Source organism: Anomaloglossus baeobatrachus, chromosome 5 (assembly GCF_048569485.1).
Source record: "Anomaloglossus baeobatrachus isolate aAnoBae1 chromosome 5, aAnoBae1.hap1, whole genome shotgun sequence".
In the NCBI taxonomy this organism is placed as follows: domain Eukaryota; kingdom Metazoa; phylum Chordata; class Amphibia; order Anura; family Aromobatidae; genus Anomaloglossus; species Anomaloglossus baeobatrachus.
In genome coordinates, this window is record NC_134357.1 from 304981778 (window position 1) to 305270135 (window position 288358).

Sequence of the window (288358 nt, forward strand, 5' to 3'; positions counted from 1 at the left end):
GTTGGGCTGATCCATGGACTTCCATGTAATTTTTGACCAGGGTGTCTCCCTCTCCTGTGCCTAGATGGGCACTGTACTGGTTACAGCTTCAATTAATGTGGCTGTCATCAAATTCAGAGTTATGAACTCTTGGAACCTTCAAAATGTGGTATTATATTATTATTATGGGAAATCCCTGCAACTGCAAGATCTAGAATGAGAACCCATATCTATTAGTGGGGAATCATCATGCTCTAGAGATCCAGAGAATTGTCTCTACTCTTCAGAAGGTTCCCTAGAAACACTATGGTTATTGCCGTGAAAGCAGCAGCATTTTGTGCTGGATTAGAAGCTGTGTGTGCTGAATTAACTAGAAGGTGAAGTCCATTTTGCCCCTTTTGCCTGAGGAATAACTGCCTAATAATTCTGCACACCTTGATAAAGAATGTTAATATCCTTAGGCCGCATCTTGCCTCATTAATTACACAAATACATATCACTTGATCTGCTTCATCCAATAAGCATTCACGTTTATACACCTTGGAGTTGGAAAATATGCATAAAACGATATGATCAAAACACTCTCTTGCCTAATAATGGTGCGCACAGCGTATATGACCTTGGTATCTGCTGTTGTAGCCTGGCACAACTCGTGGGCACTGATCCATTAGTCCTGTTGTTTTCTTTTAATTATTAACTCCTATGCTACTGTGCTGAAGTTTTGAAGTTTATTCTTCTTTGCTGATATCATACTGGCACATAGCTAGACTGTGCTATAGAAAAAGAATGTTTCAGCCGAGTCCGCTGATATCGGCTGGAACCGTGGACAATCTTATGTGTATGGAGGCCTATTGAACCGCTACCAACAAAACATGTCAGAAGAGAAGGATCCAGCCTGCTAAAGTCTTTTGTTCTCCTTGGGATAAGGCGTCGTAAGAGGATCGGTTCACTTAAAGAAGCAGTTCAGGGAAGATTGTCCAGCTGACAGCTATATAATGTGCATAGGACCCTAAAAATATGGTCAAAATCTTGTGACTTAAGGCTGCTTTACACGGTGTGACCGATTTGTGCAATTTCACAATCGATTGTACCCGCCCCCGTCCTTTTTGCGTCACGGGCAAATCGCTGCCTGTGTTGCACAAAGTTGGTAACCCCCCGTCACACGTACTTACCTCTCGTGCGACCACGCTGTGGGCGGCGAACGTCCACTTCCTGGAGTGGGAGGGACGTTCGGCGTCACAGCGACGTCACACGGCCGCCGGCCAATGGAAGCGGAGGGGCGGAGATGATCGGGACGTAAACATCCCGCCCACCTCCTTCCTTCACATAGCCGGCAGCGGCCGCGTGACGCAGGTGAGCTGCTGTTCATCTTTCCCGCGGTGTCACACGGAGCGGCGTGTGCTACCACGGAAACGATGAACAACTAAATTAAACGATATTATGGAACCTAGCGACCAGTACACGACTCACGATTTGTGAGCGATACTGCGTCGCTAGGAGGTGTCACACAGGCCGGCATCGCCAGCGATGCCGGATGTGCGTCACAAAAACCGTGACCCCGACGATCTATCGCACGATAGATTGTCTGGTGTAAAGCAGCCTTTAGAAGATGCAAGAGTGGCCATCATTCTCTGCTTTTTATATTTAACCCATTCATCACAAGTCTGATGTTAATACTATCCATTCTGTTATTAATGTAAAATGTTTTCCTGGGATTGTAGCAGTTATTATTAAAGAGAACCTGTCAGGTCCCCTATGCCCTCCAACCCACCTGCATTGATACCTGTATACCCAAATTCCCTCCCTAACCAATTCTGTATAACACTTTTTACTACTACTAATAATGCTTAAAGGTAATGTATCGTGTTTTTTTATTTTTGTATTAAAAATAGTGATTATGAAATCAAGTATTTTTAATACAAAATGATAATCGCAGCTTATTTAGTTTTTATGTAATTCTAATTTTACTGGAGGCACAGGGGGCCATGCTGAATTTGCTGTGTGTAACGACAGTAACTCATTCCTTTATGGCAGCCCCTGTGCATAGAGAACAGTGGTCGGGATCCGACCCCATCTTTTACGTTACAGTGGGCGTCTGCTGTGACCTGGACGCGCCCCCTGGGCTGTCCAGATCACAGCAGAGGGAGGAGATCGGCGCCATCATTGTGGAGCTCACAGCGTATGCGGTTTGCTCCACTATACCCCTGTCAACCGCCGGGATATGTGAGTACGAGCTGCCTCCCCTCCCTTCCCCCCATTACCGTCTCCACTGACACCCCAGCCCCCGCTCTGCCCCCGCTACTGCTACCGCCGCCCCTCCCCCCCGCCGTTATCGACTCAGATGACACCCCCTCCCTCCGCACTCCCCAGCCACCGCTCTGCCCGCCGCCGCCGCTGTTGTGTGTGTGTGTTCCACTGCATGTGATTACCGCCGCTGCTACCGCTGATACTGTCTGCACGGCTGTGTACCTAATCCTATCCTGTGTGATACTGTCTGCTGAGCCATGTATCTAATCCTATCATGTGTGATACTGTCTGCTGAGCCATGTATCTAATCCTATCCTGTGTGATACTGTCTGCTGAGCTGTGTATCTAATCCTCTCCTGTGTGATACTGTCTGCTGAGCCTTTTTCCCGGTGGGAGTGATAACATGATTTCCACGTGTTGGTGTCACCTCCAGCTCTTGGAAATCTCGCACATGTGTGGCTCATTTCGGCAGTGTCAGTGTGCCTTAAGCCCGCTTTACACACTACAATATATCTTACAATGTGTCGGCGGGGTCATGTCGTAAGTGACGCACATCCGGCATCGTAAGGTACATTGTAGTGTGTGACAGGTACGTGCGATTGCGATTGAATGGTAAAACGTTCATCGCACGCACATCGTTCATTTCTCTAGAATTGAACGTCAGATTGTTCATCGTACCCGGGGTAGCACACATCGCAGTGTGTGACACCCCGGGAACGATGAACAGATCTTACCTGTGTCCTGCAGCTCCCGGCCAGCAATGAGGAAGGAAGGAGGTGGGCGGGATGTTTACGTCCCGCTCAGCTCCGCCCCTCCGCTTCTATTGGCCGGCTGCCGCGTGACGTCGCTGTGACGCCAAACGTCCCTCCCACTCCAGGAAGTGGACGTTCGCCGCCCACATTGAGGTCGTACGGACGGGTAAGTACGTGTGACGGGGGTTAATCGTTTGTGCGGCACGTTCAACAAATTGAACGAGCCACACATACGATGGGGGCGGTTACGATCGCATACGATATCGTATGCTGTATCGTAAGGTGTAAAGCAGGCTTAAGAAACAGAGTGGACGCTTAACAGCTTCATTGGGCGCGCTGAGAATGACAGGAAGTTCAGAAGACAGCTCAAGTACACGTCTTCTGAACTTCTGGTCATGCGCGGTGCGCCCAATGAAGCCGGAAAGTGTTCACACTACTTCACAGGCACACTGATGCTACTGAAATGAGCCATGCTTGTGGAAATCATGTTATCATGTCCATATTATTTGTACAGGGCTGGTTAGGGAGGGAAATCTAGGCATTTAGCGATGAGGGCAGAGGGGACCTGACAAGTTCTCTTTAATCTTGCACCTTGTTTAGTAAAGATATATTCAGACTCTTCACGTGCAAAATTAAATACTGCATGATAAATGTGACTCATCGTATGGGCAGGGTAGTCATGTCAGCCAACATGTGGCCTTTTTTTAGCTTGTCGTTAACCACAGCACTTTAGAAAACATTGACGCCTACCATTTATAGCAATGCCAATATGAAACCCTAAAGAAACCTAGACTGTAGGTGAGATTAGCAGGTGATAATATCTTTCTGTGTACTGCCCTGTAAGTTCTGGTCCTCTGAATTAATATTAAGAAAATCAAAGACATAATCTGTTGATTGATTTCTATTATCTTTATAATAAAGGTGTTATCTCACAAGGATAACTGTTTAAAGAAGTTGTCCAGGATAAAAAGCCTTACCACAGACCTCAGCCATTTAAATTTTGCGGCTCCAGCACTGCCGTCCACATGGTCATCTATCTACCTCCACAGCAGTCACTTTCCATTTACTCATATGAACACTGCAGCCAATCACTGGCCTCAGCAGTTCTTCATCCAACTCCATAGCATAACTGGCAAGGCCATAAATTGGTTGAGGTAGTCGTATTGGTAGACATTCCCTGCCTAATGACAACTACCAAAAAAGGGTCACAAAGACATCAAAACATAAAAAGTAGTGTTGCGCGAGTATTTAACTATTCGTACTCGCTATGCTGTTAGCAAGTACTGTCCGCTACTCGCATATTCGTTACAAGGAGCGGGCACAATGAAAGTAAATGAGAAATCCTCGCCAAGTAGCGAGTAACCTGAAAGCCGTACTATTCGCTACTCGCATGAAAAGTACGGCTTTTGGGTTACTCGAGTATTTCCCATTGACTTACATTGTGCCCACTACTCATAACGAATATGCGAGTAGCGGACAGTACTCGCTAACAGCATAGCGAGTATGAATAGTTAACTACCCGCTCAACACTAATAAATAGCCAAAGGTAACCGAGATATGTCTCAAAATATAACATATAGACCAACAAAATTAAGAGGGAGGCACGAAAAATCTCTCAAAAGGTTTTAATATATTTAAATATTTTTTATTTACTTAATTTACTTAGGTTTTATTTACTTAAATATGTACAAATATGAAGGTTATCATATAAGACTTGTTCTCTATGAAAACGAGATCGGGACAGGCAAAAGAGTTAAAAAAAAGTCTACCATGAGACAAAACTATATAAACCAATGGCAATATTCAGATTTATACAATAAAGTAAAGGTAAAATGTCAAAATAGAAGACTAGGGGAATATACAAAGCAGTAATAACATGCAATTTATGCAAACATAAGCACTGGAATATGGATTGACTATTCAGGAAAAAATAGAGAGGAGCATACAATATACTAATGTGAACAGTCCATTAGGGTATAAGTAGATATAGGTATATACTGCATCTAAAGGGAATGGGGAGGTTGCTGAACTGAATTGAATAGAGTCATGGCACTCATCCCTATAACACTAAAGCGGGCTTTACACGCTGCGATCTCGCTAGCGAGATCAAGCGATCGTACCCGCCCCCGTCGGTTGTACGACACGGGCATATCGCTGCCCGTCGCGCACAACCTCACTTACCCCCATCACACTGACTTACCTGCCCTGCAACGTCGCTCTGGCCGGCGATCCGTCTCCTTTCTAAGGGGGAGGGTCGTGCGGCGTCACAGCGACGTCACATGGCAGCCGTCCAATAGAAGCGGAGGGGTGGAGATGAGCGTGACGTAAACATCCCGCCCACCTCCTTCCTTACGCATAGCCGGTGGAGGCAGGTAAGGTGATGTTCCTCGCTCCTGCGGTGTCACACATAGCGATGTGTGGTGCCGCAGGAACGAGGAACAACATCGCTAATGAGAGGTAAACGAATTTTTGTTTTAGGACAACCTCTCCGTGCAAACGATTTTGGCCGCTTTTGCGATCGTTTTAGGCCGCACATAACTGTTATGCAGCCGTCACACGGTACGATCTATTGTGCGATTGCATGAGCGATCGTACCCGCCCCCGTCGTTTGTGCGTCACGGGCAATTAGTTGCCCGTGGCGCCCAAAGTCGTTAAACCCCCGTCACACGTACTTACCTCCCGGACGACCTCGCTGTGGGCGGCGAACGTCTACTTCTTGAAGGGGGAGGGACGTTCGGCGTCACAGCGTCGTCACACAGCGGGCGGCCAATAGAAGCGGAGGGGCGGAGATGAGCGGGACGTGAACATCCCGCCCACCTCCTTCCTTCCGCATTGCCGCCGGGACACAGGTAAGCTGTGTTCATCGTGTGTCACACGGAGCGATGTGTGCTGCCCCGGGTATGATGAACAACCAGCGCAAAGTAGAATAAACGATTTTTTAAAAATAAGCGACGTGTAAACGATTCGCGATTTGTAACCAATTTGCGATCGTTTACAGACGCTCGTAGGTGTCACACGGGACGACATCGCAAACGATGCTGGATGTGCGTCACGAAAACCGTGACCCCAACGACATATCACATGACAGATTGTCTCGTATGACGCCTGCATTACACGCTGCGATATCGTTTATGTGCGGCATAAACAACGTGACCCCGACGATAATTCATTAACGATATCGTAGCGTGTAAAGCCCGCTTAACACTCACTTGTAAAGCAGAGTAATAGATGTGCATCCCCATGCCCCAACACACGTTTCACCCTTTCTTCAACAGGGTACGTCTCATTGATGAGGGAGTAAAGAGATGCCAGTGGGCTTCCAGAGTAGCATTGGAGCGGTGGGGGTTTGACATGATCAATAATGGAATTAGAATGTGTGTATACATATGTTGTTTAAGTGTTCCCTTTATTTTTTTGAGCAGTATATATATATATATATATATATATATATATATATATATAATATTTGTGTAAAATATATATATGCATATGGTTTATAGAGAGAGAAATGTATACATGTAGATGTAGATCTTGTAGATACAGTCATGGCCGAAAATGTTGGCGCCCTTGAAATTGTTCCAGAAAATTAAGTATTATTGCAATTACACATATTTTGATATACACATTTTTTTCCTTTGTGTATACTGGAACAGCACAAAAAAAAAAAAAAAGCAGAGGGGGAAAAAAAAGGCAAATTTAGCATAATTTCATGCAAAACCCCAAAAATGGGCCGGACAAAATGGTTGGCACCCTCAACTTAATATTTGGTTCTACACCCAATAGCAGGCTTTACACGCTACGATATCGTTAATGGATTATCGTCGGGATCACGTTGTTTGTGACGCACATCCGGCTTCATTAACGATATTGCAGTGTGTGACACTTATGAGCGACCTTAAACGATCGCTGAAGCGGTCAAAATCGTTTGCCGCGGAGAGGTCGTCCTGAAACAAAAAATCGCTCTCTGCTTATTAGCGATGTTGTTTGTCGTTCCTGCGGCAGCATACATCGCTATGTGTGACACCGCAGGAGCGACGAACATCTCCTTACCTGCCTCCACTGGCAATGCGGAAGGAAGAGGGTGGGCGGGATGTTACGTCCCGCTCATCTCCGCCCCTCCGCTTCTATTGGACGCCTGCCGTGTGACGTTGCTGTGACGCCGCATGAACCGCCCCCTTAGAAAGGAGGCAGTTCGCCGTCCAGAGCGACGTTACAGAGCAGGTATGTGCGTGTGACGCTGCCGTAGCGATAATGTTCGCTACGGCAGCGATCACCACATATCGGCCATACGACGGGGGCGGGTGCTATCGCGCTTGACATCGCCAGCAAATGCTAGCGATGTCGCAGCATGTAAAGCCCGCTATAATGTTCGCTACGGCAGCGATCATCACATATTGGTTGTACTATGGGGGCGGGTGCTATCGCGCTTAACATCGCCAGCAAATGCTAGCGATGTCACAGCGTGTAAAGCCCGCTTATCTATAACCATCAACAAGCTTCTTACACCTCTCGTCTGGAATTTTGGACCACTCTTCTTTTGCAAACAACTCCAGGTCTCTATTATTCATATTTGAAGGCACCTTCTCCCAAAAGCAATTAAGATCTCTCCACAGGTGTTCAGTGGGATTTATATTCTGTCTCATTGCTGGCCACTTCAGAACTTTGTTTCCATCATTTTCTGGGTGCTTCATGAAGTAAGTTTGGAGTTATTGTCCTGCTCGAAGACCCATGACTTAGGATACAAACCCCGCTTTCTAATATTCAGACTTAATGATGCCTTGCACACAGTCAAGGAACCCAGTGCCAGAGGTAGCAAAACAACCCCATAACATCTTTCAATCTCCATCATTTGTGACTGTAGGTACTGTGTTATTTTCTTTGAAGGCCGCATTCTGTTTTGATAAACAGTACAATGATGTGCTTTACCCAAAATGCTGTATATTGGTTTTTATTTGTCCACAAGACTTTCTCAGAAGGATTTTGGCTTACTCATGTACATTTTGGCAAACTGCTGCCTAGTTTTTTTATGCCTCTGTGTCAGCAGTGGGGTCCTCCTGGGTCGCCTACCACAGTGTTTCATTTAATTCAAATGTTGACGAATAGTTTGCACTGACACTGATGCACCCTGAGTCTGCAGGACAGCTTGAATTTCTTTGGAACTTAATTGGGATTGTTTATCCACCATCTGGACTATCCTGTGTTGCAACATTTCATCAATTTTTCTTTGCCGTCCATATCCAGGGAGATTAGCTACAGTGCCATGGGTTGTAAACTTCTTGATTATGCTGCACACCATGAACAAAGGAACATCAAGATCTTTGGAGATTGTTGATATTTTTCAACAATCTTGGTTCTCTAGTACTCAGACAGATCTCTTCTCCCCTTTCTATTTTCTATGCTTAGTGTGGCACAAACACACAATGCACATATTGAGTCAACTTGTTCCCCTTTTTATCTGATTTCAGGAGTGATTTTTACATAGTTTTTTTTATATTTGATTTTAAAGCAATATTTCTACTATTTTTTTTATAGAGTCTAGAAAATCCTTTAAAGAAGGTTTCTCACAAGGGGAAAAAGTGACCAGTTTTTGCTCTTATTTTATTTCCTCTGCTTGAGTTTTGCATTTTTATTTTTTCATTCGTCTCTAGAGATATGAACCATTTTATCGGGTGCAAATTCTTATGGTCTTAGCCAAGAGGGTGTGGCGTACAGGTTAATAATGAACATCCTGAAGACACGCCCCCAGAGAATCCTTCGCAACAAACATGAAAATTAGCACTAAATGAAAAGGACTGTATATATCTCTACAACTGGATGGACAATTAAAAAAAACAAAAACCTGAATCTTCAGGGGAGTAGCGGGAATAAAATAAGCAAAAAATGTCCACTATTGAACTAGGGACAGGACATCTTTACACCGGTCCACCATAAATGGCAGCATTTCTAACTCAAAGATAATTGGCAGGAGAAACCACATAAATCCATGTAATATATGGACAGATCAAATTCAAGACCTTTTTTTACACCCAGTAATAGGACAGTTGTAATAGTTTTGAGATGCCCACATTGAGATGCCCACATTAATGCAGTAGAAGGAGTTGAGAATTTAATCTCTTTTGTAAAGTGACTTCTCTATACAAAACAAATACAAAGTGCTTATTGCTAGCTATGATGAGACATGATAATTTTTAGAAATCTGACCGTTCTTAACACCTTGATTCTAGCGTTGGATCCAAAGCATATTAAAGGAGGCAAAGAAGATAAAAAAGGAGGAGGCGTGAAAGAAGATAAAAGGATGCCTGGTGGAAAAGAAAAAGATGAGAAAAAGATCGGAAAGACCGTAAGGGACAAATTAGAGGTATGCTGTTAGCTACATTTAGTGCAGTAGATATTTGGTTGTCTTTTAGGGCATGCTTGGATAGTAAAAGTCTTTCCATATGTGGTAGTGATATAATTCTTTTCATCTTCTAGCAGATTAGAAAACACATGCTATCACTTTTTTGTGATTCCTGATTTCTTCTAACCTCAGAGAAAGTCTCCATACTGAAGACTGATACATTTTAGCGGAAATGTGAACTTAGCCTAACAGATGATTGGCAAGATCTGATGTGTACACTTAATAGATATATAGCTGGGATATACGTCACTCTGTACATAGATATGGTGTCTGGAAATGGTACCGCTTCACATACAAATAAGGAAAAGGAATCTGGCACTAATAAATTACCGGGTTAGTAATGGGGGTGTCTGATTGACGCCCACTCATTACTAACCCCTGGGCTTGATGCCAGTTGTCAAATCACAGCTGGCATCAACTCCATATATTACCTCGTTTGCCACCACACCAGGGCAATAGGGTACTACTCCACATCCAAATAAAGAAAAGGAATCCGGCACCCATAAATTAACAAGAGGTACGAGTTTTCATGGAAATTGCAATCATGAAATATGTGATATTTCAGTCAGCAAGACCTTCTTCAGACAGATTGCAGGCAGGAAACTATATGGAATAACGCTAATAGAATGCTCAGGTGCACAGTGCTATGCTCCTGGGCGGATCTTCAAAGCTTTTTTTTTCTTAATAACTAATTCATGAATGAGGGCTAGTATTGTGGGGTGTTTTTAAATAAAATATTTTTTGGTGTATTTTTTTTCTATTTACATTTACCGGGTTAGTAATGGGGGTGTCTCATTGACACCCACCTTTTACTAACCTTTCGGCTTGATGCCAGCTGTCATTTCACAGCTGGCCTCAACTCCATATATTGCCTCATTTGCCACCACACTAGGGCAACGGGAAGAGTAGAGGTGAAGCACTAGGATTGGTGCATCTAATGGATATGCCACTTCAGGGGCAGCTGTGGCCTGCTATTTTTAGGCTAGGAAGAGACCAATAACCATGGCCCTTCCCACCTTGAGAATACCAGACCTCAGCTGTCAGCTTCACCTTGGCTGGTGATCTAATTTGGGGGAGCCCATGATTTTTAAAATCATTTAATTTTAAATAAGTAATTTAAAAAAATAGCATGAGGTGACCTCCGTTTTGAATTACCAGCCAAGGTGAAGCTGCCAGCTGCGTTCTGCAGGCTTCAGCTGTCTGCTTTACCCTAGCTGGCTACCAAATATAAGGGTGTTTTTTATGTAATTATTTATTTTGTAGCTAAATGCAAGGCTAAACTCTTTTTAGTGCCACATGAAAAGCACTAAAGGGTGCAAGCTTAGAATATGTAGTGGGTGGGATATTATCAATCTAACTATCTATCTATCTATCTATCTATCTATCTATCTATCTATCTATCTATCTATCTATCTATCTATCTATCCTATCTCTTCATCTTTCTATCTAGTTTTTGACAGTATGTAAAAGATAACATTAAAATTGTATTGCGCAAGCTTGTCTGTGGCTGTCTGTGTGTCGCATGTTTTTCTTGAACCCATTTACTTATATTGGCAAGGTACACAGCCACTCGTAACATGCTGCGATTTGCCCCTCCTGACAAATTTTGCAGAGGTAAAATTAGCAGATATACTCTGACCTATTGTTTAACATTGATGCAAGTGCAATGCAATTTTTTTAATCGCATTGCCTGGCAGATTTTATACGTCGATGTGGCTGAACCCTAAGGCTGCTTTCACGCATCCGTTTTTCGCCGTCAGGCACAATCCGGCGAATTGCGGATGAAACGGATTGGGCGTCGGATCCGTATTATTCCCCATATTCCCCATAGACACCGTCATGTTGTATAATGGAAGCCTATGGGTGCCGGATCTGTCATCATCTGGCATATGACGGAATCCAACGATGGATCGGTTTTGTTTTTTTTTCCCAATAGTTTTTATTATTTTCAAAAATAAAATCCAGACAATATCGCAGTTACATACATTATGGGGTCGATACACGAAAATTTTGATACTACACAACCTTTCAAGTCCTGGCCCCTTATCTGAATAGATTTGTATACATAAAACATATCCATACATCAAAATACATCATAACTCCCCCCTCCAAACTATTAATTTTCCTACTTTGTCACAAGTATGCAGAATTTTTATTTCGAGTGCACTATCCCTGCCACTACATTTCTTCATCCACTGTGTTGAGTGTAACTATCTGTTAGCGGACCACCGGCACCTTCAGTTTCCCAAGTGTGCCGCTTATATCCTCCAAGAGATACCACTCAGTGTATGTAAATGGCTTCATGTAATTCACTATTTCCTGGTCTGTGTGGTAGCCCAACAAGAATGCTTTCCATTTCTCTATAAACGACTTTATTCCCTTATCTTTATTTCGTTCTGCCTCCATCCAGTCTAGGTTAAGCATTGACTTGAGTTGAGTTACAATCGCGCCCACTCCCGGAATCGAGTCATTCAACCAATACCTCAAGATGTTTCTTTTGACCATGATGCATATCGAATGGAACAAAATCAGTACTGCCCTTTTTCCCTCTAACCGACTCTCCTCTATCTCTCCTACATAGTGGAATAGATATAACATGGGATTCGGGGGTAGATCCCTTTTCCATAAGTTGTTCATCATCCTTCTCACGCTGTCCCAGACTTTCCTTACTGACGTGCACTCCCATAACCCGTGAAATAAATCTGTGTCTCTCCGCTTACATTTCGGGCAGTGTATTTTCCTATCCCTCATAGCTGCCGAAATCGGTATATTAAAAGCTATGATTGCTCTATGTATAATGCGGAAGTGCGAATCTCTCCACACCTCGCTCAACACACTCTTCCTCAAGGTCTTCCACCCACCAAGTATTTTCTCTCCTGTGTCCTCATCTGCAATTCCCAATTGCCTTACCCATCCACCAAAAATTTGATTAGGTTCCTTCTGAATAAACACCTCTCTGACGGATCCGTTTTTTTGAACTGCGTATGCTCAGTATCACAACAGATCCATCAAAAACGGAAAGAACGCATAGAAAAAACTGATGCGACAGATCTGTTTTTTCGCCATATCCGTCGCATCAGTTTTTCCTCTGGATTGTTCCTTACGGCAAAAACCGGATGTGTGAAAGCAGCCTTATACTGAGTAAATCTTTAGTTTTCTTGTATAAATCCGTTTTTCTATTGTAGAGAGATCCATAGTTGTTGTAAAGGCAGTAGGCGGGCATTTCCCTTAAGCTCTGCTGCTTCTCTACCTCTTTGATGCCCACTGACTGCCTCCTGTCTCTGACAGGTGACTCATGTTTCAGTGACCTATCAGTCAGAGACAGGAGACAGGCAGTGGGCAGGGAATATGGAGAGAAGCAGGAGAGCTGTAAGTGCAGGGCCCGCCCACTGCACTTACCACTCATTTGCATACATTTTCAACTATGGATTTCTCTAAAACAGCATCACAGATTTCTACAATAAAATTAAGGATTTACTCAGCATTAAAGTGACTTTACGTACATGCCACTTTTTTAAGATTTAAAAAGCTGATGACAGGTTTCCTTTAAAATCATTTTTATAATTGGATTTCATTAATTAAAAAAAAAGATTTTACAGGTCTTTTTTTCCCCTACACATTACCAGCTTCTGAAAGAGATAGAGAAGTTGTCCCCTTTAAGAAAATCTTAGTCTTCCAGCTGCCTTTTGTTATTAAAAAAGCAAACCATGCTTTACTCACCGTCTCCATGTCCAGCGCTGCAACCAATGCCAAATACCAGTAACAGCAATGGCAACTCAGCGCCACACCCGGGGATGGTGAGCAAAGTGTGGCGTTCTTATTTTCTATAACACACTATGCACGGTGGACTAAAATTTTCCCTTCACCACGACAGCACCCAATAGAGAGGGTTCACCCACCCCAAATGACAGGAAACCTACAGCTTTTAAAAAGGTTGAGCCTCTCTATACACTTCAGTGGTTTCCTGTCCTTTGAGGAGGAAGTGTACAGCACCCGGCGTTGCCGGGGGAAGATAGAAGACTAACCTTATTGCCACCTCCAGGGAGGGGTGAGAGCCGTGCAGACCCCTAGCAGTATCTGGAAAGAGGAGCACGGCCTGGTTTGGCATCAGTGTCTCCTGAGAACCTGAGGGCCAAAGTGGCAGGCAGCTGAGGAGGCTTCCAATAGCGTGTGGAACCACTTAGGAACCTGGCGCTGTCTGCAGGCAGGTTGGTGACCCGGACCGGATGTGAGACGCTTCCAACTTCCGATGATATCACGGGGGTGGGCAACCGCCTCATATTCAAAATTCCTGAAGGAGGAATTGTGCCTTGCCTACATGGAGCAGCCTGTGGAGAAGTGGAAGTGACTGCACCTCCGGCTCTAGTATTCTGGCTCCGTCCTGGGGGTTCCATGCTGCAGTTGTCACTGATGATTGTCTGCATGTCTGTTCTGTTTTGTCTAGGACAAGCCTAAGAAATCACAGTCCAAGACAAAACATAGGGAATGCGCCCTTTGCAGAACTAAACTGGCCTCTACCCATATTAAAAGGTTATGTCAGGTCTGCACAGACAAGGCAATGTCAGAAGAGTCCCCATCTCACTTAGAAAATTTGAAATCCCTAATTAAGGATGAGGTAAAGAAATCTTTTGAGGGAGGTTATGCTGGGCACCTCTTCAGGGAGACAGATGGCCATGGGAGACTCCAGCCCAGAAAATGAGGGTGAAGATGGAGAATTAGATAGATTTTACTCTTCATCCTTATCATCCTTAGACATTGAGGGAGGGCAGCCATGCTTCCCGATAGAAGCTATGGGAAGGCTGGTAAAGGCGGTGAGGGCTACTATGAGAATTGAGGATGTCACAGAGCCCAGATCCATTCAGGACATAGTGTTTGGTGGGCTGGAGGCACGAAAACACAAATGCTTCCCAGTCCACAAAAACATCACGGCTTTAATCAAGCGAGAATGGAAGAGACCGGATAAAAAAAGCCTTCATTCCAAAAGAGATGAAAAGAAAATATCCATTCAATTTGGCAGAGTCAGAAGTGTGGGACAAAGTTCCAAAGATAGACGCCACCGTCTCCAAGGAATCCAGGAGTACGGCTCCTCCATTTGATGACGCGGTATTACTCAAAGATGCCTTATAGTAAAGCAGATAGTTTCTTGAAAATAACTTGAGAATATGGGGCAGCAGCTTTCAAACCCAACATTGCAGCCACATGCACTGCTAGATCACTGAGCGTATGGTTTGGTCAGCTGGAGACTCAGATAAAGGACAAGTGCCCAAGAGACCAGCTACTGTCCAGTCTCTCGGTTATTAGTAAAGCGGCATATTTTCTGGCTGATGCATCAGCGGATGCTATGAGGCTCACTGCGGACTTGTTTCCTTTCAAATTCTGCCAGGAAAGCCTTATGGTTGAAGAACTGGAGGGGAGACTTCCATGCAAAGTCAAGGCTCTGTGGGATCCTGTGCGAAGGAGAACTCTTCTTTGGAAAAGGCCTGCATGAGATACTGGAGAAGGCATCCGATTCCAAGAAGGATTTCCCAAAGTCTAACCTTCCAGACTTTAGAAGATCATTTAATGCTGGCAGGAGAAATAAGCATTCCAGAGATCTGAAAAGGGGAATTCAGAACTGGAAGGACGGACCCAGAAAAAAGGAATCCAGGATGAAAGGTGTTCTTTCCAGGGCCTTCAGAAAACCCAGAAGACAATGTCGCCAGGGCCCAAGTAGGTGGGAGACTGTTGAGGTTCCTTCCTGCCTGAGAGAAGAATCAGTGAGCTGTTGGATTATGGGCACGGTAGGCGAGGAGTTGAAGCTCGAGTTTACAGTCCCTACCCCAGGCAGGTTTATGACCACAAAGTCCCTAAGCTTGAGAGGGGCCAGCAAGCCTTGTAAGACAAAGTGAGTTCCTTCTAACAGAAAGGTGTGCTCACCCAGGTTCCGCAAGGAGAAGAGGGGAAAGGTTTTTACAGCCCACTCTTAGTAAAAAAGCCAGATTCATCCTTCAGAACCATCATAAATTTAAAGGGTCTAAATCAATTTATAATACAGAAACATTTCAGAATGGAGACAGTAGCCACGGCAATTAGACTTCTATATCCATATTGTTTCTGCAACTATAGACCTCAAGGATGCCTATTATCATGTGTCTATTTTCAGGGACACAGCGGTTTCTCAGGGTAGCAGTACATATTCAGGGTCAGCTTTCCCATCTGCAGTATTGAGCCCTACCTTTCAGTCTCTCAATGACTCCAAGAATATTTACAAAGCTGGTGGCAGAAATGTCAGCACACATCAGGGAGAAGGATATCCTTTTCATACCCTATCTAGATGACTTCTTAGTAATAGGGAGATCACAATCAGGCTGCAGGGAGGCGATACCTCAGGTCTCAGATATTTTAGCAGAGCTGAGCTGGCTTATAAATACAGAAAAATCCAACCTTGACTCCAAAAAAATACAAGTCTTCCTAGGCATTCTCTTGGATTCCAGACAAAAATCGTTCCTTCCAGAAGAAAAAATTGGAAGACTAGAGGAATTAGTACGGAACCTGATAATTGAGGCAGTTACCATTCTCAAGAGAGTAATGTCAGCCCCCCTCGGATCCCTAATATCCTGTATTCCTGTGGTTATCTGAGCCAGAAGCCATTTTCGCAAGCTTCAATGGGAGATCTTAAGGGAAATGGAGGTCAGCGACAGGCTGGACAGAAAGATTTCCATCTACCAGTCTACTAGGGACACTACGTTGGTGAATGGAAAGAGACGACCTCTGCAGAGGCGTACCATGGAAGATAGAGAATCCAGTTATCATAACAATGGATGGAAGCCTCTAGGCGTGGAGTGCTCACACTGGAAAGAAAATTCTTCAGGGCGAATGGTCAAAGGAATTAAAAAAGAATCATCAAACCTGAGAGAGCTCTCGGGCCTTAAAGATGGCGCTCGAGGGAGCTTTGTGGCAGGGCACCATGTAAAGGTCCTGGCGGACAATATAACAGCGGTAACCTACCTAAACAAGCAGGGAGGCACAAGGTCCAGGAAGCATATGGCAGTGGCAGAGGAGATTCTAGTCCTGGCCAAGTCAAACTTTCTCTCATTGTCTGCAGATTTTCTGAAAGGCAGAGAAAACTTGAGAGCAGACTTCCTCAGCTGTCTCGAGCTGAGTCAGGACGACTGGTCTCTAAATCCAGAAATATTCGACAGGATCGCTCTCAGGTGGGGCAGGCCAATTATAGATCTGTTTGCCAATCGGTCAACAGGAAAACCAGGATGTTTTTTTCTCTAATCCCAGGGGAACTCCCTCATGGTATAGATGCCCTACTCCAAAACTGGTCAGGGGGTCTAGTCTATGCCATTACTCCTATCTCACTTATCCCAGTTAGCCTAAGGAAAATTTGGATGAACCGGGTGGAAGTTGTTCTTATAGCCCCCTTTTGGCCCAGAAGGTTTTGGTTCACAGGGCTTCACCTAAAGTCAATAGAGGACTCATGTGTCCTTCTGGAAGTCCCGGTTTCTCACCCCTTCTGTAGGAACTCCAGGATAGCAGGCCAAGGTACTAGCATTCTCTCTAACGGATTGATTCCTGAGAAGTCTAAAAACTTTCTTCAGACCATTCCATAAGTATAAGTAGTGATTTCTTTCTTACTCCCTATTAGTAAGGTTATCAAGCTATCTGAAAAGCCCCTAGATCTTAAGAGCTGCTGTTCAAACGCCACGCTGTCAAATGAAGACTTTTCAGATTGAGATGCTGGACAGGACCCTGGGATACTAAGCCCGGGTTGAGTTTAAGTACACTCAAGGTCCACATCTCTGCATTGGGGGTCCTCTTTCACTGTAGGATTGCAGATCACCCATGGTTGTTAAGGTGTGTAAAGGCAGTGGGTTGATCTAAATCAATACTGCAACCCCGTGTACCTCCATGGGATCTAAATCTAGTTTTGAGAGCTTTAACCAGGCCCCCCTTTGAAACCCCTGTCAGAATGCACAGTTAGGACACAAACACCTCAAGACCGCACTTTTGGCAGCTCTTACATCGGCTAGAAGGATAGGGCTGCTACAGGTTATCTCAATGAACCAGCCCTTTACAAAGATACTTTCGGATAGGGTAATTCATAGATTAGATTCAGCCTTTTTACCAAAGGTAGTTTCTAGGTTTCACCGGTCCCAAGAGATAGTGCTTCCTTTCTTTTGTGATAACCCCAGGAATGAGAAGGAGAGGGCGTTTCACACCCTGGATGTTAGGAGATGCCTGATACAATACCTAGAGGTGAACAGAGATTTTAGAAAAGCTACCGCCCTTTTTGTTCTTTTTCAGGGTCCCGGTAGAGGCCAGCCAGCATCAAAAGGGTCCCTAGCCAGATGGGTCAAAGAGAGGATCATTCTGGCATACAGAGCTGGGGATTAGGATCCTCCCTTGGGCTTAAGGGCTCACTTCACCAGGGCCATCTCCACTTCTTGGGTTGAAAAAGCCAACGCCTTTCTCGAGCAGATCTGTAAAGCCGCCATATGATCTTCACCATCTACATTTTTTAAGCACTATAGGTTGGATCTTGGTGCTAGTGATCTTTCTTTTGGGAGAAAGGTATTACAGGCGGTAGTAGGGGATTCCTTGATAATCTCTCCTGGGTGCTGTCGTGGAAATGGGAAAAATCGGTATTACTTACCGGTAATTAGATTTTCCAGAGCCACGACAGCACCTTGTTTTCCCTTCTCTATTTCTGTTCTTACCTACTTTTGGTGTTGGTCTTTTGTCAATAGTGTGGAGGATTTTCCTTTTGTCCATGGGTGTCGCAAGAAAAAATATGTTGGAAGTATTGTAAAGTAATACCAATTTTTCTTAAAGGGGACAACCTCATTAATGAAGAATGTGTTAGTTCTTCTGACAGTGCGCTTGTAACTCTTTTATCTTTCTTTTTCTGAGCATCTCTCATTTGATTTATGACCTCATCAAAGTTCAGCTACACTTTGATGTGGTTTGTGATAAAAAAGAGAGAGACATCGGAACACAAAGGCGTAAAAGTCAAATGGTTTAACATTTTGAAAAAATGATTTTTAACCCAAAAGACATTCACTTTTTTAAGTGCCTACAAAGATGTCCATATCTTTTCAGATAATGCTTGGCCTCGCTCTTAGGCCCCCTTCACACGTCAGTGTTTCTGGTACGTATGTGCTTTTTTTTATACGTACCAGAATCACTGACATACGCAGACACATTATAATCAATGGGTCTGCTCACACATCAGTGATTTTTCACTGAACGTGTCTCCGTGCAGCGTACATGCGTGTCCGTGATTCCGCACGGAGACAAGTCCGTTTTTTTCTGGCATCACTGATGACCCACGGACCACAGTATGTTGTGATCCATGTGTGATCCGTGTAACACGTACCAGAAAAACACTGACATGTTAAATAATAAATATTTTCAACTAACCTTTTCAGCGATTCGCTGTGCAGCCTCCGCTCTCTGCAGCTCCTGCCCGGCTTATGAATATTCATGAAAGCAGGAACAGCCTACCCGGAAGTAGCTGCAGAGAGCGGTGGGCGGATGCTGCAGAGCCGAGGAGTTCAGCACCATGGACAGCAGTAGTGAAGGCAGGTGAGTAATGTCTATTTGCAATCACAGATCACGGATTGCACATGGACAACCCACGTGTGCCGTGAATCACGGAACACAGAGGGACATGTGCGTGATTTACACGTCAGTGAAGAACGTCCGTGTTTTTCACTGACATGTGAAGGGAGTCTTAAAAGAATTTTCTTTTGTTAGTATTCTTACACATGAGATGTAACAAGTTGTCTTTTTAATGACCTATTTTTGCATACATTGCTTAACATGTGATGGATGGAGGGAATATGCAGCTCCGAGTGAGGAGTGCAGGGGATACTTTTGTTTAAAAAAACATGTAGTTGAAAAGCTTATTCTTCATGAATTAGGAAATTTAATACAATAGTAGAAGCTCAGAAAATTCATATTTCGAGGTTGATATGACAATTGCGGCTGTGTAAAATGCATCAGGTCAATTTGTCAGAAGCCTTATAAATAAATAAGTCAGGAAAATGTAACCACATGTTCTTCACTGACAAAAATTGCTGGGCATAATACATATGTCAATCCCTTTCCTGACATCATCTTTACATCTTTCTGCGTTTCGTTAATTACAGAGTATAAACTTTTTGACAGCATGCAATTTTAATTTAAGAAGAAGTCCCCACATCAGTCAATTATAGGCTCGTAAATAGCACTTGAAATTACAGAGTTGATTAAAATAGAAATCTTAATGGCATGATATGCGGAGGGTTATTTATCATCTAACATTTAGACTTTATCTTTCAAGATTTTAAAAACATAACAAGGTCAAAATTAGCTCTGGTTACTTCCTATACAGATTAGGCCAATCTCACCCCTTTAAGAGTGCAACCACTGAGTGAATGTACTTGTAAGTAGAAGTTGCATGTCACAAGGGAACTGTGAACTTTAAAGATGTATCTATGCAAGTTATCTTATTTGAAGGTTATAACCCATATTTAAGTGCTCATTTACAGTGGGGAAAATAAGTATTTGATACGCTGAAAGAATGGAGAGGTCTGTAATGTTTATCTTAGGTACAATTCAACTGTGACAGAATAAAAATCCAGAAAATCACATCATATAATTTTTAAATAATTAATTTGTATTTTATTGCATGAAATAAGTATTTGATCACCTACCAACCAGCGAGAATTCTGACTTTCACAGACCTGTAATTTTTCTTTAAGGAGCCCTCCTACTCTGCACTCATTACCTTTATTAAAGGGAATCTGTCAGCAGTTTCTGCAATGTAATCTGAAGACAGTATGCTGCAAGAGTTAAAACAGAGAATTCAGCCTGGCAGTTCTTATCTCAAAGTCTGCTTTTTGTTTACCTGCAATGTTAGTTTAAGCCATTAGTGGGTCTGAGCAGCACAAGATGTAGTCCAACTCCGCCCCTTCTGTGATTAGCAGCTTCTGTCTATGGAAATGTACACTAAAAGCCTTGTGTGGGAGGGGACAGCTCCCAGAGCTCTGCTACATGCAAAATCTAAAATCTTTCACTTTGTCAGAATGGCTGCAGCCACTAATCTAAGTGATACATCATTGAACTCAGGGCCTCTTTGCCTACATCATGCTACTCTCAGATGAGGTAGCAAAAAGTTGCTGACAGATTCCCTTTAATTGCACCTGTTTGTATAAAAGACACCTGTCAACACACTCAACCAATCATACTCCAACCTCTCCACTATGTCGAAGACCAAAGATCTGTCTAAGGACACCAGATACAACATTGTACACCTGCACAAAGTGGGGGTGGTCTACAGAACAATAGGCAAGCAGCTTGGTGAGAAGGGAAGAACTGTTGGCAGAATTATTAGAAAATTGAAGAAACACCAGATGACTGTCAATCTTACTCTGTCTGGGGCTCCATGCAATGGAGTAATGTCATGGGCTAAGAATGATGGTCATGGGGTAAGGATGATTCTGATGGGGTAAGATCATGGGGTAAGAATCATTCGGCAAGGTCAGAAATCAGCTCAGAACTACACAAGAAGACATAGTCAATCACTTGAATAGAGCTGGGACCACAGTCTCAAAGATTACTGGGAGTAACACACTACGCCATCATGGATTAAAATTCTGCAGGCCACGGAAGGTCCCCCTGCTCACGCCAGCACATGTCCAGGCCCATTTGAAGTCCGCCAGTGACCATGTTGATAATCCTGAGGAGGCATGTGGTCAGATGAGACTAAACTAGAACTTTTTGGTATCAACTCCTCTCACCATGTTTGGATAAAGAAGAAAGATTAGTACAATCTCAAGAAAAACGTCCGAACCATGAAGCATGGAAGTGAAAACATCGTACTTTGGGAGTGATTTTCTGCAAAAGCGACAGGATGACTGCAGCATATTGAATGGAGTATGGATGGGGTCATGTATCTCCAGATTTTGGCCAATAACCTCCTCGATTTTTGCCAACAATGACTCGAAACACACAGCCAGGGCAACTAAGGAGTGGCTCCGTGAAAAGCATTTCAATGTCCCGTAGTGGCCTAGCCGGTCTCCAGACCTGAACCGACTAGAAAATCTTTGGAGGGAGCTGAAACTCAATATTACCCAGCGGCAGCCCCGAAACCTGAAAGATCTGGAGAAGGTTTGTATAGAGGAGTGAGCCAAAATCTCTGCTGCAAAACTTGGTCAAGTATTACAGGAAATGACTGACCTCTGTAATTGCAAACAAAGGTTTCTGTACCAAATATTAAAATATTCTAGATTTCTATTGTATCAAATACTTCTTTTATGCAATAAAATGCAAATTAATTATTGAAAAATCATACAATGTGATTTTCTGGAGTTTTTTGTGGATTCTTCTATCACAGTTGAAGTGTACCTATGATAAAAATTATAGACCTCTCCATTCTTTGTAGGTGGGAAAACTTGCAAAGTCTGCTGTGTATCAAATACTTATTTTCCTCACTGTACATTGGTTAAAACGACCACGATCTGCTATGTATTTGCCTGTTCATGGTTCTATATTAGCCTCTTTAGGCCAACCAGGACCTGATGTGCATAAAACTTTCATTATGAACCCTACAAACAAATTCTGTACAACTACACCATTGAAATAAAAAGTTGTAATTTATTGAAATACAATTGACATATAAAAGTGCTAAAAAGTGGGAAATCAGCAGGTGGTACCACACAAATGGGGACTACTGGCAGAAGGTATGTAATACAAACATAATGAGTAGTGATCGGCGAACCCTGACTGTAAAAGTCCAGATCCGCATGGGTTACTTAGCATGATCAGAGCAGAGTTTTCAGTGAATTATCCAGTTTCGGCCACCCAGTTATTTAAAAATAAATAGGGATAGAGCAAGCAAGTTATACTTACCAGTCTCCCGCTCGGTTGTAATACTACATCATTAACCTCAAGCTTATGACTGCTTCCCCCACCCACCGGCAGTCCCGGTGTCTTTGATTGGTTGCAGTCAGACCACGCCTCAGCCTGTGTGACACCGTGACTGACTGCTTGCAATTACAGATGTTGTGTTTCCCTAGTGTGGTGTAAAAATGAATATATAAAAAAAACTGGCTTAGGGTCACACCATTTTATAATACCCAGCACAGATAAAGCATACAGCTACAGGCTGCAGCCTCCAGCCATTTGCTTATATTGGCTGTGTATCAAAATTAAAGGGACCCCAAATGTTTTTTTTTTTTTTAATTAAACAAATAATTTAAAAAAATGGCGTGCATTCCCTCAATTTTGATACCCAGCCATAATAAAACTGACAGCTGGGGGTTGGTATTCTCAGGCTGGAAAGACCCATTGTTATTGGGCCCTCCCCAGCCTAAAAATAGCAGCCTACTACCGCCCAGAATTGTTGCATCCATTAGAAGCAACAATCCCAGAACTTTACTCAGCTCATTCTGATTGCCCTGGTGCAGTGGCAAAAGGGGTAATAAGGGGTTAATGACAGCTCTCATCTGCCACTAAGCCCTAGATTAGTAATGGGAGGGGTCTATGAGGCCCCCCTCCCCTGGTTACTAATCTGTAAATAAAAAGAAATAAACACAAACAGAAAAAACTTTATTTGATATAAAATACAAAAAAAACACCCTCTAATCCCAAACACCCAGTAATGACGCGTAATCTATATGAGGTCCCATAATGATCTCGGTTCTGCTACGTACATACCGGAGTCACAGTGCGCAGGCACAGAACATGTCCACACGCTGTGGCTTCAGGCAGAGACTGAGCTGCAGCGATGAGTGTGAACTGTAAGAAAGCAAATCATCAGTAAGAGATTATTGGGGAATAGCTATAAAAATACAAGATAAATGAACGTTATGGCTGGAGCATGAAGGAGCCTCTACCTTTATATATCTAGTCTACTTGTCAATGTTTAAAGCCTTCAAAAAAATGTATTGTGTTACATTGCAATAGAAGCTAATGAAAAACAAAAAAAAATTAAAGTCTCTGAAATTTTTTCTTCTTATCATATAGGGACGTCCAAGCAGCAGAAAACTGAAGGGCAAAGATGACAAAAAAATATTAAAGCCAACGGCCATCTGGAAAGAGAACAAGGAATTGGTTTCCTCTGGAGAAAGTTTTGACATTACTCCTCCAGAGTCTCGGCTCTCCCATGTGGATCCAGTTATACAAGAAAAATATAAGGAAAATCTATATACTGTGGTGTGTATTTATAAAATTGTGAACAGTCCTGTCATTGTATACGGTGAAGGGACAGATGCAGTTGAAAAGGGACTAATAACACACATTAGTCAATTTATTCATACGTTTCCAGGAGTAATAACAGAGGAATGGCCAAACACAGAGTTTTAAAGGGATTGACCAGGTTTGAGAGAAAAGTCTGTAGTCATTCCATGCGTCTTCTGAATCATGACCGCAGGTGGTTCACAAACTGTCATGATTTCCTGGTACTGCCGGTGTGAGCGATCAGTCACATGACCAGGTGTGCATTTTCATACATGCGGTCATGTGCCGGCTTGATGGAGCACTATCCTGATGAACAGTTATTTAGAGTTATTCAGTCCCAGTTTGAGCCCAGTGTGCTGCCTTTACGTGCACGGAAATGCTACACATGGCCTGCCAGCCTGAGAACACTCATGGAGGAGAGTATAAGTGAGCAAATGCCACCGGCCCGGGCACCGCTCTGAATAACTGCATATCAGGATAGTGCTTGAACTATGGACACCGCCTCAACCATGGACATAACTCTATTTATTAGTGGACACCGCATGAATCACAGAGGGATTGTTTGGACCTTAAAAAGGTTGGCCACTACTTTAACATTAATGGCCTATCCTTAGGATAGGTCATTAAGGTCTGATGATAAGGAATAACGTTTGGAACACCATTCTAAGGGGTGCTTCACACACAGCGAGCTCACTGCCGAGATCGCTGCTGAGTCACGCTTTTTGTGACGCAGCAGTGACCTCATTAGCGATCTCGCTGTGTGTGACACTGAGCAGCGATCTGGCCCCTGCTGCGAGATCGCTGCTCGTTACACACAGCCCTGGTTCGTTTTCTTCAAAGGCGCTCTCCCACTGTGACACACAGATCGCTGTGTGTGACAGCGAGAGAGCGACAAATGAAGCGAGCACGGAGCAGGAGCCGGCGTCTGACAGCTGAGGTAAGCTTGTAACCAAGATAAACATCGGGTAACCAAGGTGGTTACCCGATATTTACGTTAGTTACCAGCCTCTGCAGCTCTCACGCTGCCTGTGCTGCCGGCTCCGGCTCTCTGCACATGTAGCTGCTGTACAGATCGGGTTAATTAACCCGATGTGTATTGTAGCTAGGAGAGCAAGGAGCCAGCGCTAAGCAGTGTGCGCGGCTCCCTGCTCTCTGCACATGTAGCTGCATTACACATCGGGTTAATTAACCCGATGTGTACTGTAGCTAGGAGAGCAAGGAGCCAGCGCTCAGTGTGCGCGGCTCCCTGCTCCCTGCACACACAGCTAAGCGGTGTGCGCTGGTAACTAATGTAAACATCGGGTAACCATACCCGATGTTTACATTAGTTACCAGTCTCCGCAGCTTCCAGACGGCGGCTCCGTGCAAGCGCAGTGTCGCTTGCACGTCGCTGCTGGCTGGGGGCTGTTCACTGGTCGCTGGTGAGATCTGCCTGTTTGACAGCTCACCAGCGACCATGTAGCGATGCAGCAGCGATCCTGACCAGGTCAGATCGCTGGTCGGATCGCTGCTGCATCGCTAAGTGTGAAGGTACCCTAAGTCTGAACTGGGTGCAAAAACCTAAAAAAACATCACTATGGGGAGATAAGGTATGCACACCAGTGACTATGTAAGGGGAATACATGAAATAGCAGAAACTGCTGTGTGAATACTGACTTGAAAAATCCAATAGCTATATGTAAGAGTGAAAATGTGAAAAATGGAATCTGCATTACTGCCATGAACATATGAATCAAGAGAAATTTAGCTACTGAATTGATCAATGCAATAGAGCCCCAACACTACGCCAAAGTATTTCTCTACGTTGGGGTCCCTAGCTTGTGTGTGTCCTCTCATGCAGTTAAAAAAAAACTTACCGTGTATGGGAAGCTGAGACCCAGGCTATTTATGCGTATGATATGGATTGGCAATAGGTGTGGTTGGGGAGGGTTCACAAACGAAGTCTTTTTTAGGTTTTTGCACCCAGTTCAGACTTAGAATGGTGTTCCAAACGTTATTCCTTATTGTTAGTAGTTTTTCGTTTGTGAACCCTCCCCAACCACACCTATTGCCAATCCATATCATACGCATATATAGCCTGGGTCTCAGCTTCCCATACACGGTAAGTTTTTTAATTGCATGAGAGGACACACACAAGCTAGGGACCCCAACGTAGAGAAATACTTTGGCGTAGTGTTGGGGCTCGATTGCATTGATCAATTCAGTAGCTAAATTTCTCTTGATTCATATGTTCATGGCAGTAATGCAGATTCCATTTTCACATTTTCACTCTTACATATAGCTATTGGATTTTTCAAGTCAGTATTCACACAGCAGTTTCTGCTATTTCATGTATTCCCCTTACATAGTCACTGGTGTGCATACCTTATCTCCCCATATTAAGGTCTGATGGGCTGGGGTCCTCGACCCTGTACCCCGCTGATCAGCTGCCCTCGGTGGCGCCAGCAGCAACAGGCGGTTGGAAATGCCCAGTTCCGGAGCTGCCCTATCAACTGATAGCAGCTGGGTACTGCACATCCACCTCCCATTCAAATCAATAGGAGGCAGATGTGCAATACCCTCCCGCCACCGCTATCAGATGATGAAGCAGCTCCGGAACTGAGCATTTCCTGCCGGCACAGAGAACAGATGATCGGCAGGGTGTGACCGCAGCCATTGACATTGATGGCCTATCCTAAAGGGTAGCTTTACACGCTGCGACATCGCCAGCGATAGCTAGCGATGTCGTGCACGATAGCACTTGCCCCCGTCGTTCGTGCGACGTTTGGTGATTGCTGCCGTAGCGAACATTATCGCTACGGCAGCGTCACACGCAGATACCTTTTCAGCGACGTCGCTGTGACCGCCGAACAATCCCTCCTTCAAGGGGGAGATGCATTCGGCGTCATAGCGACGTCACTGCGTCGTCACTAAGCGGCCGCCCAATAGCAGAGGAGGGGAGGAGATGAGCGGCCGGAACATGCCGCCCACCTCCTTCCTTCCTCATTGCCGGTGGACGCAGGTAGGATGATGTTCATTGGTTGTTCCTACGGTATCACACGTAGCGATGTGTGGTGCCGCAGGAACGGCGAACAACCTCGCTACTGACCAGACACCGATTTTTGGTAAATGAACGACGTGTTACAAACCAACGATTTTTAACTCTTTTGCGATCATTTAAGGTCGCTCCTAGGTGTCACACGCTGCGATGTCGCTAACGACGCCGGATGTGCGTCACAAACACCGCAATCCCGACGATATATCGTTAGCGATGTTGCAGCGTGTAAATGGCCCATAAGGATAGGCCATCAATGTTAAAGTAGAGGCTAACCCCTTTAATATTGGATTATCAGGTACCCTACACTACGGACTTGGTTACACATTACAATATTCACTCCGCCACATTGCAATTACGGATAACCTTGTCAAGCCGCCATATGAGTCTTTTAAGTGCGGTATATTTATATGAATATTACTCTCATTAGAGTCTGTTTTAATGTTTGATGTAATACATAGCATGTAAGGTGAATTTACCCTACAGTCTACGTTACATTTATTCTAATTGAACACAAATTGACTGATTATTTTTTTATATAAAAATACCGTTTATAAAAAATTATAGAAAAATCTAAAAAAAAAGTTAGTTAAAAATAAAGAAATTAAAAAATTACCACATCCGCAAAAGTCCAATCTATCAAGATACAAAATTATTTAACGTTTATAATGAGAATTTCCCAAATAGTAATACAGCAGGAAAACCTGTGCATGGTACCTACATGGCACACTCAAAAATACTTGCAAAAAACAGGAGAACAACAAGAGTGTAGTGCAAAATTGAAATATTTATTACAAAACAGCTGGCACAAGGTAAAAGTCGGCAGCAGACTACACCGGGTGTGTATATGGCAACAGTATAATGTTGTGAAGCACATAATAAATAAAGCATGGCAGGGGAGTACTACACAAACATAACCCATGAGCATAGGTATATTAAAATATAAAATATATTTAAAGTATATTAAAATATAGCAATTTACAGAGAGGTAGTACTAGCAGATGCCAGGTTACATCATATATAATAGTCAGTAATCATTGGTAAACCAAGGTGACACATGATATTAGCAGCAGAAAAGACCACAGATTGTGAACAGCATATTCAAGAACATAGAAGGAAGCATACCCATAATAAATACACAACCGGGCAGAGAGCAGCAGAGAGGTCCCCCTGGAACAAGGACCCCGACGTACGTTTCACGATCACGAGGTATCAGATCATTTCATCAGGGGGAAAGAAGATGGAACGCCATACAGAAGCAATCTGCTTTTAAACATGGTGCTCGGTCGCTCCAGCTGCTCCACCCCCACAGCGTCAGCGCGGGTGCACCAATCGCAGCCGGTTGTCCGGACGTCATCAGCGGTCAATGCCCCAAAATGGTAGCGTGCATGCGTGAAAGTGGGGACGCGTCACCCAAAATCCATGCATGCGCGCAAGCGATAATGACGCCGACAACGCCGGGCCAGTATACAGAGTGATGCAGCCACGCAGTGAAGAAAGGGGAGGAGGAGCGGGAGCGAACAGATACGACACAACCATAGATGAGCCAGATAAACATGAGCATAGGTAGAAAAAGTCATGATGCCATAATGTAAAATCACACAGTCTTCAGTAATCTGCTTCAAAAGCATCCCAAATGCAGCTCACGAGAAGTATAACAGATAAATGGTATGTCCATACAAATCAGCCGATGCCATGAGGTATAAGTTGCAGAGTGCCAGAAAAAGAAGAAGATAAATGTATCTAAAATTTAAAAAGATAAACAAAAATATATATGATTAAAAACAAGGCACAAAAAACCAGGGAGATAACAAGGAGAAGACGCCTTGTTATCTCCCTGTTTTTTTGTTGAAACAGTTGTATAGCAGATAAAACAGTGATTTTATTAAAATGACAGAAAACAGGTCAGTAAGTGACACATCTCTGGAATCAGGGTCTCTGCCCCTACATTACACAACAGAACCCTAGGGACATATTACACTTCAACAATGCTTCTATCAGAATTCTATCCCTTTTAGATTCCACTGAGGTTAAAATACTTTTTCAGTAGTTTCAGTCCTTCTGTAAAGTTTCCAGTGACTTGATTGATATGCTTTACCGCTCTGCACTGAGACGATTATTCTTAATTTATTCTATATCTTTCCACATGAACATAAAAATCCCCAGGACTTTCCCCGCTCACTATATTGAAGTTTCATAGTGTCTATCATCCCTGACTCATTTTCTAGGTGAAATCATTTCTGCCCTTTCTCTGTCTTTTTGATCTGATCATTATTGCTGACTTAATTGCCTGATGTGAATAGATTTTTGTAGTTAGCACATATAGGCTAATTTCTTCCAGATATCATCCCTATGTAACATGTACATGGAGTCATTATCCCTTTGCACTCTATGATACTGTCTTGAGGCCTTGGCTTCATACTTCTTTCCTCCTTCTCGCACTGCCAAATGTGCACCATTGACTCTTAAGGCCATGTCACACACAGAGATAAATCTGTGGCAGATCTGTGGTTGCAGTGAAATTGTGGACAATCAGTGCCAGGTTTGTGGCTGTGTACAAATGGAACAATATGTCCATGATTTCACTGCAACCACAGATCTGCCAAAGATTTATCTCTGTGTGTGACGGGGCCTTTAGAGTATGTGCACACAACGCATTTTTCTTGTGTCAAATCCACTGATTTTTTTTCAAGAGGAAGGCTCTTCAGGAAACACTGGTGTTTTTCCCCCCGAAGCATCGTTTAAGGTTTTTTGTCGTTTGATTAGTACTTCTTTGATATTTTTGACCAACGGTGTTTTTTTAGTGTTTTTCTATTTTTTTTTATTATATCCATTCAACAATGAAGAAACATTTGTAGTTTTTAAGCAAAAACACTGGCAAAATGTTGAAAAAGCCATCTTATGAGCCTTCCCATTGCCTTCTGTTATACAGTAGAGGACATCTTCAGAGTGGTAAACCCCTGAATTATGGTCAGCTCACTTCTTTTAACCAATCTGTCTCTTTGAGCGATTTTTAACCACTTCAGGTTTCCAAAAGACTGAAACTATGAACAGCAAGTAGTTTTTACATAGAAACCCGTATTTTAATTATTTTGAGCGTTTTGATGTTTTTCAGGTAAATTTTGGTGCAGACTCAGTTGAAAAATAACATTGTGTGCACATACCGTTGTAGATTTGGTTGCAAACATTTCTGCACCAAATCTGCATCACCTGGCAGATTGTGGAAAAAACTGGGAAAAAAACACTTGTTTTTGCCATGATTTGTTGCAGTTTTTTTAAGGTTTTTATTTATCTTCTGTATTTTAGATGTATGGGATCCTGGAAACTATGGCAGAAAATCTGGTTGTTTGTGCAGAAGACTTGAAGATGGTTAAATCACCGTCTAAAACAGTTAATCAAGACGCATCAGAAGGCTGGGAGTTTATTTGTGCTCAGTAGTGTGTTTTGTTCTGCAGCAGAAGTTTCACTTAATTAACTTTGTACTTATTAATAAAGGAATATAATTTAAGTATTGGTTGCTTGCAATTACGTTTTCATGCTTCCTTCTTTTCTTAGATTCCATTTTGGCTCATATTGGAATTAATTAAAATAAATATATATGTGGAAAAATCTGTGTTTACCAAAAGATTATCATATACCTCCCCACTTTCCTGTGTCTGTAACAACTGGCTGCAGCAGGAACCTCCCCCAAGACACAGCAATTTATATATTGTTTAAGTTTGTTTTTATGGTGTTCATCATAGTGGCTCAGTAGTTTGCACTGTTGCTTTGCAGCGCACTGGGGTTCTGGGTTCAAATTCCACCAAGGACAACATCTGCAAGAAGTTTGTATGTTCTCCCCATGTTTGCGTGGGTTTCTTCTGGGTTGTCTGGTTTCCTCCCACGCTTCAAAACATAATGATAGGGAATTTAGTTTGTGAATCTCAATGGGTAAGTGATGACAATTGTAAGGAAAAAGCAAAAAAAACATTTTTGCAAAAACAAGTCACTCACTTGGTGGTAATGCTTCTCTGCTCAGTCTCAGGATGTGGCCAGTGTTCACATGAGCATGCAAATATACACTGTGTGCAGAATTATTAGGCAAATGAGTATTTTGATCACATGATACTTGTTATACATGTTGTCCTACTCAAAGCTGTATAGGCTTGAGGGCCAACTACCAATTAAGTAAATCAGGTGATGTGCATCTCTGTAATGAGGAGGGGTGTGGTGTAATGACATCAACACCCTATATAAGGTGTGCTTAATTAGGCAACTTCCTTTCCTTTGGCAAAATGGGTCAGAAGAGAGATTTGATGGGCTCTGAAAATTCCAAAATTGTGAAATGTCTTGCAGAGGGATTAAAATTGCCAAACTTTTGAACCGTTTCATGGCAAATAGCCAACAGGGTCACAAGAAGCGTGTTGGGTAAAAAAGGCGCAAAATAACTGCCCATGAATTGAGGAAAATCAAGTGTGAAGCTGCCAAGTTGCTATTTGCCACCAGTTTGAACATATTTCAGAGCTGCAACGTTACTGGAGTATCAAAAAGCACAAGGTGTACCATACTCAGGGACATGGCCAAGGTAAGGAAGGCTGAAAAACGACCACCTTTGAACAAGAAACATAAGATAAAACGTCAAGACTAGGCCAAAAAATATCTTAAGACTGATTTTTCAAAGGTTTTATGGACTGATGAAATGAGAGTGACTCTTGATGGGCAAGATGGATGGGCCAGAGGCTGGATCAGTAAAGGGCAGAGAGCTCCACTGTGACTCAGACGCCAGCAAGGTGGAGGTGGGGTACTGGTATGGGCTGGTATCATCAAAGGTGAACTTGTGGGGCCTTTTCGGGTTGTTGATGGAGTGCAGCTCAATTCCCAGACCTACTGCCAGTTTCTGGTAGACAACTTCTTCCAGCAGTGGTACAGGAAGAAGTCGGTATCGTTCAAGAAAAACATGATTTTCACGCAGGACAATGCTCCATCACATGCATCCAACTACTCCACAGCTTGGCTGGCCAGTAAAGGTCTAGAAGATGAAAAAATAATGAATGGCCCCCTTGTTCACCTGATCTGAACCTCATAAAGAACCTGTGGTCCCTCATAAAATGTAAGATCTATAGGGAAGGAAAACAGTACACCTCTCGGAAACAGTGTCTGGGAGGCTGTGGTGGCTGCTGCACGCAATGTTGATCGTAAACAGATCAAGCAACTGACAGAATCTATGGATGGGTAGGCTGTTGAGTGTCATCATAAAGAAAGGTGGCTATATTGGTCAATAATATTTTTGGGTTTTGTTTTTGCATGTCAGAAATGTTTATCTCTAAATTTTGTGCAGTTATATTGGTTTACCTTGGTGAAAATAAACAAGTGAGATGGGAATATATTTGTTTTTTTATTAAGTTGCCTAATAATTCTGCACAGTAATAGTTACCTGCACAAACAGATATCCTCCTAAGATAGCCAAATCTAAAAAAAAAACACTCCAACTTCCAAAAATATTACGCTTTGATATTTATGAGCCTTTTGGGTTGATTGAGAACATAGTTGTTTATCAATAATAAAAAAAACCCTCTAAAATACAACTTGACTAATAATTCTGCACACAGTGTAGATGATTGAGTTCGGCAATTGACTAAAACAATCAACTAATTTGAAATGCATAAAAATGTTTGGTGCTCAAAGACAGAAGGACCAAGTGAGGTGAGGTGATACCAGTATTGAGGTTTACATTTTAATGGTTTTTATAATTTACTAGTAATTACACCAGGCCTGCACAACACACAGCTCGTGGGCCTCATGCGGCCTGCTGAAGGATATCATGTGGCACGCGGGCAATTGGGAGACTCCGGTTCTCTTGTCCTGTATTAAGCTGTATCTGCAGCTTTCATACGTGAATACAGTTGAATAGTACAGCGCCTGAACTAGGGGAGATCAGAGCAGAGCTGAACTCGCCATCTTCAACCCCAGCGTGCAGCAGTGTGATTAAGTCATGATGCTGTTACCTCATCACACTGCTGCCATAGCCACGCAGACAGGGGAGCCAAAGATTACATATAGTATTACAATAGGGGTTAGGGAGTGTTGCAGGGCATGGGGGAACATTATGGAGAATTTCTTGGTATGAGGGAACATTATGGAGAGGTGAAGGGTATGGGGGAACATTATGGAGATGTGCAGGGTGTGGTTGAACATTATGAAGAGGTGCAGTGCGTGGGGGACATTATGGAGAAGGGCAAGGCATGGGAGAACATTATGGCGCAGTGCAAGGAATGTGGGAACATTATGGAGAGGTGCAGAGTGCGGGGAAAATTGTAGAAAGGTGCAGGACGTCAGGGAACATGGATAGTTGCAGGGTGTGGGGGACGTTATGGAGAGGTGCAGGTTGTGGGGGGACATTATGCAGCGGTACAGGGCATGGGGGAACATTATAGATAGATGCAGGGTGTGGGTGAACATTATGGAGAGGTGCAGTGCATGGGGGAAATTATGGAGCATGCAGGGTGTGGAGAACATTATGAAGAGGTGCATGGTGTGGGGCACATTATGGAGAGGTGCAGGGTATGATGGATATTATGCAGTGGGGCAGTGTGTGGGGGAACATTATGGAGAGGCGCAGTCTGGGTGGAACATTATGGAGAGGAGCAATGTGGGGGACATTATAGAGAGGAGCAGTGTTGGGGAACATTATGGAGAGGGGTAGTGTGGGGCAGATATTTTGTGCAGGCAGGATAGTGAGGTTCAATTATTTATTCAGGGGCGCAGCATGGGAGATATATTTATTTATGAGGCAGTATAATAATACTTTAATTTTTTAAAGCACCATGATGGAAAGGAGATGGAGAACGGGGAAGTCTGAAGAGATGAGCTATGGGACGGAAATCTTATGGTGTTGTCAAACAGAGTTTTGCACAAAACTCGCCGATTGTCATGGCGGTGTCAGGACCTGTTCACATTGCAGAGTCTGACATTCTTTCCGTTAGTTTTTCTTGTGTTTGTGAACAACTGAGGCAGACCTGGGTTTCGATCTGCTGTCTGCTAATTTATAGACAGGCTAGCAAAAGTTAACTTCTCCCAGCCTGCTTGTTAGGCTTCTTTGATCATATGATGTAAGGAAGAAAAATCACTTCTGCTCCTCTCATTTTTAGGTAGTAGGAAATCTAGCTATGCCAACTATAGTTTATGCTGTGTTGGTCTGTGAATTTTGGTGCTCCAGACTTGCTGGAAAAGAGTTGCTTTGTGCTTGGTGGTGTTGTGGAGTTACCCATCGTCTTGTTTCCACCCTGTTCTTCTTTTCCTCCTAATCACTTATTGTCTTGTACCTCTTTGTGTGTGTGCTGTTTGATAGAGTTTTGGTTTCCCCTGTTTGTCTATTTTTGTAAGTTAAATCACACTCCTGTCCTGGCCACCCCTGGGTGAGGGGATATAATATCAGGGCTGGTCAGGAGCAGGGCCAGGAAGGAGACTCAGACATCCCCACCATTATGGGGTATCTTTGAGAATAGGGATAGTACAGGGCTCCCTAGTCTGAGGGGCCTCGCTTTTCTGCTACCCCAATAGTCCCTAGTGACAGACATCTGTGCTCTGAAGATAAAAGGGATGGAAATTACTCTAATCCAAGAAGGTATCACCTATAAGGTACCTGGGTATAAATGTTCATCTGTAATACTACGTCTCATCGGTACTATGGTTCGTGTATGGTCCACAGTCTGATAATGGATGGAAGCAATAACTTCCCCTATTATCTCCTTATCATTGTTAAGGACATACTGGGAGTTGCAGGTTCATTTGATACAATTGCACATGGGGCTGATCTGGAACTGCAGTTGATTCCTGCACTAAATTTGGTGATATATTCCTGTACTGATGGTAGTTCTCATCATATAGCAATGCATAACTTGCTTCATGTTAAAACTGAAAAAGCCTTAAAACTTAGTTTTGAGATAATGAGGAAGATTTAGTTGAGTTTCTGATTTTTTTGGGAGCAGAAATTCTTCAAATCCTATTGAAATACTCATAACTTGGTTCTGATGATGTATTATTGTACTGTCGATGGTTCTGGTGATGTATTCATAAAATTAGCCCTTTAAACTTCTGATGGCACTTCGGATTGGTTCAGTATGATAATGTGGCCTTTGGACCAAAAAAATGTAGTGCGCCCCTGAGTTACACTGCTAAATTTCTTTAAAAAAAATCCTCATTTTTCTTTTCACTAATAAAATTAGTGACAGAATTGTTTTACATTGTGTATTGCTCTACTGAGATACTGTAACTATAAGGATCCTCCATTGCCTGTGATGACTCTTAGGGCGGCGTTACACGCAACGATTTATCGTGCGATCGCATGAGCGATCGCACCCACCCCCGTCGTCTGTGCGTGACGGGCAATTCATTGCCCGTGCCACACAAAGTCGTTAAACCCCCGTCACACGTACTTACCTCCCTAACGACGTCGCTGTGGGCGGCGAACATCCTCTTCCTGAAGGGGGAGGAACGTTCGGTGTCACAGCGACGTCACACAGCGGCCGCCCAATAGAAGCGGAGGGGCGGAGGGGCGGAGATGAGCGGGACATAACATCCCATCCACCTCTTTCCTTCCTCATTGCCGGCGGGATGCAGGTAAGTTGTTGTTCGGCGTTCCCGTTCCTTAGGGCGGCGTTACACGGTACGATATATCGTGCGATATGTCGTAGGGTCACAGAATTCATGACACACATCCGGTATCGTTAGAGATGTCGTACCGTGTGACACCTACGAGCGACTGTTAACGAGCAAAATACTCACCTTATCGTTGCTCGTTGACACGTCGTTCATTTCCATAATGACGTTCCTCCTTCTGCGTGCAGGTTGTTCATCGTTCTCGTGGCAGCACACATCGCTATGTGTGACACCCCTAGAACGACGAACAACAATTTACCTGTGTCCCACCGGCAATGAGGAAGGAAGGAGGTGGGCGGGATGTTACGTCCCGCTCATCTCCGCCCCTCCGCTTCTATTGGGAGGCTGCTGTGTGATGTCGCTGTGACGCCGAACGTCCCTCCCCCTTCAGGAAGAGGATGTTCGCTGCCCACAGCGACGTCGTTAGGGAGGTAAGTACATGTGACGGGGGTTTAACGACTTTGTGTGACACGGGCAATGAATTGCCCGTGACGCACAAACGAGTGCGACTGCTCATGCGATCGCACGATGTATCGTCTCGTGTAACGCCGCCCTTACTGTAGAGCTGATGACTAAGAAACTCATTGCTGCTAATCTGTTCGTTCAAGTCACACCTTTTAACTGAAGTCATCAAGTGAAGTGGCACATTGTAAAGTGAGATGGTCACGGGATGTAGTATAGCATCTTTATTCATGTATTAAATTCATTATTATTAATTCACTATTCAGTAGTCACATGATCAATTCATGCATCTAGAATTAACATTGTAATATTGTGATTGATACAATTTTTCATGTATTTGTATAATTCAAACTTCACCATAAATATATTTTTACACCATTTTAATGAATCTTTTATCTGTAATTACACTCATAAGAACAAACTACATCACTAGGGTTTAGGTAAATTAATTTTTTGGTATAATTTCTTTATATGCACTCTATTCTTAATCCTTAGTTATACTATATAGCTCATTACTATATCCCTTAGTAATTATACTGTATATACTATCCACTTATCCAAAATGTAATCGGATTATCATAAGACATGACTAAGCACATTAATGAAATGTAACTGCTAAATCCATCAGGGTATTATGATAAATCGAGCTACATCATTACTGTACATATAGAGCATCGCACAAGGATCTCTCTGACTTCCGGGTTTCACGGCACACAGAGCCGCTGACACACACCACCATCAGTTTCCATGGTGGTACAGCCTGCTTGAGGGTCACAGTCATGAAACCGATAGTCACATTGTATATTTTATGGGGGTTTTTTTACACCTGATAAAGGCTACACAGTAGCCAAAATGCGTTGTATTTTATGAATAAATATACATCTACGTTCCCCCGCTGTCCTGGAAATCCATGAAGAAGTGCCACATTAGGCGTTTTTTTTGCATCCTGCATCTACCATGACTAGGGGCAGGTCATGTGAATGCAGTGCCAGATACTGATAAAGATGGACGTTATCTTAGCTCCAAATTACAACATCAGCTGACAATGCCAGGCCACTATATAAACAAGTAGCCTAGTATCCTCCCTTGATGACCCCTGAGGAAGCGATGTTGAAATGCGCATAGGGGCTGGAGGGACACTGAGCTTACACGCTTAAAACACTGGTATGTTACAAATAAGAATCCCTTTCATTTAATTAAGCTTATATAGGCAGCCAATAATTGCTAGAGATTACCTTGCCTGTTGTCCTCTGACAACAGTATGGAGAAAATTATAATTTCAATATTTGCAATATAAAAAAAGAGCGAATTTGTATCAGTAACCTTGTATTAAAAAAGGAAGGATTTATTAATTGACATCAGCTACCTAAATTTTGCACTGGAGGAATCATACATGCTTACATACTTCTTAGTATGTATATCTACCATTTTTTTTCGGATTATAAGACGCACTTTTCCTCCCAAAAAATTGGGAGGAAAATAAAGGGTGCATCTTAAAATCCAAATGCACCTTACCGGGAGGTGGTGTAAAGGGGACGCAGGAGGCAGGTGCTGTGCTGGGGTCTGTGTGGCAGGGGGCTGTGTTGGGGCCTGTGTGGCGGTGGGCTGTGTTGGGACCGTTGTGGCGGCGGGCTGTGCTGGTTACGGTGCAGCGGCGGTGTGGGGTTAAAATAATGGCGCCCAGAGGCGGCACGTGCACAGATGGAGCTTTAGGCTTAAGATCTCATCTGCGCATGTGCCGCTTCCATTGATCTCCCAGCAGCGGACTTAAGGAAAATGACACCCGGAGGTGGCGGATGCACAGATGAGCTCTCAGCTTGTCATTGAGCCGATAGCTCAATCTGCACACGCGCCGACTCCGGGCGCCATTTCTTTGAAGCCTGCACTGCCAACAGATTCTGGAAGTTGCTTTTCTCACAGTATTTGGGACACTCACACCGCCCGTAGCATCGCCCTGCTCTATCACCGCCCTTGCCCCCTGTGACCCGCTCCACCACCGCTGCCACCCCCCTTGGTAAGAGACCATTGGATTGTAAGACTGACCCCCCTTTTTTTTATTACCTTTTTTTCCTTTAAATTTGAGGTGCGTCTTATAATTTGGTGCGTCTTATAAATTGAAAAATATGGTGATAAAGTTGAAAAGGAATTTTTTAAAAAAAAAACAAGACAAAACATTGGCAGATGTAATTTTATCCTCTTATTATTGATTTAGTAAGGAGATATTTGGATTTAATTTAGTCATCGAGAGAAGTGGCACATTGTAAAGTGAGTGCACTCGCCATTCACTGTGATGAAGAAAGGAAAGTTAAAATAGCTGTAGGGAAATTGTATTGGAGAAGAGCAATTCCTCCTTGTATTTATACAAAAAGCCAATGTAGAGACGTGTTGTAAATGAAAGGCTACAGCAGCAGTCTCCAACCTTTCTTACCTTGAGAGCCACATTCCACTCTGTGAGATAGTCACAGGCCACCTCCAGTGCTGCCCCTCTCCCCACAAAAGTGACAATCAGGATCCATTCCCAGTGTGATGATAGCCAAAGCTTCTCCATAGAAAGCAGACTGAGACCTAGTGCCACCCTCCGTTATAGGCAGTATACTTACTTCCAAGGGTTCCCGCTTTACTCCTATTTGGTATTTTCATATCAGGCGCTTGCACCCAGCTCAAAGCATGCTCTAACTACAAGTATTATCCTATCTCCAGCTTACAATATTTACTTCTCGCCTCCATCTCTCCTACCAGTATATACACATCCAGATCTTCTCTTCTTTATGAAGATACTCTCAAAAGTCACTGGAGACCTTCTCCCCATAGCTGGTTGCTAGAGCTGGTGCTAATGCACCAAGATGGCAGATAGCTGAGAGCCACACTTAATGGGCCATGAGGCACGTGAGTTACAGGTTGGGGACCCCTGGGCTATAGTATGGGGACCACAGACATGCATTCTAATTTAGGCTACTAGACATTTGTTAGGTCTTTTGATAAGCCAAGTGAGAATTAAATGATTTCAAAGAAATGTAGCTTGTCGAAGACTACACCATGTATGTGTTTGCCAATTGTATAAAGAAATACTCAAATTCAGCTTAATCAGCTTTTAGATCTGCATGTATCATCATATGGAACTAAACCGGAGAATTATCCACCTGTATCAAACATCTGTCTGAACTAGTCAATGGTATCACAAAGGGTTATATAGAACAACATGCAATCACATGATTTTTTTCACAGGTGAAATCCTGATGTTCGTGACAGTAAACCCCAGCTGCGCCATGGTGTCACATTTGTATTGGCAAGTTTTACAGTGTATTCAAAAGTACAGGATATTTCTTATGCAGTGACCACCGTAGAAGAAATGTGTTATTACATGACACTCACAAACCTGAAGGCTTTAATAGGATAGGTGATAATTTGCTAATCATGGGGGTCCAACTGTTGGCATCAATTCTGTTCTTAAGAATTTGACATTGAAATGCCACCTTTAGGGTGCCGTATTCTGCGATTTCCAGTAGTCCCATGCAGGATCAATGAGGACTAAAGGGGGCTTTACACGCAGCGACATCGCTAGTGATGTCGCTGGTGAAAGCACCCGCCCCCGTCGGTTGTGCGTCATGGGCAAATTGTTGCCTGTGGCGCACAACATTGTTAGGAGTCGTCACAAGGACTTACCTGCTTAGCGACATTGCTGTGGCCGGCGAACTGCCTCATTTCTAAGGGGGCGGTTCGTGTGCGTCACAGCGGCGGCACTAAGCGTCCGCCTAATAGAAGCGGAGGGGCGGAGATGAGCGGCCCTAACATCCCACCCACCTCCTTCCTTCCTCATTGCTGGCGGCCGCAGGTAAGCTGTAGGTTGTCATTCCCGAGGTGTCACATGTAGCAATGTGTGCTGCCTCGGGAACGACGAACAACCTGTGTCCTCAACAATGAACGATTTTTTGAAAAGGAACGACGTGTCAACGATGGACAATTTGGTGAGTATTTTCCATTGTTAACGGTCGCTCGTTGGTGTCACACGCAACGACGTCGCTAATAATTCCGGATGTGCGTCACTGAATCCGTGACCCTGGCGATATATCGTTAGATACATTGTTGCGTGTAACAGGGCCTTTAGTGTTTGAATTACTTGCCTAGTTGTGAGCAACCAAATGGCGTAAAGTCAATGGCAGAAAACCATGAAGCCACTATGGGGCCCGACAAGTTGGGGGCATTCAGTGCCAGCATAGCTGCATCCTCTCCCCCACCGCCCAGCTTTGCACTTTCAACTGTATCTGCAGGAGGGGGGCAATTGGAACTGCTATGGGCCCCCATGATTTCTATGTACACCCCTGAAGTAGCTCTTTATCTTGATACTTCTAAGCTACTATTCAAAACAGCCAAGCCTCCTCTTGCTACTATCTGTCATTTATATGGCTGGTGTCTTCTTATGTGGTATAGGAGCCAGCGTTTTCCCTAAGAACATCTGAACCCCCTATATTCATATAGCCCCTGTCTATTTCAAATAGAAAATTGTTCCGTGTGGCTGTCGCAGTTGCATCGTCACTCTGTTCTGGCTAATATAGGAGAGTCTTGAGCAGGTGACCCCCTTTTATGATGTTTATATATATACTAATAGTACACATACAAAAGCTACAAGGTTGTTGTCCCATTTAACAAGTTTACAAATGATAATTATGATTTTTTTTTTATAATTGAACTATGAGTTCCCAACAATATACAATAGATATATTGCTGACTGTTTTTAGAATAATTAACTCCAAGCAATCCGTTTAACAGTTTTATTTATTAGTTATGTATTATTTTTTTATTTATTTATTGAACAATTTATTTGCGGAACTATAATTTATATGTTGCATTTTATGGAAGGCCAAAATCCGGAAACCAATCACATTCCGCATGCCTTGAAGTCGGAGTATGCATTCATATATGTCATAATATTGTGCTGAAGAATGATCTGTTCCTCTACAATTATTTTAGCTTATAATTAAAAAAAAAAATCAAAAAACATTATACAATTCTGGTGAAACATTTGTAATACAGGTGTAGCTGAAACTGGAGGATTTCGGAGAATGTCAGGTAGACTGTGAGCCCTCGCGGGCAGGGTCCTCTCTCCTCATATACCAGTCTGTCTTGTACTGTTAATGATTGTTGTACGTATACCCTCTTTCACTTGTAAAGCGCCATGGAATAAATGGCGCTATAATAATAAATAATAATAATAATAATAATAATAACACATAAATACCAGGCAACACAGGTTAACAATTCAAAGAAGAGTTTCAAAGAAGACCCTCAGGCCGGTATCTTCACACTTGTCTGTGCCTGTACATGCTGTACGCTGGCTTGACCTGTGCGTTCAGTGTGGCTTCATCAAATGTTTCTGAATAAAAAGCTCTTAGTTTCTGTCTCTTCTGCTGTTGATGTTGTGAAATTGCAAGAATTTCATCTGGTGACACATGCTCTAAATGTGGAAGCAAGAACAGGACAGACCTGTCTGCCCATCAATGTTCTGGATAGTGCTGAAACCTACCGCCCAGAACTACAGGAAACTAGTTGTAATGCCACTTTTGATGCCCTTCCCATGTGCCCTAAATCTGGGAGTGTCAAACAAGATCTTAACATAAGGGATGACATTTCAATATTAGTAATCCCTTTCTGAATTAATTTTCACAACAAATCTTTTCCAAGAACATATGCAGTAAGTGTTGGTGTAAATCGATTTGCACGACCCGGTCTATCAGCCATGACGGTAGATCTGTGGCTGCTGGATGGAAGCTATGAGATCAACTCTTACTTGACAGCATCTGCGGCTTTTCTTTTGATTAGCTGGCCGGGTGAAACATCATTACAGCTTGACGCACCTGTAATGCATGGTCCTCCAGATTGAGGGATACACCTTGTGAAGGTCACATGTATGGTCTCTGTAATGCATGGTCCTCCAGATTGAGGGATACACCTTGTAGTGGTCACATGTGTGGTCTCTGTAATGCATGGTCCTCCAGATTGAGGGATACACCTTGTAGTGGTCACATGTATCGTCTCTGTAATGTATGGTCCTCCAGATTGAGGGATACACCTTGTGGAGGTCACATGTATGGTCTCTGTAATGCATGGTCCTCCAGATTGAGGGATACACCTTGTAGAGGTCACATGTGTGGTCTCTGTAATGCATGGTCCTCCAGATTGAGGGATACACATTTTAGTGGTAACATATATGGTCTCTGTAATGCATGGTCCTCCAGATTGAGGGATACACTTTGTAGTGGTCACATGTAATACTTGGAACGGATTTTCTAAACAATACAATCAATTTCAGTTCTTTTATAAAATGGGTCACATACTACCACCAATTAATTGCTTAATAAAACTTTCTGAACTGAAATCTACATATATTTTGAACAGAAATATAAACAAAATACTTTTGTTTTTGTTTCCATTTTTCATAAGCTCAACTCAAAGCTCTAAGGCGGGCTTTGCACACTACGACATCGCAGGTGCGATGTCGGTGGGGTCAAATTGAAAGTGACGCACATCCGGCATCGCATGCAACATCGTAGTGTGTAAAGCCTAGATGATACGATTAACGAGCGCAAAATCGTCGTAATCGTATCATCGGTGCAGCGTCGGCGTAATCCATAATTACGCTGACGCGACGGTCCGATGTTGTTCCTCGCTCCTGCGACAGCACACATCGCTGTGTACCGGCGTCACCGCGGCTTCCGTTTACATCCTGCTCATCTCCGCCCCTCCGCCACTATTGGCCGCCTGCCGTGTGACGCCGCACGACCCGCCCCCTTAGGAAGGAGGCGGGTCGCTGGCCACAGTGATGGTCGCAGGGCAGGTGAGTGCGTGTGAAGCTGGCGTAGCGATAATGTTCGCTACGCCAGCTATCACACGATATCGTACCTGCGACGGGGGCGGGGACTATCGCGTGCGACATCGCAGCATCAGCTTGCGATGTCGCAACGTGCAAAGCCCGCTTAAGACTTTTTCTATGTCCACATAAGGCCTTTTTCTCTCAAATGTTGTTCACAAACTCATCTAAATCAGTCTAAATAGTGAACACTTCTTCTTTGCCGAGATAATCTATCCACTTCACTGGTGTGGCATATCAAGATGCTGATTAGACAGCATGATTATTGCACACGTGTGCCTTAAGCTGGTGTCACACTAAGCGACAGCGACAACGACGTCGCTGTTATGTCACCATTTTCGGTGACGTAACAGCGACCTTGTAAGTCGCTGTTATGATCGCTGCTTAGCTGTCAAACACAGCAGAAGCAGCGATCATAACGTCGCTGTGCTACATGTGCAGAGAGCAGGGAGCCGCGCTTAGCGCTGGCTCCTTGCTCTCCTAGGTACAGTACACATATCGGGTTAATTAACCTGATGTGTGCTGCAGCTACATGTCACAGTGCAGAGAGCAAGGAGCCGCGCGCACTGCTTAGCGCTGGCTCCTTGCTCTCCTTGCTACAGTATACATCGGGTTAATTACCCGATGCATACTGCAGCCACATGTCACAGTGCAGGAGCCGGCACTGGCAGCAAGAGCGGAGGCTGGTAACCAGCGTAAACATCGGGTAACCAGGGAAAGGTCTTCCCTTGGTTACCCGATGTTTACGCTGGTTACAGCTTACCGCAGCTGCCAGTGCCAGTGCCAGCTCCTGATCGCTTCATTTCGTCGCTCTCTCGCTGTCACACACAGCGATGTGTGTGTCACAGCGGGAGAGTGACGACCAAAAAATGAAGCTGGACATTCAGCAACGACCGGCGACCTCACAGCAGGGGCCAGGTCGTTGCTGGATGTCACACACAGCGACAGCGACGGGACGTCGCTGCAACGTCACAGAAAATGGTGACGTAGCAGCGACGTCGTTGTCGTCGTCGTTATGTGTGACACCAGCTTTAGGATGGCCACAATAAAATGCCACTGTAAAGCAGTTTTACAGTATTGCAAGGGGGGGTGTCAGAGAACCAGCCAGTATCTGGTGAGACCACCATTTGCCAGTCTGCCATCTGCCCTGTACAGTGAAAAGCGGGATTCATCCATGAAGAGAATGCTTCTTCAGTATACCAGATGCCATCAAATTTGAGCACTCCGATGAGGTCGACGAGCATGCAGATGACCCTCCCTGAGATCGTTTCTGACACTTTGTGTAGATATTCTTTTGTTGTGCAAACCAATTGTTGCAGCAATTGCCCAGGTGGCTGGTCTCAGATGATTTTGGTGTTGAAGATGTTGGATATTGAGGTCTTGGGCTGGTGTGGTTACATGTGATCTACAGTTATGAGGCCGGTTGGATGTACTGCCAAATTTTCTGAAACGCCTTTGGAAACGGCTTATGGTAGAGAAATGAATATTCAATTCACGGGCAACAAGCTCTGGTGGACATTCCTGCAGGCAGCATGCCAATTGCACGATCCTTCAAAACTTGCAACATCTGTAGCATTGGGATATGTGATAAAGCTGCACATTTTAGAGTGGCATTTTATTGTGGCACACCTGTGCAATAATCATGCTGTCTAATCAGCGTCTTGATATGCCACACCTTTGAGGTGGATGGATTATTCTCAGCAAAGGAGAAGCACTCACTAACACAGATTTAGACAAAATTGAGAACAATATGTGAGAGACAAAATCTTAGATCTTTGAGATCAGCTCATGAAATATGGAAGCAAAAACCGAAGTGTTGTATTCATAGTTTTGTTCAGCATAGAATCACCCGGCCTATGGAGACTGCGCCCACTGTTCATCTTTTGGCAACAGTGGCATAAAAATTGAATATTGGCACACTAATGTTACAGTTTTCAATATTTTGTGACGTAGTGTAGTTTATGCCAAAAACTTGAACAAATATGGGCCAGTTGGTAATACACCCATTTAGATTCTTAGTTTTCAGAGGTCCCTTTTTGAAAAGGATGGAAGCAAAATGCAGGGGTGTTAGAACATTTATTCTACTTTTCCTTTCTACCAGTTTCTTAATGTGTATTAATATGGCTTCTTGTCAGCTTAGTAGGAGACTTATGAAGCTGTATACAATGTTAGTTGATAGATAGCATTCTTCTACAAGTTACTGTATATCTCGCTGCACGTTTGCCTATTGTCCTTGAGTTTCTCATTGTACTAATATTCACATAGGACAGTCACCGTGATACATCTTTGTACAAGTACCTGTAGAAACTTGCTTGTTCTTAAAGAGTTAAATGTGGGCTGAATCAGTGTCTGACCTGCAAAACTAGCTGAGCAACTTAGAGTCAGGGTGACACATAAGAAATACAGTGACTGAGGGAAACATTGGTAAGACTCGCACACATAGACAGGCGCAGGGATAGACGATAAGTATTCACATACATCAGACCCAGGATAGAGACAGTACAATCATAAAATGGCACATAGTCACACTACAGCAAATGGAATTCATCCGATTTAATGCACCTTTCTGTACGTGTATGAGACACTGCACATTCTATATTACCACATAAAGGTGTGTGCATCTCTAACATACGGAGCTGGCACTTCATAAAGGATTTTACCTGCGAAGTTATGGAGTTTGGCATTCACCCATCCTACTGAAGAAGGCAGAAGTAACAGGTAAGGCGGGGAGAGGAATGTCTTATTGGAACCATATAGGCGCTACTCCCATGGTGCATACATGTGTGTGTGTATGTGTGTGTGTGTGTATATATATATATATACGCACATGTACCATTGTATCAGTTTGAACCCATTGGGCTCTTTAAATGACTATGGTAATATTATGGAGAGGTTGTTGGTCTATATTTTTAGAGATGTGTAATACTCATAGATACAATAGTGATACAATATATCTTGACTAGGGTTGATGCGGAATGATTCTCAGTACCTGGTCTATCGGCCATGCGAGATATCTGTGGTCGCTGGATGAGAGCCTTGAAAACCATTTCTTCCCTAAGGGCATCTGCGTCTCTTCATTTGATTAGCCAGCCACCTGATGATTGTCACATATACATCGCAATGCAATGATGATATTACACCACACAGAACAGAAGCCTGGGACGCCAACAAGTAGGAGGCAGATATCGGCTCCTGTCCAGTAGTCACAGATTACTGACGTACTTGATGAACCATTTGTACCAACTCTACTTGTGACATACATTTACGGCTTGAAAACAGCTATCAACATCTTATAATTGTGACCCTCACCCATTACTCGTAATAGCATCTCGCTATCTCATTTCCTTTCAGCTTTCTCACATGGCTGACTACTTACGCGTCTAGTTTGAGAATACTAAAATTCTGACTGAATGTTGTTTCATCACTGAGGAACTACAAAGCTGAAGGAGCATCTTTAGTAGAACCTGCACATTATGCCCATTTATCTCGGTGGATACAGTGTAATGCCTCATTTCGGCCTGTGGTGGAGCTGTTAGGTTCCCCTAAATATATCATTAAGTTTAGGGAACACCCAGTAATCAACTTAGCACTAAATAGTGGCTGTTCAAAGCAAACAACTCCTTTAGACATTTTAGATTATTTTGAGAGACCTCCATAATACAGGTGCATTTCAATAAATCAGAATATCATCAAAAAGTTAATTTATTTCAGTAATTCAATACAAAAAGGGAAATACATATATTATATAGAGTCATTACACACAGAGGGATCTATTTCAAGTGTTTATTTCTGTTAATGTTGATGATTATGGCTTACAGTCAATGAAAAACCAAAAGTCATTATCTCAGAAAATTAGAATAATATATAAGAAAAACTGAAAAAATTATTTTAAACTCAGAATTGTTGGCCTACTGAAAAGTCTGTACAGTAAATGCACTCAATACTTGGTCGGGGCTCCATTTGCATGAATTACTGCATCAATGCGGCGTGGCGTGGAGGCGATCAGACTGTGGCACTGTGAGGTGTTATGGAAACCCAGGTTGCTTTGATAGCAGCCTTCAGCTTGTCTGCATTGTTGGGTCTGGTGTCTCTCATCCTCCTCTTGACAATACCTCATACATTTTCTATGGGATTTAGGTCAGGCAAGTTTGAGGATAAGCAAGCCAAGCAAGCACAGTGATGCTGTGGTTATTAAACTAGGTATTGGTATTTTTGACAATGTGGATAGGTGCCAAGTCTTGCTGGAAAATGAAATGTCCATCTCTAAAAAGCTTGTCGGCAGAGGGAATCATGAGGGGACCTAAAATTTCCTGGTAAATGGCTGCACTGACTTTGGTCTTGATAACACACAGTGGAGCTACACCAGCAGATGACATGGCTCCCCAAACCATCACTGATTGTGCAAACTTCACACTGGACCTCAAGCAGCTTGGATTGTGGCCTCTCCACTCTTCCTACAGACTCTGGGACATTGATTTCCAAATGAAATGCAAAACTTACTTTCATCTGAAAACAACACTTTGGACCACTGAGCAACAGTCCAGTTCTTGTTCTCCTTGGCCCAGGTAAGACGCTTCTGGCGTTGTCTATTGGTCATGAGTGGTTTGACACAAGGAATGCGACAGTTGTAGCCCATGTCCTGGACACGTTTGTGTGTGGTGGCTCTTGAAGCACTGACTCTAGCAGCAGGCCACTCCTTGTGAATCTCCTTCAAAATTTTGAATGGCCTTTTCTTAACAATCCTATCAAGGCTGCGGTTATCCCGGTTGTTTGTGCCCCTTTTCAGTACCACACTTTTTCCTTCCACTCAACTTTCCATTAAGACACTTGGATATAGCACTCTGTGGTGAGCCAACTTGTTTATCAATGACCTTTTGTGGCTTAACCTTCTTGTGGGGTGTGTCAATGACTGCCTTCGGGACATCTGTCAATTCAGCAGTCTTCTCCATGATTGTGTGGCCTACTGAACTAGACTATGGGGCCATTTTAAACACTTAAGAAGCCTTTGCAGGTGTTTTGAGATGATTATTCTAATTTTTTGAGATAATGACTTTTGGATTTTCATTGATTGAAAGCCATAATCATCAACATTAACAGAAATAAACAATTGAAATAGACCACTCTGTTCGTAATGACTCTATATAATATATGTGTTTCCCTTTTTGTATTGAATTACTGAAATAAGGTGACTTTTTGATAATATTCTAATTTATTGAGATGCACTTGTAGATAATGGAAATTAGCCTCAGGTTATTTAACCTTTACACTTCAATATGTACAGTTCAGGCATTGGTAGTGCATATTGTCTATGAAATTTACAGTAGTTTTGTTTTTAGAAGTCAGAGGTTATGCTAGGGATTAAGGAAACTTGCTTGAGCATTGAAGGGAAAAATCTAAGACAGCTTGGAAGGAAAGAATGGGTGTATCAGAAATACATGGAAAAATCTTCATTCAACAGAATGTATTGTTAAAAATGTAAAAGATTTTGCATATTATGATATTCGCAATGATTGAAAGTGAACTAAAAAAATGATGTCCTGCTTCTCCTGGATACTGTGGTATCGGATGCATACACTGAATATAATGTAGGATACAAATATTGCATCAAGAGCAGAGGTCCCTAGTGGTAATGGATCCTTTCCCAGTTTGGATGTGATTTCTTCACATTGACTGGGAGATAAATTTAGTTGTATCTTTATTTTTTGTCGTAAACATACAAACATCTTTACTGTTTTTATATTTATGCTTCCCTCAGCCTGCGTGAGGTTAAATATATATATTAGGTTATATATAAAAAATATATATATACAGTACAGACCAAAAGCTTGGACACACCTTCTCATTCAAAGAGTTTTCTTTATTTTCATGACTCTGAAAATTGTAGATTCACATTGAAGGCATCAAAACTATGAATTAACGCATGTGGAATGAAATACTTAACAAAAAAGTGCGAAACAACTGAAAATATGTCTTAAATTCTAGGTTCTTCAAAGTAGCCACCTTTTGATTTGATTACTGCTTTGCACACTCTTGGCATTCTCTTGATTAGCTTCAAGAGGTAGTCACCGGAAATGGTCTTCCAACAGTCTTGAAGGAGTTCCCAGAGATGCTTAGCACTTGGCCCTTTTGCCTTCACTCTGCGGTCCAGCTCATCCCGGATGGAATAGCATGCAAAATGCTGTGGTAGCCATGCTGGTTCAGTATTCAATTTTGAATAAATCCCGAACAGTGCAAACAGTTTCACCAGCAAAGCACCCCCACACCATCACACCTCCTCCTCTATGCTTCACGGTGGGAACCAGGCATGTAGAGTCCATCCATTCATCTTTTCTGCATCGCACAAAGACACAGTGGTTGGATTCAAAGATCTCAAAGTTGGACTCATCAGACGAAAGTACAGATTTCCACTGGTCTAATGTCCATTCCTTGTGTTCTTTAGCCCAAACAAGTCTCTTCTGCTTGTTGCCTGTCCTTAGCAGTGGTTTCCTAGCAGCTATTTTACCATGAAGGCCTGCTGCACAAAGTCTCCTCTTAACAGTTGTTCTAGAGATGTGTCTGCTGTGTCTACTCTGTATGGCATTGACCTGGTCTCTAATCTGAGCTGCTGTTAACCTGCGATTTCTGAGGCTGGTGACTCGGATAAACTTATCCTCAGCAGCAAAAGTGACTCTTGGTCTTCCTTTCATGGGGCGGACCTCATGTGAGACAGTTTCTTTGTAGTGTTTGGTGTTTTTTGCCACTGCCCTTGGGGACACTTTCAAAATTTTCAAAATTTTTCAGACTGACTGATTTTCATTTGTTAAAGTAATGATGGCAACTCATTTTTCTTTACTTAGCTGCTTTTTTCTTGCCATAATACAAATTCTAACAGTCTATTTAGTAGGTCTATCACCTGTGTATCCACCAGACTTTTGCACAACACAACTGATGGTCCCAACCCCATTTATTAGGCAAAAAATCCCACTTAATAAACCTGACAGGGTACACCTGTGAAGTGAAAACCATTACCGGTAACTACCTCTTGCAGCTCATCAAGAGTGTACAAAGCAGTAATCAAAGCAAAAGGTGGCTACTTTAAAGAACCTAGAATCTAAGACATATTTTCAGTTGTTTCACAACTTTCTTGTTAAGTATTTCACTCCACATGTGTTAATTCATAGTTTTGATGCCTTCAATGTGAATCTACAATTTTCAGAGTCATGAAAATAAAGAAAACTCTTTTAATGAGAAGGTGTGTCCAAACCTTTGGTCTGTACTGTGTGTATATATATATATATATATATATATATATATATATATATATATATATACAATAAGACCTTTCCAGCCAGCTCGCCATGTGACACAGAAAAGGTGAACGGATGGATTCTACATGCCTGGTTCCCACCGTGAAGCATTGAGGAGGAGGTGTGATGGTGTGGGAGTGATTTTCTGGTGACACTGTTGGGGATTTATTCAAAATTGAAGGCATACAGAACCAGCATGGGTACCACAGCATCTTGCAACGGCATGCTATTCCATCCGGTTTGCGTTTAGTTGGACCATCATTTATTTTTCAACTGGACAATGACCCCCAAACACACCTCCAGGCTGTATAAGGGCTATTTGACTAAGAAGGAGAGTGATGGGGTGCTACGCCAGATAACCTGGCTTCCACAGTCACCAGACCTGAACCCAATCGAGATGGTTTGGTGTGAGTTGGACCGCAGAGTGAAGGCAAAATGGCCAACAAGTGCTAAGCATTTCTGGGAACTCCTTCAAGACTGTTGGATAACTATTTCCGGTGACTACCTCTTGAAGCTCATCAAGAGAATGCCAAGAGTGTGCAAAGCAGTAATCAAAGCAAAAGGTGGCTACTTTAAAGAACCTAGAATATAAGACATATATTCAGTTGTTTCACACTTTTCTAAGTATGTCATTCCACATGTGTTAATTCACAGTTTTGATGTCTTCAATGTGAATCTACAATTTTTAGAGTTATGAAAATAAAGAAAACTCTTTGAATGAGAAGATGTGTCCAAACTTTTGGTCTGTACATGTGTATATTTATATATATATATATATATATATATATATATATATATATATAAAATCTCAGAAAAGTGAGATCATTGCAAGTATCTCGCGTGTAAGTCGCGTAAGTCTCACATCGCATCACCTCCTGACAGAAGCGGGTCAGTTGCATGTATCGCTATGCAACTGAGATGCTCCTGTCCGGAGAGTGTGCGGCCATGCTGGGGGATGCAATGTGAGACTCGCATAAGTTACACTTGAGACACTCGCAACTGTGACTTCGGTATACACTTTAGATGGTTGGAAGGTCCAGTGGAAATCAGCTGTTCATTTTATCTGCATGACTACCTTCAGCCTATGAATGAATGTTATCAGACTTTCTCAAGGTGAATATCAGAGCTCCAATGAGGCCTTCTGCTTCCAGGCACCTTATCTTTATGTGGTTCCTAGTCACATGCTGAATGTAATAACCTTATCTATCAAAATATTTGTCAAACATCTGAATTAATTTTTGCCTGTGTATTGCTTCTCCTAATGTTGTCCTTTGGTTTATGATATATTACACATAAAACATAAAGACAATGGAAAGTGTAATATGATCAAATCTCATGTCTATAAACCATTGGTGAAAAAAATACATCTTGCTCTTTCAGTAGTAACGGATTGTGATAAATAAGGAATGTGGCTATAGATGTCCTGATTCTGGCATAAGTTAAGAACCAAAATCAAAACCAAAAGTGGTAAAGAATATATTAAAGCGTTGAGTGTTTGTCTAATAGAACATGGGTTGAATGATTTAGAATATCTCAATATGACAAATATCTCGTAGGCTGTTCTGAGTAGGTTCGGTAGTCAAAATGACTAGTGAAAATTATCGAGCAACTTATTGCAACTTGCGGACCACTGTTTCAGGCTTCAAGCAATGACCTTCACAAGATTTGCAAACCATGCTGCTTGTGCTGTAGAGTTCAGTACATTATAAGGACAAAAGTATTGGGATACCTACACATTACACCTACAGGAACTTTGATGACATCCTATTCTACATCTATAGGCATTAATATGGAGTTGGTCCTCTCTTTACAGCTATAACAGATTCTAGTCTTCTGGGAAGACTTTCTAGAAGATGTTGGACTGTATCTGAGGGAATGTTTGTTCATTCATCCACCGTGATTTCAACCACTGATGTTGGGCAAGAAGGCCAGGCTCACAAATATCCATTCTACTTCATCCCAAAGGTGTTTGATAGGGTTCTGGTCAGTGCTCTCTCAGGGTTAGTCGTGTTTTCTACACTAAACTCATTTATATATGCGTTTATGTACCTTGCTTTGTGCACTGAGGCATAATGATGCTTGAACAGAGAAAAACCTCACCCGAACTGTCCCGTGAAGATGGAAGCATACAATTTGACCTTCACTAGAGCTAAACGCTGATAAACACCCTGTACCATTATAGGCCCCTTTACACACTGAGACTTTCAGCGATCCCACCAGCGATCCCAACCTGGCCGGGATCGCTACAAAGTCTGGTGAGTCGCTGGTGAGCTGTCAAACAGGCAAACATGGCCAACGACGCAACAGCGATCCGGACCTGCAGAACGACCTAGCTAGTCATTGGGGACGTTGTAAAGCAGCTTTTTGAAAGGGAAGTCGCTAACAAAGTCGCTGTAAAGTCCCCTTTACACACTGAAACTTTCTAGCAATCATGCTGCACAACGGGAAACAAAGGACCAAAGAATGGTCCTGAACGATTTGTAGCGATCACAACTTCACAGCAGGGGCCAGGTCGCTGATGTGTTTCACACACTGCAATGTCGCTGGGGAGGTCGCTATTACGTCACAAAACCGGTGACGTTACAGCGATGTCGTTTGCGATGTTGCAGTGTGTAAAGCCACCTTATCCCTCTGCTAACCAATTTTATAGTTAGTTCCATGATTAAAAATGCTGGAAGAGACAGTAAGCACAAATAGGGTCTTATCCTAAAACACTGTCAGCAAAGCTGCTGTAGGGGTATACTCACCTGGAGTGGTTGTGAGAGTCACAACCACTGTAATGGCGTAAATATGGCTGCAGCAGAATCCACGTGGAGATGCAGTTAAAATTTGGAGAGAAAAGGGTTAATAGACCACACTGCCATAGAAAAGAGGATCCATGTAGAAGAAATTATTTTATTTGTCTATGCGTTTCACAGCCTAATGGCTTTATGGCTTCTTTCCCAGGACAAATCATATACCGGTATAAATATATATTTTGTGTATATATATATATATATATATATATATATATATATATATATATATACACTGGTATATATATTTGTCCTGAGGAAGAAGTCATAAGGCTTTGAAACGCGTAGACAAATTAATTTCTTGTACATGGACCCTCTTTTCTGCGGCAGCACGGTCTATTAACCCTTTTCTTTCCATATTTGAGCTGCATAGTTAGTTCCATGCCATGAATCTTCGGGCATACAATTTCTGTACTCACGGTAATGCAAGAGGAGGTTTGGAATTCTGCAAAGTGTTGTTTATCTTTATGGAATTTTCCAGCACTCAGTGACTCCTTTCGGTAACTTTACAAGTCTATCACTTTGGAATGTGGTTGTTAAAATCTTCCATTTTTAGGAGGGAAAAGAATATCCCAACTTGTTGCAATGGTGACATCCTATTCCAGGACCATACAGGTATAAGTGGTCTCTTTAGAACGGCCCTTGCTTTCACGAATGCTTTCTAAAGTCAGACTGTATGGCAAGGGTCTGTGGCAGTGGAACTTAATGAAAAAAATAAAATTCATGAATACAGTTGCCCAAATAATTAATCTATGGTTAGTTAGATAAGAATGGAGGAAAGTCAATGGCACCGGCCCAATCACTGCATTCACTGAGACCATATTGACCACATCCATGTGGCTGGGTTTGGGTACTTTAACAAAATCATAACTGTGGTACCAGACACTGTAGATGGATGCGACTGACACACAGATTAATAGTTTATATAGATTTGGTCATTCATTTACCATCAAGTTAAATACTTTTAAAGCAACATAAAATTTCTTCATTCATGTGATTCCAGTTTTATGAGACTCATTGACCCACTTTTCATATATCTAAATGGTGGAAGAATAATGACTTCCTTAATCAATTGACAAATATTACAAAGGTATCACAAGGAAGCATGGCTAATACTTTGTGGGTTGCAATGACATTTCAGATATAAAAACAATAACTACATCCTTTACGTTGTCTTACCCTTTAGTGACTCATGAGTGAAGCAATAGAAAATATATGATCTATAAGACGGAAGACAGGATGCTTGGAGCCTGGATTCATTTTTTACATATAGGCTCATGTGTGTAAAAAACAAATCAACATCAGAGCTTTAAGGCCGCTTTACACGCTGCAACATCGTTACCTGTATCGCTAGCGTGCGTACCCGCCCCCCATCGGTTGTGTGACATTGGCAAATCGCTGCCCGTGGCGCACAACATCACTCAGACCCATCACACTACTTACCTGCCCTGCGACGTCGCTGTGACCGGCGAACCACCTCCTTTCTAAGGGGGCGGTTCGTTCGGCGTCACAGCGACGTCACTAAGCGGGGGCCCAATAGAAGCGGAGGGGTGGAGATGAGCGGGACGTAACATCCCACCCACCTCCTTTCTTGCTCATTGGCGGCCGCGGGTACGGTGAGATTCCTCGTTCCTGCGGTGTCACACATAGCGATGTGTGCTGCCGCAGGAATGACGAACAACATCGTACACGCAGCAGCAACGATAATTGGGAATAGGGGGGTATGTCACTGATTAGCGATTTTGCACGTTTTTGTGACGATGCAAAATCGCTCATAGGTGTGACATGCAATGACATCGCTAATGCAGCCGGATGTGCGTCACAAATTCCGTGACCCCAACGAGATTGCTTGAGCAATGTTGTAGCGTGTAAAGCGGCCTTTAGTCTTATATTAAGTAATAGATGAAATGTTATTGATAATATCTTATCGTTAATGGATATGATGGCTTGGAGTATTGTACATATTATCTACACTTGGGATTTCTAATCAAACTGAGTTATCTAGAAATTATACAGTTTTTATGTTAGGGCACTTTCACACTGCATTCTTCTCTCCGTTAAGTGGTTCTATCGGGACTTCCATCCAAACCCCCCACAAAATGAATTTCGGGCATATTTGCCGATGGGGCCACTGACTATAATGGTGTAGACAGAGTCACCGTGTGCGCTGTCGTGCACCATTTTCGAGAGTATACGCCTATTGGAGGTGGACACCCAGACGTAGTAGACTGCGTCTGGGTGTCCGCCTGCGGTAAGCGTATAAACCGACAGTCGACAGAGCACACAGTGACTTTGTCTGCACCATTATACTGTCTGCACCATTATAATCATTGATCCTGTCGGCACATCCATCCGAAACGCGTTTTGCATGGGGGTTGGACAGAAGCCCCAACGGACCACTGAACGGAAAGAGGAAAGCAGTGTGAAATTACTCTTGGAAAGATCTCCAAGGGGCTTTGTAGAATGGGGTCTAGTAGCGAGATGGAGAGAGGCTGTGTATGAGCAGAATAAGCTGCAATAATAGACTAAGCCAGTAAACAAAATAAGCTCTGGTAATGGATGAATGCAGCCATGTTTTTCTAATCTCAATCGATCCTTTTAAGTAAATCAGACATACAGACATTGTTACTCCAATTGATTTCTGGAAGTGCATAGGTGATATCCTATTACATTGGCACAAGAAGAGTTGCAAAGTGTTGTTGTCATGGACAAGGGATTGACTTCATATGCTCTGACACGCTACATGAAAGAGCTGGTCTTTGCTGGGTGTGTGGACTTGTGTAGTGAGAGCTATTTGCCCACTGATGTTGGCTGGTCAGGACCAAATGACAACTTGTTTCCACAAGAAGAATTCCAATTTGTTTCAAACAATGTTACTTTACTCAACACACAGGTCATTTTCATACACCAAACAGCAGCCACATATCATCAAGCATATTTTATTGTACAAGGCATATTAAGGCACATTCTCAGTTCCTGATAGGTTGTTTCCAATCATACTGGTCCTATTAGTCCCAACACAACCCAGCCTAATGCTACAATTCAATTCTTTAGGCCTAAGCCACACAGCGAGAAAATCGGTGCGAGTGGAGTGCGATAAAACATCGTATTCCACTCGGACCAATTCTAGCCTGTGTGTCAGCGCACATGAGCGATTATTTTCTCAGCCCTAATCGGACCGAGAAAACAATCGCAGCATGCTGCGATTGTAAAGCGAGACTCATTTCTCTCGCACCCATTCAAGTGAATGGGGTGAGAGAAAAATCGCACTGCACTCGCATTACACTGGTATACCGCGCATGCAGAGTGAGAATGGCAATAGCCGGCTACAGAGGAGAGAGGGAGAGAAATCCCTCCCTCCTCTCCGCAGCACCTGCCCGCCCCTCCTGAGAGCCGGCCCACCCCCCGCAGCTGAGGTCCGCTCACATGATCGGACCGCAGTCGCAGAGACACTAGCATGACACTCGGCTCCTGCTGTGCTGCCAGTGCGAGCCGAGTGTCATGCAAGCATCGCAGTAGTGCCCCGTGTGGCCCCAGCCTAACAGTCACCTTCCCTTCCAGAGGCTCCACATCCAATCTCCTTGTAGAGGAAGGAGTCAGGGGTTCTGTCACCATAGCCAGAGTAGAACCTTGTACTCCTGGACATTTAAGTATCCACATCTCTTCTCCTCATAGGATGGGGTATGGGGTAGCCACTACTGTTGTAATAGAGTATTGTGTTCTCTGACAATTAGGGAGAACCCATCCGTGTAGAATCGACTTTGCTCATGTCTCAGTCTGTTTTGACCCAATATCATTTGGGCTTGGGGTCTAGTCGTTAAAGTCCCATTCTTCGGACCCTTCAATGTGGGGGTCGCTATGTATGGAGGCCGGTCTCCAGCTTCAGCATTCTCTAGCATTCTGTGTCTTCAGGCAATATTCAAGGATTAAGCTGTCTCGACTCACCTCATTGCTGCCTTAAGTCAGCCACTGTATGCAACCTTCACGACCTACAGACTATCCATATCTCTCACACACTAGGTTTTCACAAACTTTTCTAGAAGGAACTGTCTTGTACCCTATCATCTAATCCCTCCCATTGTGGGCTAATCCCAACACTTAACTACTTCTTGCCCTACAGTCGGGTAATCACAATCCCAAGTTCTATGCAATATAAATGCATACATTAACATATTACCCTATTGCATATATTTTACACATGAACACATTGTAATACATCACATTAACATCACAGTTCACATGAAACAATATCTACAAATGGTGCCGGGCACAGTTTACATTACACTATATGACAATACAATAATGCGATTGGTGTCTTCAAGGGAAAGAACATGACAACAACTAGTTCACCTCCTTACACAGTCACAAAAGTACAATGTTCACTCACAACACTAAGGTGACATTTGTCTGCTGTGATGTTGAAGCTGATTGTTTCCACCATAGTGTACTGTAAATAAAATTACAGAAGTACAGTCACAAAAGTACATATTTATGGATAACAAGAACAGAACAAATAGCACAGATTTGATGTACGTTCTTTAAAAGCTGCCAAGGACTAAGTCATAAAGGAGACTAGTCGGACAGGCGGGTCCTCGGCAGCTTCTCCCTGCCCTTCCATTAGAGAGACAGGTACACGCACACAGCATATCTGAAATCCTGCAGCCACTGTCTGATACATGCTCCTGTGGATTGGGCACCATATATCAGCTGCCAGGTCCCTTTAATTCCCATCTATAAGCTGTTTATTGTTGGTGGTACACTTTAGATTTTGCAGGATAGCACTTAGGGGTGCTTCACACACAGCGAGCTCGCTGCCGAGATCGCTGCTGAGTCACGCTTTTTGTGACGCAGCAGTGACCTCATTAGCGATCTCGCTGTGTGTGACAATGAGCAGCGATCTGGCCCCTGCTGCGAGATCGCTGCTCGTTACACACAGCCCTGGTTCGTTTTCTTCAAAGCCGCTCTCCCGCTGTGACACACAGATCGCTGTGTGTGACAGCGAGAGAGCGACAAATGAAGCGAGCAGGAGCCGGCATCTGACAGCTGAGGTAAGCTGTATCCAAGATAAACATCGGGTAACCAAGGTGGTTACCCGATATTTACCTTAGTTACGAGCCTCTGCAGCTCTCACGCTGCCTGTGCTGCCGGCTCCGGCTCTCTGCACATGTAGCTGCTGTACACATCGGGTTAATTAACCCGATGTGTACAGCAGCTAGGAGAGCAAGGAGCCAGCGCTAAGCAGTGTGCGCGGCTCCCTGCTCTCTGAACATGTAGCTGCATTACACATCGGGTTAATTAACCCGATGTGTACTGTAGCTATGGTAGGAGAGCAAGGAGCCAGCGCTCAGTGTGCGCGGCTCCCTGCTCCCTGCACACACAGCTGTGCGCTGGTAACTAATGTAAACATCGGGTAACCATACCCGATGTTTACCTTAGTTACCAGTCTCCGCAGCTTCCAGACGGCAGCTCCGTGCAAGCGCAGCGTCGCTTGCACGTCGCTGCTGGCTGGGGGCTGTTCACTGGTCGCTGGTGAGATCTGCCTGTTTGACAGCTCACCAGCGACCATGTAGCGATGCAGCAGCGATCCTGACCAGGTCAGATCGCTGGTCGGATCGCTGCTGCATCGCTAAGTGTGAAGGTACCCTTAATAGTGGGCAGATTCCACCACTTCCTTCCCTTTAATCTGTCTCTGTGTATTTTGTGCTCAGTTATGATCTCAAGTTTTCTTCACTGATTATTTGTGGCTATTTAGTCAACAAACATAAAGCCTTGAATCTTTGTTACCTATCTTTATTACCTTTGTGCTGTTTGTCTTATTTTCAGGTTTTTACTGCCCAGTTAAGGAAAGACAACCTTTTTTCTGTTAGCTCTAGAATATTACTGTTTACAGATCTTATACTTTAATTCTATTAGTGGCTTTTAGCTCTGGTGAACTACTGACGCTCATTGACAAGGTTACTCCTGAAAAGCTCAGTCAACATATGATTGTTCAACAACTTGGGTCGATCTGTGTAAACGACTGCCGATCGGTAAAGGTAAACGCCTTAGGTTAAGATCTCACCATGAGTTTTTGGTAAGTTTTTGATGCTGCGTATTTTTTCTGCGCAAAAAATGCAGTGTGTTACATGTCCAGCAAAGTGGATGGTATTTATAGAAATCTCATACCTACCGTGCTTTTTTTTTTACTTTGCATAAACTGACCTTACGTGCATGTTTGAAAGCCGGGTTGTGTCTATTTTCTTGTAAGTACGCTATTTTCTGTGCAGTTACCCCATACAATTGCATTAGATGCAGATAATCTGCAGCTAAAAACCACATATGCATGTTTAGTGCATTTCTTCTAAGGAAAATACAGTTATGTGACTGTAGCCTTCAGGTGCTAACTGCACGAGTATCACTGGAGACATGATACAATGGTGGTCCCTGCCACTAGGGAAAGAGGTGAGGGGGCACCTCCTGAAATCACCTCAAACTGACTCCTGAGCTCCCTAGCATCCCTATACAGGTTCTTTCAACCTGTCACTGAGCCGGATACCTAAGGCCCTCAACTGGCCCTTAACTCACCCTGCCTAGTGAGTAGGCCGGTGAGCTCACTAGACTCGCCACTACAATACGGAAACGCAAGCTGTCACTAGTCTCTAAAAACAGGGAGACGACTGTGACAATACCAAACGTACCCATTATAAACGATGGTGATCTTCACATATCCATTTTTCACCATCAGCATAGATGACAAGGGTCAATACAAGCCTATGGGTCCGTGAAAACACGTACAGTACACAGATAACATGCCTTCATGTGCCATCCATGTGCTGTATTTGTTTAACATTGAAAGTATAGCAGAAGCTTTGTTACTTTAATTTTTTTATATAGAAAAAACACTAATGACTCTGATGACACAGGTACCGATTTATCATGTGGGTTTTATACGCACATGTGAAGGGCGTCTAAAACACACTGCTCTCATACATATTGTGCAAAATCACTGTTTTCTATGTATATTTTTCTGTTTGCTATCCAGCAACTACATTATAAATTAGCATATACATACATATGATGCATATTTTAAAGACAGTTTGGTTGTGTCTTTTATAATTTTCCATTTAGCTATTTTTTTTGTTGTTGAAAATTTAAAGTTCTCACTTCCACCAAGCATAATCCTAGACTGATATTTCCTGTTCTACAGAGAATACTTTTTAGTAGTCATCTCATTATCTAATTTTATATACATATATATATATATATATATATATATATATATATATATATATATATATATATATATATATACACAGTACAGACCAAAGGTTTGGACACACCTTCTCATCTCTAGAACAACTGTTAAGAGGAGACTTTGTGCAGCAGGCCTTCATGGTGAGGTAGCTGCTAGGAAACCACTGCTAAGGACAGGCAACAAGCAGAAGAGACTTGTTTGGGCTAAAGAACACAAGGAATGGACATTAGACCAGTAGAAATCTGTGCTTTGGTCTGATGAGTCCAAATTTGAGATCTTTGGATCCAACCATTGTGTCTTTGTAGAAAAGGTGAACGGATGGACTCTACATGCCTGGTTCCCACCATGAAGCATGGAGGAAGAGGTGTGATGGTGTCGGGGTGCTTTTCTGGTGACACTGTTGGGGATTTATTCAAAATTGAAGGTATACTAAACCAGCATGGCTACAACAGCATCTTGCAGCGGCATGCTATTCCATCCGGTTTGCGTTTAGTTGGACCATCATTTATTTTTCAACATGACAATGACCCCAAACACACCTCCAGGCTGTGTAAGGGCTATTTGACTAAGAAGGTGAGTGATAGGGTGCTACGTCAGATGACCTGGCCTCCACAGTCACCAGACCTGAACCAATCGAGATGGTTTGGGGTGAGCTGGACCGCAGAGTGAAGGCAAAAGGGCCAACAAATGCTAAGCATTTCTGGGAACTCCTTCAAGACTGTTGGAAAACCATTTCCGGTGACTACCTCTTGAAGCCCATCAAGAGAATGCCAAGAGTGTGCAAAGCAGTAATCAAAGCAAAAGGTGGCTACTTTGAAGAACCTAGAATATAAGACATATATTCAGTTGTTTCACACTTTTCTAAGTATGTCATTCCACATGTTTTCATTCATAGTTTTGATGTCTTCAATGTGAATCTACAACTTTTAGAGTTATGAAAATAAAGAAAACTCTTTGAATGAGGTGTGTCCAAACGTTTGGTCTGTACTGTATATATATATATATATCTATATATATATATATATATATATATAGTGCCAACATATTCCATAGCACTTTACAAATGAGAGGCAGCATGTACAATCAATATCAGACATTACAGAGTAACAATTATTCAACAATGAAATAAGAGGAGTGAGGGCCCTATTTGCAAGAGCTTACAATCTATAGGGAAGTAGGGGGGACAAAAAAGTTAAAAATTGTTTGTGTTGTTATTATCATTGATGATATAGGTATTGTAGTAAATCTTGATTGCCTCCAGGCCGAGGAATATTTGTAATAGAAACCTCCTTTAATGAATTTGGGCTGTGGACTTTTTGTCAAGCCAAGTGTTGGACTGAAACATTGCAGCTGTTGGGCTGATAAAACTCCTCACCTTTCTTGAGATTTAGAATGCATCCTTCTTCCAGTTATTATTTGGATTATCAAGGGGACTGTTGATAATCCTCTGGTCCTCTGGTGCCGGTGCCGCCTCTTTCGTCCATCTTCGTCCTCCTTCTGAAGCCTGTGTGCATGACGCATCTACGTCATACACACTCGCCGGTCCCGTGCATGCGCACTACAATACTTTGATCTGCCCTGCTCAGGTAAGGACGTCGGACGTGTCATGCACTGTGGCTTCAGAAGGACAACAGAGACGGCGACAAAGATGGCCGAAAGAGGCGTTGCCGGCACCGGAGGATGAAGACGCCCATCTGAGCCACATCCACCGCAGCGACCGGTTTAGGTGAGTATTATAAAATGTTTTTTATGTTGTACACAGCAGCCTGGGCTCTTATATACAGCATGGTAGAATGCTGTATATAAGAGCCCACTGATGGTTGTTGCAGCTTATAGGCCGAAAAACCGGTGACAGGTTCCCTTTAAGGATGAACCTTACACTCTGTTCCAGATATTCTGCAATGTGACCACACACAGACATAACCCCACTCCTTGTGCCATCAGTTTTCCAATCTGGCTGCTCTTTTGTCTGTAACCTGGCTCTAACTGAGCTGCACACATGATCTCCACACACACGATCTCCACACACATGATCTCTACACACACGATCTTCGCACACACAACCTATGCAAATGTCGCGGGCGGAGGAGGGGACGCTGCGCTCTCCCACTGCTCGGGTCCGGCTGCTGCTTGGTGGTGGCTCGAGCGGTGGGCCAGATCCCGGGGACTCGAGCGGCGTTCCTCGCCCGTGAGTGAAAAGGGGGAAATTGATTGTGGGGATTTGTTATTGTCCGTGACGCCACCCACGGTTGTGGTGAGATTGGTGACACCACCGCTGCTCTGGACGGGGATCCCGGGAGCGATGACAGGGAGCAGCCTGGATGTTAGTTCTCCCCTCCGTGGGTAGGGGGTTGGTTGTCCCGGGGCCCGGTGATGGGGTAGGGATGGATGGCAGGCGGGTTACGGGGCCTGGCGAGGTGCAGGGTCGCGGGGGCAGCGCTGTGCCGCACGGCACGGTGGTACTCACTCAGCCAATGATGCACACAGAGTCTCCGGTAAAATAAACGGCTGGATGGACGGGTCCCACAGACGGCTGCGGTGTTTCTTCTCCCGGCAGGTTGATGGTGACTGCCTTTCCCTGCACCTGTGTAGTGTGTACGGTTCCAATGGGTTCCCACCGGTAACCCGCTCCCCAGCTTGAATGGGTGCTGAAGGAGCCCCTTTTGCCCGCAGGCTCTGGCCCTGGGAACTTTAGCCTTGGCGGTGACTGATTTTCCCTCTCTCGGTTGGACTGTTGCCTTCTGTCGGGACTTGGCTGCTGGGAAACCCAGGAGGTTCCCTTCGCTAACGGATTTGACAAATTCACGGCGACTCCTAGCCTTGTCGTGGTCCGTAAGCCCCTGCCGGATGGTGCTGGCTTCTCTTTGCGTACCGGTCCGGTACCGCCGGGCCACCGCCCGTCCACGGTCCTTACAGTTAGCTCCAATAGGCCACTCCTGCAGACGGTCACCACCGTCTGCCAACCTTACTGATCCGTCCGGGCCACATACCCGGACCAACTTCAGGCTCCTCAACTGCTACTTCCCTCCTTCCACTTTCACCTCCAAACTCATCTGCCTACTTTTCCCGCCTCTAGGACTGTGAACTCCTCGGTGGGCGGGACCAACCGCCTGGCCCACCCCCTGGTGTGGACATCAGCCCCTGGAGGAAGGCAGCAAGGGTTTTGTCTGGCTTTGGTGTGCCTGACCGGGAGTGTGGGGTGTGTTGATGTAGTGCTTGTGACGACCTGGCTTGTCCAGGGCGCCACATTCCCCCTTAGTAAAATGCAGACCGTCCGCGGGCTGCCCGTCCATCACCGGTTTTATTTTCACAACTGGAAAAGATAAACGTTAAACAGATTACAAGCATATTAACTTCTTCCCACATCGGGAGGCATGTTTACTTAAACGTTGCCAAATGGTAACGGCTTCCGCGCTCTCCCAGCCAAGTAACCTGGCCCTGATGCTGCCCCTCAGCAAATGGGCAGTACCTCTTGACCCCAGTCCAGCACAAGTTACCCGAGCGGGTTCTCTTCCAGGAACCAGCAACAAGATGGCCGCAGGGTCCTGGCGTCCCTGCTTTTATAGCCACGGGCTACATGCGGCCAGATGCCATCAGTCCCCCTTAGTCTCTTTCCGGCTTTTCAGGGGACCCACATCCATGGGGAACCCGTGAAACCCCCGAAGGATCACCACCGGTTGCGGCAGTGGCGGGCCTGGGCCATCACTTCCCTCCAGGCCCATCCTCCAAATCAGCCTCTCCGGAGGCGGCAACGGTTTAGCCATAACAACATTTTTATTTACAGACCACAAGTTCGTGGTTGCCCTGCCAGCTCTCGGGCTTGTCCGTAGTAGTTCCTACGCAGTTGTTTGTAAGTGGTCCCAACGGGGACCAGTTGCCTGCAACGACCGGTTCAAATCGAGGTTTCAATCAGGTGAACTTTGGTTGATTATTCGCTTATCATTGGTTAAAACTTTTACAACGGTACTTTGGTGGTCCCAACGGGGCCAACTTGCAATGGGACTCCGCTGCCATCACTCCGATTCTTCGGCGTCGGTCGGGGGAGGGGGCGCGGTGAACACTCGGGCCTTTTGGCTGCCCTTCAGCTTTGCATCCAACGCAAACCACCCCCTCTCCCCACAGTGCCGGGTGTACTGCACCAGGTCTCCCGGCATCAGGTTGCGGCCTGGGTGCTCCTCCGGCAGGTGGGCATTGACATCTCGCCGGGCTATAAAGACTTCGGCCTCCAGGCCCGGCTCATATATAAAGCCATAGCCCCGGCGGACATCAAACCGCCTAACCTGCCCTTCATACAGGGGGCCCCGGACACGGAAGGTCGTTTGCCGGAGGCTCTCTTTTTCCCGGATCGTGCGGGCCACCAACTCTGCCTTCTTTCTCTCCCTTTCCACGATCTCCGGGCCCAGCGGTGTCGGCTCCCTGTCCCAATACGGGGCTGCTGCGAGCTCCGGCGCACGGGTCGGGCCCCGCGAGACCTTCTGGACACTGCCCACCACTGGCGATCTGGGTGGAAGGTCCCGCGGTGACTTGGCCTGGGGTGCTGCCTTGCAGCGACAACCCGGCGCAACGTCAGCCGAAGTGTGGGGGATGGGCACAGGGGTCCTCTTCCGCCGGGCCTCCTGCACGGAGCGGCTGGTCGGCTCCGGTTCGGGGGAAATCTCCGCAGATGCCTCCGGTTCAGGCTTCGGCACCTTCCATGGAAGCAGTTCCGATCGGTCGCGGGTTCCGGCTGCAGGCCGATCCGCCTGGGCGGATGTGCGGGGTACCACTACCGGTTGCGGTTGTAGCAGGCCTAGTGACGGGGGCGCGGCGGCCAATACGGGTAGCGGGGGAGGTAGCTGGGCAAGCGGGTGTGGACCAGGTCCCTCAGCCGCGATGACCGACCCACTAGGGGCACAGGGGCGTGGGTCACTCACCCTCCCTTCCAAAGCTCCCTCTTCCTCGCGTCGCCGCACGGTCGCCACAACCTCCACTATGTCGGCCTCCCACTCCTCCAGGAGGAGCTGCATCTTGACCTGCAGCCGTTGTTGGAGCTGAGCGGTCCGAATCTCCACCCACGCCACGGTTCCAGGCGCAGGGGCTACGGTGCTGTGGGACGGCATGAACATGGCTCTGACGGCCTCTTCCAGGAACCAGCAACAAGATGGCCGCAGGGTCCTGGCGTCCCTGCTTTTATAGCCGCGGGCTACATGCGACCAGACGCCATCAGTCCCCCTTAGTCTCTTTCCGGCTCCTCCTCTACAGGGGCGGGGTTTTGGCCTTCGCTCCTCCACTGCTCGAGGAGACGCTCGAGCGGGAATTTTTCGCGCCCAAGATGGCGGCTTCACCAATTTTTCGGCCGGACACCTCCGGCGGGACACAAGGCGCACTTCTACCAGGCGGTAGAACAGTAAGATCCTGTTTGTGACGCCAAGTTGTCGCGGGCGGAGGAGGGGACGCTGCGCTCTCCCACTGCTCGAGTCCGGCTGCTGCTGCTGCTGCTCGGTGGTGGCTCGAGCGGTGGGCCGGATCCCGGGGACTCGAGCGGCGTTCCTCACCCATGAGTGAAAAGGGGGAAATTGATTGTGGGGATTTGTTATTGTCCGTGACGCCACCCACGGTTGTGGTGAGATTGGTGACACCACCGCTGCTCTGGACGGGGATCCCGGGAGCGATGACAGGGAGCAGCCTGGATGTTAGTTCTCCCCTCCGTGGGTAGGGGGTTGGTTGTCCCGGGGCCTGGTGATGGGGTAGGGATGGATGGCAGGCGGGTTACGGGGCCTGGCGAGGTGCAGGGTCGCGGGGGCAGCGCTGTGCCGCACGGCACGGTGGTACTCGCTCAGCCAATGATGTACACAGAGTCTCCGGTAAAACAAACGGCTGGATGGACGGGTCCCACAGATGGCTGCGGTGTTTCTTCTCCCGGCAGGTTGATGGTGACTGCCTTTCCCTGCACCTGTGTAGTGTGTACGGTTCCAATGGGTTCCCACCGGTAACCCGCTCCCCAGCTTGAATGGGTGCTGAAGGAGCCCCTTTTGCCCGCAGGCTCTGGCCCTGGGAACTTTAGCCTTGGCGGTGACTGATTTTCCCTCTCTCGGTTGGACTGTTGCCTTCTGTCGGGACTTGGCTGCTGGGAAACCCAGGAGGTTCCCTTCGCTAACGGATTTGACAAATTCACGGCGACTCCTAGCCTTGTCGTGGTCCGTAAGCCCCTGCCGGATGGTGCTGGCTTCTCTTTGCGTACCGGTCCGGTACCGCCGGGCCACCGCCCGTCCACGGTCCTTACAGTTAGCTCCAATAGGCCACTCCTGCAGACGGTCACCACCGTCTGCCAACCTTACTGATCCGTCCGGGCCACATACCCGGACCAACTTCAGGCTCCTCAACTGCTACTTCCCTCCTTCCACTTTCACCTCCAAACTCATCTGCCTACTTTTCCCGCCTCTAGGACTGTGAACTCCTCGGTGGGCGGGACCAACCGCCTGGCCCACCCCCTTGTGTGGACATCAGCCCCTGGAGGAAGGCAGCAAGGGTTTTGTCTGACTTTGGTGTGCCTGACCGGGAGTGTGGGGTGTGTTGATGTAGTGCTTGTGACGACCTGGCTTGTCCAGGGCACCACATTCCCCCTTAGTAAAATGCAGACCGTCCGCGGGCTGCCCGTCCATCACCGGTTTTATTTTCACAACTGGAAAAGATAAACGTTAAACAGATTACAAGCATATTAACTTCTTCCCACATCGGGAGGCATGTTTACTTAAACGTTGCCAAATGGTAACGGCTTCCGCGCTCTCCCAGCCAAGTAACCTGGCCCTGATGCTGCCCCTCAGCAAATGGGCAGTACCTCTTGACCCCAGTCCAGCACAAGTTACCCGAGCGGGTTCTCTTCCAGGAACCAGCAACAAGATGGCCGCAGGGTCCTGGCGTCCCTGCTTTTATAGCCACGGGCTACATGCGGCCAGATGCCATCAGTCCCCCTTAGTCTCTTTCCGGCTTTTCAGGGGACCCACGTCCATGGGGAACCCGTGAAACCCCCGGAGGATCACCACCGGTTGCGGCAGTGGCGGGCCTGGGCCATCACTTCCCTCCAGGCCCATCCTCCAAATCAGCCTCTCCGGAGGCGGCAACGGTTTAGCCATAACAACATTTTTATTTACAGACCACAAGTTCGTGGTTGCCCTGCCAGTTCTCGGGCTTGTCCGTAGTAGTTCCTACGCAGTTGTTTGTAAGTGGTCCCAACGGGGACCAGTTGCCTGCAACGACCGGTTCAAATCGAGGTTTCAATCAAGTGAACTTTGGTTGATTATTCGCTTATCATTGGTTAAAACTTTTACAACGGTACTTTGGTGGTCCCAACGGGGCCAACTTGCAATGGGACTCCGCTGCCATCACTCCGATTCTTCGGCGGCGGTCGGGGGAGGGGGCGCGGTGAACACTCGGGCCTTTTGGCTGCCCTTCAGCTTTGCATCCAACGCAAACCACCCCCTCTCCCCACAGTGCCGGGTGTACTGCACCAGGTCTCCCGGCATCAGGTTGCGGCCTGGGTGCTCCTCCGGCAGGTGGGCATTGACATCTCGCCGGGCTATAAAGACTTCGGCCTCCAGGCCCGGCTCATATATAAAGCCATAGCCCCGGCGGACATCAAACCGCCTAACCTGCCCTTCATACAGGGGGCCCCGGACACGGAAGGTCGTTTGCCGGAGGCTCTCTTTTTCCCGGATCGTGCGGGCCACCAACTCTGCCTTCTTTCTCTCCCTTTCCACGATCTCCGGGCCCAGCGGTGTCGGCTCCCTGTCCCAATACGGGGCTGCTGCGAGCTCCGGCGCACGGGTCGGGCCCCGCGAGACCTTCTGGACACTGCCCACCACTGGCGATCTGGGTGGAAGGTCCCGCGGTGACTTGGCCTGGGGTGCTGCCTTGCAGCGACAACCCGGCGCAACGTCAGCCGAGGTGTGGGGGATGGGCACAGGGGTCCTCTTCCGCCGGGCCTCCTGCACAGAGCGGCTGGTCGGCTCCGGTTCGGGGGAAATCTCCGCAGATGCCTCCGGTTCAGGCTTCGGCACCTTCCATGGAAGCAGTTCCGATCGGTCGCGGGTTCCGGCTGCAGGCCGATCCGCCTGGGCGGATGTGCGGGGTACCACTACCAGTGGCGGTTGTAGCAGGCCTAGTGACGGGGGCGCGGCGGCCAATACGGGTAGCGGGGGAGGTAGCTGGGCAAGCGGGTGTGGACCAGGTCCCTCAGCCGCGATGACCGACCCACTAGGGGCACAGGGGCATGGGTCACTCACCCTCCCTTCCAAAGCTCCCTCTTCCTCGCGTCTCCGCACGGTCGCCACAACCTCCACTATGTCGGCCTCCCACTCCTCCAGGAGGAGCTGCATCTTGACCTGCAGCCGTTGTTGGAGCTGAGCGGTCCGAATCTCCACCCACGCCACGGTTCCAGGCGCAGGGGCTACGGTGCTGTGGGACGGCATGAACATGGCTCTGACGGCCTCTTCCAGGAACCAGCAACAAGATGGCCGCAGGGTCCTGGCGTCCCTGCTTTTATAGCCGCGGGCTACATGCGGCCAGACGCCATCAGTCCCCCTTAGTCTCTTTCCGGCTCCTCCTCTACAGGGGCGGGGTTTTGGCCTTCGCTCCTCCACTGCTCGAGGAGACGCTCGAGCGGGAATTTTTCGCGCCCAAGATGGCGGCTTCACCAATTTTTCGGCCGGACACCTCCGGCGGGACACAAGGCGCACTTCTACCAGGCGGTAGAACAGTAAGATCCTGTTTGTGACGCCAAGTTGTCGCGGGCGGAGGAGGGGACGCTGCGCTCTCCAACTGCTCGAGTCCGGCTGCTGCTGCTGCTGCTCGGTGGTGGCTCGAGCGGTGGGCCGGATCCCGGGGACTCGAGCGGCGTTCCTCACCCATGAGTGAAAAGGGGGAAATTGATTGTGGGGATTTGTTATTGTCCGTGACGCCACCCACGGTTGTGGTGAGATTGGTGACACCACCGCTGCTCTGGACGGGGATCCCGGGAGCGATGACAGGGAGCAGCCTGGATGTTAGTTCTCCCCTCCGTGGGTAGGGGGTTGGTTGTCCCGGGGCCCGGTGATGGTGTAGGGATGGATGGCAGGCGGGTTACGGGGCCTGGCGAGGTGCAGGGTCGCGGGGGCAGCGCTGTGCCGCACGGCACGGTGGTACTCGCTCAGCCAATGATGTACACAGAGTCTCCGGTAAAACAAACGGCTGGATGGACGGGTCCCACAGATGGCTGCGGTGTTTCTTCTCCCGGCAGGTTGATGGTGACTGCCTTTCCCTGCACCTGTGTAGTGTGTACGGTTCCAATGGGTTCCCACCGGTAACCCGCTCCCCAGCTTGAATGGGTGCTGAAGGAGCCCCTTTTGCCCGCAGGCTCTGGCCCTGGGAACTTTAGCCTTGGCGGTGACTGTGTTTCCGTCTCTCGGTTGGACTGTTGCCTTCTGTCGGGACTTGACTGCTGGGAAACCCAGGAGGTTCCCTTCGCTAATGGATTTGACAAATTCACGGTGACTCCTAGCCTTGTCGGGGTCCATAAGCCCCTGTCGGATGGTGCTGGCTTCTCTTTGCGTACCGGTCCGGTACCGCCGGGCCACCGCCCGTCCACGGTCCTTACGGTTAGCTCCAATAGGCCACTCCTGCAGACGGTCACCACCGTCTGCCAACCTTGCTGATCTGTCCGGGCCACACACCCGGACCAACTTCAGGCTCCTCAACTGCTACTTCCCTCTTTCCACCTTCACCTCCAAACTCATCTGCCTACTTTTCCCGCCTCTAGGACTGTGAACTCCTCGGTGGGTGGGACCAACCACCTGGCCCACCCCCTGGTGTGGACATCAGCCCCTGGAGGAAGGCAACAAGGGTTTTTGTCTGACTTTGGTGTGCCTGACCGGGAGAGTGGGGTTGTGTTAGTGTAGTGCTTGTGACGACCTGGCTTGTCCAGGGCGCCACACAAACACGATCTCTGCAGACACGGTCTCTGCACGCACAATCTCCGCACACACGATGTCCGCACACACGATGTCTACACACACGATGTCCGCACACATGATGTCTGCAAACATGATTTTCGCATGCACAATCTTCGCACACACGATCTCTGCACACACAATATCTGCACACACGATCTATGCACAAATAATCTCCGCACATGATCTCCGCACACACGATCTCCGCACACACAATCTCTGCACACACAATCTCCGCACACACAATCTCCGCACACATAATCTGCGCAGATAGAAATTCCGTAGAGTCCGCACACACGACATCCACACACACGATATCTGCAAACATGATTTTCGCATGATTTTCGCATGCACAATATCTGCACACACGATCGCTGCACACACAATATCTGCACACACGATCGCTGCACACACGATCTCCGCACATTATTTCTGCACACAAGGTAAACAACTCTGTATATACTCCCTGACAACACATCTCCTTATCCATCCTGATAAATGATCTAGCCCCTTTCCGGTGTACCGATCATGCTGGATGTTCTAGCAGCATCTATTTGTACAGATTGATTTGCAGCATCTATAGTCACATGTACCCCCGTCTCAGATAATAGCATAATACCATATCATTTTATTATTGTGCCAGGTTCTAAAGGAAATGGATTAATGTGATGTAAGTGCCACTGATGCATAGAGCGAATCCTAACTGCAGTATTAAAATGTATGTATGGAAAAATGAATCTCATTGTCTACATAAATATCTGAGATTTGCATATCTCTAGTTGCTTATTAACAGATTTTCCCTAAAGGGAAAGATATGATTTTGTTGCAGTAATTCTCACTGATTAAAACTCCTGGTGATTATTAATATTATAATAATAACATAAATTCATTAATTCAAAGATGGTTGTGTACAATCTACATGTTTTACATATTAAAAGAGGGAGATAGAAAAAAGACAAGAAAGCTGAAATTAGTTAGAAGCCTTTTCAGGTCAGTGAGTTATGCTAAATGATTCATTAGCTTTTAAGTTTCGAAAATGTCAAGGTTTTGAAGTATCAGGTTATTTTTGGTATATTGGGATATAGATTCATATGATGACGGTTTAGAAGCAGTAAGAATATAGGAAATCAGGACCTTGTGAAAGGTCTCAAGACTGTACAATACTTTGGTCAGGCCTCCATCACACACAATTTTTTTCAGACTTTTTTGATTCTTTTTAAAAACATCACAAGTTTTTAATTCTATAACATTTAACAGAATGACATTATTCAAGCCCTAAAAAAAAAGTTATGGGAAAGATATCGGGAAAAAATCACCATACCCAGAGCACAAAAACGGCATCCCAAAATAAATACTGTTAATTTAGACTATTATTTGCTATTAAACTGGTTCTCTACTGTTCAACCTATTATTAATGGGCCCACGGAGGTGAAAAAAAAATAATTATTCTTACATCTCTGGGATGCTGCATCTCCATGATCATCGCTGTATTCCTGATCAGTTTAGGGGTATTAGTTAAAGCACACAAATCACCAGGATTTTTGTATATAACCTAGAGCCAGTGCTATACTGGCACTATCAGGCTGATTCTATACATACCTGTAGGGGTCAGCTCAGAAGTTTAGGCTTTGAAATCCAAAAAAGTAAACTTTATAAAATGAGCTGCTTATTGAGTGACATGAGCAAAGGAGCAGATAATATATTCATAGTTATCCCCTACCCCTGTTAGAATTAGCATAAGTGTCGCGGGCGGCGGGGCGCTGCGCTCGCCAACGCTCGGGTCCGGCGCTGCTGCTGCTGCTCGAGCGGTGGGCCGGATCCGGGAACTCGAGCGGCGCTCCTCGCCCGTGAGTGAAAAGGGGATGGTTTGGGTTTGGGGATGTTGTCCGTGACGCCACCCACGGTTGTGGTGAGGTTGAGACACCACCGCTGCTCTGGACGGGGATCCCGGGAGTGATGACAGGGAGCAGCCGAGATGTTTTCTCTCCCCTCCATGGGTAAGGGGATTTGGTGGTCCCGTGGCCCGATGATGGTGACTGGAAGGTGGATAGCGGGGTTTGGCGAGGTGCAGGGTCGCGGGGGCAGCACGGTGCCAGACGGCACGATGGTACTCACTCAGCCAATGACGTAGACGGAGTCTCTGGTAAAACAAACGGCTGGATGGATGGGTCCCGCAGCCGGCTGCGATGGTCACTCCCGGTAGGTTGGCGGTGACTGTCTCTCCCTGCACCTGTGTTGTGTTGTCGGCTCCGATGGCTTCCCACCGGTAACCCGCTCCCCAGCGGTGTATTTGCCAGAGGAGCCCCTTTATGCCCACAGGCTCTGGCCCTGGGAACTCTAGCTGTGGCAGTAGCTGTATTTCCCTTCACGGTTGAGCGGTTGCCTTCAGTCGGGTCTTTGCTGCTGGGAAACCCCGGAGGTTCCCATCGCTGACGGATTTGACCGGTTTAACGGCGACTCCAAGCCTGATCGGGGTCTGTAGGCCCTGCCGAATGGTGCTGGCTTCTCTTCGCTCCCCGGTCCGGTACCGGCGGGCCACCGCCCGTCCCCGGTTCTTACGGTTGTGCGTCAATCGGCCTCGCCTGCAGACGGTCACCACCGTCTGCCAACCTTGCTGTTTGTGCCCGGGCCACGTACCCGGACACGGTCAGTCTGCTCCACTACCACTTCCCTCAACTCTCAAACTGTTCTGAACTGAACCCTTTTCCCGCCTCCAGGACTGTGAACTTCTCGATGGGTGGGGCCAACCACCTGGCTCCGCCCCACCTGGTGTGGATATCAGCCCCTGGAGGGAGGCAACAAGGATTTGTGTGTGACTGATGTGCCTAACCGGGGTGTGGGTTGTGTTGTTATAGTACCTGTGACGTCCTGGCTTGTCCAGGGCGCCACATAAGCATTATACAAACAATTCACTTTGTCTGTGGAAGGACCTGTAGAAGGTCATACAAATGTGATCAGAAGGGGCAGGGCCTCAGCCACCAAAGCTGGATACCAGGTCATATGGATATGACCTCACACAGGTCCTTCAACAAAGTGAATCTTTTGTGTAATACTTATGCTAATTTTAACAGAGGGCATGAATAACTATGAATATATTATCTGCTCCATTGCAACTGCCACTCAACAAGCAGCTAATTTTATAAATTTTACTTTTTTGGATTTCAAAGCCTAAACATCTGAGCCGACCACTACAGGTATGTATAGAGTCAGCCTGATAGTGCCAGTATAGAACTGGCTTTAGCTTATATACGAAAATGCTGGTGATTGGTTCCCTTTAAGAGCTGCAGCCATTTAGCAGCCAGACATTTCTTTCATCCATGTGAACAAATTTGAACGCTGCAACTGGTCAGCAGCCGCTGATAGGCTGCAACGCTTATGGGATGCCTATGCCGGATGTTAGTGATTGGAGACTGGCGGGGGCTGCAGCGCTGGCTAGGGGTGACTTATACCAGTCCAAGAAATGAGGTATCATTTTTCTTTTATTTTTTGCACCTTTTTGGGCCCAATTATGAGTTTGAAAGAAGTGTACTATAGTTAAGTAATTTTCTATTACCTTTAAAGGGAACCATTTCCATATATAAAGTAAGCCAGTGCTATACAGGCTCTAGCAGGCTGACTCTAAGCATACCATTTGTTCTGAGGTTGGCTGTTTTATTTCAGAAATATGTGCAAGTAAAGTTCCAGGAATGCACTGCTATTTGATTGACAGGGACAACAGGAAGGGAATATGTGGGTTGGGTCTTCCTATCTATTCCCGCCCCTCAGGGTCAGTCTATTTGGGTCAGTCCATTTAGTGGGTCAACACTTTTAATGTGATTAGACAAATCGTATATTCTCCCTCAAACTGGTGATAAGATATACAGTATTTCTATCCTATATCCTTTAATCACTAACTTCAAATCATGTGCACAGGTGCTTATACCCTATCCCTCAAAAATTCTTATTAGACAGTGAGAGGGTGTTAATAGGTAGGGTGAGCCGCCGCGAAGTGGGGGCACCAATTACCAGAGACCTTATAGGATGCCGACCCCACAAGACAGGCAGGACCAGAACAATAGGGTGAGAGAGAGAGTAGGAGTGATTTTAGTATTAGGGGGTAACCTCATGTAGATGTTAGTATATATGTAAAATGTATGTCCGAAAAACTAATACATTTTGAATTTGTCTCAAGTTTCACAGCATAGATGCTGTCATTCAAGCAGGAGAAGGCAACACTGTATGGGAATAGAGCTGGAGTGACAGAACCTTCAAATTTTTAACCTCATAGCCTCATTTCCTCATATCTATTGAAACACTGATTTCTCAGTAATGGAAGAACAGACTGGCCATGTAAAAGTATCGCTAGACTTGTATTTGAAAGAGCTACATGCACATATCAATAGGGTTTTTTTTGGGGGGGGGCACTTGTTGAAATCCTACTCTATGTCGTCATGCACGAAGTAAATCAAAACCTTGATGCAGCGTTACATTGTACTGACAAGAGATGTTACTATAAATGTTCCAAACATCTTTGCTTTGAGCTAGGGTCAGGATCAGGAGAGTGTGTATCTCATACGAAATACTGTGAACAATTAGAGAAAAGAAGTGGATTTCTTGTTAAGTTTCCCAATCTAACATACACAGTGGAACTTGGTTAACGAGAACAATCCGTTCTGGGACTGTGCTTGTTAACCAAGTTACTCGTTCAGCAAATCAAGATTTCCCATAAGAAATCATTGCAATGCAGACAATTCGTTCTACAACCTGTTAAATGTCCCATTCCACACACGTACAAACACACACAAACATGCACAAACACACATATTATGCTCACCTTACCTTCCGTTCCCTCGCCGGCCTCATGTAACTTGTAGTTCGCCCGTACACGCTGTGCATCGGGTAACCATCGCGACAATGGAAGAACTTCCGCTCCCAGCGCGCTGACATCAAAGGCAGGAGCAGGAGCCGCTTACCTCTGATTGGCCAGCGCGCTGCCTTTGAGTAGCGGCTGACAGGGGAAGGTCCTCCCTCGTCGCTACAGGATGTATATCTATAACCATCGTGACGAGGGTGGACCTTCCCCTGTTAGCCGCTACTCAAAGGCAGTGCGCTGGCCAATCAGAAGCAAGTGGCTCCTGCCTTTGACGTCAGCACGCTGGGAGCGGGTATGTAGGAGCGAACTACAAGTTCCATGAGGCCGGCGAGGGAATGGAAGGTAAGGTGAGCATAATATGTGTGTGTGTGTGCATGCGTGTTTGTCTCTGTGTGTGTTTGTGCGTGTTTGTGTGGACTGCAAGAGCGGGTTAGAGCGCGGTGGATGTGCGGAACCAGAAGTGTGTGCGGTGAGTATTTTGCTCGTACAGCAAAGCTTTCTCATAAACTGAGTTACAAATTTACAGCACGCTTTGCTCGTTCAGCAAAATACTCGCTAACTGGGTTACTCGTTAAGCGAGGTTCCACTGTACACTGTTCACAGCAAGTTAAGGATATTTGGCTTTAGGATGAAATTTCAGAATGATCCTAAAATGCTCTCAAACCTTTTCAAGTGAACTTACTCTTTGAATTCAACTGTTCAATGTTTCAGAACTTTTTGCACAACTTGTTGTTCTCTAACAAGGAGGTTAATGGCAAAATTCATAGCAGGTGTTTGATCCATGAATCACCCAATAAATGTTGAGGTTCACTTAGAATTGGTATTTAAACAGTCCTAATCATCATGCTGTTCACATTTTGACCTCATGTCGACCAAAACAACACATAACAATTGATCAGCAGTACCTTACCATTGTGAGGCTTCAAGCTGAATGTTCTCATACTGAAGCGGCCACTGAGCTTAGTGTCAAAGAGTGTCATCAAAAGGTTGCAACATAGATACTGAGAGACTGGAAGAGTAACCGAAAGACAAAGAAGTGGACGTCCTTTGGCCACATCCCACACTGATGCCCGCTTTATTGTGAACAATGCCCTTCAGAACTTGATGTTGAATGCCGCACAACTCCAGAAACATTTAAGGGAGGTCAGAGGCATCAAAAAGTAATATCAGACCATTCAAAACTGTTTAGATCAGCGTTGTCTGCACGCTAGATGACCTGCAAGGTTACCTGACCCCACCCCCAGGCACAGGTATCACCATCTTGCTGGACAAGGGACCAATGGGCCTCAGTGCTGGTCACTAATGAAAGTCGGTATTTATGCTGAGCAAAAATGATGGCTGCCAGCGATGTGGGATACTTCAAGGAGAGTGTCATGCATCAGCCACTGTTGTCAGCAGACAAGCCTTAGGTGGTGGTGTAACAGTGTGGGCAGGTGTATCTAGTCAATACAGAACTGCCCTACAAAGCCCTTACTACTTAAATAACATCATTAATCCAGTTATTGTACTTCTGCATAAACAACACAGGCCTAATTTCATCTTCATGGACAAAATTCTGCAGCTCATCGAGATTGCATCATTAGGGAACAGCTGCTGGAGACTGTGGTGCCACAAATTGAGTGGCCTGCACTTTCTCCAGACCAAAATGCCATAGAAAACCTATGGGATCAGCTGAGTTGCTGTGTAGAGGCTCGTAACTATGTACCCCAGAACCTCAATGACCTGAGAGCTGCCCTTCAAGAAGAGTGGGATGGCATGCCTTCACAGACAATAACTCTGTGGCGCCCCTGAGGCTTCAGGTGCCACATGGTACTGCACCTGACTTAAGGTGTAGTATTCATCCTTGGTTCGGAGGAGGTCAGTGCTGGTTCCACACCAGTCATTCACACATACACACCATTGCCATTTTCCAACTGGGGACCAGGCTAGGGTCGGATCACATGGATGGCCGCATAATGGTAAGGGCCTCCCCACCCACTAGTCTAGGAACCCAGGAGTGGGAGGGGTGATGTCCGGGAGAAGAAAGGAGACAACCCAGTCAGAGAGAGTTGGGGGTGACCTGTGACACAGACAGGCTGGTAGAGTGTAGTTCCAGACAGAAGAACAGCAATACCGGTGGATCTGGTGGGACAAAGGAGAACACGTTCATTTTGGGGATACAGAGTCAGTTCCACCAGGACAAGTGCAGACTGGGTGCAGAACCCTAGATTAAGGGGAACTTCAAGTCCTTTTAATAATTCTGCCGGGTGAGGAGATTTCAAGTTTCCTTCACCCACCTCAAGTGCCCAGGGCACAGCAGCACATAGAGCCGGAGTTGAGACCACGATCCAGCCCCACAAAAGGACTCGCGCTGCCTGTTAGATGGGACGGTACTTAAAACCACAGAGAGGGGACCCTCTGTAGCCACAGCCCACGGGGACCCATTAAAAACCGCGCAAGAAGGAAGGTCCCCCATCCACAAAACCGGCACGGGCTTGCGAATTATCCAGGATCGACAGGAGCCCATCTTGGTGAAAACCGTCACTCCAAGGGTGAGAATCTGACAGTGAGTAAAGAACTTGAACCGCAGACCCTGTGTTGTCCCTTCCATTGCCGTCGCCGTCGCCCCCGCGCTTCGGCGCTATAGACTACCACCCTCATCATCCTCCGTGGGGCGAGCTGTACATGTGGAGAGCTGAAACAACTGAGCTGCATCCGTCACACCATCAACCTCAGAAGTGAGCGACATTCCGCAGCGGTGGCTCCTTCATAGCCGCATACCACAGGTGGTGTCATGAAAGACAACTACTCCCAACATTCCCATCGATAGCCATCTTTTATTGACACCTCGGGGCCACGAAGCTGGGCAAGGCCGATGTGACATCCCAAACCACCATCACCAGCCCGGTAACGAGTACAACCCCTTGCCCCGTGGGCGAGCCAATGCCACTTGTGAACAGCTAAGGCATCACTGTCAATCTGTAATTGATGCTCAAGGCCACATGACAAGTTATTGAGACATTGCCATTTTTGTGGGGTGTATTCCCCACTGTTGTTGGCGTTGGTTTCAATAAATTGTTTGAGATGAGGAAATCACCATTGCATGCTTTTACTTAAATGCCCTACTTTCATGATAAAATAGTACTGTAGCATGAAACTTTTATGTTTTCCAAAAATTTCTCCAAAAAGCCAAATATCCCAAAATTTTTGTGAGTAGTGTATAACTAGACACTTAGGGAAAGGGATTTGTGAGCCTCACTCCATTATAATCTACTATAATTACAGGAAGAAAAACTACAGTGTTTATTTTTGTAAAAACTTATTTTCTCAGTGAAAACTTTTTTCTTTGGAAATCAGCTTTGTGTCATTCTGCTGTAATTCTTCCAAAAATAATACATTTAAAAATATGGGTTTTTACTATTGTTAAACGGACATGATGTTACTACGAGCACTGACACTGTCCAATTAGTGCTGACAATTTCATTGTGTCTAAAGCAGGCTTTACACGCTACGAGATCGCTACAGCGATCTCGTTGGGGTCACGGATTTTGTGACGCACATCCGGCTGCTGTAGCAATCTCGTTGTGTGTGACTCCTAGGAGCGATTTTGGATTGTTGCAAAAACGTCCAAAATCGCTCCTTGTTGACATGGGGGTCCATTCTCAAATATCGCTGCTGTCGCGTGGGCGAAGTTGATCCTCGTCCCTATGGCAGCACACATCGCTACATGTGACGCCGCAGGAACGAAGAACCTCTCCTTACCTGCCACACGCCAGCAATGAGGAAGGAAGGAGGTGGGCGGGATGTTCGTCCCGCTCATCTCCGCCCCTTCGCTTTGATTGGCCGGCCGCTTAGTGACGTCGCGGTGACGTCATTGAGATGCCGAACGTCCCTCCCCCTTGAGGGAGGGATTGTTCGGCAGTCCCAGCGATGACGCCGACCAGGTAAGTGCGTGTGACGCTGCCGTAGTGATAATGTTTGCTGCGGCAGCGATCACCAAATATCGGCATAACAATAGGGGCGGGTGCTATCACGCTCGCCATCGCTAGCATCGGCTAGCGACGCCGCAGCATGTAAAGCCCGCTTAAGACTATGCCCCTTTGACAAAGGAAATATTCACACATTTCCAGGAGGAATAATAGAAGAATGACACAAAACAAAGTTCTATGGGACAATGCTTCCGAATTGCTATTTTCCGGAAATGTAAGTATGACAGTTCCTATATATCATGTCATCCAGTAAGCGCTTTAATGAGACACACTTAGATTGTTTTATATACTTTCTGTAGCTTGTATTTATTACAAAGCTAGCATGCGTTGATTATTAGCAATTTAGACCATACCATACTCATTTATAAACTCTGCTACTTTCCTTTCCACAATACAAAGTTCCATAAGGTAAAGTTTCCATCTCTACGGTAGTATTTAACACAGCTCCAGACTGGAGGGCGTTCATAAAGTTTAATGACACATTGGTCTCCACTGTGACAGTATTGCTTCGTAATAAAACATTAAACATCAGATGAGATCTGTGGAGAAATTAGGCAGCGAGCGTTCAATTTCCCTGCAGTGTCACCACAGGGGAAATTAAGTATCACAGAGTACCCTTTAAAGTCATTGGGTTTTCTGTGTAATGCCGGCTGAGGACAGGTACTCAGGGACGTCAGACACTTATTGCGACATTACAGCCTCAGTATTAACTCACAATTCACAAACAGTTTTTTTTTCCACAAAATGAACAACACCTTGCAGTCAGTGGCGTAGCTAGAGTTCGATTGGCCCAACTGCAAAATTTGGACCTGGCCCCCCTTCCATCCCCATCCCGCCCCTTATAGTAGTATGCAGCCCCCATATGTTTTAATGCAAACCCATAGTCCTCTGGCCACCTTGATTAAATACATATACTCACTTCTCCTCATTCCCCCACTGCTCCGGCCTCCTCAGTGTGTCCACTGTTCTGCCACCCTGCACATCTCAGCACAGAGGCGCTCCGCCGTGCTGAATGCCCAAATTCCCTCCCTATCCAGCCTGTATAATGCTATTCCCTAATATGAATGTTTAAAAAAACGACTTGTAAATTTAATTTTTCCTATCCTAATAAGGGCTATGACTAGTCGCAGGGGCGTTAGTTTCCCAGACTACTCTGCCCTTTTTCCATTTTATCATGCCCCTGTGGACGAGTAACAAGATTTCCACGAGCCGGTGTCACCACCAGGTCATGGAAATCTCGCACATGCGTGTGGCTCATTTCAGCTGTGTCAGTGCACCTCAAAAAGCAGGGTGGATCCTTCCTGGCTTCATTAGGTGCACTGCACATGACCAGAATTTCACAAGACATCTCACATACAAGTCTTCTGAACTTCCGGTTATGCGCAGTACCCCTAATGTACCACTCTTAAGTTCATGAGTGTGATGGGCTCCTGAACTTACTTTTATAGGTAAGACTGCTGCACGTTATATTATATGGAATATATTTAAGTATGTTGCTGTACCGCCCTGAGAGGGGCCCGGCTGCTTCTCCGCTGCTCGGGCCGAGACGCTCGAGGTCCGGGCTCGGGTTGTCGGTGACACGAGCGCCTCCGGACCAGGGGTCATGTCACTCTGTTAAGGGGGGAAGGCAGTAGGGTGGTGGTGATGGTGGGATGAGGCGCGCAGCCGGGGAGGGCCGCTTTGTTGTCTAACGGGTCGTCACGCCACCCACGGGTCCTGGTGACGGGATGAACCACCGCTGCGGCTGGAGTGAAGGTAGGCTCATCCGGGAACGGTGTTGCGGCCGCAGCTTAGATGTTAGCCCCTCCGTGGGTAGGGGCGATGTGTCCCGGGGCCCGGTGGTGGGGGACCGCTGGCGACGGTGTTGTTGTCGGGGTGCAGGGTGCCGTGCTGCGGTGCAGTGTCGTGCCCGGATGGCACTGGTGTACTCACTATTAATTCAAACTCAGAGTCACTGGTAAATCAATGTTCGGCTATGGTCGGGTCCTGCAACCGGCTGCTTGTGTGCCCTGTGAGGTTGATGGTGGCCCCTACCCCTTGCACCTCTTGTTGTGGTTTTTCGGCTCCTCTGCCTGGACAGTGGTAGCCCGCTCCCTGGCGTTGAGCTGCCGGAGGAGCCCTCGGTTGCCCGCAGGTGCTGGCCCATCAGGTGTTTGGCCCTTGGCGGTGGCACTCACCCGGTATCGGTGGGCTTTTGCCTTCTTTCGGGACTTTGGGTGAGGATGAACTCGTGAGGTTCAGCCAGCAATCAGTCAATTTGCCTAAACTCAGTGGCTTCTAAGGTAGGACGGGGTTTGAGTACCCGGTTTCTGGTGCTCCGGTACATGGTTGACTCCCCGGTTCAGGGCCGGCAGGCTCCAACCCTGGCCCGGTCCCTACGGTTCCGCCGGTTGCTGTACCGGTACTCCTGCAGACGACCACCACCGTCTGCCTGCCTGACGTTTCAAGGCTCTCAGGCTCCTACCCGGGTCCCTGACAGCATCTCTCTCTCACACCTCCTGTCAACTCTCTGACTAGAACTTAACTGTTTGTTTTTCCTGCCTCAGGACAGTAGTCTCCTCAGTGGGCGTGTCTTTCTGCCTGACTCCGCCCACCTGGTGTGCCCTACTGGCCCTGAGGGAGGCATCAGGTCTCCCTTTCGGGTGACTGATGTGTCCTCACAGGGAATGGGGGTGTGTGTGTAATGTGGTAGGTGTTATTACCTGTGACCCCTGGGGTCAAGGGCGTCACATAGCCACTCGGCACTTTACACATTTGTGATTGCTTTACACAAACATATGAGATTGTCTAATTATTTAGCAGCTTCTATCTATTTGTGGATATACTTATGCCATACCACTACATGATTGAGTTCCAACTTTTAATCCTTTTATGCATTGTCCCTTTGTACACATTTTATATGAATATATTTCCATATTTTAATTGATTGTATTAATAAATATATCATTTTTAGCCATTTTAAACAGCATATTTTTGTAGGTATTCATATTTCCATATGCTTTTCTGGTTTGCATACGCACATAGGATACATAGGTGTATTAATTTAATGTACATACTGCTATAGGATTTTTCCATCCTAGATGGATTACTCTACATTTATCAACATTAAATCTCATTTGACAAGCGTTTGCCCATTCAGACATTTAATCCAAATTGTTTTGTAATATTGTACCATCAAGGTCAGTTTTTATTATCCTACATAGTTTGGTGTCATCAGCAAAGACTGACTCTTAACTCTAAAGGTACTGTCACACATAACAAGATCGCTAGCGAGATCGCAGCTGAGTCACCGTTTGGTGACGCAGTAGCGATCCCGTTAGCGATCTCGTTATGTGTGACACTTAAAAGCGATCAGGCCCCTGCTGTGAGATCTCTAGTCGTTACTGAATGGTCCAGGTCATTTTCTTCAAAGGCGATGTCCTGCTGGGCAGGAGGCATCGCTGTGTTTGACACTATGTGACAGGGTCACAGTGACTGCTGAGATCGTTATACAGATCGCTACTGCAATCTGTATTGTTCCTGCATCGCTGGTAAGATCTCACTGTGTGACATCTCACCTGCGACCTCCCAGCGACTTACCTGCGATCCCTATCAGGTCGCATCGTTTTCGGGATCGCTGGTAAGTCGTTGTGTGTGACTGGGCCTTTAATCCCATCTTCAAGGTCATTAATAAAGAGATTAAAAAGAATCAGTCTTAAGGCCCAGTCACACTAAACAACATTGCTAGCAACATCGCTGCTAACGAACAACGTTTGTGACGTAACAGCGATGTTGCTAGCGATGTTGCTGTGTGTGACATCAAGCAACAACCCGGCCCCTGCTGTGAGGTCGTTGGTTGTTGCTGAATGTCCTGGGCCATTTTTTAGTTGTTGCTCTCCCGCTGTGAAGCACACATCGCTGTGTGTGACAGCGACAGAGCAACAACTAAATGTGCAGGCAGCAGGAGCCGCCTTCTGCGGAGGCTGGTAACCACAGTAAACATCGGGTAACCAAGAAGCCATTACCTTGGTTACCCGATATTTACCTTCGTTACCAGCGTCCGCCGCTCTCATGCTGTCAGTGCCGGCTCCTGCTCTCTGCACATGTAGCTGCAGTACACATCGGGTAATTAACCCCATGTGTACTGTAGCTAGGAGAGCAGGGAGCCAGCGCTAAGCAGTGTGCGCGGCTCCCTGCTCTCTGCACATGTAGCTGCAGTACACATTGGATAATTAACCCCATGTGTACTGTAGCTAGGAGAGCAGGGAGCCAGCGCTAAGCGGTGTGCGCTGGTAACCAAGGTAAATATCGGGTTGGTTACCCGATATTTACCTTAGTTACCAAGCGCAGTATCGCTTCCACGCGGCGTTGCTGGCTGGGGGCTGGTCACTGGTTGCTGGTGAGCTCACCAGTAACTCGTGTAGCCACGCTCCAGCGATCCCTGCCAGGTCAGGTTGCTGGTGGGATAGCTGGAGCGTCGCAGTGTGACATCTCACCAGCAACCTCCTAGCAACTTACCAGCGATCCCTATCAAGTTGGATCGTTGTTGGGATTGCTGGTAAGTGTTTTAGTGTGACTGGGCCTTAAGAACAGATCCTTGTGGCACCCCACTGCTGACTATATCCCATTTAGAGAATGTACTATTTAATACGACTCTTTGTTCCCTATCTTTTAGCCAATTCTTTACCCATCTGCTTATAGTTTCCCCTAGTCCATCTTTCTGGAGCTTTATTATAAGGCTGTTATGGGATACAGTATTAAAGGGAACCTGTCATCAGAAATTTCGCCCAAAAGCTAAAAGATTCCCCCTCTGCAGCTCCTGGGCTGCATTCTAGGAAGATCCCTGTTATTATTGTGCCCCATGTGAGACCAAAATAAAGCCTTTATAAAGTTCTACCTTTTTGTATGCAGCTTCTGTAAATTCGTCCCGGGGGCGGGCTCTCTGCCGTCCGTTATTCTGCCTCCTGGTCCTGTATGCCGCCCCCATCGCTCCTTTCCATATCTGATGCACCGCCCACTGCTCCAGCCATCCCCGCGCATGCCCAGTGCCAGTCTCACAGGACTGAGCAGTTTGACCGCTGGTGACGTGTGCGCAGGCAAGTGATTATGGACGGGACTGTGACTGTTATCAGCAAGTACCCGGCCATAATCTCTTGAGCGCGCAAACCTCTCCAGCGGTCAGACACACTGTGCTCAGGGTAGTGCTAGACTGTATGGGCTGCTTTCAGGGATGACGTCCCTTTGTCATGTGATAGTATTTTGAACACGCCCCTATCACATGACAAAGGGACGTCATCCCTGGAAGCAGCCCATACAGTCTAGCACTACCCTGAGCACAGTGTGTCTGACCGCTGGAGAGGTTTGCGCGCTCAAGAGATTATGGCCGGGTACTTGCTGATAACAGTCACAGTCCCGTCCATAATCACTTGTCTGCGCACACGTCACCAGCGGTCAAACTGCTCAGTCCTGTGAGACTGGCACTGGGCATGCGCGGGGATGGCTGGAGCAGTGGGCGGTGCATCAGATATGGAAAGGAGCGATGGGGGCGGCATACAGGACCAGGAGGCAGAATAACGGACGGCAGAGAGCCCGCCCCCGGGACGAATTTACAGAAGCTGCATACAAAAAGGTAGAACTTTATAAAGGCTTTATTTTGGTCTCACATGGGGCACAATAATAACAGGGATCTTCCTAGAATGCAGCCCAGGAGCTGCAGAGGGGGAATCTTTTAGCTTTTGGGCGAAATTTCTGATGACAGGTTCCCTTTAAGTGCTTTTACAAAGTTCCGATAAATCCCATCAACTGCATTACCAATATCTAGATTTGCACTTACCTCCTTATAGAAACCCAACATGTTATTCAGACACGACTTATCTTTAATGAATCCATCCTGGTTGTCAGTTATTATATTATTCTCTGCAATATATTTTTGCATGTTATCTCTTAAAATACCCTCAAAAACTTTCAAACCACTAATGTCAGATGTACCAGACGGTTGTTACCAGGATCCACCATTTTATCTTTGTTAAATATCAGTACCACTTCAGCCATCCTTCAATCATGTGGCACCAACCCTGTTACAAAAAAGTGTAAGAAGATAAGATACAGTGGTCTATCAATTACTAAACTCAATTCTCTCAATATCTGTGGATGAATGCCATCTGGCCTTAGGGGTGCTTCACACACAGCGAGCTCGCTGCCGAGATCACTGCTGAGTCATGCTTTTTGTGACGCAGCAGTGACCTCATTAGCGATCTCGCTGTGTGTGACACTGAGCAGCGATCTGGCCCCTGCTGCGAGATCGCTGCTCGTTACACACAGCCCTGGTTCGTTTTCTTCAAAGGCGCTCTCCCACTGTGACACACAGATCGCTGTGTGTGACAGCGAGAGAGCGACAAATGAAGCGAGCAGGGAGCAGGAGCCGGCGTCTGGCAGCTGCGGTAAGCTGTAACCAAGGTAAACATCGGGTAACCAAGGTGGTTACCCAATATTTACCTTAGTTACCAGCCTCCGCCGCTCTCACGCTGCCTGTGCTGCCGGCTCCGGCTCTCTGCACATGTAGCTGCTGTACACATTGGGTTAATTAACCCGATGTGTACTGTAGCTAGGAGAGCAAGGAGCCAGCGCTAAGCAGTGTGCGCGGCTCCCTGCTCTCTGCACATGTAGCTGCATTACACATCGGGTTAATTAACCCGATGTGTACTGTAGCTATGAGAGCAAGGAGCCAGCGCTAAGCAGTGTGGGCGGCTCCCTACTCTCTGCACATGTAGCTGCATTACACATCGGGTTAATTAACCCGATGTGTACTGTAGCTAGGAGCGCAAGGAGCCAGCGCTCAGTGTGCGCGGCTCCCTGCTCCCTGCACACACAGCTAAGCGGTGTGCGCTGGTAACTAATGTAAACATTGGGTAACCATACCCGATGTTTACCTTAGTTACCAGTGTCCGCAGCTTCCAGACGCCGGCTCCGTGCAAGCGCAGCGTCGCTTGCACGTCGCTGCTGGCTGGGGGCTGGTCACTGGTCGCTGGTGAGATCTGCCTGTTTGACAGCTCACCAGCGACCATGTAGCGATGCAGCAGCGATCCTGACCAGGTCAGATCGCTGGTCGGATCGCTGTTGCATCGCTAAAGTGTGAAGGCACCCTTAGGGAATTGTTAATGTTTAATTTGCTCAGAATCAGCCATACTTCTTCTTGCGTTAAACTAGTTATATCAGGTGGTAAACTTTGATTCTTGCCTTATTTAATGATTCATGGAACAGTCAGTTCATTGGTGAACATGAATGAAAAGTGCCTGTTTAATATTTCAGCCTTTTCTTTGTCCTCTATAATTATCCTGTTATTATCTTTAATGGGGCCAATGGCATCAGTTTCTTTCCCTTTGGCATTGATATATTTATACATTTTTTGGAGATTCATTTTCACGTCATTGGTGATTTGTTTTTCAGTAGCTAACTTTGCTTGTTTGATTTATTTTTAACATTTCCTGTTTATACTCCTTAAATGCTGTTTTATTATAGTTTGCACTGTCTTATTTATCCTTAGTGGTTCCTTTTTTATCTCTGGACATTTTATTACCAGAGATTATACATTTTCTGCAGGATTCTAGAAGTATATCCTTAAACATGCCTTATTTATGTTCGGTAACCCCATTTACCATGATATTGTCCCAGTCTACACAATTAAGCTCTTCCCTTCTATGAGACCAGCAAACCTTTGTGGGAATCTCCATATTCCCTTGTGATGGCTGCAAAAGTTTAGGTGTGTTGCTATGGCTCTTCATAGCTATTCTCAACTACCAATTGATTTGTGAGAACCTCACTGGCGCAGGTGCATAGCTATGAATCCTCACTACTTTTCTGAATGTCCATTTGAGATGGACCACCTGCTTCTTCTTGTCACTGTATCTGCAGTTTACCCATAGGAGAATATGTGTCCAGGCCTGTCCATCTTCTCTATAACCCTCAAGTCTGGCTACACTTCCACTTTTTATCTAATTCCAATGCCACTTGCTGTAGGCCCCACTCACCTGAGATAAAGAATTCTTCTTCCACTTAGTCCTTGCATTAGGGCCCCTTGCCTGAGGTAAGAAACCCTTCTTCCTCTTAGAACTTGTTTTATTCAAAACATGCTATCCGATTATGGTCACTGTTCTTCGCTCACACATTTCAATGCAGGCCTGTGAGCTACAGGACCTTAGGTCCTTCTATGTTCAATGCGCTTCCCTTTCTACCCAACCTATCCTATACCCATGTAACTTCCCCCACCATGAACTGGTTCCAATAGTTAAAGGGTATATCTGGGACTTAAAAATAAAAAATGTGTTTAAGCACTAACAGGCAGGTAATTGCTACCTACCTGCCTGTTGTGCCTGGCATCATTCTTCACTGTCACAAAGCAGCCACAGACCACTCCTGCCGGCGATTCAGTTGCTTCTGCTGAGGCCGTGTTAACAGATCAGCGGCTTTGTATCCGCTCTGCTCTGTAGACGGGGCGGGACAGCGGACATGATGCTGATTGACAGCTGACTCTCTCACATAGGCAGCGGGGAGGGCCTGTTGTCAATCAACATGATGTACAGAGCAAAGCGGAAAAGAAGCCTCCACTCTGTTGACGAAGACACTGTATTGCCAGCAGGAGAGGTCTGTGACCGCTCTGTGCTGTCGAAGAATGGTGCTGGGTACAACAGGCAAGTAGATAGGAACTACTTGCCTGTCAGTGCTTAGGCAGCTTTTTATTTTTTTTCAAGTACCGGATATACCCTTTAACCTTGTCTACTGGCTAACTAAGTGCTGCAAGCAACCAAATAGATAAAACCACATTTAAAACAATTCAATGCATTATATAACCATATGACCTTCAAGGGAGGTGTCAACTGTTTCTCCACTCCTTTACACTTATTCCCATGTATATTTACCCATACAGCCTATACAGTGTCACAGCTCCCCCGATGTCATCACTGAGCCCAGTTCTTAAGTTGGATTCAATGAAAATAAACACCACTCCCTCTTTTTTGTCTTTCTGGTTATTTCTCAATGCAGTGTAACCCTCTATGTTTGTCACCCAGTCATGGCTATCAAGCAACCAAATTTCTGTAATTTCCACCACATCGTAATCTGTAGGTCACATCTGTCTCCTTCTTTAATGGCCTTCAGCTCGATCTCGAGCCATGGCAACTTGATGTACGAACAATTGATCTTGTGCAAGCCTAGATAGGTCCACCAGGGTCTTCTCCACCATTTTCTTGATTGTATCAAGCCGGGAGAAGCGGGTGGCGTCCCCCAAAACGGTTGTTGGAGGTCACGCTACCAGGTTCTCCCTATGCATCCGAATCACCAATATTATTGGGGTAAGACCTTTTGAGTGCTACTGATATCTAGGGTTTAGGCACTTGCAGTTTGACTTAATTGATTTCCCGTACTGTATGTACAGCTGCACCTTGTTCGTGCCCCCTGTACTGTTTATTGTCAGTATTAATAATGATCTATTATTGGTGATTCCCTGGTGCAGGGTGCTGGTCCAATGCATTTGATGCACTTTGTCCTTTAATGGTGTTTATTGCATTTTCTCAATAAATTATATATTTTGCACATTTTAAATGCCTTTATTTTCTTTGGTATCTTAATTGCTTTTGGGAGTGAGCTGTCTAGAAACATTCTTAGGGAATTTTTTCTCATCTCTCATTAAGCATGACCACATTAAGACATTAATTCAAGACCATGGGTCATCTGTTGTTAATATCCTGCACCAGTAGGACCCCACAGCTCAGTGCAATAGTGTAAGGTCTGACAATGGCTCTGTGGATTTCATCCCTGAACCTAACAGCAGTAAGTGTACCTTTGACTATCACGAGGAGTTTTGTGTGATGCTGTAAGGATATGACTCCACATATCATCATTGATCCATCACCAAACCAATCACGCTAGATGATATTGCAGACAGCCAAATATTCATCACTGTCTCTATAGACTCTTTCATATCTGTCAAATGTGCTCAATGTGAACCTGGCCGTATCTGTGAACGGAACAGTGTACCATTGAGTGACTGCCAATTCTGGTGTTCGCTAGCAAACAGCAGTTGATCTGCATTGTTCTGGGTTTAGAGTATATGTAAGAGTCGTGGACAATAGTGGTCAAGTTCCTGCCCCTGAAGACACCAATCTCGTCAATGTTGTGTCAAGTTGAACTGTGTCTGTTAATGCAAAGTGAAAATGTAACATTCTGGAAGATATGTGTCCACTATCTGGAGTGTAAAGTTATGACTGACAATGAGTCAGTCGCTTGCTCTTGACTACAGCCTCGTACTACTCTACATATAGGTCCCACTATAGAACATTGGGCCCTTTTACAGTGTCTGTTTCTGATAGGTTTGATTTAATCACATATATTTGGGCAATTATCATCTTCCCAAAAATCTTTTCAGTCAGAATATTCTGCTTTTCTAATGCCATAAAACTACAGTGCAGCATCCAGAACGCTACAGCAATAAACCAATAAATAAATAAATATGTCACCAGATTTCATATTACTAAATCAGTCTGTAAAATCTGATGAGGCTGGTATATTTACTTTAAATGTTCATGTCTGAATGGATTGAAAATCTTTTATGAAAGTTTAACTCAATCTCTGCCCATCTAGCCTTACTAACAGCTCCACAATGTACAGTACCTCTTCCCTGCTGCTCAGTACAAGCTGCAGCTGTTAGACAGGTTGGGAATTGGGTATAAACTGAATACACTTAAGGGGGCTTTACACGCTGCGATATCGGTAACGATATATCGGCGGGGTCACGTCGTTAGTGACGCACATCCAGCGCCGTTACCGACATCGCAGCGTGTGACACAAATGAGTGACGATCAACAATCACAAAATCGTTACAAAACGGTGATCGTTGACACGTCGCTCATTTCCTTAATATCGTTGCTGCCACCGGTACGATGTTGTTCCTCGTTCCTGCGGCAGCACACATCGCTATGTGTGACATGGCGGGAGCGACGAACATCTCCTTACTTGCCTCCACCGACAATGCGGAAGAAAGGAAGTGGGCGGGATGTTACGTCCTGCTCATCTCTGCCCCTCCGCTTCTATTGGCCGGCCGCTTAGTGATGCTGCAGTGACGTCGCTATGACGCTGAACACACCTCCCCCTTGAGGGAGGGATTGTTCGGCCATCACAGCGACGTCGCTGCACAGATATGTTTGTGTGACGCTGCTGTAGCGATAATGTTCGCTACAGCAGCGATCACCACATATCGTTACAACGACGAGGGTGGGTGCAATTGCATGCGACATTGCTAGCAATCGCTAGCGATGTTGCAGCGTGTAAAGCACCCTTTAAAATCATGAGCTATTTCATTTTAGAGCTAACTAATAAAATGCTTATCTTAATAGCAGAATTATATGGCCATTCTGAGTCATATGATTTTGCAATTTGCATAGCAAGTACACTAATCTCATCAGCTCTAAGAGATCTATTTAATGATGTACAGTGTCTTGCGAAAGTATTCAGCCCTCTTGAATTTTTCAACCTTTTCCCACATTTCAGGCTTCAAACATAAAGAGAAAAATTTTAATGTTATGGTGAAAAATCAACAAGTGGGACACAATTGTGAAGTTGAACAAAATTTATTGCTTATTTTAAACTTTTTAAAAAAATAAATAACTGAAAATTGGGGCGTGCAATATTATTCATCCCCTTTACTTTCAGTGCAGCAAACTCACTCCAGAAGTTCATTGAGGATCTCTGAATGATCCAATGTTGTCTTAAATGACTGATAATTATAAATATAAGCCACCTGTGTGTAATCTAGTCTCTGTATAAATGCACCTGCTCTGTGATAGTCTCAGTGTTCTGTTTAAAGCGCAGAGTGCATCATGAAGACCAAGGAACACAACAGGCAGGTCTGTGATACTGTTGTGGAGAATTTAAAGGAGTATCATACTACTGCACACTTAACCCCCTCCAGATATGGCCAATTTCCATTTTTTGGGTTTTCGTTTTTTTCTTTCCCTTTTTCAAGAATCTTATTTTTTTTTAATTTTCTATCCATATAGACGTATGAGAGCTTGTTTTTTGCTAGTTGACACCATTCATTTTATCACATAATATACTGAAAAATGAGAAAAGAAACTCCAAGTGCAGTGAAATTGAGAAAAAAAATGCAATTCTGATATTATATTCTGGGAATTGTGTCTACAGTGTACATTATTTGATAAATATGACCTGACAATATAAGTCTCCCTAGTAGTACAAATAAGGTGATTAAAAACTAGTACAGTTTTATATTTGTCTTAGTTGTGAAATTTGTAAAAATAATTTTTTTCATTGTGTTGCCATTTTCTGAGATCCATAACATTTTTATTTTTTGTTTGATAAGCTGTGTGAATGCTTATTTTTGTGGGAAATTTGTTTTATGTTATGTAATCTAAAGTAAAAACATGGCTGTAATAGTACTGTAATACTGATCAAATTGATACCTTTGGTGAAGAAATCCACTTTGTTGTTCTTCATTAATAACCATCGGAAGTTTTCTGATAATTAGATTATGGTGCACAGGGACTGGACTGTACACTAGATCTTCTCCTCCCCGTCTGTGATTACCCAGCCCCCTGCCTTTGTATAACTTGCCTCTTAACAGCAGTGACCTGTTATTCATAAACTGGAGGTAGGTGAAGGGGAATTACAGACAGGGAGGAGAAGATTCAGTGTACAGTCCAGCCCCGATGCATCAAAATCTAATTAGGAGAAAACGTCAAATAATGATTAAAAAAAGAACAACAAAACGGATTTCTTCACTAAAGGATTCAATTTATTCAATATTACAGCACCATTACAGCCATGTATTTACTTTACAATGCATTCTCTTTAATAAAATAATTCATATCTTGTGATCCTTAGATGTTGATTTAGTTCATGTCATGCTAGGTTGGGGAAGTACCAAGCGAATAGCGAAAGGAAAGGGAAGGGAAGGTAAACCCTGTGTCTAGAGAAGGGGGAGATGGGGACCCCTGAACAAGCCTACAGCTGGATCCTGGGTTCCCTCACCGCCCGATAGGTTTCGAACCTATGCGCAAAGCTGGATACCTGGCCTATGCTGACCCTGATCTGGGCCCTAGGTAGAGCAGGGAGCGGATGGGATGAGCTCTTCGTCAACCCCTCTAGGCACTAAAGGACACACAGGGATAACAAACAAGGGAAAACTAAAAACAACTCATCTCTAGTTGCCTCAGGGAGAGAAGCTGCAACAACCACCACGATTCGTCTGATGTATGTAAGCCGCCTGCTTAACTGAAGACTTGATAAAGATGTAACCATTATCACTAGCACCGAGTAATAGGAACTGAAGTTATACATAGACAAGGAAAGTACTGATGAACAGAAGCTGACAGGCTGAACAATGCCCCAGGGTCCCAAAGGGAAAAGAATGAAAACCAAGCAGGAATGATAGAAGGGAGCAGTTTGTGCAGCCAAATGCTGTGACCTTCTATAGCCGGACACCACAAGACTGTCACCCATTACATACCCGTGACAGTATATTTTAGTTCATTATGAACAATAGTCTCAGGAAAATAAGATACTATTAAATCCAACAGAAAACAGATGTAGGACCACCTGAGTGCTATTAGCTGATAGTAGAGTCACTTGAGGGCATTCCCGATGTCCGTGCACCCTGGTAGACCTTACAAAAAGGGATTGTCTTGAGGTCAGAAGATGGTTCATGAAAAGAAGGGCATCAACATAAGTCGCATTTCACAGCAATAACCTTTGTTAGTAAGACCCAATAAATAAGACTGACTGAGGGCTTCACAGTAAATAGTTTTACTAGTAAAATGTGTAAACCTAAATTGAATTTTAAGAATTTAAGAATTTAAACTTAAAGTGGTTCACTGAATTCAGGAAAACATAGTGCAGACTATTAAAGGGAAGGAATGTATTAGAGAAAATAAAGCAAGACATTTTTATATTTGAGAATCTTTTTTGTTATGTGGTGACTATATCCTCATATTTAGAGTCAAATATTTAATGATATAATATGTCGCATTCTGTGTATTCTGATATCATTTCGAACAATGATTCTTATTACAGGCTGAAACTTGTCACAGATAGAGATTTTGTAAAAGTAATACAGAATTTAATGGAATCCAGGTTCTAGTTAATACATGCTTTATTATACTGTTACCTGACTATAATGCCCTTTTACTGACCTTATAGAAAATAATTGAGTGAAAACCTAGATATGAATATAATTTAGTGGATAAAGGATATCACTAGAGGCCATCTCCGAAAATGTAGGATGGGAAGAGAATAGAATGGCGGTGCCCTTTCTATGGCATAAGCTGCCACATTGTAGTAACCACAATGTAACAATGCACAGAGTTTATACAGATAAACAATATGTGATGGCCAATGACTGGAGCCAGTGTGGATATTCTATCAAATGATATTTTCAGATTATATTATCGGCCTCATGAATACTGCTGGAATATGATTAGAGAACATCAATTTGCTTTAATCAGAAAGATAAAACAGTGTTCTAAATTAATACAGATTCCTCTAAGGGCGGCTTTGCACACTACGACATCGCAGGTGCGATGTCGGTGGGGTCAAATCGAAAGTGACGCACATCCGGCGTCACTTGCGATGTCGTAGTGTGTAAATCCTAGATGATACGATGAACGAGCGCAAAAGCGTCGTTATCGTATCATCGCTGCAGCCTCCGACATTTCCATAATGCCGGTGCAGCGACAGGTGCGATGTTGTTCCTCGCTCCTGCGGCAGCACACATCGCTGTGTATGAAGCCGCAGGAGCGAGGAACTTCAACTTACCTGCCGCCGGCTGCAATGAGAAGGACGGAGGTGGGCGGGATGTTTACATCCTGCTCATCTCCGCCCCTCCGCTTCAATTGGCCGCCTGCCGTGTGACGTCACTGTGACGCCGCACGACCCGCCCCCTAAGGAAGGAGGCGGGTCGCCGGCCAGAGGGACGTCGCACGGCAGGTATGTGTGTGTAAAGCTGCCGTAGCGATAATAATCGCTACGGCAGCTTTCACTATATATCGAACGTGCGACGGGGGCGGGACTATCGCTGCAGCATCGGTAACACATTGTTACCGATGTTGCAACGTGCAAAGCCCGCCTTAGGTTAAAGACGTACTGGTTCTTTAAATTGGCGACTACTGAAATCTGGAACAGTTTTTCTTAAAGCATACATGTATTTTAGAGGTTTTTTTCACCAATGGTAAAACCTTACTTCATCATCATCATCATCATCATCATCATCATCATCATCATCATCATCATCATCATCATCATCATCGTATGGGATCATTCTTGACTAAATGTTCTGAGACTTCTGCACATTGAAATTGGTTTATAATTTATCATCACAGACAACACCATTAATTCGAGAGCCATTGTGGCCTTCAGTAGTTCATTAGGTATTCCTAGCCAGTTGATCTACTGAAAGAACTTACAAATGGTATTGCACCATTACATACAGTATGGAAACCACTGGCTATAAATACACTACAAGGACTGGTCAAGTCTGCCAGAGCTGTTGCTTGTTAGGATCTTATCATCTCTGACTTATATAGAAGTTTCTCATAGGCAGGATGGGACAACCCTTTTGAACCCCTTTGCCTGGAGGAAAAGAACTTGAATCCTCCTCCAGTCACGAGGGTGGTGCAGGCAAGGTTTCAGTCACCGCTCACTGTATCGAGAGCGGTGGCTCAGCCTTAGAAAATGTCGTTTGTCAGTTTGGGAGGTGCAGTTACTGCCATCTCTGGATACGCTGAGCAATGACTGAACCCGCTCTTGCGACGCCCCGTAACTGAAACCCAAATGCTACTGGGTGGATTAAAATTCTCTTCCTCCCTGCAGTGGGGTTTGAACTGCAGGCTCCAGGAAGGGATCTAAACACTATAAACCTGCAGATTAACCCCATATCTGCAGGTTAAGGGAAATCTGTCAGCAGGGTTTTACTATGTAAGGCTGCTTTCACACTACGTTTTTTTATGCGTCATGAATGTTTTTTTAACGTAAAAACAGAACCAGTGCAAATGCGTTTTCATTTCAATGCATTTTCAACGGACTTGCGTCAACATGCGTGCGCGTGCGTTATAGTGAGGATCCAGCGACTTGCAGTTTTTTTACTTTTTTTAAAAACGCTACTTGTTACGTTTTTGAGCTGCGTCCAAATACTGAAATTGCTGGATCCTGACTATACTGCACGCAAACGTATGTGAACGCTGGCATGCTGATAGACAGGATCCTGCTTGCTCTACTGAGCATGCCCAGAAACCAGCCTGGTGTGATCAGTCTCTCTCTCCCTCTCTCCCCCACCCTCTCTCCCACCTCCCTCTCCTCTCTCCCTCTTCCCCGCCTGAGAGCGGCGGACACTCGTAACCAAGGTAAACATTGGGTAACTTGCTTGGATACCCGATGTTTACCTTGGTTACGTGTGCCGGGAGCCCGGCTCCTAGCAGCTGCAGACGCTCGTAACCAAGGTAAATATCGGGTATACAAGCAAGTTACCTGAAGTTTACCTTGGTTATGTGTGCAGGGAGCCCGGCTCCTAGCAGCTGCAGACACTCGTAACCAAGGTAAATATCGGGTAACTTGCTTGGATACCCGATGTTTACCTTGGTTACGTGTGCAGGGAGCCCGGCTCCTAGCAGCTGCAGACGCTCGTAACCAAGGTATATATCTGGTAACTTGCTTGGATACCCGATGTTTACCTTAGTTACGTGTGCAGGGAACCCGGCTCCTAGCAGCTGCAGAGGCTCGTAACCAAGGTAAATATCGGGTTACTTGCTTGGATACCCGATGTTTACCTTGGTTATGTGTGCAGGGAGCCCGGCTCCTAGCAGCTGCAGACGCTCGTAACCAAGGTAAATATCGGGTAACTTGCTTGGATACCCGATGTTTACCTTGGTTACGTGTGCAGGGAGCCCAGCTCCTAGCAGCTGCAGACGCTCGTAACCAAGGTAAATATCAGGTATCCAAGCAAGTTACCCAATGTTTACCTTGGTTACGAGCCTCTGCAGCTGTCAGATGCTGGCTCCCAGTCTGTCATGTTCAGTTCCCCTCACTCCCGATCACATGACTCCAATGCCCGCCCATAAACTTAAAGTGACAGAATCCTGCAAAATAACACTTGCGTTTGCATGAGTTTTTCTTTGTAAAAACAGAATCCGCTTTTACAACAAAAAAACGTTCATGATGCATGTTAAAAAAACGTAGTGTGAAAGTAGCCTTATCTGAAGACAGCATACCGTAAGGGTTAACAGAGATTTCAGCCATGTGTCTCTTATCACAAAGTGTTTTTTTGTTTACCTGCAATGTTAGTTTACGTTTCAGTATCTTTATCAATAGTTGGACTGAGGAGGCGTGAGCTCAAATCCGACTCCTTCATCCCTTCTGTTGTTAGCAGCTTCTGTCTATAGTAATGTACACTGAAAGCCTCGTGTGGGCGGGGGCAGCTTTTAAGATCTACTGCTTTGTTAATACTAAGATCTTTGATTGTATCAGAACGGCTGCACCCTGAAATCTAAATGATTCATCATTGGATTCAGAATCTCTTTGCCTACATCATGCTGCTCTCAAATGAGTTAGCAAAAACCTGCTGACAGATTCCATTTAATAGTATTTTTTCACATGACAGGTTCCCTTTATACATGTTGTGTGCACATATCCTTATATTTGCAATTCCTAAAATAAAACTCTCCAAAAGATCTTTTGTTTGAGACCACACCCAAGTAAAACCACATTTTTATGTGTTTGATTTTCACTTTATTTATATCCTATGACCCAATGTATAATATATAAATGGAATTTATTATCTGAAATGATGTTATGGAGCAAGAGATATATAATTTAGTAGTGAAAGATTTGCTATAACTCTAAACTTCTGCTCCTTCTATGCTTAGACGACCAGTAGACAGTCCAATTCAGTATTCACTATATGACTTTTCAAAGACCTCTATCAATTACTTTTTAGGACCGCCCACTGGACTCCTAGGAGCAGAACACGCTATGGTGTAAATTTATAAAACATAGATTATACAAAATATTTTCCCAGAAAAAAATATATCACTTTACTATGCTTCTGATCTATTCCCAGACTACCTCCAGACAGATAGAATTCTATGTATAGTGGGACAGCTTTCTTTTGAGGTAAAAAAAAATATCTGTTTCTGACACCAACATTTGTTTTACAGATACCAGAACGCTTCAACGGAAAGAATATACATACCCCGACTTGTTTTAATAAATTGGTAAAGCGGACACTGAGGAATTCAAGATAAGAAACATAACTCATCATGGCCACTTCATCTTTACGTCGTCAAGTAAAAAACATTGTCCACAATTATTCTGAGGCTGAAGTTAAGGTTCGAGAGGCAACTTCAAATGACCCATGGGGACCGTCCACTACTCTTATGAATGAAATTGCTCAAATGACTTATACTGCAGAGTTCCCTGGAGTCATGATGATGGTTTGGAGGAGACTGAATGACAGTGGAAAAAACTGGCGTCACGTTTATAAAGGTCTGACCCTTTTGGACTATTTGATAAAAAATGGATCTAACAAAGTGGTGCAAGAATGTAATGAGAATATCATTGCTGTACAAACTCTGAAGGATTTTCAATTCTTGGATCGCGATGGAAAAGACCATGGCATTAATGTGCGAGAGAAAGCCAAACAGATAGTATCTCTCCTGAAAGATGATGAGCGAATAAAGCAAGAGAGGGCACAAGCCCAAACAACTAGAAAAAGACTATCCCAAGTAACTGCAGCGCTTGACAGCAGCCATAGGATAAGATATAATGAAGGTAATATGATCCTTTTTTGAGGTTCTGTTCACATTTGGCTGGTTCCACATGTCCTTGAAACACAAACCATGCTTGGAATGCAAGATCTAGCCTGACTGCTGGGTCTACTGACCTGAACTATTTGCCTCATAGATATGCCTATGAGGCAGTTAGGTCAGGAGAACTGGTGGTTGGGTCAGTCTTGAGAGCCAAGCATAGTCTATGTTTCACATAAATATGAAACTGCTCGTAACATTTGTTCTGGTCATATCAAACCATGATAACCATTATAGAACTTTTTTTCATATGGATTCTGAAAAATCCTAACCACATAATTAGGTTCAGAATTCAGATCCTGGTATTTTTTTACTGCAAAATAGTGTTTAAGTCAGTGATATTCCTGCTATCAAAGATACCTGAACCCATGAGCATCATAAACTACCGAATAAGAAAATTGGGTAAATTGTTACTGATATGTTAGTTTTATTAAATATTTGTATACTCCATACAATAACTATTCTGGAGAAATTTTTCCTTGACCTTTGACCTATGGTGTTCCCCAATTATTTTCTGAAAATCGATAAATACATTTATTAACAAATCGGTGCTACTGTTTTTCTTGTCAATAGGGCGTGTCCCTTTGACAAGGGGAATAGCAACACCCAGTTGTCAATTAATTCACAGATTTGCAGGAGGAATAACAAGTAAGAACAGAACTCATATCTTAGAAAAACGGGTCAAAAATTATTTAATGAAAGTAGAAGTAGTAACCAAAGAGACATGTTGCATGAGGGTAACAATCTGCATTAAATTTAGTTTTTGTGAGTTAAGCGGGCTTTACACGCAACGACATCGCTAACGAGAGGTCGTTGGGGTCACGGAATTCGTGACGCACATCCGGCCTCGTTAGCGACGTCGTTGCATGTGAAACGCACGAACGACCCGTTAACAATCAAAATTACTCACCTAATCGTTGATTGTTGACCGGTCTTTCTAATCCCGGTTATCGTTGCTGTTGCAGGACGCAGGTTGTTGGTCGTTCCTGAGGCAGCACACATCGCTATGTGTGACACCACAGGAACGAGGAACATCACCGTACCTGCGGCCACCCACAATGAGGAAGGAAGGAGGTGGGCGGGATGTTCGGCCCGCTCATCTCCGCCCCTCCACTTCTATTGGGCGGCCACTTAGTGACGCCGCTGTGACGCCGAATGAACCGCCCCCTTAGAAAGGAGGCGGTTTGCCGGCCACAGCGACGTCGCTAGGCAGGTAAGTGTGTGTGATGGATGTAAGCAATTTTGTGTGCCACGAGCAGCGATTTGCCCGTGACGCACAACCGACGGGGGCGGGTGCTTTCACCAGTGACATCGCTAGCAATGTCGCTGTGTGTAAAGCCCGCTTTAGTCTTTGGGTTCTCATTTTAGCAACCTTAATTTTGTTTCCTTACATTTACATCAATCAGATATTAGGGGAAATGTAACATGAAATGTTAGCCTCTTACAGAATATCTCTTTGTTCAGCAACATTGATGGGGGTAGGAAGTAGGAGACCCTTCCAAATAATCTCCAGCCCGAACAGTGGATGTTGTATTTAGTCAACCATGTATTTTCATCTGATCAAAAGGCTAACGTGTACATTTATAAACTTTTGTTAAAATATGGACAAATTCCCTATGCTTACCTATTAGCTTTCAGACTACTCTTATGGGATTAAATTGACTTGGTCCAATAGATAGGGAGTTATTGAGTTTTATTTTAAAATGTACCATTTTAGATAAGAAAAAGATTAAATTCTGTAGGATCTTCTACTCTTCCCATTCTATAACTGTTCAATTGTTCATTCTACCCAGAAGATGGTGCCAAAGACATTGAAGTGTGTCTAGTCCATAAAATGTACTTGGAGGAAATGAGGCATAAAGGATTGTGAAAATACATTGATTTATGAAACATGATATTATTTCTATAAAATAAAATACTATATAGGAATAGAGCTTGGAATAGAGCTTCTAGGATTAAGGCCCGCATTCACATTAGTTTAACATTGGCTGAACCTGCCAAAATTGGAGGGATTGTATGACAGTCCAATGTGTCTGTGGGCCTTCGAACTTCAAAAAGAATGATTTGGCATGTCCGATTGTAGACTGATGATCCTTTTGCTCTTCCTGAGATAAGGAGGAATGACTCTCTCATACAGAAAACAGGAGAGCTGAGATAAGCGCTATTATGTTTGGGAGAAATGGCTATGTCAGGTTTCCGGGTTTTCTAGTCCTCTTTTGAAAAAGCTTGCCCTCGGTTAACATGGAGTTTTATGTTCTGTTGCCCTACTTCCTGTCCAGCTGCTTAAAAGGCCGCCTCTAAGCCTAGTCCAGTGCCTGAGTATACTGCTTGCTGTGTGCTCCTGCTTTACTGCTGCTGCTACTTGGATTCCTCCTGAAAATCTACCGACCAACTCTGGACCACACCCGGTTTCTTCAAGCTGTGCCCGGACTCCGTCTGCCGTCTTTGGTCAGCACTTCTGCCCGGTTTCTTCCGGTTCGTAACCATTCTGGACTTTCATCCCGTACGGACACTTCTGGACTTTACCGCTTGCCCCTTGTGTCCCGGCTGCGGCGCATTTAGGCCTTCCGGGGTTGATTGCCGGACAGTCCCTGTATAGGGGTTCGCTCTGGTGGTCTCCCTGGGGGAGTCCGGTGCGTGGCCCCGGGAATTCCCTCCGCTCCGTTTCGGGAAGGTATTTCGTGTGTTTGTTCTGCTGTGTTTGTTCTGCTGTGTATCTACCGTGGTTACATATCATAAACATCTTGTACCACAAACTCGTCTCTGGCTGTCATTGCCCTAACGCTATCGAAATCCTCAAAACATACAATAGTATTACATTATACTCAGGCCCTAAGAGGATTTCGCTGGGGCAATGACTGAGACACGAGGAGTAGATCAGCTCTTTTCTATGATTAACTCCTTGCAGCAGGAGATGGAGGTGGTGCAGACTAAACTTAGAGATGTGGAGGCACAGCTGGGCCATGATCACCAGGTACTGGGTCCGGCTATACAGGACTTGCAAGTCAGAGTGGAGGCTCAGGAAGCCGGCCCCACTACGTCCGTATCAGCTGCCGGTATGCCTAGGTTACCCCCATTCCGTTTCAATGGTGACCGTAGTCAGTTTCGTGGATTTGTGAACCAATGTATACTGTTTTTTGATGTACATGCTGATTATTACCGTTCTGACCGGTCCAAAGTGTTATGTATAATTATGTTATTAACCTCACGAGCACTGGCTTGGGCTAATCCTATGATAGAGAACCGGGACATCCGTTTAAATCACCTAGATGATTTTCTGACCGCAATGGCGCAGATGTTCGATGATCCGAATCGCCGTGCTACCGCTGAATCGGCTCTCCTTTCCTTACGTCAGGGAAAGCGTTCTGTAGTTGAATATGCCACTGAGTTCAAGAGGTTAGTGGTAGACACCGACTGGGGAAACAATGCATTATTGTCTGTTTTCAGAAAGGGGTTGTCCGGTACCATCAAGGACGAGTTAGCTCGTTCTGTATCTCCAGGGGATTTTGAACTGTTTCTCCAGCACTGTGTGCGTATTGATACCCGCTTGACGGAACGTAGACAGGAAAAATGGGCAGCTGTAAACCGTGTAAACAACTTTGCATTTCCTTCCAGAGAACCCGCTCTCAGGACGCCACGGGAGGCCGAGGACGTTCCTATGCAAGTGGACTCTCTGCAAAAGCGAGAGACCAATGAACGTCGCGAACACCGGCTCCGTGAGCGTCTGTGTTTCTATTGCGGTCAATCGGACCATTTCTTGATCGACTGCCCGAAACGTCCGAATCGCCCAAATAAGGTATTGGCAGCCATGGCAGAGTGTGACAACACGGACGCAGAGTCCGATATCTCTGAGGCAAGTGGACACTTGGATGCGGTATTTCCCTTGACTGTAATGTCAACCTCACCGAAGGACTCGGAAGGGAAATATACCCATTGCTCACTCCCCATTCAGATCCGGTGGGAGGGACAGCTAATACCTACCTCTGCAATGATAGATTCTGGGGCAGGGGGAAATTTCATGGACTCCTCTTTTGCCAGGAAACACGGTATCCGGACTCAGCAAAGAGCCTCACCGGTTACCATGGAGACGGTAGACGGATCTCCGTTAATCTCTGGACCAGTTGATCGGGAAACCGTACCGCTAGAGTGCGTCATGAAGCCAGGTCAGCAGGAGACCCTTGTTTTCATGCTAATTTCTTCTCCTCATTTTCCGATTATTTTAGGTATTCCGTGGCTACGGTCTACAAATCCGGTCATCGATTGGGAAACTAAGGAAATATCCTTCCCGCCGCAGAGTATTCCGACCATTAGTCCAACTGTTCCGGTTCCAGTAACACCGAATGCGGAGGGCACTGTACAGGTACCTGTTCTACCCCCGGTGTATAACGACTTTGCGGACATATGCGACAAAAGAAAAGCCGATCGGCTTCCCCCGCATAGACCGTATGATTGCCCCATAGACTTACTCCCAGGGGCGGAGATCCCGTTTGGTCATGTCTACCCATTGGCGGCACCTGAGCTAGAAGCACTAAAAAACTACATTGATGAAAGTCTGGCGAAGGGATTTATTCGTCCGTCTACCTCACCAGCAGGGGCACCCATCTTTTTTGTGAAAAAGAAAGAGGGGACTCTAAGACCCTGTATTGACTACCGGGAACTGAATAAAATAACCATCCGGAACCGGTATCCGTTACCATTGATTCCTGAGCTATTGGAGAGGGTCCAACAGGCAAAAATATTCACCAAATTGGACCTCCGTGGGGCATACAATCTACTCCGCATACGTCCCGGAGACGAGTGGAAGACCGCGTTCCGATGTCGGTATGGACATTTTGAGTACCTAGTGATGCCTTTTGGACTTTGTAACGCTCCCGCGGCTTTCCAACATCTAGTTAACGATATTTTTAGGGATATCATGGACCAATTCATGGTGATTTATCTGGACGATATCCTAATCTTTTCTGATTCCCTACAGGAACACCAGGAGCACGTCAATACCGTACTTACCCGGCTGAGGGAAAACCACCTGTACATCAAACTGGAGAAATGCGAATTCCATTGCTCACAGATACAATTCTTAGGTTATGTCATCTCTCCTCAGGGACTGAACATGGAGTCTGGCAAAATACAAGCGATTCTAGACTGGCCAGAACCGGGAAACATCAAAGAGGTACAACGCTTTGTCGGTTTTGCCAACTTTTACCGACGTTTTATCCGTAATTTTTCAGAAATCGTTCGTCCCATCACTCTGTTAACCAAGAAAGGACAGAAGTTTGTGTGGTCCGCCCAGGCCCAGGAAGCCTTCCATCGTCTCAAGGTCTGTTTTACCTCAGCGCCTATATTGGTACATCCGAATCCCGCACTTCCCTTTATCGTGGAAGTCGACGCTTCCGACTCCGCATTAGGGGCCATCCTTTCTCAAGGGACTGGGGACAAGAGTCTCTTACATCCGTGTGCTTTCTTTTCCCGCCGGTTGTCCCCTGCAGAAAGGAACTATGACATTGCGGACAAAGAATTGTTAGCGATTATTTCCGCTTTCAAGGAATGGAGACACCACTTACAGGGAGCCGCGCAGCAAGTGATAGTACTCACAGATCATCGTAATCTGGAGTTTCTTAAGTCTGCCAGGTGCCTGTCTCCACGGCAAGCCCGTTGGAGCCTATTCCTTAACCAGTTCAATTTTGTCGTTACATACCGTCCAGGTTCACGTAATGGGAAAGCCGATGCCTTGTCCCGAATCCACGCCGTGGACTCCGTGCCTGGAACCCCGTCTCAGACCGTGTTATCGGATGCCAATTTCGTTGGAGTAATCCAGGACCAGGACTTGTGGAAGGACATCAAGCTGGCCTATGATGGTGACGTATTTCTTGCTGCCCCCCCGAATGATGTAACTCTTGTTCTTCGGAATGGTGTGTGGTTGAGAGAGCGACGCATTTATGTCCCGGAGGCCGTAAGACTTCGGGTTCTCAAGTTGGTCCATGACTCCGTGTTGGCTGGTCATAGGGGGGTACAGAAGACGCAGGAATTTCTGAACCGTTTCTTCTGGTGGCCTACCTGTTTAAAGGACGTAAAGGACTATGTCCACTCATGTGTGGTTTGTGCCCGGTGCAAGGTCCCTCGTGTGGCTCCTACAGGACTCCTTCAACCGTTACCCGTGCCATCTCGCCCTTGGGGGTCTATCTCAATGGATTTTATTGTGGAGTTGCCCGTCTCAGACGATCACAATACCATTTTAGTGGTGGTGGATCGGTTGACTAAAGCTGCTCACTTTATTCCGTGTGCCGGTCTTCCCTCAGCCTCAGAGACAGTGGATCTGGTTATCCAGAACGTATTCCGATTGCATGGGGTACCAGACGAGATCATCTCTGACCGGGGCGTGCAGTTCACGTCTAGGTTCTGGAAGGGGTTTTGTACGGCACTCCAGATTGATGTCTGTTTGTCTTCTGCATACCATCCTCAGACAAATGGGCAGACCGAACGGACCAATCAAACCCTGGAACAATACCTTCGATGTTATGTCAGCCATCTGCAGGACGATTGGTTGAAGATGCTTCCGTTGGCGGAGTTCTCGTATAACAACACTCAGAGCAGCTCCACTAAGGTAACACCCTTCTTTGCTAACTTGGGTTACCATCCGACTATTTTGCCTAGGTCACCGGTTGCGGTCTCAGTGCCTGCGGTGGAGGACCGATTGACAGAGCTACGACAAAATCAGGAGGTTCTGAAGGACACTGTGGCTACAGCTCAGGAGCGTTACAAGAGGTCGGCAGACGCTCACCGGAAACCGGCACCCATGTATAAGGTAGGGGACTGTATGGTTATCCACCAAGAACCTGAGATTGGGTGTCCCTTCGCAGAAGCTGGGACAAAAATTCATCGGTCCGTTCAAGATCACCGGGATCGTGAGCCCTGTGGCCTGTCGGCTGCGGTTACCGCACCATCTAAAGGTACATCCGGTCTTTCATGTTTCTCTCCTCAAATCCGTCTCTCCCAATACGTTTCATGGTCGTGTCGTGCCTCCTCCTCCGCCTGTGATGGTCGACGGCGAGGAGCAGTTCGTGGTTGAGGACATTATTGACTCCCGGCTCCATCGTCGTCGGCTTCAGTATCTGGTACGTTGGCAGGGGTACGCCCCCGAGGACGATTCCTGGGAACCGGTGGGTAACATTCGAGCACCCCGGAAGATCGCTCAGTTTCATCGACGGTACCCGGACAAGCCGGGCCCTGACCCGTCCTGAGGCCGTTTCTGGGGGGGGGAGTAATGTCAGGTTTCCGGGTTTTCTAGTCCTCTTTTGAAAAAGCTTGCCCTCGGTTAACATGGAGTTTTATGTTCTGTTGCCCTACTTCCTGTCCAGCTGCTTAAAAGGCCGCCTCTAAGCCTAGTCCAGTGCCTGAGTATACTGCTTGCTGTGTGCTCCTGCTTTACTGCTGCTGCTACTTGGATTCCTCCTGAAAATCTACCGACCGACTCTGGACCACACCCGGTTTCTTCAAGCTGTGCCCGGACTCCGTCTGCCGTCTTTGGTCAGCACTTCTGCCCGGTTTCTTCCGGTTCGTAACCATTCTGGACTTTCATCCCGTACGGACACTTCTGGACTTTACCGCTTGCCCCTTGTGTCCCGGCTGCGGCGCATTTAGGCCTTCCGGGGTTGATTGCCGGACAGTCCCTGTATAGGGGTTCGCTCTGGTGGTCTCCCTGGGGGAGTCCGGTGCGTGGCCCCGGGAATTCCCTCCGCTCCGTTTCGGGAAGGTATTTCGTGTGTTTGTTCTGCTGTGTTTGTTCTGCTGTGTATCTACCGTGGTTACATATCATAAACATCTTGTACCACAAACTCGTCTCTGGCTGTCATTGCCCTAACGCTATCGAAATCCTCAAAACATACAATAGTATTACAGGCTATTGGCTATTTAATGTATATAGTATGGGGTTTGTACTCAGTGAGGGTTTTGGTTCATATAATTTAGCATTGTATGTCAGATAATTAGCAGACTAGTCAGCCATTATCATGTAGAAAAAGTTGACTCATTTGTGTTCTTGGAGGGCTGGACGAAACTTCTAATGACTAAAGATGGTACACATTGATTCTCATAACTTGGTTTTTCAGCCACATCAATAATCCCTGGCTACTGGGTGGGAGCTACGAGAACCGCCTTTTACCTTATGTGATATAAAGAAATTCAAGAGGATCAGCTCACCCATCCATCAAGATTGATTGCAAAGGAAGTGTGTAGTGCTGTCAGCATATGGAATTGGAAAAAAATTCCAGCAAATCTTCATTAAAAAAAAAAAAAATCACTTTTTTTTTAGAAAATATTAAAAAATCGCAAGTCCAAGGAACAAAAAGTTACAGGCAAACGTGTTTCGGACTACTGTCGTTATGAGCGAGTATACTAGTTACTACTCGGTACTTGCCAAGTAGTACGGTATTCGGGCTACTCGTTACTCCGCGAGTATCCTTGTAATTACTCGTTAGTAACCCCACCCGGGTCCTTCTCTCCCTGGTGCTGCGCTCCCCACTGCCCTGTGCTTCGCTCCCCGCTCCCTGGTTTGTTGTCTGTGTTTCATTTTCAATAGAGGTGTTTTGACTGTGTCTTATTTTACTTTACTACAAGTGAAATAATAATGTCCGGTTTCAAGCGAAGCTGAACTTTATTAATTCAGGGCTTAATGTCACCTGGTAAAATTCTGGTAAGTCCTTAATACCGAGTTTGCACTAGGGCAATTGGGATGAGCCGGGATAAACGCCAGATATGGCGCATCTAAAGGATGCGCCAAATCTGAGGAGGCTGCCAGTTGCTATTCTTACCCTGGGGGGCAATAACAATGTGCTCCTGCCAGGGGGAGCATACCAACCCTCAGCTGTCTGTTTTATCATGGCTGACTATCAAAATTAGGGGAGACCCTCCGACGTTTTTTTAATTTATTTATTAATTTACACACTCCGCTGCACATGGAGTGGGCGGGGGATGCATTGCATATCACATTAGGTTTAATGTGATGCTCCGGAAGTAGAGGAACAGCACCGGGGACAGCAGCGGGGAGCCAGGTAAGACTTTACCAACGGCTTTCCCGTCCAATGCTTCCCTCCTCGCTGCCTCGCTCCTCCGCCTGGTGCTTCCCTCCCCGCTGCCCGGTGCATCTCTCCCCTGCCACCTCCCCGCCCGATCCTAAGTTAGGACTGGGGAGGGAGCGCAGCACCAGGGAGCGGGGAGTGAAGCACAGGGCAGCGGGGAGCGAAGCACAGGCAGCAGGGAGCAAAGCATAGGGCAAAAGGGAGCAAAGCACAGGGCAGCAGGGAGCAAAGCACCAGGGAGCGAAGGACCTGGGCGGGGAGCGTGCATCAGCTGATTGTTTAAAAAAGCTGGCGGCTTTTTACCGCCCGGCTTTTAAACAATCATGCATCCATTTCACCCTTTTACTCAGCTCCCAGACCGCTTTGTAGGGTCCAGCAGACAATTGCTCGCATTTCCCATTGACTTGCATTGGACTCGCTACTCGTAATGAGTACCCGAGTATTAGGACCTACTCGTTACGAGTATAGCGAGTCGAGTATTTCACTACTCGTTCATCCCTATCGTTAATGATTGCATTGCAGTGCAATGATTAAGGACAGCAGTCCGAAACACGCTAGCCTGTGACTTTTTGTTCCTTGGACTTGCAACTTTTAAACATTTTCTAAATAAAGTAATTTTTTATGAAGATTTCAAAGCTGGAATTTTTCTCTGCCTCTTACCTAATGGAATTTTCTTTTAATTAGCTGATCTTGTGTGAGGTCACTGTGACGGGGTATGAGGCACAGCAGTAAGGGACGCCAGGCCAAGGAACAATCCAAAGGGCTTTATTTGAACCACAAAGATAAAGCACCAAACATAAATATAGATCCTTAAAGTCTGCGAGGAGTCCACAACAAAACAAAAGATCCAGGGGCGTCTCCCGGTATTCCAACGCCAGGGAAAATAGGGCAATGGTCCTTTATGAGTTCCTTGAGTCCAACAGGGTGAACAACAAAACGCAATCCCACGTGGCCACTGATCTCCAGTCTGTAATAGTCCATACACAGGCTCTAGGATCCAGCCTCAGCAATAGATCCTAGTCCTTCTCCAGCCGAGATCCAATTAACTGACCTAACATGGGTCTCATTGTTCTTCTCTCCTAGGATCAACCTCTTAAGGTGGTGTCACACACAGCGACGACGACAACGACGTCGCTGCTACGTCACCATTTTCTGTGACGTAGCAGCGACGTCCCGTCGCTGTCGCTGTGTGTGACATCCAGCAACAACCTGGCCCCTGCTGTGATGTCGCCGGTCGTTGCTGAATGTCCAGCTTCATTTTTTGGTCGTCGCTCTCCCGCTGTGAAGCACACATTGCTGTGTGTGACAGCGAGAGAGCGACGAAATGAAGCGAGCAGGGAGCAGGAGCCGGCGTCTGGCAGCCTGCGGTAAGCTGTAACGAGGGTAAACATCGGGTAACCAAGGGAAGACCTTTCCCTGGTTACCCGATATTTACCTTCGTTACCAGCGTCCGCCGCTCACGCTGCCAGTGCCGGCTCCCTGCTCTCTGCACATGTAGCTGCAGTACACATCGAGTAATTAACCCGATGTGTACTGTAGCTAGGAGTGCAGGGAGCCAGCGCTAAGCAGTGTGCGTGGCTCCCTGCTCTCTGCACATGTAGCACAGCGATGCGTGTCGTTATGATCGCTGCTGCGTCTGCTGTGTTTGACAGCTAAGCAGCAATCATAACAGCGACTTACAAGGTCGCTGTTGCGTCACAGAAAATGGTGACGTAACAGCGATGTCGTTGTCGCTGTCGCTATGTGTGAACCCAGCTTTAGGTGGGCAGAAGAGTCCAACTCCGCCTGGACACTTGATACATGAATGGACTTTAGACTCCTGGCTCTGTCTTGTTTACCAAGTTGAATATTGGAGAAGTCCCATGCTGAGAAGAACAAACAATTCCCCACCAGTAGTACATACAGGACAGTCAAGGAGAGACAGACTATTACAACATGAGCACTGGCGGGGGAGGGACATTCTGTTACAGTCACACATACAGTGGTGTAAAAAAGTGTTTACCCTCTTCCTGAGTTTTAATTCTTTTGCTTGTTTGTCACACTTAAATGTATCAGGATCACCAAACAAATTTTAATATTATGAGAGGAAAAAGAAAAATTTCCAGCAACTTCATCCCAAACATTATTTTCTTAAAATTTGTAAGTTTAATTCATAGTATTAAAAACAAACATACATGTTAAAAACATGAACAGCTGTTCATGTTTTTAACATGTATGTTTGTTTTTAATACTATGAATTCAACATACAAGTTTTAAGAAAATAATTTTTGGGACGAAGTTGCTGGAATTTTTAATTTTTTTTTTCCTCTCATGGATTTTCACTTTTGAACGAGAAGATTTACTGTCCGTGCACCGCCCTGGAACAATGATCCACGTCAAGATTGAACAGGTGAGCTGATCTGATTCTTCTTACTGCAAATTTTAATATTAGACAAAGATAACACAAGTAAACACAAAATGCAGTTTATAAATGAAGGTGTTTATTATTAAGGGAAAAAGAAATCCAAACCCACAGGGCCCTGTGTGAAAAAGTGATTGCACCCGTCCCCCTTAAAACATAAATTAAATGTGGTTTATCACATCATTGGGAATATGAGTTAAATTTAATTAGCCACACCCAAGCCTAATTATTGCCAAACATGTTCTCAATCAAGAAATCACTTAAATATGACCTGCCTGACAAAGAAAAGTAGACTAAAAGATCCTCAATAGCTAGACATCATGCCATGATCCAAAGAAATTCAGGAACAAATGAGAAACAAAATAATTGAAATGTATCAGTCTGGAACAGGTTTTAAAACCATTTTTGAAGCTTTGGAACTCCAGCAAACCACTGTGAGAACATTATCCACAAATGGCGACAATATGGACCAGTGGTGAACCTTCCCAGGAGTGGCCAGCCAACCAAAATTACCTCAAGAGCGCAGCCGACTTATCAAAGAGGTCACAAAAGACCCCACAACAACATCCATAGAACTACAGGCCTCACTTGCCTCAGCTAAGTTCAGTGTTCATGACTCCACCATTAGAAAAAGACTGAACAAAAATGGCCTGCATTGCAAAGTTCCAAGACAAAAACCATTGCTGAGCAAAAAGAACATAAAGGCTTGTCTCAGTTTTGCCAGAAAACATCTTGATGGTCCCCAACATTTTGGCAGAATACTTTGTGGACAAGAGAAAAGTTGAACTTTTTGTAAAGCCCCCTTTACACGCAACGACATCACTAACGAGATGTCGTTGGGGTCACCGATTTCGTGACGCACATCCGGCCTCGTTAGCGACGTCATTGCGTGTGACACGTACGAGCGATCGCTAACGATCAAAAATACTCACCTAATCGTTGATCGTTGACACGTCGTTCATTTCCATAAAATTGTTACTGGTTCGGGACGCAGGTTGTTCGTCGTTCCTGAAGCAGCACATATCGCTAAGTGTGACACCCCAGGAAGGACGAACAACACCGTACCTGCGTCCTCCGGCAACGAGGTGGGCGTGACTTTCATGCGGCTGCTCTCCGCCCCTATTGGATGCCTGCCGTGTGACGTTGCTGTGCCGCTGCACGAACCACCCCCTTAGAAAAGAGGTTGTTCGCTGGCCACAGCGACGTCGCTAGGAAGGTAAGTACGTGTGACGGGTGCTAGCAATATTGTGCGCCACGGGCAGCGATTTGCCTGTGACGCACAAACGACGGGGGTGGGTGCTTCCATGAGCAACATTGCTAGCGATGTTGCTGCGTGTAAAGCAGCCTTTAGGCTATGTTCACACTTCCGCTATTTTGTATCAGTTGCAATTCGCTGCTGTTAGAAACAACGCCATCCGTTTGGCGGAAGGCGTTGTTTCCCATAGACTTGTATGAGCGGCGGATTGCGACTTATGCACTCGCGTTGCATCTGCTGCGCGGAGCATCAGTTATGTAGTCACTGAGCGTCGGGCAGGAGCATTGCGACATGTAACATTTTTCTCAGCAGTGGGCCGCTGTTTTAGTATTGCGCATGCGCAGATCGAGCATTAGTTAAGTTCTGCAGCACTGGTAAAGAAAAATCTCTCTCTCTCTCTCTCCCTCCATGGCCTAGAGAAAGGAAAACATTTACAACGCAACGCATTGTTTCACATACATCAGTCGCACCCCAATACCCGACGCTTGCATCTAATCAGTTACACAACGCATTGTAATTGATGCAAACGAATGGAAATGTGAACTTAGCCTAAGGTGTATGTCCCATTACATATGGCGTAAAAGTAACACAGCATTTTGGAAAAGGAATATTATTCCAACAGTAAAATATGGTGGTGGTAGTGCGATGTTGTGGGGCTATTATGCTGCTTCAAGACCTGGAAGACTTGAAAATGGAACCATGAATTCTGCTGTCTACCATAAAATCCTTAAGGAGAAGGACGATGACCTCAAGTTGAAGCGCACTTGGTTTATGTAGTAGGACAATGACTCAAAGCGCAATAGAAAGTCCACCTCTGAATAGCTTAAGAAAAACAAAATTAAGACTTTGGAATGGCCTAGTCAAAGCCCTTCCTTAATCCAATGCTGTGGAATGATCCCAAAAAGGCTGTTCATGCTCAGAAACCCTCCAGTGTGACTAAATTACAACACTTCTGCAAAAATGAGTGGGCCAAAATTCCTCAAGAGCGTTGTAAAAGACTCATTGTAAACACTTGATTGTAGTTGTTGCTGCTAAGGGTGGCCTAACCAGGTATAATGTTTAGGAACAATCACTTTTTCACACTGGGTCCTGTAGGTTTGGATTATAATATATTATATATAATATTATAATAATTAAAACCTTCAATTACTTTGTTCCTGAATTTTTTTGGATTGCGGCAAGACGTCTAGCCTTTGAGGATCTTTTGGTCTACTTCACTTTGTAAGGCAGGTCTTATTTAAGTGATTTCTTGATTGACTATATGTGTGGCAGTAATTAGGCCAGGGTGTGGCTAAGGAACTTTAACTCAGATTCCCAAAGATGTGATATACCACAGTTAATTTATGTTTTAAAGGTGGGGGGCAATCACTTTTTCACCCAAGGCCCTGTAGGTTTGAATTTCTTTTTACTGTAATAATAAAGACCTTAATTAATAAACTGCATTTTGTATTTACTTGTGACATCTTTGTCTATTTAAATTTGTTTGGTGATCTGAAACATTTAAGTGTGACAAACATGCAAAAGAATAAGAAATCAGGAAGGGAGCAAACACTTTTTCACCCCACTGTAAGGTACGTTGCAATGACGACGTCACTCCAGGTCGTCTAATCAAAATAAAAGCCGCAGATGCTGTCAAGTAAAAGGCAGTTCTTATGGATTCTGTCCAGAGGCCTAAGATTACTAATATTGTCGATGGACCGGGTCATGTAATTTGATTCTCTCAAACTGTACTAATGAATATTCATGAGAAGCATTTTAAATTAAGATCTAAGATGCCTTTTTCTTTGTTCTTTTTAGCTTCTGTTTCAGCCCTTTCTCCAGAATTAGAACATGCAAGACCTCAGAGTACCGGGGAGGAAGAACTTCAGCTGCAGCTTGCTTTAGCTATGAGTAAGGAAGAATCTGAAAAGGTACAATATAAGCTTGAGCTTCCAAACTTTCTTCTGTTATAATCATGCATTATTATTAGCCATTGTTATTACATTGCTGTTGAATGAGTTGACCGCACAATTTTTATTAAATGAAAAAACAAACATTCCTTCTGCATTATATCCCCCATCACTCCATCCCTGATTCACAGTGAACTTCTTTCCTATGGGAGATTAGGCATAAGGGAGAAAGAAAACTTTGATCACTGTATTGAAGTGACAGTAGGGAGTCACAGCTATGGAGCCATTCTACCTAACAGTTTCAGGGGGCCTATCACTAGAAAGATACTATTTTGTTTTTTTACTTTATACCCACTGATTCTCTGAGAATTTTTTTTTTTAATCTGCTATACAGTTCCAGAGATATGGGCTTTTTATTTAGAGCTCATTTTTATGTGTTTTACCTATGTGATGTGATATGGCCCACAGGTTAATAATGTAGAGTAGCCTAAAGAGTAAGACACATCCCCAGAGAACCCTGTGAGCATCATCAAACTGTTACAGAACAAAAATTAGCACTCATTAAATAAAAAGGCAGACAGTACTCAGGGAACGTCATAGACTATGTTTTGACTGGAAAATTTAACCCCGCGCTTTACAGTTACTCTCCAAAAAATCTGCCTCCATTAAAGTCAGCTGTGATTGGTTGCTATAGGAACAAAAGATATTCATAGTATAAGAAGCTTATGTGTGCGGTAATATGATATCGGTGGGGAGAAGGATAGAGAGAGACAGAAAGAGACAGACAAATAGACATAGGCACAGAAAGAGTAAAGGCCCCGTCACACAGAGCGACATTACTAGCAATATCGATAGCGATGGCACCCGCCCCCGTTGTTTGTGCGTCACGGGCGATTTACTGCCCGTGGCGCACAATATCGTCAGGCGCCATCACACAGACTTACCTGCCTAACGACGTTGCTGTTGCCGGAGAACCGCCTCCTTTCTAAGGGGACGGTTCGTGCGGCGTCACAGCGGCGTCACTAAGCGGCCGCCCAATAGAAGCGGAGGGGCGGAGATGAGCGGTCATAACATCCCGCCCACCTCCTTCATTCCTCATTGCCGGTGGATGCAGGTAAGGAGATGTTTGTTGTTCCCGAGGTGTCACATGTAGTGATGTGTGCTGCCTCGGGAACGACGAAGAACCTGCGTCCTCAACAATCAATGATTTTTTGAAAATGAACGACGTGTCAACAATCAACGATAAGGTGAGTATTTTTGATCGTTAACTGACGTTCGTTGGTGTCACACGCAACGACGTCGCTAACAATGCCGGATGTGCATTACGGAATCCGTGACCATGGCGATATATCGTTAGATGCATTGTTGCGTGTAACGGGGCCTTAAGAGGCAGACGGGGAAAGAGACAGACAGACAGAGACAAACAGGGAAAGAGACAGAGACTGACAGAAACAGACAGAGGCAGACAGGTAAAGAGACAGAGAGACATAGGCACAGAGTAAGAGGCAGACCGGGAAAGAGACAGAGACAGACAGGGAAAGAGACAGAGAGAGAGAGAGAGACAGACAGTCAAAGAGACAGCGGCAGACAGGCACAGACAGGGAAAGAGACAGACAGGGAAAGAGCCAGACAGAGAGAGACAGAGACAGGGGAAGAGACGAGACAAATGGGGAAAGAGACAGGGAACGAGACAGAGACAGACAGGGAAAGAGACAGAGACAGACGGGAAAAGAGACAGAGACAGATGGGAAAAGAGACAGAGACAGACGGGAAAAGAGACAGAGACAGACGGGGAAAGAGACAGAAAGAGACAGCCAGGGAAAGAATGAGAGAGATAGAGACAGACAGAGAGACAGACAAAGACAGGCGGGGAAAGAAACAGACCGGGAAAGAAACACACCGGGAAAGAAACAGACCTGAGAAAAAGACAGACCTGAGAAAGAGACAGACCTGAGAAAGAATCAGGGAAGGTCTGTCTCATCTGTAAAGTGGTGCTCAGGAGGAAGAAAAACACTAGTAATAGAAAAATAACTTCGGCACTCAAAACGGGACAAGAAAAAGTAGAATCCAGATGCTTTTTGCTCAGTATTAATATTTATTCTTATTTTGATTATTGCTCACAAAATTATGTCCATCAGGGATAATAGTGTTAATAAACAGTATCAATGTTTGGACAGAATCTGTCTTTTTCAAAAGACTGTCAGTAAAGACAAGTGAAATGCAGAGAAAAAACAATTGAATACATAAATGACTCGTTGAAAAGCGAAAGCGCTATATCCAGGGATTAAAAGAATAGGTGAAACACCTTGTGAATTACAATACCAGAAGTAACATCCAGAATATGACGTTACTGGTTGATGCAGATGCTATACCTGAGAAAGAGACAGACCTAGGAAAGAGACATACCTGGGAAAGAGACAGACGGGGAAAGAGACATAGAGACAGACGGCCAAAGAGACAGACAGCTAAAGAGACAGACGGCCAAAGAGACAGATGGGCAAAGAGACAGATGGGCAAAGAGGCAGACAGAGAGAGACAGAGATAGAGAGAGACAGACACACACAGAGATAGCGACAGACACACACAAACAGAGATAGAGTCAGAGAGACTGATACAGAGACAGAGAGACATAGACACAGAGATATAGACACAAACAGACACACAGAGACAGTCAGAGACAGGCAGGGAAAGAGACAGACAAAGACAGACAGACAGAGCGAGACTGGTAGAGAGACACCTCACCTCCCCTGCTTGTCTCCATCCAGCTTCTCCAGGGCATGTGGCTCTGCAGGCCTCGCTGCATGATGGATGTCACTTTAAAAGACCTAGCCGCGCACAGTGCACACTCACTGCCGTATATACACTGTGTGCAGAATTATTAGGTAAATGAGTATTTTGATCACATGATAATTTTTATACATGTTGTCCTACTCCAAGCTGTATAGGCTTGAGAGCCAACTATCAATTAAGTAAATCAGTTGATGTGCATCTCTGTAATGAGGAGGGGTGTGGTGTAATGACATCAAAACCCTATATAAGGTGTGCTTAATTATTAGGCAACTTCCTTTCCTTTGGCAAAATGGGTCAGAAGAAAGATTTGACGGACTCTGAAAAGTCCAAAATTGTGAGATGTCTTGCAGAGGATGCAGCAGTCTTGAAATTGCCAAACTTTTGAAGCATGATCATCGAAAAATCAAGCGTTTTATGGCAAATAGCCAACAGGGTCGCAAGAAGCGTGTAGGGCAAAAAAGACGCAAAATAACTGCCCATGAATTGAGGAAAATCAAGCGTGAATCTGCCAAGATGCCATTTGCCACCAGTTTGGCCATATTTCAGAGCTGCAATGTTACTGGAGTATTAAAAAGCACAATGTGTGCCATACTCAGGGACATGGTCAAGGTAAGGAAGGCTGAAAAATGACCACCTTTGAACAAGAAACATAAGATAAAACGTCAAGACTGGGCCAAGAAATATCTTAAGACTGATTTTTCAAAGGTTTTATGGACTGATGAAATGAAAGTGATGCGGGTGTCACACGGGACGATCTATCGTGCAATCGCATGAGCAATTGCACCTGCCCCCGTCATTTGTGCGTCACGGGCAATTAGTTGCCTGTGGCGCACAAAGTCGTTAAACCCCCGTCACACGTACTTACCTGCTGAGCGACGTCGCTGTGGGCGGTGAACATCCACTTCCTGAAGGGGGAGGGACGTTCAGTGCCACAGCGACGTCACACAGCAGCCGGCCAATAGAAGCGGAGGGGCGGAGATGAGTGGGACGTAACATCCCGCCCACCTTCTTCCTTCCGCATAGCAGGTAAGCTGTGTTCATCGTTCCCGGGGTGTCACACGGAGCAATGTGTGCTTCCCCGGGTACGATGAACAACCGGCACAGAGAAGAAGAAACGACTTTTTGAAAATGAGCGACATGTCAACGAGCAACGATAAGGTGAGTATTTTTTGCTAGTTCACCGTCGCTCGTAGCTGTCACATGCTACGATATATCAAACGATGCCGGGGATGTGCGTCACTTACGATGTGACCCCACCGACATATCGCACGATATATTGTCTCGTGTGATGCCCGCATGACTCTTGATGGGCCAGAGGCTGGATCAGTAAAGGGCAGAGAGCTCCACTCCTACTCGGATGCCAGCAAGGTGGAGGTGGGGTACTGGTATGAGCTGGTATCATCAAAGATGAACTTGTGGGACCTTTTCGGGTTGAGGTTGGAGTGAAGCTCAACTCCCAGACCTACTGCCAGTTTCTGGAAGATGACTTCTTCAAGCAGTGGTACAAAAAGATATTGGTAGCGTTAAAAAAAAAACATGATTTTCATGCAGGACACTGCTCCATCACATGCATCCAACTACTCCACAGCGTGGCTGGCCAGTAAAGGTCTAAAAGATGAAAAAATATTGACATGGCCCCCTTGTTCACCTGATCTGAACCCCATAGAGAACATGTGGTCCCTCATAAAATATGAGATCTACAGGGAGGGAAAACAGTACACGTCTCGGAACAGTGTCTGGGAGGCTGTGGTGGCTGTTGCACGCAATGTTATCGTAAACAGATCAAGTAACTGACAGACTCTATGGATGGTAGGCTATTGAGTGTCATCATAAAGAAAGGTGGCTATATTGGTCACTAACTTTTTGGGGTTTTGTTTTTGCATGTCAGAAGTGTTTATTTCTAAATTTTGTGCAGTTATATTGATTTACCTGGAGAAAATAAACAAGTGAGATGGGAATATATTTGGTTTTTATTAAGTTTCCTAATAATTCTGCACAATAATAGTTACCTGCAGAAACAGATATCCTCCTAAGATAGCCAAATCTAAAAAAAAAACCACTCCAACTTCCAAAAATATTAAGCTTTGATATTTATGAGTCTTTTGGGTTGATTGAGAACATAGTTGTTGATAAATAATAAAAAAAAAACCTCTAAAATACAACTTGCCTAATAATTCTGCACACAGTGTACATCACAAAAGAGGCTGGGGGCTACAGTATATATATCTCAGGAGTAGCTGGGGGCTACAGTATGTATATATATATATATATATATATATATATATATATATATATATATATATATATCTATCACAGGAGGGCCTGAGGGTTACAGAATATACATCACAAGAGAGACTGGGGGATACAGTATATACATGACAGCAGGGGCTGGGGGATACAGTATATACATCACAGTGGAGGCTGGGGGATACAGTATATACATCACATGGGAGTCTAGGGGCTACAGTACATACACATCACAGGGGAGGCTGGAGGCTACAATATGTGCATCACAGGAGGGGCTGGGGGCATAAACATAACTGGGGGGAATACACATTGCTGAGGGGCATACACATTACTGGGGGGTTTACACATTACTGGGAGGCTGAGAGGCTTACAAGTTACTGGGAGGCATACTGCTCTGGGGGTGGCTCATACAGGTCGGGGGCCCATACTTTACTGAAAAGTGGCTCAATCTGGTCTGGGAGACCATACTGCTCTGGGTGGGTGACTCAAACAGGTCTGGGGAAGCATACTGCTCTGGGGGGGGGTTCATACAGGTCTGAGGGCCCATACTGCTTTAGGTGGGTAGCTTATGTAGCTCTGGGGCTGCATACTGCTCTGGGGGGGGTGGCTCATACTTGTCTGGGGGCCCATACAGCTAGGGGGAATGAGGAGAAGGTGCCCATACAGTTTACAGCTCTGTGTCTGCTTCCTGGTGATGCTGCGCTGCTGCTCCTCTCTCTCTTCATCTGTGGGATAGGAGTGAACTGCATGCTAGCTCCTCCCACAGATGAACCTTTATGCACAGGCACACAGCATAGCTGAACACTGTAGGAAAACGTGCAGGGCTGGCAGCCAGGAACTTGCAGCTGGCAGCCTGAGAACTGCGGTATCCAGTACTTGGCCCATGGACTGCAGAACTGATCAATGCCACTGACACCGGCGAGTGGGCCCCCACAGCGTTCCAGGGCCCCGCCATTTGCCCGTGTCTGCCATGTGCTGATGCTGACCCTGTTCACAATAGCAGCGGGAATAAAAGCAAAAATCTAGTAAATTTTGACCTGGTGAGCGGCCCTCTTTGAGTTGGCTGGATTGACAGCCCACAGGCTGGTTACATCATGTCAAGAATATCACGTTTATTAAATCCATTAAAATAATTTATCCCAATCTAAAACACTGGGATCATACCCAATTGTTCAAGTCATTAACAAAAAGTCGAGAAGTGCATATAGCATGTGAGGTCCTGAATAGGGCAGTGGGCAAGGGGCGTGCAAAACCAATTGTGATTTAATTATTTCAAGGTATCACGATATTTGGGATAAGGGACCTGATGTTCCCTAATATTTATCCCTTCCTAGCAACGGAGGTTAAATTCACCTTAATGTTTTGGGTGCCCCCGTTCCTCGGCGGCTAGCCCTATTTGTCCCTGTCAGTATTCCTGACATAAACCACCACCAGTACAGTGTGCTGTAATAATTATGTAGTCATGTGTCATAAGTCATAATTGAAGGACCCTAATCCCATGTAGATGTTTAAGATTAGCAATCCCCAGTTATACAGATCACTATCTGACTATGATAATTGGGGGGTACATGAAGTGAGGGTCCTAGCTTAAGATATTGATAGGCCTGAATGTCCCAGTACTTATCTGCCAGGACTGGTGTTGATCCCTTGGGACTGCAGCGTAAATGCATGCGTTCTCAGCACAATCTATGTAGATTGTGCATAATCCATCCGCACGTTGCTTTTATGAATGCAGTGATTTGGATGCTAAAATTTTGACCCAAATCCGTGCGTTCATAAAATGAGCATGTCAATTAATTTGTGCGCTATGGATGAGGCTCCCACTCTGTCTATGGTGGGGGCAGCAGCCATAGCGCATGAAATCAGCTTTTTTTGTACAGAAAAGCTGCATCCATTATGCAGTGTTTCTGCAGCGATTTGATGCGCACATGTGCTGTGAAATCGCTGCAGAATATTCAGCAGTTACGTGCGCATGAGTCCTAAAGCTGATGTCGTTGATGATGATTTTATCTGGCCAAAAGCAGGTTGGGAGCAGGAGGCATCATCGTCTGCAGAATAGACCGCAGTTTGTGAAGCATGCAGCACAGTGGAAGTGGCAGTTGTTTTACTCCGGAACTCAGGCTTTATTCCACTAGGTAACACCGAGGATTTAAAAAAATTCAGTTTCCCCAGGGGGAAATGGTTCAGACACCATGTACCAGCACAGCATCAGAAGGTACTCCCAACTGCTTTTTTTTTTAAAAATTGGTAGGATTTGCAACACTGCATAACATGCCAAGGAGTTAGGCTGTGTCCGCACTTTGCATTTTTACCTGCGTTTCAGCAGCGTTTTGAACTGCAGCGTTTTCATGCCAAAAGGCATGCGTTTTGATTTTCAAGCAAAGTCTATGGGAAATGGGGATTTCTTGTGCGCACAATGCTGTTAAAAACACAGCGTTTAATTTGCATATTTTTGGGCAAAAACTCAGCGTTTAAAGAAGCAGCATGTAAATTGTTTTTGCCATTTTGGCTGCATTTTGCTAACATTGAAGTCAATGAGAAGTTGCAAAACGCAAGCAACATCAAAATTCTTGCCTTTTACATGCTTTTTTGAAGTTGAAAACATGCGTTTTGGACCAATTAATTGCATGCGTTTTTGGCAAAATATTAATGGCATGATATGTCCCTTTACACACACACATAGTCCGACAATTATTTTCGCGTTTTTGTGGTCAAAACCAACTTTGGCAAAAAAACATTTCTGCCAGAGGATGCGTTTAGAACGACAACTACCTCGACGCAAAGTGCGCACATAGCCTTAAAAAACATTCTGATTTCGTAATGGGCCATGTGTAACACACCATGGAGCACAGCATCAATAAAGAACACAAATAGAGACTGCCTGACCAATTGTTATAGACAGTGTACCCTTGTACAGCCTTGCCTAGTGTAGCTTGGAAACCCAATTGTGAGATGTCTTGCAGAGGGATGCAGCAGTCTTGAAATTGCCAAACCTTTGAAGCGTGATCACCGAGCAATCAAGCGTTTCATGGCAAATAGTCAACAGGGTCGCAAGAAGCGTGTTGGGCAAAAAAGGCACAAAATAATTGCTCATGAATTAAGGAAAATCAAGCATGAAACTGCCAAGATGCCATTTGCCACCAGTTTGGCCATAGTTATATACTGGAGTATCAAAAAACAAAAGGTGTGCCAAACTCGGGGACATGGCCAAGGTAAGGAAGGCTGAAAAACGACCACCTTTGAACAAGAAACATAAGATAAAATGTCAAGACTGGGCCAAGAAATATCTTAAGACTGATTTTTCAAAGGTATTATGAAATGAGAGTGACTCTTGATGGGCCAGATGGATGGGCCACAGGCTGGATCAGTAAAGGGCAGAGAGCTCCACTCCAACTCAGACGCCAGCAAGGTGGAGGTGGGGTACTGGTATGGGCTGGTATTATCAAAGATGAACTTGTGTGACCTTTTCGGGTTGAGGTTGGAGTGAAGCTCAACTCCCAGACCTACTGCCAGTTTCTGGAAGACAACTTCTTCAAGCAGGGGTACAGGAAGAAGTCGGTATCGTTCAAGAAAAACATGATTTTCATGCAGGTACAATGCTCCATCACATGCATCCAACTACTCCTCAGCGTGGCTGGCCAGTAAAAATAATGACATGGCCCCCTTGTTCACCTGATCTGAACCCCATCGAGAACCTGTGGTCCCTCATAAAATGTGAGATCTGCAGAGAGGGAAAACAGTACACCTCTCGGAACAGTGTCTGGGAGGCTGTGGTGGCTGCTGCACGCAATGTTGATCGTAAACAGATCAAGCAACTGACAGAATCTATGGATGGTAGGCTGTTGAGTGTCATTTTAAAGAAAAGTGGCTATATTGGTCACTAACTTTTTTGGGTTTTGTTTTTGCATGTCAGAAATGTTTATTTCTAAATTTTGTGCAGTTACATTGGTTTACCTGGTGAAAATAAACAAGTGAGATGGGAATATATTTGGTTTTTATTAAGTTGGCTAATAATTCTGCCCAGTAATAGTTACCTGCAAAAACAGATATCCTCCTAAGATAGCCAAATTTAAAAAAAACCTACTCCGACATCCAAAAATATTAAGCTTTGATATTTATGAGTCTTTTGGGTTGATTGAGAACATAGTTGTTGATCAATAATAAAAAAAATCCTCTAAAATACAACTTGCCTAATAATTTTGCACACGGTGTATATATTCCAAAATTGTATAAAAAGAGGTCAGCTTGCCACACAAAATACAAGCCCTCACACAGCTCCATCGATGTAAAAATCAAAAAGTTACAGTAGCAGACCATGACAGCTATATTTTTGCAGGTGTTTTTGAACAGTAGAACAATGTGCCATAACTCCAGAATCTGCTAAATCTTCCTGAAGGTCTTTTGCAGTCATGCAGGGGTTCTGATTTGCCTCTATAGCAAATCCTACAAGCAGCTCTCAGAGAAATTTTGCTGTAAAAAAGCTACACGTCAATTTTATACTCTTACACCAGTTGGACACTGACTACATAGCATCAAAGTGTCATAGGTTGTCTCATGAAAAGATAATAAAATATTTACAAAAATGCGAGGTGTGTAATCGTTTTTGTGAGATACTGTATAACATTTCTGCTATCCCTGGAGTTCAAAAAACCCTAACATGTGATAAGGCTACATAAGGCTGAATAAAGGTTGATGGAGGCCATGGGGCCAAAGTGCCTACTGGTACAGTATCATACTAAGACATGTGGAGCCATGATGGTCAGTATGGTGAATGTGCCCCTGTGCTGTTCCTCCTTTTATCATTTAGTTCTGCTTCAATCCTCACTTTGATATTCAACCTTTATGAACACATACCAAACATTTAGAGTAATGTTAGTATTTTTTTTGCTATATGATTGTATATCCTGTGTTATTAAATGTTATAATATATTTAATTGATGTTTTCCTTCTGAATAAAGAAAGTTCCCTCAGCCCCAGAAGAAGAAGAAATACAGCTGCAAGCGGCTCTGAATCAAAGTAAAGAAGAATATGAAAAGGTATGTAATTTATACAGCCTGTAAGTTGCCTCCGGTCATAACAAACATTTGCACATACCATAGGCTCCTATCACACAAGAACATTATCCGTGCTTTGTTTTTAACAAACACACATGGATGACATCAGATATCCGGATAGTCCATAGGGGCTGTGTTAATTGTTTAGGGCGTAATTTCAGTGTATAGAATGTATAGTATTGTACGTAAGAAGATTAGATGTCATTGAGTCAGATCATGACCACACTGAGCAGGAGAAGACTTCTACAAAACTCCTCAAATTCATCTTGTTTTAAAATTTCCATATTTTATCATCATGTATTTGGTGCAGTTTTGGTGCAGTTTGTTTTTTACCAGGAGATGCATATATGGTGCAGAAATGTTTCCGCCCAAATACTCAATGTGCACACATTGCCTAATATGGTAATCTGGCATTGAGATCAATCACTTCACCCAAGGTCACAGTTGGGTACAGCCCAGAGGTGAGATGACCTGATGTGAACTCATTGAACTCAGTGATCTCACCTCAGGTAAAGTCATTGAACTCAATATTAGATTACCAGATTAGACAATGTATTGAGTGTACTGAGTATTTCATTGCAGACATTTCTGCCCCAAACCTGCATCTCCTGGCAAAAAAAAACGCACCAAAACCACATGCTTTTTGATGTGGTTTTGGTGTTTTATTATTTGCCAGATGCTGCAGATGTGACGCAGCAATGCCTGCAACCAAATACTCAATGTGCACACATTGCCTAATCCCATAATTTGGATAACATGCACAGCTGGGGTCTGCAGCCCGTAGCGGTCTGCTTTATCTGTGCTGGGTGTCAATATACAGGGAACCCTATGTAATTTTTTTCCAATTATATATTTATTTTTACACTACACAACCAATCACAGATGCTGGCACACACTGGCAGTCTGACTGCAACCAATCAAAGATGCTGTCACAGAGGGTGGGCGGGGAAAGCAGTGAATATGCATGAGAGCTAATGAGCGAACCTGAAAGTAGTGTGACAGCCACACAGGAGAGTCGGCAAGTATAATTCTCCTGCTTTACAGCCCCCTAGCCCTTACTAACACCATTTTACAGCAGACATTCGGGTTCCCATAGACTTATATGGGGTCCTGCATCCGAGCCTATGTTCGGGTTCAAGTCTGGTTCTGACCCGGACTTTTTTTTGAGTCAGCCTAGACCCTGCGGATTCGTCATCTCTAATTTTCTGTAATTACTATTTTCTTTACCATCCATTTTTTAATGAGACTATCTCATGGGCATTAATGGGTGTGATTTATACTAGCTAGCCCCTGCACAAGATTGGGCACAAAAAGCTAATGGCTTCCATGATTACTATTTTTTTCATTATTCTCAGTTTTGAAAAAAAATAAGGATGTTCTGGGTGTTAGATGACATCAATTTCCCTGATATGCCCCTGCAGAGATTGCAAAGGATTGTTGGGTTTGTTACCCACAGTTCGTTACCATCGGCAGCCTTGTTAACCATGTGTGGCACTCATTTTGCTATTAATCTATTTATGTTAAAAAGCTTCACAGGGTATTGGACATAATCCAAGGAAACCTCGGAATGTCCTACATATCTTTACATGGAAATTGGAGGATTGGAGTATTTTTGATGCTTTGTGAATTCTCTGCGAATCACATTTTTTGAAAAATTGGTGAAATTGTCAAATTCAAGTTTTAAAGATTTGCTCTTCTCTATTGTACACCTATTTTAAGCTACAGAGCTGTGTTATATAATAGGTCCCAAATGTTCTTCAGTATTGCAGCTGACAATAATTCACAAAGTATTACAAAATATATATAGGTACATTTATATAAAAAGGATGCTCCAGCCACATACATTTAATATGTCTGAATAGATGATAATTGTTTGTGGCTATAAAAGCCCAATAGTTTATTCAAACTTTACACTTTCACCTGCCTGGAAAATTAAGGTAAGTCATGTCCGAATTCCAAAAACCATAAATACAGTCATGTTTGCGAAAATGTCCATTAGAATACATTATAAGCGGGTCCTAGGTCTATGTGCATCATACTATTTGAATATAACCATGTCCTATTTTATTTAGGAACAGCAGACTAAACAGGGTGAAATATCGTTGATTCAGAGAGCTTTACTAGACACGCAGTTGACAGGGGACAAAGATCAGACGGAAACTGTGAAGAAAAATGAGGTAATAAAACCTGGCTTTAAACTGGATCATATTCACTATATATTGGGATTTATGGTGGACCTGTTATCAACCTATTATCTACTATAGTGAATGTTGGTATTCCCCATGAACTAACCATTCTGGAGCATATCTTCTTACAGCTCAGTTCCTCCTGAATTATGAATACATTGACAACTTGGTGTTCTTTTAGACAAAAGGGAGTGTCCCTACACAGTCCTCACTGATTGGATAATGTCAATCTCTGTGGGTAAAATATATCTTTGTACCGTGTTAGCCAGTAGAGATAAAAAAAATTAATCTCTGTGGGGACACATTACAAGCTGGTAACACCAATTTATTTGTACATTTCTAGGAGGAGTAACAGAAGAATGTAAGGTGGAAGGCTATAAAAAACTGGCATGGAGTCTTAACCGGCTTCTTAGGATCCCAATCACTTTGTTCGGCATCACACATAACACTTTCAGTAACAAGTCCACCACCGGTTAAAACCGTAACAACTTTACTGCAATACTGTATATTGTACAGCTTTCACTTCTTAAAGGCGTTTTTTATACTAAGATTTTCCACAGTCATTTCCTTCTTTACAGAACCCGATTCTTCAGCTACAGCCACAAGGAGAGATTTATCCTTTCCTTCCTGATTCAAACATTAAGCATGATGGTGGATCTGACGGCTTGGCTCTTTAACAACTGAAGGACTCCTTCTGACTGGGCTTCCACTGTGATAGTGACCCCACAGGCCACCTGTCTGTAACACAGCTGCCGGCCTAAGAAAGGGATGCTCTCCTCCTTTTCTCTCTCTTTACTGGAATTACGCTCATTAGCTGAGGGGGCTCACACTTCAGTCTCCTTTACTCCTTCTTCCTTCTGTCTTCTCTCTATGCCTGAATCCTCCACACCACCTGACTCCACTCTGCTATATCTAACCCTGCAGGTCCTTTCTTTGCTTGTCACTACTCCCTTTCTGCCTGAAACAGGAAGCTTCTTTTCCTATATCTCCTCTGTGCTGGGGACTGTCCTCCTCCTTTTAACCCATGCCAGCCTGTCACTCCCTTACATTCCCTTACACTGTGGGACCAGGGACCCAGTGACATCTAGTAGCGGCCGGTCAAATTACACAGGAAAAGCACACAAAATCATTACTCTAAAATGTATACATTCAGATCATAGCATTTTCACTTAAACCATAAGCTCTTCAGGGGTCTGCAGGTCACTGGACACCCTCTTACACTTTCTTTCATGAATGATACAGTTATATACTGAAACAGTCATAACAGGAGAGATGACATGTCTCCTTTAAAAAAGCACTGCTATGAACTTTTTTGTTTTCTTTAAATCTTATACTGTATGTGCATGCAAGATTCAAAGAAGTCGATCCAGCACGGTGCATTTAATTAAAAATAAAAGTCCTTTATTGAAAAACCATTAAAAAGTCCATTATGCCATGCTAGGAGGACGCGTTTCGGACGGGTTGTCCTTACTCAGTCAACAACCCGTCCGAAACGCGTCCTCCTAGCATGGCATAATGGACTTTTTAATGGTTTTTCAATAAAGGACTTTTATTTTTAATTAAATGCACCGTGCTGGATCGACTTCTTTGAATCTTGGATACTAAGGGAGCAGGCTGACTCCAAATGGATCCCTGCATGGTGAAATGATGGTCTTCTAAAACAAAGAGGTGAACTGGACACACCCTTGTATATGTATGTGCATGCAGTTTACTGTGTGTTTGATAATATACTCACCTACTGATATCTTCTCCATTATACAGTGCCATTCCGGTCCTCTTCTGAGGGTCGTTTAGACTATCTGGCTCACTCTATGCTTCTTGAGATGGAAGTCTCTTTTATAATGTAAGTCTATAGATCCTTGTTCTGTGCCTCCATAGACTTACATTGTAAAAACCACTTCTGGTTCACACAAAGTGCAGTGTGAGCCGAAGCGTCTAAAGAGCGGTGATGTCACTGAGAAAAGGAGCAGAGCAGTGCTGTATAACAGCAAAGACAACAGTAGGCGAGTATTCACTGTGTGCACAGTTATTAGGCAATTACTATTATTAATGAGACATTTTTTATTGAACAACTACAGTGTTGTCAGTCAATCCAAAAGGTTCATAAACCTTAAACCTGATTAGTTAAGAAAGTAAAAGTGAGGGTTTTGTCTTTCTTAGGAGAATATCTATGTGTGCGGAATTATGGTCAACTATTAGTGTGCAGAATTATTTTGCAACTAAATGAAAAATATAGATTTTCGCATCTCAATTGTTTATTTCATCTGGTAGAACCTAACAACTCAAAATGTAAAAAAATACATGAAATACATGTCTAACATTAAAAAAAAAAAAAAAAGATCAGTGACCAATATTTTCAATATTACCAATCTTTCTTTTCAATAACAGTCATAAGCCTTCCATCCATGGAGTCTGTCATTTTCTTGATCTGTTGACGATCAACTTTTTGGGCAACCACAGCCTCCCAGACACTGTTCAGAGGGGTGACTGTTTTTCTTCACTGTAATTCTCCCATTTTAGAAGGGTCCACAAGTTCTCAATAGGGTTTAGGTCAAGTGAGGAATAGGCCATGTCATCATTCTTTTGTCTTTAAGGCCTTTACTGGCAGCCAAGTGTTACTGGCAGCCAAGTGTTTTATTAATATGGCAGTAGGTTTAGGAGTTTATTTTGGATCCTAAAAAGGTCCAACTAGCTCAGCTTTAATAATACCGGCCCATAACAGTATCTCACCTCCACCTTGCTGGTGTCTGAGTTGAAATGGAGGTCTCTTCCCATCACTGATCCAGCCACAGGTCCATCCATCTGTTCCATCAAGAGTCACTCTCATCTCATCAGTGTATAAAGCCTTCAGATATCTCTTGGTCCAGGTTTTCACATTTTACATTCTGTGTCCTTAGTTATAGTCGGTTTTCAGCCTTCCTTCCCTCCCCCATGTCTCTGAGTAATAAGCACCTTGTACTTCTGGGCACTCCAGGGAAGTTGCAGTTCTGGAATATGACCCTCTTGACTATTGACAAAACTTTTGATTCCATTATCCCCAATAACTTTGGAATGTTAAGAGTGCACATCTTTCAAGAAGACTTTTATAATTTTTGACTTTTCAGAGTCAGTTAAATCTCTTTGTTGTCCGCAGGCGCAAAAACGGCCAGTAATCTTCCTAATAATTCTGCACACCTTGATAAAGTGTGTTAATATCTTTAGGCCTCACCCTCTTTCATTACACAAATACACATCACCTTCTTCATCCAATCATTCAAGTTTACACCGTGTGCATACTTATTAGGCAAGTTGTATTTTAGAGGATTTTTTTTATTATTGATCAACAACTATGTTCCCAATCAACCTAAAAGACTCATAATATCAAAACTTAATATTTTTGGAAGTTGGAGTGTTTTTTTTTTAGATTTGGCTATCTTAGGAGGATATCTGTTTGTGCAGGTAACTTTTACTGTGCAGAATTATTAGGAAACTTAATAAAAAACAAAAAATCAAATATATTCCCATCTCACTTGTTTATTTTCACCAGGTAAACCAATGTAACTGCACAAAATTTAGAAATAAACATTTCTGACATGCGAAAACAAAACCCCAAAAAATTAGTGAACAATATAGCCACCTTTCTTTATGATGACACTCAACAGCCTACCATCCATCGATTCTGTCAGTTGCTTGATCTGTTTACGATCAACATTGCATGCAGCAGCCACCACAGCCTCCCAGACACTGTTCAGATAGGTGTACTGTTTTCCTTCCCTTTAAATCTCACATTTTATGAGAGACCACAGGTTCTCTATGGGGTTCAGATCAGGTAAACAAGGGGGCCATGTCATTATTTTTTCATCTTTTAGACCTTTTCTGGCCAGTCACGCTGTGGAGTAGTTAGATGCATGTGATGCAGCATTGTCCTACATGAAAATCATGTTTTTCTTGAACGATACTGACTTCCTCCTGTACCACTGCTTGAAGAAGTTGTCTTCCAGAAACTGGCAGTAGGTCTGGCAGTTGAGCTTCACTCCATCCTCAACCCGAAAAGGTCCCACAAGTTCATCTTTGATGATACCAGCCCATACCAGTACCCCACCTCCACCTTGCTGGCGTCTGAGTCGGAGTGGAGCTCTCTGCCATTTACCGATCCAGCCTCTGGCCCATCCATCTGGCCCATCAAGAGTCACTCTCATTTCATCAGTCCATAAAACCTTTGAAAAAACAGTCTTAAGATATTTCTTGGCCCAGTCTTGACGTTTTATCTTATGTTTCTTGTTCAAAGTTGGTAGTTTTTCAGCCTTCTTTACCTTGGCCATGTCCCTAACTATGACACACCTTGTGCTTTTTGATACTCCAGTAACGTTGCAGTTCTGAAATATGGCCAAACTAGTGGCAAATGGCATCTTGGCACCTTCACGCTTCATTTTCCTCAAATCATGGGCAGTTATTTTGCGCCTTTTTTGCCCAACACGCTTCTTGCGACCCTGTTGGCTATTTGCCATGAAACGCTTGATTGTTCGGTGATCATGCTTCAAAGGTTTGGCAATTTCAAGACTACTGCATCCCTCTGCAAGACATCTCACAATTTTGGACTTTTTAGAGCCCGTCAAATCTCACTTCTGACCCATTTTGCCAAAGGAAGGAAGTTGTCTAATAATTAAGTGTGACACCCTGGCCTATCAGGTCATCACAGGGTATTGTGCACTCTGCCCTTCTGCATGATATCCATCTCCTCCTTGGTTATGGGTCCCTGACCTTTGGTGTTGCTAAGAACCAGCCAATCGAAATCCTAGGAAAACTCTGCACCACACCCACCAGACACACCAATGGGTAGCCTGAAGGGAATAGGGTCACACACTTGGGGGGTTGGTTAGGGAGGATAAGGCGTGTCAGGAGCAACTGAGTTGAGTGGTGACTCTCGTGAGGGGAGGTCACAAGTCGGTTGGAGGAGGTCAGGAGCTGGGCTACTTGCTAGCACTAGGTGGCAGACGTTGGTCTGGGCCTGGTAGGAGCTGGAACCCCGGTCGCAGAGGATCGTGTCAAGGGGCACGGAACTGCCAAGGAGGGCAGCCGGCGGACTTGAGCCATCTCCGGGCAGGGGCCAGGGCACGACGGGGTACGTGGACCCTAGGCCGGGAAGTAGCTTCAAGCGTCCTGATAATTCACCCGACGAGGATGGACCCTTCAAGATCCGTTCTCCACCTGCTCCAAAATCGGGGTACTAGCGCAACGAGGGGGATAGGACTTTCCCAATATACAGTCCAGAGAATCACAAGCGTGAACCCTGAGAGCAAGTTCACTCCGTTAGCCATACGGGTGAGCAGGACCCGACTAGTTCTATACTACAGGGGCCAACCAGTAAAGAAGGTGCCAAGGGAAAGGTCACAGGCTAACAAGCATCACAATCGGGCATGGGATCTAGGCGTGCTCCCTCCCTGCTGCAGCAGTGCTCAGAATTTTGGTTTACATTTTGTCGGCGCTATTGGAATGAGTGAGTACGCAGTGACCCTTTCCTCCCCAACGGTATCCCCTCACTACCATCACTGAGCTCCAGGGCATTATCCCCCTACTCACGGATAGGAGTCTGGTCTGGAGACCCCTCGAGCCACCGCGGATCTGGATCCGAGCAGTCTTGGCTGCTAACACTGGGGCTGTACATAAGCACGCCTTAACAAGGGTGTTGATGTCATTACACCACACCCCTCCTCATTACAGAGATGCACATCACCTCATTTACTTAAATGGTAGTTGTCTCTCATGTCTATACAGCTTGGAGTAGGAACACATGTATAAAAAGTTTCATGTGATCAAAATACCCATTTGCCTAATAATTCTGCACACAGGTTATGTAGCTTGGAGTTGAATAATCTACATAAAAATGATGATATGGTCAAATTACTAACTTACCTAATAATTGTGCAACACTATAATAACAAACACACACACACACACACACACACACACACACACACACACACACACTACACTACATTGCATACACATACACACAGATCTATAGAAAAACATCTAATGGGAAGCTTCTTTAAAGGCATTGCCTCATCTTCTTAAAGGGAATCTGTCAGCCTTTTGTGGTTTTTTTAGTTATTAATATGGGCATAGAGGTGAAATTAACCATACCTGTATGTCTCCTGTATAATAGAACGTTTTGTAAAAAATGTTTTTATATCTTCTGTCTTCCGGACTATGGGGCGTGTACTGCCCAGAAGATAAGCCAGTTTTCGTCTTCATTATCCCCAGTTTTAACTCTTTTTCTCTTTAGTATGTGCCTGTGATGTCAGAAGCGTGGCCAGAAATCCTGCGCATGCGCATTCTGCATGCCATCACTCCCCTTGTACTTTTTCGCCCTTTCGTGGTCACAGTCTTTAGTTTTGATGTGCGCAAGCATTGGGAAGTCACTGCTACTTCACAGTACAAGGAGCTCAACGCTTACAGGCTCTTTGATATACAGTAAGTGATCCTTTGAAGCTGACTGGATTAATGGATCCCGGCAGCTTCAGTGCCCCTACTCTCTGACGATGCAAAGAGCCCTCTGTTCGCAAGATTGGAGAAACGTACAGTTCAGACCAGTGGCACAACCATGATGCTGGTCTGAAATGTTAGTCATCAGGGCACCATCATGAAGTAAGAAGGAACCTGGGAGGCAGAGGAGCAGTATGCTCCTAAATATACATCTTGAGACACCCCCTTTAAGTAAGCTTTTAAATAATTATGTTTGGGATACATTGTCCTCATGAGAGAAAGTGCCCCTGATAATAATACCACTCAAAACCATTTGCATTGTTTCTAAAATGCATTCTTGAGATAATTCAGTTACATTAGGCTCTGTATGGTTAAATACTGAATTAGAGGAGCTTTACTGCTGCTCGCTCTTCTTGATGTACAGGTACTGGCATATGACTAGTCTGATTTGTTTTCAATCCAGTAATGACCATGATATTTCTGACTAATGGAAAGATTTACAGCCAAATACCTAATCCCTGCCGTGTACTGCGGTGACCTTATAAAACACAAAGAATCTGACTTTTAGAAATTGTAAAGGGCTAACAACATAGTTTGTGACTATTTCAGGTCAATTTTCTGTATGAAGTGGGATGTTATGGGAATATCATTTAACTTCGTGTAAACTTATGACGGATACGTTTTTTATTATTAACATCAAAAGGACTTTATTTGCAAGATTTCATATGTGGCGAGGTTTAGCCAGATACAACAGTTGTATCCAACTCATGGCTCTCCAGGTTCCAGCTGTAGCTAAGCTACAAAAGCAGCCTGTAGGAGCAATCTGCCAGCTGTAGTTTTGTAAAATGAACCGCGTCTAACTTCAGTTATAAAATGTTTTAGTTTTTTAATTTTATGCAGCAGTAAAAAAGTTTGTTGTGTAAAGGAAATCATCAGCAAGTAGATGAGCTTGCTGATGGTTTCAGGACAATGGCGTATGGTCCTGCACGGTCCTGCACGGGCTGCTTGTTTTTATGGCTTGGTAACACATCACTACCCGTACAGATCTGCTCATAGCAATGTATAACCAAAACCCATCATACTTATCAACATATAATATAAATGCAAATACTATGTATACATATACAACACAATATGCAAAGAAGAATCCAGCATGCACATCCAAGTACGATAAAAATAAATCTTTATTAAATATCCATTAAAAAGGAGGGGTGACAAGGATCACATCCCGGGCATAAAAATCCCCATGGAGATAGAGACTATACAGATGGTACGCGTTAAGCTCGAAATATATTTTCGAAATATATTACCAAGCGCATAGAATGATGGTAGCATCTTCTTTTTCAATACAGAGCAGTACATCTGTGAATTCATGATCCCATCAATACAATGTAGCTCCCCGACACCAGCAACACTCATGCAGCCTCACATAGGGACACTGCCACCACCATCTTTCCTTTAGGTATCGTGCATTTTTCTATACTCATTTTCCTAAATGTATAGTGCCTACAGTGCAACATGGTGGTGGCAGTGTCCTTATGTGCAGTACCGACCCCAGACGAAGGTCTCCAAAACGGCCATCGGGCTGCTGGCTGCTTCCCTGCCGTTCTTGTTTGCCCTCTCAGCAATACACCCTACTTGAGGTATCTTGCCTCTGGCTTTGGTCTTTTTGCTAGCAATCATTGTTCATTTTCAATAGCCATTGCTGCATATCTTTCTAACTAGCAGCATTATATGTTATATATCACTATTGCTAGCCACATAATATAATCTTTGGTCATATTTATTCAGTGATATTTAGACACTGGTTGATGGTATCAATAGTGTGAGAGGTATATACAATATATATAGTGTTAGTTATTTCACCCCTTTGTGTGCCATAATTTATGAATATTTATGGGTTGGTGAGCAACTATTATTAGGTCAATATTCGTTGCATACCTGGGGGTGTAACAGTTTATATTTATATCTACAATTGGCGGGCTGGCAGCCTGTTTTCACCACTAGTCTTATTGTATCTTTTGTACCATACTACCTTTTCTATTTAAATAAGTAAAATATATATATATATATATATATATATATATATATATATATATATATATTTGTGGACATTTGATGTCATTTTTTTCTTTTCCTTATCTATAATGAAAGAGAAGATGTTACTATCATTCCATGCCCTTGGTAGACGTGCACTTTACCAACATGACAATGATCCAAAAATGGAGATGCTTTAAAGTTGATGAAACAAGACTAGAATTAATTTAACTTTTTCTTTTAATTCATCTCTTCAAATATTTCTTATTTCAGACACACCTATATGATCTTATTGATATATTTGGGCCTCCACAACCTCCATCTTCAAATATCTGGGATTCTCAAGTTGCTGCCTCTGATTCATCGACAAACGCAAGCTCTTTCTTTCCAGCCTGGGGACCAACAAGTAAGGGACTACTTATAGAATAAGATTAGGAAGATCTTATTTTATATTGTTATGTGATTATATACTATATACTCTCTTACACATACATGTTTAATTCATAAAAGAGATGTCCTTCTGTTGTCTTCTAACCAGCAGTAGAAGAGATGATTCAGCTTTTCTTGTTATTAGTTATTATTATTAGTTATGCAGATATACTGTCATTACTGTCCTATCAGGTCTTATATTATCACCCAAATTTTATAGGGACAGAATTATCAAAGTTGTCTTGAAGAACTCCTGTCTCTTTTGCCATATCAGGACAGTCAACAGTGGTGAATTGTACTGTCTATTCTCTGTGGGAAGTAGGAAGGTCAATGAGATTCTGAAGTTTGTGCCTTTTAGGAAATGAATTAACTTCTATGCATTCTTTTTATTGGTCCCTCTCTGCTCCTTCTCTCAGCCTCTTTGCACCACAAGTGAACATGCCTCCTCCACTGTCTAACCTATCAAGCCATCTATAGGTTGTGCCCCTACTTTTCCATATGGAGTTGCTATAATCTCGGTATCACCCATACCTCCCACCATTTACAAAGCCCCTGCCATCTAGCTTCTTCTTTCCTGCCCCCACCTTGAAGTCCCTGATACCTTGTGTCCACTCCCTTCTAATTCTCTCTGTGTCTCTGTTACTACCTTGTCCTGTAGATCGGTGAGGATCTAGGTTCTTAGACCCCCCACTGATAACGCAAAAATTCTTTCTTTCCTCAGTCCATGCTTGCGCTTATATAGAAACTCAGAGCTCCTGTATGCTGGGCAGAGCAGATTTTTGAGTTTTAGGGTCTTAGGATATAGACCCCAACAAATCTGCAGGATAAGTTAGATAGGGTAACAATGTTAAAAAATAGGTTCCATTTGAATATTAAAGCTTCCAACCAGTGGCATAACTAGAATTTGATGGACCCTGGTGCAAAGTTTGGACCTGGGCTCCCCCCCTCCATGTACACCAACACTTGGGGTATGGGATAATGACACTGACACTCGGGGTACAGGATAATGGCGCTGACACTTGGCTCTTACCCACGGCACCCAGGTTTCTCATGATCTGAAATCCCTCTATCAGCACCCTGCATTCCTATGTTCTAATATATATCTTGTCATCGGCACCCAGCTTCCCCATGCTCTGCTAAACATCTTTCCCTCAGCACCCAGCTTTCCCGTATCAGAGCATGGGAAAGCTGGGTGCTGAGTGAAGATGTATAGCAGAGCATGGGAAAGCTGGGTGCTGAGAGAAATAGCTTTTTTCCCTCAGCACAAAACATTTCCATCCCATGCTTGTATCTTTGTCCCCCCTTGTATATAGTTCTCCAAATACTATAATGGCCCCACATAGCCTTCCACACAGTATAAAGGGTCCCACATAACTTTTCATATATTAGAATGCACCTCCACAGTTCTGCATGTATTATAATGCATTGTTCTCCGTGTATTATAATTCACCACATAGTACTCCATTTTACTGCACCACATAGTCTTCCATATATTATAATGCACCCCATTAGTCCTCCATGTATAAAGTAACCCTTATAGCCCTCCAATTATTATAATTAATTTCCCATAGTTCTCTATGTATTATAATTCACCCCATTGTTCTCCATATATTATACTGCACCACATAGTCCTCCATGTTTTATAATGCACCCCATAGTCCATGTATAAGGTATCCTTTATAGTCCTCCATATATTATAATGTAGCTCCCATAGTCCTATATGTATTATAATGCAGCCCCATAAACCTTCATATTGTATTATGCAGCCCCATAGTCCTCCATATATAATGCTCCCCTATATTCCATGTATAAGGTGTTCTTCATTTTGTATTATGCAGTCCCATACTCCTCCATGTATCATGCATCCCCATAGACCTCCATGTATAATGCAGCCCCATAGACCTCCATGTATAATGCAGCCCCATAGACCTCCATGCATGTGTAATGCAGCCCCATAGACCTCCATGCATGTATAATGCAGCCCCATAGACCTCTATGCATAATTCACCCCTATAGTCCATGTATAAGGTGTCCTTCATGTTTAATATGCATCCCCATAGACCTCCATGTATAATGCAGCCCCCTAGGCCTCCATATATAATGCAGCCTCCCTAGGCCTTCATGTATAATGCAGCACCCCCAGGCCTCCATCTATAATGCAGCACCCCCAGGCCTCCATCTATCATGCAGCCAGCCCCCCAGGCCTCCATGTATCAGGCACCCAGCCCTCCAGGCCTCCATGTATCATGCAGCCAGCTCCCCAGGCCTCCATGTATCATGCAGCCAGCCCTCCCAGGCCTCCATGTATCATGCACCCAGCCCCCCCTGGCCTCCATGTATCATGCAGCCAGCCCCCCCAGACCTCCATGTATCATGCATACAACCTCCCCAGGCCTCCATGTGTCATGAAGCCAGTCCCCCAGGCCTCCATGTATCATACAGCCAGCCCCCCAGACCTCCATGTATCATGAAGCCAGCCCCCCAGGCCTTCATGTGTCATGCAGCCAGCCCCCCCAGGCTTCCGTGTACTCACTGATTTATTTAAAAAAAAACAAACAAAAAAACCCACAACAAGTACTCACCTCTCTCCTCCTTCCACCGCTGCTCTGTCCTCACCTCTTTCCTTGTTCCCCCACTGCTCTGGTCAGCGTCCTCCTGTCCTGTGCTCTGTGCTCTCAGCACAGCAGTCGAACAGGAGTGATGTCACCACGCAGGCACAGGGGGAGAATGATGGAGCATGGAGTGGCGCCGGCCGCTCTAGGCTTTACCATTGCTGTGCGCAATGACGGGGGAGGGGGTCTGGTGCTGCCACTAACACCGGTCAGGGGGGCCCGATGTCAGCGGCGGCAGCACCATGTCATATAGCGACCGCATGGTCTGAGACAGAACAGTGCAGGTCCTCTCACAGAAAGGAGCTGGCTGCTGATCTGCCGGGCCCGGTCGTAATGGCGATCCCTGCGACCGCAGTAGTTACACCCCTGCTTCCAACATTATTGAGTTTCTGTCGTCATTACACGATAACACAATAATTAAAGGTATTTAAAAAGACGTCCTCATACCACACTACATGCATCATCAGAGAAGCCTTGCATCAGTAGCTCATACTTATATTTGTATTCTCATTTCAGATCAGAATTTGAGTGTAACTACCTCTCCATTACCCTGGGATACTGTTCCTCACAATCCTCAGTTAAAAGACGATAACACAAGTCAAAGTATAATTTTTGGCTCTGATGAACCCACAGTGTGGCAAGATCCACAAGTTGTAAAGAGCCCCCCATCTGATCCTTGGGGGGGTAATAAAAACAGTGAGTGTGACGACTGCATTTCTATTACTTTACCTTATACACTGGAGATCAAAATTAGAGAACAACACACAATTTCATAAATGTTAAGGTCATTGTGTAGTCCTATGTGATTAAATTCTAACATGAGTAAACTAGCAGTATTTTAAGCTTATTTCATAAATTGAATTTATTCTAAAACACATAATAAAAATGTAAATGAGCTAAATGTTAAAGCACTTTGATCAAAATTAGAGAACACTTTCAGATACCTGCAAGTTATTGGTGTTATTCTGGCACCTGGTGCTAATTTCCTTAATTATCTGACAAACCTTTAACTAGCAGCCTAAAGGCCCTGTCACACACACACACACAGATAAATCGTTGGCAGATCTGTGGTTGCAGTGAAATCATGGACATATTGTTCCATTTGTACACATCCACAAACCTGGCACTGATTGTCCACAATTTCACTGCAACCACAGATCTGCCGCAGACTTATCTGTGTGTGTGACAGGGCCTTAACATTCCAGTTTGCATTGACTTTGCAAAAATGGTGTGCCGTTCCAAAGTGACTGAAACCCTCCGGCAGCAGGTTGTCCAGATGAAGGCCAAAGGGTTGACCCTATCAACCATAGCAAAAGAAGTTGGTCATTACAAGTCTAGTAACAAGTTTAGAGAATATTGTATGTTTACAACATCACAAACTCTGTCAAGTCCCCCAAGAAGACTGGTCGCCCTCGAAAGACAAATGCAAGAGAGGACAGGATAATGCGGAGAATCTCCATGCGTAACTGTTTCAACACTGCTGCTGGAATTGCTCAGCAGTTCATCATTGAACAGTGTAAGGTCTGTCTCTGTTACGGGGGGCTGTCTGATAATAACCGAAAGGAGTATCAGACAGTCAGGGTCCACCGTGCAAAGACTTTGCTGCAGACTATGGCAGAGTGCAATACCTCTGTTAACTCACAGAAGGATATAATAAGTAAGTAAATATAATAAGTAAAGCAATTCCTCCCTTACTTGGAGGGTGTGTGGAATGATCTCTGTTAATAATCACAGAGACAAAGGCAATGTGTGCGAAATGGCACCTACCTAGGTCCGCTCTTCTAGTGGTGCAAAAGAGACGAACAGCAGCATAAGCCGCACAAAGCTCCTACCTGCGTTCGCTCCACTAGTGTGCGAGGACACGAACCACTAGATATGGCACCTGCCTAGGTCCGCTCTTCTAGTGGTGCAAAAGAGACGAACAGCAGCGTAAGCCGCACAAAGCTCCTACCTCTGTTCGCTCCCCTAGTGTGCGAGGATACGAACAACTGCCAGACGCAGTATAAGGAACGTTACCCTAGCGGCAACGTCCACCTACGAGTAGAATCACAAGGCCCAGCCAGACCATGTGCCTCAGGCACCTGCCTATGTCCGCTCCCCTAAGAGGTAAGGATACGGACAGCAGCCGAAGCTGTAAGGTATAAGAACGCTACCCTGCCGGTAGCGCTCACCTAGCATAGACAGAGGAATGCCTAGAGGAACGCGCACAGAGCGTCTACTCATATGCATGAACCAAGAGGACTGAGCACCATGCGGCGTGTGTCAGGGTCTTATATAGACTCTGTGCCTCATCCAAGATGGAGGACACCAGAGCCAATCCGCTGCCAGAACGACAGGAGTGACGTCATGCTGGCCTATCACCGAGCAAGACGTCACAAGCACATGACCAGCGACCAATCGGCATAGAAGGTGTCAGAGACATGTGACCTCGTGTCAGCGATGATGTCACCCGCACATGTGCAATGGCTCCAAGATTGGACTTAGTCTCCGGCGCTCGCACATGTGCAGTAGCAAGAAATCTGGACTTAGTCTCCAGCGCTCGCACATGTGCAGTAGCAAGAAATCTGGACTTAGTCTCCAGCGCTCGCACATGTGCAGTAGCAAGAAATCTGGACTTAGTCTCCAGCGCTCGCACATGTGCAGTAGCAAGAAATTTGGACATAGTCTCCAGTGCTCGCAGCAACCGTAACAGTACCTCCCCCTCAAGGGCCCCCCTCCCGGCGACGCAGGTAATCGGCAACTAAGTCGGGAGCATGGACAGCCTCCTCAGGCTCCCAAGAGCGATGTTCCGGGCCATAGCCCTCCCAATCTATCAAGAAGAACCTGCGCCCTCTAACCATCTTAGAACCAACTATGGCTCGTACCTCATAGCTAGAGCGAGAGGAATCAGAGGCAGGAGAGTGCACTTCACGAGCGTGAGGTAAAATAGCCGGCTTTAGCAGTGAGACATGGAATTTGTCATGAATCCTAAGATGGACAGGTAACTTCAATTGATAGACTACAGGATTTACCTGTCGAAGAACCTCATAAGGACCCAGGAAGCGAGGAGCAAATTTGACAGAGCTCACTCTAAGTCTCACGTGTTTTGCAGAGAGCCACACAAAGTCCCCTGGAGAAAAGACAGGAGCCGGGCGACGAAACCGATCGGACACCGTCTTCATACGGTCCTTAGCTGCTTGGATCGACTCTTGAGTCCGATCCCAAACCTCTCTGGCATTAGTTGCCCAGTCGGCCACAAGAGGAGGAGGTGCAGCAGCGGGAAACGGTACCGGTACCCTAGGGTGTTGCCCATTATTGAGTACGAACGGTGTCTGCCCCGTGGCCTCAGCCAGCGAATTGTTAAGGGCAAATTCTGCCCAGGGTAGGAGGGAGGACCAGTTATCGTGGTTCTCAGCAACAAAGTGTCGAAGGTATATAATCATAGATTGATTGGTACGTTCAACCAAACCATTAGTCTCCGGATGGTATGCCGAAGAGAGATTCAACTCAATTTGCAGAAGGCTACAAAGATCTCGCCAGAAACGGGAAGTAAATTGCGGGCCTCTATCACAAATGATACGATCTGGCATCCCGTGAAGCCTAAAGACATGCTTGAGGAATAGTTTGGCTAGTACCCTGGAAGATGGGATTCTCGATAACGGTACGAGATGAACCATCCGGGAGAAATGGTCCGTAATGACCCACACATGTCTATGTCCCTGTGAACATGGAAGATCACCCACAAAGTCCATGCCTACCACCTCCCATGGTCTATCTGGCACTGGTAAAGGATGCAAGAGCCCAGCCGGTCTCTGCCGTAATGGACGGTTGCGAGCACACGAGTAGCAGGAACCGACATATCTCTTGACGTGGCTGGCTAAGTGTGGCCACCAATACCACCTCTCCAGTAACTCTCGTGTCCGCCTAATACCAAAATGCCCACCCACCTTTGAGGTGTGGGCCCATGACAGTATATCATTCTGTCGATCAGGCGGAACAAAGGTCTTGCCCGGTGGGATTTGGTCTAACGTCACAGGGGAGAGCGTATGAAAAACCCTGGAGGGAAGGATAAGACGAGGTTCGTCAATCTCTTCCTGGGTAGAAAGCATAGAGCGAGACAGGGCGTCTGCCTTGTTATTCTTACTCCCAGACAGATAGTTGATGGAGAAGTGAAAGCGGGAGAAAAACAAGGACCAGCGGGCTTGGCGAGGATTCAGACGCTGAGCGGTTTGTAAGTACGTCAGATTCTTATGGTCTGTATAGACCTGGAAAGGATGTTTCGCTCCTTCCAGCAAGTGACGCCACTCCTCCAAGGCTAATCTCAAGGCGAGCAGTTCCCTATCCCCAATGGTATAGTTTCTCTCTGCCGGTGAAAAGGTTTTAGCAAAGAAGAAACACGGCCTTTTTCTACCTGCACCGTTCTTTTGGTACAAGACCGCACCAGCACCCACTGAAGAGGCATCAACCTCTAAGAGGAAGGGCTTATTCTCATCGGGTCTTTGAAGAACGGGAGCAGTTGAAAAGTGTCTTTTTACTGCCTCAAAAGCCTGAGATGTCTCAGTAGACCAGGCTTTGGGATTAGCACCTTTCTTAGTCAAGGCCACCAAAGGGGCCACCAAAGTAGAAAAATGGGGTATGAACTGCCTGTAATAATTTATGAATCCTAAGAAGCGTTGCACCGCCTTCAAGGAATGAGGTTCGGACCATTGCAGGACAGCAGAGAGCTTCGCAGGATCCATAGCCAGACCCTCTTGTGAGATAATGTAACCCAAAAAAGGCAATGAGGACTGCTCGAATACACATTTCTCGAGTTTAGCAAACAATGAGTGCTCCCTTAAACGGGAAAGGACACGAACGACATCCTGACGATGAGTCTCCAGATCAGGAGAAAAAATCAGGATGTCGTCTAGATACACCACTACTGAGGATAACAGTAAATCCCTGAACACATCGTTTACGAAGTCCTGAAATACTGCGGGTGCATTACATAACCCAAAAGGCATGACGAGGTATTCATAGTGACCGTCTCGGGTGTTAAAAGCGGTCTTCCATTCGTCACCCTTTCGAATTCGTACCAAGTTATACGCACCCCGCAGATCCAACTTCGTAAAAACTTGAGCTCCTCTCAGTCTGTCAAAGAGCTCCGAAATTAAAGGTAATGGGTATTTGTTCTTTATTGTGATTGCGTTGAGACCCCTGTAATCTATGCAGGGACGCAAATCACCCTCTTTCTTCCGAACAAAGAAAAACCCAGCTCCCGCGGGAGAGACAGACTTACGAATGAACCCCTTCTCTAAACTCTCTCTTATATAGGTCGACATGGCCTCCGACTCAGGTATCGACAGGGGGTAAACCCTGCCTTTAGGTGGAACCGAACCTGGGATAAGGTCTATGGCACAGTCATACGGCCTATGGGGTGGAAGAACCTCAGCACCCTGTTTGGAGAACACGTCAGCGAAATCCAAATAGGGTGTAGGTATGGGAGAGAGATCAGTTGATGCAACCGCAACGACCTTAGGTGGTAAGGGAAGACATCGGGACTGACATTTCGAACCCCAACTAATAATGCTGTCAGACTCCCAGTCAATGTGAGGAGCATGAGTCCGAAGCCATGGAAGTCCCAGAAGGACGTCGTCTATACCCTCAGGCAAAACAAGAAAAGAAATCTCCTCTATGTGACCCTGAGACAGGGAAAGGCGCAAGGGAACTGTCCTCAATGTAATGGAGTCAGACAACATAGTTCCATTAACAACACGGACAGGAATAGGCGCCTCTAACATGATAGAGGGAATATTGTGTCCCTTTACAAATCCTGAGGACACAAAAATCCCATCAGCTCCGGAATCCACAAAAGCCATAATAGGCCATGTATTCTCAGATAACGAGAGCTGACCTGGGATACAACACTTAGAGGGTGCAGAAGACGTCTCTAGTAACCCCCCTCTAATGGTTACTAGGCCAGGGAGTTTCCCTGACGACTAGGACACTTGTTGGCATAGTGCCCAGCCTGACGACATACGTAACATATAGGAGGACCAGACTTGCGTAGTCTGGAGAACGTATGACCTAACTCCATAGGAGTGGGAGATGTTTCAGATGCTGAGGAAGATGGTAGTGGACCCTCAACAACTGGAATAGCCCGATGCTTAGGGCGTGAGGAAGAGACCTCGAGTCTACGTTCCTTATGGCGTACATCGATCCTCGTTGCTACTGTGATCAAGTCCTCCAGAGAAGCAGGGACCTCACGAGTAGCAAGGGCATCCTTGACATAGCCTGCCAACCCTCTCCAGAAGATAGGAATCAACACCTTCTCTGGCCAATCTAGTTCTGCCACCAGAGTTCTAAAAGCAATGGCATAAGAACTAGTGGATAACGAACCCTGAGATAGATCTAACAGTCTCAGGGCCGCATCATGGGTAACCTGCGGACCCATGAATACCGCCTTAAGAGCATCAAGAAAGACTTGATGTCTCAGAGTAACCACATCAGAGCGCTCCCATAGGGGAGTCGCCCATTCTAAGGCTTTGTCCTGAAGTAAGGAGATGATAAAGCCTACTCTGGACCTCTCCGTAGAGAAGCGAGAAGAGTTGACCTCTAGGTGTATCTGACACTGACTAATGAAACCACGACATGATCTGGCATCGCCAGAATATCTGTTTGGCAGAGCAAGTCGAGGATCATGTGCAGATGTCACCATGGTCTGAGGTTTATCCTCTATACTCTTGAGCCGTGACTCAAGTACTTGTATGTAACGGTGTAACTGCTGATATTCTGCCATAACTGCCAGACCCTTGGCTCAGTCCTAATGTTACGGGGGGCTGTCTGATAATAACCGAAAGGAGTATCAGACAGTCAGGGTCCACCGTGCAAAGACTTTGCTGCAGACTATGGCAGAGTGCAATACCTCTGTTAACTCACAGAAGGATATAATAAGTAAGTAAATATAATAAGTAAAGCAATTCCTCCCTTACTTGGAGGGTGTGTGGAATGATCTCTGTTAATAATCACAGAGACAAAGGCAATGTGTGCGAAATGGCACCTACCTAGGTCCGCTCTTCTAGTGGTGCAAAAGAGACGAACAGCAGCATAAGCCGCACAAAGCTCCTACCTGCGTTCGCTCCACTAGTGTGCGAGGACACGAACCACTAGATATGGCACCTGCCTAGGTCCGCTCTTCTAGTGGTGCAAAAGAGACGAACAGCAGCGTAAGCCGCACAAAGCTCCTACCTCTGTTCGCTCCCCTAGTGTGCGAGGATACGAACAACTGCCAGACGCAGTATAAGGAACGTTACCCTAGCGGCAACGTCCACCTACGAGTAGAATCACAAGGCCCAGCCAGACCATGTGCCTCAGGCACCTGCCTATGTCCGCTCCCCTAAGAGGTAAGGATACGGACAGCAGCCGAAGCTGTAAGGTATAAGAACGCTACCCTGCCGGTAGCGCTCACCTAGCATAGACAGAGGAATGCCTAGAGGAACGCGCACAGAGCGTCTACTCATATGCATGAACCAAGAGGACTGAGCACCATGCGGCGTGTGTCAGGGTCTTATATAGACTCTGTGCCTCATCCAAGATGGGAGGACACCAGAGCCAATCCGCTGCCAGAACGACAGGAGTGACGTCATGCTGGCCTATCACCGAGCAAGACGTCACAAGCACATGACCAGCGACCAATCGGCATAGAAGGTGTCAGAGACATGTGACCTCGTGTCAGCGATGATGTCACCCGCACATGTGCAATGGCTCCAAGATTGGACTTAGTCTCCGGCGCTCGCACATGTGCAGTAGCAAGAAATCTGGACTTAGTCTCCAGCGCTCGCACATGTGCAGTAGCAAGAAATCTGGACTTAGTCTCCAGCGCTCGCACATGTGCAGTAGCAAGAAATCTGGACTTAGTCTCCAGCGCTCGCACATGTGCAGTAGCAAGAAATTTGGACATAGTCTCCAGTGCTCGCAGCAACCGTAACAGTCTCGTTATACAGTGTCACAATGTTTAAGAGCATTTGGTCTGAAAGCCCACTCTGCAGTGACCAAACCTCTCATTAACAGAAAGAGTCAAAAGGCTAGACTCATCTTTCTTGAGGAGCATGTTATGTGGACAGAGGAGAAGTGGTCCACAGTTCATTTTAGTGATGAATGCAAGTTTAATTTATTTGGATCTGATAGGAAACATGTTCATTGACAAACTGGGGAAAGACTGAACCCAAAGTGTGTTAAGAAGTCAGTGAAAGGTGGTGGAGGAAGTGTCATGGATTGGGGAATGTTTTCTGCAGCAGACGTTGGACCTCCCATACAACAACATGGCAGAGTTCATGCAAGTGTGTATCAGAACCTTCTTCAACAACACATGGTTCCTTACTTGCATTCATCACTCAATCAGCCAGCAATTTTCATGTAGGACAATGCCCCGTGTCACACAGCAAAACAAAAGCTGTTCCTTGAAACAGAAAACATTGTAACAATGAAATGGCTAGCCCAGAGTCCTGAACAAAACCCAATCAAAAACCTCGGGAAAATCCTTGGTGACAAAGTTATGGCCAAGAAACTCACAACAGTCAAAGAACTGTGGAAGAGACTGGAACAAGAGTGGACGAAAATCACACCAGAGCAGTGTGAGAGACTAGTGATGTCCTGTGGCCGCAGATGTGCTGAAGTCCTTCAAAGCAAAAACCTGTACACATCCTACTGATTGGTGACTGTTGTTATAATCTTTCTCTGTGCTACAGTCATTGCTGTGCTCTAATTATGACCATCACATTTTGGGCAAAATAAAGGATTTATGTTGAGAAATGTTGGATCTTTTGTAAAACACTGTTCTAGTGGTATGGTGTACCCCTTACAAAAACACCATCAAATGTTGATCAATGTAGATTACATTATTTCTGAAAAAAGCAAGTGATTATACATTGTTCTCTAATTTTGATCTATAGTGTATATTTCTTTGAAGACCTGCAGCCATGGGCAACCTTTCCTACTGTATATTTAATGTAATGGACCTTATGCCTTTTAGAAATGTATGCATTAAAATGACCTGTTAGAAACTGTTAAGCACCTAGAGATGATCTCGTTTTATGTTTTTAGCAAATATTTTAATTTCAATCAGACTTTAATTTTAATTCAATGTAACCAGACAACACCAAAGGAACAATAGATCTAAACATTAAACACATAACTATAAAAATGACACTTGTTATAGATAGCTGATAATGAAGTACATAAAAAAGGATAGGTTAGAGGTTCCAATGAAACTCTTAATTAAAATTCTAAGTTAGTTAAATGTGCCAAGTAGGACCATGAATTATATTACACTCATGGCCCCAAAATGCAAATTTTAGCTGGTTTCTCTTTCATTTGGACCATAAATTGAGGAAAGAGGTTGGGAGTGGCTCTGTAGCTGAAAGTACAGAGAGCCTTAGTATTTGGTCTCATTTACACCTTAGTATTACTAGTAAATTTTATCCTTTGTTCTTCTTTAAAACAAAGATCAAAAAATGTAGCAGACACCGACTTGTGATTGTTGCACCACATTAATTGTGCGCTTTGTTGCTCTTCACTCTGTAGCTTATGTTACCATTAGAGATGAGTGAACCGGTCGTGATTCGGCTCGAGTTCGGTTCGCCGAACGGAGGTCCCATTCGAGTTCGGTTCGTCGAACGTTCGACGAACCGAACTCGAACCGCATAGGAAACAATGGCAGGCATTCACAATCACATAAAAACACCTAGAAAACACCCTCAAAAGGTGTTCAAAAGGTGACAAACAACTCACAACACAACACAAACACATGGGAAAGTGACAAGGACATATACTCATGCGAAAACAAAAGAGCTGGACAAGGAAAAAGAGGACACACAGATATATGAGTATATGCAAGGAAACGTCGATGCCATTATTGTGCAACTTGAGCCCTGCTCATTTTAGGCTTCCAATCTGGATAAATTGCCTGAGCTTGCCACGTACGCCTTGGGGATCTTGTCGTGTCCTGCAGCCAGCGTTCTCTCGGAACCTGTCTTCAGTGCTGCTGGGGGTCTGCTGGCAGATAAGCACACGTGTCTGTCCACTGACAATGTGGACATAGCTCTCAGAGGACTTTTCTTCCCCTGGGTCAGCCAGGGGAGGTGAAAGGCACGTGTATTTTTGAGAGTACTTCATGCAAAGCATCTGTTTCATTTTGAAAAGGGGGATCAAGTGATGTCAAGTGGGGTGTGTGTGGCCCAATTAGTGGAAACGAGGGAGACTGTGGTTGCAGTCCCCTCGCTTTTGAAAAAAGTCCCAAGATGAACAAGTCATGGCTCTCAGAGGACTTTTCTTCCCCTGGGTCATCCAGGGGACGTGAAAGGCACGCGTATTTTTGAGAGTGCTTCATGCAAAGCATCTTTTTCTTTTTCCAAAGGGTTGTCAACTGATGCCAGTCAAGTGGGGTGTGTGTGGCCCAATTAGTGGAAACGAGGGAGACTGTGGTTGGAGTCCTCTCGCTTTTGAAAAAAGAACCAAGATGAACAAGTCATGGCTCTCAGAGGACTTTTCTTCCCCTGGGTCATCCAGGGGACATGAAAGGCACCCGTATTTTTGAGAGTGCTTCATGCAAAGCATCTTTTTATTTTTCCAAAGGGTTGTCAACTGATGCCAGTCAAGTGGGGTGTGTGTGGCCCAATTAGTGGAAACAAGGGAGATTGTGGTTGGAGTCCCCTCGCTGTGTTTTACATGTTTTCGAAGGGCATGACATGCCTAAGAGGTTGAGTTTCATCATCTGCAACTTGTTGTCAACAGAAAGGCTGCCTTTACACCCTTTTGAGACCGAGGATTTTCGAGACCTTATGCCCATTGCAGTGCCCCAAGAGCCGATGGCCAGTCGTCACTCCTTCTCCAAGAAAGGCGTGCCCGCGCTACCACAGCAGGTCGCACACAACCTCACCGATTCCTTGAGAAACTCTGTGTGTGACAGGGTGCATTTCACCACAGATACTTGGACCAGTAAGCATGGACAGGGGAGTTACATGTTGCTGACTGGGCACTGGGTAACTATGGTGAGAGATGGAGAAGGGTTTGCTGTACAAGTCTTGCCGTCCCCACGACTTGTGTGTCAATCCTTCCTCTGTATGTACAAGTTCCTCCACTGCTTCTGCCTCCTCAACCTCGTGTGGGTCCTCCACCTCGGCCCAAACCCTGTGTGGTCAGGCCACCCTTACTTGTAACTGCGCCCAAGGAATCCCACATACCTTCTTACTATGCTGGCAGCAGAGCTCAAGGCCATCAGGCGGTCAAATGTTTACTTTGAAATGTAGGGGAAATGTGAGACACCGCTGAGGAATTGTGGACGGTTAGCTCTGGAGAGTGAGAACGAGTTTCATCAATGGTTGTCTCCACTCAACCAGCAGTCAGGGAAGGTCGGGTGCGACAATGATGCAAACCAGTCTGCGACCCTTCTTCAGGGCATTGTGACACACGTGCCTTGTATGGCTCACGTGTTGAACCTGGTTGTCCAGAAATTTTTAAAACACTATCCCGGCCTACATGGCCTTCTGCAGAGGGCACGGTGTAATGCCTGCCTGGATCGACACACTCAGATGGGCTGTAAAGGATAGGCTAGAGGCAAGCCACTCACCAAGCTGGACACCCAGAACCCTGAAACCCTTTAACCCCTATACAGTGATTTGGAAGTACACAGGGCCCAAGTTGATCAATTCCTGTGGAAGGCTGCAGTTCCAGAGAATAGTAGTCATGCAGGGTCCAAAACATTAATTGAGGAAGAGGAACAGAATGGGATGGCCAGGACTTAATCAGAAAACAAGCAGAGGTGAAATGCGGATCGGCCAACGAGGTACATAAACAGCAAGCAGGAAAAGTAGTCAGGTAACAAGCACACAAACTCATAAAACTGAACTGGGGGTAACAGTAACAAGAGGTTCATAGCTTTGTCTGGCAGTGGTCTGCAGACAGGAGGGGCCTAAAAAAGGGTGTGGTGTCTTCCCATTGGTTGTAGCTGAATGATGGTACTTCATCTGTGAGATACCCACCACCTACATTCAGCCTGTGGTTCTGTATCTGTCAAGGTAACGCAATCCAGTGGGTGACCATAACCTGCGTCCACCTGCGCCGCAGGCATCGACTCCTTTCCCATCATCAGCACTATGCACGAAAGGAACACGTTGTCACCTGGTGACCGGAGTACAAATTGATTGAGTGGACTACGTTGGTGACTGAACAGCCGTGTGCGGCAATGATGCAAACCTGTCTGCGGCCCTTCGTCGAAGAGCATGGGACACACGTGCCTTGTATGGCTCACGTGTTGAATCTGATTCTCCAGCAATTTTTAAAATACCATCCCGGCCTACATGGCCTTGTGCAGCAGGCACGCTGCTATGTGCTCACTTTCATCCTTTGCACCCAGCAGCTCAACAACTTTCATCGCTCATGAAGTCTTAGGGTCTGGCGGTTAAACGCCGGAAATGCGATGTTCCGACACGCAGGAATTGGAATCTGCACATGTTGCAGCGTGTGTGGCAGCACCGCAGAGCCCTGCTGAAATACGGTATGACGTATACCCTGGGCTAACTTGATCCAGAGGTGGTGCAGATCACGCTGCTGGAGTGGTGTCAGATCAAGGACCTATGCACCCTTCTACACAGTTTACAAATGTCGACGAAGATGTTTAGCACTGGCGATGCCATTCTCAACGTGACAATTCTGGTCATCTACAAGATGGAGCACACTGTAAGCATTATTCGGAGTCAGGTGTTGGTCCAAGAGGAAGGTGAGGAAGTACAGGAGGAGTCATATGCAGAAGGGATAATAAGATCTACAAGGTCCATACGGTGAGCGGCACCTAGGCGGCAGTCATAGTGGGGGATAGGGATTAACAAGGGCGCATAGTATCAGCAAAAATTGTTGAGGAAGGTGCAGGAGCCCATGAAGAAATGTAGGACGAACTTGCGATGGGCATGGAAGACTCAGCAGATGAGTGAGAGCTTGCTCACATTTCGGTTGTGCGAGGTTGGGGGGAGAGGGCAGAGGAAGGAGGCACGATTCTCACCTCTCTGCCACCAACACACCAAGGACTTGGTCCTCCTGGATGCACAAGACACATGAGCGCCTTCTTGCTGCACTACCTACAACATGACCCTCGGATTGTACGAATTCGAAGTAATGCTAACTACTGGGTTGCCACACTGTTAGATCCCAGGTACAAGACAAAATTTGGCGAAATAATTCCTGCCATAGAAAGGGACGCACGTATACAGGAGTATCTGCAGAAGGTGGTACGGATTCTTAGATCTGCTTTTCCAGTAAACACCAGTGCTGCACAGAGTGAATCTCAACGCTTTGTCATGGATAGGAGGAAATGGTCTTTTACTTGTCCACATCTGAGGGACCGAGGGCTGGCTGCTGTGCTGAGATGGCATTGAGTACGGTGTCCCTGCAGAGTTGCACTTTTGTTCATATACCAAATGAGTTGAAAAAGGACAAATGCTGGTGGAAAGGGGAACAGGTGTGTTGGAAAGGGGAAAAAAGTTTTTGTCCGTGGGTTTGTTGGTTAAGCAAAAGTAACATTTGATGAAGAAACACCATCTGTTACGGTGGGACTGGCAGATTTGGATAAGGTGGTATATACTATGTTACCGCTATATAACGAAAATTAATAAGAAAAGAAAGAGAAAGGTATATATCCCCATCAGCAGTCAATGTCCACCGTGCTCCCAGATGGAAAAGGAGAGGTTGGCAACTGGAAGGTTAGGTGGAGGATACAGATCTGTGTGGCTATGAAACTAATAGTTGCCTGAACCGAGTTAGACGCCACGCGGATCTGGAGACTGGGAGCCCTGTTAGCGTCACAGGGTCCACACGCCCACCCAGCCCAGGAACTCCCTGTTAACATCACAGGGGCCATTCAGTACGCTGACCGTGTGCATTGGGGCCACACCTGTGGACAGCAGGCGCATCAGCAGCAGCAGGCCTGTTAATGCCACTGGGCTGCACAAGCAGGACTTGTAGGACAGGAGCTGATCTTAACCGTTCTGCGTTACCAACTGTGGTGGCGGCCTGCATCGACGCCCTATCCCTGCCTACCTCTGGCCTAAAGCCGCAATGGGTTCAACACAAGGAGGTGTGCTCTTTCGGAGCATAATAGAAGACTGCGCACCTCCTTGTTGGCTCCAGCCCGTTTTATAACCTGGGTCCGCCCCAAACCAGGGTGGACCACAATGCACCTCCTGGAGACAAAAGCAGAGTGACACGTCATGAGTGGCATAACTAGCGTCCTATTTGGAACCGCAACTTCAATAATGACCTCATGGCTGCCACGACACAAACACCTCACCAGTCATCGTCTGACCATCAATAATGAGGTGACAAGTCATAAGGGCGGGCCTCTGCAAGCCATTTGGGAGTGGCCTGCCCACATCGTCAGGACACCTGATGCCCTGTGGTCTATATGGGCCCCCCACATCAGGGGCAGAGCCAAAGAGTTCATTACTGGACCTAGTCTCTGATGCAGTAAGTGCCTGAGCAGGGTCAGTTGCATGAAATACAGTCTCTGAAAAAAGACTATCAGCTTTAGCATGGTGTCTAGGCACAAAACAGGACTTAGACCCGGCACAGAATGCAAGTACCTGTGCAAAGAGGCTTTTCGCACTAAGTGTGGGAGCATGCGCTGTATGCCGAAATGAAGACTTAGCCTCAGGAATGGCACAGTCAGGCTGAGCATACTCACTAGGCGAAACACTGTAGTTAGGCTGCAGCTGGGGTAAATCGGCACACGCATGCGCACTAGCTGCCTCTCCACATTTACACGTGGAGGAGAAATTGCTCTTCGGGTGTGGACTTGGAGATGCTGTCTATGAACAGAAGGAAAAGCTAAAAGAAGCCTCACTTTCTATCTCTCCGAATTATCAAATGCAGCAATGAATTCCCTGAGTTTGCTATAACATTAGCGTAGCAAAATGTGCATGAGGGTGTCCTGCACAGGTGCTAGAAATAGCTTGGCACCAGTGGGACAATAATGAAATACAACAGCCAGTTCTATGATGCCACTAAATGGCAGTATTTTTTGCTATCATTATAGCTTATTAAAAACAGAGCAGGAGGGTGTCATGCACAGGTGCTAGAAATAGCTTGGCACCAGTGGGACAATAATGAAATACAACAGCCAGTTCTATGATGCCACTAAATGGCAGCATTTTTTGCTATCATCATAGCTCATTAAAAACAGAGCAGGAGGGTGTCCTGCACAGGTGCTACAAATAGCTTGGCACCAGTGGGACAATACAGAAGTCCAACAGCCACGTTTAGGATGCCACTAAGTTCACTCAGTTTTTGCTAGTATAATGGCTTAGTAACAATGAGCTTGAGTGTGCAATGCAGGCAGACGTGCTGCAAATATCTTTGCACTAGTGGGACAATACAGAAGTCCAACAGCCACGTTTAGGATGCCACTAAGTTCACTCAGTGTTTGCTAGTATAATGGCTTAGTAACAATGAGTTTGAGTGTGCAATGCAGGCAGACGTGCTGCAAATATCTTTTCACTAGTGGGACAATACAGAAGTCCAACAGTCACGTTTAGGATGCCACTAAGTTCACTCAGTGTTTGCTAGTTTAATGGCTTAGTAACAATGAGTTTGAGTGTGCAATGCAGGCAGACGTGCTGCAAATATCTTTGCACTAGTGGGACAATACAGAAGTCCAACAGCCACGTTTAGGATGCCACTAAGTTCATTCAGTGTTTGCTAGTATAATGGCTTAGTAAGGGAAATGCAGCGAGGAAATCCCTGACCTTAGCTACACAGACGCTGTCATTTTGTGTAGCTGTTAAACTCTGTTTTCACGGACCTGTCACCTATGGCTCTGATCCTGCCGGTATTAGCCCTTAAAAGGACTGATAGAAACTTCTATCCCTATTCTGTACAGCGCTGTGTATGGAGCGTACACAGCAGTATCGGAGATAGGAGCTGCGCCAGTGATGACTGATACCAAGGACGCAGAAGGCAGATAATGGCGTGCTGCAGGAAAATGTCCATTTTTATAATGCAGGGACATGTGACATGGACATCCTATCACACATGCCGTTGCTTCTCTGGCTAAAAGTCCACTTAGCTGTGTGTGTGTGTCTGGGATTGGCTGACATGCTGGCCCGTCCCACTACACGCGCGCGCTTAGGGAAGGAAGACAAGGAAAAAAAAAAAAATGGCGATCGCCATTATACATACAGCAGTGATCTGAATGCGCTGTTCCTGCACACTATACGCTGAAATTTCATAATAGTGTGAGTCACAGAGTGACTTACACTATTACAGCGGAAAGCCAGCTAGGAATTAGCTGGTCTTTTTGCTGCTAGAACCGTTCTCGAACGTATCTAGAACTATCAAGCTTTAGCAAAAAGCTCGAGTTCTAGTTCGATCTAGAACAGCCCCCAAAATCACTCGAACCGCGAACTGGAGAACCTCGAACCGCGAACCGCGCTCAACTCTAGTTACCAATCAATATAATGGTAACCAGCCAACCCATTGGTTATAATGGGACCGAGTTGGCAACTTCTGCATTGTAAGTTTTTAAATTAAATGATTCTATGTTTTTGTTCTTGAAGCATGTTAAAAAAGAGTTCTCCAATACTGGAGTGGCTAAATTTAATTCAGCTTTAAAACTAGCCCCCATAGTCTCTTCCTGACATGCCATATACATGTGTGTAGCACCCCACGGGGCCTAGGGGGTTACTCGTCAGCAGGCCAGTGGTTTTGTGGGGTTGCTGTGACTGGCCTGACCCAGCTCCGTGGCCTCGTCGGCTATACGTAAAAACAAGCAAACAGGCGGGTGCAAGGGGTCTGGTGTAGAGGGGAATGGAAGGAGGGTGAAGGGTCCCTGGGAAGTATGTCACCGGTTGCAGCGATGACAAGGATTTCGGCCTCCTCCGCCACCGTCCCTCCCTGCAACTTTTCCTCTCCCAGGAGCGGTGTTCGATGGGGAAGGGTGATGTTTTGCAGTGCCACCCATGGTTCGCGGCCAGTAATCGGCCACCGCTGCAAGATGTGGCTCTCCTCTGGGGCTGGTGTTGACGCAGCTCAGGTAGTCCAGCTCCCCACAGGTGGAGCGAGCCCCGGGGTGGACGGTGGCAACCGGGGAAAGGGGCCATTGGCGCCGAAGCTCGGGGTGATGGTAATAATAGGCTGAGGCAGCAGGTCCATGTCATTTACTCACAGTTCTTTAGAATGCTGCCCTCGGGGTACCAGTCACCGCCGCGCTGGGCCCCAGCCGATCCCAGATAATTAAGGAGCAACCACCGGTGTCCGTGAAGATTTAAGACCTTTCTCCTCTGCGCTCGTAGTGTAGTGTCGATCACCGTGGCATGAAGCGACTTGGGGCCTCCAGTTCCACGTGTGTTCCATTCTGAATGCGGTTAGCCCGGGGACAACCTAGTCCTCCCGCGACCCTGCAGTATCTGATGAAGCAAGATGAAGTATGGTCCATCCTAGGGCTCTAGTAATCTGTCTGTGCCGGCCCCAAGGGAGCGGTTTAGCTTCCCCTTGGATGCCGTGTCCTCTTCAGTCTCACAGGCTCACCCGTTGGTCTCAGTTAATCCCTGTCCACCCGGTTCTGAGTCCCGTCAGTCTGTCCGGTTCTACGTGTCCATGATGTTCTGGTACTCTCTCTCCTCTCCCCCTGGAATAGCTCTCAAGCACTCATTTCAGTCGGTCCTTCTGAGGGGAGCCATCCGGTGTGCCCTCAGCAACCTGTTTCCTTCTGTCTGTGTCTCCTTCTCCTTCTCTTTCTGTCTCTGAAGTCAAACTGTTTTTGCTCAGTCACTTATTCACTCAGTGCCCCCACCTTTGGAATGACTCACTTTGCTCAGGGAGCTCGTTGCTATGGTTCCCCAGCTGTCTTGCTTCCTGAATCTGGTGACTCATAGCTAGATGTTTATGTAGTTCAACTCCTTCGATACCCCTGTTATTAGTGTCCAAAGTTTCTGCATGAGCATTAGAGGATTCTGATGGGTTGTCAAGGTTATAATGAAGTGCCATCTTTGGTATACTTTTAAGTCCTATCATCAAAGGGTAGACCCTTGAAATTATTCAACCCCAGAACAGAGCACTAAAATTAATTACTGCTTACTACTCTTGGGCCTTTTTCACTATTAGGTTCTCCTGCCCACAATGTTCCAACACATCAGGACCTTGGGTGGGGGCTCCTGTGGTAGTTCTAGTTTAGACAGATGATGTTATGGACGTTTTGGAGGAGTCACTGCCATTTTCAAGTGCGTGGTTGACCGCAGGTCTACAGGGTCTGAACAGATGGCATCTCCATTTCCGATCAAGACCTTAGTTAACCAACCATAACCTAACAATTTTGACTATTGGAATGAAAATGCATAGAGGTTAATATGATATTAATAATTCACTAGGAATATCAGAGAAATGCAGAGTTATGAGAAGAGGTGCTCTGGAAATTTTATTACATGGAGGATGCAGGTGTTTACTAAAATAGATATGTTAAAACGAATGATATGACCCTTTTTAGATTACCCCAGCACCATCATCTTACTAAATGTGAAAATCTGCCAGAGTTTTCCTTCATGCATAAGCAGCAACAGTTCCTCTTTATACATGGCACAACTTCTGGGACCACATTGGTACTAGGGTACTTGCATCTAATCAGGTTTTCAAAGATTTTAAATATCGAAATAAAATGACTTCTTTACAGAAACAGTGCCTATTCTCTCCATGGACTGTGTCTGGTAATGCAGCTCATTCCCACTCAGTACCAGACACTGCTAACCCTGGGAGTCTATACGGAGAGCAAAATGTCACTGCAATATAAAAAACTGTGAAAGCCTTATAGATTCTATAAAAGCTTTTTGAGATTAATTTGAATCATTTTGTTATATTTATTAACTTAGGTCCAGAGGATGCAACCTATGATATATTTTCACCACCTCCTTTGACTGCAGCCAAAGATGTCAAAACACGATCTGTTCTAAAATCAGAAGATTCTTTTGGTAAGATATCTGGTTCCGGACATACACTGTATATAGCTTCTCACAATATACCTTAGGATATAACAGTGTCAGGGAGGCTACAAGTACTACAATATGTAAATTATATTCACTAAATTACTATACTTACAGAAATGGACCTATTTGGAGATATTGTACCAACTTCAAAGTCATCTGCCGACAGTCCTGACTTAGAGGCTGAAGAACCCGTCCAAGATACCAATGTCAAACCTCGCAGTAATACTCCGGAATTATTTTTGGAACCTGCTGCTCGTTCACTAGTAAACCTCGACAGTCTTGTATCTTATGGCGATAGTGTCAAACCTAAAAACCCTTTCTTTTCCGGTGAGTAGGTGAATTACTGAGTGTCCAATACTGGGGGCTAGAAGAAAAGAAAAATATTCACTTTTTTACCAGTTCTACACACCTCAACATGAAAATTGCAGCACCAAGAAAGATAAGTCATGGAGTTCTAGAAATCACTGGATCGATGAAGACATTAATGATATGCACATGGTGTACAAATGGAGACAACTATTTCAAAACTTTGATTTATTCAGTATAAAGCTTAAGCACCATGTGCAGAAATACCCCCACACTTGCAAGGCTTTCAATGAGGTCATTAATGGTTGCCTGAGAAATGTTCTGGTATGCTTAACACACTAGGGCACGTAAACTATCAAGATCCGCTGTTGGCAACTCCCTTTGCAGTTGGCAAACAATGATGTCTCAAATATGTTCCATAGGAATGAAATCCTGAGAGACTGCAGGCCATGGTAGCACATTTAAGCCACATTTAGGATGCTCACTGTAGCACGAGCAACATGTGGCCTGTGTAGTGTTAAAAAATGGCTCCTGGGGCACTTTAAAGAAATGGCTGTACCACTGGTTGCATAACTCAATCAATGTAATTCTGAGCTGTTAGGGGTACTTTGCACTTTGCGACATCGCAGGTGCGATGTCGGTGGGGTCAAATCGAAAGTGACGCACATCCGGCATCGCTGTCGACATCGCAGTATGTGAATCCTTTTATATACAATTAACGAGCGCAAAAGCGTCGTTATCGTATGCTCGGTGTAGGGTCTGATATTTCCATAGTTTTGCAGCAGCGACGGTACGATGTTGTTCCTCGTTCCAGCAGGCAGCATACATCGCTGTGTGTGAAGCCGCAGGAGCGAGGAGCATCACCTTACCTGCGTCCCGGCTGCAATGAGGAAGGAAGAAGGTGGGCGGGATGTTTACGTCCCGCTCATCTCCGCCCCTCCGCTTCTATTGGCCGCCTGCCGTGTGACGTCACTGTGACGCTGCACGACCCGCCCCCTTAGGAAGGTGGCGGGTCGCCGGCCAGAGTGATGTCGCAGGGCAGGTAAGTGCATGTGAAGCTGCCGTAGCGATAATGTTCGCTACGGCAGCAATCACAACATATCGCTGCTGCGACGGTGGTGGGGACTATCGCACTCAACATTGCAGCATTGGCTTGCGATGTCGTAGTGTGCAAAGTACCCCTTAGTGTACCTTGAATGAAGGTAATAATGGACAGGCTACCATGCATTAAGCTACCTCATACCATAATGATGGTTTGAGTAGAAATTGTTTGACATCTTATGCTTGTTATGCAATGTCCAACTTAATTTGCTGTATAGAATGGATCAATCGTGAAACCGGTGTTACAACCATTTCCCCAAACTGTTCCAGGATCCAGTTTTATTATGACAATACCAGGTCAAATGTTGCTTGTGCTACTGTGAGCACCCTTCGTGACCAAAATGTGCTACCATGGTCAATGGTCAACAACTAGAAAGGGAGCTGCCAGCAGAGGATCCTGATGTTTAAAGTGTCCAAGTGCATTCAGCATGGCAGCACATTCCTAAAACAACCATTAATAACGCCATTGATAGCATCTAAAGATGTGTGAGTGTGTATGTTTCTGCAAATCAATAAGTTCAATAAATTGAGCGGTTAAGAACATTTTGTTTCCATTTTTATCATATGCATATCAATATCATAAAAACAAAAAAGTGAGCCGGAGTATGAGATGGTATACATGGAGCTTGTAAGCTCATATTCACACTGGCTGTAAGACAAAGAAAAACCGAGGGAAAAAATATGAACATATACCCTGCTGTAACTAAATAAAAGCATAGTGCATATAAACATAGGGTACTTAGTAAACACTGTTTTTGATCAAAAAAAGCATAAAGCCATCCCAATATCATGTCTATCCATTTTGTGATTTCGATAGTTTGACAATTTTTCCTTTTTTGTGTTGCAATTTCAATGTTGAGGAGTGTACCATATTTTAAGAATTATAAGACGCATTTTTCTTCCCAAAAATTTGGAAGGAAAATGAGGGGTGTGTCTTATAATCCGAATGTTGCTTACCTGGGAATGGTGGAGAGGGGTCGCAGGAGCAATGCCACAGGTGGCTGCGGACTGATTACATTTTGCTGTGCTGGGGGCGATGAGCAGGCTGAAGGTGCTGTGCTGGGGCTGCAGGCGCCATCCTGAAAATGTTGGCAGTGTGGAATTCAAAATAGTGGCATCCGGAGTTGGCGAGTGTGCAGATGGAGCTCTCGGCTCAAGATCTTATCTACGCACGCGCCACCTCCGTGCACCATTTTCCTTAAGTCTGCTGCTGGGAGAGCAATGGGTCAGAAGTGGCATGTGCAGAGATGAGATCTTGAGCCAAGAACTCCATCTGCACATGTACCGACTCCGGGTGCCATTATTTGAAGTCCGTACTGCCAACATTTTCAGAATGATATTCGCAGCACCAGCACAGCACATCGCCCTCGGCTTGCAGCCCCAACACAGCGCAGCTTCAGCACATTGCCTGCAGCACCAGCACATCATCTGCAGCTCCAGCACAGCAGCCCTAGCACAGCCCCCGCAGCATCGCTCTATTCCACCACCACTACTGTATCCTGTGACCCCGCTCCACCACCGCTGCCGCCCGCTCCCGGTAAGACAACACAGGATTGTAAGATGGACCCCTTTGTTTTACCTTTTTGTTCCTCTAAATTTGGGGTGCGTCTTATAAACCAAAAAATATGGTATATTAATTAGAAATTTATAATGTACACGTTATATAAATGGAACTCTCATCATTATGGTCATACATAACAGTACTCCTCTTCATTAAATATTTAGCAGCATTTGCAAGTATTCTGGTTAACAATTTCGTCCATGCATTACTGACAGTTGGTCACCAAAGGCCATTACAGCTGATCTGTAGATGAACTGTGCATTGCCATTTCATTTCTTAGTAAAATCTGTAGTCCCAGCACTTAGTCTTATGAGCTTACATGCTCAGATGTAGGTCAAATAAAAAAGGGCAAAATGCCTTACTGTATTTCTGTGTATGATCCAATTATATATTGATGTGCTCAGACAGAAAGTGTAGCTCAAAGTTATAGCCATGTGGATTAGGCTGAATGTCCATCATCAAAGATTACAGAGGGATCTATTTGGGAAAGTCAGAAACTAAAAGCACTGTAGCAATTTTTGCAGACGACCACATTAGAATAGTTTTGGACTAACAGATTTATTTTGAAATTTTCTTTTAGGTTTGAAAGAACCATCACCCACCAACCCTTTTCAGTATGGAGACCAGAAACCCTCCCTCAATCAAATCCGAGCTTCCTCTCCTATGCCAAGTACAGGAGCACAAATGCCAATCCAGAATATCAGTCTTTTACCAACTAACTCAATGGATACTGGAATGAGTAATTTAAGGACCATTTCTCCAGTGCCATCCACCATACCACTTCCAGTACAGCTTCAGAGTTTCCCCAGCATTTATCCTTCGCTGAACTTCCCATATGCTCCAGTGGTAACATTAAATCAACTACCTGCTGCTTCACCCCAACCCATACTGCCTAACCCTAACCCTGCACACACTTCAAATAACCCCTTTCTCTGATGGAGTGGGGACCTCTTTCTTATTTGTAGATTAAAGCTTCATTTATTTTAGTGCTCACACACTATGACTTCTTGTTATCGGGATAAACTCTATGTAATCGTTCTGTGTTATTATGGCTTACAAATCATAAAACAATATATTTTCAATAGAAAGAAATGCTGGTTGGTGTGAGTTTAATTATTTTTAAAATTATGAAGTCGTTATGTGGTATATAGATTTTTAATGAGTGAAAATCTGGGTCACCGCTAAGTGGAAGGAATCATTTAGAACTATGAGATTTAGGGTAACAATTCTTGCCTGTCAAATTGCTATTATTACCAAGTTTATTAACATAATTGCTGAATCACAGCAACAATCATTCTCTGGACTGTGGCTATGTAACAAAAGTTTTCTTTTAGATGGCAAGGTTTGAAAACTTTTTCATTTTGCAACACTCCATCCAATCTTATCATTTTTGTACTTATAAAACCTATGTCTTCTCAAAATATAACTTTTCTATTGTCAGAGTTCGATTCCTGGGTTTGATCCGGTGACCTCTGGGTGTGTGGTCATTTCCCTGTCCAGATGCTAAAAGTTCTTTTGTCTTCTTTTTCTTTGCCTTACTCTTCTATTTATCTTCCATTGAAGTTTTTTTTCCCTTCCTCGCTTTGTTTGCCCTATCACATCTTTGTTGGGGCAATTGCACACACCTTTATTGCTAGCTGTATTTCTGGATGGATTTTTGGAGGTCCAGCTCTTCAGTTAAGGATTACCTTACTGAATAATCTAGTTTTGCTTTTCCTGTGGTTTGTTTGTGAATTTCCCTTCCTAGTATCTTGCCCTTTCTGTTACATTTGGGACTTGGGAGGAGGGGGGTTTCCATGTATTAAGTAAATCTTTTGAGCTTTTTCTGTTTTTCTCCATCTTTTCTGTACAACTGTATTTACACGATCTTAGCCCTGTGTCCCACTCTCTGCCTGTGTGCACTTAATTTGTTTATGTTGTTTGGTGTTATAATATATACAGTCATATGAAAAAGTTTGGGCACCCCTATTAATGTTAACCTTTTTTCTTTATAACAATTTGGGTTTTTGCAACAGCTATTTCAGTTTCATATATCTAATAACTGATGTACTGAGTAATATTTCTGGTTTGAAATGAGGTATATTGTACTAACAGAAAATGCGCAATCTGCATTTAAACAAAATTTGACCGATGCAAAAGTATGGGCACCTCAACATAAAAGTGACATTAATATTTTGTAGAGCCTCCTTTTCCAAAAATAACAGCCTCTAGTCGCTTCCTGTAGCTTTTAATGAGTTCCTGGATCCTGGCTGAAGATATATTTGACCATTCCTGTTTACAAAACAATTCCAGTTCAGTTAAGTCTGATGGTCGCCGTGCATGGACAGCACGCTTCAAATCATCCCACAGATGTTCAATGATATTCAGGTCTGGGGACTGGGATGGCCATTCCAGAACATTGTAATTGTTCCTTTGCATGAATGCCTGAGTAGATTTGGAGCGGTGTTTTGGATCATTGTCTTGCTGAAATATCCATCCCCTCCGTAACTTCAACTTCGTCACTGATTCTTGCACATTATTGTCAAGAATCTGCTGATGCTGAGTTGAATCCATGCGACCCTCAACTTTAACAAGATTCCCGGTGCCGGCATTGGCCACACAGCCCCAAAGCATGATGGAATCTCCACCAAATTTTACTGTGGGTAGCAAGTGCTTTTCTTGGAATGCCGTGTTTTTTTGCCTCCAGGCATAACGCCTTTTTCTATGACCAAACAACTCAATCTTTGTTTCATCAGTCCACAGGACCTTCTTCCAAAATGTAACTGGCTTGTCCAAATGTGCTTCTGCATACCTCAGGTGACTCTGTTTGTGGCGTGTTTGCAGAAACGGCTTCTTTCGCATCACTCTCCCATACAGCTTCTCCTTGTGCAAAGTGCGCTGTATTCTTGACCGATGCACATTGACACTATCTGCAGCAAGATGATGCTGCAGGTCTTTGGAGGTGGTCTGTGGATTGTCCTTGACTGTTCTCACCTTTCTTCTTCTCTGCCTTTCTGATATTTTTCTTGGCCTGCCACTTCTTGGCTTAACAAGAACTGTACCTGTGTTCTTCCATTTCCTTACTATGTTCCTCACAGTGGAAACTGACAGTTTAAATCTCTGAGACAACTTTTTGTATCATTCCCCTGAACAACTATGTTGAATAATCTTTGTTTTCAGATCATTTGAGAGTTGTTTTGAGGAGCCCATGATGCCACTCTTCATAGGAGATTCAAATAGGAGAACAACTTGCAAGTGGCCACCTTAAATACCTTTTCTCATGATTGGATACACCTGCCTATGAAGTTCAAAGCTCAATGAGGTTACAAAACCAATTTAGTGCTTTAGTAAGTCAGTAAAAATTAGTTAGGAGTGTTCAAATCAAGAAATTGATAAGGGTGCCCATAATTTTGCATCGGTCAAATTTTGTTTAAATGCGGATTGCACATTTTCTGTTAGTACAATAAACCTCATTTCAATCCAGAAATATTACTGAGTCCATCAGTTATTAGATATATGAAACTGAAATAGCCAAATTGTTATAAAGAAAAAAGGTTAACATTAATAGGGGTGCCCAAACTTTTTCATATGACTGTAGTTGAGGGTGCAGTTAAGGTAACTTAAGGTCAGCAGGCGTTGATTGGTAGTGCCAACCTCCATGGTCAGGAAAGGACAAATAAGGGTCAGATTTAGGGCTTCTTGTATTCTGGCTAGGGACCTGTTGATTTCAGGTATTATATCTCTCCTGGTTTGTTTATTCCGATGTGTACGGTAGGGCTCAGTCGTAACATTATAGCCAGCCCATTTGGTGTGTTATGAGGCATCTCCACGGATCTGGTTTGCTCCTTGACCACACAACTAAAGGGCTTGTCCCTAGAGGTCACAGAAATTAGGGACCAACAGCAGCATGCATGTTTGGTCGCTGCTAATAACAGAGGTCATCCAAATTTCATGTTGGAACTTAAGTTGAAGATGACAGGTTGCTTTGCTGGAGACCAACGTAAGTTTTCTACTTTCTCTGCTTCATGAAAATTATATTTCTGTTTCTCCTCTGGGTCCGAGAGTCAACAAGTAGGCATTATGTTATCTTTACTTTGTGGAAATCCACAAGCTTTGGCTTTTTCTTTGCCTGAGGATTCCCAGGAGTTGGCCTCTGTAGATGTATTTCTCTGGTTTTGGCCTCATTTATGAAGACCCTAATAAACTCACTGTAGCTGAATCTAATATTCATGAATTGATTCAGGGAGGTTGAAGCGTTGAGGACTACTGCTCAGAGTTTAGACATTGGGCTGTGGACACCTTTTGGAATGACTCTGCTTCTTGGGGTTAGTTCTGCCAAGGACTGTGAGATCAAATTTAGGACAAGATGACTTACAATTCTTTTCTGTAGTCTTTGGAGGAGGCTATGTCTCTTGTTATTCATCTACATAGACACCAGAGGGATAGAGACACATGTAAGGGTATTTTGGTGGTGTCTCTGCAATCAGTTGAGACTTGTGAACCTATGCAAATTGGTTCTTTCAGAGACCCAGAAATGGAATGGATCGCAGAGCACCAACCCGTTTTGGTTTATATTATGGTTGTTCTGGTCATGTTATAGTTCAATGTTTTAGGTACATTAATGAATTTCAAAAGTAAAAGAAAAACCTTAATGTGATGATGCAAGTTCCAAGAGTGTGAGATTATCTCTTGTACAAGCTTCAGGGCTTTTTACAGGTGTCCTTGAAGACTATCTTTACACCTGCATTTGTGGATTCAGGTTTTGCTTTGAATCTTATTGATCATGACTTTGCTATTAACTGTGGTAATAAAGTTTCTACTCTCAGTCTTCGCTGTTCAAATTTAAGCAATTAATAAATCTCTTTTTTTCCAAAGCAACGTGACCTCAAAGGTAGAAGATGTATGTATGAAGGTGGGAGTATTACACAATGAATTAATTTCTTTCATAGTGTTTCCTTTTTTGCCTGCAACATTAGTGTTACTGCCTGATCAGATCCCATACTTTGCACTGACGAGAGGCAATCACCCCGAAACGCAATGTCTGCATGGGGTTCTTTTCTGGCATAAATCCTTAGTCATATGAAAAGGCTCGTTAACCCCTTAACGACCGCGGGCCGTAAAATTACGTCCTAAATGACATAATCTTACTGCCCGCGGTCCTCCGGCGGCAGCATGCCGCGATCGGCACACATCTCAGCTGATTTTCACAGCTGGGATGTGTGCCTGCTAGGCACGAGCAGAATCGTTATCTGCTCGTGCCGATTAACCCCTTATATGGCGCTGTCAATACATGACAGCGCCATTATAAGCGCGATTGCGGTAAGCATTTACTTACCGCCCGAAACCGGAAGTCACGTGACGCGATCACGTGACTCCCGATAGTTGTCATGGTAGCACAGGGTCATGTGATGACTCCTGTACTACACATGACTTGGTTTCACTTTCGCTGTGCCCGGGGCACAGCAAAAGAGAAAGACAGCGTATCTGCTGTTTACAGCCTTCCAGCTGTGATCAGCAGATACTGTAGAGCGATCGGAATGCTGATCGCAATAGCCCCCTAGGGGGACTAGTAAAATAAAAAAAAAAGTTAAAAAATAAGTTTTAAAAAATTAAAAAAAAACAAAAAAACCTAAAAGTTCAAATCACCCCCCATTCGCCCCATTGAAAATTAAAGGGTTAAAAAAATAAAAAATATACACACATTTGGTATCGCCGCGTTCAGAAACGCCCGATCTATCAAAATACAAAATCAATTAATCTGATCAGTAAACGGCGTAGCGGCAAAAAAATTCCAAACGCCAAAACGACGTTTTTTTGTCGCCACAACTTTTGCGCAAAATGCAATAAGAGGCGATCAAAACGTAGCATCTGCGCAAAAATGGTACAGTTAAAAACGTCAGCTGGAGACGCAAAAAATAAGCCGTCATTGAGCCTAAGATCCCGAAAAATGAGAACGCTACGGGTCACGGAATATGGCGTAAAACGTGCACCACTTTTTTCGGACAAACTTCCGTTTTTTTTTTAACCCCTTATATAAAAGTAAACCTATACATGTTTGGTGTCTACGAACTCGCACTGACCTGAGGCATCACACCCACACATCAGTTTTACCATATAGTGAACACAGTGAATAAAATATCTCAAAAACCATAGTGCTATCGCACTTTTTTTGCAATTTTTCAGCATTTGGAATTTTTTTGCCATTTTCTAGTACACAATATGGTAAAACTGATGGTTTCATTTAAAAGTACAGCTCGTTCCGCAATAAATGAGCCCTCACATGACCATATTGACTGAAAAATAAAAAAGTTACGTCTCTCAGAAAAAGAATGGCGAAAAAAAAAAACGGAAAGCGAAAAATCGGCCGGTCATGAAGGGGTTAAAGGGTCACTTTTGACTTTTAGGATTGCTACTTCCAATAGGTGGCGCTAGAGTTCATCTCCTTCCTTCCTGGAGAGACAATTTGAAGGGTTGCTTTGGTCAGTTAAGGACTAGAAAACTCTCTGTTGGTAGACTCAGGAAATTGTCTTGGGGTGACTTTGTTTTTCTAGTTCGTTATCTAGACCCTTGGCTTCTGTAAGGTCTTACCTTCCAGAATTCATTCAAGACTTTGATGTATTTTCTAAAACGGAGTGTGACGTTCTTCCACCGCATAGAACATATGATTGCGCTATTGAAACAATACCATCCGTGAAGGTGCCTAAGTCTTGTTTGATTAATCTCTCTCTTCCAGAGAAAGAGGCCTTGAAAAAGTATATTCAACAATGTCTGGCCAAGGTGCATATATGGCCGTCCATCTCTGAAATTACCATGTGGTTTTTATTTGTTAAGAAAAGAGATGAAGGGTTGCATCATAGAGAGATTAAAGAATTATGGTCTGCAATCCCTCTCCTTTCCCCCTCATACTGGATGTGTTTAATCAGTTAGCTACAGCTAGTTTTCTAAATGTTATGTGCAAGAAGAGATCTATCCTGTGGAATCTCACATTAGACCAGAGCAATAGTGCAATCACAGATGCAATTGGCGCAAGCCACTAATGCTAGGCAATTCATTAAGTGTCCGGATATTCTTCACCCGTTCCTGAAAGGGAGGTGGGCTTTGACAGAGCCCTTGTTAGACCGCTGTTGTAGGATAGCTGGAGTCTGGTGATACGGACGATGTAAGAATCAGTTAATAGGAGTAAAACCAAAACTAGCAATGCAGTACAAAACTAGAATAACAATGGGAAAACCAAGGACAATAGCCAGAGATGAAGAACCAAAAATAACATCAACAACTGCTGAGAAGGAACCAGAGACCACTCACCACTCCACTGTGCAAGGGAACAAAAAAAACAGCACTCGACTGGGTAAGGGGCAGGGTTTAAATAGCTAGCCCAATGCTAACGATTAAACTCAAGTAATGCATCCCTCCAAGTCATGACCAGGGAGCCACTCTCTGCTCACCTGTATGGCTGGGTGCACACATTCCCACCATTGGCTAACACCAGGCAGAGTCCTGTGTTGCCTGATAACCATGAAACACAGCACCCCATGTCTCTTGGGCCGCGAAACATGTGGGAGGTGTGGCATCCCACTTCCCCACCTCACACACCACTTCCACACAGGAAGCACAATCATGTATAGTTGCACAACCCGAGTGCGCAATAGCCCTGCCCTCAGAGTGAACAGACCGGAGGGGAAGTCTGTCATCTGGAGGAGGACGATTGCGACTACGGCAGGTAGTCCAAGCACTAAACTTAACTTGAGTGTGGCATATAACCTCATACGTGTTTGACAGACTGATGAATGGAAAACTTCTTTTAATACACCTGTAGGTCATTTTAAAAATCTAGTGATGCCATTTGGGTTGACTAACGCTTCCCAGATTTTTCCGAGTTCATAAATGATATTTTTTTGCTCTCTAGTGGGTAGATTTGTGATCGTCTATCTGGATGACATTTTAATTTAATCACATTCACAGAAGCAACACCAGGAACAGGCCCTTCAGATTCTTTGTGACAATCATTTACTTGCTAAACTAGAGAAATTACATTTTGAAGTGCAGCGGGTCCAGTTTTTCGGTCGTCTGGTTTCTACTTCAGGGTTTCAGATGGATCCTGTTAAGGTATAGACCTTCCATGATTGGGTGTAACAGAGTAATCTTAAAGCGCTAAAGAAATTTCTAGGCTATACAAATTATTACCAGAAGTTCATTATGAATAGGGATGAGAGAACCCCAACAGTAAAGGTCGGAGATCGTACCGAATACCTTGAGTCTGGTGCCAAACTTCTAAAGAGAAGTCCTTGTTCCTGTTTGGATTCGGCAGTAGAACAAATGTTGTTGAAAGGATTCAGCACAGCCAAACAAGCGTTTTGGATGTGGGCACTTCTGGACCCATCATAACCACGGGAAGTATTGGCATGGCTGTGATTGACTGGAGCACCACATCACTCTGCCTGTATAAAGGCTGGATCATGGGTTGCACCACCATTCTGCAAACTTCTGACCATGGTGCAGACTGCCCTAATACAGCCTGGTGCATACTACCCTAATATAGCCCGGTGCAGACTGCCCTAATACAGCCTGGTACATACAGTCCTAATACATCCTGGTACATACTAGCCTAATACAGCCCGGTGACCACTGCCCTAATAAATCCTGGTGCATACTGCCCTAATACAGCCTGGTGTATACTGCCCTAGTACAGCCTGGTGCATACAGTCCTAATACATCCTGGTGCATACTACCCTAATACAGCCTGGTGCAAACTGCACTAATACAGCATGGTGCAAACTGCCCTAATACAGCCAGGTGCATTCTGCCCTAACAGCTTGGTGCAGACTGTCCTAATACAGTCTGGTGCCACCTGCCCTAACAGTTTGGTGCACACTGTCTTAATAGCCTGGTGCATACTGCCCTAACAGCCAGGTGCATGTTGCCATAATACAGCCTAGTGCAGACTGCACTAATACACCCTCGTGCATACTGCCCTACTGGTGCATGCTGCCCTATCAGCCTGGTGCACACTATCCTACTGATGCATACTGCCCTAATAGTCTGGTGCATATGCCCTAATACAGCCTGGTGCATGTTGCCATAGTACAGCCTAGTGCAGACTGCACTAATACAGCTGGGTGCTTACTGCCCTAATACAGCCTGGTGCATACTACCCTATTACAGCCTGGTGCATACTGCCCTAATAGCCTGGTGCACATATGGCTACCCTGACCTGGTCAGGCGCCACTGAGTACTGCACCCATGCTGGGTGAGTGCAAACAGGTAATCCAAAAGGCTGAAATAGGGTGTGTACGCACAGACATATAGTGACCAGGTCTCACACACACTAGAGGGGACCCTTGGGCAGACCCAAGAGGGGGGCGTTCCTCCACATCTCAGCTACAGGGGCTGGGGAGGGGCTGGAAGCCGGCTGATGAACAGGTGATGGTGATGCAGTGACCAGCCCGCAGAGGACAGCGGCGTGTGAGATTCAGACACCCCCTCGAGAAGCTCACCCCAGAGAAGGAGCAAGTGGAGGCCAGGGACCTGCAGGAGAAGCAGTCCCTGCGGCAGGCCAGACACCAGGCCAGAGGCCCCCTCCACCGTGGGGTAGTAGAAGAATTTAACTACCGCACGGGGTATGGGTTTATTGTAGAGGCAGGGGTTAAAGAAGGCATCTTCGTCTCTAGAAGGGATGTGCAGTCCCACCTACAGCGGGGTCACCCTGATCGCGATTTCTACATGGGGGATGTGGTAGAATACACCAGGCATATGCGGGAGAGAGGCTGGTTTGCCTTGGACGTGGTTCAATGTCCAAGGGAAACCTTAGTGCACTCAAACTCCACCCCCACTGCTTCTACCAGGTCCCCAGAGTTATCACCACCAGGGGACGCCCAAGACACCACCTCCAGGGAAGAGTGCACTGAAGTGCCAAGCACTGGTTCTGGGAGAAGGAAGTCCATTTAAATTCTTTAGCAAACAGACAGTCAAAAGAGTTTTCAGAGAATGTTTGTTACCAGTTAAGCAACGTTTACAAGTTAAGAAAATGTGCCCACAAGAACTTTTGTGTGAACTGTTGAGTATTTATTTGTTTTAGCACCAGGTTACGTGCACTTTAAAAATGGACCACCGGCTATGAACTGGCTATAGCCACAAACTCTCGCATTGTAAAAAGTTACCCCAGTGGTACCAACCTCAGAGCACGCCTATTTATGGGGCCTGGCTCTGCACCACCAGGAAGCACGCCTGTTGATGGGGCCTACTGTCCAAAATTCCAGAGCACGCCTGTTTATGGGGCCTGGTTCTGCACCACCAGGGAGCACGCCTGTTTATGGGGCCTGCTCTCCAACACATGGAAGCTGGTACGCCTGTGTATGGGGCCTACCCTGTGCCACCATCCTCAGGAGAGGAAGATTGGAGGAAAGGTTTGGGATAGAGCTGGCCCAATCCTGGTCACCAAAGGGACTGGTGACCTGCCTCCTGGAGGTTCTCGGGTGGGTTCAGGACTTGTGGGTGGTGGGTGGTGAAGAATGGTACCTGGTATGATGTTTTTATGTGAATGCCTCCCCTGTGTGGGAAAAGTTGTATTAAAATTTTTAGAATCTTTGCAGCCCGAGGACGTGCTGTTGATAACCAATGGGGAATGTGGCGCCCCTGACCTGGTCAGGCGCAATTGAGTACTGCACTCATGCTGGATGAGTGCAAACAGGTAATCCAAAAGGCTGAAATAAGGTGTGTATGCACAGACACATAGTGACCAGATCTCACACACACTAGAGGGGACCCTTCGCAGACCCAAGAGGGGGGCGTTCCTCCACATCTCAACTAGGGGTGCTGGGGAGGGGCTGGTAGCTAAGGTGGCAGTGGCAGTCAGAAAAAGGAGTAGGAAAGGAGCAAGGCAGTCTGATGCGGAGAGCGCAGGGAGAAGGCCGTGAAGTAGCCGTTAGTGGGGGAGATGGTTGCCACACAGTCAGCCTGAAAGACACCTGAAGAGAGGACAGGCAGTTGAGTACGGGGACACCTGGTAATCAGGCATGAACGGAGAACAGGTCCCTAGAGCCAGACATCCATTTAGTGGTCTGCTAAACCTGACGGTGGGGTGAACAACAAGTCCCACACCAACCAACACAGAGTCTGAGCATCAGCAGCAATGAGGGGGCCCATAAGGAGAATCGAGCCTGGAGCCATCTTCCTTGGTCCACGCTGCCAGCAAACGGGCCAGAAAGGGGAGAAAAGGCAGTTGCGACTTGCCTGGATGAATCCCATGGAACTTTAAGTCAGGGGTTGTCCAAAACAAGAAGTGTTAGGAAGGCGAGTTAGCGGTTACCCTTAGACTAGCCTGACGGATACCTGGTTCCACCTGGTCTATCTCAGCATCACTTGGGTTACCTCACAAAGCCAGCTGAACGTGATTAAACAGGTTGAAAGACTTCCTGGACTGCGACTGAGTTATTTTGCGACCTGTTGTTCTCCACGCATACACCCTAGCCCCTGGGGCCGGCCTCACTCTCGGGAGGCCACACCATCCGACTGCAGATTCCATCAGCCCCAGACGCTCGTTAAAACTGCAGTGGCAGTCACCCATAACCCTGACCGCAAACCGAGAGTGGCGTCACGACTCAGATGTAAATAACCTGACATACCTGTCGCCAGAGAAGATCCCAAAGAGAAGTCCCTGCGGCGTCCCTGGAAGTGGAGGGGTGTCCCTGAGGCGACCACCGTGGCTGGGGTGACTCACATACTGCCCTAATACCGCCTGGTGCATACTGCCCTAATACCGTCTGGTGCGTGTAACTATAATACATCCTGGTGCATGTCACCATAATACAGCCTGGTGCATACTGCCCTAATACCGTCTGGTGCATGTAACCATAATACAGCCTGGTGCATGTCACCATAATACACCCTGGTGCATACTGGCCTAATACAGCTTGGTGCATGTAACCATAATACAGCCTGGCACAAACTGCCCCAACCACCTGGTGTGAGTTTTCCTTCACAGTATCTTTCCCTTTCTGTTATGCTTGGGATTTAGGGGGATTCCACGTATTCTATAAATCTTTTGAGTTTCTTCCATTTTGCTCCACCTTCCCTGTACGACTATGTTTACACATTCTTAGCCATATGTCTAACCCTCTGCCTGTGTGCACGTCATGATGTTTATTGTTGTTTGGTGTTACTTTTTATTTATAATTCAGGGTGCAGTTAAGGTCACTCAGGGTCAGCCGACGTTAAGTGCATTGCATTATTACATAGTTACATAGTTACTTAGGTTGAAAAAAGACCTAGGTCCATCTAGTTCAACCTTCCTCCATCAGTTCTACATTTAGTCACTAAGTCATTTATAACCAACAATGTTTTGTGTACTGAGGAAATCATCCAGCCCTTTTTTGAAAGCTGTTATAGTATCTGCCATTACTACCTCTTGTGGTAGGGCATTCCACAGTCTGACTGCTCTAACTGTAAAGAACCCTTTCCTATTTAGCTGCCAGAATCGCTTTTCTTCCACTCGCAGTGAGTGCCCCCTGGTCCTTAGTACTGTCTTTGGAAGAAATAAGTCATGTACCAGTCCTTTATATTGACCACACATGTATTTATACATATAAATGAGATCTCCTCTGAGACGTCTTTTTTCTAAGCTAAACATATCTAACTTTTTCAACCTGTCATCATATGGGAGGCCTTCCATTCCTTGTAATAGTCTAGTTGCCCGCCTTTGAACTGACTCTAACTTCTGAATGTCCTTTTTAAAATGTGGAGCCCAAAACTGGATCCCATATTCCAGATGTGGCCTTACAAGTGAGTTATAGAGGGGTAACAATACGTTGGGATCACGGGATCTAATCTCTCTTTTTATACACCCTAAAATCTTGTTTGCTTTAGCAGCTGCTGCTTGACATTGAGTGCTGCTGCTCAGCTTATTTGTAATGAGAATACCCAAGTCCTTCTCCTGTTCTGTAGTCCCGAGTTTACTTCCATTTAATGTATACGCAGCTATAGGATTACTCCGTCCTAGGTGCATTACTTTACATTTATCAACATTAAATCTCATTTGCCAAGTATCTGCCCATTCTGACATCTTATCCAGATCTTTTTGTAATATTGTACTATCCAGGTCAGTTTTTAATATCCTACATAGTTTGGTGTCATCGGCAAAGACTGACACTGTACTATCAATCCCATCCACAAGGTCATTAATAAAGAGAGTAAAAAGAATCAGTCCAAGCACAGATCCCTGCGGCACCCCACTGCTGACTATAGCCCATTTAGAGAATGTACCATTTATGACTACTCTTTGTTTCCTATCTTTTAGCCAATTCCTTACCCAGTTGCATATTGTGTCCCCTAGTCCTTGCTTCTGGAGCTTTAGTATAAGGCTATTATGTGGTACAGTATCAAATGCCTTTGCAAAGTCCAAATAAATCACATCAGCTGCATTACCAATATCCAGGTTTGAACTTACCCCCTCATAGAACCCCAACAGGTTGGTTAGACACGACTTATCTTTCATGAATCCATGCTGTTTGTCAGTTATCATATTATTTTCTGCAATATATTTCTGCATGTCATCCCTTAAAATGCCCTCAAAAACTTTGCATACTACTGATGTCAGGCTTACTGGACGGTAGTTGCCTGGATCTACCCTCTTACCTTTTTTAAATATCGGTACCACATCAGCAATCCTCCAATCCTGAGGCACCAACCCTGTTACAAGTGAGTCTAAAAAGATGAGATACAGCGGTCTGTTGATTACGGAGCTCAATTCCCTCAATATTCGTGGATGAATGCCATCTGGCCCTGGGGATTTGTCAATGTTTAATTTACTCAGACGTAGGCGTACTTCATCTTGTGTTAAATTAATTATATTGGGTGGTGGACTTTGATTTTTCACTTGTTGAATGATCCCTGGTACAGTCAGTTCCTTGGTGAATACAGATGAGAAATGCCTATTTAATATCTCAGTCTTTTGTTTGTCCTCTATAACTAACTTGTTATTATATTTTAAGGGGCTGATACTATCCTTTGTTTTCCTTTTGGCATTAATGTATTTATAAAAGATTTTGGGATTTATTTTAATGTCATTGGCGATTTTTGTTTCAGTAGCTAATTTTGCTTGTTTGATTTCTTTTTTACATTTCCTATTGATATCTTTATACTCCTGCAATGCTATTTCTGTATTCTCAGCCTTTAAGATTTTAAATGCCCTTTGTTTTTGTTTTATTATACTTTGTACAGTCTTATTTATCCATAGTGGTTTCTTTTTATTCCTGGACATTTTATTACCAGAGGGTATACGTTTTTTACAGGACTCTAGTAGTATATCCTTAAACTTACCCCATTTATGTTCGGTATCCCCAGTTACCATGACTTTGTCCCAATCTACACATTTAAGCTCTTCCCTTAATTTGTTGAAATCAGCTTTCCTAAAATTCAAGGTTTTAGCATTCCCCCTTTGAAATGTTCTATTGAATATTATGTTGAAGCTTACCATATTATGATCGCTGGTGCCCAAGTGCTCTCGGACCTGTAGATCTGAAATTGTATCCGGTCTATTTGACAGGACCAGATCTAGCAAATTATCTCCCCTGGTCGGTTCACCTACCATCTGAGAGAGGAAATGGTCTTGAATGGTAGATAAGAATGTACAGCTTTTAGCAGAACCAGAAGATTCTATGTCCCACTGAATGTCTGGATAGTTGAAATCCCCCATAATAAGAACCCGATTATTATTATTAGCTGCCTTTTCAATTTGTTCCAGCATTTCACCCATTTGTTCAGGTATGTTAGGAGGCTTATAGCAAACTCCAATTAGCATTTTTCCATTATTCCCCTCCCCATGTACATTTACCCATACTGACTCTACATTGTTGCTGTTCCCCTCAATGTCATCATACAACACAGGTTTTAGGTTAGATTTGATAAATATACACACCCCACCACCTTTTTGGCCTTTCCTGTCCTTCCTAAATGTACTATAACCCTGTATGTTTGTCACCCAGTCATGGCTTTCATCCAGCCAGGTTTCCGTAATGCCCACCACATCATAATCCATGGTTGACATAAGAGTCTCCAATTCATTCATTTTGTTTGCAAGACTTCTTGCATTTGCCAGTAGACATTTAATCCTATTAACACCTTTATTACTCCTAGCCTCCCTACGTTCCTTGCATGTCCCATCCCCCCCTAATCCTTCATTGACCCCTGCCGTCTCCCTGTCTCTATCTGCTCTATCTATCCCCTTATTTGCTCCACTACCCTCCCTCCCCCCCGATCCTAGTTTAAAAGCTCCTCCATCCGTCTGACCATTTTCTCCCCCAGCACAGCTGCACCTTCCCCATTGAGGTGCAGCCCGTCCCTTCCGTAGAGCCTGTAGCCGACTGAGAAGTCGGCCCAGTTCTCCATGAACCCGAACCCTTCCTTCCTGCACCAATTTCTAAGCCACATATTTATCTCCCTAAGCTCCCGCTGTCTTTCTAGTGACGCTCGTGGCACCGGTAGTATTTCTGAAAACACCACCTTGGAGGTCCTGGACTTCAGCTTCTCTCCTAGTTCCCTGTAATCATTTTTAAGGACCTTCCACCTGCCTCTAACTTTGTCATTAGTAGCAATGTGCACCATGACCGCTGGGTTTTCCCCAGCCCCACCCAGCAATCTGTTTATCCGATCCACAATATGCCGAACCCGAGCACCCGGCAGACAACACACTGTTCGGCATTCACGGTCTCGGCGACAGATGACCCTGTCTGTCCGCCTAATTATAGAGTCCCCTACCACCAACATCTGTCTGGGCTTTGCTGCACTCCTATTTCCCTCCTTCCTACAGCAGTTGTTTTCCTGGTTGCTAGGAGCAACATCCTGCTGTAGTGACCCTAGTCCAGGCCCTTCATTCCTAATATCAGCCAAACAGGCATATTTACTAGGTTGTGCCAGGTCAGGACTAGGCTCCCTGACACTTTTCCCCCTACCTCTTCTTCTAACTGTTACCCAGCTACCTACCTCTGGGTCCTGATCTTCCCCACTTCCACCCTCCTCCATATCACTGGCCCCAGCCAGAGAAAGCTCAGTGAGTAAAGTAGAAAAACAAAGAGAAAAAAACCCAATGGGAAACGTATAAGGATAAATTCAAACTATGTTCTTGTGTCAAACTATGTAATTGTGTTGAAACTATGCACTTATCTTAAATTCAGCACTTTACTTCAGTTCAGCACCTCGCTTGTACTGGGTGGTTTATATAGATGTACAATGACTATCAGAAGCTGCTAGAAGCTTCTAGAAACAGGTGTGACTAATCCTACTAATTAAATCACAAGACTAACTTTTTTTTTTTTTTTTTCCCTTTTCACAGAATCACAAACAGACACACAATTCCCTAATGAAATTCAACAATTACAGTTATCACCACTATGTAATTGTGTTGAAACTATGCACTTATCTTAAATTCAGCACTTTACTTCAGTTCAGCACCTCACTCGCTCAGCACCTCGCTTGCACTGGGTGGTTTATATAGATGTACAATGACTATCAGAAGCTGCTAGAAGCTTCTAGAAACAGGTGTGACTAATCCTACTAATTAAATCACAAGACTAACTTTTTTTTTTTTTTTTCCCTTTTCACAGAATCACAAACAGACACACAATTCCCTAATGAAATTCAACAATTACAGTTATCACCACTATGTAATTGTGTTGAAACTATGCACTTATCTTAAATTCAGCACTTTACTTCAGTTCAGCACCTCGCTCGCTCAGCGCCTAGCTTGTACTGGGTGGTTTATATAGATGTACAATGACTATCAGAAGCTGCTAGAAGCTTCTAGAAACAGGTGTAACTAATCCTACTAATTAAATCACAAGACTAACTTTTTTTTTCCCTTTTCACAGAATAAAACAGACACACAATTCCCTAATGAAATTCAACAATTACAGTTATCACCACTATGTAATTGTGTTGAAACTATGCACTTATCTTAAATTCAGCACTTTACTTCAGTTCAGCACCTCGCTCGCTCCATTTTATCTTAAGGTGCAGGGCAAGCCTTAGGGTGAATGGTGCCCTGTGAAAATGTGTCCTTTGGTGCCCCCACCCCATTGTTTGTTTACTCAAAACACATAAGCAGGTATCTTTGTACATAATCTGTTGATTGTCTGTATATGTTTTACAGTCAATATCTAATACTGCACATCCCTTTTAAGATCATTGATTAGTACTTCTGCCTTTTGATAAGAACATGCAAAACACCTGCCTTCTGATGAGAACACCTGGGTGTCAACCCTAATTTCATGTGATGTGCGTGTGCGATACTGTTTACTTCTAAGCCTAGCTTGCAGGAAACTGCCTGCTGAGCTTCTGTATCTCTTAGATACACTTTAACTAGCAAAATATTGGACATCTAAAGGGCTATTCTCAATTCATACATTGATAATGTAGTCATAGGGATAGCCTCATAAATTTATAGTAAATGTGGTCCCACATTAATTTATTAACTTAGGTTTACAGATATCAACTCTGTTCCCAATGGGGCTCAAAATCTACCTTCATAATTAGTATATCTGTGTAGTGTGGAAGGGAATAAGAGGAAAACACATGCAAACTCGGGGAGAACATACAAACTCCTTGCAGATGAACTTTGTGGGATTTGAATACCGTGTTGCCATTTATCTCAGTAATGGGGTCCTGTGATGTGATGTGCTGCGGTCAGTGAGTAGGTGGCCGGAATTCCTATAGAAATAGCTGTCTCCTTTAACATCCCCATACACAGGAATGCCCAGCTCAGTTGAGTGCTCCTCTTATCCAGGACAAAAAGATTTTACCAAAAGATTCTCAACTTGCTGAATTATTCTCACCCAACATTGTCTCTTGGTTCAGCTGTAGTTCAAACTACCACCATCAGTACAGGAATATATAACCAGAATCATCATCAGTACATGAATACATCCCCAGAGCTACCATCAGTAAATAAATACAGTACATCACCAGAACAATCATCAGTATGTGACTACATCACCAGAACCACTAATAGTACACAAATACACCACCAGAATGATCATTATTATTTGACTACATCACCAGAGCCACCATCAGTACATGAATACAGCACCAGAACTACCATGATCAGTACATGTATACAGATATACATATACACATCTTAGAACAGTTGGTATTTTATATACATCACAAAATGAATAGCTGTTAGTGAATGGCACTCAGCAATACCTTTGACAGAAAGTAAGTTGCTTCAAGTGATCATATATTTACATATTGCTAACTATAGCACTAAAATACCATTTTCTGAGCCTTATACAGTGGGTAAAATAAGTATTGAACACGTCTCCAATTTTCTAAGTAAATGAGATTTCTAAAATTGCTTTTGAAATGAATTTCCCACCAGATGTCAGTAACAACCCATCCAATCCACACAGGTAAAAAAAAATAAATCAATCCATAGATGTCCATAAATTAAGTTATGTGTAATAATGAGAAATGACACAGGGAAAATGTGAGGTGACAAAAGCCATGGAAAGTCCTGACATCAGCTGAAATCTATCAGTAATTACAACACAATCTTGTCACTTAGTGAAAAATTTCAGCTAGTTCAACTAATGGCCCATAAAAAGGTGTCTCATTACTAAGGTGCCACACAAGAAACATCTCATGATGGGTAAATCAGTGAGCTATCTCAAGACCTTTACAACATTATTGTTGTAAAACATACTGACAACATTGGTGACAGAATTATAAACTACTGAATGTTCCAGTGAGAACTATTAGGGCCACAATCTGTAAGTGGAAAGAAGATCATTTCACAATAAACTATCCACGACCAGGTGGTCTCAGCAAGATTTCAGACAGAGGAGTGAAAAAAATTATAAGAAGAGATTTCCAAGAGCCAAGGGACATTTGTGGAGATCTACAAAAAGACCTGGAATCAGCAGGTACAATTTTTAAAGAAAGCAATAAGTAATGCACCATGACTTATATGCACACTCACTATGTAAGAATCCATTGCTGAACAAAAAGCATGTTCAAGCGTGTTTAAAGTTTGCTCAACACCATTTACACAAATCTGTGAAATACTGTAAAAAATAGTCTGGTCAGATGATACCAAAATTGAACTCTTTGGATGCCATAATACAACCATGTTTGAAGGCCTAAAAGTAAATCTCCCCAAAAATACCAACAGTGAAGTGTGGAGGTGGGAACATCATGGTGTGGGGCTCTTTTTCAGCAAATGGTGCTAGAGAACTTCATATAATTGAAGAGAAGATGAATGGACAAATGTACGGAGACATTCCTTATAAAAATCTGCTGCCATCTACCAATATGATGAGGATGTAACAAAAGAGGACATTTCAAGAAGATGATGATCCCAAACATACAGCCAAGTAAACTCTCAACTGCTTTCAGAGAGAGAAAATAAATCTGCTAGAATGGCCAAGCTGATCATCAGAGCTGAATCTACGAGAAAATGTTTGGAAGGAGCTGGGACATGCAGGATGTGAGGAGTGTGTGGAAGAGTGGGCCAAAATCCACCTGAGCAATGCAGGTGACTAGTGTTTCCATACGAGAGGTGTCCGGAAGCTTCATCACAAACAAAGGAGAATTTACCAAGTATTAACCCCTTTACGACCAAAGACTTACTGGTACATCATTGGTCATGTCAATGTCACAGTAATCACTGCCAGCTGCTGCGGTGAGCTGGCAGTCATCCCCGCACTGTCTGCTGATTTGAACAGCAGACATGTGGGGCTAAAAGGCGTGGGTGGATCCGCGATCCATCCATGCCTGCTTGCCACTTAGATCGCACTGTCAAAATGTGAGAGCGCAATTTAAATGTCCATAGCGTGGATCGCACTGTTCCCCGCCGCCATCGGCGGCCCCATGACATGATCACGGGGAGCTGATGGTTGCCATGGTAATGACAGGTCATGTGATAACCCCTGTTGCTATCATGACATATTTTTTGTCAGAGCCGGCAGAGCGCAGGCTCTAACAAGAACGCTGCATTTCTGCATCTGCAAGAAAAATTATATAGTTAAAAATACCAGCTCAAGACGCAAAAAAAAAAGCCATCACTGAGCCCCGGATCCCGAAAAGTGAGAACGTTACAAGTTTTAGAATATGGCGCCAAAAGCAAAATTCTTTTTTTGGACTAACGTCTGATTTTTTTAACCCGCTAGCTACAAGTAAAAGTATCCATGTTTGGAATCTACAAACTTGTACTGACCTGAGGCATCATACGCACATGTCAGTTTTACCATATAGTGCACATGGTGAATAACACATCCCCAAAAAATCATTCAATTGCCCTTTTTTTTTGCAAAATTACAGTATAAGTTGTTAAAATTATATTAAAGAATTATACACATTATAATTTGTGTACTAAAAGATAATGATACTAAATGTAAAAAGGTATATTACAACAAATGATAAATATGGAGGAAAGGTATAAAAAATAATTTTGTTTTAGTATAGAAAATTGAGTAATACTAGAATAATATAAATGTATATAAGGGTGATGTGAACGTATGTGAACAAACATTTATTTAAAAAAATGTAAACTAATATTGGAATTGTACAATGAATTAAAAATTGAGTTTGAAATATTAATAAAAATATATATATATAAATAAATAGCATGAAAAAAAAGTATATTTTATGTTTTTATTAGTGATTTCATTGAGAGGTATGAGGAAACTCTATGGAGCTGACCACTGGAGAAAGAAAGGCACAGGAAACTGCTGAGTGCCGTGGTGAACCGAGTACAGACCGTGGGAAAAAATGCAGAGCGCATGCTCCCAGGTGTAAATTGAGTTCAGATCATGGGAACGGATTAACAGAGCATGCACAAGGACTAAGAAGAAATTCAGTGTGAAAAAAAAAATCCCTAGACCCCAAGGTGACAAAAGTGAAGAGAAGATGACAGAGGAAAAAGTGCAGAGCAGTGTTATAAAAGTGATGGTTTTCATAGCAGAACTAAAAAGGTTCCATGTGATGACTGGATAGGAATCCCTAAGCTGGCCCTCAGACTGGTTAGGATCCTGAGGTGACCCTCAACTCAGATGTACATTAGATAGTAGTGAGGTCTGGGCCCCCAGCATGTCCCTATCTCCTGTTCAAGACCATGATGTAACACTCTCCACAACCACCGCCTAAGGGTCAGGTTGGGAGTGTAGTCACAAAACCCCATGATAAACAACACAGAAAGGCGGGACAACAAAACACGCACCCCAAAAACAAGCACCAGGGGGACTGCAATAAGGTGTATAGGGGGTAAATAAGGAAAGGGAAAGGTAATTAAACCACAGGGCAACTTCCACACCAAACCACAAAAGGCAGCATCCGCAGCAGCCACCTCCTTTCTGCTCAAGACCAAACTCCAGAATGAATTCTGAATAACTGGCGGCTCCCTCTGCTGGGAGCAGAGGGCAGTTGTCGCGGGCGGGGAGGAGGGTGACAGCACTGCGCTCACCCCTCTGCTCGGGTCCGGCTGCTGCTGCTCAGTGGTGGCTCGAGCGGTGGGCCGGATCCCGGGGGTCTCGAGCGGCGCTCCTCGCCCGTGAGTGAAAGGGGATTGGGTTTTGGGATATAGTCTATTGTCCGTGACGCCACCCACGGTTGTGGTGATTTGTTGGCACCACCGCTGCTCTGTATGGAGATCCCGGGAGTGATGGTATGGAGCAGCCAGTTGTTGTGTTGCCCCTCCGTGGGTAGGGGTTGGTGATCCCGGGGCCCAGTGATGAGGTGGGAGATGCAGGGCCTGGTGGGCGCAGGGATGCGGGGGCAGTGCTGTGCCTTGCGGCACTGTGGTACTCACTCAGCCTGAGACGATGACACAGTTCTCGGTAAAACACACGGCTGGAAAGACGGTTCCCACGGACGGCTGCACTTGTTTTCTCCAGTAGGTGACGGTGACGGTCCCTCTGTCCTGCACCTATGTTGATGATGGTTGCGATGGGTTCCCACCGGTCACCCGCTCCCCGGCTTCAATCTGGGCCGGAGGAGCCCTACTTTGCCCGCAGATGCTGGCCCTGAGAAACTGGTGCCCTGGCGGTGGCGGTGTTCCTCCTTAATGGTTGGACTGTTGCCTTCAATCGGGACTTGGTTGTTTGGAGACAGACGTCCCCTTCACTGACGGATTTGGCAAATTATGGTGACTCCTAGCCTTGCTGGGGTCCGAGAGGCCCCTGCCCTGGTGCTGACTGTTCTTTGTCCACTGCTCCAGACCGCCGGGTCACCACCCGTCCGCGGTCCTTCCAGGAACCTCCGAGCAGTCCCCCTGCAGACTACCACCGCCGTCTGCTGACCTTGCTGTCACTGTCCAGGCACACAGCCGGACTAACTTCAGGCTTTACTACTCTCACTTTTCTGTCACTTCAGCTTTTCTTCTTAGCTCCACTACTACTTCACTTCCTTCTACTTTCACTGTTTACTCAACTGCTTGTTTACTCCTTTCCGTCCCTAGCTGGACTGCCTGGCTCTTCCCACCTCCAGGGCTGTGAACGCCTCGGTGGGCGGAACCAACTGCCTGGCCCACCCCCTGGTGTGGAAACCAGCTCCTGGAAAAAGGCAACAAGGATTTTGGTAGCTTAGATGTGCCTAGCTGGGGTGTAGGGTGTGGTGGTGCGATGACCTGTGACCCCTGGCTTGCCCAGGGCGTCACACATTTATCCAGGTTGGGAGTGGTTATAAGCCAGTACACCTAGGTAGGGGTAATTAGCTTGCTGCTAACAAAAAAATTGACATTAACTTCGTGCATGCCAAAGGAATAAATACATTTAATGTTAAGAGTCTTTGGGCTTGAGCCTGTCAAATGAAGACGACCGTAACAAAATGCATAAAAATATCTTGGAAATCTTGTTTAAAAGCCATAATTATGAATAATGCCACTTGCATTATCGCACAAATATTAGTTCAATGCAAAATAATATAATTTAGATTCAAAATATGGAAAATATTTATTAAAAATTAAAAAACCAAAAATAAAATTAATAAAGATAGATCAATTACTTAATTAAGACCTGCGGGATTCAAGGTATTCAATTTATATATTCAAAATGTTTCCTTTCTAGTTAGAGTTTCCCTTCTATTTGGTAAATGAGATGGAACTTGTTCAATTAGGAGTAATTCTAAGGGTATGTGCATTTTTGTTATGAACTATAGTGTAGTGTCTTGACAGCCCATGTAAAAGAAACCCTTTCCTTATATTGTGTCGATGGGAATTCAATCTCTTGTGAAGGGGTTGTATGGTGCGCCCAATATATTGTTTGTCTGAAAGGTATATAATGAATTCTGACATACATCTGTTAGGCGGGTTTCAATAGAAAAAGTATTTTTTTTACTGAAAGTTGAATGGAATGACCTATTGTGTTGTATGGCTTTACAGCACAGATATTTACGTGTAAAGGCCGCTTTACACGCTACGATTTATCTGACAATACGTTGTCGGGGGTCACGGTTTCCGTGACGCACTTCCGTCATCGTTAGCGACGTTGTTGCGTGTGACACCTACGTGCGACTGCGAACAATCGCAAATAGGGTGAAAATCGTTGATTGTTGACACGTCGTTCAGTTTCAAAATATTGTTCGTCGTTTGGAACGCAGCAGACATATTGGTATGTTTGACACCCTGCCAACGACGAACAACATCCACACGACCGCCTTGGTCAAACAATATATCGCTGAACGATGTAGCGTTGTTTGTGAGATGTGTACGTGTGACCACTACAAAACGACCTATGTGCGATCTCGGCAAATCGTAACAACGATCTGGGCGTGTCACATCGCTAATGAGATCGCTAGTGATATCGCTGTGTGTAAAGCAGCCTTTAGGCATATGAATGTGCCATGAATTGCAGGGGAAGTCTCTCCAAAACGCGTTGTTAAAAAAAAATCAACATCAGTTTTTCCTGGAGTTTCCTTCTATTCATGGCCGCATGGCATTAACCCTTCCTACACCATTCCAAATCTTAATATTAATAATGAATACATATATATAAAAATTAAAAAGGAAAATAATATAGAAAAATTAGAGTAATAGAAAATATATATGGATGGAAAAATATGTAGGTGCATGTATGTATGTATACATGTATGCATGCAGGGGTTGCATGTGTAAATATATGTAATTGTAGGTATATGAAAATATAACAAAAAAACACAAAAAAATAGTATGAGTCCCCTATTTATACTGGCAGAATATAGTTAATACCATCATATGTACTTATAGAGATTAAAATTGAAAATAATAGAACCCCCTGATTAATTACTAACTAGGTTGGGAATACTAACTATGACTACACAGAAAAATGAAGGCAGTATTGCCAATCTATTAATATCCAACTCCCCCGATATTTCTAGTAGCTATAAGAATATAGCACTACCCTGTTTGCCTGATCGCTCCTGCTATCCGGGGAGCCGATTCTGACATTACGGCAAACTTGGCGCGCATGTGCGTTTTTCGGTCTCCATGGTAGCAATACTGTGGTGGTTGACACGCAGCGTGCGCTCCAAATGCCGGAACTCTGAATCGGCACGCTAACACGGAAGTAGGAGTGATTACGCGTCACAAAGGGAAACTCCATAGACGTCACTATACAGGTGACGGGAATTATCCATTCAAAGCACCGGTATATAATGGTACAGCTCACAACACTATAGGCACACGTCCCCTGAAGAAGTGGGAAACGCGCGTCGGGACCAAGGATGGCACAACCACGTTGAACTTTGTACAGGTTAGTTATAGCTGCGCTTCACTACAAATTTTACCCAGGGTTTCTAACCTCGCCAGGAACTACTGCATTCACAGCGCTACTGAAAGCTGTGGGGAGGGCTTAGGAGCAGTTTTAAGTACATGGGTATATCCAGAAGGAGGTGAAAATTACCAACGTAAATGACGTAGGCATGATACATGCCATTAATAAGTCAGTGCAGCTAATTTACTTATAACAGTGGTATTGGAGCCAGTCCAGTGTGAAAAATAATATTGTGACCCTGTTGTGCACATGTATGTAATTGGAAAATGATTTTAATATTCAGAAATTAATAAAATAATTTTATTGAGGAAATGCACCATCCCAAGTCTCTAATTGTGGTATTCTTACCATTCCAAATCTACCTAGACGTGGGGTTGCAGCAGCTGTGTTATCTGCCAGTACGGTGGTTGTGACTGTCACAACCCACCAAGGTGAGCCTGTCTCACCTCATTCATCACCCGGTAAGACCCTATTTGCGCTTTTCTGTCTTCCAGCTTTTATTACAAATTACTGACCTACAATGCTACTTTTGACTTCATTATGACTCCAATAGAAAATGATGTTTAAGCAAAGCCAAAGCAACTGACTGTAAATATTGCGCCATTTTCCTTATACTTTCCATGTTGAATAACTTTGCAAATACATTGCATTACTCATTTTTAGTGATCCTGTAATGTAGCCCAGCCTTTATTTGCAAGGCTTTAGAAGTGTAATTTCTCTGAAAACTCTTTGGTGGTTCAGTGTTCGCTTTGATGACTTTCCTTCCGGAATATGATGTTGTCAGACATTTTTTTTTTTTATGTAGTAAAAGCTAACCTCCCTATTGCATTATAAGCGCTAAGCTGAAGAGTGAGTTTATTAAGAAACTAAACGACTGTAAATTATGATCAGTATAAGTAATGTAAAATATTTACAAACCTACCAGACTGTTGTAAAGATTTAGTGTTAAGGAGCTGCAGTGCTGTTAAGTGCCGCTGTTGTAATGTGAGGACCTGCTTTCCACGTCCTGTTACGCTACAGAAATATGGGGATCTTTGGTTTGTCTATTATGGTGCTTCTGTAGAGGATGTCTCTATGGGCAGTTCTTCCACCCACTGTTTATTTGGCTCCCCCTCTTCCAGGGCTAATGTCACAGGTGACAGACAGTCCTGTGGTGTCCGACTATAGAAGGTCGCAGTGTTGGCTGCGCCAACTGCTCCCTTACTTTCTATTATTTCTGGTTGTTTTTCATACCTTCCCCTTCAGAACCCTGCAGAGTTCCTCAACCTTTCAGTTGCTTTTTATCAGCACTTGCCTGGTGGCTTTATGTACCTTTGCTTCCTATTACTCGGTGCTGGTGATAGTTCTAACTTCCCACAGATCCTGAGTGTATGTAGTTGGCTTGCAATCATTATGAGTATTTTGTTGCATTTTGCAGTCCCTGTCCCTGTATCTACTTTGAGATAAGTTATTTATTATTTTCCCTTGTTTGTTATCTTGTGTGTCCTTTAGCGCCTAGTGGGGTTGATGAAGAGCTCATCCCATCCCCTCCCTACATAGGGCCCAGATCAGGGTCAGCCTAGGGCTAGGTAACCAGCCCGGCGCATAGGTGTGGAACCTATCTAGGGGGGTGAGGGAACCCCAGCGATAGGCTTGGTCAGGGGTCACCATCTCCCCCTTCCTTAGAAACTGGTTTCCCTTGCCTTCCCTTTTGTTGCTCGCTTAGTAATTCCCTGTACCTAGCGTGACAGCTGATCTGCTGATACATCATAGGTCACTCTCACCAACTCATCCTTAGCCACACCTGCACTTTACACTCTTCACCCACTGGGCTGCACTTCATTTATACTGTGCCTTCCTTCTCATTTTGGGCCAGATCCTGGCTGCAGAGCATCCCCTCTACCGGACCAACACTCCAGTTGGCTGTGGTCATTTTTGCACTCTCACGCGCTGGTCACTCCCACTATGGGTGGTACACCAGCTGTTGCCATTTTAGAGTCTATGTTTCTAGCCACCCAACTTCAGGTGCTGTTCTGCTTGCGCCACAGGTCCACCCTACCCAGTTTTCTCCTTGCGAGGAACTCGTATCCACATTACGCCAAATTTAATGTCACACGGAGCAGTAGACGTGGGTGAGGGACTCGCTTTCCACGTCTCGGCACACTACAGAAATATGGGAGTCTTGGGTCTGTGTTTTGATGCTTCTGTAGATCATACCTCTATTTTCATTTCAGCCACACTTTGCATAGCTCAAGCTCCATAGGACCCCAGGATAAGGAAACCAAACCAACTTTTGAAAATAAAGTTACTTTGGTTATACAGAGCTCAGAAATTTGGAGGACTACATGGCAGCAGGTTTACATGTCCTCTATTGATAATTTGCTGCTGATAAAACAGTGATTTTATCAAAACTATAAATCAGCCAAGAAAGTGATATACAGTGCCTACAAGTAGTATTCAACCCCCTGCAGATTTAGCAGGTTTACACATTCAGAATTAACTTGGCATTGTGACATTTGGACTGTAGATCAGCCTGGAAGTGTGAAATGCACTGCAGCAAAAAAGAATGTTATTTCTTTTTTTTTTTTTTTTAAATTGTGAAAAGTTGATTCAGAGGGTCATTTATTATTCAACCCCTCAAACCACCAGAATTCTGTTTGGTTCCCCTAAAGTATTAAGAAGTATTTCAGGCACAAAGAACAATGAGCTTCACATGTTTGGATTAATTATCTCTTTTTCCAGCCTTTTCTGACTAATTAAGACCCTCCCCAAACTTGTGAACAGCACTCATACTTGGTCAACATGGGAAAGACAAAGGAGCATTCCAAGGCCATCAGAGACAAGATCGTAGAGGGTCACAAGGCTGGCAAGGGGTACAAAACCCTTTCCAAGGAGTTGGGCCTACCTGTCTCCACTGTTGGGAGCATCATCCGGAAGTGGAAGGCTTATGGAACTACTGTTAGCCTTCCACGGCCTGGACAGCCTTTGAAAGTTTCCACCCGTGCCGAGGCCAGGCTTGTCCGAAGAGTCAAGGCTAACCCAAGGACAACAAGGAAGGAGCTCCGGGAAGATCTCATGGCAGTGGGAACATTGGTTTCAGTCAATACCATAAGTAACGTACTCCACCGCAATGGTCTCCGTTCCAGACGAGCCCGTAAGGTACCTTTACTTTCAAAGCGTCATGTCAAGGCTCGTCTACAGTTTGCTCCTGATCACTTGGAGGACTCTGAGACAGACTGGTTCAAGGTTCTCTGGTCTGATGAGACCAAGATCGAGATCTTTGGTGCCAACCACACACGTGACGTTTGGAGACTGGATGGCACTGCATACGTCCCCAAGAATACCATCCCTAGAGTCAAGCATGGTGGTGGCAGCATCATGCTGTGGGGCTGTTTCTCAGCCAAGGGGCCTGGCCATCTGGTCCGCATCCATGGGAAGATGGATAGCACGGCCTACCTGGAGATTTTGGCCAAGAACCTCCGCTCCTCCATCAAGGATCTTAAGATGGGTCATCATTTCATCTTCCAACAAGACAACAACCCAAAGCACACAGCCAAGAAAACCAAGGCCTGGTTCAAGAGGGAAAAAATCAAGGTGTTGCAGTGGCCTAGTCAGTCTCCTGACCTTAACCCAATTGAAAACTTGTGGAAGGAGCTCAAGATTAAAGTCTACATGAGACACCCAAAGAACCTAGATAACTTGGAGAAGATCTGCATGGAGGAGTGGGCCAAGATAACTCCAGAGACCTGTGCCGGCCTGATCAGGTCTTAAAAAGACGATTATTAGCTGTAATTGCAAACAAGGGTTATTCCACATAATATTAAACCTAGGGGTTGAATAATAATTGACCGACACTTTTGTGTTGAAAATTTTTAAAATTTAACTGAGCAACATAACTTGTTGGTTTGTAAGATTTATGCATCTGTTAATAAATCCTGCTCTTGTTTGAAGTTTGCAGGCTCTAACTTATTTGCATCTTATCAAACCTGCTAAATCTGCAGGGGGTTGAATACTACTTGTAGGCACTGTATATGGCCCCGTTAATCCTTAATTTTTAGAATCAAAGGCATACCGATTATTTTTTTCAGCTAGATTGTGAACAAAAAGTAGGATACGGAGAACATATTTGTACAGGGGGATCTGACAGAAGCAGAGTGTACACAACTCTGCCATGTACTTTATCTTGAAAAAGTATTCATACCCCGAGAACTTTTCCACATTTTTTCACATCACCCACAGGTTTAAATGTATTTTATTTGTATTCTGTGTGATATACCAGCAATAAGTAGCAAGTATTTGTATTGTGTAATGAAATGATACATGGTTTTCTAAATATTTTAAAAATATAAATCTGAAAATTAAAATTGTAATGTGCATATGTATTCAGCCCCCTAAGTTAATACTTTGTAGGACCACCTTTCACTGTCATTACTGATGCAAGTATTTCTGAGTATGTCTGTATCAGCTTTGCACATCTACTGGCTTTTGCCCATTCTTCTTTGCTAAATAGTAGGTCAGTGAGATTGGAGGGAGGCATCTGTGAACAGCAAGTTTCAACCCTTGCCACAGATCCTCAATGGGATTTAGATTTGGATGTTAATATGCTGGTAGCTGTAAAGCTTGTAGAGACCCCAGAATACTTGCAGCAGTAATGACACAGTGCACAAAAAATAAAAGGTCAAAATCTTCCCAGCTGTTGATGCTGTGTTGTAAGATGGGGGACCGAATTAAGTCTCCCATTCATATTTTAACTATTTGGGACCCGAGTCTTTCCTCGTAAATGTTATAGTTTCCTGTGTTGGTGAAAGAATAGGTTATGAGAAAGATGGAGTAAGAGTCTGTAAAGGGCCTGTAGTCAGAGCGAGACAATTAATGAAAAGCACATATCGCAGAAAGGGATATCAGATATTGCGAAGCCTGCTGAAGAGTTAAGAGAATCAAAGATATCCTTGAGTAGGAAAGACGGAGAAATGCCAGCATTTTACTGAACACATATTATACAAAACCCTGTGACTTCAGCATAGAGCCAGGGGTTGGCAGCAGATGGACAGCCCTGCAGGCAGGGACGTAACGATCGCGGTCGTAGAGATCAAGACCGCGACCGGGCCCGACAAGGTTAGGGGCCCAGTGCCTGCCCTACAGAGAAGCAGCCAGCTCTTCTCAGTGAGCAAGGAGCTGCACTGTTCAGTGGCATACCGCCAATGGTGGCGGACCACGCGGCCGCTATGGGGCCCGTGAGTGAGGGCAATAAACAACGATGAGAGATGGAATGGAGCGCTCCATTCTTCATCATTGTGCCTCTGTTCCTGTGCTCGATATTTCAGTGCAGTGGAGCGCTGTGACATCACTACTGCACGCCACTGTGCTGAGACATGCAGAAGGCTCTGACCGGAACAGCGGGGTAACAAGGAGAGGGGAGTACTTGTTTATTTTTTAATCAGTGAGAACATGATAACCAGAGGCCTATGAGGGTGCATTAAACGGTATGGGGGCTGCATAATGGAATAGGAAGGACTATGGGGGATACCTTATACATGGACTATGGGGGTGCATTTTAATACATGGTGGACTATCGGGTGCATTAAATAATATTGGGGCTACATAATGCATTATGAAAGACTATGGGTGCTGCATTATAATACAGATAGGACTATGGGGGCTGTATTATAATACATATATGACTATGGAGGCTGCATTATAATAAATGGAGGACTATGGGGACTGCATTATAATACATGTAGAGCTATGGGGTACATTATAATACATGCAGGAATGCATTATATAATATGGAGGACTAATGTGGTTACCTTATAAATGGACTATGGGGGTGCATTATACTAAATGGAGGCCTTTGGGAGTGCATTATAATACATGGAGGACAATGGGGTGTAGTATAATATATGGAGGACTATGGGGGCTGCATTATTTCATATGGAGGACTATGGGAGTGCATATTACAGTAATACATGGAGGACTATGGGGTGCATTATAATACATGCAGGACTATTGGGGCTGCATTATTATACATGAAGGACTATTGGGGTGCATTATAATACATGGAGAGCTATAAGGTCTATGAGGTATATTATAGTATATATATAGTATGCATATTACCGTAATACATGGAGGACTATGGGGTGCATTATAATACATGCATGACTATGTGGACTGCATTATAATATATGGTGGACTATGGGAGCTGCATTATTATACATGAAGGACTATTGGGGCTACATTATAATACATTGAGAACTATGGGGTGCATTATGATACATGCAGGATTATGGGGGAGCATTATAATATATGGAGAACTATGGGGCTACCTCATACATGGACTATGGGGGTGCATTATAAAACATGGAGGACTATGGGGTGCATTATAATACATGCAGAACTATGGGGTTTCATTATAATATATGGAGGACTATGGGGTGCAGTATAATATATGGAGGACAATGGGGTGCATTATACTATCTGGAGGACTATAAGGGTGCATTATAATATATGGAGGACTATAGGGTGAATTAGAATACATGAAAGATTATGGGAGGTGCATTATAATAATTAGAGGACTATGAGGGCTACCTTATACATGGAGGTCTATGTGAAGTGCATTATAATAGATGGAGGACTATGATAGTGCATTCTAATATATGAAGAGTTATGAAGGACCTATTATACTATATAGAAAGCTATGTGGGGGCCATTATAGTATTCGCAAAGCTTTGAGGGAGCCTTTATACTTTATGGAAGGCCATTATACTGTATGCAAGCAATTATGAAGTGTGAAAGTTTGTGTGCTGAGGGAAAGATGTATATCAGACAATGGAAAAGCTGCGTGCTTAGGGAAAGATGTATAGCAGAACACGGGGAAGCTGGGTGCTGAGGACAAGATGGATATCCAAACATAGGAAAGCTGGGTGCTGAAGAGGGATTTCAGATCATGGGAAACCTGGGTGCTGAGGAAAAGAGCCAAGTGTCAGCGTCATTATCCCGTACCCAGAGTGTCAGCGTCATTATCCCGTACCCAGAGTGTCAGCGTCATTATCCCGTAGCCCGAGTGTTGGCGTCATTATCCTATATTGAGTGTCGGTGTTCAAACCTTGCCCCAGGGCCCATTAAGTTCTAGTTATGCCACTGGCTGCATGGCTTGTCAAAGAGAAAGTCTCTTTGAAGTCAGGTCGCAGTTTGGTAGGAGAGAGTAACCAGAATAAGACCAAGTAAGGTGATTGGGCGCCTTTTGTTTGGAGTTGCATTGGAGGAACCGGTGGGTTGTGGGCCTGTGTGTGATAGGGAGAAAAGTGAAAATGAAGATACCATAAAAAGAGAGCTTCAGTGAGGCTGGTGTAAAGACTGTGACAATCAGAGACCCAGGGTGCAGGCAGTGACACAGGCTTTGGCACTCTGCATTTCATTATTGATGGAAGAAGCTGTGTTAAATGCCGTTATTGCGCCTCTTTAAGTTGTTTTTGAAAAACTTTAAATACAATTCAAAGTGCTTTTAAGAGTCAGCGTCAGTGTCTTCTTGGGGAGCCTGCTGGACATGTGCTTGTCTAGGATCAGATAGACTATTTTAGAGCATCCCCCAATCGCTTCTCTCAGCGCCGCTCTAGGTAATTTACAGGTCTTTAGCCTATTATTTTACCGTATGTGTTTGGTTATGGTCTGGGGTTTCTAGATGTTTTGTCTCATTTGATATCTGGCTCAATAATTATGATGACTTTTTAAAAATGTAAATAAATTGGTACAAATGTTTTCGAGTCCTCTCTGGAGTGATTTTATGTACACCAGTAATTTGGTGCCCTTTTCTAAAATGTGCAACTATTTTGCACTAAAACTTAGCAAGAACAGATTAAAGTCATAACAAAAGAGCATTTTTATGTTGCCCAAATTTCATTAAGCTCCTGCGTCATTTTGAAGACTTTGGTACAAAAACATTAATAAGTCTCACAAGCCAAAGAAGAACAGTGACTTGACAAAAATGTTAATGGTGAATTGGCTCTTCATTTTTTTATGGATATATTTTATCTTTACATTTTCCTTTTAATATATTTATTGCTTTCTGGGTAGTCACAAATGCATTACACTTCTGTTATATATTGTACATCATACAATCCTAGGTACTGCAATATTTCCGTACAGAATGGTCACGCAATGTCACTGGTTTTCTGTACCTACAAGTACTGGTTATTAGTGACGAGTGAGCACTAAAATGCTCAAGTGTTCGTTAATTGAATCAACAGGTCGGACTCTGACAGACTCGACTTCATAAATGAGTATAATGAAAGTCAATGGGAACTAGAGCATTTTTCTGGCAGATCCTCCCAGGAGGTCTGGAGGGGCAGGGAAATCACTGAAATGGATGGAAACAGCACTAAAATGAAATGAGAACAACATGGAAAAGATGCCTGGATGTATCTCTTATTTCCAGGTCGCTGCTAGGAACAATGTTGTCAGAGTATTATGCCACTTTTATGGAGTGACAATAAAACACACAAAACCATACTACCTTATCTGGGCATGTGGTGTGTGTGATATGGTCAGACACATCTTGTTTAATTTATGAAGGAGGAACTCTGAAACTCACAAAGCCTATGAGGACAATGCAAGAACTGCCAAAAATGATAAGGAAGAGGCACTCTGATACACTCTGTATTACTCCTAGGAGGGTCTCATACACATTTTGTTAAAATTGTGAGGTAGTGGAACTCTGAAACTCATAAAACCTATGCACTAAGTGGAAGGGCTGCCAAAAAATAGAAGGAGGGACTGTAATACACCCTGGAAGTCACATAGGGGAGGGCCTCAGAATAAATTTTGGGGCAATTTTAAAAACAGTGGGATTCCTACAGTTGTAAAGCCTATGCACTAATTCAAGGCCTAGCAAAAATTTAAATGAAGGATTGCAATAAACCCTGGAAGACACATAGTGGAGGGCCTCAGAAAACATTGTATTACCATTTGGAAAGAGTGGAACTCATAGACTGGTAAAGCCTATGCATTAAGAGGAATGGTTGCCAAAAATTAGAAGGAAGGGACTGCAATACCCCCTGAAACAAACATAGAGGAAAGCCTCAGAAACATTTTTACCATTTGTAAGTAATGGGAATCCTAGACTGGTAAAGCCTATGCACTAAGTGCAAGGGATGAAAAGCATTTACACATGGGATATATATATGGGAAGTTTCAAGGTAGGCCTCCAAAAATTATGTAGTAGGGCATCATACACACCCTATAAAAATGAAAAACAAGGGTCGCATCATGACCCTGTTGATATGGTGAAGAAGGAGCAGGACACAATAAGGAAGAAAAAACCTTGTTTGGGTGGGAAGGGTTGTGTGAGGAGCTGGTTGCAGACTAAAGACTATTGGATCAATGGACAAAGAGTGTGGTCCATAGTTCTAAGGAATGCAGAATTTTTCCAGCACGGAGAGCTGGATATCGTCTTGTGGTTGTGTTTTATTAGATATTTCCTTGCTTGTCAGTTTAAGGTACATAGAAGGCCAGGCAAGAGATTGGTAACTTGAGCAAATCAATCAATCCGTTACTCTTATTAGTATCTCAGGGGCCTCAATTAAGCCATTGTTCTCCCATCCACTAGTCCCTTTATATAGATGGGAATTGTAGACCCAGTGGAGCCATCACCATAGATGGTCTCACATGCAGGCCCAGGTGAGGAGGTCAGCCTCAGAAAAATACCTCCACAAATTCACACTTAGCTTTAGAGGGTTGTTTCCTGGGGTCAGGCTCCATCCCAGGGAGCAGCTTTGGGTACTTAAGACACTGGCGAGAGGATGGGAGTTGTTGCTGGCTGCAGCTGGATACATGTGACACAATCATGGTATCCGTCATCTGGAAGAGCATAGGCTGAGACTGCAGACTATACCAGCGAGAAATACAAAAGCTGTGGGCCAACCAAAAGTTGGGAGACAGTGGGTATCACCTAGTATCGAGGCAGTGGAACTACCGCTTCTGGTTGGGATCTCATGGACTGGGGATATCTAATTTTGGCTATCTATCCAGAGTTGTATTCTCTGTAGCGCAGGTAACCATCTACTGTTCCTCCTACTCCTCATTATCACCCAATTCACTCTGAGAAGATGAGATAACCCAAGGCTGGGTAGTATCCCCTGTGTACTTTCTTCCTCCATCTCCTCCTGGTCTACATGCAAAGCTTCATCTTTAGCTGTGAGCAGCGAGCGTTTCTATAGACACATAATTAGGATGATTACGCTGATTATGACTTAATCGCCGCTCACCATCTTGGTTGATTCCTAAATGTTTTGGAGAAGGGCACAGATGTCCGACCTCTATGGCCATTTGTTGGATTATAATGTGCGTAGTCTGACTGAATGCTTACGGACATGTTATAGCTAGTATTCAACTGTAACCATGTGCTGCTCCCAAAACCTTGACAACATGTAATGTTGAGTTTCAGTGCTTAGGCAGGTCACAAACCAGTCAGTGAGCTGGCATTTTCAAGCACTGATTCAGCATTGCCCTACCAGCGGCAGCTGTAGGTGACTTTTGAAAATTGGTGTACTTTAACAAGTAGCTCAGGCAAATCTGAGTAGGTTTTTAAGAAACCGCTGAACCACTAAGTTGAGCATGTGGGCCAGGCATGGTACATATGGCAGCTTGCCAAGCTTCAGAGCCGCCATGAGGTTACAGCCATTATCACACACGACCATGTCTGGTTGTAGGCTCAGCGGCAAGAACCTCAGATCTGTCTGGTCTATTAGACCTTTCAACAACTCTGTGGCGGTGTGCTTTTTGTCCCCTAAAGATATAAGTTTCAGCAGGGCCTGTTGCTGTTTCACCAAGGCAGTGCTACAGTGTTTCCGGCTTGTGAATGATATGGATGAAAATTCAAAAATGGAGAAGGAGGGGCTGCGGGAACTGGTGTAGAAGGTGAGGGAAACTCCAATTGAACTAGGGCCCACAATTCTAGGCATTGGTAGCACGTGTGACATCCTGGGGTTCGACTTTGTCCCGACCTCCACAACGTTCACCCAGAGTGCTGTCAGGGAAATGTAGCTTCCCTGGCCACAAGCAGTTGTCCACGTGTCAGTGGTTAAATGCAACTTACCAGTACCTGCTTTGGTCACGGCAAGGGTGAGGTTATATGACACGTGCTTGTGTAAGATAGTGACTGCAAAACCGGGAGAAATAGTGACGGCTGCCGCCATGAGGTTGTGAAAAGTCTCAGTGTCCACAAGCCTATATAGCAACATTTCCAGGGCAAGAGCAGTCTGGAAATGTGCTCGTTTAGTGTTTGGGACTGTGGGTGGGTGCTGTGCATTTCCACTTATGTTCAAAAGCCTGGATAGAGACAGCTGAACGCTGCACTGAGACAAGAAAGTGGATGTTGTCGATAGTGGTTGCGAATGTGCAATGACATGTGCGGGGCAGGAGCCATCTGCCCCTACTTCCTCGACAAGGGATTGCCCAGCACGTAGCACAGAGGAAGAAGGAGGGATGTCATCCACAGACACTGTGCACCCAGGTTTTTGGCCCACCTAGTCGGGTGCTTTGAGCATGCTGGTGGTGGTCAGGCTTATAGAGGTCAGGCGACTGGTAATCTTGATACAGCACAGGTTGAAAATCAACATTTTCTTGTCGCTCGCACTTTCTGTAAAAAAGTGCCAGGCTGGGAAACACCTAATCCTTAGCCTGGGTTCTGGCCGTATGTGGGAGCTATGGGAAGCAGCTGCCCACCTTCTCCCTCTGGCCACCCCCTGCCTCTTCCTGCCTGTTGTGGTGCAGCGGATGCCTCCCTCTCTGTGCTGCTTTGCTAGCTCTGCAAGCCACCTTGCCAGGTTGGGTTAAGGTACTTTCACACTTGCGTCGTTTGGCATCCTTTACAATGTGTTGTGCGACGCATGTGACGGATGTGTTGTAAATAGTATGATAATAAAGGCAACAAATTCCTGTAAAATAACACGTTGCATTAGTTTTCTTTAGCCGAGAGAGAGAAAGAGAGAGAGAGAGAGAGAAAGAGCCCATCATCACCGCACACACACCAGCACTACCGCCCCCATCATCACCGCACACACCCCGGCACTACGGCCCCCATCATCACTGCACACACCGGCACTACAGCCCCAATCATCACCGCACACACCCCGGCACTACCACACCCATCGTCACCGCACACACACCATCACTACCGCCCCCATCATAACATCACACACCGGCACTACCGCACCCATCATCACCGCACACACCCCGGCACTACCGCCCCCATCATCACCGCACACACACAGGCCCTACTGCCCCCATCATCACCGCACACACCCCGGCACTACCGCACTCAACATCACCGCACACACCGCAGCACTACTGCACCCATCATCACCGCACACACCCCAGAACTATTGCCCATATCATCACCGCACACACCCCGGCATTACCGCACCCTTCATCATCGCACACACCCCGGCACTACTGCACCAATCATCACCGCACACACCCCAGAACTATTGCCCCCATCATCACCGCACACACCCCGGCATTACCGCACCCTTCATCACCGCACACACCCCGGCACTATCGCCCCCATCATCACCGCACATACATCGACACTACCTCACCCATCATCACCGCACACACGCAAACACTACCACACCCATCATCACCACACACACGCAAAAACTCCCGCAGCCATCATCACCACACACACGCAAACACTACCGCACCAATCATCACCGTACACACCGGCACTACCTCTGCGACGTCCCCGCTGACAGCACGATTCACTTCAGTTTCTGTGTGGAGCTGACAGAGCACAGCGGTGTTCTATGGCCACTCCTGTCAGCTTCATGTAGAAGAGCTGGATGCGTCGCAGGACCTCGTGTGGATTACGCCGGACCTGGAGGGATATTTGGGGATTAATAAAGTGGTGAAAGAGGGTGTTTTTTTGTCTTTTATTCCAAATAAAGTATTTTTTCGGGTGTATGTGTTTATTTACTTTCACTTACAGGTTAATCATTGGGGGTATCTCATAGACGCCTGCCATGATTAACTTAGTGGCAGCTATGGGCTGCAATTAACTCCTTATTACCCCGATTGCCACCACACCAGGGCAATTCGGGATGAGCCGGATAGAGTCCTGGGACTGTCGCATCTAATGGATGTGGCAATTCCAAGGGGGGCTGCTGGCTGATATTTTTAAGCTGGGGGGCTCCACATAATGTGGGGCTCCCCATCCTGAGAATACCAGCCTTCAGCCGTGTGGCTTTATCTTGGCTTGTATCAAAATTGGGGGGACCGCACGCCTTTTTTTTTTAATTATTTATTTATTGTACTGCACGATATAGACCCACCCACCGGCGGTTGTGATTGGTTGCAGTGAGACAGCTGTCACTCAGCGTGGGGGCGCGTCTGACTGCAACCAATCATAGGCGCCGGTGGGCGGGGGAAGCAGGGAATACGAGATGGAATAATGAGCGGCCGGCATTTTCAAAAGAGGAGAAGCCGCCAGAGCAGTGTGACAGCTGTGCAGCGCTGCGCCGGTGATCGGTGAGTATGAGAGAGGGGGTGAGAGGAAGAGACCGACCAACAGAGAGAGAGACTGAGAGAGAAAGACCGACCAACAGAGAGAGAGAGAGACCGATTGACAGAGCGAGAGACTGACAGAGAGAGAGAGAGATCAGGAGTGATTTTAAACGATTTAGAACGTTCTGCTGGACATGCTGAGCATGCTCAGTAGAACGTGACGGAATCCTGCACTGGAATCCGTCGCCAAATCCATGGCGACGGAATCCAGCACCATAAACATTTATTATGCCTCTTAACGGATCCCGATGGAATCCCGCGGAGTGCGTTTTTTTACAGCAACAAAAAATGCTACATTCAGTGTTCCTTCCGCCCAACGGTCACTGACGGTCACCGACAAAACAACTGATGCGCTGTGGGGCGGATGCAACGCAAGACCATCTGTTGCAATCCGCCCTTAATAGAACCCTATGAGGAATAAACGGCTTCCTGCAATGGTTACCGTAATTGCTCAAGGTGGTGGATTGCAACGGATGCCGCACAACGCAAGTGTGAAAGTACCCTAACTGACTTCATCGTCTATCACCTCGTTTTCCACTTTCTCACTCTGGTCCTCCTGATTTATTGACTTAATTGCATGACTTGTTGTCAACTGTGTCTCATCATCATCATCCACTTTTTGAGACAATAATTGCCATTCCCCACCTTCGTCTTCTTTTGACCATAACTGCACAATTTGAACATCACCACACATGACCTCCTCATGTCCCTCTTGAAAGGTGCACAGTGGGAGGCCAGAAGAAGCCATAAATGGAAATGTAAAGCACTCCTTGATGTGTCTAAGTCTAAGTGTGGGATCACTAGTCTCATGGGAATCGCCATGGTGGGAGGAAGGAAGATTAGGGTGAGGATTATGTGGTCCTGACTCCTGGCTCTCCCGCAGCAGGCAGTTTGCCTTGGCCCACGGCCGCCTCTATGTGAACAACCATCAATGGAATGTCCACTTACCCATCCCTTACCGGACACCTTGTGAATTTTAAATTAGGTATGCAGCTAAGAGAATTATTATTAAAAAATAGAATATATTTGAATTAGCTCTGAAAAAGACTTTTGGGTTAATATAGCAGAGGCAAGGAATGTAAGGCAATAATCATTGTAATACACTATCCCATCTTCAGCAGCTCACCCTACACTATTTCCGGGGTACAGTGGGCCGAGCATGGTGTTAGCGGGTCTTACAGTATATAGACCCTAATGAAGTGATGCGGAAGGCCAATCACAGTTATGCCAATTGATAACAAGGTTACGGCCTTTCCGTGATTGGCAGGCAGTCTCTGCAAGTTTAGCGGCTGAAAACCAGCTGCCAAACATGTGGTGTGAGGGCTCAAGCATGGCGCTCGAACATCAAAAAATCAAATCAAATCTTTATATAGCGCTAACATATTCCGCAGCGCTTTAGATACATCAGGAACACTGTCCCCATTGGGGCTCACAATCTAAAGTCCCTATCTGTATGTCTCTGGAGTGTGGGAGGAAACCGGAGAACGTGGAGGAAACCCACGCAAACACGGGAAGACCATACAAACTCCTTGCAGATGGTGTCCTTGGTGGGATTTGAACCCAGGACCCCAGCTCTGCAAGACTGCAGTGCTAACTACTGAGCCACCGTGCCGCCCTCATCAGGATATCTCATCGAGTCTGGACAACCCAATATTCAACGAATACTGAGCTGTCCCGAGCACACCCGCTCATCAGTACTGGTTATCTGTCCTGATGCTGAGTGACTATTAGATACAGTTGAAACCAGAAGTTTCAATACACTATGTAAAAAGACACATCTGCATGTTTTTCTCACTATCTGACATGAGATCAGAATAAACCTTTCCCATTTTAGGTCAATTAGGATTACCAAAATTATTTATATTTCCTAAATGCCAGAATAATGAGAGAGTAAGAATGTTTTAAGGCATTTTTATTATTTTTTGGCAAAACAAACGTTTACATACATTTCATTAGTATTTAATACCATTCTCCTTCTAGGTAACTGTAGGACTTTAGACAAATGTTTTGGATATCCTTCCACATAATTCTTCCACAAATAGTTGATAGGAATTTGGGCCCATTCCTCCTGACAGAACTGGTGTAATGAGTCATGTTTGTAGGTCGCCTTGTCTGCACCTGCTTTTTTAGCTTTCCCATAAATTTTCAATAGGATTGATATCAGGGTTTGTGATGGCCGCTCCAAAACATTGACTTTGTTATCCTTAAGCCACTTTGTAACCAGTTTCGCAGTATGCTTCTGGTAATTGTCTATTTGGAAGACCCATTTCTGCCCAAACTTTAAGTTCCTGGCTGATGTCTTGAGATGTTGCTTCAGTATTACCATATAATCTTCTTTCCTTATGATGCCATCTATTTTCTGAAGTGCACCAGTCCCTCCTGGAGCAAAACAACACCACAACATGATGCTGCGACCCCAGTCTTTCACAGTTGGGATGGTGTCCTTAGGTTTCAAAGCTTCTCCCTTTTTACTCCAAACATAATGATGGTCATTATGACCAAACAGTTTGCTTTTATGAGTAGTTTCATCAGACTACAGGACAGGTCTCCAAAAATTAAGATCTTTGTTCCTGTGTGCATTTGCAAACATTAATCTGGCTTTTTTTATTTTTCGTTTGGAGTAATGACTTTTTCCTGGCATTGGCCTTTCAACCTATGTTGATACAGTACTCATTTCACTGCCGATAATGTCACAATCTTACCAGCTTCCGCCAGCATCTTTACAAGGTCTTTTGCTTTTGTTCTTGGGTTGATACGCACATGTCTGACCAAAGCACATTCATCTTTGGTACACAGAACCCGCCTCTTTCCTGAGTGATATGATTGCTACACATTCTTATCTTGTTTATACTTGCATATAATTGTTTGTACAGATGAACAAGGCACCTTCAGGTATCTGGCAATTGCACCCAAGGATGAACCAGACTTGTGCAAGTCCAAAATTCTCTTCCTGAGATCTTAGATGATTTCTTTTGACTTTCCCATGATACTACACAAAGAAGCAGTGTGTTTCAGGTGTGCATTAAAATACATCCACAGGTGTGTCTCTAATTAGCTCAAATGTTCCCAATCAACTTATCAGAAGGTTCCAAAGACATGACATCATCATATTTTATAAAGGCATAGTACTCTTAAGCGGGCTTTACACGCTACAACATTGCTAGCAATTGCTAGCGATATCGAGCGTGTAAGCACCCGCCCCCGTCGTGGATGCAATTTCGTGTGATCGCTGCCGCAGCGAACATTATCGCTACGGCAGCGTCACATGCACTTACCTGGTCGTCGTCGTCACTGTGACTGCCGAACAATCCCTCCCTCAAAGGGGAGGGACGTTCGGCATCACAGCGACGTCACCGTGACGTCACTAAGCGGCTGGCCAATCAAAGCGGAGGGGCGGAGATGAGCGGGACATAACATTGCGGCCGTCGATCGGTAAGTAGACGTTCTTCACTCCTGCGGTGTCACATGTGGCGCCCTGGACTAGCCAGGGGCCACAGGTAACAACACACACAGTCCCCCACCCCCAGCAGTTCACAGCAGTAATCCCCAGTGAGACCTGATTTCTTCCCTCGGGTTCAGACAGACACACCAGGTGGGCGGAGTTAAGCAGATAGGCACGCCCACCGAAGAGTCTAGCTGGCCTGAGGCAGGAAACTAGTTCAGACAAGTCCAGGCAGAGGAAGGGAGAGGAGGTCTGCAGAGTGGCAGAAGCAGACGGGGGCCTAGGTTGGAGCCTAGGGCCCTCGTGTAGCAGTCAGGCAGACGGTAGTGGCCGTCTGCGGGAGCCGGGAAGACAGTCTTGGTGGAACCGTAGGTAGCCGGGGCTGGGCAGTGGCCCACCGGTACCGAACCGGGGAGTCAGCCGGAAACCGGAGCACAGGAGGAGCGTACAAGAAGGTGCAGGAAAGGACTTACACTACCAACCTGAGGTCAGGAAAAACACCGCAGTCGTCTGTGGGACCCGTCCATCCAGCCGTTTGTTTTACCAGAGACTCCGTGTACGTTACTGGCTGAGTGAGTACCACTGTGCCGTCTGGCACTGCGCTGCCCCCGCGACCCTGCACCTGGCCAAGCCCCGCAACCCACCTTCCGACCTCCACCACCGGGCCCCGGGACCACCAAAAGCCAGCCCTACCCACGGAGGGGAGAAAACATCTCAGCTGCTCCCTGTCAACGCTCCCGGGATCCCCGTACAGAGCAGCGGTGGTGTCCCAACCTCACCACAAACCGTGGGTGGCGTCACAGACAATATCCCTAAACCAAACTACCCCCTTTCACTCATGGGTGAGGAGCGCCGCTCGAGTCCCCGGGATCCGGCCTACCGCTCGAGCCACCGACAGAGCGAGCAGCAGCAGCAGCCGGACCCGAGCAGTGGGTGAGCGCAGCGCCCTCCCCGCCCGCGACATCACACATAGCGATGTGTGCTGCCGCAGGAGCGACGAACCACATTGATAATCAACCATTACCGATTTTTGGTTTTGGGACGACCTCTCCATGGTGAACGATTTTCACCATTTTTGAGGTCGCTTAAGGTCGCTGGTAAGTGTTACACGCTGCGATATCGTTAATGACGCCGAATGTGCGTCACCAACAACGTGACCCCGACGATAAAACATTAACGATATTGCAGCGTGTACAGCCCCCTTTAGTGTATGTAAACGTTTGACATTGCGGAAAGTATTGAAAATGCCTTAAAACATTCTCTCTCTCTCATTATTTTGGCATTTGGCAAATATAAATAGTTCTGGTTCCTAATTGACCTAAAACAGGAAGGGTTTATTCTGATTTCATGTCAGATGGTGAGAAAAAGATGCATACGTGTCTTTTTAGATAGTGGATGGAAACTTCTGGTTTGAACTGTACAGAAACTGAACTATTAATGGGCAGCACAGTAGGATAAGATCACTGTCATCTGTCATAGGACACCACGTAGGCAGAAAGGGAATGAAACGTCAAAAATGTAGAAATGACAGAACCTATTTCATACCATAAAGGTGGAAAAGTTATGAATGTAATAGGATAAAAAAATAATTTTACTTTACAAGAAATGGAGGACTGTTACTCTGACAAGGATCTACTTTAAACAAAGACCGGTATAATCCTTTTTTAAAGGAGTATTCTCAAGTTTAGAAACATATTCTAACTGTGGGATAAGAGATAATATCCATATCGCTGTGGATCGAGCAACTGGGACCATCACCGATCATGAGAACTGGTGCTTATGGCCAGTCAAAAGTTGGGGTCACAAGATGGCGCCACGGGATTTAAGTGGCACCGATAAAAGGTGAAAATGCTGGAGGATGAGTATAAGGACAGGGGCAAGAAACATAGATTAAAAAGCACCACTCCAGCGATGAAAAAAAATGCTGTTGTGGTTTTTTAAGAATGAATGGAAAGGGAGTGTGCATGATCGACCTCTACCCCATTCACAAGGGTTTGGCGGATTATTAGCAGTCCCAGCAATTAGGAACTTACCACCTAACATATACATTTAAAAATACACCTTTTAGACTTATCTGACAACAACATTATCAAAATTCAGGAAGGAGTTCCCAAGCTTTTGCGGAGTTAACCCTATTATATTAAAAAAAGGTAGAATAAGCATAGGGCTTCTAATGGCTTAGGGATGCCCCATTTTTATCTTGGGTGATGACTAGTGTCGGGGGGTGACGGCCAGCTTCCCCGTCGCGGGGGCTGCTCGGGGAGATCGCGCTCGGATCCGGTGCCTTCTCCTCGGTGGCTCGAGTAGGCCGGACCCGGGGCTCGAGCAGCGATCCTCGCCCACGAGTGAAAAGGGGGAGGAATTGGACGTTTTGGGATATATAGAGTTCGTGACGCCACCCACGGGTTGTGGTGATGGTGGGCACCACCGCTGCTGGTGATGGGGTTCCCGGGAGCGATAAGGGGAGCAGCTAGGTGTTGACCCCTCCGTGGGTAGGGGCTGTTGGTCCCTGGGCTCCGGTAGGAGGGAGAGTTCCGTAGGATGGGTCTGGCAGGGTGCAGGGTTGCGGTGCAGCGCAGCGCGGTGCCGGATAGCACAGGTGTACTCACTCAGACACAGATGGACACAGTCTCTGGTAAACCAAACGGCTGGATGGACGGGCCCTGCAGCCGGCTGCGGTGTTCTCCCTGGATGGGTTGATGGTGTCTATCATTTCCCTGCACCTGTGTTTTGTATCTTGACTCCAATGCCTGGGCACCGGTAGTCCGCTCCCCGGCGTATACGTGCCGGAGGAGCCCGTTTGCTCGCAGATGCTGGCCCTGTGGATCTCTGGCCCTTGGCGGTGGCGCTTATCCGGAACGGTTGGGCTGTTGCCTTCAATCGGGACTTGGGTGGGAATGAACCCCTGAGGTCCAGACCGCAATCAGTAAATTTGACTAAAGGTTGGCTTCAAGCCTAGTCGGTGTCTGAGTACCCTGCCTGGTGCTTGGCTCCAATCGGCTCCCCGGTTCGGTACCGGCGGGCCACCGCCCGACCCCGGTCCTACGGTTCTGCTGACCTTCACCAACTCCTGCAGACGGCCACCACCGTCTGCCTACCTTGCTGGAAGTGCCTGGGCTCCAACCCAGACACCAACAGTTTCACTCCTCACACTCTACTGCCCACGACTGGACTGACTACTGTGTTTTCCCGGCTCCAGGCCTGTGAACTCCTTGGTGGGCGCGGTCAACCACCTGGCTCCGCCCCACCTGGTGTGGTTATCAACCCTGGAGGGTGGCAACAAGGATTTAATGTGTGACTGGTGTGACCTGTCCAGGGAAGGGGGTGTATGATGTTGTGTCTGTGACCACCTGGCTAGGCCAGGGCGTCACACTAGGTCCCTGGATTTATTTGGGTTCCTCAAAGGCTTTATATCAGGGGTGGGGAACCTCTGTCTCATGGGCCGTATGCGGCCCGCGAGGAGGTTTTCTGCGGCCCCAGGGCAGATTCCATAGTGATCTGGTCGGCCGCCGGCACTTTAAATCCCTATATGTGCTGTGAGGACACACATTCCGGAGTCACACTTGCAAGTGACTTGCATCACCCCACAGGGCCGCACACTCTCCTCACAGGAGCGGGTCACCTCCATGCATTTCTATGCAGCTGAGACGGTCCTGTCAGGAGAGTGTGCTGCCGTGCTGGGTGATGTGATGCGAGACTCCGACCGAAGTGTTCACTTCTGAACGCTGCGTGAGCGTACCATTGTGTCCTCATACTTACCAGTGCCAGTGTGCTCAGGACCTACTTTGTAGGCGGGGTTAGCGCTCTGTGCTCCCATCCCACAGAAGACTAGCAGCAGCAACTTCACGGCTTCCAGCGCTCTGTGCCCTTTTGCTGTGTGCAATCCACAGTGCTGTGTGCCTCCCTACCCCAGTGCTGTGTGTGCCACCCACAGTGATGTGGTCTTCCCATAGTGCTGTGTTCCTCCTCCCCCACTGCTGTGTCCTCCTGTGATGTGCGCCACTCCCAGTGTTTTATGCCCCCTCCTCCAGTGCTATGTGCTCCCCTGTGCTGTGTGTCACCCCCAGTGCTATGTACCCTCTCCCCCAGTTTTGTGTGTGTGCCACCCATAGTGCTGTGGGCCTCCCATAGCGCTGTGTTCTTCCTCCCCAGTGCTGTGTGTCCCTCTGTGCTGTGTGCCCCCTCATCTCCCTGTGCTGTGTGCTCCTTCCCCCGGTGCTGTGTGCCCTCTAGAGTGCTGTGTACTACCCCCAGTGCTCTGTACCACCCCCAGTGCTGTGCCCCCAGTGATGTCCATGTTCCCCTGTGTGTGCTGTCTGTGCCCCCCTAGAGATGTCTGTGCTCTGGAAGTGTTATCCATTTTCCCCAGTGTTCCCCTCAGTGCTGTCCATGCCCCCCAGTGCCATCCGTGCCCCCTAGTGCTGTCCATGCTCCCTGTGCTCCCCTCATGATATCCAAGCTCCCCTCGTGCTGTCCGTGCCCCCCAGTGCTGGCCATGCCCCTCAGTGCTATACATAACCCCCAGTGATGTCTGTGCCCCCCATCTGATGTCTGTGCTTCTCCAGAGCCGTCCATGCCCCCCAGTGATCTTTGTGCCTCAACAGTACTGGCTGTGCCCCCCAAGTGCTGTCTGTGCCCCTCAGCCATATATCTGCCTCCCAGTGATGTCTGTGCCGCAGCACCTCTTGTAATGTATATGCCCCATCCTCTCGAGTGATGTGTATGTCCTTAGCCCCTTCAGTAATGTAAATGCCCCAGCCCTCTTTTGATGTATATGCCCCCAGCCCCTCCTGTAATGTGTATGTCCCCAGCATCTCCTGTGATGTGTATGCCCCGCATCTCCTGTGATGTATATACCCCCCAGCATCTCCTGTGATATATACATCACATGAGGGGCTGGAGCATATATATCACAGGAGGGACTAGGGGCATACACATCAATGGGGGCTGGGGCATATACATCACATTGGAGATGCTGGGGCATATACAACACAGGAGGGGATGGGGCAAATACATCACAATGGTAACATTGGGGACATATACATCAAAGGAGAGGCTGGGGCTTATACATCACAGGAGGGGCTGAGGCATGTACATCCCAGTGGAGAAGCTGGGGGCATACACAACACAGGAGTGGCTGGGGGCATATATGTCACAGGAAGGACTGGGGGCAGATAAATTACAGGAGGGGCTGGGGGCATATACATCCCAGGAGGGGCTGGATCATATATGTGTCCCCAGCCCCTCATGTGATGCATGTGCCCCCAATGTCTCCTGTGATGTATATACAGCAGTCCCAGCGTCTGTTATGTGATATATATGATTTACCAATATTATTATCACAAAGAGTTGACTGTGCTCCAGGCAGACCTGGAAAAGTAGTTGTAGAAAGCAACGTTACGCGATCAATATCACCAAAAATTTATCGCCGTACCAAAGAGAAGCCACTCTAGCCACCACAGTAGGGGTGAGTTAATTAATTGCTTGATCAAATATAGCCGGGTAATTTTCCCATTGATAATTTTGTACGGCCCCCCCCCGAAGGTTGGTAGAAATTTACAAATGGCCCCCAGCAGTGAAAAGGTTCCTTCCCCTGCTTTATATTTTGAAAGGGGAAGCTGACAGGAAACTACCAAATAAAAGCCTGCAGCAGATTTTGCAATGGATTTCAGCTTGCTGGGTGATGTTATGACACTATATCTGACAGGTGCACATTCTGCACATACATTAGTCATGATCTGATAGTATCTCATATTACATGCAGATACAACCACTGTTTGTAAAGTAGAATATTTCTTAGCATATTATTCCATTTGAAGTCAATAACCTTAAAATAGGGAAGAGCACCCCCATGTGGTTGTTTTATTGGTACTACAAGTAACAGCATATGTTGTTCATCATATGTTGTATTTACCTAATTTGAAGTCCTTCTTAGGCCTCTTTCACACATCAGTGATTCTGGTACGTATGTTACTGTTTTTTCACGTACCAGAATCACGGATATACGCAGACCCATTAAAATTAATGGGTCTGCACATAATTGGTGATTTCTCACTGCTGTGTTTCTGTGCGGTGTACACGCGTTTCTCTGTGTTCCGCACAGAAGCAAGACGTTTTTTTTCTGGCGTCACTGATGACCCACGGAGCACACAGAAAAATCATGTATATTTAAAATAAAAAGCTTTTTAAATTCACCCGTCTCCAGCGATGCTGTCTCTGACAGCTGCTCTCTGCTGCTTCCAGGCCAGCTAATTATTCTCATGCAGCAGCGGACGGATACAGGAGAGCAGGAGATATCAGCACCAAGGACAGCAGAAGCGAGGACAGGTGAGTAGATCTCCATGTATTATCACGGATAGCACACGGAGATCACACATGTGCCAAAATCATGGCACACAGAGGAACATATGTACCTTTAACACATCAGTGAAAAACCAGACTAAGGACCAGATTATTGTCACTATTATTTTAATGTCCTCATATGTAATACCATAAACTCATAGAGGGTGTAGTTAGTTTTTTCTTCTGAACATAGAGGAACTAATTTCTAGCTATCTCCATCAGTCACAGAGACTTTGAGTATGGCAGTCTGTATGTCTCATTCAAACAGCAGACTGTTGACTCCCATTTTGTTATTGTTGGGTTTTCTATTATTGGGACCTCCGTGAATCAGTTAGCTATCACCTATCATGTGCTGAAGTGATATTTTGTATTTTTTGTATATCCCTTTTAAGCTATCCACTTAGGAAATATTCTCTGACATATTCATCTGACCTATTCTATTATAAATGGATCACTGTGACAGGACCTTTTGTAAACCACAATCAATATACAGTTAGGTCCAGAAATATTTGGACAGTGACACAATTTTCGCGAGTTGGGCTTTGCATGCCACCACATTGGATTTGAAATGAAACCTCTACAACAGAATTCAAGTGCAGATTGTAACGTTTAATTTGAAGGTTTGAACAAAAATATCTGATAGAAATTGTAGGAATTGTACACATTTCTTTACAAACACTCCACATTTTAGGAGGTCAAAAGTAATTGGACAAATAAACCAAACCCAAACAAAATATTTTTATTTTCAATATTTTGTTGCGAATCCTTTGGAGGCAATCACTGCCTTAAGTCTGGAACCCATGGACATCACCAAACGCTGGGTTTCCTCCTTCTTAATGCTTTGCCAGGCCTTTACAGCCGCAGCCTTCAGGTCTTGCTTGTTTGTGGGTCTTTCCGTCTTAAGTCTGGATTTGAGCAAGTGAAATGCATGCTCAATTGGGTTAAGATCTGGTGATTGACTTGGCCATTGCAGAATGTTCCACTTTTTTGCACTCATGAACTCCTGGGTAGCTTTGGCTGTATGCTTGGGGTCATTGTCCATCTGTACTATGAAGCGCCGACCGATCAACTTTGCGGCATTTGGCTGAATCTGGGCTGAAAGTATATCCCGGTACACTTCAGAATTCATCCGGCTACTCTTGTCTGCTGTTATGTCATCAATAAACACAAGTGACCCAGTGCCATTGAAAGCCATGCATGCCCATGCCATCACGTTGCCTCCACCATGTTTTACAGAGGATGTGGTGTGCCTTGGATCATGTGCCGTTCCCTTTCTTCTCCAAACTTTTTTCTTCCCATCATTCTGGTACAGGTTGATCTTTGTCTCATCTGTCCATAGAATACTTTTCCAGAACTGAGCTGGCTTCATGAGGTGTTTTTCAGCAAATTTAACTCTGGCCTGTCTATTTTTGGAATTGATGAATGGTTTGCATCTAGATGTGAACCCTTTGTGTTTACTTTCATGGAGTCTTCTCTTTACTGTTGACTTAGAGACAGATACACCTACTTCACTGAGAGTGTTCTGGACTTCAGTTGATGTTGTGAATGGGTTCTTCTTCACCAAAGAAAGTATACGGCGATCATCCACCACTGTTGTCATCCGTGGACGCCCAGGCCTTTTTGAGTTCCCAAGCTCACCAGTCAATTCCTTTTTTCTCAGAATGTACCCGACTGTTGATTTTGCTACTCCAAGCATGTCTGCTATCTCTCTGATGGATTTTTTCTTTTTTTTCAGCCTCAGGATGTTCTGCTTCACCTCAATTGAGGGTTCCTTAGACCGCATGTTGTCTGGTCACAGCAACAGCTTCCAAATGCAAAACCACACACCTGTAATCAACCCCAGACCTTTTAACTACTTCATTGATTACAGGTTAACGAGGGAGACGCCTTCAGAGTTAATTGCAGCCCTTAGAGTCCCTTGTCCAATTACTTTTGGTCCCTTGAAAAAGAGGAGGCTATGCATTACAGAGCTATGATTCCTAAACCCTTTCTCCAATTTGGATGTGAAAACTCTCATATTGTAGCTGGGAGTGTGCACTTTCAGCCTATATTATATATATAATTGTATTTCTGAACATGTTTTTGTAAACAGCTAAAATAACAAAACTTGTGTCACTGTCCAAATATTTCTGGACCTAACTGTATATTGTCTGTCTCGCCGTAAAACTATTGGTTTGGTAAAATGAGGAGCAGATGATATACCGTGTATTCCAATAATGCAGCAATATTTAATGAGCTTTTATCAGTTTATCGAGTCCTTATTTTTGACTTTCAATAGTCATTGTTGTGGAAACCCCTTTCCTGGGAGAGCTAATTTGGGGTGAGATAAAAGGGATCTCCAGATCTGCCAATGTTGGCCCAATTAATAGCGATGCATCGGAGACAAGAACACACATAGCCAGTGTCTGTCAGTGTACAAGGCTTGTCTGGACTTTGATCCCAAGACATAAGTATTACATCCACAGAAGAATGGAATGGCTTAGTACTTATCCAATAGGGATATAGGTTACACAACAAAAGGGCTGCAAAACATTGATTCTGCTGAATTGTTTCAAACATCAATGTACGAACACATACAGTTGAAACCAGAAGTTAACATACACGATCTAAAAGACACATCTGCATGTTTTTCTCACTATCTGAAATCAGAATAAACCTTTCCCTTTTAGGTCAATTAGAATTATCAAACTTATTTATATTTGTACAAATGCCAGAATAATGAAAGAGAGAGAGAGAGAGTGAGAGAGAGAGAGAGTGAGAGAGAGTGAGAGAGAGAGAGAGAATGTTTTAACACTAGAACTACTGAGGTAGTCATTTTGACTACTTTGTACTATGTATTTCTATATAGGTGTCACGAGTCCAGTAGTTCTAGTGTTAAGGCATTTTTATTACTTTATGCAAAGTCAAAAGTTTACATACACTAAGAGTACTATGCCTTTAAGCAATATGGGACAGCCCATATGATGATGTCATGTCTTTGGAAGCTTCTGGTAAGTTTATTGGCAACATTTGAGTTAATTAGAGACACACCTGTGGATGAATTTTAATGCATACCTGAAACACACTGCTTCTTTGTGTAGCATCATGGGAAAGTCAAAAGAAATCAGCCAAGTTCTCAGGAAGAGAATTGTGGACTTGCACAAGTCTGGGTCATCCTTGGGTGCAGTTTCCAGATACCTGAAGGTGCCTCGTTCATTTGTACAAATAATTGTACGCAAGTACAAACAAGATAGGAATGTCCAGCCATCATACCGCTCAGGATGGAGATGGGTTTGGTGTACCAGAGATGAACATGCTTTGGTTAGGCATGTGCATATCAACCCAAGAATAAAAGCCAAAGACCTTGTGAAGATGCTGGTGGAAGCTGGTAAGATTGCGTCATTATCCACAATGCAATCAGTACTGGTTTCAACTGTACGCGGTCATTGCTTTTGTGAATAACACAAACCTAATACTGCACAAAGTTATCAAAGATATGTAAATTGCTTAAATGATATTCAAAACAATGTATAAAAATTAACCATAACAGTCATAAATATCAATTGAAAATATTTCCGGGCATGAGAGGACCTTTTACAATGCCCTGATAGGGTTAAGTGTACTTGTATTTATTGAGTCTCATTTCTTCTAAGAAGCACATATACAATAATATTGTCTTTTGGAATTCAATAAATTATTTACAATCGGTCCATGTGCCCATCCTGTGATGGAGCGTCACCGCTGCTGTGTCCCAGATACGGTTTATTCAATATAGATAGACAGCTGAGTACTATAAGGGGTGATCCTGCCAACCTCAGCACTGCAGATATTTTGTCTAAACCTGAAAATTTCCTGCTGTCAGCTCTTTAGGTTGTGCAGACAAAGCATTCTGCCATATCATGTGGAGTCAGGATGAGATGCAATGACAGAGTTTTGCTGAATGAAAGGTTGAGGGCTTGGGGCAAGAAAAGCTCCTGAGAGGAGGGGAGTTCCTCTGTATACTAATCCATTCTCACATGTGACATTGGCTTCTATGCTCTGACGTCTGCTGGGACAAATAAAGCCAAGCACACTCCCGGGGCTGTGTTTCTATAGAGACAGCGATCACATCTTGCTGTTTGCTTTTCATTCCCATCTGCTTTGTGGAGACAATGCACAGATCTTGTGCAGGAGACGCATGCAGAGAGAATGAGGTGGGGAGCGAAAGTGAGAGGATATCATGAAAAGGCAAATACAATTAGAGAGCCGAAGAGTCTTTCCCGCTTTCTTCACATGACCCAGATTACGCTTTAGTCTCACATTAACTTTTTACGAAAATTCTACCCGGAGGTGCAGGCATTTCATAGCTGTCTGCTATAATAAGGTGTTTGCTTCTCTACTTCTAAGCTACTTATTTCCTCAAATTGAGTTTTTCAAATGAGCTTCCTAAATAGCTAAAATAACCAGAGATCAAGCAATAATTTAAGCATACAGAATAAGGACTTGTGATAAGAAGAGCTACGGGCCAAAAGCTAAGAGCCGAGGTAATTACATAACTATAGAAGCTGTCAGACAGTGGAAAGTCACTTTAGTTTTGTTGACCCCTTCAGGACACAGCCATTTTACATATCTGTGCTTTTGTTTTTTTCTCCACTTCTTCCAAGAGCCATAACACTTTTATTACTGTATCAACATAGACATCATAGACATACAAAAAGAAAGAAAACAGACAAGACCAGAGCACAAGCCGTACCCTCCCACAGACTGACAAGAGCTAAAAGTCTTATTTGTCTTTTATCAATACAGGTTACCTCCCCTCTGGTGACTCATAACAGGTGGTCATGGGATGTGGCTTCAGTTTCAAGAAAAATATGAAATCCCAACCTCCAGGATATCTTTACCTTTGGAGGTCCCAGGCAGGAGATATTACCATCATCTTTCCTATCATGATTTTATCTGTTCATAGATAAGAAACATGACATGGCTATTGACATCTATCTGGCCGATATCAATTTGGGGGACTCTGGCCTTCATCTAAAATCGCAAAGCGATGATTTGTATTTCTCACTTTATCACAATTCTGATTATTTCTGCTATATTTGTAGGATCTATGCACACCCCATAACTGATCACTGGTGCATGTCTGACTGTTGTCATCTTTTTGTAAGGGGGTGTAAAGTGCGGCTGCCGCTACAATGCAATCCACATTTTCTTAAAGTAAATGTGATATGGTGTTTTAGTGTACACTCTGGCCATCTAGTGGCTAAGTTTGTAAATGACTGTTCCCTGGTTCCATCAAGGTAAGGAGAGGATTAAGGCTTTAGGTAGCCACCCTCTAGGGGGTGGAGTTTTGTGGAAAAAGAATTGGCAGCAGCCATGTTTCAGTCAGTTGTGGAGGAAGAGGAAATTAGAAAAGCTGGTGTGGAGGTGTGGCGAGAGTAGTGGACCAAATAGAATTTGGACGGACTCACTTGGTCAACCCTGGACATGAAGAAAAGAAGCGGTCAAAGTTGCCCGTCATTCACCTATTACCAGATAAGGACTGTAAGGAGAACGCCTCTGAGTTAGTAACTGTCACTCCCTGGTATCCCCTTGCAAGACCCCAATAAATGAGGGGCAGGCGAAAGGGCCTGAAATGGAATGGTGAATGATCTCCATCCCACAGCTGTCCTAATGGTTTCTAGAAGCTAAATCCCTGTGGGTGGGAAGGGCAGTACTGTAAGGACTATTTGACTTTGCTGTGCAGATTTATGAACTTAAATGGGAGTATGAGAAACGCTAAAGTAACAAAAGAAACATCGGAGCCACGGAAGCCGTCTGCATTCAAATTAAAAAGTGTTGTAAGCTGTGCTGCCCTTATAATGTTAAAGAAAAATGCCCGTAATGTTACATAATATTACAAGTAAAAAACTGTTTGTTGAGAAACTGGACTCCGTTTCTGAATTGTGCATGAGTAAATGTGACTAGAGCTGAATGAACCTTTCAAAGTTCAGTTTGCCGAGACTTACTGAACAAACTGTTTGTTGAACCTTTTCAAACCTCATTGGAGTTAATGGGAGGCCAAACTTAAGACAGAGAAAACACCTTTAGGGGGACAAAAAGCTTCCAAAACAGCAAAAATACATTTTACAGTGCAGCACCACTGCTTTGTCATAGGCATTAGCTTCTTAGACTATTGACATAAGAAATATTGAGGTACATGAGAGACAGGTGTAGGGCTGGTGCTCCCATATCCCTGCGAGTACAGACAAGTACAACTTGGAGACCAATCTTGGAGTCTTGATATTTAAAAACATTTCAGGCAGACAGCAGGACAGTTCATCAATTGCCCCCCCATAGTGTCTTTGTATAGCAGTGAGGTATGGTCCATGCAACACACAGGATGTGGCCTTGCTTTGCCAAGTATTTAAAGGGATCGGATTTCGGCTTTAAAGAAAGCGATTAATTTTATTATAATGATTAAATGATTACAGAAAATAGGAAATAGTGTGATATTGCGTACACTTTTGCATAATATAGATCACAAAGGTAAAGTACTTACATCACACACTACATAGAAGAAAGAAACTTCACCAGTAGCCTTACATCATCTGCCCAGAAAACATCAGCTGTGAGAAGCAAAACAGCGAAGACAGAGAAACTCCTGCGATCCACACTGTGGTGTCACGGGCGTCCCCTCCACAGGTAAACAGGCTTCTGACTTCACTGAAATCTTCACCAGTCTATATCTCACTTGAAAACAAATTGCTTATGTAACCAATTGTTGTGCAGACTCTAACAGGTTCCATTTGTCCAATATAGTATCCCCCTTCTGAGTGGCCAACTCTTCAGATGCCAGCATACACTGGACAAATGCACCATCAGATGAGACATGCCAAAAAGCTCCTGGTTTCACACGTCTTACCATACAATAAACACGCACATTCTCAGTAAATATTGATAAGAAAACTATGTGGGACTGAGTGATTCTCACTAGAACTATAACTCCAGGTGTCTGGGAAAACTATAGAAAAGACATGTTTTTCTTAGTAGAATATAACTCCTTACAGAGAAACAAGCTAATATGAACCATTGTAATATCTTAAAGGGTTTTTTAAAGACAAACTTCCAATATGGATTCCTAATGACCACTAATTTGTTAGCACTACAGGCCTGGTATTTAAATTTAAAAAATCAAGAGGTGGTTGAGTGACAGGATTAGGCCTCTTGCTCCCACACCCCGTGCCAGTACAGACAAGACACAACTTGGAGACTCATCTTGGAGTCTTGAGATTTAAAAACCTTTCAGGCAGACAGCAGGACAGTGGCATCAATTGCCCCCACCCCCCCATTTCCCCATAGTGTCTTTGCATATCAGTGAGGTATGGTTCATGCAACACACAGGATGTGGCCTGGCATTTCCATTTTTGAAAGTGAGCACACAGCAACAGTGCCATCTGCAGCAGCACATCTAGGCCGTAATAGTGGCCTAGAAATTTCTGTACGACCAGGTTGAGGATGTGAGCCATGCAAGGCGCATGTGTGATTTCGCCCAGGTGTAGTGCCGCCATCAGGTTTGCACTCTTATTGCACACGGCCTTACCTGGCTCCAGGTTTAGTGGAGGCAACTAATGGCCAAACTCGGCCTGGATAGCGGTCACAGGTCTGCAGCTGTGTGACTGCATACTCCAAAGCATATTAATTTTAGGCCTGCGTGATTGCATTGACTTACACACAGGATGTGTGTGCCAGACAGCGTTTCCCTGCCCACTGCTTTGGATTGACAGATCTCTGCCTTACATGCACATCCTAAAATAGCACAGAAAAAAAATTATTTACCAATATCTGGTCATATTACTAATGTACTGCAGGATGCAGACAGGATCCCCCCATGATAAACGTCGGAGGTACCGCAGGTGTAATATAATGCTAAAACTAACATTCACACTCGCAAAACAATGAAATCCCTTGATGTGGGTTAAGAGCTGCTTTTGGCTAAAATGACTTTTTCATCTTTTGTAGTAAAGCCCTGCAGTCCACCCCTGTAGGATTTATGAGAATTGGAATGTTTGTCCCTGTGGGTGCACTTATATAATGCTGGATTGCCTGCCATATCTAACAGCATAAGTAAGACCAATAGGCTGTCAGCCTGCATGGCGCATTACATGTATCTGTGTGACTTTTGCTTTACAAATGCATTATCTGTGTGCATCTAAAATACAAAGCACCACCTTGTAGATGATAGACATGCAAGTAGTTGATTGTATCTTGCTCCTAAATAGAGAGATACATATAGTCTTATGTATGATTAAGCACAAAAGAAAAAAGGACTTGGAGTGCACATAAATGATATAAATAGTCAGGACCACAACCTCAAATACTGCATATAAAAGTTATATCAGATAAAAGACAGGTTGGATTATCATTATTACAATTCAGTACAAAACATTATGTATAGGGATCACAGAAAAAAATGAGGACAAAGGATAAGTAGCACATTAACCCAATCATGGAAAGGGGCTGGTCATTGCATCACAAATGGGACATCAACATAACTCACTTAAAAATTAGAGCGATGTCCCATGGGGAGGGCAGGATAGACTAGGTGGTTCGGATGGGCCAGGAATGGAGTTACACTCATCCATATAGGTGGGAACTCCGTATATCAGATCATAAATCCAAAGTAATGGGCCCACCAAAAACAAAGGGGTATCAATGGAGTATATTTCAAATACATCCCACAAGCCTAGTCACACTTACCCATATATCAAATTATGCCAGCCTGATCGCAGAGTCGTGTGCCCCTACGCGTCTCGCCTAAAGCTTCATAAGGGGTGTGTGTAAAGGAAAAAAGTGCCAGTGAGGAGTGCCTAACCAGGTGAGGCTTTTAAATCAAATCGCCAGAGCTGATAGGTAAATGGGACTATCAATCAAGCCCAGATTACGATGCAAAAGTGCATCAACCCGCCCACGCCCACATCATTTCCGGCTCTTCGGCTAATAGGTGAGCCGAAATGTCACTCATGTCCAGATGACGGCGCGCGTATTTATGTCTCCGCCCCCGCCCGCATCACTTCCGGCCCTCCAGCGATGACATAAGTTGTCAGCATTACAGAGGCCATCGGGAGCGGGCGCAGGGAAGGAGAAAATGAAAGCGCGCGCACAGGACACCGTCACGTCATAGAAGTAACGAAGGAGTGAATGAGCGCATGCGCACCTGCGTAATCAACCACTCCAACGATCATCTTAATGACCACAGTTAACAGAGATGTATTGCTGGACAGGGCTCTATTATTAACAGTAAGGAGATATGTCCAAAGGAGAGCGCAACAAATATTAACGAATGACAAAGAAAAATAGTGGAGGATGAACAGTAATACATATTTCTCTGCACATACATGTTAACATAAAAAAACCCCTGACTATTAATATCATTTTTGTGCACGCCAAATCCTTTTTTCTTTTGTGCTTAATAGACTGTACCCTAAGGACGTGTCTTGTGCGGTCATAAGATTGCCGCATATATGATTCCAGACTTGCGTTTCTGTTTATTTAGTCTTATGTATGATTAGCACCAAAAGGTACATTACCAATAAGGATAACAATGGTCAGTGCCATGATGAAGCAGTGAGCGAAACGGTCATTGGAGTGGTGCAAGGGGTTGGTGATCAACTTTGTGGTATTCCATGATATGTACAATTTATTTAGGCTACTTTCACACTTGCGTTGGACGGCTTCTGTTGCTATCCGCAGCCTTGAGGAATTACGGTAACCATTGCAGGAAACCGTTTTATTCCTCATAGACTTCTATTAGCTACGGATAGCAATGGATGGTCTTGCGTTGCATCCGCTGCACAATGCAGCGTTGTTATTTTGAAGCTGCGTCGGGAACGCTGCATGTAGCGTTTTTTCAGCAGCGCAATTCGTAGGATTTCGCTGCACATGCTCTCTCTGGCTCCCTGCACACGTAACCAGGGTAAACATCGGGTTACTAAGCAATGCGCTTTGCCTAGTTACCCGATATTTACCCTGGCTACAGGTGCAAGGAGCCAGCGCTAAGTGGTGTACCCTGGTAATCAAGGTAAATATCGGGTAATCAAGCAAAGTGCTTTTCCTAGTTACCCGATATTTACCCTGGCTATGTTTGCAGGGAGCCCGACACTTTCCCGCTCGGCTCCACCCCCTCCCGCACTCCACTCCCCATGTACACACGCACGCACACACACACTCACACTCACATTCACACTCACCTGTCTCCAGCCTTGCATTCCTCGCTGCACTGATGTCCTCAGCGCCATGGTCCTGCTCGGCTCCACCCACCCCTCACTCCACCCCCCGCACACATTCTCAGCGGCTGAATGATAAGATGATCACCCGGCGACCGGCTGCTGTGAGAGATCAGCTGATCACCCGGCGGCCGGCTGCTGTGAGCGATCAGCTGATCACCCGGCGACCGGCTGCTGTGAGCGATCAGCTGATCACCCGGCGATCGGCTGCTTTGAGCGATCAGCTGATCGTTCACAATAGTCTGCCGCCGGTAACACGAAAGAAGGAAAAAAAAAAGATTCCGTTGTTTTGTACGATCCGTTGCATCCGTCACACAACGCAATGCAACGGATGCCGTTCAACGCAAGTGTGAAAGTAGCCTTAAGCCCGCTTTACACACTGCAAAGTATCTTACAATGTGTCGGCGGGGTCACGTCGTAAGTGATGCACATCCGGCATCGTAAGGTACATTGCAGTGCGATTGCGATTGAACGGTAAAACGTTCATCGCAAACACATCGTACCTTTCTCTAGAATTGCACGTCAGATTGTTCATTGTACCCGGGGTAGCACACATCGCAGCGTGTGACACCCCGGGTACGATGAACAGATCTCACCTGCGTCCTGCGGCTCCTGGCCCATAATGCAGAAGGAAGGAGGTGGGCGGGATGTTTATGTCCCGCTCAGCTCCGCCCCTCCGCATCTATTGGCCGGCTGCCGCATGACGTCGATGTGACGCCGAACGTCCCTCCCACACCAGGAAGTGGACGTTCGCCGCCCACATCGAGGTCGTATGGAAGGTAAGTACGTGTGATGGGGATTACTCGTATGTGCGGCACGTTCAACAAATTGAACGTGCCACACATACAATGGGGGCGTTGCAAATCGCATACGAAATCGTATGCGAAATTGCAACATGTAAAGCAGCCTTTAGATGAATTGTATTTATTTTTGATACTTGCTTTTGGCACTGACCATTGTTATCTTTATTGGTAATGTACCTTTTGGTTCTTATCATATTAGACTATGTTTCTCTCTATTTTTATGGCTCCATATCATTCAAGCCTTATTGTCTGACAGCTTTCTTTTGGATTTTGCCAAGTATATTGTGTATACATGGTTGGATCTATTTGGATTTGAGTTACATGAATTTTATTTTAATAGTCTTTGTATATTTTACTATGTATAATTGCTTTTTTTCCTTTGTATCATCATGTATTTGTGGCGCCCTGGCCTAGCCAGGTCGTCACAGATAACACACAGAGGCAGATTGGAGGAAGGGCCCGGAGCAGAGCAGGCTGGGGCCTGGCCACCACCAGGACCGGTGGCCATCCTCCGGGGGTCAGGGGTCCCCCAAGGACGTGGGGTCCTCTGAAGTGACAGCCGGGTGCGAGTACCCGTATCCGTTCCCGCTCGGGCAGCCTGAACCTGGACTGGGGTGAAGGGGTGCTGCCCACTTCTTAGGGGCAGCATCAGGGCTAGGTTGCTTGGGTGGGAGAGCGGAAGACACCCGTCCGTCCGTTATTATTAAAAATGTTATATATGTGCAACGTTTAAAGTGTACAAACAAAAATGCGTATGTTTAAAATGTTTTACATGTTAATTTATCTTTTTACAGTTGAAAAATAAAACCGGTGATGGACGGGCAGCCCGCGGACGGTCTGCATTTCACCAAGGGGGAATGTGGCGCCCTGGCCTAGCCAGGTCGTCACAGATAACACACTAACACACCCCCACCCCCATTAGACAGGGACACCAGCCAAACAAAAATCCTTGTTGCCTCCCTCCAGTGTCTGATATCCACACCAGGTGGGGCAGGGCTAAGCGGTTGGCTCCACCCACCGAGGAGTTCACAGGCCTGGAGGCGGGAAAAGTGACAGTCTAGTTTTGGAGAGTGAAGAGTGAGGAGTAAGGCACTTGGGTGTCTGGGTTTGTGGCCCAGGCACTGACAGCAAGGTTGGCAGACGGTGGTGGCCGTCTGCAGGAGTGGTGGAGCGACGCGGAACCGTAGGACCGGGGTCGGGCGACGGACCGCCAGTACCGACCGGGGAGCGAAGTGAAGCCAGCACACACAGGCAGGGCCATCGGACCCCGACCAGGCTTGGAGCCGCCGACAATAGTCAGATCCGAATGTGACTGGAACCCCAGGGGTTCCACAACAGCAAAAGTCCCGATTAAAGGCAACCACCCACACTGAGGGTATACAGCTACCGCCTAAGGTTAGAGACCCAAGGGCCAGCGCCTGCGGGCAAACGGGCTCCTCTGGTACCCATACACCAGGGAGCGGACTACCGTTGGGAATCCATAGTAGTCAGAAGAAGAACATCCAGGTGCAGGGAAAGACAGCCGCCATCACCTGTCTGGGGAGAGAGACACTGCAGCCAGCTGCGGGACCCGTCTATCCAGCCGTTTGGTTTACCAAGGACTTTGTACCTTTCTTGCTGAGTGAGTACCCCCGTGCCATCCGGCACCGCGCCGCACTGTCCCTGCAACCCTGCACCTCACCGACCCTGCCTCCCCGTCACAACATCACCGGGCCCCGGGACCACCGTTCCTACCCACGGAGGGGGAAAACAACATCACAGCAGCTCCCTACCATGGCTCCCGGGATCCCCGTCACCAGCAGCGGTGGTGCCTATCTTCACCACGACCCGTGGGTGGCGTCACGGACTAAATCCCCCCAACCAACCACCCCTTTCACTCACGGGCGAGGAGCGCCGCTCGAGTCCCCGGGTCCGAGCCACCGAACAGCTCCGGACCCGAGCGTTAGCGAGAGCGCAGCGGCGATGGCGTCCTCCCCGCCCGTGACATATTTTTATAACCAACCTTAGTGATTCTTCTATCCCGCTTGCACATCCCTGATCCTTTTGTGATTTTATGCATCTTCTGTGTTTGTTTATGTGTTCTTTATGAATTAATAAAAAATATGCCTTTTTCACTTTATGCCTTTTTGGAATATTTTGTTAGGAAATATAATTTTGATGTATTCTGAGGCTTCCTTATAGATTTATTTTATGGAATTTCCTTCTAATTGTAGGTTATATAGGTGAATATAGCTGTTTTTTACTGTTATTCCCCATGGTTCTAGACCTTATAATTAGTAGGAATATCTATCCGGTTTTCAAAAATCATAAGTCCTACTGGGAAATAAATTTCTGTATCTCATAGACTTATTCAGCTAGGCACAGTATTCAGATTAAGACATACATAGCCATACAATGTACAATATAGAAACATATTATGATCAATATTGTTCCGCATTGGGTGCTGTATGTATGCCTATGAAAACACTGGGTCTTTAGGACTTTTCAATTAATCCATGTCCAATAGGAAGCAATCCAAGTTTTTACCACCTATGATACACCCCACCAGGGCCTGGGGGCACTCGTTACCGGGCCGCGCTTCTGTCTGGGAGGATGTCACGGCGACAGGGCCCGGCTCTGTGACCCCGGCGGTGCCGTTGATATGACATGGGGAATATATTTACAGGGCAAATGAGTTTGTGACGCCAGCTGTGGTATGCGGCAAGATAGGTGTCGGTGGTGATTCAGCTGAGTTGGTATAGCTTTCCTCGGGTAGAGCTGGTCCCCAGGGAAGTTGGTGGTGTATGTTGGGAGTAGTAGTAGTCTTTAAAAGGGACAGCGCGGGGCCGGCAAAGCCGGCAAAGAATTCCAAGACACGGTGTGCAGTCCCAAGTTCTTTACTCACAGTTAAGAGTTCCAGATTACAACGACTAGTCAAAGGCTGCCCTCGGAGTGCTGAGTCCTGTTGTAATGGGCCCCAGCTGATTCCGGATAGTTCGGAGGCACAACCCGGTACACCCTTTTGTTTTCCTTCCCTGGTCATATTTTTGCACAGGCCTCTCCCGCCTGCCCCCGTGCCTCACACACAGAGCCCCAAGCCAGTGTCCGTGGACCCTGTTATGGGTGGCTTGTTTGTCCTATCCCTTTGCCCTCTGTGATCATCTTTTCACTGGATGTGTGTGGATGTAGCTTCAGTTCTTGCAGTAACCTAAGCCTCTGGTATGCTAACTGAGCCTTGTAGTTCTCCACTAGTTGAGGGGTCGGTCCCCTTTGCAGCCAAGTCCCTCCACACCGGTATACTGGCTGTGGATAAGAGCCCACGGGTGTATGGCGCACTTCCCGTGGGTCTGAGACTCCTTCCTCCCTGATCCTGGGATGAGCTGGTCCAGCTCCAGACCCCAGGACCTTTCTCCTCCGCGCCCACTTCTTGACTGACTAACGTTCTACAGTTTGCTCCCACTAACTAAACTCCACCTCCAAGCTGGTTTTTGGGGTTGTGCTTTCCCTAAGCCGACTGCTTAGTTTGCAACTTGCCCTAACCATGGCCTGATGGAGTGTTGCTAAATTACGATTGTGTGTTTGTATGTGTGCAATGACTTGTGGCCTCCACCTTACCCAGGAGTGGGATACCACACCTCTGGGTGAGATGAAGTACCTCGGTGGTGACTGGAGCCTCAGGGGCGCCGCAACTGTTGTACAGTATATCACAAAAGTGAGTGCAGCCTCATATTTTATTATACAGGTTTTTACTGGGGCAACTGAAGATATAACACTTGATAAAAGGTAAAGTACTCGGTGTGCAGCTTGTATAACTGTGTAAATTTGGTATGCCCTCTAAATAACTCAACACACAGTCATTACTGTCTAAAGCGCTCGCAACAATAGTGAGTACACCCCTAAGCGAAAATGGTTAAATTGTGACCAAAGTGACAATATTTTGAGTGGCCACCATTATTTCCAAGCACTGCCTTATCTCTCTTGCGCATAGAGTTCACTAGAGCTTCACAGAAGCCACTGGATCCTCTTCCATCCTCCATGACAACATCACAGAGCTGATGGATGTTAGAGACCTTACGCTCCTCTACCTTCTGTTTTAGGAGGCCCCACAGATGCTCAATAGGGTTTATGTCTGGAGACATGCTTAGCCATTGCAGCACCTTTACACTCTTTATTTAGAAAGACAGTGGTGGTCTTGGAGGTGTGTTTGGGGTCTTTATTATGTTGGAATACTACCCAGTTTCTGAAGGGAGGGGATCATGCTCTGCTTCAGTACATGTTGACATTCTCAGTTCCCTCAATAAACTGCAGCTTACCTCATGTGGTAGCAGTCAGGCAGCCCCAAACCATGACTCTCTCACCACCATGCTTAACTGTAGGCAAGACACACTTGTCTTTGTACTCTTGTAAGGGGTGGGCAGACCCCTTACAATGAAGTACAGTTATCCCGGAATGTTGATGATATTTAATAAAAATGTTTTAATGTTTTATGCACTGTTTTAGGGGTTCCCCTAGTGGCCGGGTGGGACGGCTGTCTCCACAGAAACAGGGCAGAGGAAAGGAGGAGCCGGCAGCAGAAAGGGGGGGGGGAGGAGAGTTGTTAAGGAAAAAAACTAGAACTAGCAGGCAGTGGAGTCCGGGACGGGAGAGAAGAAGAAGAAGGGGCAGAGTGTGGGAGCTGGGTAAATAGGAAAACCGGAGAGAAGAGGAGAAGGCGGAATCTCAAGTGCGAAGCAGTACTGGTGTGGGTCCGGTCTGTGGGTAGCCGTAGTGGGAGCCAGGTGAAGCAGATTAGCCGGGCACATCCCCACTGGAGAAGACGTCTAGGGCAGGTTTTCCCCCCCAGGCAAAGGAAGTGTGAAGTCAACTGCTGTGTTTGTGGCCTTTGAGATGGAAAAGCGTTTAATAAAAATGCCTGCTGATTCAAATGATCCACGTTTACAGAGTCTCTGTGTGACTGATGACGGCGCCTGCAACACCACACTCTGCCCCACCAAGTCATCTCCTGTCCCCAAAGTGACGGCGGCACCAGTGGTAAGCCTAGCAGAAGGGGCCACGACTACAATCCCGGAGGCACCCCTGGCACCCCGTTACATGTGGCGTAGTCGGCAGGATCCGGATTATATGCAAGGGGTCCCGATCCGAGAAGATGGAGACCAAGTGGTGCCTAGGGCACAGGATCCGGATTATTGGAGAAGAGTCCCGATCCCATGGTGGGAAGAAGAAGCAGTGCCTGAGGCGTTGGACCGGGCACGAGATGGCGGCAAGATGGCTGTCGTCTTTGAGAACACTGAGAGCGCGCGAAAAATTGGCGCCAAAAGAAGAGCCTGGGGATGGCCGGTAAAGAAAAAGAAGTACGGAGTACTCCGCCCGAAGAGGGGAGGTGCTGGCCCCAGGATGCCGAGAAAAACATGTGAAGTGGGCGGTGTTCCAGGGAAAAAGAAGAACCGCCGCGGAGGGGTCGATCTGATGTGGGAGACTGGGGGTGGAGTATACCCAAGAGCGGGAAAAATAGGCCCGCCTCCACTTCCTCCAGCATCTCCACTGACCCTGACGCCATTACCAGAGACGCTGACTACAAGCAAGATGGAGACCGCAGGAAAGCAGCAAGATGTGGTGGCCGCGCTAGCAGCAACTAACCTGGGCAGAGGATGCCCTAAGCAGACTGCGGCTGCAGCTGCGGAAGGACTTCCTCTCAACCTACCGGCTGTACCCGGAGGACCGGAGCGGCCCACGAAAGTCACCTGGGTTACGACCTGGGACGCCGCGACCGGAGAGACCACGACCGAGGTCCGAGCGACTTACACCGCACAGCTGCCGTCGGGAAACAGGCTTTTGGGAACCCCATACCCGTGCCCGGAGATACCCCCGCTAGTCGCGGTGGGATTTTCAACCCACGTAACCGTCCCGGCCCCGGAAGAACCACACGCCCAGGAGCTAGAAAAAGACAACTGGGGTTTCTTCTGGGATCCAGTACAGCCGTCATCCCAGACTCAGCGGAAGTCCCCATCACCAGAACCCGACCCGGTACAGGAGAGACTACTGGCCGAGACCGTAGCCCGTGAAATGATGGCCGGTCCCCGGAGTGAGGAATTTGAACGCCAGTGTACCATCGGGACTGTGGTGAAGTTTAACCAGAAAGAAGGCTACGGTTTCATCGAGGATGAAGAGACCGGCGACCACTACTTTTACAACCGGGTGAACCTTAACACCGAGGGCCTACCACAGCGCCTCCACACTTTATACCCGGGAGAAAAGGTGCGGTTCATGAGAGAGGTGGGATGCCGGGGCCTCTTTGCGGTCGGAGTGACCCGGATGCCCACTACCCAAGAGGCTGCCCAATGGCAGCAAGAAATCGAGTGGGAGGAATGCCAATACCGGCGACGTGCCCAGCAAAGACCGGTACTAGCTGAGAACTCCCACCCGAAAAGCACACTGGCGGTGGCACCTGAGATCATGACCGGACCGAGCGTTGACCCGGAGAAGGGGACTCCGGCGGTGCTGGCTATACAACAGAGCCTGGTTACTCACCCGGTAATCGTCATGGGCCGCCCCCAGCCGTCCAGTGCAGCGACCCCGTCACCCCCGTCGGGGGTTGAGGAGACAAGACCGGAGACTGAGACACCGGAGCCAACCGTCAATTATGAGCCCTTCCGGAGGCTGCGCCGGTTGCCTGGTCAGTCCTTGTCTGACTACGTGAAGGCTCAACGGGCTGAATGGCAACGGGCTTATCACCCTGAGTGAACTACCATGACCGGGAGCCAATGAACCTGTTTATGTTAGATACCAGCATTGTTCAGAGCCGGAGAAGTTCTGCTGTTTGCAATTTGTTCAAGCTGCTGAGCCCGGAGGGAGCCTGACGCTGGACTGAGCCAGGGGCTCCATCCGTGTGGTTAAAGGAAACTTTGCTACTTTGTGTTCCTGCCGTCTAAGACCGGGAGTGCTGCAAAAGCCTCCGGGCGGAAGACCTGCAAAAACCGGGAGTGCTTACTGAAGGCCTCCGGGCACGCTTTCTTCTAAGACCGGGAGCTCCCAGGAGGGACTCCGGGCGCCGGACTGGTACGCCCCTTGCGTGGACATGTTTATAGTTTTAGTACCATGACTTGATTACATGAATGTGTTTTTAGTTTTGTGCCTTGCCGGGAGGCTTAGGCTTAAAGAGGGGAGGTGTGTAAGGGGTGGGCAGACCCCTTTCAATGAAGTACAGTTATCCCGGAATGTTGATGATATTTAATAAAAATGTTTTAATGTTTTATGCACTGTTTTAGGGGTTCCCCTAGTGGCCGGGTGGGACGGCTGTCTCCACAGAAACAGGGCAGAGGAAAGGAGGAGCCGGCAGCAGAAAGGGGAGGGAGGAGAGTTGTTAAGGAAAAAAAATAGAACTAGCAGGCAGTGGAGTCCGGGACGGGAGAGAAGAAGAAGAAGGGGCAGAGTGTGGGAGCTGGGTAAATAGGAAAACCGGAGAGAAGAGGAGAAGGCGGAATCTCAAGTGCGAAGCGATACTGGTGTGGGTCCGGTCTGTGGGTAGCCGTAGTGGGAGCCAGGTGAAGCAGATTAGCCGGGCACATCCCCACTGGAGAAGACGTCTAGGGCAGGTTTTCCCCCCCAGGCAAAGGAAGTGTGAAGTCAACTGCTGTGTTTGTGGCCTTTGAGATGGAAAAGCGTTTAATAAAAATGCCTGCTGATTCAAATGATCCACGTTTACAGAGTCTCTGTGTGACTGATGACGGCGCCTGCAACACCACACTCTGCCCCACCAAGTCATCTCCTGTCCCCAAAGTGACGGCGGCACCAGGGGTAAGCCTAGCAGAAGGGGCCACGACTACAATCCCCGAGGCACCCCTGGCACCCCGTTACACTCCTCACTTAGTTTCCACCACAGATGGTTGACATCATCTGAACCAAATAAATGTATCGTTTTCTCATCAGACCACAGAACATGATTCCAGAAATCCATGTCCGCAGTCTGCTTGTCTTCAGCAAACTGTAGGATTTCTTGTACATCAACTTTAGAAGAGGCTTCCTAATGGGATGACAAATATGCAGACCAACTTGATGCAATGTACAGTGTATGGTCTGACAGACAGACTCCCCCCCTTTAACCTTTGCAGCAATGTTGTCAGCACTCATACATCTAGACGACAGATAATAGATAGAGATAGAATCATAGATAGAGAGATAGAATCCTAGATAGATAGAATCCTAGATAGATAGAATCCTAGATAGATAGAATCATAGATAGATAGAATCATAGATAGATAGATAGAATCATAGATAGATAGATAGAATCATAGATAGATAGATAGAATCATAGATAGATAGAATCATAGATAGATAGAATCATAGATAGATAGATAGAATCATAGATAGATAGATAGAATCATAGATAGATAGAATCATAGATAGATAGAATCATAGATAGATAGATAGAATCAATCTATCTATGATTCTATCTATCTCTCTATCTATGATTCTATCTATCTATCTAGGATTCTTAGATAGAGGGATAGAGATAGATAGATAGCTAGATAGAGGGATAGATATAGCTAGATAGAGGGATAGATATAGCTAGATAGAGGGATAGATATAGATAGATAGATAAATACTGTATCTCAATGTAGGTAAAGGAAAGAGTCAGATTCATTTGTTCCCATAAAACTACTATAAAGAAATGAGGAAAAAAATACAAATACAATTTTTTTTTTTTTTATCTTCTCCACATTGGATTCAAACCAGCAACGTTCAAAACTTGTGTGCTGCAACCTCCTGGCTTTCCTAGCTGCTCTAGCTGTTGAGCCACTAGGATTGACCATGTCAGAGGGAGGATTTTACATAAATGAACCTACAATGCAGCCTCTTACACAGCAGATTAAACAGGACACAGCATTGTACAGAGCAGCGTCTCTATCTCCTGTATTCTAGAGGGAGAGGAAAAAAGGATTTTTTTTTTCTTCTAATAAAGTTACTAAAAATAATAAAAAAAATAGAATAATCTAATTTTATTGCACTTTTTTATAAAATAATAAACATCACAAATCAGCAAATAACATGGACATATTTGGTGTCCCTGTAATCGTAACGACCCGAACAAGACAGCGATCAGGTTATTTATGGGGATCGGTAAATGGCAGGAAAAAAAATGGCGCAATTTATTATTTTTCTTTATTAAAACCCATAAAAAATGTAATAAAAATGGATTACTGAGGCCGTGTTCACACATAGCGTAAATGCTGCATTTTTTCTGCAGGTGTCCGCGCCACGAGTGCAATAACAATGTTCTCTGATTATTGCGTGTTTGCGGTATTATTTATACATTGTCCCCCTTATTTGATACATGTTTGTTGCTGATGTGAGTCCTGAAGCTTATAAAGAAAGAAACACCAAATCCGCGCAGTTCAGCGGCGTCTTTCCACGCACCAGGGGCGGAGATTTCATGACGTCACATCCACTTTGCTTGGACAATTAGTCCATTATCACATGTAGTGTAAATGCGGCATTTTTTTTCTGCTGTTTCTTTGCACATTTATTCTGCTGTGTTTAATTGTCCAAGTAAAGTGGATGTGATTCCATAACAAGACGCCGCTGAATGCTGCGGCTTTGTTTTTTTTTTTTTTCACTGGAGGTTTATATGAGGAGCTTAAAAAAATGCAGGAAAAATGGAAAAAACAGAAGATTGTTATTGTGTAGTTTGGTGCAGACAGAAACAAAAAAACAGAATTTATGCAACGTGTGAACACGGCCTTATAGGCACAAATAAGCAACATCTCATATAGTGACACAGAAATATAAAAAAATTCTGACTGCTATAAATATGAATGAACAGTCCGGGGCATCTGCTGAATGAACCTAACTGCCAAATGGGTGTGGCTAGGGGTGTGGCTAGGGGCGTGGTCAAAATTTACTGTGTCCCTCTTTCCTTTCTTAAAAAGTTGGGAGGAATGGCTTAGGCATACACAGGCAACACAGTCTCTCAAAAATGTAGCAGTTTATTAGTAACCAACATAAACTGCACTTCCAAAACACAATGAAGCCTCTCCTGGCTTAAAGGAAGATATAACATCCACATACCGTGGGCTTCCAGTCCAATTAAATGTCCATAGTGGATTCTCCACACTCTGGCTCCAGCCAGCGAACACAAGTCACTGTGGTTGCTTCCTGCAGCCTCCAGCCCTCTCCAGCCAGGCTGCAGTATTTTCCCCAGTCCTCACCTGGACTGATTTCCAGGAGTCTCTCTTCAGTCTTCACACAGATCTCCAGCACACATCCTCCATGTGCAGCACTCTCAGGCTTCTCCTCGTGCAGGGCTGCTCCACACACTCCTTCACACTCACTGACAGTCTCCTAAATCAGACTGGACACACCCACAGGTGGAGGTTTGTGTTTCCAGACCTGCACAGCATACTGGCATTGTTGGGAACCTGACCCTTATATGCAGAACCAAGCCTTTGTGGAACTACAAGTCCCATAGCAATTTCTTCACTTTAATATCGCAGGGACCTTCTCCATTGCGACACAAAGCGACCATTTACCACATTGGTGGTCGCTACCTCACAGGGCTCCTGCTGCATTTTTTGTATTGCTAGCTAAGGGTAATCCAAGCAGCTACTGGCTGCTAACCCCCACTGCTTGGTGTTACCTTCACTGGCAATGGAAAATCCAGGGAAGCACTTTTTATTTTTTTTTTGCCAAAAAACTACAAAAAAAATGACGTGAGCTTCGCCACATTTTTGTATGCTAGCCAGGTACAGCAGGCAGGTACGGGCTGCCACCAACCCCCAGCTGCCTATTTGTACCCGGCTGGGAACTAAAAATAAAGGGAAGCCCTTTTTTTAATTATTTCACTTATTTCATGAAATAATTTAAAAACAAATGACGTGGGCTTCGCCCAATTTTTGTGTCCAGCCAGGTACAACTAGGCAGCTGGGGATTGGAATCCACAACACAGGTTAGCCTGAGGTTTCTGGGCACCTCTGCTGCGAATTGCAGTCCGCAGCCGCCCCAGAAAATGGCGTTTTCATAAAAGCGCCATCATCTGGCGCTGTATCCAACTCTTCCAGCTGCCCTGATGCAGGTGGCTTGCTGGGTACTCATGAGTTAATACCAGCTTTATTTTACTAGCTAGTATTAAGCCAGAGATTCTTAATGTCAGGCAAGTTTGACCAGGCCATTTAGAATCTCCAATAAAGGGTTAAAAAAAGACATCACACAGAGAAAAAATACTTTAATAGAAATAAATACACATATACACTTAGGGACTACATGTGTATTACTCCCTCTTATCCCTACACGATCGATGGTCTTCTGTCTTCTTTCTCCTTCAACACATGCAGCTCTGCTACATATCAGCAGCGCTGCATGTGAGGAAGGACGCTGCTTCCCGTGTAGCCTTTTCACTACGGGAGTGAGAAGGAGCTGCTGCCTGTAAACGGTGACGTCACCACTGACAGGCGCGTTGCTATAGCAACGGTGATCTCCGTTATTGACCGGCTATGGCAGCCGGTTAAAAACGGAAAGGGGAAGCAGACCGGGAACCCGACCATGTGCCAGAGCATGCCGCCGGTGTACGGAGATACACAAACGATCACCGCGTACTGGAGAGATGCACTGACAGGACCTAGGACAGGACATGACGTCTAGCCATGTCACCAGTCTGTAGCCAATGAGATAATAGACACGTGACTGGTCACATGGCTATTTTGACGTTACGATAGGTCCTGTCATCACTGCTGGTTACCGGGAGGACGCAGCGATTACCGATGGAAAAGCTGCGGGAGACAGAATGCAGGACGCATCGCGGGCACCGGTAAGTGTTATGGCAATGTTTATTAACTGTATGTGTATATTTATAATGTGTTTTTATGTGTTTGTGATTGCCTCCCATTGTTTTCAATGGGGTTCGAGAGGTTTGTCGAACGGCTCGTCGAACGGTGCACCGTTCGACGAACCAAACCGAACTCGAACTCTAGGGGGGTGGCTCATCTCTAGTGTTCAGTTATTTAGAGGACACACAACATTTACACTGTTATATAAGCTGTACACTGACTACTGTACATTGGATCAAACTGTCATATCTTCTTCAGTGTTGTCCCATGAAAAGATATAATAAAATATTTACAATTATATGAGGGGTGTACTCACTTTTGTGATATACTGTACTATATATTTTAAGTTCTCTAATACTCTTCCATATAAAAGGTTGGTACATAACATAAAAATGCTGAGACAAAAGAAATATACATGTGAAGAGGTTAATAAGTGAATTTCAAGGATAATTGTCAGTAGTGGAACATATTCAGATTGGGTCACTGTATCATGTAGAGTATCCGTTGGATCAGTACTTATTTAACATAATTTGTATTAGCTTTGCAGAGATGTTTAACAGTAAAATTATATTTTTTTGTGCAGCGGAATAAACTGTGTAAAGCAATTAACTGAAGAGAGGACAGGATTATGTCAAAGTTGAAAGCTCGGGCACAAAAGTGGCAAATGAGGTTTAACATCGATAAATGTAAGGTCATGACACGATTACATACTAAATGGGAAAATACTGATTAAAACTGACATGGAAAAGGACTTAGGGATATTACTTGACAAGTAGCTGCTGTCAATGCAAATAAGATCATGGAATTCACATGATGAGGACATACAGATCAAAAACATATTGATAAATCAGTCGGAGGTGGTGGATCAAGGCCTAAATTACCGTAGGTGGGCAAACTTTAGTATGCCCAAGATCTGAAGGTGGAACTGTTCTACCCAATTTTAATTCTTATTTCAAAGCCTCCATACCAGTCCACACTCTTCTGTAGTGTGTAAGCTCATATGCTCAGCAGAGTCCTCGCTCTCTCTCTGTCTCTGTCCTGTAGAATGTAAGCTCTTATGGTCAACAGAATTCTCTATCCCTCCTCTACCTCACGTGTTTTCTCAGGGCAACTACAAGCTTTACAGTATTGAAATTTGCACAAATTTATTTAAATGTAAATCACATTTTTGGGGAAAATTCTGAAAAATTGGTGGATTTAAATTTCAAAAGGTCCGCTCATCTCTACACCAGACACTTCCTGCTACGCTACTCTAATTTGTCCTATGCCTTCCCCATAATTCTTGATGCCATAAACTTTTCCTTGTCTTTTCTTCATAGACAGGATCTCTCTTTCTATACCTGTTTATCACTCAGTAAGCTCATGTTTATTGTACTGGTATGTTTATATCCTTCATTAAGGTCATGTGGTTCTGCAGAATTTCACATACGAAGAGGGTTTTTAAAAGAAAACGGGTTAAATGCTGCACAAAAAAACACAGATCCAGTATATATGATGAATTCCTTTTTCTTTATTTTCACAGGTCAACGCGTTTCAAAGACATCTCCGTCTTCTTCATCAGGACAGAAATAAAGACGGAGATGTCTTTGAAACACGTTGACCTGTGAAAATAAAGAAAAAGGAATTCATCATATATACTGGATCTGTGGTTTTTTGGGCAGCATTTAATCCGTTTTCTTTTAAAAACCCTCTTTGAATTTACCGCTTATATCGGGGCTGCTGCTTACCACCATTCTCAATTCTTTTGTGCCTGTCACAACCACAGCAGGTGAGTACCTGTCCCATTACCCGTGTTAACCCCATATCGGGTAAAACCCTATGTGTGCATATTTTCCACAGTTTCTCAGCTACAATTTCACATACAAAGAGTCCTGGAAGATAATAGTGCTTAATGGCAAAAAAAAAATATATAATAAAATAAAAAACAGTTGTGTTTGATGAAACCTTGCAGTTTCTGATTCTTATATTATTTTCCTTGTGATGTGGGATGTAATTTTTGCATGGATAGGATTTGGGCTGCAGAGGTTTATAAGTTCACAATGACACATATGTTCCTTCCATCAGATTGACATTGAGAGTCTTCAATTCCTAAAATCACCCATGTCATTGTCCTTTGACTCGTCAAGCATTGTGATTTACTGCTCATAAAATGGAGCTGTATTGAGGTAATATCTCTGTATTTCTATCAAAGTTAGAGGAGGCCAAAGAAGAAGTAATGATAAGGGTCATGTGAGAGTTGACAGCAAACTTAATTACTTAGGACTTAATAGGCTTTAAATGGATTTTCATAATTGACTAATTTCTTAGTAAATAAAGTCTTCTCATTTTCTTCTGCATTCATAATGATTTGTACCTTACCTCAAAGGTTATTTTAGAATGACGTATATACAGCGGGTGAAATAACAAAGAGGGGGGGAGCCAGCATGGAAGCGGTTCTGAGTAGGACCCCCCTATAGAGATTTGCCTTGACGATGGCAGGGGTGGCTCAAATTATTGATCAATCATTTGCTAAAAATCTCAATTTGCATTATAGTACAGTTGGTATAATTGTGAATTTACACTAAAAAAATGTTTTTTTGCATACCATTCTCAGGCAGTGCTGGCTCCCCCCCCTCTTTGAGTGGGTGAAATAAGTATTGAATATATCATCAATTTTTTAAGTAAATGTATTTCTATAGGTGGTATTGACATGAATTTCTCACCAGATGTCGGTAATAACCCATTCAATCCACACAAGCAAAGAAATCAAACCACATATGTCCATAAATTTAGTGATGTGTAATAATGAGAAATGATACAGGAAAAAAGTATTGAACACATGAAAAAAGAGGTGACAAAACCAATGGATAGTTATGACACCAGCTGAAATCTATCAGTAATTAGAAAGTAATACTGCCACTTAGTGAAAAATAATATCAGCTGGTTCAATTGATAGCCTATAAAAAGGTGTTACGTCACCGCCGGAGTCTGCTCCAGTGACTTCTGCTCCGATCGCCAGGCGACGCCATGTTCCTGCCGTGGATGGTGCTGGTGATGGGAGAGGAGTCGATGCCAGCAGCACCGGTGGGCGCAGGCTCCGATCATCCACTGGGCTGGGTTATCTTGGGATATGCAGTACCGCTGGCTGACTATAGGTGGCGGGTGTTTCCCAGCTGAAGTACCATGATTCAGCTACAGCTAATGGGAAGACACCACATCCTTCTTATTCCCCCTCCTGTCTGCTGGCCTCTGCCAGAGATAGTTCTGATTCTGGCTCATGTGCTGTGTGTTTTGTGATTCCTGTGCGCTGACTTGCTTGTTGTTGACTACCCTTCTGCCTGCTGTTTTGTACCTCGCTGCCCGACCCGGATCTGACCACTGCTACGTTTTCTGTTTACGCCTTTGCCTGCCGATTCTGTCCCTGTTCTGCTGTTCCTGGTTTGACCCTGCCTGACGACTACTCTCATCGGACTGCAGCCTTCCACGGGTAGAGATCTCCAGGGCCTTGTGTAATTCCAAATCCCTGTATAGAGGTTAAAGGGTTTCAGGGTTCTGGGGTCCTGCTTGGTGAGGGGCTTCCCTTTAGTCTGTCCATTACATCCTACCTGAGTCTGTTTATCCAGGCAGGCGTTACAAAAGGTGTCTCATAATCAAGGTGCCACACAAGAAACATCTTGTGATGTATAAAACCAGTGAGCTATCTCAAGACCTTCACAACCTTATAGTTGCAAAACGTACTGATGGCATTGGTCACTAAAAGTTCTAGTGAGCACTGTTGGGGCCATAAACCGGAAGTGAAAACAACATAATTTCACCATACACCACCACAACCAGGTGCTCCCCATAAGGTTTCAAACAGAGGAGTGTAAACAATTTTCAGAAAAGTTGTCCAAGAGCCAAGGACAAACTGTGGAGAGCCACAGAAAGATCTGGAATCAGCAGGCACAATTGTTTTAATGGAGAGCCACAGAAAGATCTGGAATCAGCAGGCACAATTGTTTTAATGGAGAACCACAGAAAGATCTGGAATCAGCAGGCACAATTGTTTTAATCTTCATATGATTGAAGGAAGGATAAAAGGTCAAATGTTCAAAACTTCTTTATAAAAATCTGCTGCCATCCACCAGGATGATGAAGATGAAATAAAGGTGGACAATTCAGGAAAACAATGATCTGAAACACACAACCAAGGAAACTCTCAATTGGCTTCAGAGAAAGAAAATAAATCTGCTAGAATGATCCAGACAATCACGTGCCCCAAATCCAATAGAAAATGTATGGAAGGAACTAATGCTCAGAGTTCGTAGAAGGAGCCTATAAAACCTTCAGGATTTGAAGAGTGTTTGTGTGGAAGAATGGGTAAAAATCACACCTGAGCAATGCATGCTACTAGTTTCTCCATACAGAAGGCATCTTGAATCTGTCATTTCCAACAAAGGCTTTTTAAACAAAGTATTAAACACATTTCAGTAAGCATGTTCAATACTTTTTCCCTGTGCCATTTCTCCTAATTAAGCATAACTTAATTTATAGACAGCTATGGCTTGCTTTCTTTGCCTGTGTGGATTGGATGAGTTGTTACCAACAGCTGGTGAGAAATTCATCTCAATGGTAACTTAAGAAATATATTTACTTAGAAAATTGGTTACCTGTTCAATACATATTTCACCTAATTAGATGCCACAGCTTTTCTTTGCAATGGAATGCAAATAAACTTTCCAGCTGCATGTTAGTCAAATAAGATGATATTCAATATTGATAAATATAGTTGGAATCAAACTGGGTAACTACTAGAGTTGAGCGCGGTTCTAGGTTCGTGGTTCTCCAGTTCGAGGCTCGAGTGATTTTGGGGGCTGTTCTAGATCGAACTAGAACTCGAGCTTTTTGCTAAAAGCTCGATAGTTCTAGATACGTTCGAGAACGGTTCTAGCAGCAAAAAGCAGGGCTTTTTACAGCTACAGTGTGCAGGAGCCATCGCTGGCAGCCTGCCAGAAGCTGGTAACCAAGATAAACATCGGGTATCCAAGCAAAGCGCTTTGGTTAGTAACCCGATGTTTATCCTAGTTACGTGCAGGAAGCCCACACTTCCCCGCTCAGCTCGCTCCGCCCCCTCCTGCCCGCGGCATGTACACATACATACACACACACACACACACACACACACTCTGCACACATGGTCCCGCTCGGCTTACCTGTGGTGATGAAGTCCCGCCATCCCGACCTCAGCGCTGTCACTGTCCTCCATGGCCGCCGCTTGTCACATCACCTTCTCTCGCTTCCGACCCGAGACTGACTAGCGGTGACGTCATGGGCCTCTCGCGATACTTGGCTGTGAAGGCGGCGGTCATTGAACTCAGTGACAGGTGCTGTCGGCAGTGCTGGAGATCAGCGCAGGTAATGTACCTCGCTGACAGCAGCACTTGTCATCCCCTGCAGTGACCTGGGCTGACCCATTGATGTTAGCTCAGGTCACTGCATTGCTCTCCCAGCCAATGGGGAACATTCTGCTCTTCATTGACTGGGACAGTGTGGATCGTCATGGCAACCCCTTGGATTACACCAGACCTGGATTTGTTTTTCTTTGTAATAAATTGGTTAAAGAGGGAATGATTTGGGGAGTGTTTTTTCAAATAAAAATGTGTTTGTCGTCTATTTTTTTTATTACTGACTGGGTTGGTGATGTCGGGTATCTGATAGACGCCTGACCTCACCAACCCCAGGGCTTGATGCCAGGTGACATTACACATCTGGTATTAACCCCATATATTACCCCGTTTGCCACTGCACCAGGGCACGGGATGAGCTGGGGCGAAGCACCAGGATTGGCGCATCTAATGGATGCGCCACTTCTGGGGCGGCTGCGGCCTGCTATTTTTAGGCTGGGGAGAGTCCAATAACCATGGACCTCCCTAGTCTGAGAATATCAGACCCCAGCTGTCTGCTTTACCTTGGCTGGTGATCCAATTTTGGGGGGACCCCTACGTGGTTTTTTTTTTTAATTATTTATTTAATTTAAAATAACAGCGTGGGGTGCCCTCAGTTTTGGATTACCAGCCAAGGTGAGGTTGCCAGCAGTGGTCTGCAGGCTTCAGCCGTCTGCTTTACCCTAGCTGGCTACAAAACTAGGGGGAACCCTACGTCATTTTTTTTTTTCATTTTTTTGGCTAAATACAAAGCTAAGCACCCCTTAGTGCCACATGAAAGGCACCAAAGGGTGCAAAATTACAAAATGCAGGAGAGTGGGACATTATGTGTCTTTCTGCCATTATAATGACAGAAAAGACTGATATGAAGTGCACAAGCACAAGAAAATCACCAGAGCGCTCTGCGCTGTGAAAAGCAGTAGAAAATGGCACTGGAGTGAACATGTGACCGCCTCATGTAGGATGAAGCTATGGATCCTGGGTAAATTTATGCATTTACCCTCCTTCAGTTTTTTTGCAGTACACAAATAAAAACGGAAGGCACACGGATGACAAACAGATGACATATGGACCGTCTACGGAACGGAAACGGATGCCACACAGATGCACCCGTGAAAAAAAACGGACTGTTTTTTGCAGACCGCAAAAATGGATCGGTCGTGTTAATGTAGCCTTATTCTGATCTGCCGTTTAGAAACAGCAGGCAGAAATAAGTGAATAGTGCCCCCCGGGGTCAGAAAATCTCCGGGGTTTCAGGGCTAGCTGAGACCCTGGAGATCATGATTCAGGACGGTTTTTCCGGTCCCCGCTCACGTGATCACTGGTATACACCGTACACCGATGATCACGTTACAGTAAATGACAGCGCCGGTAAAAAATTATTTATCTCCCATCTGGCATGCACAAACACTTCTTTTCCACTTCTTCTTCACTTCTCCACTTCTCCACTTTTTCTCCATTTTTTCTCCACTTTTTCTCCACTTTTTCTCCACTTTTTCTCCACCTTTTCTCCACTTTTTCTCCACTTTTTCTCCACTTTCTCCATTTTTTTCTCCATTTTTTTCTCCATTTTTTTCTCCACTTTTTCTCCACTTTTTCTCCACTTTTTCTCCACTTTTTCTCCATTTTTTCTCCACTTTTTCTCCATTTTTCCTCCACTTTTTCTCCACCTTTTCTCCACTTTTTCTCCATTTTTTCTCCATTTTTTCTCCACTTTTTCTCCACTTTTTTCCACTTTTTTTCCACTTTTTCTCCACTTTTTCTCCACTTTTTCTGCACTTTTTCTCCATTTTTTCTCCACTTTTTCTCCACTTTTTCTACATTTTTTCTCCACTTTTTCTTCACTTTTTCTCCACTTTTTCTCCGTTCTTTTTCTATGGTCCGTCTACCCATTAGCTTTGCCATGCATAGTGTAGCTCTACACCTACTGCACATGTTACTTTATGATTGACATCTCTTTCGTACCAGAGCTGTCTAAGCCTACTCTGACCCCATATTTGTCATTACTATATTGTCCTTGTACTGTATTATGACATTTGTATCATGTGTTTCATGAAACGTCATTTGTAACTTGTTTTGGACAAAAACATATATGCTTATGAAAATTTTTTTTTCTTAATACGGACCAGTAAAGAGTGATTTTGCATTACTATCCGTTGTGACTTACTGACTTAGTCTGGGAGATTTAGAGTGCCGAGGTTACTCACTAATTTTATCTATTATTACCTCTGAGCACCTATATACCAGTGAGCAGAGCTTCCTCTACAGTAGTTCTCCTGATTAGGCATGCCCTTACCTCATGAGCAGGGCATTGCAGCTTTGGTAGCAACCATTATGACATGGACTCTGCTGCTGTGGACCCGGGGAGAGTGAGTGCAGATTCATTGCACCCACACTCCTCACATGAAGGGTCCGCACTCCTAGAAAATGGGGGATACGTTCCCTAAGTGTCTCCCCCCCATATTCTAGATGGTCCAGAGTCGTCGTGGGACCGCTTTATTTTTTTTCTTACAATAAATTGGTGAAAGAGGAAATGTTTTGGGGACTGTTTTTTCAAATAAATTTCTTTTGTCGATTTTTTTTTTTTTGTTAGTACTGACAGTTTATGATGTTGGGTATCTAATAGACGCCATGACATCACAAACTGCTGGGCTTGATCTCAGGTGACTTTACAGCTAGTATCAACCCGATTTATTACCCCGTTTGCCACTGCACCAGGGCACGGGATGAGCTGGGGTGAAGCGCCAGGATTGGCGCATCTAGTGGATGCGCCACGTCTGGGGTGCCTGCGGCCTGCTATATTTAGGCTGTGAAGGCCCAATAACTATGGACCTTCCCACCCTGAGAATACCAGACCACAGCTGTCCACTTTACCTTGGCTGGTGATCCAATTTGGGGGGGAACCCTACTTTTTTTGTGTAATTATTAATATTTATAAAATAATTATAAAAAAAGAGCCTGGGGGGACCTCCACATTAAATCCCCAACCACCAGGGCCGTATTTGCCACTAGGCACCCGTGGTCCCGTGCCTAGGGCGGCACGTTGCGGGGGGCGGCACTTTCTGGCAGCAAAAAAAAAAATATGTATATATAAATTTTTTTTTTTTTTTACATCCTCGCCCCCCCGTCCCTCCCTCCGTTACACTCGGCTGTGTTCCGGGGGGGGGGGGGGGTTGGGAGGGAGGAGAGGCGCACTTCTGCTGTCTATTTAAATACATGGCGGGCGCCAGGCATAGTGAGCTGACTAACCCCGGAAGTTCCATGGCCTGCACTTCCGGGGTCAGAGGCGCGCGGGCGCGACAATCAGCTCACTGCCCCGTGCTGCAGCGTCCAATGCTGCAGATGACACACGCCGCGGAGAAGGACGCGTCTGCAGCTGGAGCAAGCAGAAGAGGAGCCAGCCAGAGCAGGGCAGCGGGCACTGGAGCAGGTAAGGCAGAGGCAGAGCCTAGAATGTATGGGCTCCTTACAAGGTTAGTTGATGATCGTTGCGAATTGCGATGCCTCTTTTTGTCCACTGTAATCATGCAAGAGGAGGCTGGGGGGAGAGAGGCTGAGGCTGGGGGAGGCTGGGAAGAGAGAGAGGCTGGGGGGAGAGAGAGGCTGAGGCTGGGGGGAGAGAGAGGCTGAGGCTGGGGGAGAGGCTGGGAGAAGAGAGGCTGATTCTGGGGGAGGCTGGGAGGGGGAGGCTGATGCTGAGGGAGGCTGATGCTGAGGGAGGCTGGGAGGGGGAGGCTTGGAGGAGGGAAGCTGATGCTGAGGGAGACTTGGAGGAGGGAGGCTGGGGGAGGCTGGGAGGAGGGAGTCTGAGGCTGGGGGAGGCTGATGCTGGGGGAGGCTGGGAGGAGAGAGGCTGATGCTGGGGAGGCTGGGAGGGGGAAGGTGAGGCTTGGAGGAGGGAGGCTGATGCTGAGGGAGGCTGGGAGGCTGATGCTGAGGGAGGAGGGAGGCTGATGCTGGGGGAGGCTGGGAGGAGGAAGGCTGATGCTGGGGGAGGCTGGGAGGAGGAAGGCTGATGCTGGGGGAGGCTGGGAGGAGGGAGGCTGATGCTGAGGGAGGAGGGAGGCTGATGCTGAGGGAGGAGGGAGGCTGATGCTGAGGGAGGAGGGAGGCTGATGCTGGGGGAGGCTGGGAGGAGGAAGGCTGATGCTGGGGGAGGCTGGGAGGAGGAAGGCTGATGCTGAGGGAGGAGGGAGGCTGATGCTGAGGGAGGAGGGAGGCTGATGCTGAGGGAGGAGGGAGGCTGATGCTGGGGGAGGCTGGGAGGAGGAAGGCTGATGCTGGGGGAGGCTGGGAGGAGGAAGGCTGATGCTGGGGGAAGCTGCGAGGGTGAGGCTTGGAGGAGGGAAGCTGATGCTGAGGGAGGCTTGGAGGAGGGAGGCTGATGCTGAGGGAGGAGGGAGGCTGATGCTGAGGGAGGAGGGAGGCTGATGCTGAGGGAGGAGGGAGGCTGATGCTGGGGGAGGCTGGGAGGAGGAAGGCTGATGCTGGGGGAGGCTGGGAGGAGGAAGGCTGATGCTGGGGGAGGCTGGGAGGAGGGAAGCTGATGCTGGCGGAGGCTGGGAGGAGGGAGGCTGATGCTTGGGGAGGTTGGGAGGAGGGAGGCTGAGGCTGGGGGAGGCTGGGAGGAGGGAGGCTGAGGCTGGGGGAGGCTGAGGCTGGGGGAGGCTGGGAGGAGGGAGGCTGATGCTGGGGGAGGCTGGGAGGAGGGAGGCCGATGCTGGGGGAGGCTGGGAGGAGGGAGGCTGATGCTGGGGGAGGCTGGGAGGAAGGAGGCTGATGCTGGGGGAAGCTGGGAGCAGGGAGGCTGATGCTGGGGGAGGCTGGGAGGAGAGAGGCTGATGCTGGAGGAGGCTCATGCTGGGGGAGGCTGGAAGGAGAGAGGCTGATGATGGAGGAGGCTCATGCTGGGGGAGGCTGGGAGGAGAGAGGCTGATGCTGGGGTAAGCTGGGAGCAGGGAGGCTGATGCTGAGGGAGGCTGGGGGGAGAGAGGCTGATGCTGGGGGAGAGGCTGCTGCAGGGGGAATGTGAGAGAGGGGCCAATGCTAGAGACAGAGGACAAGGGTTGAGGGATAGAGCAATGACAATATCGATGGGGGGGAGTGTAAGGACTTAGAATAAGAGGGGGGCAGCATTGGGAGCTCATTATGGAGAAGGGGCAGCATGTGTGGGCTCAGTATGGAGTGGAACAATGTAGGGGGAGTCAATATGGTAGTGTGTGTGTGTGTGTGTGTGTGTGTGTGGGTCTCAGCATAAGCGCTAGTGTGGTGGTCTTAGTATGATGAGTGGGGCAGCATGGAGGTGTCATTATGGAAAAGAGGAAGGCAGCATTAGGAGCTCATGGAGAGGGGCAGCATGTACGGGACACTGTCGGGAGGGGGCAGCATGCATGGGACACTGTGAGGAGGGGGCAGCATGCATGGGACACTGTGAGGAGGGGGCAGCATGCATGGGACATTGTGAGGAGGGGGCAGCATGCATGAGACACTGTGAGGAGGGGGCAGCATGCATGGGACACTGTGAGGAGGGGGCAGCATGCATGGGACATTGTGAGGAGGGGGCAGCATGCATGAGACACTGTGAGGAGGGGGCAGCATGCATGGGACACTGTGAGGAGGGGGCAGCATGCATAGGACACTGTGAGGAGGGGGCAGCATGCATAGGACACTGTGAGGAGGGGGCAGCATGCATGCGACACTGTGAGGAGGGGGCAGCATGCATGGGACACTGTGAGGAGGGGGCAGCATGCATGGGACACTGTGAGGAGGGGGCAGCATGCATGGGACACTGTGAGGAAGGGGCAGCATGCATGGGACACTGTGAGGAGGGGGCAGCATGCATGGGACACTGTGAGGAGGGGGCAGCATGCATGGGACACTGTGAGGAGGGGGCAGCATGCATGGGACACTGAGGAGGAGGCAGCATGCATGGGACACTGTGAGGAGGGGGCAGCATGCATGGGACACTGTGAGGAGAGGGCAGCATGCATGGGACACTGTGAGGAGGGGGCAGCATGCATGGGACACTGTGAGGAGGGGGCAGCATGCATGGGACACTGAGGAGGGGGCAGCATGCATGGGACACTGTGAGGAGGGGGAAGCATGCATGGGACACTGTGAGGAGGGGGCAGCATGCATGGGACATTTTGAGGAGGGGGCAGCATGCATGGGACACTGTGAGGAGGAGCAGCATACATGGGACACTGTGAGGAGGGGGCAGCATGCATGGGACACTGTGAGGAGGGGGCAGCATGCATGGGACACTGTGAGGAGGAGGCAGCATGCATGGGACACTGTGAGAAGGGGGCAGCATGCATGGGACACTGTGAGGAGGGGGCAGCATGCATGGGACACTGTGAGGAGGGGGCAGCATGCATGGGACACTGTGAGGAGGGGGCAGCATGCATGGGACACTGTGAGGAGGGGGCAGCATGCATGGGACACTGTGAGAAGGGGGCAGCATGCATGGGACACTGTGAGGAGGGGGCAGCATGCATGGGACACTGTGAGGAGGGGGCAGCATGCATGGGACATTGTGAGGAGGGGGCAGCATGCATGGGACACTGTGAGGAGGGGGCAGCATGCATGGGACACTGTGAGGAGGGGGCAGCATGCATGGGACACTGTGAGGAGGGGGCAGCATGCATGGGACATTGTGAGGAGGGGGCAGCATGCATGGGACACTGTGAGGAGGGGGCAGCATGCATGGGACACTGTGAGGAGTGGGCAGCATGCATGGGACATTGTGAGGAGGGGGAAGCATGCATGGGACATTGTGAGGAGGGGGCAGCATGATGTGAGGACAGTGTGCAGATCATATTTCATAATTGAGGAAGGTGTGGTGGATATAATTTATAAGGGAGGGCAGTGTGTAGTTTATTAGGGGCAGTGTGACAGTCACAGTATATAAGTGGGGACGGTGTGGTGGGAATATTTTATACTCATGCTATGTTTTGATGTGCCTGTGGTGATTCCCATTGGGGGGGGGGTTAGTGCCCTTCGTTTCTCATTGATACTTTTTAAAGTGTTTTACAGAGTAGATCTGCCTTAAACAGATGTCGTGTGCGAAAACTCAGTTTTACGTTGTCAATAAGGGGCGCGACCACTTAAAGTGCCTAGGGCAGCATGAAGGCAAAATACAGCCCTGCCAACCACGGTAAAGCTGCCAGCTGTGGTTTTCAGGCTACAGCTGTCTGCTTTGCCCTAGCTGGCTATAAAAAATGAGGGGACCCAACGTCATTTTTTTTTTAACTATTTTTTAAATAGAAAAAATTAATGGGCTTCCCTGTATTTTGATTGCCAACCAAGGTAACGGCAGGCAGATGGGGGTGGCAACCCATAGCTGTCTGCTTTATCTGCGCTGAGAATCAAAAATACCGCGGAGCGCTACGTCATTTTTTTTAAAGATTTATTTTTACAGCACTGTGATGTCCAGCAATCAAAATACAGGGAAGCCCATTTTGTTTTTAGTTATTTAAATAAATAATTAAAAAAAATATATATGGGCTCCCGCTGCATTTCTTGTATTGCTAGCTAAGGGTAATCCAAGCAGCTACTGGCTGCTAACCCCCACTGCTTGGTGTTACCTTCACTGGCAATGGAAAATCCAGGGAAGCATTTTTTATTTTTTTTGCCAAAAAACTACAAAAAAAGGACATGAGCTTCGCCATATTTTTGTATGCTAGCCAGGTATAGCAGGCAGGTGCTGGAAGAGTTGGATACAGCGCCAGAAGATGGCGCTTCTATGAAAATGCCATTTTCTGAGGCGGCTGCAGACTGCAATTCGCAGCAGTGGGGCCCAGAAAGCTCAGGTCAACCTGTGCTGCGGATTCCAATCCCCAGCTGCCTAGTTGTACCTGGCTGGACACAAAAATGGGGCGAAGCCTACGTCATTTGTTTTCTAATTATTTCATGAAATTCATGAAATAATAAAAAAGGGCTTCCCTTTATTTTTGGTTCCCAGCCGGGTACAAATAGGCAACTGGGGGTTGGGGGCAGCCGTACCTGCATGCTGTACCTGGCTAGCATACAAAAATATGGCGAAGCCCACATAATTTTTTCAGGGGGCAAAAAACTTCTGCATACAGTCCTGGATGGAGTATGCTGAGCCTTGCAGTTCTGCAGCTGCTGTCTGTCTGTATGGAGAAGAGCAGACAGCAGCTGCAGAACTACAAGGCTCAGCATACTCCATCCAGGACTGTATGCAGAAGTTTTTTGCCCACCAAAAAAATGACGTGGGCTTCGCCATATTTTTGTATGCTAGCCAGGTACAGCAGGCAGCCACGGGCTGCCTCCAACCCCCAGTTGCCTATTTGTACCCGGCTGGGAACCAAAAATATAGGGAAGCCTGTTTTTTTTAATTATTTCACTTATTTCATGAAATAATTAAAAAACAAATGACGTGGGCTTCGCCCCATTTTTGTGTCCAGCCAGGTACAACTAGGCAGCTGGGAATTGGAATCCGCAGCACAGGTTAGCCCGAGGTTTCTGGGCGCCTCTGCTGCGAATTTCAGTCCGCAGCCGTCCCAGAAAATGGCGCTCTCATAGAAGCGCCATCATCTGGCGCTGTATCCAACTCTTCCAACAGCCCTGGAGCCGGGTGGCTTGTTGGGTAATCATGAGTTAATACTGGCTTTGTTTTACTAGCCAGTATTAAGCCAGAGATTCTTAATGTCAGGCACGTTTGACCCGGCCATTAAGAATCTCCAATAAAGGGTTAAAAAAAAGACACCACACAGAGAAAAAATACTTTAATAGAAATAAATACACAGACACATTAGAGACTCCATCTTTATTACCCCTGTCAGCCCAATAAATCCCCAATAAACCAGCGCTGATAAGAGGTTTTTAATAGAGGCTTAAATTATAAGCAGCAATTTCAGCGTTCCAAGTGCCTTTAAATGAATTTGAAGAAACTGCACTTCAGGATTGTAGTGAGGATTGTAGTGAGGATGAGGTGCCCCAGCCCATCACTTGATGAGCTGGGGCACCTCATCCTCACTTCAATCCTCACTAGTGTAGTAGTAGTGACGATTGTAGTGAGGATGAGGTGCCCCAGCCCATCACTTGATGGGCTGGGGCACCTCATCCTCACTACAATCCTCACTACAATCGGGAAGCAGCGTGCAGCCTTCACTCCGTGAGTGATCAGTGCTGCTAGCGGTAACAGCGGTAACGCTGACAGACGCGTTACCATAGCAACGGTGCTCCCGGAGCCGCGGTTAGCGGTGACGTCACCGCTAACTGCGTTGCTATGGCAACGGTGATCTCCGTTAATGACCGGCTGTGTCAGCCGGTCCCTAACAGAATGGGGAGTCGACCGTGTCCTAGAGCATATCACCGGTACACGGCGATACACAAATGTGCACCGTGTACCGGAGAGATGCACTCGCAGGTCCTACATGATGCGTCATAGTCATGTGACCAGTCTGTAGCCAATGAGATAATAGCCACGTGACTGGTCACATGGCTATTTTGACGTCACGATAGGTCCTGCTTCTCTGCTGGCAGTGCCGGTCACCGGGAGGATTCAGCGATCATCGGATGGAATAGTGGCAGGAGACAGAGTGCAGGAGGGATCGCGGGGACCGATAAGTGTTATGGCAATGTTTATTTACTGTATGTGTACATTTATAATGCATTTTTATGTGTTTGTGATTGCCTCCCATTATAGCCTATTGGTTCGAGTTCGGTTCGACGAACCGAACTCGAACGAGACCTCCGTTCGGCGAACCACCTCGAGCCGAACCGCGACTGGTTCGCTCATCTCTAGTAACTACTGGAGAGTCAAGAATCAAGATGTACCCCAAAAGTGTATCAAATTTTGAATATCAAATATAGAGACATTTTTAGTCAGCCTATGAATGTCCCCCACAAATTTTTACATTGAGTTGAATAGATACTGTAGCTGAAGATTTCCCTTAAAGAGAACCTGTCACATACAATATGCATTCTGACCTATCGGCAGACGCATGTATGCCCTAATTACACTTTCCTACCCATCCCTGTGTTGTAAAATTGTGTGATATGAAAGTAAAAAAACGTTTTATTACTTCCATATTTCCTATAATAATAATAATCTTTATTTCTATAGCGCCAACATATTCCGCAGCGCTTTACAATTCAGGAGGATAATATACAAACAAGTAACAGTTACAGAAAATACAATATTTAGAGGGAAAAAAAGAAAAGAAAAATAACCCTGCTCGTGAGAGCTTACAATCTACAATGAGATATGGGGGGGGGGGGCAGAGGCAAGGTACAAGTGCTTATTTACAATGACAATCCAGCCATCTCACGGAAATGGGGGATGGGTGCCATGGAGTTTGATGTGGAGTTATGTTGTAAGAAGTTGTAGAGGGACTATGTGAAACAAATCTGATTAGGGAGTGTGATAGGCCACCCTAAAAAGATGCGTCTTTAGGGTGCGCCTGAAGCTGAGGAAGTTGTAATTTGTCCTAACTTCTTGGGGTAGAGCGTTCCAGAGGGTTGGTGCAGCTCAGGAGAAGTCTTGGATCCGGGAGTGGGAGGTTCGAATTAGTGTGGATGTTAGTCGAAAGTCATTTGCAGAGCGTAGAGAACGGGTGGGGTGATAGACAGAGAGGAGAGTGGAGATGTAGGGGGGTGCTGCACTTTGGAGAGCTTTGTAGGTGAGAACAAGCAGTTTGAATTGGATCCTGTGATATATGGGCAGCCAGTGCAATGACTGGCACAGAGCAGAGGCATCCGAGTAGCGGTTAGCCAGATAAATGACCCTGGCTGCTACATTAAGGATGGACTGTAGAGGGGAGAGTTTAGTTAGGGGGAGACCAATTAATAGAGAGTTACAATAGTCAAGGCGAGAGTGGATCAGGGCCACGGTGAGGGTTTTTGTCGTTTCCATTGTGAGAAAGGGGCGGATTCTAGAGATGTTCTTGAGGTACAAGCGGCAGGTGCGGGCAAGAGATTGTATGTGGGAGGTGAAGGAGAGATCAAGTATAACACCCAGACAGCGAGCCTGCTGCCTAGGAGTTATTGTTGTGCCACACACAGAGAGGGAGATGTCAGGTTTAGGAAGGTTGGAAGACAGAGGAAAAAGAAGAAGTTCAGTTTTTGAAAGGTTAAGTTTCAGATAGAGAGCAGACATGACATTGCAAACTGCAGTCAGGCAGTCACTTGTGTTCTGTAGTACAGCGGGGGTGAGCTCAGGGGATGAGGTGTATAGCTGTGGGTCATCGGCATAAAGATGGTATTGAAAGCCAAATCTTCTGATGGCCATTCCAATTGGGGCAGTGTAGAGGGAGAAAAGAAGAGGGCCGAGGACTGAACCTTGAGGGACTCCAACGGTGAGAGGAAGAGGAGAAGATGTGGAGCCAGCAAATGATACACTGAATGAACGGCCAGAAAGATAGGAAGAGAACCAGGAAAGCACAGTGTCCTTTAGGCCGATAGAATGGAGCATAGAGAGAAGGAGATGGTGGTCAACAGTGTCGAAGACTGCAGAGAGGTCAAGAAGGATAATCAGAGAGTGGTATGTAAATAGCAGGGTCTCTGGTCTCATGGGCGTCGCTTTGCCCTGTGGGCGTTTGCATACTTTCCATGCTATCACGCCCCAGTGAGCGTGATACCATGGATTCACATGAACGATGTCTCCCGTCTGCTCCTTCAGATCCCGCGCGTGCGCACTTACCATTTCCGCAACCTTTTCCTGGTGCTCGTTGTCAGTTTCAGATGCGCTCTGCGCATGATCAGAAGAGTCTGATCATGCGTAGTGTGTCTGAAGCCAGCGAGTGAACATCCGGAAAAGGCTGCGAGAATGGTAAGTGCAAACATGTGCGGGATCTGAAGGAGCGATGGGGGACGTTGCTCATGTGAATCCATGGTATCATGCCCACAGGGCGATGTCACGCCCATGGGGCGACGAGCTCTGCTATTTACATAAGAAATATGTAAGTATTAAAACGTTTTTTATTACCTTCATATTACACAATTTTACAACGCAGGGATGGGTAGGGAGGTGTAATTAGCGCACACATGCATCTGTTGATAGGTCAGAACGCATATTGTATGTGACAGGTTCCCTTTAAAAGCCAGCAACATGCAGGGGGACTAAGCTGTGGTATGACCAACACGCTCGGGAGCGGGTGTATGAAGTGGGTCAGAAGCTGTGGGTCCTAGTCCCAATGACCCAAAACAAGCTTCAGGCGGCCTGGGAGGCATCATACCTTGTGCATCAGAGCCTCAATGACGTAAACTACGTGGTCACCATTGACCACACCTGGAAGGGCGTGAAAGCTCATCATGACTGGGAAGCCTTCGCTCTTCTTGTGTGTAACCTTCCCGAGGAAGGCAAAAGTGAAGTCTTTGTGGACTTGCTTACATCATCCCAGGATGGAGGGTCTATTGAGGATGTGGAATTCAATCCACAGCTATCCATTGCCCAGAGATCCCAGCTGTGGGAGGTGTTGCGGCCCTATCTGACGACCTTCACGGATGTCCCAAAGAAGACATTGCTAGCCACCCACCAGGTGGACACAGGTAGTCATCCCCCAGTCCGTCAACCTCCATACCTTGTCTCCCTAGAGGTACAAAAGGACATAAAAAGGGAGATTGATGAAATGATAACTCTGGGGGTGATCCGGAGGTCCAAAAGTGCATGGGCCTCACCGGTAATTTTGATTCCAAAATAGTCTGGACAACATGGTTTTTCGTGGACTACAGGAGGTAATGTATCAACTCTGAATGATTCCTACTTTTTGCAACTTGCTTATTGCAGAATACTATAGCTTGCAACTCCATTTACTTGCACTACGCAATGATGTAATTATGGCATACAGTGATCTTTGATTGAGCAGCCTTTGTCGTGGCCAAAGTTGTCAGATCCTTAAAGAGTAACAATTTTTTTTTTTTTTTTACAAATTGATAGTAGTAATGAAAATGAGAAGCATTTTAATATATCTTATTACAGAAATCTGCATCTTTTTGATCTTTAGCTGATCATTCTTTCCCAAAATTCTCAATTCACAAGTAAAATCAGTCTCCAGTGAATACAGATTTCCTCATTACAGAGATAGAAGATAACAGTTGGAGCTCATTAAGTTCTATGGAGAACTGTAACTGTCATTTCAGGACAACTTGCAGCAGAATGTCTGTGTCCGCCTCTAGCTCCTTCCTCATCACTTCTCTGTAGTATTTTAAAAGCTCTGTCATCTCCTATCTCAGTGATAGCAAAATATATCTTCACCAAATACAGATTTTTACAGATTTTACCCAAAAATTGAGAATGAAAGATCAATAGGGGCTGAAAGAAGCAAATTTCAGTAATAAGAGTTATTTTTATGTGCACTATTGATTTATAAAATAAAAATAAAATGAGGGTTACGCCTTTAAACTAAACAATACTCACAAAATGTATTGTTACAAAGTTAAAAATAATTATTTAGCAGGAAAATAAAGGGGTATCTAGTAACTTTTTGCAACTTTGTCAGTCCCTGTCACAGCCCCTCCATGTTTAAAACAGTCCATGTTTAAAGAGTAGTGAGAAAAGCAAAAAAAAGCAACAAAAAGGTCAATAACTTTTGCACAAAATGAACAAGAATTCTGATGCCAATTACATATTAAATGTCCTCCAGTTTAGGTGTTTTGCTCGGAGAGTTGTTTTAATACCAAATCTATGCATGAAGATGTACTAAGCCAGGTTTCACCACTGTCAGACTAGTCTTATTCTATGAAATTCTACTGGCCGGTGTCAATTGATGTCTGTTTTTGCTATTCAAATACAGTGCCTAAAATATACATTAGCAATGCCACTCTACGTGTTGCTATGCATGGACGCATGTGTAGGTCCATCTATCAAAATCAGATATGTGGTTTTAAAGGGAAACTGTTGTGTGAAAAAATGCTATTAAAGGGGTGGGTCACTAGTTAGTATTCATAGGCACATCGATTTGTTGAGAAACAAGGTTTTTCTCAAATACCTTGTGTTGCCAATAGTGCCTGTGAGTGGCGCTATTGCAGTCTCCTTATCCCCTTCGCATGACTCCCCGGAATCTGAGACCTCTGATGTCCGGTGATGATTGGTCACCTTCCACTTCACCGCGGCAGTCTTCATGAGTTACTGGGCGGCGTTTTACTGCTGAGCACAGCTCAGAATCACAACTCAGCACCTCCCTGCTCCCTCCTTCATTACAGAGCACCGCAAGTGTGGCGCCCTGGACAAGCCAGGGGCCACAGAGAACAACACCAACACACCCCACACTCCCAGCAGGCACACCAAAGTCAGACACAAAACCCTTGTTGCCTTCCTCCAGGGGCTGATGTTCACACCAGGGGGTGGGCCAGGCGGTTGGCCCCGCCCACCGAGGAGTTCACAGTCCTGGAGGCGGGAAAACCAGACAGATTAGTTTTGGAGGTGAAAGTAAGAGGAAGGAAAGTGGTAGTGGAGCAACTAACTGACGGCGTCCGGGTGTGTGGCCCGGGCGGTACAGCAAGGTTGGCAGACGGTGGTGACCGTCTGCAGGAGTGGCCTATCGGAGTTTACCGTAAGGACCGTGGACGGGCGGTGGCCTGGTGGTACCGGACCGGTACGCAAAGAGAGGCCAGCACCATCTGGCAGAGGCTTACAGACCCCGGCAAGGCTAGGAGTCGCCGTGAATTTGCCGAATTCGTTAGTGAAGGGAACCTCCTGGGTTTCCCAACAGCCAAGTCCCGACAGAAGGCAACAGTCTAACCAAGAGAGGGAGACACCGCCACCGCCAAGGCAACCGTTTCCCAGGGCCAGAGCCTGTGGGCAAAAGGGGCTCCTCCAGCCCATATCCAAGCTGGGGAGCGGGTTACCGGTGGGAACCCATTGGAACCATCTACCGTACATAGGTGCAGGGAAAGGCAGTCACCATCAACCTGCCGGGAGAAACAACACCACAGCCGTCTGTGGGACCCGTCCATCCAGCCGTGTGTTTTACCGAGAACTGTGTCCTCATCTTTGACTGAGTGAGTACCACCGTGCCGTACGGCACAGCGCTGCCCCCGCGACCCTGCACCTCACCAGGCCCCGCAACCTGCCTGCCATCCATCCCTACCCCATCACCGGGCCCAGGGACAACCAACCCCCTACCCACGGAGGGGAGAACTAACAACAAAGCTGCTCCCTGTCACCGCTCCCGGGATCCCCGTCCAGAGCAGCGGTGGTGTCACCAATATCACCACAACCGTGGGTGGCGTCACGGACAATAACCAAATCCCCACAATCAAAATCTCCCTTTTCACTCACGGGCGAGGAACGCCGCTCGAGTCCCCGAGATCCGGCCCACCACTCGAGCCGCCACCGAGCAGCAGCGGCAGCAGCATTAGTGGCCGGACCCGAGCAGTGGGAGAGCGCAGCGTCCCCTCCTCCGCCCGCGACAACTTGGCGTCACGAACAGGATCCTACCATTCTACCGACTGGTGGAAGTGCGCCTTGTGTGACCGCCGGAGGTGACCGGCTGGAAAATTTGAAAAGCCGCCATCTTGGGCGCGAAAGATTCCCGCTCGAGCGTCTCCTCGAGTAGTGGAGGCGCGAAGGCCGAAACCCCGCCCCTGTAGAGGAGGAGCCGGAAAGAGACTAGGGGGGACGAAATGGCGGCTGGTCGCATGTGAGCGCGACTATAAAAGCAGGGACGCCAGGACCCTGCGGCCATCTTGTTCCTGGGAGAGGCCGCCAGCAAGATGTACATGTCGTCCCGTAGCACTGTAGCCCCCGCGCCTGGAACTGCGGTGTGGGTGGAGATCCGGACCGCGCAGCTCTAACAGAGGCTGCAGGTCAAAATGCAGCTCCTCTTGGAGGAGTGGGAGACCGACATGACGGAGGTCATAGCGACCGTGCGGAGACGCGAGGAGGAAGTTGCGGAAGGGAGGGTGAGTGACCCACGCCCCGGTACCCCTAGTGGGTCGGTCATCGTGGCTGCGGGACCCGGTCTGAACCCCCTCGCCCTGCTACCTCCCTCGCCACCCGTCCCAGCTGCCGTGACCCCACCACTAGGCCCGCTACCCCCGCAACCGGTAGCGATACACCGCATGTCCGCCCAGGCGGACCGACCTGTAGCCGGAGCCCGGAGCCGACCGGAGGTTCTACCGTGGAAAGCCCAGAAGCCTGAGCCGGAGGCATCCCCCGAAAGATTCCCCGAGCCAGAGCCGACAGACCGCTCCGTGCCGAAGGCCCAGCGGAGGAAAGCCCCTGTGCCCATCCCCCACACCTCGGCTGAGGTTGCGCCGGGTTGTCGCTGCAAGGCGGCGCCCCAGGCCAAGACACCGCGGGACCTTCCGCCCCGATCACCAGCAGTGGGCAGTGTCCAGAAGGTCTCGCGGGACCCGACCCGTGCGCCGGAGCTCGCAGCAGCACCGTATTGGGATAGGGAGCCGACACCGCTGGGCCCGGAGATCGCAGAACGGGAGAAGAAGAAGGCAGAGATGGTGGCCTGTACAATCCGGGAGAAGGAGAGCCTGAGGCAAGCGACCTTCCGTGTCCGGGGCCCCCTGTATGAAGGGCAGGTGAGGCGGTTTGATGTCCGCCGGGGCTATGGTTTCATCTATGAACCGGGCCTGGAGGCCGAGGTCTTTATAGCCTGGCGGGATGTTAACGCCCACCTGCCAGAGGAGCATCCAGGCCGCAACCTGATGCCAGGGGACCTGGTGCAATACACCCGGCACTGCGGAGAGAGGGGGTGGTTTGCGCTGGATGCGAAGCTGAGGGGCAGCCAGGAGGCCTGTGTGTGCACCGCGCTCCCTCCCCCAAGTGATGCCGAGGACTCCGAGTAAGGGCAGCGGAGCCCCGCTGTAGTTGTCCCCGTTGGAACCACCAGTGTGCTGTTTACCATTTCAGAATAAGAATGATAAGTAAATAATCTACCGAGGAAGTCATCTGATTTGCAACCTTGATTTGAACCGGTCGTTGCCGGCAACTGGTCCCCGTTGGGACCCCCTTTACAAACCACTGCATAAGGAACTCCTTATGAACAGGCTCGAGAACTAGCAGGGCAACCACAAACTAGTGGCATGTAAATAATGTTGTTGTGGCTTCTACCGTGACCGCCTCCGGAGAGGCAGATTGGAGGAAGGGCCCGCAGTGGAGCAGGCTGGGGCCCAGCCACCACTGGAACCGGTGCCGATCCTCTTGGGGGGTTTCAGGGGTTCCCCATGGACGTGGGTCCCCTGAAAAGGACAGAACCCGCTCGGGCAACTTGTGCAGGACTGGGGTCAAGGGGTGCTGCCTGTTTGCTTAGGGGCAGCATCAGGGCCAGGTTGCTTGGGTGGGAGAGAGCGGAAGCCGTAACCGTAATGCTTAAATAAGAGTACCTCCCGATGTGGGAAGATGTTATTATACTTGTAATCTGTGTTTTTACCGTTTTTTCTATATTTTCCAGTTGGTGAAAATAAAACCGGTGATGGACGGGCAGCCCGCGGACGGTCTGCATTTAACTAAGGGGGAATGTGGCGCCCTGGACAAGCCAGGGGCCACAGAGAACAACACCAACACACCCCACACTCCCAGCAGGCACACCGAAGTCAGACAAAAAAAGCCTTGTTGCCTTCCTCCAGGGGCTGATGTTCACACCAGGGGGTGGGCCAGGCGGTTGGCCCCGCCCACCGAGGAGTTCACAGTCCTGGAGGCGGGAAAACCAGACAGATTAGTTTTGGAGGTGAAAGTAAGAGGAAGGAAAGTGGTAGTGGAGCAACTAACTGACGGCGTCCGGGTGTGTGGCCCGGGCGGTACAGCAAGGTTGGCAGACGGTGGTGACCGTCTGCAGGAGTGGCCTATCGGAGTTTACCGTAAGGACCGTGGATGGGCGGTGGCCCGGCGGTACCGGACCGGTACGCAAAGAGAGGCTAGCATCTGGCAGGGGCTTACGGACCCCAGCAAGGCTAGGAGTCGCCGAGAATTTGCCGAATTCGTTAGTGAAGGGAACCTCCTGGGTTTCCCAACAGCCAAGTCCCGACAGAAGGCAACAGTCCAACCAAGAGAGGGAGACACTGCCACCGCCAAGGCAACCGTTTCCCAGGGCCAGAGCCTGCGGGCAAAAGGGGCTCCTCCAGCCCATATCCAAGCTGGGGAGCGGGTTACCGGTGGGAACCAATTGGAACCATCTACCGTACATAGGTGCAGGGAAAGGCAGTCACCATCAACCTGCCGGGAGAAACAACAACGCAGCCGTCTGTGGGACCCGTCCATCCAGCCGTGTGTTTTACCGAGAACTGTGTCCTCATCTTTGGCTGAGTGAGTACCACCGTGCCGTACGGCACAGCGCTGCCCCCGCAACCCTGCACCTCACCAGGCCCCGCAACCTGCCTGCCATCCATCCCTACCCCATCACCGGGCCCCGGGACAACCAACCCCCTACCCACGGAGGGGAGAACTAACAATAAAGCTGGTCCCTGTCACCGCTCCCGGGATCCCCGTCCAGAGCAGCGGTGGTGTCACCAATATCACCACAACCGTGGGTGGCGTCACGGACAATAACCAAATCCCCACAATCAAAATCTCCCTTTTCACTCACGGGCGAGGAACGCCACTCGAGTCCCCGGGATCCGGCCCACTGCTCGAGCCACCACCGAGCAGCAGCGGCAGCCGCAGCAGCAGCAGTGGCCGGACCCGAGCAGTGGGAGAGTGCAGCGTCCCCTCCTACGCCCGCGACACAAGCAGGAGTGATGCTGGGCTGTGATGGGTGGAGTTTTCCCACAGTCCAGTCGCTCAGGGAGACTTGAGGTTGGTTGTGGTGATGTCATGTCAACAGAAAATTGATGTGACATCACTAGATATCTGAGGTCATGGAGTCCAGGAGTCATGCGAAGGAGATGAGCGGAAGACAATAGCACCGCTATTTGAGAGAAGTCTCATTTGTCAACAACATATTGATATGCCTATGAAAACTAGCTAGTGAACCACCTCTTTAATCTGCAGATATGGGGTTAATCTGCAAGTTAATAGCGTTCTAAGCCTGCTTGGTGATCACACTTAGAGCCCCGCTGCCAGGAAGAAATTAACTTTATTCTTCACGGCAGTGTATGTCTTCCAGTCATAGGGGAGGTGCTGGCGCAGGTTCAGTCATGGCTCAGTGTATACTGAATGGAGACTGAACCCACATCGCCATCCCCTGTATGACTAGAAGTCGAACACTGCCAGGAAAAATAAAGTCCATTTTTCCCCCGGCAGCGGGGCTCTAAGTGCGGGCGTCAGGCAGGTTTAAAATGTTATTAACTTGCAGATTTACCCCATATGTGCAGGTTAATAGTGGGGTTTTTTTACATGACAGGTTCACTTTAAGGCTGAAATAACTTCCTATCTTATAGGATTTCTTTTTGTCTTTGACAAAACAATGGACTCTGCAAGGATCGAAAGTAGAGCTGATTAATTACAGCCTGAAACCATCTTCATAGGATGGTAACATAGTATCATTATTGCGCTCACATTCTGATTTCCAATCCTTACTGCAAACTAACATAATCAATGATCCTCATATAAGTTCCAGATATTAGATCTGTGTATGGCCGTCATTTGTAATGTTAATATGCACAAACACCTTAGATAACGGTCTGTCAGACAGTTCTTTCATCTGAGTTGTCTTCCTTATGCAATCTGTATGACATCCATTTTTACACATGATCAGTTAAAAAAAAATTAACAGGGCTAAATGCATTTTTCTATAATAAAGAATTTGCAATGTATCAAAAATGTAAAAATCAGACTTTAGTCGGTAGCTCCGTATAGAATCTAATTTTTTTTTGCTCACCCGTGGTCATGAAAGAGTCCCATCTGATATATGCAAAATAATAGTTCACTCTATTTTATTTTTCACATGAACATTTGGTCCGTGAAAAAAAAAGTCACCTGAAGTGCCAATAAAGTAACATTGATGTGGGTGCTGTGCGCTTTTTTTTCATGAACAGCGCTAGGACCAAAAATATAGTTACAGCCTAGGAAAATTTGTCAAGATCATTTGATTACTTTAACCATAGCCAACTTCTTTTTAGGCCTCCTTCACATGTCCATATACAAAACGTACATGTCGCATGGTTCATTTTGGACACCGGAAAAAAACCAACACATGATACTGAACTTAAAGGGAACCTGTCAGGTGCAATATGCCCCCCGGACCATGAGCAGTTCTGGGTGTATATCTCTAATCCCTGCCTAACTGTCCCTGTATACACTAGCATAGATAAAGAGATCTTTAGAAAGAGTATTTCTACTTAGATGATTAAAGTTTGTCATTCGTTGGCTAAAACAAGTGTTCAGCATTAACTTTCACCTGTTGGACATTTGTTATGGTTGTTGATTTTCTTCATCTTCAGGCCTCATGCAGATGTCAGTGATTTTTCAAGTACGCAAAAAACCAGCCTGAGTGTAATCAGCATTTTTCATCAGATTTTCATCAGTGATTTTAACATATAAAAAAATAAATTAATTACAAAGCTTCTCCTATACATTCCAATTTTAAACACAGACATTAGTGTGCTCTCCAAGGTAGAGAAAAGTTATATATATCAATGCATCCAGTGCAGAAACCGACAACATTTTTTTTTACCAGTCTGGGTGCTGGAAGATAACTTTTCTCAATGTGGAAAGTTTTTGGTTTTTGGGTGTAAGGCCCCTTTCACACGTCAGTGATTCTGGTACGTTTGTGCTTTTTTTTTCTACGTACCAGAATCACTGGCATACGCAGACCCATTATAATCAATGGGTCTGCTCACACATCAGTGATTTTTCACTGAACGTGTCTCCGTGCAGCCTGCTCCCTTGCCCGTGATTCTGCATGGAGACATGTCAGTTTTTGTCTGGCATCACTGATGACCCACGAACCACACTATGGTGTGATCCGTGTGTGATCAGTGAAACATGTACAAGAAAATCACGGACATATTAAATATTAAAAATGTTCAACTTATCTTGCCTGCGATTCGCTGTGCCTGCTCCGCTCTCGGCAGCTCCTGCCTAGCTCATGAATATTCATGAAAGCAGGAACTGCCGACCAGGAAGTAGGTGCTGAGAGCGGTGGGAGGACGCTGGAGACCCGAGGAGATCAGCACCATGGACAGCAGCAGTGAAGGCAGGTGAGTAATGTCCATGTGCAATCATGGGATCACGGATCATGGATTGCACATGGACAACCCACGTGTGCCGTGAATCACGGAAAACGGAGGGACATGTGCGTGTTTTACACGTCAGTGAAGAACATCAGTGGTTTTCACTGACGTGTGAAACGGGCCTAAGGCTGGAATCACACTTGCGAGTTTAAAATCAGTCTGATTCTCATGCTAGAAAGTCGGACGATTTTAGTTCACTTTTCATCAGTGTGCTGTCAGTGTGCAATCAGTTTTCACCCTCAGCAGCTGCTATTCATGTACTCTTATGTACAGGAGCATTTACATTGTTCTCTGGTACATGTGTGAAATGTATTGAGAAAAACGCATGTCACTAGGATGGTGTATGTGCCGTCCGTGTGACATCCTTTTTTTTCATGCACCCATAGACTTGCATTGAAGAGACTCGTGCGAGAAACTCACCAAAACGCAGCATGCTGCGATTTTTTTCTCAGTCCGATTTGGACTGAGAAAAAAATAGCAGATGAGAGCTGCCTCATTGATTAACATTGGTCCAAGTGCATTGCGAGATTTTCTCGCATTGCACTCGTGCGAGTTAATCGCAAGTGTGAAGCCGGCCTAAGTCTGAGATCGCATACACTCACCTTTTTGCATTTTTGACTACCTGGTTGTTGTCCTTGGAACCAGTACTGCCATACAAATGCTATGTATATACTGTAAATATATACTTACTTCCTCCTTCTGCTCTATGTGATTTTCATGGACACAGACTTGTATGGGTAATTTTGTTCTCTAAAGGCCCCATTACACGCAACGACATCGCTAACGAGATATCGCTGGGGTCACGGAATTCGTGACGCACATCCGGCGTTGTTAGCGACGTCGTTGCGTGTGACACCTATAAGTGACCGCTAAAGATCCAAAAAATGGCAAAAATCGTTGATTGTTGACACGTTCCTTTCCCAAATATCGTTGCTCATTTTGCACGCAGGTTGTTCGTCGTTCCTGAGGCAGCACACATCGCTATGTGTGACACCCCGGGAACGACGAACAACAGCGTTCCTGCATCCTCCGGCAACGAGGTGGGAGTGACGTTAATGCGGCTGCTCTCCGCCCCTCTGCTTCTATTGGTGGCCCGCTGTGTAACGTCGCTGTGACGCAGCACGAACCTGCCCCTTAAAAAAGAGTTTCTTCGCTGGCCACAGCGATGTCATTAGGAAGGTATTTGACCGTGATGCACGGACGACGGGGGCGGGTGCGATCACTAGCGACATCGCTAGCGATGTCTCAGCGTGTAAAGCGGCCTTTACTCAAGACAAAAATGGACATGTCTCCATGATTATTTTGCTGACACACGGTAATAAAAAACAACACAGACATGTGAATAGCACTATGGACTATAATGGGTAAGTATGTGCTATCCATGAGAAACACAGAACGCATATGTGACACCCTGCCAAAACCAGGTAGTCACAAAAGTAGACATCCTCTTTGTTACCACCAAAAACCCACACCCAGGTACAACACACAGCCATAAAGCCTAGCCACCCCCTCATGACAATAAGGACACACCAGTAGGCAGGATCATATGGATGAGAACGCCCACCTAGGGGTCCTGAGGTGTCAGGGGCGGGAACAAAACAGACAAGTTTTAGAGTTCAAGCTGAGAGTGCTGACAGTTAAGTGGAGGAGGTGAAGGAGAACAGTGCTGACAGTAGTCAAGTGCAGACCATTGACAGCAGTGGAGTCAGGGGTAGGGGCCCCTGGACTACCTGGCTAGGTGGCAGACAGCAAACAGGGCCACAGGCGACGGAGATCCGGTCGCGGGAGACCTTAAGTGGACCGGGGCAGGGTTGTAGCCCACCGGTGCCGACAGCGGGAATCCGGTCCGGAGGCCATGCACAGACGGGGTGCCTGGACCCTAGGACGAGAAAGGTTGCATGCCCCTTGTTAATTAACCAGCAGAGGACGAGGTTTCAGGCCTTGTTCTCCAGAAGCCCAGAGAGAAAAACAGAAGCCCAATGTGAGGGATAGGGTGTCCATCAAAACCCACAGAAATCCCAAGGGTCAGATTTTGCGGGCCACAGCTCCCAAACATACACAGTACCGGGAGTGGACTTCCCCGTTCCATGCGGAGTTGTCCGACAAAGACACAAACAAACAGTGCAGGAGGAAGGGACCCCTGTTTGCTACACCCGGGTGTGGGACCCGAATACACCCACCAAAGGCGACCGGTCACTGGCAACTTGGTTTACCACTGGACTTGTGTGTGATTACTGAACTGTCAGTACACCATTGACCCCTGATCCAATCCGGCGCGTCCCTTCCAGCAGCCATTACTCCCGTGCGAAGACGGGCCCTGGGACTACACCTCCCCTACTTGTGGAGGGGATCCCATCTTGCTGCCCCGCTCCATCAGCCCCGGGCGTCCCATCACCAGGCAGCGACAGTGTCACCATCCCTCACCGCAACCCATGGGTGGCGTCACAGACACATCAAACCCCCTCTATAAATATCCCCCTCCAACGGTTTTGAAGACGGACGGCCGTGCGAGCCCAGGTCCGGTCACCACCACTCGAGCCGCAGCAGCGAACCCGAATCCAAGTGGCCCCAGAAGCGGCAGCGGCCCCCGCCCGCAACATATGTAAATCAAGGACGTCTAAATAAGGACTTAGGATAAGCTCCACAATCAGTTTTGGTGCTGTGTATTTTCAATGCACAAACTGACCTGCGCTGCCAGTTTGAAATCCACAACATGCCAATTTTTCTTGCGGGTTCGCTGAGTTGTATGGGATAATTTCACCAATAGAATTTCATTAAGGCTGGACTCAAATGAGCGTATAGCATCCGATGAGAAAGCATCGGATGCGATATGCCAATGACCCCTGGCTCAGGCTCTGCTGCGAGCCTGAGCCGAGTGTCATGCGACTGTGACCCATTCTTGCGATTGGGTCACAGCTGTGAAGAAGAGGGCAGGCACTGCGGAGGAGAGGGAGGGGTTAATCCCCCCATCTCCTCCATTGTCAGCCTGTGCGTATATCACACTGCACTGGGATAACATCCGAGTGCAGTCCGATGTTTCTCTTGCACCAGTTCACTTGAATGGGTGCAAGGGATACGGCTCTCGCAGAAAATTGCAGCATGCTGTTACTTTTCTCGCATCCAGAGTCTGGATGCGAGAAAAGCTGACCAACTGCTCTCCCCCATTAACTAATATTGGTCAGAGTGCAATACGAGATTTTATCACATTGCACTCGTCCGATTTTCACGCTCGTGTGAACGCACCTTAAAGCAGAAAATCCACAGGTGAGAAATGCATATGAGGAAATGCACTTACCGTAATTGACTGTATCAATAATGTTTTGCCAAAGCTAGGGCCATATTAGCTCCACTGGAGGGCGGGTGCCTAAGCGTCATCGTTAAGAAAAATAAATAAAGATAATGTGTTTTGCTCCCCTTTGATGGGCCAAGCAGCAGAAAATGTTAAACATGGACAGAACATGGATGGCACACATGGATGCCATGAGTGTGCTGTACGTGTTTTTTCTGACCCTCGAGACTTGTCTTGGCCCTTGTCATTCATGATATAATAAAAAAAACAACAGACATGTATGAGATTTGCATGGTCACTTGGTCCATGGAAAAATATAGACATGTGAACAGCCCCATAGACTATAATGGTTACCTGTTGTATTCATGAAAAACACAGATAGAATACATACGTGCAAAATGGACATCTGAATGAGGCCTTAGTCACACTAAGCAGTAGGGGGCGTGACCACATATAATGCCTTGGCCAGCATGAACTACAAATATGGTCCTGGCCAAAGCCGCATACCAGGAAATAAAAAACAAAACAGCTTTATAAAAACATGATATATAAAAATAAACAAAAGCAACAGCATCAAAACGCAGTAAAAGCGCATGTAAAAAAAAAAGACATAATGATAAATACACAAGTAACCTAATGTAGCAAATAGGTTCAGAAATGCTGCAGAAATCTGCATCAAAAGCTCACCAAAAACTCAATGTGGCAACTAAGCCTTAAGCGGGCTTTACACACTGTGATATCGGTATCGATATCGCTAGTGTGGGTACCCGCCCCATCTGTTGTGCGACACGGGCAAATCACTGCCCGTGCCGCACAACATTGCCCAGACCCGTCACACTACTTACATGCCCGGCGACGTCGGTGTGACCGGCGAAGTGCCTCCATTCTAAGGGGGCGGTTCGTTCAGCGTCACAGCGACGTCACAGCTGCATCACTGAACCGCCACCCAATAGAAGCGGAGGGGCGGAGATGAGCGGGACGTAACATCCCGCCCACCTCCTTCCTTCCGCATTGTGGCCGGGAGGCAGGTAAGGAGAGGTTCCTCGTTCCTGCGGTGTCACACGGAACGATGTGTGCTGCCGCAGGAACGAGGAACAACTTCGTTACTGCTGCAGTAATGATATTTGAGAATGGACCCCCATGTCACCGATGAGTGATTTTGCACGTTTTTGCGATGATGCAAAATCGCTCATAGGTGTCACACGCAACGGCCGTGACCCCAACGACTACGCATTAGCGATGTCGTAGCGTGTAAAGCCCCCTTTAGGGCTGCTTCTCACTTGCGAGTTTCTCGCAGTAGAGCAATGCGAGAAAATCTCGCATTGGAATCGGACACGTTAGTGAATGATTCAGCTCTCATCTGCGATTTTTTCTCAGTCCAAATCGGACTGAGAAAAAAAATCGCAGCATGCTGCTTTTTTGCGAGTTTCTCGCATCATTTGTCCCAATGATTTCCTATGGAAGGGGATTAAAAGTAGGATCACACACGCGCACCAGCGTTCACATTTGCGAGTGTGGCAGTAACTTCGCTCATTAAATATTCAACAGATGAATGTGACATCACATTCCCAAAGGTAAATTAAATGACACATGTGTAATAGCTTTTATATAATTAAGATGTTGCATGAAACTAGCATCGCAAACGCAACACACACGCGAGCAAAAAGCATCGCACTTGCGTTGCACTCGCCCAAAAAGCCCTCCATGTCCGGCGTAATCCACGGACCTCCAGCGTCGCTTCCAGCTTTGCTGCATGGAGGTGACCGGAGCTGCAGCAGACACCGCCACTCCTGTCACCTCCACGCAGCAACTGAGGTGAGTAGCGCGATCTGTTGAGGTGTCACTGAGGTTAAACGCGGCCACCGCTGGATCCAGTGGCGGCCACCGGGTAACCTCAGTGACAGCTCAACAGATCGCGCTACTCACCTCAGTTGCTGAGTGGAGGTGACAGGAGCGGCGGTGTCTGCTGCAGCTCCGGTCACCTCCATGCAGCAAAGCTGGAAGCGACGCTGGAGGTCCGTGGATTACGCCGGACATGGAGGGCTTTTTGGGGCTTATTAAATTGGTAATGAGGGAATTTGTTTGTGTTTTTTATTTCTGATAAATGATTTTTTCATGTGTGTGTGTGTTTATTTACTGTAACTTACAGATTAATCATGGAGGGTGTCTCATAGATGCCTGACATGATTAATTTAGGATTTAGTGGCAGCTATGGGCTGCCATTAACTCCTTATTACCCCGATTTGCCAACGCACCAGGGTAAATCGGGAAGAGCCGGGTACAGTCCCAGAACTGTCGCATATAATGTATGCGGCAATTCTGGGCGGCTGCTGACTGATATTGTTAGGCTGGGGGGCTCCCCATAACGTGGGGCTCCCCATCCTGAGAATACCAGCCTTCAGCCGTATGGCTTTATCTGGCTGGTATTAAAATTGGGGGGGACCGCACGCCATTTTTTTAAATCATCTATTTATTTATTTCACTGCACAGTATAGACCCGCCCACCGGCTGCTGTGATTGGTTGCAGTGAGACACCTGTCACTCAGCGTGGAGGCGTGTCTCACTGCAACCAATCATAGGCGCCTGTGGGCGGGGAAAGCAGGGAATACGAGATTGTTTAATGAGCGGCCGGCTTTTTCAAAATAGTAAAAGCCGCCGGAGCAGTGTGAATGCCGTGCAGCGCGGCGCCGGGGATCGGTGAGTATATGAGAGAGGGCTGCTAACTTCAGTCACTCAGGAGTTTAGCGGTCACCGGTGAGTCCTTCACAGGTGACCGCTAATCAGGACGCGGCACAGACAGAGCCGCAGCATGACAATGAAGTCGGGTGAAGTTCACAGGAGTTCATTCTGATCGTGCGGCTCTGTCTGTGTCTGCTGTCATCTGCCATTCAGGTCTGCTACATGGCTGTCTGTGTCTGCTGTCAGCGGCCATGTAGCAGCGCTGAATGGCAGATGACATAGTAAAAAATACGCATTACACACGTGTCGCGGGCGGGGAGGAGGGTGTCGGCACACTACGCTCACCCCTTCTGCTCGGGTCCGGCAGCTGCTCAGTGGTGGCTCGAGCTGTGGGCCGGATCCCGGGGTTTCTCGAGCGACACTCCTCGCCCGTGAGTGAAAGGGGGGTTTGTGGTTGGGTGTGGGGGATTGTTATAGTTCGTGACACCACCCACGGTTGTGGTGATTTCACCACTGCTGCTCAATATGGGGATCCCGGGGATGGTGATGCGGAGCAGCCAGTTGTTATGTTGCCTCTCCGTGGGTAGGGGTTGGTGATCCCGGGGCCCGGTGATGGAGAAGTAGGTGCGGGGCCTGATGGGCGCAGGGACGCGGGGGCAGCGCTGTGCCTTGCGGCACTGTGGTACTCACTCAGCCTGAGACACGGACACAGTTTGTACGGTAAACCAAATGGCTGGTAGGACGGTCCCACAGACGGCTGCACCTGCACTCCCGGTAGGTGACGGTGATGTCCCTCTTCCTTGCACCTTTGTTTGACTTGTGGTAGCGGTGGATTCCCTCTGGTTACCCGCTCCCCGACTGCAATCTGGGCCGGAGGAGCTCTACACTTTGCCCGCAGGCGCTGGCCCTGAGAAACTGGTGCCGTGGCGGTGGCGGTGTCTCTCCAATACGGGTTGGGCTGTTGCCTTCAATCGGGACTTGGTTGTTGGGGGATCTGCGTCCCCGTCACTGACGGATTCGGCAAATATGGCGACTCCTAGCCTTGCCGGGGTCCGAGAGGCCCCTGCCCTGGTGCTGACTGTCCTTCGGAACACTGCTCCAGACCACCGGGCACACAGCCAACGGGGTCCTTCCAGGAACTTCCAAACGGTCCCCCTCCAGACAGTCACCGCCATCGCTGACCTTGCTGATCTGGCCCTACACAAAGCTGGACCCTTCAGGCTTTCTTTCTCTTCTGTCACTTTCTTACTTTCTCTTAGCTGTTTACTTTCTCACTAGCTCCTCACTCTTGCCCTGCCTGGGTTTAACTTCCACTCCTTCCACTTCCTCCTCCAAACTCTATCTGCCTGGTTTTTCCCGCCTCCAGAGTTGTGAGCTCCTCGGTGGGCGGAGCCAACCGCCTGGCCCACCCCCTGGTGTGCATCATCAGACTCCTGGAGGAAGGCAACAAGGATTTGTAGGTTAGCTGTGATGTTCCTACCTGGAGTGTGGGGTGTGGTGATGTTGTGACCTGTGTCCCCTGGCTTGCCCAGGGCGACACATTCCCCCTTAGCAAAATGCAGACCGTCCGCGGGCTGCCGTCTTACACCGGTTTTATTTTTCTGTAAAAAGGGGATAACAGGGTTAAGAAAACATGAGTACATTTTTAATCAAAACTCTTCCCAAAACGGGAGGCACATTTCTTTTAACGTTGCAACGGTTTACGGTTACGGTTTCCGCTCTCTCCCACCCAAGCAACCTGGCCCTGATGCTGCCCCTAAAGCCCAGGCAGCACCCCTTGACCCACAGTCCAGCACAAGTTACCCGAGCGGGACCTGTCCTTCCCCTCCAGAGGGTAGCCACCGGTTCCTTTGGTGGCTGGGCCCTAGCCTGCTCTGCTCAGGGCCCTCCCTCCAACCTGCCTCTCCGGAGACGGTATAGCGGAAACGGTAACGGTAACCAACATATTTACAAGCCACTTAACGTTTGTGGTGCCCTGCAAGTTCACGGGCTTGTCTATGGATAGTTCCCATGCAAAACTTTAACGGTCCCCACTGGGACAACGGTGCCGGCTCCTGCCGGTTGCAAATCACAAAGACAATCTGGTGACTTTCACGGTATCATCATTTTTCTTATCATTTCAAACTTTTAAACAAACAACACTCTGGTGGTCCCAACGGGGACGGTGCTCCGCTGCCTTTTGCGGCTTAACAGTCCATTCTCACTCGTGGGGCTCTAGTGCCACCTTCACATGGTGCACCGCTCTGGACCCCAATGGTAGCTTGCTGCAGGCGATCTTCTTCCATATTCATGCGGGCATGCACATCCGCTCTACACCCCTCTCGGGCATCGATCTCCCTGCGCAGCTGCTGTTGCCGCCGCTCCCAGCCGGGAGTACTTTCTGTTTGCTCCGGTTCAGCGTGTGCGGGGGACGGACCCAGCCAGAGTCCCTCCGTGTCGGCTACGACCGGCACCTTCAGTAATGAGGGACCCCGCTGTGACATGGCCTCCTCTGCCTCCTGGCAGCTGCATCCCCGCCGTGCCTCCGGTGCATCTTTGCTGACGGGCTCAGCCTTTGGCTTCTTCCATAGAAGCGGTTCAGGGTGGTCATGAGCTTCTGCTGCAGGTCGGTCCGCCGGGGCGGATTGGCAGGGTACCGCTACCGGTGGTGGTGGTAGCGGGCCTAGTGGTGGGGCAGCAGCAGCTAACGCGGGTAGCGGGAGAGGCAGCAGGGTGAACGGGTGTAGGCTGGGCCCCTCAGCCGCAGCGGCCGATCCCTCAGGAATACAGGGACGTGGGTCTCTTACCCGTTCCTCCAAATCTTCCTCCACCTCGCATCTCCGTATGGCCGCCACCACTTCCACCATGTCGGCCTCCCACTCCTCCAGGAGGAGCTGCATGCGAACCTGCAGACGGCTGCTTAGCTGGACGGTCCGGACTTCCACCCACGCCGCGATGCCAGGCGCAGGGACCACGGTGTTGTTGGTCGGACTCAGCATCTTTAGCAGCGGCTTCTTCCAGGAACCAGTAAATGGCCGCAGGGTCCTGGCGTCCCTGCTTCTATAGCCGCGGCTACATGCGACCAGTCGCCATTTCGTCCCCCTTAGCTCTTTTCGGCCCCTCCTCTCTCGGGGCGGGGTTTTGGCCTTCGCGCCTCTACTGCTCGAGAAGACGCTCGAGCGGGAACTCTTCGCGCCAAAGATGGCGGCTTCTGAAATTTTTCTGCCGGATACCTCCGGCGGTAACAAGGCGCACCTCTACCAGACGGCAGAGCGGTAAGATCCTGTTCGTGACGCCAAGTTGTCGCGGGCGGGGAGGAGGGTGTCGGCACACTGCGCTCACTCCTTCTGCTCGGGTCCGGCAGCTGCTCAGTGGTGGCTCGAGCTGTGGGCCGGATCCCGGGGTTTCTCGAGCGACACTCCTCGCCCGTGAGTGAAAGGGGGGTTTGTGGTTGGGTGTGGGGGATTGTTATATTTCGTAACGCCACCCACGGTTGTGGTGATTTCACCACCGCTGCTCAATATGGGGATCCCGGGGATGGTGATGCGGAGCAGCCAGTTGTTATGTTGCCCCTCCGTGGGTAGAGGTTGGTGATCCCGGGGCCCGGTGATGGAGAAGTAGGTGCGGGGCCTGATGGGCGCAGGGACGCGGGGGCAGCGCTGTGCCTTGCGGCACTGTGGTACTCACTCAGCCTGAGACACGGACACAGTTTGTACGGTAAACCAAACGGCTGGTAGGACGGTCCCACAGACGGCTGCACCTGCACTCCCGGTAGGTGACCGTGATGTCCCTCTTCCTTGCACCTTTGTTTGACTTGTGGTAGCGGTGGATTCCCTCCGGTTACCCGCTCCCTGACTGCAATCTGGGCCGGAGGAGCTCTACACTTTGCCCGCAGGCGCTGGCCCTGAGAAACTGGTGCCGTGGCGGTGGCGGTGTCTCTCCAATACGGGTTGGGCTGTTGCCTTCAATCGGGACTTGGTTGTTGGGGGATCTGCGTCCCCGTCACTGACGGATTCGGCAAATTTGGCGACTCCTAGCCTTGCCGGGGTCCGAGAGGCCCCTGCCCTGGTGCTGACTGTCCTTCGGAACACTGCTCCAGACCACCGGGCACACAGCCAACGGGGTCCTTCCAGGAACTTCCAAACGGTCCCCCTCCAGACAGTCACCGCCGTCGCTGACCTTGCTGATCTGGCCCTACACAAAGCTGGACTCTTCAGGCTTTCTTTCTCTTCTGTCACTTTCTTACTTTCTCTTAGCTGTTTACTTTCTCACTAGCTCCTCACTCTTGCCCTGCCTGGGCTTAACTTCCACTCCTTCCACTTCCTCCTCCAAACTCTATCTGCCTGGTTTTTCCCGCCTCCAGAGTTGTGAGCTCCTCGGTGGGCGGAGCCAACCGCCTGGCCCACCCCCTGGTGTGCATCATCAGACTCCTGGAGGAAGGCAACAAGGATTTGTAGGTTAGCTGTGATGTTCCTACCTGGAGTGTGGGGTGTGGTGGTGTTGTGACCTGTGTCCCCTGGCTTGCCCAGGGCGACACACACGCATTACACACGCTAGTAAAATCATAAATTTATTCAGAAAAAGCATCGCACTTGCGTTGCACTCGGACCTAACGTGAACTAAAATCAGCCGAGTTTTTTCAGCCCAGTCGGACCAATTTTACTCGCATAGATGTGTTTCCACCCTAAGGGCTGCTTCTCACTTGCGAGTTTCTCGCAGTAGAGCAATGCGAGAAAAACTCGCATTGGAATCGGACACATGTTAGTGAATGATTCAGCTCTCATCTGCGATTTTTTTCTCAGTCCAAATCGGACTGAGAAAAAAATCGCAGCATGCTGCTTTTTTGCGAGTTTCTCGCACCATTTGTCCCAATGATTTCCTATGGAAGGGGATTAAAAGTAGCATCACACACGCGCACCAGCGTTCACATTTGCGAGTGTGGCAGTAACTTCGCTCATTAGATGAATGTGACAGCACATTCCCATAGGTTAATTAAATGACACATGTGTAATAGCTTTTATCTAATTAAGATGTTGCATGAAACTAGCATCGCAAACGCGACACACACGCGAGCAAAAAGCATCGCACTTGCGTTGCACTCGCACCTAACGTGAACTAAAATCAGCCGAGTATTTTTCAGCCTAGTCGGACCGATTTTACTCGCATAGATGTGTTTCCACCCTTAGGGCTGCTTCTCACTTGCGAGTTTCTCGCAGTAGAGCAATGCGAGAAAATCTCGCATTGGAATCGGACACATGTTAGTGAATGATTCAGCTCGCATTTGCAATTTTTTTTCTTTCTCAGTCCAAATCGGACTGAGAAAAAAATCGCAGCATGCTGCTTTTTTGCGAGTTTCTACTGCGAGTTTCTCCAATGCAAGTCTATGGGAGCGTGTAAATAATCGGATGTCACGGGACGGCACTCACACCATCCTAGTGACATCCGATTTTCTAAATACATTTCTCGCATGTTTCCTAAAACACTGGAAACGAGCGATGTCTCACAATGTCTGTCAATCACTATTCTCTGTCAGTTGGTCTCTCCCTCTCGGTCTCTCTTCTCTCTCTGTCGGTCCGTCACTATCTCTGTCCCTCTCTCACAGTCTGTCGGTCATTTTCCCCTCCTCTCTCATAGTCACCGTTCCCCGATCCCCGGCGCGGCGCTGCACGGCTTTCTCACTGCTGCGGCGGCTTTCACTATTGTGAAAAAGCAGGCCGCTCATTAAACAATCTCGTATTCCCTGCTTTCCCCGCCCACAGGCGCCTATGATTGGTTGCAGTGAGACACGCCCCCATGCTGAGTGACAGGTGTCTCACTGCACCCAATCACAGCAGCCGATGGGCGGGTCTATACTGTGCAGTGAAATAAAATAAATAATTTTAAAAAATGGCGTGCGGTCCCCCCCAATTTTAATACCAGCCAGATAAAGCCATACGGCTGAAGGCTGGTATTCTCAGGATGGGGAGTTCCACGTTATGGGGAGCCCCCCAGCCTAACAATATCAGTCAGCAGCCGCCCAGAATTGCCGCATACATTATATGCGACAGTTCTGGGACTGTACCCGGCTCTTCCCGATTTACCCTGGTGCGTTGGCAAATCGGGGTAATAAGGAGTTAATGGCAGCCCATAGCTGCCACTAAATCCTAGATTAATCATGTCAGGCGTCTATGAGACACCCTCCATGATTAATCTGTAAGTTACAGTAAATAAACACACACACACATGAAAAAATCATTTATTATAAATAAAAAACACAAACAAATTCCCTCATTACCAATTTAATAAGCCCCAAAAAGCCCTCCATGTCCGGCGTAATCCACAGACCTCCAGCGTCGCTTCCAGCTTTGCTGCATGGAGGTGACCGGAGCTGCAGCAGACACCGCCGCTCCTGTCACCTCCACGCAGCAACTGAGGTGAGTAGCGCGATCTGTTGAGGTGTCACTGAGGTTAAACGCGGCCACCGCTGGATCCAGTGGCGGCCACCGGGTAACCTCAGTGAGAGCTCAACAGATCGCGCTACTCACCTCAGTTGCTGCGTGGAGGTGACAGGAGCGGCGGTGTCTGCTGCAGCTCCGGTCACCTCCATGCAGCAAAGCTGGAAGCGACGCTGGAGGTCCGTGGATTACGCCAGACATGGAGGGCTTTTTGGGGCTTATTAAATTGGTAATGAGGGAATTTGTTTGTGTTTTTATTTCTGATAAATGATTTTTTCATGTGTGTGTGTGTTTATTTACTGTAACTTACAGATTAATCATGGAGGGTGTCTCATAGATGCCTGACATGATTAATTTAGGATTTAGTGGCAGCTATGGGCTGCCATTAACTCCTTATTACCCCGATTTGCCAACGCACCAGGGTAAATCGGGAAGAGCCGGGTACAGTCCCAGAACTGTCGCATATAATGTATGCGGCAATTCTGGGCGGCTGCTGACTGATATTGTTAGGCTGGGGGGCTCCCCATAACGTGGGGCTCCCCATCCTGAGAATACCAGCCTTCAGCCGTATGGCTTTATCTGGCTGGTATTAAAATTGGGGGGGACCGCACGCCATTTTTTAAAATCATCTATTTATTTATTTCACTGCACAGTATAGACCCGCCCACCGACTGCTGTGATTGGTTGCAGTGAGACACCTGTCACTCAGCGTGGAGGCGTGTCTCACTGCAACCAATCATAGGCGCCTGTGGGCGGGGAAAGCAGGGAATACGAGATTGTTTAATGAGCTTTTTTAAAATAGTAAAAGCCGCCGGAGCAGTGTGAATGCCGTGCAGCGCGGCGCCGGGGATCGGTGAGTATATGAGAGAGGGCTGCTAACTTCAGTCACTCAGGAGTTTAGCGGTCACCGGTGAGTCCGTCACAGGTGACCGCTAATCAGGACGCGGCACAGACAGAGCCGCAGCATGACAATGAAGTCGGGTGAAGTTCACAGGAGTTCATTCTGATCGTGCGGCTCTGTCTGTGTCTGCTGTCATCTGCCATTCAGGTCTGCTACATAGCTGTCTGTGTCTGCTGTCAGCGGCCATGTAGCAGCGCTGAATGGCAGATGACATAGTAAAAAATACGCATTACACACGCATTACACACGCTAGTAAAATCATAAATTTATTCAGAAAAAGCATCGCACTTGCGTTGCACTCGGACCTAACGTGAACTATAATCAGCCGAGTTTTTTCAGCCCAGTCGGACCAATTTTACTCGCATAGATGTGTTTCCACCCTAAGGGCTGCTTCTCACTTGCGAGTTTCTCGCAGTAGAGCAATGCGAGAAAAACTCGCATTGGAATCGGACACATGTTAGTGAATGATTCAGCTCGCATTTGCAATTTTTTTTCTCAGTCCAAATCGGACTGAGAAAAAAATCGCAGCATGCTGCTTTTTTGCGAGTTTCTACTGCGAGTCTCTCCAATGCAAGTCTATGGGAGCGTGTAAATAATCGGATGTCACGGGACGGCATTCACACCATCCTAGTGACATGCGATTTTCTAAATACATTTCTCGCATGTTTCCTAAAACACTGGAAACGAGCGATGTCTCACAATGTCTGTCAATCACTATTCTCTGTCAGTCAGTCTCTCCCTCTCGGTCTCTATTCTCTCTCTGTCGGTCGGTCACTATCTCTGTCCCTCTCTCACAGTCTGTCGGTCATTTTCCCCTCCTCTCTCATACTCACCGTTCCCCGATCTCCGGCGCGGCGCTGCACGGCATTCACACTGCTGCGGCGGCTTTTTCTATTTTGAAAAAGCCGGCCGCTCATTAAACAATCTCGTATTCCCTGCTTTACCCGCCCACAGGCGCCTATGATTGGTTGCAGTGAGACACGCCCCCATGCTGAGTGACAGGTGTCTCACTGCACCCAATCACAGCAGCCGATGGGCGTGTCTATACTGTGCAGTGAAATAAATAATTAAATAATTAAAAAAAAACGGCGTGCGGTCCCCCCCAATTTCAATACCAGCCAGATAAATCCATACGGCTGAAGGCTGGTATTCTCAGGATGGGGAGCTCCACGTTATGGGGAGCCCCCCAGCCTAACAATATCAGTCAGCAGCCGCCCAGAATTGCCGCATACATTAGATGCGACAGTTCTGGGACTGTACCCGGCTCTTCCCGATTTGCCCTGGTGCGTTGGCAAATCGGGGTAATAAGGAGTTATTGGCAGCCCATAGCTGCTAATAAGTCCTAGATTAATCATGTCAGGCGTCTCCCCGAGATACCTTCCATGATTAATCTGTAAGTTACAGTAAATAAACACACACACCCGAAAAAATCATTTATTAGAAATGCAGAAGACACAGCCACTCCTGTCAGCTCCACGCAGCTAATGAAGGGAATAGCGCGATCAGCTGGGCTCTCACTGAGGTTACCCGCTGTCATTGGATACAGCGGTGGCCGTGGGTAACCTCAGTGACAGCTCAGCTGATCGCGCCACTCACCTCAGTTGCTGCGTGGAGCTGACAGGAGTGGCAGTGTCTTCTGCACCCCCGGTCACCTTCATGCAGCAGAGCTGGAAGCGACGCTGGACTATCCTGGATTACACCGGACATGGAGGGCTTTTTGGGGCTTATTAAATTGGTGAACCAGGGAATTTGTTAGTGTTTTTTATTTCTAATAAAGGATTTTTTTGGGTGTGTGTTAGGCTGGGGGGCTCCCCGTAACGTGGAGTTCCCCATCCTGAGAATACCAGCCTTCAGCCGTATGGCTTTATCTGGCTGGTATTGAAATTGGGGGGGATCGCACGCCGTTTTTTTTTAATTATTTAAATATTTATTTGTTTATTTACTGTAACTTACAGATTAATCATGGAAGGTATCTCGGGGAGACACCTGACATGATTAATCTAGGACTTATTAGCAGCTATGGGCTGCCAATAACTCCTTATTACCCCGATTTGCCAACGCACCAGGGCAAATCGGGAAGAGCCGGGTACAGTCCCAGAACTGTCGCATCTAATGTATGCGGCAATTCTGGGTGGCTGCTGACTGATATTGTTAGGCTGGGGGCTCCCCATAACGTGGAGCTCCCCATCCTGAGAATACCAGCTTTCAGCCGTATGGCTTTATCTGGCTGGTATTAAAATTGGGGGGACCGCACGCCGTTTTTTTTAATTATTTAATTATTTATTTCACTGCACAGTATAGACACGCCCACCGGCTTCTGTGATTGGGTACAGTGAGACACCTGTCACTCAGCGTGGGGGCGTGTCTAACTGCAACCAATCATAGGCACCTGTGGGCGGGGAAAGCAGGGAATACGAGATTGTTTAATGAGCGGCCGGCTTTTTCAAAAGAGGAGAAGCCGCCAGAGCAGTGTGAACGCCGTGCAGCGCCGCGCCGGAGATCGGGGAATGTTGAGTATGAGAGAGGAGGGGAAAATGACCGACAGACTGTGAGAGAGGGACAGAGATAGTGACGGACCGACAGAGAGAGAATAGAGACTGAGAGGGAGAGACCGACTGACAGAGAATAGTGATTGACAGACATTGTGAGACATCACTCGTTTCCAGTGTTTTAGGAAACAAGCGAGAAATGTATTTAGAAAATCGCATGTCACTAGGATGGTGTGAGTGCCATCCCGTGACATCCGATTTTTTACACGCTCCCATAGACTTGCATTGGAGAGACTCGCAGTAGAAACTCACAAAAAAGCAGCATGCTGCGATTTTTTTCTCAGTCCGATTTGGACTGAGAAAAAAAATTGCAAATGCGAGCTGAATCATTGACTAACATGTGTCCGATTCCAATGCGAGTTTTGCTCACATTGCTCTACTGCGAGAAACTCGCAAGTGAGAAGCTGCCCAAAATCTGAACGTTTGTTAGAAAAAAATCGCAGCATGCGCTACTGTGGTCTGATTTAAGCAGGGCCGCTAGTAGGAATTTCAGAGCCCCCATACTGGCAAAATTTTTGGGCTCCCTTGAGACTCCGCCCAGTCTCCATCCCAGCTCCGCCTCCACTATTCAAACCTTCCACACTCCAACCACCATGCTTGGAAAAACATGCATATATCTATACACACACACACACACACAGTCATTACCAAAAGTGTTAGCACCCTTGAAGTTATTCCAGAAAATGAAATATTTCCCTGAGAAAATTAATAATACACCCTCTACACCGTCCTTGCGGAGGTACACCCTCTACACTGCCCCTCTCATTAATATCTTGCCCACACTGCCCCATTTAAAATATCCACCCAAACACACTAACTTTCTGTATAACATACCTATACACAATGCCCCGTGTATAATATCCCCACATGCACACTGGTCTTCTGTATAATATTTCCCCCACACGCTGCTCCTCTGTATAATATCCACCCATGCACACAGCTCCTCTGTATAATATTCCACACACACAGACAATCCTCTGTATAATATCCCCCATACTGCCCCTTTGTATAATATCCCCCTACACACTGCTCCTCTGTATAATTTCCCCCCCACACACTGCTCCTCTGTATAATATCCCCCCACACACACTGCTCCTCTGTATAATATTCCCCCACACACACTGCTCCTCTGTATAATATTTCCCCACACTGCTCCTCTGTATAATATCCCCCCACACACTGCTCCACTGTATAATATCCACCCACACACACTGCTCCTCTGTATAATATCCCCCCACACACTGCACCTCTGAATAATATCACCCACACACACACACACACTGGTCCTCTATATACACACATGGTCAAACTTGTTGGTACACTTTGTCTAATGAAAGAAAAACTCACAATGGTCACAGAAATAACTTGAATCTGACAAAAGTAATAAAAAAAAATCTATGAAAATGAACAAATGAAAGTCAGACATTGCTTTTTTGCTTCTACAGAATTTTTAAAAAGATAAAACTCATGAAACGGGCCCGGACAGAACTGATGGAACCCCTGAAAATAATGTGACAAAAGAGACATGTTAAATCAAGTTGTGTCCACTAATCAGCATCATATGTGTCTACATCTTGTAATCAGTCAGTTGGCCTGTATTTAGGGCTACAGATTCTCACTGTACTATTTGGTGACATGGTGTGCACCACACTCAACATGGATGAGAGGAAACGAAGGAAAGAGTTGTCTCTGGAGATTAGAAAGAAAATTATAGACAAGCATATTAAAGGTAAAGGTTATAAGACCATCTCAAAGCAGCTTGATGTTCCTGTGACTACAGTTGCACATATTATTCAGAAATTTAAGATCCATAGGACTGTAGCCAACCTCCCTGGACATGGCCGCAGGAGGAAAATTGAGGACAAATGAAAGAGACGGATAATACGAATGGTAATAAAAGAGTCTAGAAAAACATCTAAAGAGATTAAAGGTGAACTTCAAGGTCAAGGAACATCAGTGTCCGATCACACCATCCGTCATTGTGTGAGCCAAAGTGAAATTCATGGGAGATGACAAAGGACACCATTGTTGAGAAAAAAAATCATAATAAAGCCAGACGGGAATTTGCCAAACTACATGATGAGAAGCTACAAAGCTTCTGGAAAAATGTCCTATTAACAGATGAGACAAAAATGAAACTGTTTGGCAAGGCACATCAGCTCTATGTTCACAGACGGAAAAATGAAGCATATCAAGAAAAGAACACTGTCCCTACTGTGAAACATGGAGGAGGCTCGGTTATGTTCTAGGGCTGCTTTGCTACATCTGGCACAGGGTGTCTTGACTCTGTGCAGGTTACAATGAAATCTCAAGACTATCAAGGGATTCTAGAGAGAAATGTGCTGCCCAGTGTCAGAAAGCTTGGTCTCAGTCACAGGTCATGGGTCTTGCAACAGGATAATGACCCAAAACACAGCTAAAAACACCCAAGAATGGCTAAAAGGAAAACATTGGACTATACTGAAGTGGCCTTCTATGAGCCAAGACCTAAATCTTGTTAAGCATCTTTGGAAAGAGCTGAAAGATGCTGTCTGGAAAAGGCAACCTTCAAACACCAGACAACTGGAGCAGTTTACTCTTGAGAGGCCAAAATACCTGTCGAGAGGTGCAGAAGTCTCATTGACAGTTACAGAAATCGTTTGATTGCAGTGATTGCCTCAAAAGGTTGTGCAACAAAATATTAAGTTAAGGGACTATCATTTCTATCCAAGCCTATTTCATGAGTTTTATTATTTTTTAAATTCTGTGGAAACATGGTTGAAAAGCAATGTCTGACTTTCATTTGTTAATTTTCATAGTTTTTTTTAATTTATTATTACTTTTGTCAGATTCAAGTTATTTCTGTGACCATTATGGGTTTTTCTTTCATTAAACAAGGGTTACCAAAAATTTTGACCATGTGTGTAATATCCCCCCACACACACACTGCCGCTCTGTATATCACCCACACACACTACCCCTCTGTATAATATCCCCCCCCAAACACTGCAACTATGTATAATATCCCCTCACACACTGGCCCTCTGTATAATATCCCTCAGGTAGACTGCCCCTTTTGAATACTATCCCCCACACAAACTGCCCCTCTTTATAAATATAAATATGTATATATATATATACCGTATTTTTCGGACCATAAGACGCACTTTTTTCCCCCAAATGTTGGGGGAAAGTTGGGGGTGCGTCTTATGGTCTGACTATAGGGCTGCGGCCGGGAATGAGGGTGCTGCGGTGGAGCGGGTCATCGGGGGCACGAGCAGGCAGTAGCAGCGCCTGCCGTGACCACGTGGGCCCGCTCATTACATATGCACGCCCATCCTCCAGCCCATTTCTCAGCGCAGAAGCCGGCGCTGACAGGTGGGCGGGAGGATGAGCGGGGACGCGCGCATAGTAAAGAGCCGGTCCGCATGATCACCCCTGGCAATTACAGCCTGGAGTGATCATGTGCGGCTGTATTCACTGCTCCCCGCGCGTCATCATCAGCGCGGGGTGCAGTGAATCAGTACACTCACCCGTTACCGTGTGTGGAGCCGTCCCCCTGCAGCACGAGATGTCTTCCTGTCTGTGCAGGTCAGCTGATCTGTGCTGAGCTGATCAGCTGATCGGCACAGACAGGAACACATCGCGATGCTGCAAGGGAACGGCTCCACACACACAGGTCAGTGGCGCAGAAATGAAGATGATCGGTGCTGCATGGAGTGAGGAAGAGGTAAGTATAAACATTTATTTTTTTTCTCTGTGCTATAGGATACAGGCCATATACCAGGATGGTATATGAGCACGATGGGGGCATATAGCAGGATGGGAGTATATGAGCAGGATGGATGGAGGGTATATGAACAGGATGGGAGTATATGAACAGGATGGGAGTATATGAGCAGGATGGATGGGTGAATATGAGCAGGATGGATGGGGTGTATATCAATAGGATGGGGGGTATATGAACAGGATGGGGGTATATGAACAGGATGGGAGTATATGAGCAGGATGGATGGGTGAATATGAGCAGGATGGATGGGGTGTATATCAATAGGATGGGGGTATATGAACAGAATGGGGGTATATGAACAGGATGGGAGTATATGAGCAGGATGGATGGGTGAATATGAGCAGGATGGATGGGGGGTATATCAATAGGATGGGGGTATATGAACAGGATGGGGGTATATGAACAGGATGGGGGTATATGAACAGGATGGGAGTATATGAACAGGATGGGAGTATATGAGCAGGATGGATAGGGGAATATGAGCAGGATGGATGGGGGGTATATCAATAGGATGGGGGTGTATGAACAGGATAGGGGTATATGAACAGGATGGGGGTATATGAGCAGGATGGGGTATATGAACAGGATGGGAGTATATGAGCAGGATGGATGGGGGAATATGAGCAGGATGGATGGGGGGTATATCAATAGGATGGGGGTATATGAACAGGATGGGAGTATATGAGCAGGATGGGGGAATATGAGCAGGATAGGGGTATATGAGCAGGATGGGGGTATATGAGCAGGATGGGAGTTTATAGCAGGATCATATACAAGGCAGGAGGATCATTACCAGGATGGGGTACCTTAGTAGAGAATTTGGGGACATTACCCCCATAACAGTGTCAGCAGCAGATCCTCGCCCCATAACAGTGTGTCATGACTACATTTTTTTGCTTAAAGTTTTATTTTCCTATTTTCCTCCTCTAAAACCAGGGTGCGTCTTATAGTCCGGTGCGTCTTATAGTCCGAAAAATACGGTATATATATATATATATATATATATATATATATATATACTGCTTAAATAATTAAAGGGAACACTTAACCAACCGAATATAATTCCAAGTTATTCAAACTTCTGTGAAATCAAACTGTACACTTAAAAAGCAACACTGATTGACAATTAATTTCCCATGCTGTTGTGTAAATGGAATAGACAGATGGAAATTATTGGCAATTATCAAAACAATGCTTTCTGGCAGATGTTTTAGTCTCTTTTGAATATTGGTTGTGCTCTCACACTTGTGGTAGCATGAGATGGACTCTACAATCCACACAAGTGGCACATGTGTGACGCCCTGGGCAAGCCAGGGGTCACAGGTCATGACACCACCACACCCTACACCCAGTATAGGTACACCAAAGCTACACAAAAATCCTTGTTGCCTTCCTCAAGGGGCTGATGTCCACACCAGGGGGTGGGCCAGGCGGTTGGCTCCGCCCACCGAGGAGTTCACAGCCCTGGAGGCGGGTAAACCAGGCAGATCAGTTTAGGGAGAGTGAGAGTTAAGAGTGAAGTGGTAGAGGAGCAAGAGAGAGGAGTAAAGGTGGAAGAGAAAGTGACAGTTGAGGAAGCCTGAAGTTGGTCCGGGTGTGTGCCCCGGACTGAGACAGCAAGGTCGGCAGACGGCGGTGACCGTCTGCAGGAGAGGCTGCTTGGAGGTTGCCGAAAGGACCGTGGACGGGTGGGGGCCCGGCGGTACCGGAGCGGTATACCAAGAGAAGCCAGCACCATTGGCAGGGGCCTTTCAGATCCCGGCAAGGCTAGGAGTCGCCTTGAATTTGCCAAATCCGTCAGTGAAGGGGACCTCTGGGTCTCCCAGCAACCAAGTCCCAATTGAAGGCAACAGTCCAACCGTTAGAGAGAGACACCGCCACCGCCAAGGCACCAGTTTCTCAGGGCCAGCGCCTGCGGGCAAAGAGGGGCTCCTCCGGCACATATCCAAGCCGGGGAGCGGGTTACCGGTGGGAACCCATCGCTACCAACATAGACTTAGGTGCAGGAAAAGGGACCGTCACCGTCAACTACTGGTTAAAAGCAACAGCAGCTGTCCGTGGGAACCGTCTTTCCAGCCGTGTGTTTTACCGAGAACTGTGTCCCCGTCTCAGGCTGAGTGAGTACCACAATGCCGTGAGGCACAGCGCTGCCCCCGCGTCCCTGCACCCCACCAAGCCCTGCACCGGCCCCGCCATCCCTCATCCCCCAACTCATCACTGGGCCCCGGGACGACCACCCCCTACCCACAGAGGGGAGAACCAACAACTTTGCTGCTCCCTGTCACCGCTCCCGGGATCCCCATACAGAGCAGCGGTGGTGTCCATACAATCACCACAACCGTGGGTGGCGTCACGGACAATAAACAATCCCAAAAACCAATCCCCTTTCACTCACGGGCGAGGAGCGCCGCTCGAGTCCCCGGGATCCGGCCCAACGCTCGAGCCACCGAGCAGCAGCAGGCCGCAGCAACAGCGGCAGTCGGAAGCGAGCAGTGGGAGAGCGCAGCGTCCCCTCCTCCGCCCGCGACACATGTAGTGCAGCTCTTCCAGGATGGCACATCAATGCGAGCTGTAGTAAAAAGGTTTGCTGTGTCTGTCAGCGTAGTGTCCAAAGAATGGAGATGCTACCAGGAGACAGGCCAGTACATCAGGAGACGTGGAGGGGGTCGTAGGAGGGCAACAACCCAGCAGCAGGACTGCTACCTCTGCCTTTGTGCAAGGAGGAATAGGAGGAGCACTGCAAGAGCCCTGCAAAATGACCTCCAGTTACAGAATATTGAATGATGATCTCCAATTGACTAAATTACAGTATATGAAATCTTGGGAAAGAGATCTGGATTGCTAATTCTCGCTTAAACGATGGCAAACATCCTTGAAACACACATATGCGAATTGTGCTTGTGCTAATTTGCAGGAAACACACTATAAATTACTTACAACAGACGATCTACTTAGTAGATGGTATTATAAGCCTCAGAGATTGAATGTCATCTCATCCTCTAATTCAAGTCTTTGTTGGAGGGGTTGTGGCTGTACTGGCTCTTTTTTCCATATTTTTTGGAGTTGTCCTTTGTTGGGTACCCTATGGAAAGACACAGAACATCTTATATACGCGGTGACCTCGGTTAGAATTAATTTGACCTCTGAGCTAGTTCTCCTATCTATTGGTTTGGATGAGTTGAAAAAGCGGTGTAAACAAATTACTTGCCATATTCTTTTGGTCATTAAATCTTTACTAGCGTCCAAATGGAAGGAAACAGATGTCCCCTCAATACAAGAAGTTATAGATAGGGTTTCCTTACACAACATCTATGAGTACAACATAGCCCTGAAGGAAGGTAACTTTTCTAGATATGCTGAGAGGTGGTATCTGTGCTCTCTTAAATTTAACCCAACCCTTAAGATATACGACCTTTGATGTTATTTTCTTGATTTTTTTGTTTTGGTTTTTCTACATATATTAGTTGTTTGAATTTTCTTACTGTTTGCAAAATTTGCCTTATATTTGCAGTATGTTTCTTTGGCATAGTAATAGTTGCTAGGAATCCTGGAGTTGTATATATTTTTATTTTTTTTAATTTTACCTTTCAAATTATATCTAAAGCCTATTGTTTGCTAAAAAAATGTCAAAAATTGTAAAAATAAGTAACTTCAATGCTTGCTACACCTCATTTTATGTTTCCCCTTTCCCCTGTTATAAATAAAGACAGTATACAAAATGACCTCCAGCTGGTCACAAATGTGCATGTGTCTGCACAAATGATTAGAAACCGAGTCCATGAAGATGGCATGAGGGCCCGATGTCTAACTGCCTAACACCGTGCAGGACGCTTGGCATTTGCCACAGAACACCAGGATTGGCAAATTCGCCACTGGCGTCCTGTGCTCTTCACAGATGAAAGCAGGTTCACACTGAGCAAATGTGACAGACGTGACAGAGTCTGGAGATGCCATGGAGAGCAATCTGCTGTCTGCAACATACTTCAGCATATCAAAAAAGTCCGTGGAGCCTCTGTTAAGAGTCTCAACACAGAAACTAGCCAGATATCCCTCCGGGAAGGACCTAACCAAGGAGTGGCTCTTTTTAGGAAACCACCATAGCCACCATATGAAGTGGCCCTTTTAGTCAATATCCAACTCTTTGACAAGTTTAAAGATATGACAAGGGAAATACCAAGGCCAGGTATCCATCCACAGACAGCTGTTTCGGGGTATTGCCCCTCATCAGTGCGGAGTAGGATTCTGGCCAGGTGGGGGCAATGCCTAGTAGACCAACAAGACAAAACAATCATACTTCAGCATGACCGGTTTAGCAGTGGCTCAGTAATGGTGTGGTTTGGCATTTCTTTGGAGGGCCGCACAGCCCTCTATGTGCTCGCCAAAGGTAGCCTGACTGCCATTAAGTACCGAGATGAGATCCTCAGACCCCTTATGAGATCATATGCTGGTGCGGTTGGCCCCGAGTTCCTCCTAATGCAGGACAATGCCAGACTTCATGTGGCTGTAGTGTGTCAGCAGTTCCTGCAAGAGGAAGACATTGAAGCTATGGACTGGCTCGCCCGTTCCCCAGACCTGAATCCGATTGAGCACATCTGGAACATCATGTCTTGCTCCATCCACCAATGTCACATTGCATCACAGACTGTCTAGGAGTTGGCGGATGATTTAGTCCAGATCTGTGAGGAGATCCCTCAGGAGATCATCCGCAACCTCATCAGGAGCTTGCCCAGGCATTATAGGGACGTTATACAGGCACGTGGAGGCCACACACAATACTGAGCCTCAATTTGACTTGTTTTCACTTTCATTTTGTCTTGTTTTGATTTTCATTTTGTCTTGTTTCCACTTTCATTTTGTATGTGTCTTCAAATCCAGGCCTCCATTGGTTAAAACATTTGATTTCCACTGATGATTTGTGTGTGATTTTGTTGTCAGCACATTCAACTTTGTACAGAACAAATTATTCAATGAGAATATTTCATTCATTCATTCAGATTTAGGATGTGTTATTTGAGTGTTCAATTTAATTGTTTGAGCACTATATATACAGTACAGACCAAAAGTTTGGACACACCTTCTCATTCAGAGTTTTCATTATTTTCATGACTCTGAAAATTGTAGATTCACATTGAAGGCATCAAAACTATGAATTAACACATGTGGAATAAAATACTTAACAAAAAAGTGTGAAACAACTGATATGTCTTATATTCTAGGTTCTTCAAAGTAGCCACCTTTTGCTTTGATTACTGCTTTGCACACTCTTCCAACAGTCTTGAAGGAGTTCACAGAGATGCTTAGCACTTGTTGGTCCTTTTACCTTCACTCTGCGGTCCAGCTCACCCCAAACGATCTCGATTGGGTTCAGGTCTGGTGACTGTGGAGGCCAGGTCATCTGGCATAGCACCCCATCCCTCTCCTTCTTAGTAAAATAGCCATTACACAGCCTGGAGGTGTGTTTGGGGTCATTGTCCTGTTAAAAAAAGAAATGATGGTCCAACTAAATGCAAACCGGATGGAATAGCATGCCGCTACAAGATGCTGTGGTAGCCATGCTGGTTCAGTATGCCTTCAATTTTGAATAAATCCCCAACAGTGTATCCAGCAAAGCACTCCCACACCATCACACGTCCTCCTCCATGCTTCACAGTGGGAAACAGGCATGTAGAGTCCATCCTTTCACCTTTTCTGCATTGCACAAAGACATGGTGGTTGGATACAAAGATCTCAAATTTGGACTCATCAGACCAAAGCACTGATTTCCACTGGTCTAATGTCCATTCCTTGTGTTCTTTAGCCAAAACAAGTCTCTTCTACTTGTAGCCTGTCCTTAGCAGTGGTTTCCTAGCAGCTATTTTACCATGAAGGCCTGCTGCACAAAGTCTCCTCTTAACAGTTGTTCTAGAGATGTGTCTGCTGCTAGAACCAGAGTTCTAGCAGCAGACACATCTCAATTACAACTGTTAACTGTTAACTCTGTGTGGCATTGACCTGGTCTCTAATCTGAGCTGCTGTTAACCTACAATTTCTGAAGCTGGTGACTCAGATAAACTTATCCTTTGCAGCATAGGTGACTCTTAGTCTTCCTTTCCTGGGGCGGTCCTCATGTGAGCCAGTTTCTTTGCAGCATTTGATGGTTTTTGCCATTGCACTTGGGGACACTTTCAAAGTTTTCGCAATTTTTCAGACTGACTGACCTTCATTTATTAAAGTAATGATGGCCACACGTTTTTCTTTACTTAGCTGCTTTTTTCTTGCCATAATACAAATTCTAACAGTCTATTCAGTAGGACTATCAGCTGTGTATCCACCAGACTTCTGCACAACACAACTGATGGTCTCATCCCCATTTGTAAGGCAAGAAATTGCACTTATTAAACCTGACAGAGCACACCTGTGAAGTGAAAACCATTTCTGGTGACCACCTCTTGAAGCTCATCAAGAGAATGTCAAGAGTGTGCAAAGCAGTAATCAAAGCAAAAGGTGGCTACTTTAAAGAACCTAGAATATAAGACATATTTTCAGTTGTTTCACACTTTTTTGTTAAGTATTTCAATCCACATGCGTTAATTCATAGTTTTGAAGCTAACATTAAATTAAATTAAACAGAAGTACACTCTATACATTGTTAATGTGGTAAATGACTACCCTAGCTTCAAATGTCTGGTTTTGAATGCAATATCTACATAGGTGTGTAGCGGCCCATTTCCAACAACCACCACTCCAGTTTTTTAATGGTACATTGTGTTTGCTAACTGTGTTAGAAGGCTCAAGGGATGTTTAGAAATCCCTTGAAAACCCTTGTGCAAGTATGTTAGCACGGCTGGAAACAGTTTTGCTGATTAGAGAAGCTATAAAACTGACCTTCCTTTGAGCTAGTTGAGAATCTGGAGCATTACATTTGTTGGTTCCATTAAACTCTCAAAATGGCCAGAAAAAGAGAACTTTCATGTGAAACTCGACAGTCTATTCTTGTTCTTAGAAATGAAGGATATTCAATGTGAGAAATTGCCAAGAAAATGAAGATTTCCTTCAGAGGAGAGCACAAACAGGCTCTAACCAGAGTAGAAAGAGAAGTGGAGGCCCCGCTGCCCAACTGAGCAACAAGACAAGTACATTAGAGTCTCTAGTTTGAGAAATCGATGCCTCAAACATCCTCAACTGGCAGCTTCATTAAATAGTACCCGCAAAACGCCAGTGTCAACGTCTACAGCGAAGAGGCGACTCCGGGATCCTGGTCTTCAGGGCAGAGTGGCAAAGAAAAAGCCATATCTGAGACTGGCTAATAAAAGGAAAAGATTAATATGGGCAAAAGAACACAGACATTGGACAGAGGAAGATTGGAAAAAAGTGTTTTGGAGAGATGAATCAAAGTTAGAGATGTTTGGATCACAGAGAAGAACATTTGTGAGATGCAGAACTACTGAAAAGATGCTAGAAGAGTGCCTGACGCCATCTGTCAAGCATGGTGGAGGTAATGTGATGGTCTGGGGTTACATTGGTCCTGGTAAAGTGGGAGATTTGTACACTTTAAAAGGGATTTTGAATAAGGAAGGCTATCACTCCATTTTGCAATGCCATGCCATACCCTGTGGACAGCGCTTGATTGTGGCCAATTTCATCCTACAACAGGACAATAACCCAAAGCACACCTCCAAATTATACATGATCTATTTAGGGAAGAAGCAGGTATCTGTAATGGAGTGGCCAGTCCAGTCACTAGATCTCAACCCTGTTGAGCTGTTGTGGGAGCAGCTTGAATGTATGGTACACAAAAAGTGCCCATCAAGCCCATCCAACTTGTGGGAGGGGCTTCTGGAAGCATGGGGTGAAATATCTCTAGTACATTACCTCAGAAAATTAACAGCTAGAATGCCAAAGGTCTGCAAAGCTGCAATTGCTGCTAAGGGAGCATTCTGTGACGAAAGCAAAGTGTGAAGGAGAAAATTATTATTTTATTATTTCAAGTATAAATCACTCTTTCTAACCTAGTCAATGTCTGGAGTATATTTTCTATTCATTATGCAACTCATTTGATAAATAAAAGTATGATTTGTCATGGAAAAGGCAAAATTGTCTGGGTGACCCCAAACTTTTGAACTGTAGTATATATATATATATATATATATATATATATATATATATATACACACACACACACACACATATATCCTCACACACACATGCACACACTGCTCCTCTGTGTAATATCCTCCTGGTATATATGTCCCCATCCTGGGCCCTTCCATGTATGTACTGTATGTCCCCATCCTGGGCCTTTCCTGGTATGTATGTTCCCATCCTGGTTTATTGTCCCCTTCCCAGCATATATAGCCTCCTCCTGGTATATATGTCCCCATCCTAGGACTTTCCTGGTATATATAGCCCCATCCTGGTATATATATCCCATCCTGGTAGGTATATCCCCCTTCTGGGTATAATCTGATATATATGTCCCCATCCTGGTTTTGTTCTCTTCCTTGTATATATGTTCTCCTTCTTGCATAAAGGTCCCCTTCCAGGGCTCCTCCTGGTGTATATACTGTATATATCCCTGTTATGATCCAGTAACCGTGGAAGATTACAAAAAATCCCATTAGTAGAAAAACACCAAGAAAAACAAGAGTAGTTGGAACCTGAGCTGACCGCAATCCCCTATCAGACCACACTAGAAGTAGCCGTGGAGCATTCCTAAACACCTAGACACCACGTCACAGCTGGAGAAACTAGCTACACCTCATAGATAGAAATGAGGAAATCTACCTTGCCTCAGAAAAGATCCCAAAGGAATAGCCAGCCCCCCACATATAGAGATTACGGTGATGTAGGAAAACATGATACACAGATAGGAAAAATAGATTTAGCAAAGGTGAGGCCCCACTACCTAGATACAAAGGAGAGAAAAGGAAACTGATTGCGGTCAGTACAATACCCTGCAGAAAAATACCAATCTCCTGATAGTAAAGTGACCCTGGTGGTCGAACGACCTCACCCCCACTATATCAGGTACTCTTGTAAATAATGGGAGAACAAAATACTAAAAAGAACTCAAAAATACAAAAGTGCAAATAATCAAGTTTGACAGGGAGAATCTCCCTTTTCTTGCAGAAGAGCTAACCAAGGGGGAACCCCCATGCTCACCAAACTAGAAAAGCAAATCTTCACCTGCAAGAAAACAGATTCCAAACAAAAAGAAAAACAAACACCCTAAGGTTAAAACCAGGAAGCAAAGCAAAAGCTTGCAAACTTATCTGCAGAGGTCTTGCACATGAAAACATGGTAGGACAAAACTCCAAGCCAGGTTCAGAGACTGAGGAAAATTCAACTATCACCGGCACCAGCAAGGCAAAAAGTGCTCTCCTATATACACCATGCTTGTCTGCAATAAGACTTCCTTAATTCCCAATTAACGCTGACACCTGTCTGAGTCACAGACTCAGACTCAGCTTCGCTACCATTCCTGGCCACCAGAGGGAGCTCCAAAACAGCACCCACACAGATGGCATTCACAACATATCCCCCTCCTAGGCACATTCTGGTACAATGTCCCCATCCTGGTTTTTGTCCACTTCCTGGTATCTATGACTTCCTTTTTGTATATATATATATATATATATATATATATATCCCCCTCCTAGGCACCTTTTGGTGTATATGTCCCCATCCTGGTTGTTGTCCCCTTCCTTGTATATATGTCCTCCTTCTTGTATATATGTCCCCTTCCAGGGGGCTTCTCCTGGTGTGTGTGTGTGGTGTGCCCTCCTGGGCACATTCTGGTAAAATGTCATCCCCATCTCGATTTTTGTCCCCTTTTTGGTATATGTGCACTCCTTCTTGTATACATCCCCTTCCATGGCCTCTTCTTTTTATTTGTCTGCCACAAAAAAAAACCCCAAACATTTTACTCACCCTCTCCGGCTCCCACATTGTGCGGCACCCTCTCTGAGCTGCCATGCAGTTAGGCTGGATGTGCACCCTCCGACGCACATCCAGCTCAAGCAAGGCGGGCGCTGGAAATTGCGGGATCCCCCTCCACCACCCACAAACCCCAGCGATCTTCAGCTACTGGAGTGCCTACATGTCCCCGCCAGATGCCCCGTCCTCACCACCTCTGTGTTGTCCGCAGCATTGTGATGAGGTGCAGAGTGATGACGTCATCACCCTGTGCTTCAGGATGACGCAACACCTCCCTCCTCTCCTCCACTCCCCTTGCTTCTGGCCACTTGGCTAATTTGCATGCAATGCCCTAGAAGGGCTTCGTAGGCAATTAAGCCATGTGTGCAGTGGCTGAAGCGACACTGCCGGACTCCCCTGCTGCAGCTGCAACTGGGACTTGGTGAAGATGGGAGGCCCAGCCGGGGCTTAATAAAGCTAAGTAATTATCCCAGGAACATCCGGGCCCCCACACTCTTCACTGGGCCCGGTACACCAGTTACAGTTGTAATGCCCTGATGGCAGCCCTGGATTTATGGACCAGAATAGTGCATGTAAATGACAGAACCTGCACTTGTACGATATTTGGAAGAGCACACGGAGCTGCACTTGGAGCCACTCACGTCTATGATTTGTGGAGGTGACTGGGCAGAGTTATCATATGCTCGTCTGCTGTCAACCTAGAGTTAAATGGATGCGCGATGTCCGATATAGGCTAGTTTCACACTTGCGCTATTTTGACGCAAACGGAATCCGTCACTAATGTAGTACAGTTCATTTATTTACAGTGGAAGTGCGTTACTATGGCGCGTGTGTGTGTCATGCAGTACCCGCTTGTGTCCACACGATGTCGCGCTTCCACTGTAAATAAATGAACTGTATTACATTAGTGACGGATTCCGTTTGCGTCAAAATAGCGCAAGTGTGAGTGAGCCCTTACGCTGACAATAAAAGCATGCTGTATCGGTATGAGAAAAAATGCACTGGTCAGCACTGCCCCATAGTATAACATTAGAAGGAATGTTATCTGATAAAACATTGGATAGCACTCATCTAATGCATATATTCGTGTGAGATCAGACGAAATCTGATTCTCTTTTTAAAAAAAAAAGAAAAGAAGAAAACATCCAGAAAAGGAGTACCTGCCTGAAAATTATAGAACAATATAAAGCTAAATAATACAATTCTGTGCCCTTCTAATACTGTCACGCTCCCCGGGTCCTCGGCTCCCCTCCCCGGGTCCTCAGCCCCGCTCCCCGGCTCACCTGCCACGCTCCCCTCGTCCCAGCCTCCGGTGCCCGTCCTCCATAGGTCCTCTGGTCGCCGATCCCGGCGTCCGACATCTTCCCAGGCCCTGGCCGGCTCTCCTGCGTCCTCCTCGCAGCCTCCTTCCCTGGCTTCTGGCACCCGGGCCGCGCGCATGCGCATTAGGGCACGCGCGCGGTCACTGACCCTTTCTTAAAGGGCCAGCGTCCAGTAACAGGAAATGAGGTTAGTCAGGTTCAGGGTATAAAGGGGGTTCTTGTCCAAGGGGGCGGGGCCTGATCTTCGTGTTCCCTGAGCTAGGAGTCAGGTCTCCTGGTGTTTATGTGCCTGTACTCACCTATCTCTCTTTGTAGAGCCGTACCTGCCTCGCCATCCAGTCTGCCGTATCCCGAACCCCGCACGCTGTCCGCCTGCCATCCGACAGCACCTGCCATCTCGGATCCCTGCGGTGACCCGTCATCTTGCTCCAGAGGTTCCGGACTCCGCCTGATATCATCTCGGCCTCCGAACCTGAGCTACGTCACCAAGACTACCTTCTGTGACTCCGTGGTCCCAGGGACTCCTCCGCTGTCTTCACTTGCACGGACTATCCTGCTGCCCTTCAGTGCTTCAGCTGCCGGACTCCCTACCTCCCTCTTAGAGTTCGGTCCAGTGGATCCACCTCCTGGGTCTGCCCGACCGCCCGGCCGTGACAGTAAGATCAGGCCATGGATCCCGCTGCTGCACTAATGGCCCTGCAAGAGGAACTCCAACGCCAGCGTGAAGTCCAGACCCGCATGCTGCAATTCATGACCTCCGTGGACACCCGCCTGTACACATTACAAGCATCAATGACGCCTGCGGCACCCAGGTCCCCCGCCAGGCAAGCCATGGCTCCCGTACCAGTGGCAGCCTCTTCAGATGCTTCCCGACTCCGTTTGGCGTCACCTCCTCGGTATGCTGGAGATCCCAAGACCTGCAGGGGCTTCATAAACCAATGTTCCCTTCACTTCACGCAGCTGCCACATCTGTTCGCCTCCGACCAAGCCAAGGTCGCCTTTATAATGTCCCACCTAGAGGGCGAGGCGCTGGCGTGGATGAACCCCTTGTGGGAGAAGGAGGACCCCATGACCAAGGATCTTCAACAGTTCCTACAGGCCTTCCGCAGTACCTTTGACGAGCCAGGACGCGCCTCTGCCTCTGCTTCATCACTCCTCCGCCTACGTCAAGGGACACTGACGGTGGGTCAATACGCCATCCGTTTCCGCACTTTGGCTTCAGAACTCGGGTGGAATAATGAGGCCCTAACAGCCGCCTTCTGGGAAGGACTCTCGAGTCGCATCAAGGATGAGTTGGCGGGTCGGGACGTGCCCTCCACCCTAGATGCACTGATCGCCCTAGCAACTCGTGTGGACATACGTTTTCAGGAGCGCTCCAAAGAGCTATCTCGGGAGAGACGCCCGGTACGGCATTCTCCTCCTCCGCAGAAGTCCTCCGTTCCTCAGTCATCAACAGCTGGGATTCCCGTCCACGAGCCCATGCAGATCGACCGAGTGCGGCAGTCTGAACGACGTCGAGCAGAGCGGCTCGCCCAGGGCCTCTGCTTTTACTGTGGTGAGGACACCCACCTGCTACGCTCCTGTCCAGAGAGGCCGGGAAACTCCAAAGCCTAGGGTTGGTAGGAGAGGCCACCCTAGGTGCTGGGACCCTCTCTGACCCAGTTACATGGACAGTGCAAGTGACCACGGGAGAGACGCGGTTCACGGCTGATGCCTACCTCGATTCCGGGGCAGCAGGCAATTTCATCCAGCAGGCCACGGTGGACAAGTACCGGGTGCCTGTCATGCCACTCGACAAACCCCTAGTGATTGCCTCGGTGGATGGGAGGCCTCTCTCTGATACCATCTCCTTGATCACCAGGCCTGTCGAACTACGCATCGGTGCTCTTCACACCGAGAACATCGCTCTCTACGTTCTCCCACACATGTCCCACCAGATCCTGTTGGGACTCCCATGGTTGCGGACACATGAACCATCGGTTAGCTGGGGTACTGGCGAAGTCACCCGTTGGGGCTCTTCGTGTCATGAGAGGTGCCTAAAGTCCATACCACCCCTCCGACGACCTCCGGTTCCTGAGACCCTAACGGGGCTGCCTTCGGCCTATTGGTCCTTTGCCGATGTCTTTGACAAAAAGGAATCCGAGGTACTGCCGCCACATCGTCCATACGATTGTGCCATTGACCTGCTTCCAGGGACAACCCCACCTAGAGGACGGATATATCCTTTATCTCCAGCCGAAACCAGGGCCATGTCAGATTACATCT

The 288358-nt window shown here is 45.9% G+C and overlaps 2 protein-coding genes across 3 annotated transcripts in view; both read left to right on the forward strand.

Annotated features, from left to right (window-relative positions):
- The window catches only part of MYCBPAP (MYCBP associated protein), a 110003-nt gene extending 79869 nt beyond the window's left edge, over nt 1–30134 (forward strand). The window contains exons 17-19 of the mRNA XM_075347506.1: nt 9203–9336; nt 23374–23562; nt 29927–30134. Of these exons, the coding sequence (XP_075203621.1) occupies nt 9203–9336; nt 23374–23562; nt 29927–30058 (455 nt within the window). The 3' untranslated portion in view covers nt 30059–30134. The remainder of the gene's footprint in view (nt 1–9202; nt 9337–23373; nt 23563–29926) is intronic.
- A 14837-nt stretch (nt 30135–44971) lies between these two features.
- EPN3 (epsin 3) lies at nt 44972–158999 on the forward strand. 2 transcript variants are annotated; one of them, XM_075347507.1, is made up of 10 exons: nt 44973–45302; nt 96876–97488; nt 112051–112163; nt 122138–122215; nt 124306–124410; nt 133195–133327; nt 136479–136658; nt 154826–154924; nt 155054–155266; nt 158488–158999. In XM_075347507.1, exons 2-10 carry the CDS (start codon nt 96978–96980, stop codon nt 158841–158843), a joined length of 1788 nt encoding a protein of 595 aa, XP_075203622.1. In that variant the 5' UTR covers nt 44973–45302; nt 96876–96977; the 3' UTR covers nt 158844–158999. The 2 variants fall into 2 exon arrangements, with proteins under 2 accessions (XP_075203623.1, XP_075203622.1); XM_075347508.1 differs by lacking the exon at nt 136479–136658 and having other exon boundaries at nt 44972–45302.
- The last annotated feature ends 129359 nt before the right edge of the window (nt 159000–288358 follow it).

Coding starts and splice junctions, on each gene's coding strand:
- EPN3 (XM_075347507.1), top strand. CDS start 96,978: ATGGCCACTTCATCTTTACGTCGTCAAGTAAAAAACATTGTCCACAAT. Junction 133,328..136,478: donor TCCAGCCTGGGGACCAACAA/GTAAGGGACTAC, acceptor TTCTCATTTCAG/ATCAGAATTTGAGTGTAACT. Junction 154,925..155,053: donor AAAATCAGAAGATTCTTTTG/GTAAGATATCTG, acceptor CTATACTTACAG/AAATGGACCTATTTGGAGAT.